We start from the raw sequence: 280113 nt of genomic DNA on the forward strand, positions 1-280113 counted from the left end.
GATCAGCTCGGTGCTTTGTGACCATAGAGGGGTGGGATAGGGAGGATGGAAGGGAGGGAGAGAGACATAAGAGGGAAGAGATACGGGGATAAATGTATATGTATAGCTGATTCACTTTGTTATAAAGCAGAAACTAACACACCATTGTAAAGCAATTATACTCCAATAAAGATGTTAAAAAAAAAGAAAGATAATTTTTGTAAAGAAAAGAACTCTTTGTAACATGAATAAAAGCTAATCAGTTCTATGCATCGATAAATAAACAAGTAAATAAAAAGCAAAGATGTAAAAAAAAAGCACTGAGGACCAAACATTACTTCAGTGATAATCCTGCCAAAAATGCACAAACTGAATCTAATCATGAGGAAATGTCAGACAAACCCAAATGGAGGGCCATTTTACAAAATAACTAGCCTGTACTCTTCAAAAATGTCAAGGTCAGGAAAAAAAAAGAAAGCCTGAGGAATTGATCCAGATTAAAAGAGACATAAGAGTCATGACAACTAAATGCAATGTGTGACCTTAGATTTGATCCTGAACTAGGAAAAAATATATGTGACCTTAGATTTAATCCTGAACTAGGAAAAAATATAATGTTTTTAGGATAATTTACACAATTTAATATAGACTGTAAGTTAGACAATAATATTGTATCAATGTTAAATGTCCTAATTTGTATATACACACAGGCACACACACGCGCACACACACACACACACACACACACACACACACTCTGTGGTTACATAAGAGAATGGCCTTGTTCTTAATAAATAACACACTGAAGTATTTAGGGTTAAAAAGTGTATGATGTCTCTAAGTCTCAGATGGTTTAGGAAAAAACACATATAAGTCTATATGTAAAGAGGGAATAATAAAGTAAATGGAAAAAATGTAAATAATTTTAAAATTTGGATAAAGGACTTAGGGGAGTTCCTTCTGCTACTCTTGAAATTTTTCTGTAAGTTTGAAATTACATTGCTTTAGATCATTTGTTCCACCCCCTCACTTTGAAGAGGTGAAAATTGAGATTTGGGAAGATGAAGACTGCTCAAGGTCACACAAAAAGTTAGTGACAGGGTTAGGGCCAAAACTCAGATCTCCAGATGTCAGTCCTCTTTTTACAACACCAACTGAATTGTTTGGTATTTCTGTTTGGATGGCAAAGGTTGAGCCACCCCTTTTTTACTTCTCTTTTTAGTTTCTTGGTTCCTTAGAGCTAGTTCCTTCTACTAGAGAACCAGACTAACATAACTAAGTGCTTCTTTCAGTTCCTTCATGATTAGGCAAGGATCAGTCTGAAATTTTTGAGCTGTACAGTTGGGATATCTCTTTCCTCTTGTAGGTTTAACATCTTTCTTATCACCAGTCTTTTTCTGTACATGGTCAGCTTCTTTTATATGGTATTATTTGTACCCTGTCCCCCATAGAGTGATGATGTATTATTGTTTAAACTTCTTTCCATAGGCCACTCCATTTCAAGGTCTCTTCAATATTATCTATTCTAAATAAAATTGTATGTTTTCATTTCTGTTGTTCTATGACTCAGTTTCCTTAATTGGTGGAAAATTAAGACATAATATGCCAAAAAAAAGGGAATATAGCATTTCAGAATTATAGTCTTAAAATATGGAGATTAATCTAACCACAATTATAGATGGTGGGGGCCATTTACTAGTTTTACTAGTTACTGAGTAAATCAGCTTTATCAAAAAATTAAGAAATCAAATCTGTCATTTTCCATGTAAATCAGTGTAAATCAGCTAATTGTCATCAGTGGGAGGATGCCTTGTCTCCAAGTGAGATAATGGAAAATATTAAATAACAATTAAATGTCAGCAATTTCATATGGCTCAACCTGATAGCAGTAAGCGTATTATTAGGTAGTGATGTGTTTTCTCTTCTCTTACGGAATTGGTAGAAAAATGGAGATAGTTCATGTGGTATCTGCTCTTGAATCTTCAACTTCTCACTTTCTTTTCCTACCCTGGCTGTTCCTCTGTCCTGTCACTCTCTGTAAGATTCTTTCTAGGCTTCAAATTACTCCAAATTTCCATCTTGGCTTATATTAGCTTCTGCTACCTGGGATCCATCCAGCAATTCATAGAAAGTTAGAGATGGAATACCAGAAGCAGTTTGTTCAGTCTCCTTATACTTCAGATGAGGAAACAGAGGCTAATATCATAAAGCTGATATCTCAGAGATGTGGCATGAATGCAATATCCTGACTCCCAGGATAGTGGTCTTTCTATCTCAGTATCCATGTTCTACCATGTTCTACCTTATATTTTCTACAGCCCAATTTATGGACTTGGGTCTATCTGTCAATCTCACTCTCTCTTTCTTCCCCTTATCTTTTTCTTAGCTCTCATGTCAGTCAGTCACCTGGATCTTCTTTATTTCCTCATTTTTGCCTTTTTACCATTCAAGAGCAACTTTAGCTTGTACACCTCTCTCTTTCTCCTTTCATCTTTGCCATTGATGAATGGTGAAAAAATAATTGTATTTCCTGATTTTTACTTCCTGGGGTGATAACCATGGGGGAGTAGCTGGGATAGTTTTATTTTAAGATAATGAAAGATACCCTTGTATATTTGTGTGTCTATTTTTTTTTTTAAATAAATTTATTTATTTATTTATGGCTGCGTTGGGTCCTGCTGTGCGCAGGCTTTCTCTAGTTGCGGCGAACGGGGGCTACTCTGATTTGCAGTGTGCGGGCTTCTCCTTGTGGTGGCTTCTCTTTGTTGCGGAGCACGGGCTCTAGGCGTGCGGGCTTCAGTAGTTGTGGCACGAGGGCTCTAGAGCACAGGCTCTGTAGTTGTGGCACACGGACTTAGTTGCTCCGCGGCATGTGGGATCTTCCTGGACCAGAGCTCAAACCCATGTCCCCTGCATTGGCAGGCGGATTCTTAACCACTTCACCACCAGGGAAGCCCGTGTATTACTTTATACTTACAGAATATTTTGAAAATAATTTAAGAAAAAATAGTGATTGATAATATCTGTCTTTACAATAAAAACTACCATAGCCCAATGGAAACAATGGAAAGGAATCGGAATTAGAATTTTTTTTTAATGAATGAGTGATGTTTTGTTAAACCTCACAAAGTAGAGTTTGAATTACCTTTTGACTCTGCTGAAAATACACCCTCTCTTTATTCCTAAAATACTTAATTGTTTATTTGAAAAGACCTTTGGGAATCATGTTCAGGGGAGCAGAGTAAAATATCAAGAAAAAATTATTTAGTATGAGGGAAGCAGAAGATTTTAGGGTAATGGACAAGTCTTTGGGTCCTAGGAATACTGTAACAATTTTTAAAGGGCAGAGCAGAGGCAATTGCTTTTTTATAACATGTATTTTTAAGACAGTTTAGCTAGAGACTCAGCCAATAAGTAGAAAAACTTCAGAGTGAATGTTTGGTGTGTGAATCTGGTACATTGAGGAGTATCTCAGGTTTTCTCTACCTTTATTTTATTATTATTATTTTTTTTATTTTTAAAATATTTATTTATTTATTTAGGCTGTTCCGGGTCTTAGTTGCAGCACATGGGATCTCCGCTGTGGCATGCGGCATCTTTTAGTTGCGGCATGTGGGCTTCTTAGTTGCGGCATGCATGCGGGATCTAGTTCCTGGACCAGGGATTGAACCCAGGCCCCCTGAACTGGGAGCACGGAGTCTTACCCACTGGACCACCAGGAGCAGTTCCTTCTCTACCTTTAAAGACTTAGCTATTGATAAGAAGTACACTGCAAACACCTTATTTAGTCAGCATTTGCATCTTGCAGCCCAGAAATTTGGTTTTGGGTGCCTTACCTACTTTGGGACAAATTGGCCTTCTATTGGTAGGTGAGCCTTATATGAGATAATACTTCAGCCTGGAGTTTGGATAAACACTGACTGATGGATGTAAGAAGTCAGTGGAAGCTTTACTCTTAAAAAGAAAGGTCAGTGTTTATATTTTCTTTCCTCTGCCATGTAGCTTTTCTAGAAATAGTCTTTGGGTTTCTTTTATTAGTTAATCGCTGTATTCCCACCCCCAACCCACCCCCGTGCTCACCTCCCTACCATCTTTTTATGTGTAAACTAAGCCTTTGTTGAAAGCAATTTATGGCAAAATTGTACAATTTTTAAAAAATTTATTTAATTTATTTTATTTTTGGCTGCGTTGGGTCTTCATTGCTGCATGCGGGCTTTCTCTAGTTGCGGCGAGCGGGGGCTACTCTTCGCTGCAGTGCACGGGCTTCTTATTGCAGTAGCTTCTCTTGTTGCAGAGCATGGGCTTTAGGAAAGCAGTCTTCAGTAGTTGTGAATTGTGGGCTCTAGAGCACAGGCTCTGTAGTTGTGGGGCACGGGCTTAGTTGCTCCGCAGCATGTGGGATCTTCCCAGACCAGGGCACAAATCTGTGTCCCCTGCATTGGCAGGCAGATTCTTAGCCACTGTGCCACCAGGGAAGCCCAAAATTGTACAATTTTCTTTGGAAAATAAAGGATGGATATATATTAATGGTCTCTTTTCCTTTCAAGCTTTAATTGGCCTGCTATTCATAGATGTGATTTGGAAAAATGTAGACGAGAAAGACCTCTTCATCTGGAATTAATGGAGTTACCATCAATAATTGTGAGAGGCATATACCCTGAGAAAACCATAACTCAAAAAGAGTCATGTACCACAATGTTCATTACAGCTCTATTTACAATAGTCAGGACATGGAAGCAACCTAAGTGTCCATCGACAGATGAATGGATAAAGAAGTGTGGCACATATATACAATGGAATATTACTCAGCCATAAAAAGAAACGAAATTGAGCTATTTGTAGTGAGGTGAATGAACCTAGAGTCTGTCATACAGAGTGAAGTATGTCAGAAAGAGAAAAACAAATACCGTATGCTAACACATATATATGGAATCTAAAAAAAAAAAAAAGGTTCTGAAGAACCTAGGGACAGGACAGGAATAAAGACGCAGACGTAGAGAATGGACTTGAGGACATGGGGAGGGGGAAGGGTAAGCTGGATGAAGTGAGAGAGTGGCATGGACATATATACATTACCAAATGTAAAATAGATAGCTAGTGGGAAGCAGTCGCATAGCACAGGGAGATCAGCTCAGTGCTTTGTGACCACCTAGAGGGGTGGGATAGGGAGGGTGGGAGGGAGACGTAAGAGGGAGGAGATATGGGGATATATGTATATGTATAGCTGATTCACTTTGTTATAAAGCAGAAACTAACACACCATTGTAAAGCAATTATACTGCAGTAAAGATGTTAAAAAAAACTGTGAGTTTTAGAAACTTAATGATTCTGTCTTAATAAAGTAACAACCCTAATTCTCTAATTTTATCCCTACGAACTTGCAGAGTTTTCTCCAACTATCAATTGTTCCTGTTGGATAGCAGAGCTGAAAAGATGTAGTATTTATTTCAGGGTACATTCACAATTATTTAGTGAAGCTGAATGTGACAAACGCATTACCAGGTCCCTTATCAAATGTAAAAGAATCAGTTGCTTGTTACTCATGCCTGTGTTCTGAAAGTACTTCCTATAAATACAGTGGCCAATACATTAAAAAAATTTTCACTTTAGCTTTTTTTTTTTTTAGTAATAGTTATTATCTTTTATTTGTTGAATTTGCTGCAGGACTCCAGAAAAAAAGAGTGTTACTGATAAATTTTAAAGTGACTCAACGTTGGCTAACCTTTCAGATTTCTTCTTGACTAAAGAGCTTTGCTGATGAACTTGACTTAGTCAAGAAGCTACCTAAATCCATTCTACTTGGTCAGGACTTATCAATCTCTTAAAATTTGTTTCAAATGCCCTCATCTTCATAAAAACTTCCTAATAAGGTGGCCAAGATGCTCTTGTTCTTCACTTCTAGCCATCCATTAACACATTAAACATACCAGTGTTTCCCAAGCCGGCCAATTCCTTGAAATATTACTAGGTGTTCCGGGTGAAATAAATTTAGTAAACACTGTATATTATATCCTTCTCTTGGAGATATTTATGATTCATGTTATGAATAATTATGAATTAATATTAAAGTCTCTGAGAACATCTGCAGTAAAAGAAATCTGCTTAACTTTGTTTAGCCCATTGTACTCAGTAAATACTTTGTTAATTGCAAGTTGTAATTCAAATGTTACATTCCACATGAAGCCTTTCACGACTCCCACAGGCAGTAGCCAATGTGTCCACCACTGAATTCACACAACTTGAATTTACACTATATAAGTGCTATAAAAATTTAGTTCCTGTTCATATTATGATGTAATCTTTTGATTGTTAGCAACAGAAAACTCATCTCAAACTTAATTAAGGGAATTTACTAGTTATCAACTGAAAACTCAAAGTTTGGTCCTCAGTGTTGAGGCTCAATGATACTACTAAAGACCTGGTTTCTTTCCATTTCATCTTCTAAAATATTTGTTTTTCTAAAGTTTCCTCCTTCATGATCTCAGTATGGCTGTAGCAGTTTCTAGGAGGGCTGCATGTGCTTCCCTCATCTCTAGTGGGAAGAGAACATCTCTCAAGGAAGCTATTTCAGAATAACAAGGAAGCATTTTTTCCAGAAGCCCCAGCAAAGGTCTTTTCATATCCCATTGTCCTGAAGTAAGATCACTTGTCCAGGGGCTTCCCTGGTGGCACAGTGTTTAAGAATCCACCTGCCAATGCAGGGGACACGGGTTCGAGCCCTGGTACGGGAAGATTCCACACACTGGGAAGCAACTAAGCCCATGTGCCACAACTACTGAAGCCTGCATGCCTAGAGCCCGTGCTCCGCAGCAAGAGAAGCCACTGCAATGAGAAGGCTGCACGCACCGCAAGGAAGAGTAGCCCCTGCTCGGTGCAACTAGAGAAAGCCTGCACACAGAAACAAAGACCCAAAGCAGCCAAAAATAATAAATAAAATAAATAAATAAATTTATAAAAAAAAAGATCACTTGTCCATCACTGAACTAATCAATGTCCATGGAGATAGGATGTGCTCTGCTTAAGCCAAATAGGGTCTATCCTGGTTTTGGGTGTGAAGTCAGCTTCCTTGGAAGCTTCCTTTTGTGATTATACGTAAGAGAATATGGGTACTGTTTCTAAGGGGAAGGAGGAATAGATGCTGGGCAGCCAAAACCAATAAAAATCCACTACATGATGCTTACCACATTCCATTACTTCTGTATTAATTAATACATAATTAGTACATTAATTAATCATTCTGTATTAACTTTGTTCACACAAAAACTTGTACACGAATGTTCATAGTAGCAATATTCATAATAGCCAAAAAGTGGAAACAACCTAAGTATCTGTCAGGTAATGAATGGATAAACAAAATGTGTATATCCATACAGTGGAATACTATTCAGAAATAGAAAAAGAATGAAGTACAGGTACTTGCTACAACAGGGATAAAACCTGAAAACATTATGCTAGGTGTAAGAAGCCAGTCACAAAAGGCTACATATTGCATGATTCCATTTATATGAAATGTCCAGAATAAGCAAAACCATAGAGACAGAAAGTAGCTTTGTGGTCATCTTCTGCTTTGTATTTTCAACAACCACCCACCACCAACCCCAGTGCCTCACACATAGCAGGTGCTCAAAAAATATTTGAATGAATGAGTGGAAAATTAAATTGAAATAATTGATAATATTTTTCTCTTTAAGCTCCAGAAAGACAGTTGCTTAGTTCTCTCCTTAAATTAGTAATGCACTCAATTAGCATGAGTGCAGATCAACATCTTTGCAACTAAAAAGTATATTATATTCAAAGATTATTTTCACTTTTGTTGGTTTATTTTGTGATCTGTCACTTGTACAGGTACCGTTTGGTCATATACCATTACAGAATTAAGCTGGTTAGTCCATGTTCTCCTCGTTTCCACAGTATTTATTTTCCTGATTTACTTGTAAAAATTGCTCTCATTAAATTTCACCTTTGAGAGCAAAGAGTTTAACTGGGTCTCTGAATTTGTTTTGTCTGATTACTGCTTATAATATTTACATTATTTTAAAAAACAATTACCTTGGGTTTGTTTCCTCCTCAGAGGGCTTTAATCATATTAGCACCATTCAAGTTAAGGGTCTCCGTACTTAGCACCATGAAGGCAGGATGTGGAGGAACCCATATGTGCAGGTGGAATTATTTCTTCATATCATGAATCTGAAGACAGGGAAGATGAGAAACAAATTCATTTTCTAAGTTCTTTCTCGTTTTACTTAAACTGGCCACTCTACCTTTTCCTTGTCACCCCAGTTTATAAGTACGATATGGAGCCTGCTTAGCTCTGTCATTCAGAAGCATTAGATAGTTTCCATAGCCCTTCCATCTTGAGGGTTGGGTGGAGGGTATAAGGCAGCAGATTTTGCTGGTTTTGATTTGAGATTTCCAAGAAGCTTTCTGAAATAACTGTCCTTCTACCTGTGGATGCTGCTTTTAAGAACTGACAGCCCCATGGCCAGTAAATCTCTTTTTTTTTCTTACTTAGCTAGAGAAGTACTCTTTTATTATTTTTTCCAAACTTCTATTTTTTTTTTTTTTTACAAATTTCAATTCTACATAAAAATGGAAAGAATAGTACAACAGGGGACCTCCCTGGTGGTGCAGTGGTTCAGAATCTGCCTGCCAATGCAGGAGCGTGGGTTCGAGCCCTGGTCCGGGAAGATGCCACATGCCACAGAGCAACTAAGCCCATGAGCCACAACAACTGAGCCCGTGTGCCACAGCTACTGAAAGCTGTGCGCCTAGAGCCTGTGCTCCACAACATCAGAAGCCATCCCAATGAGAAGCCTGTGCACCACAACAAAGAGTAGCCCCCATTCGCCACAACTAGAGAAAGACCATGTGCAGCAACGAAGACCCAATGGAGCCAAAAAAAAAAAAAAAGAATAGTACAACATCCATTTATCAATTGATAACATTAATATTTTGTCTTATTTACTACATATGTGTGTGTATATATATCTTAAAAATATATACATACATACTTTAAAAAATTATTTTATGATCCTTTCAAAAGTAAGTTACAAGTTGTAGACATCATGGCATTTCTTAAATATGCTAAATATTTTAGCATACATTGCTTAAGAAAAAATACATTCTCTACTGTTTTAGTTTCCTGTGGCTGCCGTAACAAATTACGACAAACTTGGTGACTTAAAACAACAGAAATGTATTATTTCTCAGTTCTGGAGGCCAGAATTCTAAAATCAGAGTGTTTGCAGAGCCACATTCCCTCTGGAGACTCTACAGGAGAATCCTCTTTGCCTCATCCAGCTTCTGGTGGCTGTTGGTATTCCTTGACTTGTGGCCACATCACTCCAGTCTCTACTTCTGTGGTGACGTTACCTCTTTTTCTTCTCTGTCTCCTCTGTGCATCTCTTATAGGAATCCTTCTCATTGGATTTAGTTACCACACAGATAACCCAGGATGATCTCCTCATCTCAAGACCCTCAAGACTCTACATCTACAAAGACCCTTTTTCCAAATAACATTCAAAGGTTCTGGGGATTAGGACATGGGTATATCTCTCTGGGGGCTACCATTCTTTCCAATACATCTACACAACCACAATACAATTGTCATCCTCAAGAAATTTAACACAGATACACAGATTACCTAATATATGATCCATAGTTAAATTTTCCCAATTGTCCTCATAATTTATGGCTTTTTAAAAAAAATATTTTATTTTTTTATTTCTGGCTGCATTGGGTCTTCGTTGCTGCGCGTGGGCTTTCTCTAGTTGTGGCGAGTGGGGGCTACTCTGTTGCGGTGCGTGGGCTTCTCATTGCCGTGGCTTCTCTTGTTGTGGAGCACGGGCTCTAGGCGTGCAGGCTTCAGTAGTTGTGGCACGCGGGCTCAGTAGTTGTGGCTCGTGAGCTCTAGAGCACAGGCTCAATAGTTGTGGCACATGGGCTTAGTTGCTCCAAGGTATGTGGGATCTTCCCAGACCAGGGCTTGAACCCATGTCCCCTGCACTGGCGGGCGGATTCTTAACCGATGCGCCACCAGGGAAGCCTCCAAAGCAACTTCTTAATGGTATTGTTTTCTTGCATCCTTCCTGCTTTGTATAATCGGTTATACGTCAACCTCTGTTTTTGTTCCTTCTCAAAGAGCTACTATTAGTTTTCTGTCTGTTTTCTTCCTAGTCTGTTCTTTTTGGGGAGTATGGTTGAACAGATGCTTTCTGTTTTCCTTGTCCTGGTGAAGGTGATTGCTAATGGGTGGGCTGTTTGGTCACCCTGCTCTCCTTATCTTTCTCGAAAATATCTTCAGGGGCTTCCCTGGTGGTCAAGTGGTTATGACTCCACGCTTCCACTGCAGGGGGTGTGGGTTTGATCCCTGGAAGGGGAAGTTCTCCATGCCACAATATGTGGTGAAAAAAAAAAAAGAAATCTTCAAAAGGTGGCTTCTTAGTACTCACAAATATATTGCCATTTCTCCCTTGGAGTACAATTGTTAGAACTGGTTGATACAGGTCCCTGAGGAATGCTCTAAATTTGTTAGTAATTGCTTTGATTCCTTATTCTCTGATTTTCATAGAAGTTACAGAATTGTGTAGATATAAAGTTGTGTGTTTCTTTTGCTGCGTTTGACCAGTAGTGTGATGGTGAATGGTCCTTGTATGGAAGAAGGAATGAAATGTTAGAAGGGAGAAGGGATGAAAATGTGGAAGGAAAAAAAATAGGATTTTGTGGGAATGGAGAGGGAGGTGGGTAAAGTGTGAATTATTAGTCATAAAGCCAGCTAATGAGTTTGAAGCCTTGTCATTCAGGCATGAAAATAAGGAAAAAGATTAAGAATCTAGAGAACCAAATCTAGTAGGGTAAAAGTAGTTAAGAAATTGCCTCTAAAATGATATCTTTTCTTTTCTTTTTTTTTTTTTTTTTTTTTTGGCTGCTTTGGGTCTTAGTTGCAGCACGCGGAATCTTCGTTGTGGGATGTGGGCTTCTCTCTAGTTGTGGTGTGAGGGCTCTCCAGTTGTGGCGCACAGGCCCAGTTGCCCCCTGGCATGTGGGATACCAGTTCCCCGACCAGGGATCGAACCCATGTTCCCTGCATTGGAAGGTGGACTCTTAACCACTGGAACACCAGGGAAGTCCCTAAAATGATATCATTATCTACTCTTTCTCAAAACATACCTGTATTCTTAGAAGAAAGGAGAAAAAGGGCTTGGTAAGTGTTAAGGTCCTGTGAATGACAAACCACTGAAGTAAGTTATTTTTTGGAGTTGGAATTTTATAGAATCATGGAACATAAGATCTGAGGGAACTTAAAAAGAGTTGTTCTTTACTCACAGTCATTCATTTATTAAACAAATATTTGTTGAATGTGCCTGATACAATGTCAGGTCACATAGGTGAAAAAATAATTCCTATCCTGAAGGATAGAAAAATTGTTATGAAAAAGTTTTGCACATTACAAAGAGCATACAGAGGAAGGGATGTCTGTCTTTGCCTTTTTGTTTATTTGTTTGTTTGCTTGTTTTTGAGATGAGGTATCAATACTTGAAAAGAAATGGTAGTTTGTCTAGTGAACAGGAGGGGATGAAATGCTGGCTGAGGAGACAGCATATGAAAAGGTACAGGAATATGACATTGGAGAGTATATTTAGAGAACAGCAAGTAATTAGGTATATTAGAGATGCCAATCATTTCTCCTATGCTCACATCCTCTTCTTAGGAATCTGCCCTTCTCAAGGCTAATATATATTGAATACTCTATATATTGAATGACCCTATACCCTTGGCCACATCACCAGGAATCAGCCCTTGACTGGAACTAATGAAATTTTCTCTTGCAAGAATAAGGTAAACTGAATAGACTTTCACTGTTAGTAATGGTAGACTATATAATTCAAGTCAACCCTCCTACTGAAGGCAGCTAAACAACCTGGATGAAACCTAAAAAGCATCTTCTAGAAACATCTCATAAAATAACAAGACAGTGAGGAATTACTCGGCCAAAATTCTCAATAGGTAAGGAATTTGGAGTGATGAGCCTGACACTCATGCTCCTTTTGTCTGGAGACATTTACTGATTCAGAAGTGACTGGGAAGTTAAAGTGTACTTTTGGCAGTCTTGAGAGTTTATGGGAACAAAATTTGGAGTCTAGGAGCCATAAAAGGTGGTAACCCTAATATACCACCCTGTGCTTTGGCTCAGGACTTTAAAACACTGCACTGTAGGTATAAGGGAGCACTGGAAGTTAACTAACCCTCATACAGACTGCAGGCTGACTTCATATCTTCTTAAGTGGCCCAGAAAAATCTAAAAGCCTGAACTTGTATTAAACTGTCCCTAGTTGCTAGTGGCAAGAGCAAATAAAAATCCTCTTTGGGGGAAAATATCATCATCGTTGGCATCAAACTATTTATATAATTTTTTTGCCATGTGGCATGTGGGATCGTAGGATAAAACCTGTGCCCCTGCCCCTGCCCCCTGCAGTGGAAGCACAGAGTCCTAACCACTGGACTGCCAGGGAATTCCTGTTTTTTTTTTTTTTCAAATACAGTGTCCAGCACAAAGATAACCAGGCACATAAGGAGACAAGATACCATGAGGAAGGAGAGAAATAACAGATAATAGAAACAGACCCACAGGGACTCTGATGATACAATAACTGGACACAGACTATAAAATAACGGTTTACTATGTTCCAGGAGATAAAAGCTAAACTTGAAAAATTTGGCAGAGAACTGGATACTATAAAAAGTGACATTAAAAAACAAATAGCAGCTTTGTAAATGAACAAAATAGAAACTCTAGACTGAGACATGGTGAGCACTGAAATTTGTAGGATCAGAGATTCAAGTCTGGTGAGTTTGTTGGTCCATCTGTAAGTCCAGGAAGAAATACAGAGAGAAAGAGAGATGAGAAAGCATGTGATCCCAGGGAAGAAAGATGAATGGAGAGAAAGCTACCTGGCTATTTTCCAATTCAGCCTTTTCCCACTACAACTGATGCCACAATAAATATCTTTGTACACGTATGCTTATGTACTGGTATTTTTATTTCTATAGAAAAGATCCCATATACTGCATTAAAAGGATATGTTACATTTTAGGGACTTTCCTGGCAGTCCAATGGTTAAGACTCTGCACTCCCAATGCAGGGAGCACAGGTTCGATCCCTGATCAGAGAACTAAGATCCCGCACGCCACACGGTGCAGCCAAAAAAAAAAAAAGGGTATACTTCATTTTAAAAGATACTGCCACATTACTTTCCCAAATGGTCATAGCACTTATCATTTCTCCCAGCAATGTATGAGAGTTCTCATCCCCCCATATTCTTTCCAGTACTGAATGTTATCAATGTTTTGATATATTGCCAATCTGAGGAGTTAGAAATGGTATATTAAAAGTGTATTTTTCATAAAGAAAAACATGACCAATGGAATAGAATAGAGTCCAGAAATAAACCTCTGCATAGATGTTTAAATGATTTTCAATAAGGATGTCAAGACCTTTCAATGGGGAAAGGACAGTCTTTTCAACAAATAGTATTGGGATATCCTCATATACTGGATATCCTCATGTAAAAGAACTTACCTTATACCATATACAAAAATTAACTCAAAATGGATACAAGACCTAAATGTAAGAACTAAAACTATAAAATTCTTACAAGAAAAAATAGAGGAAAAGCTTCATGTCATTGGATTTGGCAATGATATCTTGGATATGATACCAAACGCACAGGCAACAAAAGAAAAATAAATTGAATTTCATCAAAAGTTAAAACTTGGGGCTTCCCTGGTGGCGCAGTGGTTCAGAGTCCGCCTGCCGATGCAGGGGACACGGGTTCGTGCCCCGGTCCAGGAAGATCCCACATGCCGCGGAGCGGCTGGGCCCATGAGCCATGGACGCTGAGCCTGCGCGTCTGGAGCCTGTGCTCCGCAACGGGAGAGGCCACAACAGTGAGAGGCCCGCGTACCGCAAAAAAAAAAAAAAAAAAAAAAAGTTAAAACTTTTGTGCATCAAAGGACACTATCAACAGAGTAAAAAGGTAACTTATGGAATGAGAGAAACTATTTGCAAATCATATATCTGATAAGGGATTAATAAAAAGAATATGTTAAAAAAAAACAAACCCTACAACTCAACAATGACAAAAAACAAACAGCCCAATTAAAAAATGGGCAAGGACTTGATTAGATATTTCCCCAAAGAAGATATACAGATGGCTGATAAGAATATGGATGATGCTTAGCATCACTAATCAATAGGGAGATGTAAATTAAAACCACAATGGAATATCACTTCATTTCCACTAGGATGGCTACAATCAAAAAGACAGATAAAAACAAGTGTTGGTGAGAATGTGGAGAAATTAGAACCATTGTATATTGCTGGTGAGAATGTAAGATGTTACAGTGTTTTAGAAAACAGTTTTGTGGTTCCTCAAAATAATTAAAAATTGAATTACCATATGATCCAGCAATCCCACTTCTGGATATATTATACCTAAAATAATTGAAAGCAAGGACTTGAACAGCTATTTGTATACCAATGTTTGTAGCAGCATTATTCACAATAGCCAAAGGTGGAAAGTAACCCAAGTGTCCACTGACAAATGAATGGATAAACCAAATGTAGTATATGCATACAATAGAATGTTATTCAGCCTTAAAAAGGAATAAAGTATTGACACATGCTACAACACAATGAACCTTGAAATGCTGTGCTAAGTGAATAAGCGAGATGCAAAAGAACAAATATTTTATGATTCCACTTATATGAGGTATCTAGAATAGTCAAATTCATAGAGACAGAAGGTAGAAGAGTGGCTACTAGGGGTTTGGGGCAGGGGGAATTAGGAGTTACTGCTTAAAGGGTTTGGGAGTTTCAGTTTGGGATGTTGAAAAAGTTCTGGAGATGGATAGTGGGGATGGTTGCACAACAATGTGATTGTACTTGTACTTAATGCCACTGAATTGTACACTTAAAAATGGTTAAAATGATCAGTTTTATGTTATGTATATTTTACCACAATTAAAATAAATCTATTTGGGAGAACTCCCTGGTGGTCCAGTGATTAGGACTCGGCACTTTCACTGCCCTGGCCCAGGTCCAATCCCTGGCTGGGGAACTAAGATCCCGCAAGCTGCTCAGCATGGCCAAAATAATAATAATAATAATTTAAAAAAATAAAACAAATAAAATAAATCTATTTTGTATTTCCCTGACTATGAGTAAAGTTGAGCATCTTCTGTTTTTTTTTTGTATGTTTGTTTGTTTTGTTTTTTGCCATTTGTATTTCATCTTTAATAAATTGCCTGTTCTTATGCTTTGCCCAGTATTTTTCCTGCTGGGTTGTTTATCATTTTGTTATTAGTTTATATGAGTTCTCTTTACACTAATAGTATTAGCCTTTTGTCTACAGTGGTTTTTCTTCCATTTGATTTAGTTTATGGTGTCTTTTGGTGTATAAAGATCGCACAAAATGGTACCAAGGGCCCACTCCCATTATAAGGTGAATTTAGTGCTGTGGAGGTGGGGAAAGCAGTTCACAGAAAATATGATGCTGGACAGAAAACCTAATGGATGCCTACTATATGAAATTTTATAAAGATGTGGCCTTTCCAGCAAAGAACTGCAAGGAAATGACAGGAGGCACTAGATGTCGGTGTTGTTAGTTACCTGAGTCATGGTTTACTTGTCACCATTCACTCATTAGTTCCTCCAGTCATCTATTTATTCATTCAACAAACGTTTATTAAGCAGCTATAATGTACCAAGCACTGCATTATAACAGAATACAAAATAACTAAGATGTGGGTCCTACTTTTGAGAGGCTTATGCTGTATTTGAGGAGGTAGAAATGTTAAATTACCAATAGTAGCAAAAAGATGAGTAACACACTAGGAAGATGATGGTGCCTCAGGCTAGGAAGCTGTAGACATAAGAAGTGAGTGAATTTGGGTTATGTTTTAAAGGTAAAACTGAAAGAACTTATTGATGATTGGATATAGGTATCAGGGAAAGAGGAATCAAAGATGATTCTAGGTTTTGGATCTGAGTAACTGTGAATATCCACAAGAGACTTTTACTGAGCTGGAGGAGACTGAGTAGACAGAGGTTTGAGGGAGTAAAGTCCTATTTTTTTGGCCACACCATGCAACTTGCAATATCGGATCGAACCCAGCCCCAGCAATGAATGCGCCAAGTCCTAACAACTGGATCAGCAGGGAATTCCCATATGTTAAGTTTGAGATGTCTACTAGACATTCCAGTGAATTTTCAAGTGTATATTTAATATATGAGCCTGGGAGCTCAGGGAGACAGGCGAGACTGGATTATAAATTAGGTGGTCAATAGTAGTATTTAAAGCTATTGAACTGGATGGGATCACTTAGGGCAGACTGTGGATGGAGTAGAAAATAGCCAAAGAGAACAGATGGACACCAAGGGGGGAAAGTGGTGGGGATGGGGGGGTGGGGGGATGAATTGGGAGTTTGGGATTGACATGAATACATTAATATATATAAAATGGATAACTAATAAGAAACTGCTGTATAAAAAAGTAAATTAAATAAAATTCAAAAATTCAAAAAAAGAAAGAAAAGAGCCAAAGAGAGAACCAATCTTTAGAAATTAGATAGAGGAAGAGGAGGATCCCACCAAGATGACTGAGGGGTGGCCAAGGAAGCAAGAAGAAAACTAGGAGAAAGAAGTGTCCTAGAAGCCAAGAAAAGAAATTACTTCAGCAACTAAAGATTACACGTGCCCCAACTAAAAAAGATCCTGCACGCCTCAACTAAAGATCCCGCATGTACCACAATGTTCATTGCAGCACTATTTACAATAGCCAGGACATGGAAGCAACCTAGGTGTCCATCGACAGATGAATGGATAAAGAAGATGTGGCACATATATACAATGGAATATTACTCAGCCATAAAAAGAAACGAAATTGAGTTATTTGTAGTGAGGTGGATGGACCTAGAGACTGTCATACAGAGTGGAGTAAGTCAGAAAGAGAAAAGCAAATACTGTATGCTAACACATATATATGGAATCTAAAAAAAAAAAAAAAAAAGGTTCTGACGAACCTAGGGGCAGGATGGGAATAAAGACACAGACATAGAGAATGGACTTGAGGACACAGGGAGGGGGAAGGGTAAGCTGGGACAAAGTGAGAGTAGCACTGACATATATACACTACCAAAAGTAAAATAGATAGCTAGTGGGAAGCAGCTGCATAGCATAGGGAGATCAACTCGGTGCTTTGTGACCACCTAGAGGGGTGGGATAGGGAGGGTGAGAGGGAGATGCAAGAGGGAGGGGATATGGGGATATACGTATGCATATAGCTGATCCACTTTGTTACACAGCAGAAACTAACACAACATTGTAAAGCAATTATACTCCAATAAAGATGTTAAAAAAAAAAAACCCTATACAGAGCAAAACCAAAAAAAATAAAATAAAATAAAGATCCCACATACCACAATCCCAAAAGACCCCACACGTGGCAATGAAGATTCCGCATGCTGCAACTAAGACCCGGCATAGCCAAATTAAAAATAAATAAATAAATTTAAAAATAAATAAAAATAAATAGATAAATAGAAATTACTTCAAGCAGGGAGTAGTCAACAGTGTTGAATACTGTTGAGAGGCTAAGATGAAGGTCTTAGCCTCCATCAGAGATGGAGGTTATAATGCCCTGAAGAAGGCAATTTCAGTAGAATGGTTGGGACAAAACCTAGGTTTGAATGGATTGAAGAGAGAATAAAGATGAGAAAGTAGAGACAGCAAATATAGACAAACACTTTGAGTGGTTCTGTAAAGAATTAGGATGATAGTTGGGAGGGGAGGTAGGTCAGGGAAAACTTTTTTTTTTTTTGCGGTACATGGGCCTCTCCCTGTTGTGGCCTCTCCCGTTGCGGAGCACAGGCTCCGGACGCGCAGGCTCAGCGGCCATGGCTCACGGGCCCAGCCGCTCCGCGGCATGTGGGATCTGCCCAGACCGGGGCACGAACCCGTGTCCCCTGCATCGGCAGGCGGACTCTCAACCACTGCGCCACCAGGGAAGCCCAGGGAAAACTTTTTAAAAGTTTTTTTTTAAATAGAAGCAAATTCTGAATAGGTTACATTACATGGTACAAAATTGTAAAGGTATATAGTGAAAAGTCTCACTCCCACACCTTTCCCCCAGTCACAGTGTTTTCCTCCCTCATTCCAGTCTCTTAAGAATCCTTCTGGAAATACTCTGTGTATGTACAAACAAATATATATATATTCTTCCACTTTCCCTCCTTTTAAACAAATACACAAATGGTAGCTCATTGTACACACTGTTTCTGCCCCCTACTTTTCTACTATCAACATATTTTGGAGATTGTTCCATATAGGTATACAAAAAGGTCTTCCAGTTTATTGATGGTTGCATTGTGTTGTTATACCATAATTTATTTATTCAACCCCCTAGTGATTCCTGTTGATGAATATTAGGCTGTTTTCAATCTTTTGCTATTACAAACAAAGCTGCAATGAATAATTTTATACATAAGTCTTTTCACATGTGTGGTAACATATCTGTAGGGTAAAATTATTAATTGTTAAGTCAAAGGGTAAGTACATTTATGAGCTTGATAGATATGGTTCCAGAATGCGTCAATATAATTTGTACCAATATCTTCTCTCCCACCAGCAATGATGAGAAGACCTGTTTCCCCATATCATGTTATTAATTTTTTTTTTTATGTTTGCCAATCTAGTAAGTGAAAAATGGTTTCTTGGGTTTTTTTTGGCTGCATTGGGTCTTCAGTGCTGCGCGTGGGCTTTCTCTAGTTGTGGCGAGTGGGGGCTACTCTTCGTTGAGGTGAACAGGCTTCTCATTGCGGTGGCTTCTCTTGTTGCGGAGCATGGGCTCTAGGCACGCGGGTTTCAGTAGTTGTGGCTCATGGGCTCTAGAGCACAGGCTCAGTAGTTGTGGTGCACAGGCTTAGTTGCTCTGTGGCATGTGGGATCTTCCTGGACCAGGGCTCGAACCCGTGTCCTGGTTCTTAACCACTGCACCACCAGGGAAGTCCCCCTCTTGGTGTAATTTTTTTTAATATAAACTTATTTATTTATGGCTGCGTTGGGTCTTTGTTGCTGCGCTCGGGCTTTCTCTAGTTGCAGCGAGTGGGGGCTACTCTTTGTAGCAGTGCACGGGCTTCTCATTGTGGTGGCGTCTCTTGTTGCAGAGCAGAGGCTCTAAGCGCCCGGGATCAGTAGTTGTGGCGTTCGGGCTTAGTTGCTCTGCCGCATGTGGGGTCTTCCTGGACCAGGGCTCGAACCCGTGTCCCCTGCATTGGCAGGTGGATTCTTAACTACTACACCACCAGGGAAGTCCCCCTCTTGGTGTATTTTAAATTTTCATTTATTTCTTTTACTTCCAGTGAGGTTGAATATATTCTCAAAAGTTTAAAAGCTATTTGTATTTCTTTTTCTTCGAATTGTCTCTTCTTACCTTTTGTTCCTCCTTCTAATGTGTTACTGGTCTTTTTCTTATTGATTGGTAGGAGCTTTTAATATATCAGGCACATTAGGCTTCACTTTGTGATATGAATTGCAAATATGTCTTTTCACTTTATGTTGATTTTTCTCTGCAGAAATTTAAAAAGTTTTACATAGTTGAATTTTTCTGAGTTTTGTGTCATGCTTTGAAAACTGTCCCCACTCCAAAAGTTTTTCTTTGTTGTTTTTTAAAAAATTTCCCAGGAGAGTTTTTAAAGTATTGGGGTAGGAGATACTAGAGCGTGTTTGCATGTTTTCAATAGAAAGGGAGGAATTGTTGATGCAGGAGCTATGAAGGAAATTTTAGGAGCAAAGTCTATGACTAGGCTAGAGGGAATGGGATACAAAGCCTAAATGGGATAATTGGCCTTTAATAAGAACAGGGACACTCCTCCCTCTGTCATGGGAGAGAAAACAGAGAATATGCGTGCTGATGCAGATAGGTTGGTGGATTTGGTGGTGAGAGGGTGAGAAAGTCTTACCTGGTTGCCTATATTTTCCCAGTGGCATAAAGGCAAGCTTATTAGCTGAGTGCAGGGCAGAAAGGGGTGTTAAGGTTTGAGGACAGATGAAGATATAGAAGGTTTAGAGGCCTTGTTGGATTAGATGTTCTAGCATATGTTCATTTTCCCCACCTTGGAACAAAAGATAATTTATTTAAAATTCATATTGATATAGTGATTCAATCTGATGGAATGACTTTGTTTCCCTTTGAAAACTCCTTTATCCTGAGAAAATGCTTCATATAATTATATTAGTAAAATTAACTTGGTATCAATGTGCTTTGCTTGGGTTCCTAGTGGGGTAAGATTCTCTTCAAGAGGTGTTTGGGCTTACTCTTTGGACAACAACTGAAAACTCTCCACAAATAATTCATTTTCTATACTTAGCACACAGCTGCTAAAAGCTTAACACCTTGGGCTTGAGTTATTTGCCTTCTCTTTGTTCACCTGGCACATGCCTACAGAGATAATTTGATTGGGTTGATTTGCTATTACTCAGTATTGAGTGCTGCTTTTGTTTGTTTGTTTTTAATATTTCTTTATTTATTTGGCTGCATTGGGTCTTAGTTGCGGCATGCGGGATCTTTCGTTGCGGCCTCTGGGCTTCTCTCTGGTTGTGGCAAGTGGGCTCTGTAGTTGTGGCTTGGGGGCTTAATTGCCCTGAGGCATGTGGGATCTTAGTTCCCCTACCAGGGATTGAGCCCACACTCCCGGCTTTGGCAGGTGGATTCTTAACCACTGGACCACCAGGGAAGTCCCAAGTGCTGCTTTTGAACTAAGCTACTAAGCTTCTAAGCTACTGCTACTTCCTCAGTGGCAGCTGACTAGCCTGTATGTAGTTGCCTTTGGCTTGTGTCTTAGCCACTGGTTAATCACCTGTGATAGCAGGGTTTATTTCATTCAAAACAGGTTGTTTGAGTCATACAACTGCTCAGGAAAGAATAGTTTGGATCACTTTGCCTAGAAGGGGTCCATGTACCTGGCAAGCCCATGGCTGCATGGACTCCTTCAGCCCTTACAATAAATTGTTCAGATCCTTTGTCTCAGTAATTAATTCTGCTTCTGGGAATCTAACCTAGGGAAATAACCCTTAGGTTATATGCAGTATAGCAGAGTGGTTAAGAACACACAGTCTTTGGAGTCAGATACACTTAGAATTGGATCCCAAATGGTGATGCTAAGTATCTACTAGAGTTTTTTTGTTTTGTTTTGCGGTACGCGGGCCTCTCACTGTTGTGGCCTCTCCCGTTGCAGAGCACAGGCTCCGGACGCTCAGGCTCAGCGTCCATGGCTCATGGGCCCAGCCGCGCCACGGCATGTGGGATCTTCCCAGACCGGGGCACGAACCCGTGTCCCCTGCATCGGCAGGCGGACTCTCAACCACTGTGCCACCAGAGAAGCCCTCTACTAGAGTTTTATTTCTCTGTTCCTGAAGTCGTCACTATGCCATTAAAAAAAAAAAAACCCACCACATCTTCATGGGGATGTAATTCACATACTGCAAAATTTACTCATTTAAAGTGTACAATTGAATGATTTTAACATATTCACAGAGTTGTGCAACAACAATCAATTTTGGAATATTTTCATAATTTCAAAAAGAACCCCCCATCCATTAATCACTACTATCCTATAAAACCCTACACAAACACTAATCTTTTTGTCTTTATGGACTTGCCTATTCTGGACTTTTCATATAAAGGAATTATACTACACGATCTTTTTTAACTGCATCCTTGCATTTAGCACAATGTTTCGAAGTTCATCCAAGTTGTAGCATGTATCAGTACTTGAGTCCTTTTGATTGCTCAATAATAATTCCATTGTTTGAATATACCACTTTCATTGATCTCATCAGTTGATGAACATTTGGATTGTTTCCACTTTTTGGCTATTATGAATAATGCTGCTGTGAACATTCATGTACATCTTTTTGCATACAAGTTTTTGTGTGGACATATATTTTTATTTCTCTTGGATATATATCTGGAAGTGGAATTGCTAGGTCATAGAGTAATCCTATGTTTAACTTTTTGAGGAACTGCCAAACTGTTTTCCAAAATGCTGGACCATTTTATATTCCTACCTGTAATACATGAGAGTTCCAATTTCTCTGCAACCTCACCAACATTATCTGTCTTTTTTATTATAGGCATCCTAGTGGGTATGAAGTGGTATCTCATTGTGGTTTTGATTTGCAGTTCTCTAATGGCTAATGATACTGAGCTCCTTTTCATGTCCTTATTGACCATTTACATATCTTCCTGGGAGAAATGTTTATTCAAGTCCTTTGCCCATTTGAATGGGTCATTTGGGTCATTTGGTTTTATATTGTTGAGTTACAAAATTAAAAAAATATATATTCTGGATACAAGTCTCTTATCAGATTTGTAAAAATTTTTCTCCCATATGGTAGGTTGTCTTTTCATTTTCTTGATGGTATCATTTGTAGCAAAAGATTTTTAATTGTGATATAGTCCAATTTATCTATTTTTTTCTTTTGTTGCTTGTCTACTCAATGTTTTGAATTCCTCTCCTCTCAGTCTCTCTCTCTCTCTTTTTTTTTTGGCCACGCCATGCAGCATGTGGGATCTTAGTTCCCTGACCAGGGATCAAACATGTGCCCCCTGCATTGGGAGCGTTGAGTTGACCCCTGGGCCAAACAGGGAAGTCCCTCTCTCAGTCTCTCTTGAACCTACTCCAGCCGGGCTTTTACCCTTACCACTCCACCAAAATTGCTCTTGGTATGGTCACCTGTGACCTCCATGTTGTTAATCCAACCGTCAAGACTCAGCCTTCATTCTTATTTGACAGAGCTCTTACATCCTCCTTCTTGAAATTCTATGCTTTATCCACTAGGCTTCCAGGGCACTACACCCTCTTAATTTTCTCCTAACTCACTCACTGGTTGCTCCTTTCAGTCTAGGATTCAGCCCTTGGCTTTGTTTCCCTTCTCTACTTTTACTCTAGTGGTGATTTCATCCAGCCTGAGGGCTTCAAATATCATCTATATGCTGACAACTCCCTAGGTTGTATCTCTGGCCCAAACTCTCTGCCTAAAACATTCTTCCCCCAGATATATGTATTACTAATGATCTGCTATGGACTGAATTGTTTTGTTCCCCCCCCCCCCATTTATATGTTGAAGCTCTAACCCCCAATATAACTATTTGGAGATAGGGCCTTATTGAAGGTAATTAAGGTTGAATGAGGTCATGAATGTAGGACCTGATCTAACAGGATTAATGTCCATGTGAGAAGAGATACCTGAGAGCTCTCTTCCTCCCTCTCCCCACCTCCTTCTCTCCCTCCTCTGTCTCCATGTGCACGCAGAACAAGAAGGCTACCTCTGGAAGCCAGGAAGAGCTCTCCTCAGAACTGGACCATGCTGACTACCTGATCTCTGAGTTCCAGCCTCCAGAACTTTGAGAAAATGAATGTCTATTGTTTAAGCCACCCAGCCTATGGTATTTTGTTATGGCAGCCTGAATTGACTAACACACTCCACTTTCAGGTTTTTGCTCAGATGTTCCCTTCTCACTGAGGTATTTCCTCTCTATCCTATTTAAAGTTGCAACCCTGCCTAACCCTGGCATTCTCTTTCCCCCTTTCCTGCTTTATTTTTCTCCAGTAAATCATCTGGCATATTATACCTATATTTTAATTATTTTTTATTGTCTAGCTCCCATCACTAAAATGTAAGTTTGTAAGGGTAGAGACTTTTGTCCACTTTGTTCACCTCTGTTTCCCTAATACCTAAAATAGTGCCAGACAAATTATAGGCTTCTTAAAAATATATGAATGAATGATTGCCATTGTAGTTTGAGACTATATAATGAAATTAGATATATTAAATTGGGATATTATCAAATTGGCTACTTCTGTGAAAGTTAGAATTTAGGCCTTCATGTTTCCTACCTCTTAGGAACTGTTAATTAACAGCTTTGTCAGTTTTATCAGCTAACAAAATTCCTTCCCTCATGACCAGTGCAATGAAAGACTCTTGGTGAGCAAGCCATAATTGGAGCTGAGATGGTTTTTATATCAACACCGTGTAAACATAGCCCAGTGCTAGAACATTGTGCTTTTATGTTTCATTAAATACCATGTGTACATTGGTGGCTCCTTTGACTTTGCTGAGAGATCCTCTTCAAAGTTGTGTGATCCATTGCTGGCATTACTATGGTCTTCTCTTTTTGCTAAATACAGTATGATCTAAACGAAAATGTTTAAATATGGGAGTACCAGCTTAAATGTTATCTTTGCTTTTTTTTTTTTTAACTGTGTTTCATGCTGGTCATTATACTTTGGCAATATAAGATACATTTATTTGTTTGTTTGTTTTTTTAAGTGTAAAGGTTTTTTTTTATTATTATGTGTAACACAAAGTTATTTAAGTCAATACATTTTTAAGGAATTTCACACGTTCTGAATCTTTCCACTGCCAATCACCTTAGTTCCTCCAAACTCATAATCTTCAAGATAAAATAGCCCTTTCAAAAAGAAGTTATCATGTGAGTCAGCCCACAGTTCTTTTAGTTAGGCTTCTTTGATCTCCAATGAAATATGGACACACTTCAAAATTCCCCACCTGTAATCTTTGGGATCCAATTTCCTCAAGCGATTTACTTTAGGACCATGTTTAGGGTCAGGAGATGGATCTGCCTGGTTCTGAATTTGACACCCTCTAAAAATGTATTAGGTTCAAACTGTATTCACTCCTAAGCCATCACACCCTAGAACAGTACAGATCATTGGGATATGCCAATACCTTTTAAAATTATCCAGACATTGTGTTCAAGATAAAAGCCTAAAAAAAGAAGCCATCTTTGTTTCATGTCAACATTAAAATTAGAGTACTAAATCAACACAGCTGATAATTTAAAAGCTTAAGATATGAGGGAAATTATTAGCTCTATAGTCCTGGAAGCAATCTTTATGTTTATCGATACACCCCCGTCATTTGACTCTCTTAGGTATCATGTTCCTTCTTTTTTTTTTTTTTTGTGGTATGCGGGCCTCTCACTGTTGTGGCCTCTTCCGTTGCAGAGGACAGGCTCCAGACGCTCAGGCTCAGCGGCTATGGCTCACGGGCCCAGCCGCTCTGCGGCACGTGGGATCTTCCCGGACCGGGGCACGAACCCGCGTCCCCTGCATCGGCAGGCGGACTCTCAACCACTGCGCCACCAGGGAAGCCCTCATAAGAGTCCTCATGTTCCTTCTTATCTGTATCAAAACTCATACTGATGGCTTCCCTGGTGGCGCAGTGGTTGAGAGTCCGCCTGCCGATGCAGGGGACATGGGTTCGTGCCCCGGTCGGGGAAGATCCCACGTGCTGTGGAGCATCTAGGCCCGTGAGCCATGGCCGCTGAGCCTGCGCGTCCGGAGCCTGTGCTCCGCAACGGGAGAGGCCACAACAGTGAGAGGCCCGCATACCGCAAAAAAAAAAAAAAAACTCATGCTGAACAATGAGTTCTGGGTTGCAAAAGAGGATTATAGATTTGTTTTTGTTATTGCTTTATGGCAATTCTTTGTATATGGGATGAGAAGGTCATCAATAGTAAGAAAGACCACTAGTGAAAAAACATGACCTCATTATTTTGATGAGAACTCTACATGGATACATTAGTATGAATAAGTTATATTAGTAGTCATTGCAATAGGAACTGTAAGTAATAGAAGAAAATTAACTGTTTCAACTCTCAGTCATCCCTAAATCAACTGATACTCTTGCTAGTTTTAATTAGTGAGTACACTTTTTATATAATTTGTATAAGCAACTGTGGTTGCAGTCAGGACAGATCATGTTTGATATGTTCTAGTATAACATTATACTTTATCTTTCTTTCTTTCTTTCTTTCTTTCTTTATATTTATTTGGCTGTGCTGGGTCTTAGTTGTGGTGTGCGGGATCTTTGTTGCGGCATGTGGAATCTTTAGTTGGGGCTTGCGAACTCTTAGTTGTGGCATGCGGGATCTAGTTCCCTGACCAGAGATCGAACCCAGGCCCCCGTGTGTTGGGAGCACGGAGTGTTAGCTACTGGACCCCCAGGGAAGTCCCTAACATGATACGTTAGATGTACTTTTTTTTTTTAACTTTTCTTAATGGCTTTCTTTTTTAAAAAAATAATTAATTAATTTTATTTATTTATTTGGCTGTGTTGGGTCTTCATTGCTGTGCATGGGCTTTCTCTAGTGGAGGCGAGCAGGGGCTGCTCTTCATTGTGGTGCTCTTCTCATTGCCGTGGCTTCTCTTGTTGCGGAGCACGGGCTCTAGGCGCACGGGCTTCAGTAGTTGTGGCATGTGGGCTCAGTAGTTGTGGCGCACGGGCTTAGTTTCTCTGTGGCATGTGGGATCTTCTCGGACCAGGGCTCGAACCCGTGTCCCCTGCAATGGCAGGCGGATTCTTAGCCACTGCGCCACCAGGGAAGCCCTAGATGTACTTTTTCCACTGAGAATGACTTTAACAGTTCTACTGTAAATTTCCACAGTAACATAAAATAAAAATTAGTTTAAAAAGTGTCTGCTGACTTGTCGACACCATAATAATGGTATTTGCACCCACAGCTGTTTATGAGTATTATTGTAAATACTATACAGTTTCAAGGCATTTTGCTCTGGGCTTTACTATTCCATGTATCATGAATCATCCAACTCCTTGGTTATCGCTTGGACTTTCTAGTATTTTGAATGGCAATCTCTCTCATGGGAGCCCTTCTAATTGCAGAATCTGTGCCTAGTATCCTTGGATTTGCTGGTTCAGCATGAACACGAATTGATTAGTCTATGGATCCACATGTCTTATGGAATGTGTATTTCCTGTGTTCGCCATCTGCCAAATTGGAGCAGCGTTTGGACCAGAAGATGTTATTATCCTTCCTCTGATTTACTGTCTCTCTGAATAGAACCTCTTACTTAAATTTGGTTTGGTCAAGGGGCATTATTAGAAGGCTTTTTTTTTTTTTAATAAGGCTTTTGAAAAAATTCAGTATAATTGATGATTCCACAACAAAGCAAAGAATCCCCAAAACTGCAATATTGAGTGAGATGGCATACCTTCAAATCTTGAATAGTATCATGGGAAGTCCATCTTTAGTCATTCCACAGTTTGATCACCTCTTTTTTTTTTAATTTTTAAAAAATTTAGTTATTTTATTATTTATTTATTTTTGGCAGTGTTGGTTTTTCGTTGCTGCGCGTGGGCTTTCTCTAGTTGCGGTGAGCGGGGGCTACTCTTCGTTGTGATGCACAGGCTTCTCATTGCGATGGCTTCTCTCATTGCGAAGCACGGGCTCTAGGTGCACGGGCTTCAGTAGTTGTAGCGCATGGGCTCAATAGTTGTGGTGCACGGGCTTAGTTGCTCCGCGGCATGTGGGATCTTCCCGGGCCAGGGCTTGAACCCGTGTCCCCTGCAATGGCAGGCAGATTCTTAACCACTGTGCCACCAGGGAAGTCCCCAATTACTTCTCTTAATTTATCACTCAATAGCATTTATTGAACACCCTCGTGGCGGGCACTTGCAAATGCTGGAAATACAAAGGCAATAAGCTAAGATCCTTGCCCTCATGGAGCTCACAGACTGCCAACTATTACTATGTGTGATAATGCTACAGTAGAGGCACATAAATGTTTTAATATTATGGGAAAAATGATTTTGGGAAAGACCACTATAATATATTTTAGGGATACAAAATATTGGGAACAAATCATTCTTGGGTTTAGGATTCCTTATTTTGTTTGTTATTAGATATTTACTAAAACATATTTTAATGCCTTCTGTATGCTGGGAGTTGTGCTTGATGAAAAATTACATGTGGTCTCTGCCCCAATGAAGGAGACAGACAGACATTTTAAAATGTAGAATTCGATATTTTCAAAGCTAAGAAGAGAAGTTCAAGGTGTCCTGCAAAACTACAAGGAATTTAGATAGAAGGAAAGCCACTAACGGGACTTCCCTGGTGGTCCAGTGGCTAAGACTTCATCCTTGCAATGCAGGGGGCCCAGGTTTGGTACGTGGTTAGGGAACTAGATCCCACATGCCAAAACTAAAGATCCCGCATGCCGCAACTAAGACCTGGCACAGCCAAATAAATAAATAAATATTTTTTTTAAAAAGAAGGAAAGCCACCAAGCATATTGTATGTTATCTATTGCTATATAACAAATAATTTCCAAAATTAGAAGCTTCAGACAACAATAAACATTTATTATTCCATATAGGTTCTACGGGTCAGGAGTTCAGGAATGTCTAAGTGTCGTGGTTCTGAGACTTTCATGAGTTTTGTAGTCAAAGTGTCGGTTGGGACTGCAGTCATCTGAGACTTAACTGAGGCAGAAAGAGCCAATTCCAAGATGGCTTATTCACCTGGCTGTTGGCAGGAGGCCTCAGTTCTTTGCCTCATTGACTACTTTATAGGGTTGCTTGTCTTCAAGGCATAGCCACTAGTTTCCTCTAGAGAGAGTGATCTGAGAGAGTAGTGCAGAAGCCACAAGTCTTTTATGAATTGCCTCAGAAATCGTATACCTGGGACTTCCCTGGTGGTCCAGTGGTTAAGACTCTGCACTCCCAATGCAGGGGGCCAGGGTTTGATACCTGGTTAGGGAACTAGATCCCACATGCTGCAACTAAGAGTTTGCAAGCCGCAGCTAAAGATTCCTCATGCGCAACGAAGATCCCACGCGTGGCAACGAAGATCCCCCACGCCACAACTAAGACCCGGTGCAGCCAAATAAGTTAATTAATTAATTAATTAATATTAAAAAAAAAAGAAATCGTAAATCTTTATTTCCACACTACCCTACTGGTTCCAGAGGTCATCCCTATCAGCATGAGAGGGAGCACAAATACCAGGAGGTAAGGACCATTGAAGGCCATCTTGGAGGCTGACTACCACATGTATGAATCTTCAAATGCAAGCTTGCTGAAATCAGACTTTTCAGAAGACCCCAATGTAGTAAAAAAACCCACCCAAGGATGGAGTTGGCCAGAGAATCATGGAATGGCATAGCCAACTGGGTAGAAGCAGTTTGGGCAGAAACTCTAATACAGTAGATATAGATATATATTGATAGATAACTAATTATAGCATAAAACTAACCTAAAGCAGAAACAGAAAATGGAAGAAAGACCGTGAATTAATTGAGGCACACTAGAATTGGTGTTGGTCACAATTAAAAGGAAAAAAGGAAGAAAAATTAAAGAAGTAAAGACTTTAAAAGTTGCTGTAAATATTAAATAAGAACTCAGAAAAGCACATTTCTCATTGTCATTCATTCATTATGGACTATGCCACTGACTGACTAACAAAGCTTGTAAATGGCTCCTACGATTCAAATCATCTCTTAGTATCATCACAGAAGATCTTGTCCCCTTTAAGCAAGGTCGACCCCTCTACCTATCTTTCAATAACAGTTGTTTTAGGAAATTGCCTAAGATTTCCTCTTATTGAACTACGCTTGTGCTTGTTCTCACCAAAGTCTCAACGCTGTACTATATCAGTTCAACATTTGCCTTTGCACTCTGGATGGGGTGTTCATATCCCTAACTGCCTAATATTTGGCCATTTGGTTTTTATCAGGTGGCTTTTAAAAATTTATTTATTTATTTAGGCTGGGGCACCAGGTCATAGTTGCAGCACCAGGGATCTTAGTTGCGGCTCTCCGACTCTTAGTTGCATGGCATGCATGCAGGATCTAGTTCCCCGACTAGGGTTCAAACCCGGCCCCCCTGCATTGGGAGCCCAGTGGACCACCAGGGAAGTCCCCCATCAGGTGGCTTTAGATCTGCTCTATGGAACCCAACCCTGGCCTTTAAACAAGTTGGCCTTTGGTCCCAGCTGGGCTAGTCTAAGTCTCCTGACCCCTCCCTCAGAGGGAGATTCTAGCAACTGGGAAGGACCACTTCCACTTTATCTTCTAATGATAACTGAAGATTACAAACACAGCTGGTTGGTTACATTTATTACCAGTAGGTCCACGGTCAAGTTGGCCTCAATTACCCTGCTGAATACATGCTGAATACTCTATTATTACCTCTTAGCAACAGTATAAGGAAGACAACCTGACTTAATAGAAAGGATGCAGAGTCTGAGAGTAGCTTTCTAGGTCTGGGAACCAGAGAGAGGGAGGTGAGTGGAGGTGGAGAGATGGGCACCCCTAGTCTCAAACCCTCCTTATTTACCCAGGAGCACCCAGATTCCCTATCTCTCCTTTCCCTCAATATACAGGACTTGAAGGGTCCCTTACCCACTCCAGTCTGACCTCCGCCATTCCAGAGCAAGCTGGACCAGACGTGCATGTGACTGAGTTTTGACCATGCAGTTGAGGTGAAATCCTAAGAGAGGGCAAAGCAACAATATGAAAGGAACCGAAGTCTCTGATTGACCAGGTGCAGCAGAGCTACCTGATGCTCAGCATCTTCCAGACTGTTATTTGAGAAACAAACTTCTGTTTTCTCATTTTAAAAAAGAAAAAAAGAGTACAGATTCCTTTTTTTTTTTTGAATTTTATTTTATTTTTATACAGGAGGCTCTTATTAGTCAGAATACAGACTCTTGATTAAGGGTTGGATTCGAATATCAGCTCTTAAACTTAACACTCCTGTGACCCAGTTAAGTTCCTTTAATATCTATTAGCTTCAGTTTTCCATAGGTGTAAAGTAAAAGGTTGTTATATATTTCACAGCACTGTTCAAGGTATAGGAAAGAAAATATGTACACCTGGCGTATAGTGGACACTCTATTTTTATTTATTTATTTATTTTTTACTTTAAAACTTAGTTTTTAAATTTATTTTTGGCTGCATTGGGTCTTTGTTGCTTCACACGGGCTTTCTCTAGTTGCATTGAGCAGGGACTACTCTTCATTGTGGTGCGTGGGCTTCTCATTGCGGTGGCTTCTCATCATGGAGCATGGGCTCTAGGCATGCAGGCTTCAGTAGTTGTGGCACACGGGCTTAGTTGCTCCCCGGCATGTGGGATCTTCCTGGACCAGGGCTCGAACTCATGTCCCCTGCATTGGCAGGCTGATTCTTAACCACTGCTCCACCAGGCAAGTCCCTAGTATATTTTAATATTTCCCAAAATGCATTACTTTGCACTCTGTTTCTTAATGCTAACAATGACCAAGAAAATAAGAAGAGCTTAAAGTATATTTGCTATATGTTTCAAGAAGGCAGGGATCAATGTTATTTAAAATAATTTTTTTTTGGGGGGGACCATGCTATGCGGCATGTGGAATCCTATTTCTCTGACCAGGGATCAAACCCATGTTCCCTGCACTGGAAGCGTGGAGTCTTAACCATCGGACCACTAGGGAAGTCCCTAAAATAATATTTCATTAAAGGCAGATTTTTAAACATCTTATACTTAAGGGGATTAGTTTAAATTAATTAGAAAACTAATTCAGAATTTTTATGTTCTTCAAAGGTGTTAGATAAATGAAGATTTTCTAAATTATAATAGCAAAGTCAGAATAAATACACACCTGTTTATGTTGACAAGTCTTCTCAATGTGTCTTTAGATCTGGTTGGTTGCTTTGACCCCCAAGCAAGAGAGAATAAATAATGTATTCCTCTACAAGCTGACTAACCGTAAAAGTGTAACGAGTTCCCATTGGTATGCCCAGACCTGTGGAAGAGAAAAAGAGTAGAAAATAAGAAAGGTATGTAATACCTTGTTCTGACTTCCCAAGGATTAAAGGATGATCATATGAACAAACCCACAATGTAAATTATTTATACTGTTGAATAATATGAAACTATATAAATTAACAAAGATTATATATAAGAACAATTTCTAAGCAATTCCTAATACATATAAGCTATTGTTTAAGAATTCAATAATAGGGCTTCCCTGGTGGCGCAGTGGTTGAGAGTCCGCCTGCCAATGCAGGGGACACGGGTTCGTTCCCCGGTCCGGGAAGATCCCACATGCCGTGGAGCATCTAGGCCCGTGAGCCATGGCCGCTGAGCCTGCGCGTCCGGAGCCTGTGCTCCGCAACGGAAGAGGCCACAACAGTGAGAGGCCCACGTACCGCAAAAAAAAAGAAAAGAAAAAAAAAAAAAGAATTAAGCAATATCTTGAAGTCCATTAAAGATAATTAAGTAATATCTTCCAGTAATATCTTGAAGTCCATTAATGCTATTGTTCTCACCTTTTGAGATACCTCTGTGGCTCTTAGGGGGTTATCTGTTATTTAAGGGTCTAAGTAAGTTGAAAGCAGAAGGTTCTGCAGGACTACCAGCCAGGAACACATGAATCTATCTGCTTTTCTTCCTTACTGTCCAAGACAGCAGGGTCTTTCTTGTCTGATTCACTCAGGAAGAGCAGGACTCTTCAAGACACACTGAGAGAATCAGCCAAGCATGTGACAGGTTGGTTAGGGCTGCAGTCTACCATTATATATCTTCCCTCCCATCCCCTCCAGGGCAAAACCCCATGAGAGCTGAACCTCGTCTGTCTTACGTACAGCGTACAGCACAGGGCTGCCGTGTAGTAGTATTCAACCATTTCCTAAATGAACATGATAGAGTGGCAATGAGAACTTGAGGTAACTGGAGCCTGAATTTGGAAAGCATTTCCCAGGCATAAGGGCATGACCTGGGGATATATAAGCTACTCAAGGAGTACAGCGCAGTGTACAGCAATCTGTAATGGAACTATATGCCCCCAAATGAACTCAGACAAGGTCCCAAATCCAGGCACAGGCATCTAGGGAAAATGTTTTTGTTACCATGCTAGTTTTTCTTTGGGACTGATCATTTATGTTTCATAACAGAAATTTGGCTTTGGGCAGCTTCATTTATTAAAGAAGAACATCATGATTTTGGAGAACAGAAAACCGTTTTCCTTGTTTTGCTGTTCAGTAGGGCAGAATGTTTAGACCGACTCTCTTTTTTACAAAAGTAACTTAGCATACCCAAATGTCTAAGTACACAACTGTTATGCTGTTGGAAGTGGCAAGAGAAAACAATCCAGGTAGAAATGAACAGGAAAAGATGTTTAGGTTCCCTGTTCTGTGAAGAGTAACGTAGGGAAATGAAAGTGAACTGAGGAGAGGAAGAGAAATGGGAGCTGAAGAAACAGCCAAGAATCAGGAAGAGAGATTGCAAAACATGCCCCCTTTAGCCCCAAGTGCATTTGCATTTGCCTGTTTCTCTGCCTTTTGGTTGTTTGGAGGTGCCAGGCATGCGTTGCCACATGGCACACCCTCGACCTCTCCTGGTCACACTCTGTCATGAGTCACAACCTTGAGTGCTGTGGGAACAGCAAAGAGCTGGGCTCTCGGGGAGGAAGACAGTGCCTGACCCAGTGTCCACTACTTCAAGAAATGGGCATAAGGTGGCAGCACTTGTAGTGCCTGCAGGTGTTGTGGAGAGAGACTTGGCCAAGGGCCAGCTGTACTTGAGCTGCTAAGTCCCAGGGAAAAGATGGAAAAGGGGAACTCTGCTAAAAACTTCCTTATTAGGGTAGTTAGTGATGGAAGGAAAAAGGCTTCTCCTGGGGGAGCAGTGGCACCAGGTGCTCCACTGGGAGGAATAGGTGATGAGGTCACATTGCCTGGCACCCATACGTCTGTTAAAAGAATAACTGCCACTTATGAGGAAGGATTAAGATGGACTGATGAACAACATGGATGAATCTTGAAAACATGGTAAGTGAAAGAAGCCAATCACAAAAGATGTATACTGTACAATTCTGCTTACGTGAAATGTCCAGCACAGACAAATCTATAGAGACAGAACGTAGGTGAGTGATTGCGTAGGGCCTGAGACTGGGGACAAAGAGGGGGTGACTGCTAAAAGGTATGGGGTTTCTCTTTAGGTTGATGAAATGTTCTAAAATTGATTGTGGTGATGGTTGCACAACTCTGAATAAGCTAAAAACCATTGAATTTTGCACTTTAATGGAGGAATTGTAATGAAACCTCAATAAAGTTGTTACTTTTTAAAAAATGAATATTTAGTTAAAACCAGAGAGGAAAGGTTATAACGTGAGTGCATTCTTAACCCTCCTCTCCCTCCCTGGTCCTTTGAATACCTATGGTTCCAATAGGGATGAGAGGCATGCCTTTTCCTGGAATCACCCATCTCTAAGCCAGTGCCTCTTAAACTTTAATTTGCATGCAGATCACCTGTGGATCTTGTCAAAATGCAGAATCTGTTTCAGAAGGTCTGAAGTGGAGCCTAAGACTGTGCATTTCTAAGAAGCTCCTAGGTGATCTTGAAGCTGCTGGTCCTAGAATTACACTTTGAACAGAGAGATTCTAAGGGACTCATTGAAATTATATTTGCTCTTTGATTGGGATTAGTATTATGTCAGCTCTGTACTGAAGTTAAAATGCCAAGTAAATATTTTTATTTTGACTTGCTAGTGGCATAACATATATATGATGCTTCTAACAACAGTTAATACAGGTATCTTGAAAAAGTACATTACTAACATTATGGGATTTATTATCCATTTTTATTGAAAAGTTCAGGATTTGGAATTGTAAGAGAACTGGGTTTGAATCCTGGCTCTACCATTAACCAGTGTCATGGCCTTGGACTATCTGAGTTTCAGTTTCTTTGTGTATAGAATGGAGATACTAATACCTATCTCAGCGGATTTTTGTGAGTGCTGGAGACTATGGCACACACATTATACTCACTCTTGAGATAACTGCTATTATTGTCATCATATTTGTGTGAGGTGGGAGAGCTACCACACTTTCCTTCTTACATCTGCATCACTCCATATTTTCTTTAAAACCTCCTAAACCTTGAAATTTTGGTTGTGTGGGAGATGCTTCTCTAAGATTATTTTTCTTTATCTGCCTAAAGAAGGCGTTGTTTGGAGCTCTAGTAAAATCCATACGGAATATAATTTTTAATACGTAGATGTGTGCTTTCTTTTTGTGGGAGGGTTTGTTCTATTATTAAGAGATTCAAAGAAAAAGTTCAGGATGTTTAATAAGGAATTTTGGTCTCCCTGATTCTCTAGTGTTAAGCTGGAATAATTCAACATCAATGACTTATTTTTGTTTAAAAAAATTTTCAAACTGAGTTACTCAATTTCACTTTAGGGCCTCTGCTATTTTCCTTTTCCTTTACAGGTACAGCAGGCAAGTTCTTCTAATGCCTGGCCCTCAGGGAAGCCTACAGAGAGAGGCAATTCGGAAAACCCTGTTTTGGAACAGAGCTGCTCCTCAGTAGCTCCCCATGGAAGAGGGATTCCTGCCACAAATGACAAGACATCACAGGCACACAGCTTGGACTAGAGTGAGGACTGCTGCTTCTTCCTTCTTGTGGTGCTCTGACCTGGGAGGTCCACGGACTACACTATTAGGCAAGCACCCAGGTGCTTATTCCTCCATGTTATACTTGGGCTACAGTCTGAATGTCGTAGACTTGCAAGGGGCTGCCCAACGTATTTGCTTCCTTTTGTTTTTATATTCTTTCGACTTTTAGGCTGACTTTATCTCCTTGATTTTCCTAGTTTCTGGAAGAATATGTAGCAAATACTAATTGTCACTGGCAAGTTCCTGGCATACAGCATTAGTGAAATTCATTTCTTCCTTCTTGTTAAATCATTCTTGTGTTTTTTTAAATTTTTTTAAAACACTTTTGTAAATTTAACCCCTTGCCAACACCTTTCTATCACTGTGTACTCAGCATTAGCTATATGAAGGCCTAAGCAGTATGGAGACTTAAGAACTTGTTTTCTTCTCTATTTGTTTTTTTACATTATAGAAGACTCTAATGCTGTCAGCTGGTAAATGTTTAGAATTTAAGGTAAACATCACTCTAACTTTTGTAAACACTGTAGTAGAAAACTGGTTTTGAAGATGCAAAAACAAATCAAAAATTTTGTTTTATGGAGAATTGTGTTGAAGACATATTTTGAAATTTGAAGAAGGAAACAAGAGGATCTATGTCTTCAGTGCAGCTTTGAATATTTAGGATTTCTTCTGTTAACTGTTCTGTTTTGTGTCACTACTGCATGAGGGCCTCAGAAAGGCTGGACTGGAAACACCAGCCCCCTGAAAGGGACAGTCACGTGTTCATGGAGTGAGGAAGTGCTAGCTGCTGGCTGGGGACTTCCCAGGTCACTAATTTTGAAAAACCCCCTAAACACTGATCTTAAAGATCAAATTCTTCTCTTCAACAGCAAGGATCAAAATGTTGGAAGGCTGTATCCTGTTTCCTCATCTAGCACCAGGATTCTGGTGAAGAGTTGCAATGAAGTGGACTCTAAGTCGGCTTGTTCTTTCCTTTCTTATCCGACCAATTAAGGACATTATTTCATTTGGTGCATCTTAGCCATTCATTTTGGTGGACAGTTGTTTCTCTTGTTATAAAGACCAAAGACCATTCTAAACCCAGAGTCAGCCAAATAGGTAAAACAAATATCTCATAATTCCACATAGCTGCCTTAGGAGGACTGGGTTCTAGTCTATGCAGGAATCCCTGGCATGAGCACTGTTATGTACAGAAGCCTGAGCTTAGAGAGCAGCCAGTGTGGCATAGATTGTGCCCTGTGGACATTTTTGTGCCATTTAGTCCAAGTACAATTACCCATCGTGAGAGCCTATGTGACACAAACAGAAAGAGAGTAGGAGAAGGTGAACAGGAGGAGAGAACTTATCTTAATTCTATTCTCCCCAAGGGGGGAAAATGACTAAAATATAACCTGAGTGTAAGAGCATTAGTAATATTAATAATAATACCTTTGATAATTAGGCCAGTGATCTCAAAGTACTTTTTTAAAAAAATTAATTTATTTATTTATTTTTGGCTGCATTGGGTCTTCGTTGCTGCGTGCGGGCTCTCTCTGGTTGCGGCGAGTGGGGGCCACTCTTTGTTGTGGTGCACGGGCTTCTCACTGTGGGCTTCTCACTGCGGTGGCTTCTCTTATTGTGGAGCACAGGCTCCAGGCTTGCGGGCTTCAGTAGCTGCAGCACACAGGCTCAGTAGTTGTGGCTCGTGGGCTCCAGAGCGCAGGCTCAGTAGTTGTGGCGCACGGGCTCAGTTGTTCCGCAGCACGTGGGATCTTCCTGGACCAGGACTTGAACCCGTGCCCCCTGCACTGGCAGGCGGATTCCCAACCACGGCACCAGCACCAGGGAAGCCCTCAAGTATTTTTAACATCCATTATTTTCTTTGTACTCACCAAAATCTCTTTAAGGTCCCATAGAATGGGAATTGCCATGTCTTAAGTTTTCCCCTGTTCCTCTTTCCTCTTTATTCATCAACTTTCTTGGAAAATGAGGGATCTTGCCCTGAGAGTTAGGAACTTATCAATTTTGAAGGAAAAAGGCCTATCTTTCCTGTTAGTTAGACATCATCCTACACTGTACTTTATAGGAGGTACAAAAGTAGTGTATATTACAATGTTGTACATCACAGCAGGGTAATTGTCAGAGAACCTTCCATTTACAGTAAACTGAATGAGAGGATTGACATCCAAAATCAAAAAGTGGAAACTTCTAGACTGGTTTCAAAGCATCACAGTGAAAGGACAGTCATTTGACTCATGGAGAACCTCTGCTCTGATGCTTCAGAGCATACATAGTCCATATGATTAGATTTTGTAGGTCTGAAATCTTGATCATTACAGTCTATAAATGGATATAGCCTTTTGGAAGTCTGACTTAGAATGAAAGCCTGGACCTTTGTCTCAGATGTTGAGATACTATCCAATTGTAGGCTCTTTGCCTTGAATATTAGGTAGGTTATCCTCCTTTAACTCTTGTCTTCCGTTTCTTCGTCCTCCACCCCCAGTCACTCCCAAGAAGAACATCTCTAACAGAGTTTTCAGTGTCTTTGTAGTACTTCATTCCTGTAAATTCCTTCTTCTCCATGTTTTTGTTCTGTTTCATGTAGTTTGGAAAATGACAGTGTAGAATATGTTTGGTATAACCCTAGTCCTGGCCAGCATTTTTCATCCCTTAAAAAAAAAATATATATATATAAATATATATAAAAAATGTATATATATATACACACGAGTGTGTGTGTTCTGTGGTTGAAAGTATAGAACTACAAACTTTATTTATTTATTTATTTAGGCCACACCGTGCAGCATGAAGGATCTTAGTTCCCTGACCAGGGACCAAGCCTTTGCTCCCTGCAGTGGAAGCACAGAGTCCTAACCACTGGACCACCAGGGAATTCCCTAGAAGTAAAAACTTTAAATAAAATAGAGGGCTTCCCTCGTGGTGCAGTGGTTAAGAATGGCCTGACAATTCAGGGGACATGGGTTCGATCCCTGGTCCGGGAAGATCCCACATGCTGTGGAGCAACTAAGCCCGTGCACCACAACTACTGAGTCTGCATTCTAGAGCCCGTGAGCCATAACTACTGAAGCCCACACACCTAGAGCCCGTGCTCCACAACAAGAGAAGCCACTGCAATGTGAAGCCCGCACACTGCAACGAAGAGTAGTCCCCACTCGCAGCAACCAGAGAAAGCCCGCGCATGGCAACGAAGACCCAATGCAGCCAAAAATAGATAAATAAATTAAAAATACAAAAAAGAAAATGTTTCTTGTATTGTTCCTGTTAAGCATTTCTCATATTTTGGCATCACACACCAAAACATGATGTCAGAGGTGTGTGTGTGTGGGGGGACCAGATAGAGGTGAGGGAAAGACAGTTAGATAGTACAATGTGTGCAGTGGTGAAGAATTTACTAAATTTAATTAATCTTTAATTAGCAGAACACTGAGGATATGAATCACTCACTGGCAGTCAAGAGGTGATGTCAGTGAATGGTTATGGCTCAGCATGACTGCTTCTGTTTGCTCCTGTATTTACCCCTAGCACTATTCTACTGCAGGGCTCTCCTATGAATTTTATTGTGGGACTTTAGAAATGTCTACTGCCAAGGATAGCATTAATAAGTATTCCAGTTGATAGTTAGAGCAAGGAACAAGTTTCTTAATGAAGTTTATAAATATGGCTTTGGATTGATCTTATTGGCAATAGTCATACTATTAATTTCTAATTGAAAGAATAACATGCTCACAGGAGTACCGAGCCTAAGTAGAAGACTCATTTTGGTGGAATTTGGGTTAGAACAGCACATGCAGCTCAAGGATTGCTGAAGAAGGGCAGGTGCATAAAGTTGCTTCATCATGAAAGGTGAATATTCAACGTGGAGACTGTGCACCCTTGGTTAAGTTTATAAAACAGTTTCTGCCTAAACTCTCTGTAATAGTTACCAATTGTGCTAATAATGGATTACTAAAAATCCTCAGTAGCCAATCAGGTTGCGACCTCCTTACCTCTAAGCATCTTCCTAGAGAATATCTTATGAAGGCTATGTAGTATCTCAATTCTCCTATGATTGCATCCTGGAAACACTGGCTGCTAGTTCATAAAAAACCAGAGAGTACGTGCGGAGTCAACTAGAATCCTTCTTTTCTAGATACTTTGGACTTCCAACTTTAGCTGGGCTAAAGTGGAACAACATCAGCCATGAACTCCAGGTTTTTCTGGACAGAGTGCCATATTTTTAAGTAAACGTGACTGACTATGGGAAAAAAAATACTTAAATGGGCTCTTGGACTTTGTTCTGAGGTCAAAAGGGACCGCATTAAAAAATGTGTATTCTATATCCTGATCTTGGTGTTTGGGGCAAAAATAGTACCTAATGTTGTGTGATATTGTGTATTCTTTTGTTTGAACATAGTTTGTAGATGGACTCTATTAATGAAAACACACTGTGGTGGAGAGGAATGTGTGTGTGTGTGTGTGTGTTTCAGTGCTGTTTTTAAATGGCCTGTTGGGTAGGCTTGATGAAATGTGTTAGGTTATTTCGCCTTTGTCTCCTGTTCTCTCCCTCCGCAGTAAGACTGGAAGAACAACACACTTATACCCAGGCCTCCAGTAGTCTCTTTGGAAGGGTAGGCCAATTAGAACCAACCTGCTGGTCCCCACCCCCAGCCACTCTGGTAGCTTCTGAATCCAGTTTCAGTGTTGTTAAATTTCAGGGCAGAAAGTGATAATTTGGAAAAGTGCCAAAACCCACTGTAATTTTTCCTGGCAGCTTTCCCTTGGTGTCATTGGTAAGTTCTGCATTTCACTGGAGTATTGCACCACTACTACTACAGTACCCCGCAGCAGACTTTTTCATTTGGTCCACTTTTATCTTTGGAAGAAGCCGTTTTTCAGTAGGGATAGACGGATTTACACTCTATTAAAGCTAGTCAGAATGCTTTCCCTTAAGGGTCATTCACTTCCTGCCTTAATGCTTAATAAGTTCCTTTGGATTTTCCTTGATGCTTACATAAAAAGCCTGGGATGATCATGCTGGAGTATTCTCTTGAGGTGGCTGTGTTGCACACTTGCTGTTTTAGGCTCCTATCCTGTTTCACAGGACTGCATGCCTACCTCCCTCCATTTTGTCAGTGCTCACTGGGTTTTTCCTTCTCTTTCCACCTCTCTTCTACAGACTTGTGTTGGAGCAAAAGACTCCATTCCAGATCCATTCCAGAGTTACTATGAGAAACTTCCCCACTCTCTGACTTTTTTTCCTATCTTAGTAAAATGGCAGTGTAAGAAAGTTCTATGCAATCAGGGCTGAAAGAAATACTCACCTAGAATATTTGATTTTCCTTCTGATTTTCTTCTCTACTCTCAACTTTCAAAAATTTCCCCTACAATCATTTTACATGTGTGAAATTTTCTAGATTGGTTTTAAAGAATAAAGCAGAACAAAAGCAGCCTATATTGGTTTAATATGGGAAGTCAAAGAAAACAGACTCTTACTGTTCCTGTGAGCAATACCTTCAGTATTAAGATTGCTGACCTTATCTTTCCTTGGTAGTGTTGTTAGTGTTTAGCTCTCCAAATCTAAAAACAGCTTTGTGTAATAAGTACCAAACACAAAATTGTCGTGTCTCTTCTGATGGACTGTAAAGTGGCTTTCAAGCTTCTTTGTAAGTAGGTTTTTCATATCTGCACTATTTTTGTGTCAGTTGGTGAACACAAACCTTCAGTGAGGCTCAGCAGAAATGCCCAAATTCCTGATCTGCCCAGTGGTTTTATAAAACTCCAGTCTGGGTTGGTTTGTTTGTCTTTAAAATATTATTAATAGTTTTACTCTATCTTTTACAAAAGAATCATCAACAAGCTCACCAATGAGATAAGTGGTTAAGGAAAATGTATATATTAGAGTGTGAGAGAGTTTGTGCCTTTTCCCTCATGTTAGATTGACTCTGGGTGCTTGCTTTGTTTGAAAGCCACCACAAACCAAACTAGCCTGGACCTTTATTTATTTAATTTTATTTTAGATTTCTGTTTTGGGGTAGGTGATGGTGAGGGTAATTCTTATATTGGTACAAAAAAAGCAAGTTGACTTATACCTAAGGGTTTTTTTGCAGAGCTACTCTTCTGGTGAAGAAAAAAAAAAAAAAGCCTCATTCAGAAATTAACATTGCTCAAAATGTGTTCCTTATTATTCTGAAATGTAAATTCCTTCAAATTGTTTATTTTAAAACTCTGAGATGAATGGAAGAAGGATCTAGACAAGGAGTTGTTGAGCGCCCACCATGCTTGATACCTCTGGGGTTGCTCCTTTGGAATTCTAGGTGCTGGGCAAGCGCAATTTTACCAGGGCTGTTGAGCGCCATTCGGACTCCATTCCATTTTTCTCCGTGGCGATCCAGTTCGTATCTTACAGCTCCCGCCTGGAAGCCGGTAATGTAATGAATTGCCTTGACTCTTGCTTCAATCCACTTTCCTCGCTTAATATGCAGTCCAAAGTTTTGCAGCTCGCTGTCAGATGGTACTGCTAGACTTTCACACTGCTCCCAAAGCCTCCGCTGGGGCTGTTTCAGAACACGGAGTTACAAACTTTAAGAAACAGACAGCTCCAGACGGAAATCCACGCCAGGCTTTGAGCTCTGCTTCTGGCTTCCGTCAACTGACATAGTTGCCCTTTTGCTCAAACTCGCAGCTCCAGTTCGCACTCGGGAGAGCTCCGCTGGGTATCTGCTTGCTTCGGCGCGGCGGGGACGCGTGTGAGGCTACAAGCCGGCGCTCCACCTATCTCGCCGCGCCTTAGTTCAGAACCGAGGCAAACCTTCACTTGGGTCCCTGGGCTTAAACGTCTTCCTTCAAAAAGAGTGGGGAAAGGAAGGAGCCGGGCCCGATCTTTTGTTTGTTTGTTGAATTTTGTATTTCGGACACTTGGGAAGCAAATTGCCGGAGAGGAAGGGCTGTCCTCCCTGCAAACGTTTCCCTCTCTTAGCAAACCCTCCAGGCCTCGGTTCCACATTTTGCAGTTGACTGCGTGGATTTTAATAGGCTGTTCCCTTACTCTCGGGCCCAATCCATGCACACTGTGTAGCCAGATAAAATGAGAGCCCATTTTCTGCCATTTTCAGTCGGTTTGTCCTGGCAGCCCTGCCCCCTTCCTTGGCTGCGGCAGCTGCGGGAGTTTATGCTGCGCGCAGAAAACTCGGCCTGATCCTCCGGGCTGGAGATCCAGTCCACGTTTGCCAAGTGCCGTGCGGTCGGGGACGGAGATAAGAACTCTCTTGTGACGGAGCGAGCGAGACTTTAGTCCGGTTTCCATGTCAACGATTCAGTCCATATTTGCCATCAGGCTGTTGGTGGCAAAGGAGCTTTCGTGCGGGTAGCGCTGTCCTAGTCCTAGTTCTCCAATCGGCGCCGGGATTCCTGAGCTGCCTAGGTGTGGGGTTAAAAGGCAGGGGCCGTGGGGAAGAAAACTCCAACGGGAGGACCCACAGCCCCAAACCCGGGTCTCGGAGCTCGGGCCAGCCACGTGCCCAGTTCCTCCCCTCCCCCCCTTTCCCGCAGCCATTACCCCTAGGGAAAGCTGATGGGCCAGTTTCTAAGAAAGTTCCCGTCAACTCGGGATAGTGATGTGGGGCTCTAAGGGTAGGGGTGGAAGAGGACCCTAAAGGATTTGAGATTAAAAAAAAAAAAAAAAGTGGGAAAGGAGAAATCCGACATTACTACCTCCTCCAATCCAGGTGGAGAGATTTTTTTGCGCACTTTATTGCTAGACAAAAATGGTGGCTGTTTTCAAAACAGCCTGCCCACGTGTCGGACAGGGATTTTGGCACTTTCCAAATTTCACAGCCATTGAAGAAAGGGGATGAGGGCTTCCTCTGGAGACAAATTCATTCTGGCTTTCAGATTTTCACTGGGCTCCAGGTTTCTCATTATACTCCACCTCCGAGGGAAATGGCAGGGTAATTGCATGTAAAAAATTCCTCATTTGTGTGCAGGACTCAGGACTGTTTGCCAGCTCAGAGGCAGTTGATTAAATAGCCAAGCTCCATTTAAGAGGCAGCCTATAATCTGGTTTCTAGGACCTAATGCACCAGGCGAGTTGTTGCCCCTGAGGACTGTGAGTGAAAGGAGGGCACTGGTCCATTCCAGTCAGTCAGATCCTGGTAGGCCGGTTTGGTTCTTGGCTTGGGGGGAAAGAAAACACCAGTAGGAAGTTTTTGCTTTTTTAGTGTAAGATGCTCTTAGGTTTCCTTGGGGGTAAGAATGAGTTCAGGTTTTCGGAATTATTCACAGTGACCAGTGGCATGGCCAAAACTCCAGGGGCCTGCAGATTCTGCAAGTTCTAAGGTAATGGCTCTGTGGCCATGAAGTCTCCATTTACAGAATCTAAGTGGGAAAAAGGCCCTGGTGTCTAGTGACTAGCTGGCTTGGCCTCTCCCAAGGCAGCCTTGGGCTTGGTGAGGAGCTGGAATCCCCTCTGGCTTTTGTAGCCTGTCATGTCAGAGCATTCCAAGTCAGCCAGAGGAGGAAAAGGCTGCTTCTGGGATTTGGTGGGGCCTGTGGATCTAGAATTTTCTATGTATGCCTCCAGCTCAATCAGCATCTCTTAGAATGTAATGGTAAACTTTGATGATTCTTTACAGTGTAGGACAGAAAACAAATTTGGGTTGTATCTGTTTTCTAAGTGACCTGTTAGACTGCACCTTTTCTCTCTTTAAGGAGAAAATAGTTTCCTCCATTTGGTCATCCCTCTTCTGCAGTGGTTTCTTTGAACACTTAGGTTCCTCCAGTCCCTGAAGCCTCTTCTGTGATCTGTTTACAGTCTTACAGGTACTGTCTTTGGAGACTGGGGCTCTTGGTCATTGTGGGCAAAGGTGGGGCTTGTGTTCTCCCGCTAGAAGGCTGTCATATGCCCTCAAAGTAGCTTCAGTGGTGACTATTTTAAGTCAGTGTTGAGATGGCCAGCTTTGATCTCAAACCCATTCTGATGTTCTGATCACATTGTTGAATATGGCACAACTTGACCACTGTTTTTTTTTTTAATTAATTAATTAATTAAAATTTTTTTGTCTGCATTGGGTCTTCGTTGCTGTGCGCGGGCTTTCTCTAGTTGCCGTGAGTGTGGGCTACTCTTTGTTGCGGTGCGCGGGCTTCTCATTGCTGTGGCTTCTCCTGTTGTGGAGCACGGGTTCTAGGCACGCGGGCTTCAGTAGTTGTGGCTCACGGGCGTAGTTGTTCCGTGGCATGTGGGATCTTCCCGGGCCAGGGCTCAAACCTGTGTCCCCTGCATTGGCAGGCCGATTCTTAACCACTGTGCCACCAGGGAAGCCCTTGACCACTGTTTTTTGTTTGTTTTTAATGCTAAGTAGTTAGGGGCAGCTGTGGGGACTCTGCTGCTTTTTAAAGCCACCCTCCTCTGCTCTGACTTTAAGTGACAGGGCAGTCCCCTACACTCTGTCTTGATTCTGTAAAATGGAGATAATAGACCTCATGCCCCCAGGGTCTTGTGAGGACTGGCTAATGAGGGCAGAGGAGTGGGAAAACGGAAAGTCTAAAACAATGATCTGTCATTCCATGCAGCTTGCAAAGGGGATAAACTGTAAGGCTCAGCTGGTTCTTTGGAGCGGGTTTGTAAAAGGTTTTGAAGAAGAAAAGTGCTGTAGAGGTGCTAAGTAGCAGCCAAGAGACCAGGCCCGCTGCCAGGGGGTCAGGCCTGGGCCGAGGCGGCCGCGGTCTCGGGCTCAGGCCAATTTTGCAGCCCCGAGTAAACTTCACGGTTGCCCGCTTCCCTACGCGCGGCCTGGAGGGGACCGACCTGGATAGGAACGCCAGGAGGGAGGCGGCGCAGGCTCCGGAGAGGCGCGAGCTCCGGGCCGGGTTTTCCCCGAAGCCTTCGGCGGCGGCGCTGCCGAGCGAAAGCGGCAGAGGGCCTGCCGCCGCCGCGGCTGGTTCTCTCCCCTCCTCCTTTGTGAAGGGACGGGAGCGAGTCCGTTCCACGGCCTGCGCCCGCTCCGCGTTCCGCTCCGGGTTTGCCAGGCGGCCGCGACGGCGCTGGGTAAAATGGCAGTGCTGAGCCTCGTGTCGGAGTGAGGGGGACTCGGAGGAGAGTGGGGCGCTCTAGCCGCTCAGTCCGGCCGCCCGCCCGCTCGCCCGCCCGCTGCCGCGCAGCAACCTCAGCCCGCGCCGCGGCCGGGGTGGGGAGGCAGGGCGCCCGGCCCGGCCTACGCTCCGACTCTACCTCCCGGCGCCTGGGCTGCTGCCGCGCGCCCTCCAGCCCGCCCGTCCCGGGTCCCCCTCCCCCCGCTCCCTCCCTCCCTCCCTCCCTCCCTCCTCTCCGCCCCCTCCCCCTCGCCTGCCTCCCTCCCTCCCTCCCTCCTCCTTTCTCCGGCAGCAGAAAGCGGAGAGTCACAGCGGGGCCAGGCCCTGGGGAGCGGAGCCTCCACCGCCCCCCTCATTCCCAGGCAAGGGCTTGGGGGGAATGAGCCGGGAGAGCCGGGTCCCGAGCCTACAGAGCCGGGAGCAGCTGAGCCGCCGGCGCCTCGGCCGCCGCCGCCTCCTCCTCCTCCGCCGCCGCCAGCCCGGAGCCTGAGCCGGCGGGGCGGGGGGGAGAGGAGCGAGCGAGCGCAGCGCAGCAGCGGAGCCCCGCGAGGCCCGCCCGGGCGAGTGGGGAGGGCAGCCCGGGGGATTCGGCCCCGGGGCGGGGTGGGAGGGGGAAAGAAGACGAAGACAGGGCCGGGTCTCTCCGCGGACGAGACAGCGGGGATCATGGCCGCGCAGGTCGCCCCCGCCGCCGCCAGCAGCCTGGGCAACCCGCCGCCGCCGCCCTCGGAGCTGAAGAAAGCGGAGCAGCAGCAGCGGGAGGAGGCGGGGGGCGAGGCGGCGGCGGTAGCGGCCGAGCGCGGGGAAATGAAGGCAGCCGCCGGGCAGGAAAGCGAGGGCCCCGCCGTGGGGCCGCCGCAGCCACTGGGAAAGGAGCTGCAGGACGGGGCTGAGAGCAATGGGGGTGGCGGCGGCGGCGGAGCCGGCGGCGGAGCCGGCGGCGGTGGCGGGCCCGGCGCGGAGCCGGACCTGAAGAACTCGAACGGGAACGCGGGCCCTAGGCCCGCCCTGAACAATAACCTCACGGAGCCGCCCGGCGGCGGTGGCGGCGGCAGCAGCGACGGGGTGGGGGCGCCTCCTCACTCAGCCGCGGCCGCCTTGCCGCCCCCAGCCTACGGCTTCGGGCAACCCTACGGCCGGAGCCCGTCTGCCGTCGCCGCCGCGGCGGCCGCCGTCTTCCACCAACAACATGGCGGACAACAAAGCCCTGGCCTGGCAGCGCTGCAGAGCGGCGGCGGCGGCGGGGGCCTGGAGCCCTACGCGGGGCCCCAGCAGAACTCGCACGACCACGGCTTCCCCAACCACCAGTACAACTCCTACTACCCCAACCGCAGCGCCTACCCCCCGCCCCCCCAGGCCTACGCGCTGAGCTCCCCGAGAGGTGGCACTCCGGGGTCCGGCGCGGCGGCGGCCGCCGGCTCCAAGCCGCCTCCCTCCTCCAGCGCCTCCGCCTCCTCGTCGTCTTCGTCCTTCGCTCAGCAGCGCTTCGGGGCCATGGGGGGAGGCGGCCCCACAGCGGCCGGAGGGGGAACCCCCCAGCCCACCGCCACCCCTACCCTCAACCAACTGCTCACGTCGCCCAGCTCGGCCCGGGGCTACCAGGGCTACCCCGGGGGCGACTACGGCGGCGGGCCCCAGGACGGGGGCGCCAGCAAGGGCCCGGCGGACATGGCCTCGCAGTGCTGGGGGGCTGCTGCTGCTGCTGCTGCGGCGGCGGCGGCCGCCTCGGGAGGAGCCCAACAAAGGAGTCACCACGCGCCCATGAGCCCCGGGAGCAGCGGCGGCGGGGGTCAGCCGCTCGCCCGGACCCCGCAGGTACACGGCTGAGTGGGGAGGGGGCTGGGGCGAGCGGGGTCCTGGGAGTGGGGGGCGGCGGCGGGGAGCAGGCCACAGCCGTGGGCTACCCCCAGTCCGGGGCCCCCACTGCTGGGGAGCTGCCATTGTCTCGCTCTTCCCTCTTAAAATGGCTGCCTGTCTGCCTTCCTCTCTTTCCCTCCTTCAGCCTTTGTGTGGGGCTTTCCCTGAGGTGTCTGCTCCCCTTCTTCCTCTACCCTGGTCCCTTCCAGCTCTGGGAGTCTTCCAGGGGGTGCGGAGCAGAGTGTGCGGGAAAGGGCCCGGCCCGGGGTGACGGGGTGCTGGGGGGTCAGGTTAGGGGTATAGGCAGTGCTAGGAGGTCTGGAGTTGAGTGGACAGTTCTTTGCTCACCTGCAGCTCCTCTCTGCTCCACCCCCCACCGCCCACCTTCTTCTAGGCCGGTCCCCATCTGTGTTTTCAAGGAGGGGCCCCTCGGGCTCGGGGGGACCTCGAGGGAGGGCAGGGGCCTACTTGGGAGCAGCTAGAGGCCGGCTGCGGTCCACCCAGGGCAGCCCGGGCAGTCTCCTGTCTTAGTCTCCGTCGGCCCAGTGGCCTGGGCTTCTCCCTGGAAGTGCTGGTAAACAGCTGAGTGATTGGAGTAGTAAGTGCAGATTGCTTTGGTTTGGGATTTGAATTATGGAGGTAAAATCCTTCTGTCAAAGCCAGGAGACAGTTGGTCTTAGGTTGACATCCTATCTGTGATCTGATTGGCTCCCCATCTCCTGCTCTTGGCCATTTATAATTGCCTCTGATGTAATGGTACAACAATCCTGATGAGCTCATAAACTTTTACACTCTGCTTTTCTGCCAGTGATAACCCAAACCATCGCTGCCACTATCTGCCTTTTATTCCAGAGCTGAAATTGGCTGTGACCTTGAGGAGGGAGGTTTAAGCAGCAATACTGTATCAGCAGGAGCAGGGTCCCAGACAGGCTGCCCTTGTTACATTGTGCCCGAAACAAAAGAGGAGGCAGTGGCATTTTGCTTGTACCTTGGATTTATTTTGCTTGTTATGTTTTATGCAGACTGAAATAGATTCTGTGTTGTCAGAACAGTAGCTGAGTTTTTCTCTACAATGGGTTTGCTGTTTGTTTTGGTTTTGTGACTTTCCTGATGGTATAAATGACTTCTTTGATGGCTCTGAAGATGCGTTTGTCTTGAGTAATTTTGACCCTGTTCGCTTTGCAGAATTGAAATTATTTTACTGACCGTTTTATTGAGTGGCAAATGTGGGATCTTTATCAGAGGGGGTAGGAAAAAACTTTCTGAGAACTGGAAGCTTTCTGAAAGAGAATTTCATATTTAGGTGTTCTGTTTTAAGGAAGGCTGGCTTCATTCTTTGTTTACATGTTAACACTTTCTTTTGTTAATTGAACTTCGGGGAGAGCAGCTCAATTTAAAGGGAAGGACAAGTTTTTTGATCTTGAGAGGGGCTGTTTCTTAAAGGCTTGGCTTGGTGAAATTTATCATTTGTTCCTGGAAATATCAAAAAGCCTAGTTTTCTATTTTGTCATCATTCATTTTACAGCTTTGAAATAGAGGTCAACCAGTTTTTTTCTTTGCATTTTAAGTTCCATTTATTTCTATCTTCCAAGATAACAAAGATATGACCTACAATGATACTTAAGACTTGCTTAGAAATTACAACTTTTAGGTGTGTTTTTATGCATTCTGTTTTATTTTGCTCCTCCTCTTCATCATGTTCTGTCGTCAGTGCTTTGGTCAGGAATATTGGGTATTCTTTGGAGTCATCTGTCTTTTCAAAGCAGGAAAAAGTCTTCCTTCATGTCTGCCCCTCTCCCAGCAGTACCCAGTTGTACCTTTGTCCTATGAGATTTTGTTCACATTTTGTTCACTTCGGCGGCCTAATTAGATGTATTCCCTCCCCATCTTAGAACTGCTTTTCTACTCTTACGTTGAGCTGGGAATTTTGAAAATATTTATGTCAGGTAGCAGGTTTAGAGGTCTGTGCCTTGACTCCATGTCTTCCATGATGTTCTACATCTGGGCAAGAAATAGGGGAATTTTAAATTAGATTCCTAGTGTCTGGAGGACAAATTTTGTCTTAGAACATCTTCTTCTCTCTGGGTCATTCTATAGTTTACCTCCTTCCCCTCATTTTTTCCCTTTTGGGGGTGAGGGGGAAAGGAGGCTAAGAAATTTACTTTTCTTAAACCATTAGATGAAATAATTTGGGGTAAGTCAAGGCTCATTTAAAAACAAAAATTAATTTGAATTCTTTCAGCTCGGGGATATTCAAGCAAATTTTTTTTTTGGTAAAACCAATTTTTGCTGTATAGTAGTTTCTGTTTTTCAGTCATTAAACAAATATTTGAGCACTTTCTATGTACTAGGCACTATGTTCTGTGCTGGATAAATGGTAGGAAAGTAGATACAGTCCCTGTTTGGAAGCTTGTCTGTGCTGCCTTTGTGCGAATTTTCTTATTCCCTTTTAACATTAACAGGCCTAGCACTTCACACAACATAGATTCCTGTCGGATTTCAGTTCAGTTGCCTGTTCTCCTGAGACCCAGAGCATGGGCTGGTGAGCATTCACTTGTAGAAGAGACAGTGCAACTTCCAGTTTTGTGGGTTGCTTCAGGCGTGTCATCTAGATGAAGGTTGTAGGTGGGTGGATTTCGTTCTGAATTCCTTTTTGCTACTTAAGGATAAACTACTTGTCAGGCCATGATGCCCTATTCTTAAGCATTCTTAAATAATAAGATCTTGGTTTTTCCTCTTCTTTCCCTAACTCAGTCTTGAATTAAGAGTTTTTTGCAAGTGATTCACTTTGTTACAAAGCAGAAACTAACACAACATTGTAAAGCAATTATACTCTAATAAAGATGTTTAAAAAAAAGTATTTTGCAGGGACTTGATTAACACAGCTAAGGTGGTAATGTTCATTTGACTCTGAATCTTTATGGAATAAAGATTAGGTATGTGTGTGTATTGTGGCTCTGTCTTTTTTCACAGGAGCTGGTTGGATCCCATCAAACAAACTTTTCCTTTATGCCTTTCCATAAGTAGTATTGTATCTCAAGGTGTTGAATCCTGCTACTGATGAAATACTTTTCAGTCACCTATGTTCTTGAACCTCGTGTAAAGCATTTTTTTTTTTAGCTGTAGTACCTTGAGCTGGTAGACTACACTCATCAAAGTAAAAAATCCGATAGAATATGTAGTCCAGGATCAAGGTGGATTTGATTGTAGAAGCTTGGCTGTTAGTTCCTGCTGTGGAAATATCAAATGATATTTCCGACTCCTGGGAAACAAATACAGGAATCCTGGGCTTATGGGTATGCCTACTGGCAGAAATTCTGGGCTGGCTGAAACACAGGACTCTTGGAGCTCTCTCAAGTAGGAGGGATCAGGAAAACCACACTGAGACGGCACTAGTTGTGAGGGCTTCATGTTTCTCTGCTTTCCATGAGAGAACTGGGCTGATGAAGGTTGGGATGATGGTGAGAGAAGAGAGAAAGCAGTCAGGACCAAGGCTGGCTTCTTTGTATTGGGCCCTGTGGGGACGTTTTAAGGTTCCTTCCCTTGTGTGTGACAGAGTAACTATGACAAGTGGCACCTGCTGTAACAAGATGATTTGGATTGCATTAAATATTCATATGTTAGATTGACTCCTGTAGGGTGTGAAGTCTACAGTCACCCTTTTGCAAAGTTAGCGAACCTTATTGTATATATTTATGTATGTATTTATGGCTGCGTTGATCTGCGTGCGGGCTTTCTCTAGTTGCGGCAAGCAGGGGCTACACTTCCTTGCGGTGCGTGGGCTTCTCATTTCGGTGGCTTCTCTTGCTGTGGAGCACACGCTCTAGGTGCTCGGGCTTCAGTAGTTGCAGCACGCGGGCTCTAGAGCGCAGGCTCGGTAGTTCTGGCTCACAGGCTTAGTTGCCCCATGGCATGTGGGATCTTCCTGGACCAGGGATTGAAGCCATGTCTCCTGCATCGGCAGGCGGATTCTTAACCACTGCGCCCCAGGGAAGTCCCAGTGAACCTTTTTTAAGATGCGGAAATAAGCTAACAAAGTAATGGTCAGGGTCTTTTCCCATTCCCATCCCCCAAAAGTTTGTATTGATTGGCTTCAAATCCCCAAATTCTAGAAGCAACTGAAGCATGCAAATATGGCTAAAATATGGTATTCAAAATAAATTGGCACTGAATAGTTCTTTCCTGCCAGTGAGATGGGATGATAACCTTGGTCTCTGAAATGGAGTCCTGATTCCCTTGGCTTTCATTTCTGGGTTTTTCCCTGTTTAGATTGGTCATTGTCATTACTGATGTGCACCGAGTTGTGTGTGAGCAGTAAAGAGCACAGGACTCAGAAGGAAGAGGAGCTTTGGTTCCACGTGCAGCTCTGGATTAAGCTGTGTGACTTTGGGCAGGACATTTGCCTTCTCTGTTTCATTTTCTCTTCTCTGGTAAAGTGAAGCTGGTGAACTGCATAACCTTCTCTGATGCTATACATCTGTCTGTGCTTCCATATCTGGCTTGTTAGGAGGGCAGCTTTTTCCTGTACCTTTTTTGATAGGGATCCTGAGACCATCTTTCTTTCCCTGGGCTCAAGGAACTCAAGGCTGTTTTCTCTTGAGGATTTACAGGAACAAGCTCTAAATAGTTGGGTGCCACTGTGGTCTGTGGCCCTTCACAGAAAAAGCCCTACCAGATTGTTTTGCTTTGGGACTGTTAATCTGTTTGTCATTAGTTATTCCACCTGGCTGGTGGTATTAATACACTAAACAGTAATTGAAAAATTAGACTTCATTAGAGCAAGACTTGAAAAATAGTTCCTTCAGAATCTCCATGAGGGGATTTTGGGTAGATTAGGGATGGGGTGAGGAGTGGATATTCATAAATTCAACATTAACACTGTTTCTTTGGTGGGGGGTGGATAGGAAGGTGGGGAGAGGTAGTATTAAGCTCTTCAGACTCTTCTGGTGTTTGGGCAGGTCTAGGTCTGGTTTGGGCAGTTGGTTGTAATCTGAGTGCCTGAACTTGCCCTGTAAGTTTTGCTGAGAGAGGAGCAAAAGTTCCTGAGACTGGAACAGGAACAGGAAAAGCAGAGCGTCTCAGGGTCAACTTCATAGGTGTATTGCCATTTCTCAGACCCCTGTTGTTTTTTTAAAATTATGTTGTGTGGTTTGCAGTTGGTCCTGGAAATACTGTTCTTTCGGCTGTTCTCCAGTATACCAGAATTTCCAATTTTTCTCCTCCTGGTTTAGTAGTTAAAAAGTGTAATTTAGGCATCTTAGAGGTATGCTAGAAGGAAGCTTCCCTTTATGAAAGAGGGAAAAAGGTAGAGGGAAAGGTGTTTGATAATTCTTTGCTTGACACAGCAGCAGCTTCTCTCTGAAGGAACCAAGTGTTTCAGAGCTTTGTGTAAATACTTGCTGAGCTGTCAATATGTACCCAGGAGGTTTCTATAGTAAGATGTAAACGGCTCTATAGAATGTTTGACAGGCAAATTAATAAACAGTTTTCAAGCAAAGATAATGCTAGTTTCTTCTCACGTGGTGGAATAAAATAGCATTGGAGAAAAAGACTTGGGGGTAGGGAAGAGAGGGTAATGCTGGGGGGTAGAGGTGGGGGTGGAGAGCATGGAGATGAGAAGAGATTATCTAAAAGAGGTTTGAAGTGAAAAGATGATGCCCTGGAAGAGAAACCTCCCTGGTTCTGGCTCATGCTGAGTTCAGGGCACGTGGAGCCCTGTTTAAAATCGGTTGCAGTTTCAGAGTGAAAATAAACAGAAGTTTGGAGAGAAGGTCCTAAGTTTCAGTTAGTGAAGTAAGTGTGCTCCTAAAGCTTGGTTTATGAGACTGTGAGTTTTAAATTTAAAGCATTGTTCTTTCAGAACGTTTCTGTAGTTTGGTGAGATGTTTTTAGGGTTGGGTTTGCATTTTTGGAATACCAAAAAGGAAAAAAAAAAAAGATACTACAACTTCAGTGCTGTCCTCAGCCTCTGTTCTGCTTTGGCTCTCAGGATTATAAGCCCACTCCTCCAAGGGCCAGGTTTAATTTTTTTTTTAATTAATTAATTTATTTATTTTTGGCTGCATTGGGTCTCCGTTGCTGCATGCGGGCTTTCTCTAGTTGTGGTGAGAGGGGGCTGCTCTTCATTGTGGTGCGCGGGCTTCTCATTGTGGTGGCTTCTCTTGTTAGGGAGCACGGGCTCTAGGCGCACGGGCTTCAGTAGTTGTGGCACGTGGGCTCAGTAGTTGTGGCTCACGGGCTTAGTTGCTTCGGGCTTAGTGGGATCTTCCTGGACCAGGGCTCGAACCCATGTCCCCTCGTGCATTGGCAGGCGATTTTTAACCACTGTGCCACCAGGGAAGCCCGGGCTGGGTTTAATTTATATAGCTTTTACTGGACTCCTGTGCATCACTTATTTTTATATTAAAATTAATGCCCCAGGTTCCTGGGTCAGTACAGTGTTTGCCGACTCGCTAAGTCCTGCCTGAAGGGTTATGTGGGTAGATTCAATCTTTGTTTTTAAAATTGCCATTTTAGGATTAAAAACGTTTCTGGTTCTTCTGGTGAAACATTCTTTTTATGGAGGAGGAGGTATTTTAGAAGTGTTTTATCTGTCTGCCTATCGTACTCTCCCTTGGTAGCCTTGTGAGATGACCAGATTTACTTTCTCAAAGTCTCTTTTTAAACGTAATCCACTGACTCTGACACCAGTGTTCTTCACAAGAAGTGTTTTTTAGACCAGAGTCCTAGAAGTGCCTTTTTGACTCAGCATAGTAGTAGGGAGTATGAATGTAATTATGGCCCTGACCATAATTTTTAGTTAGGTTCAGCTAACTTACCAAAGGCTATCAGCTTGTTTTAAAACAAGATACAAAAACTTGGGTTGACACTGACATTGATTGCCCAGGCCTTTCCCCAGTATGGTGGTAGGGAGGGTATTAGAACTTCAGGCTTGTTGCTGAGAGCATGATTTCTAGCTTGGGGATCTGGAGATTCAAATGGGGGTGGGATGTAGCTCTTTGTGAAGATACCTACTAGATACTAGGGAGGCACTTAAAAGATAGAGGCAATATCTGCTTCAGAGGAATTTAGTTTTCTTGGGAAGCATGCTTATGTGTACACATTTGGAAAACTTGCAAAGCAGGGTTTTACAAATGGATACAGACCAAACTAAGTGTATGGGCTGAAGGAATCTGAGAATAAGGAGCAATCACATTTGGGCAGAGTAAACCTGGGACAGCTTTCCAGAGGCAGTGATTTGTGAAGTTACATGTCCAAGAAGGGGAAAGTTAAAATATTAATTTGCTTTTTCATAATGCTACTCTGAGTTTCATGGGCTTTATAGAATTCAAATTACACATTCATCCCCAGACCTGTAGTTGTCTCATTCTGGTGACTTTGAGAATTTGGACTGTAACCAGTTCCATGAAAGAGAGTGGTTTCAGGGTCTTAGTGGTTCCTGTGGTTATGTGGGGCCTTTAGTACAAGCTGCCAAGTTCTTGGCTAGTTCAGAGGCTCTTTTGTAGTAATTTTGGGTTTGGAAGTTTGTGTCACCTTCAGAGTTGTGTGCCCTGGACAGCTCTACAGTGACAGTCGTTCGACTTTGGTGACAGAGCCTGAGTTTTTTCTTTTTCGGCAAAGTTAATGACCTTTCTTAAAACAGGAGCCATGAAGTACCTGTCTGGACTCAGGCTGCTGCTGTTCCTGAAGGTTTGGGAGCTGTGCTCAAGCTGAGTTGCTTGGATCAGACCTTATATTGAGGGTTGTTGGGTGGGTAAGCCTGCACATATGCAGTTTGCCCATCTGTTCACAGAAATGGCCTTTAATATTGTTTTTGATTAGGTTGGCTGTGGCCAAGAAGCTCATAAATGCTGCAAACACATGCTTATTCCTTATGGGAGCCTCTGAAATGCAGTGATTTTGGTTTCTCTTTACCTGCTAGTCCATGTGTGATTGGATCACATGTGATTTCTGGCACTTTTCAAATGGTGAGTGGATGCTTAACAGCTGAAGATGCATGGAGTGTCCAGTACCAGGCTACTACAGTGCTTCCACCTGGAAGAGGAGGGTGGGTTACACTGTTCCAGTATAAAGATATGGAGTCTTGAATACAGATAGTTTGGAAATACCCCTTCCGCCATCTTTACCTTGCCATTCTGGCATTTTGCGAAAGTGAGCTTCCAGTAACTCAGAATTGGGCACAGTGGTTCACCAGCAAGTGTGTAGGGGCTTGAGATGAACTCCTTAGTCAGTCCAGGTTTTAAGGATCCAAGTTGGGGTGAATGTTGACTTAACTGCCTTGAGTATTCTTCCCTGAACTTGCTCTTCCCCCTATTTAAATGGATGGCATTAGTATTTATTGAATTTAAAGGGACATCTGAGTGAACTTTTATTTTTGTTAGTCATTTGTGCATACTAGAAGATGGTCTTGGGACAGGTTGAGTCTGTATTTCCCAGTGGCTTCTGCATTTTCTAAGGGTGGACTGCAGTGGGAAGAAGTCTAATGCCAAGAATGCATTCCAACATGCTGCAGAGTAGGAAATTTGATCCCTAAAATGTTGACTTAGTGTTGGTTATGGTACATATTAGAAATCACTCAGTAATCCAGGACAGATTTTTGTCGTCCTCCAGGAAGTTAATGTTGGTATGAAATACTAAGGGGCTTTGGGCACTGGGCTATGTGCTCTGCAGGCCCAGAGTGCTGCTTGAATACGAAGAGGAAATGTGCCATGTGCTTTTTTTTTTTCTCTTTTGCATTTGGGCTTCCTTATGGCTTCATTGCTTCTGGGTTCCTAAGTCTGCAATGTTAGGTATTAGACTTCCTCCTCCCTTGGCACTGGCACGTTCATGATTTTTTTGTGGCTCATCACCAGCAGCCAAGATTTTTGTATGCTTTTCCCTCTTAAACTTGTTAGCTTTCAGCTTGCTTGTTTATAGACGTCTCTGTTAAAAGGAACTCCCCCCTCAAGATCTAGCACCAGCATGACGGCAGCAGGGGAGTTTAGGGATTGGTGTGATATTTGAAAACCCATTTGCTGTGTGCTTAGTGTTTTTATTTTGCCTCCTGTTTTCCTTGAGGTCACAACTTGCATGAGTGCATCTGGGTCCAGCTGTTTATTCTCAACTGACTGGTGCCTGGTGTACTTTGACTTTAAGAAGAGTGTGAGTTCAGCCACGTGGTAGAGGATTAAAGGCTACATCGTGCTGGGTGCTTCCTTTTAGAGGAAACAGATATGTCTTTGGGCTCTTCTTGCCCAGTGATTTCCCCTCTCTCTCGGGTAGACCTTATTACAGCTTTCTGTTGTTGTTAAAGAACAAATCACCTGAGCAGAATGCTGGGAATTGGTTGCTCTTTGTTACTACATCTTTTCTGGTGAATACAGATGGCTTTCTCTCTTGCCTTTTGGACAAGATTCTGTTCTGGTTGGAAGGTGATGGAGTTTCACGGCATTAGTTTAGGAGTGTGAAACTCTTGATTCAGATTTGGATAACCTGCCTTTCGTTTCCAGACTTCTAACTTTTTACCTGTTTAGGAATCTGGGCTGCCAAAGATATTAATAAGGATTTGGGGATCAATTCTATAGGTAGTTTGTCCACAACTTTGTCCTGGGCCAGGGGTAGGCCAAGGACCTCACTGAGTTCCCTGTTTTCAAGTGATGGTGTGTTGGGGGTGAATATTAATGATAATTACCATGTAGTTGAGTACTTGCTATGTGCCAAGCACTATGCTTGGGTCTGTCCATGAATTTCTTTATTTAATCTTCACAATCATGAGAGGTGGGTTCTAGAGTTATTCCTCCCACTTTACAGATGAGGAAGTAGAGTAAGAATGAGAAATTCGCCCTAGGACAAAAAACTAGTAAAAGGTAGAGTTCAGATTTGAATCAAGGTTTGTCTGATTCTCCAGAGCTGTGTAACATTATAAAATACTAAGTTTGCTTCTCCAGAATAAATTATTCAAGCACTAGACCTCGTTGGGACATGATTTTTTGCAATAATCTAGAACTCTTTTTTTTTTTTAAACTATTTATTTATTTAGGCTGTGCCAGGTCTTCATTGCGGCATGCGAGATCTTTAGTTGCAGCGTGCATGTGGGATCTAGTTCCCCAACCAGGGATGGAACCCGGGCCCCCTGCACTGGGAGCTCAGATTCTTAGCCACTGGACCACGAAGGAAGTCCCTAGAACTCTTAAATGGGGTGAAAGACTGAAAAGCCTTTAGTTACAGTTTGACATTATGCCTAGATTTCTGTCCCATCCATCTCTTCCATTTAGAATTTTATTTAGGTTTTTGATGAATGTCTGTATGATCCCGATGGTAAGAATTGGCAGGATTTGGTCCTTAGGCCCTTTTCTCTTTGAGAGTGGGGATAGAGGTAGGATTCAGGCTCAAAGATAGAGCCCTTCACTTTGACCTAAATGAGAGTAACTTGCATTATGAAAATATTTGCAGAGTGATTTTACTTTCTAGAACTTGGAGCACTCACTGGAGAGATGAGGATTATTGTCTTAATTTTCCACTTCAGGGAAGTGAACACGTAAAGGTTAAGTGCCTCACACAGTTTCATGTCAGAGTCAGCTCTAAAAGCGAGGTTTAAAGTTCCCTTAGGCTGTGTGACTTCAGGCAAGTCACTTCTCTGAATCTGTATCCTCAACTTTATGATAAGGAAAAATATCTACTTGCAGCTGTAGTAAACGTTAAATAACATATATGTAAGTATTACTTGTTATCCAATCAAATTTGAACACAGCTCCTAGTTGGTAGAGGCCCCTGCTTGAGAGGGGGATAGAATTGAGTGGTTAAAGACAGACAGCATTAGTCTGTGCTGAATTAAAAGCTATCCCATAGTTTTTACCTGGGCCCATAGCATTTTTACCTGGGCCCTGTTTAGAAATGCAAATACTCATCCAGACCTACTGAATCCAAAACTCTGGCAGTATGTTTTGACAAGACTTCCAGGCCACTATAATGCACACTCAAGTTTGACAACTACTGGATTTATGCTCAACTAGGCTACAGAATATATCTGAAATACCTGAGGGGCTTCTTCCAAATTATACCAAAGGCTTATTTTCAGATGTATCTGCCCTTCCCATGATGTTGAAAGTGTGTTATTGGTTGGAGAAAAGGTTAAAAGTGCTAGGGGTTGGGGGAGAAGAAAGAAAATACTTTTGAGATGGATCTTCTATACAGTAATGACAAACTCTGTTTGTTTATAGGACCTGGGGACTCCCTGCCCTCCATTTCTCTTTTAGCTCTTTGGTGGCGTAGCATGAGGATGGTTCTGGTTTGATGAAGGTGGAAAAGCTCATTTTAGGATGGTGGCCCATGGTGGCCTCCAAGTATGACCAGTTGAGAAAACTGCCCAAAAAGTCGTTCTTGAAAATGCTCCTCAGAGGCTAGTATTTGAAACCTTAATTAAATGCCATGATATCCTTTCTGTTCGTTGATGGCCAGCTGATCTGAGAATCTGGTGGTCTCTGAGTAGACCATTCTTAATGACTTCCCTCTATCTCTCATCCCCCACCCCTCAGTGCCCCAGTGGTCACCTTGAGTTTTGCTGTGATTCCTTTCCTTGTGTCCCTTGTTGTGAAGTCCTAGTAAATAAACCCTCTAAGAAGACTTCTGACAAGTTACCCCATCTCTGAAGTGGATGAGGTCTCTTTGAGGAATGGACATTTGAGCCAAAACCTGTCCCTAGTTGTATGACTTAATAAGGATTGTGCTTGGCACAGAAATGGAAGTTACAGAAATGGTCAGATAATAAACATTAATAATGCAAAGACCAAGTGGAGAACCAGTGTTGTAGTTCATGGGGGCTTTCTGAAAACCTGATGTGGTTTCTGAATCCTTCCCATTAAAAACATGTTTCCTGTACCAGACCTCTTTTCCCTCCTGCCTGAGAAGGGAAGCTGTGATCATTGCGACCTGGCTGCGATGAAGGCAGAGGCTTCCAGGAGGCAGTATGCTGACAGTTTGATCTGTGATTTGATATTTGTATGTACAGACAATACTCTGGTAGTCATATGTTCCGTGTGTGTGTTTTTGTGTTCTAGGCTCACTTTATCATCCCTCTGCCATTCAGCTTTATTTTCTCTCTGTTCTTGTTTTTTTCCCTTTTTCATTCTTTCCTTTGGTTTCTCACTCTGTTAGTAGAATGCAAAGCACATGGCGACTTCAGTAACTTTAACACACCAGAGCTGATAAAATGTCTTAAGAGAACCGGAGAGGCAATTTATACCACTTTCAGATCAACATCATTTCAGTGAAGATTCCTGGTATCTGCTTACCTCTGTTGGAATGGCCTGGCTAACTAGAGGCAGGACGTGTCTTTGTCTAATAAACTAAGGAACAAGTTTCCTAGATGATCTCTCCCTCTTCTCTTTTCTCACCTTATTGCCTTTGGTCTGGAGACTTTCTTAGCCCTCCTTAATCTGTTTTGGGGGTTCTGTTGGTCTAAGATTTGTAACATTCTTGTTTTTCTTTCTAGTCTGTGATTTGAATTTTCTGCTTTCCCAGTGCAGCTTTGAATTGGCTTCTTTAAAACCCCTACATAAAACCTCAAGTGACCAATATGTGGTCTCATTATGGTATTTTGGGTTAAAATAAAATGAGATTGAGATTGCCTTATTCAAGGCACACAGAATTTCCCTTTGGTAAATGTGTCTGGGTGAGTGAACACAGCAATCTCAAAAGAGTGTATGAGCCAAAACAGACTGGGGGGTGGGTACGGATAAATATTAGCTAGATTTCCGTAGCTTAGCGTGCCAAGTATTCATCCCAATTTGATTATACTGGCCAGAGATAGCAGGAAAGACAGCTGGTAACTTTGGTCTAGTCTCATGCATTTCTGGTATAAATGATGAAGCCAGGCTCTTCTGTACGTATTTGTGTGGACAGTGGTGTAGAGGAGGTTGGTACCAATGTACTTTTGGAGCTCTGAAAAGGATAGGAGAATCTGTAGTACTCTATGGCTTTTCATTCAGGGAACTGCTGACCTTAAAAAAACCTGAGGATTTGGAAGCATCTATAATCTTAATAAGGTTGGCTGTGCCCTTGGCCATTCTTTAACTTATTTTATTGTGCCTGTTATAGTGGACATAGGGGGACCAAGGGAAAGGCTGGCATTTTTGGGAAGTGGTCCAGGGCAGCCCTAGGAATTAATGAAAGTGCCATGGCTGCTGCTTCTCAGTGTCTTTATCAAAATATAGTACTTGATTGGATTGATTACAATCAAAGCATGATGGCAAACAGATTCCCCTACTGCATGTAAATCAAGTTCCTTCAGCTAAGTGATGTCACAGATACCTTTTTCAGTATAGAAGGAAAAACTGGCAGAATGTAAAACTGTGCACTTAGAGAAATTTAGAACCTTTTTATATGACCCATGCCGGACCAAGTTTGTAGTTATAGATAAAGTAAAAGGAATGGGGGAAAAGAGAGCTTTTTAAAGGAGAAGGCAAGGAGGCCTTAAAGTTTTTTGGCTAGAAGCAGTTTTTGCCTTTGCCTTTTTTGTCTATTTTTGAGCAGTTATCTGTAAAGCAATTTAACATATGGAAGAGGGAGTAGTATTTTAGAAACTAGGTCAAAAGAACTAGGTGTGATTTAGAAGTGTTGTCTTTACTGAAAAGTTGATATATACTCTCCTGGGTAAGGCTCTGTTTGAAAGGCTATGTGACCCTTGCCTCTCCATGTATCCCTTAAGTGTACCATATCAATTTCTGATAAATGACAAATAGGTAGGGAAGAAAATGTCTAAACCTACTTAGTGCTTCATTCTTAATCTACTCAGTTGGGCTGTGGTCCATCCACAATAAGGTCCTTTCCCTAGTAGAAGCACCAAAGGATGGTTTGTGGGAGGAAATACTTTTTTCTGATGTCAACCCATAACACCTCGTGTGGGTAGTCAGGTCTGTATATTGTTAAGTTTTTAATTATTAAGCATATACTGGAAGGCAGTATACCAACCTATTTTCCTTGTATAGCATCAGGTTTTCTTGGACTTTGATCATTTGCTCCATTTCTCAATTTTCGGGATAAGAACTTTTTTTTAGCTCACGTAATTGTCCAGCCCTGTTACTGAAATATTGTCTAATTTAAAGCATACAATAGTTGGGACTTGCCAGTGTAAGAAGTCTTGTGGCAAAACTTTTTTTGAAAAACCTGTGAGTACCTACCTACCATTTGGCAGTTGCTTACAGTAATGTAACAGCTACTTAATGAGCTTCTACAATGTATCAGGCAACAGGATTCATAATGCCATGGAGTACTTTCTAGTAGGGAAAGATATAAATAAATAATTACAAATAACTATATAATTGTAATTAATGCACTGGGGAAGTACCGCCTTCAGTAAATTATTTCCCAACTATTTCATAAAGTAAATTTTTATTTATGATTACCTTGGCTAGTGGGTGACTTTGTACTGTTGGGCTCTTGGGATAGGTACCAGTCACTTCTGATTCCCTTTCCCATCACTGCTCCAGGGTCAAGTGTTACAGGAAATTCTCCATCTCATATTGGACTTGTAATGGGCTAGAGTCCATTGTTTCTCAGTGAGGCTCTTCTTTGTGTGGAGATGCATTGCAGAACATTTGACATCCTGCTCCCCAGGTAATAAATGCCAGTAATACCACAGAATCGCTGTGATAACCAAAAAGGCACTTTCGTACATTTGTTTGCAAACACTTCTCAGGGGCTAGTATTGCCCTGGTTGAAAACCGTTGGGCTTTACTGTCAGGATTCTTGGAAGGAGCTATTGAACAAATTCCTTTGGGAGAATAGACTGAAAGTAGGTAGAGCTTGAGAACTGGACTGGTCAACCCTTTTGGTGTCTAACTTGTGTGTGTGTGTGTGTGTGTGTGTGTGTGTGTGTGTTTAAGTCTTATTTTTAAAAAATATTTATTTATTTTTGGCTGTGTTGGGTCTTCATTGCTGTACATGGGGGCTACTCTTCGTTGCAGTGCACGGTCTTCTCATTGCGGTGGCTTCTCTTTGTTGCAGAGCACAGGCTCTAGGCACATGGGCTCAGTAGTTGTGGCACACAGGCTTAGTTGCTCCGCGGCATGTGGGATCTTCCTGGATCAGGGCTTGAACCCACGTCCCCTGCATTGGCAGGCAGATTCTTTTTTTTTTTTTCTTCTGCGGTACGCGGGCCTCTCACTGTTGTGGCCTCTCCCGTTGCGGAGCACAGGCTCCGGACGTGCAGGCTCAGCGTCCATGGCTCACGGGCCCAGCCGCTCCGTGGCATGTGGGATCTTCCCAGGCACGAACCCGTGTCCCCTGCATCGGCAGGCGGACTCTCAACCACTGCGCCACCAGGGAAGCCCGGCAGGCGGATTCTTAACCACTGCGCCACCAGGGAAGTCCTGTAGTATTCTTGTTTTTTAAGTGGGTATTTTGAAACTGCGTTCAGCTCCATTCTGCTTTTTCTCCTATTGAGTATGGAGAGAGGGAAGTAATTTATTTGATTGTTAGTTAACTTCTAGTTGACCATTTTGGGTTTCTGGTCTTGAGTGTGTGGGACCAGACCTGGGTCTGGTTTCTAAGCGTTATTGCTTAGAAATTTGGGACTTGTGTAGGATGATAATAGCTAACATTTTGGGTGCTGGAGGATATAGCAATCAAACAGACACCTTGTATTCTAGCCTTGTAGCTTATATATTCTAGTGTAGGATATAGACTTTAAACAAGATAAATAAGTAAAGTTTAGCATATAGTATGCTTAGTGATATGTGCTCAGGAGCAAAGTTAATCAGGGATCAACTATAAGAAGTGTGCAGGATTGAAATCTTAAATGGGTACACCAGGGGAGGCCAAAATGAAGTGATATTTGATGTGAGAGAGCTATACTAACACCTGAGAGAAGAAAGAGTATTCCAGGTGGAGAGATCAGTGAATACAATGACTCTGAGGCTGGAGCATGTCCAGCTGGTTTGAAAAACAATGTTTCGTTTTAATGTATTAATTTATTTCATTCAGCCCTGAGGGTGCTACTACTGCCCTCTCTATTCTGTTGATGTAGAAACTGAGGGACAGAGAAGTTGAAGGCATTGTGGAGGCAGAGCTCTTAGGACTTACTGTGTTGAACCAAAGCATTTCCTCTCAGCAGGAAAGAGGTTAGGAATTGCCAAGACCTCTAGAATTCCACTTTCTCTTTCACAGTCCCCTTTCTTTTCCTCTTTTAAAGTAGGAAAGTTTGTTTTACACACGGATGTCTACCTTCCCGGAGTTTATGTTCTAGTCTAGGATACAGACAGTGAACAAGGTAAATAAGTAAAGCATATAGTATTGTTAGTAATAGGTGGTCAGGTGAACAAGACGGTCGGGGATTAAGTATAAGAATTTGGGAAATCTTGGCTTTGAGAATGCTGCTTATTTGGGAATCTGAGGTCCATTCCTGGGTTGTCTCTATTGGCCAGGCACTGCCCTCTTCAGACCATAGGTTGGCTAAGGAAGCTGAACGTGCATCTGAGTTCTAGAGTCATTCTGTGCTGGAGATGGGAGGAGATTTGGAGGGAGGCCATGCAGCCCAAATGCTCCCAGACTGGACATGAGAATTGCCTGAGGAGATTCCTGGCCCCATCCCAGAGCTGCTGATTCAGAATCTAGAGGGCGGGATTCAAGTGTGTAGCTGAGGAGGTTAGGTACAGCCTGATTAGTGCCTGCCCCACTCTCCCCAGTTGGTCAGAGAACTGGGATTGAAACTCAGGTATTCTCTCAGTCTAGTGTACTCTTTTCACCGTGTTGTAATGCTGCCTTACTCTTGAGATTAAAAAGTTGTAAACAAGGGGATGTTTAATTTTATCAAATGGCATTTCATTCTTGTTTAATCATTGTCTTGGGGCCTTACTGTTTTATATATTATATACCTGGGTTTTAAGTAGTACCTGAAGAATTCTTTCTCAAGAAGGTATGTGTCTTTCTTAGAGGCTTTTGTAATTCATTGGAAATTGGGAGAAATTGGTTAGCTAAGTTTGGTCTTCCGAAAAAGTGATCATTTTTGGAAGAGCACTTTCTCTTTGAAAGGTGGCTAATGAAAATGCTCTGGATGAGAAGAACTTTATCATTTGTTGGGGAATTTATTACTTTAATGCTCTACTTGCTTTATTTGAAGAGCTCTTTCAGGACCCAACGAAGAAATAAAGAAATGCCAGCCACCTGGTTGTGGTTTTTCTGTCACGCCTCTTCTGGGTGGACAGCTGCGAGGTGGTTATTACGGTTGACTCTCATAATTTGTTTGAGTTTTGTGGAAGATTCAGTGACTTTTCCCCCTTTGGTCTCTTTTTTGTACCCTTAGTGAGTTGTTTTCTGATTTTCTGGTCTGGAAGGATGGAGCACAGTAGCCTAAGTATCTCTGAGCTCGGGAGAGAGCCAGGCATCTTGTCTTGTTCTCTATCACTTTAGAGACAGTGTGGGTTGGAAGGTCCTGAGTCTGTTGTCAGGTTGCAGCCCCTCCTAGGAGTTCGGTCAGCTTGGTGCTTTAGGTCATGTCTTTGAAATGGGCTCTTACTTAAGGCTGCAAAGGGGAATGTGCCCTGATCTTCAAGAATCATTTCTGTAAACAGAATGGGGTAGATAGAACTTTTAATTGACTTTGGGTTTTTTATTTATATTTAACTTGGACACTTACGGAACTTTGAAAGAATTTTTTAAAAAACTGTCTCTTTCGGGTGGTAGTTGTAAACTAGTTGTTGGTAATTCTTCTCTCACCATAGGCATATGACCAGTTTGTTGAGAACTGGAATGAACTAGAACTAAAATGAAAGAATTGTTTTCAGTCTCTTGTGAAGTAGAAAAATGGGGTGTGATTCTCAGGTTATGAATGATAAGAAACATAGGCTGAGTGAGTTGATCTCCTGGGTCAGGTGTTGGTATATCTGATGAGAGATTTTTATTTTCTTATCATCAGTATAGCTTAAGGAAATCGTTAGTGATTTCTCTGGTGAGGCCAAATAGGAAGTGAAGAATCTCTTATTATCCTGGGTCACATAAACAGTGGGCACATGACTGTTTAAATGCAAAACAAAATGAAGGGAAGGAATCTCCTTTTTTGGTGGCGGGGGGTACGCGGGCCTCTCACCGTTGCGGCCTCTCCCATTGCGGAGCACAGGCTCCGGACGCGCAGGCTCAGCGGCCATGGCTTACGGGCCCAGCCGCTCCGCGGCATGTGGGATCTTCCCGGACCTGGGCGTGAACCCGTGTCCCCTGCATGGGCAGGCGGACTCTCAACCACTGCGCCACCAGGGAAGCCCAGGAATCTCCTTATTTTAGGAGGCAGGGTCTGGGGATAGAACTAAACACAGGTTTCTGGGCGGTTTTTCCTTGATTGGGGTCGTGCCCCTGGACCAGTCTTCAAAGCCATGCAGTGTACTGGAGGAGTGAGAAGAAACAGGACGAGGATACAGATGTTTGTGTGGCTGGGGAGGGGGGCACTATGAGAATGATTTATGCTGGTCAGCTCACATGTATCGGGGTGCAAAGGGTGGTTCTCTCTATGGAATCTACTCTGTCCTTCCTCAGATCTGAGTGTGGGGCCACGTGGAGCTTGTGGAAAGCTGAGAGCACGTTGGTTGGGAGAGGCCTTAACTTTTGTATTTATCCCTCCCTGGAATGCTCCTCAGTAGGGGAGCGTCCCATAGGGGAACTGGATCAACAGCTGCCGCCTGTCCCTGTAATCACAGGAAGCCAAGGCTGGGTGCCTTTGTATGGGAGCTCCACAGCCAGACAATAGTTTGTGCTGGCGGGGCCATGTGGCGAGTCACGTGACCTGGGGCTGTTTTCTGCCGGGGTCCTTACCCATCTGTTCTTTCGGCTCTTTCTGGGTTATCAGGCGCCAGTCCAAGTCCTCCCAGGCAGCCAGCTTCATGGCCAGAGATTACAAGCACTAACCTTCCTGGCAGGGGTGGTGTGGCTTCGCGTTTATGCAGATTAGCCATGTGTTTCTCACTTCAAGGCGTTCCACAGGAAAAGCCTTTTCCTGTGTTTGGCTCTCAGTGGGCGGTTCCCAGCTTACTGTACTGGGACTCAGCAAGCAGCAGGCGTGCACGAGAGGGATCACAGTACACTGGCCCCCTCCCATTCCACCTCCAGTGCTACGTCACCACAACACAACCGCTCGAGCTCTCATACTGTTGGTGTCATTCATTCGGTGCCAAGATTGCTTTAAAAAATTCCCTTGGCCCCAGTTCAAACAGGAGTACAGCTGGGATGTGTTAGATTTTAGGCAGTCTGCCCTCAATTTGAGATGAGTTATAAATAGCAGTGCCGACTTCCTTAACTACCGCTCTCTGAGGTAAAATGCAGGTTAATTACTGTGGGAATCAATTAGGTGGTTCTTTTGGTTAAAGAGCCAGGGATGCTTTTTTTTATTGTTATTATTAAAAGTCATACAACAAATCTGGCCAGGAATAAATTGAAAGCGCAATGAGTAAGAAATTATATTCTAGGTTTCTACTGGCCTCAACTAGTTGGCATTTAGGGTGACAGGACAAGTGGTAGTCAATACTTCTGCTTTCTGATGGACACATTTTTGGCAGCCCGGTCCATCTCTCTCCAGTCATGTTCTTGCTGGTCCTTGGGTACCAAATCTGGCTCCTTTGGTTTGCCACACGGTCACTTCCTTTCTGCATCTTTGGATTGGGACTGAAGCCTGGAACTTTCCTCAGTTGGACTTTTATTTCAAGAAAATTAAGAAGTTTCTCTTTCCTGGTGCCACTGCATGTGGTGTGGTGCATTTCGGTGAACAGTATCTCTCACTTTGAAGTTGGAGTCCCTGGCCCCGCCTTCTCTGCTCTCTTCTCAATCAGTTGTGATCAGAAGTTGGAGAATTTGAAGTCCAGTGTGTTATATCTCAGCAACCCCTTAGGTCGTTATGGCTTTCCTTGGTGCAATAAGAAGTTGTAAGGGATTCCATTAGCCCTCTGATCTGGAGGGGCTTTTAATTCCATTTGCTTAGAGCAGGGAAACTCTGTGCAAGTGGTGTTAGTCTGTAAGCTGTTTTTTCTGAATATATTCAAAGGGACCAGCCTGCTAGGCATCCTTGCCTTTGATGCCTAGGGAAACTGCAACTTTTGATGCATTTCATTTGGCAGGCAGTTTGTAACACGTCCAGTGATCTGGAAAGAGATAAGTGGTGAATAGAGATGGGGGTTTTCTTATGGCTCTTTTCCTCTTTTTTATTTTTATTTTTTATGAATGCAGGAGAGTATATAGCAGGGGGCCTGACTTCCCTGATCAAGGGGGCAGCATTTTCCTCTCAATTATGTGTCTTTGTGGCAGAGCCTTTGCTTTTGAAGTGTAATCACAGTAATCTACTCCTGTGGTTTCCCATTGAAGGGATTTCCTCTCTGTCTTTCCCAGAGTGGAATCTCTGGCTCTTTGGTGTTTCCCATCCTCTGCCTTTTCCTTGGTGCCTGCAGACTGCTGATACTGGTTTTTCTATCTTGTATGTAGTAGGGATTTTTCTGGTCTGAAATTGCTACTTTCCCAAAAAACTGATTAGTGAAGATTTAAGGCCCCTTCTCTGTTATGAAAGATTGGAAGATGACATTTCATCTATAACTGCAAATTACAAATCTTTCACAATGTCAGAAGTGTGAGTTCAGTCCCTGCCTACCTCCCCTTCTGATATGAGCAGATGTTTAACTTTGACATGAGACCAGAGTAATCTGGTTGAACTGAATATATTTTACTTGCTAAGCTGTGTATTCTGTTTATTATAACCCTTTAGTGAAGGGAAGGGGTCAGAAATCTGATGTCCAGGAAAGGGAAATGTCTTAATTTCATTTTTTAGAATAAGAATTTTTTTAACTTGCATTTATTTTTAGTCTGCAAGGAATTTCTAAAGTTAACTTGAACCCTTTAGTAGCTGTCCTCAATTGGGAGTGCAGGCACCCTGATGTGAGAGATGGGGTGGGGGTGGCGGGTAGGGGGCAATAACTTGCCTTTAGCCTTTTGTTTTTAAGCAGTGTGTTTGTGGATGCCTGTGTGGTTTGAAGACCTCTCTGGTTATAGGAGAGAGGCACTTGAGGATGGCACTTAAGAGTCTCCTCAGAGGTGTGCTCATTCTTCCGCGACTGTTTGTTCTACCCTCCCCTTTGCTTTTTCAGTTCAGTCCCCATTTTTTTCTGCCCTCAAAGTCATAACCTGGTTTAGGGTTTAGGGGTGTCCCTGGCCCTTTGGCTAGGTGGTTTAATCTAGGCTTTCTTCCCATAGTATCCCCTACCCACTTCTTAAAGTAGGGCAGCCGGGCACAGTGAAGTTCCTGAGCCCTAGTTCTGCACTTGGGGTCTTTGGGGGGACTTTGAAGATAAAATACTTGATCTCCGATTTCCGAGAACTTAGTCTCGAGAGATGCAGTCAGTTAGCTGGACAACTAAGTGCTAAACCTATGATTCTGACTGCTTTTACAATAGGACATTTAGAAGTGTGAAAGAACAGAATGTGCTAAAGAAGTGGGAAGTGGCTTCATGTTGAAGGGTTGGGTTTCTGCTGGTGGAAGCCATTGTGGACAGGAGGGCAGGGCAGGGTACTATTGCGTAGAGCTGGACATATGGGAAGTCTGGCATGAGGCTGAAAAATGCATAGAACCGGAGCACTGTGGCACACTTTAGAGCCAGGCAGAAGCACTATTTATCGTTATTGATAATAGCTACTATTCATTGGGCGTTTAAGTACCAGGCACTGTGTGAAGTGTGTTATGTGCATTTTATGTTTTGTTTTTGTTTTTGTTTTTTGGCTGTGTTGGGTCTTTGATGGTGCTCGTGGGCTTTCTCTAGTTGCGGTGAGCGGGGGGCTACTCTTCGTCGCGGTGCGCGGGCTTCTCTTGTTGCGGAGCACGGGCTCTAGGCGCACGGGCTTCAGTAGTTGTGGCACATGGGCTCTAGAGCACAGGCTCAGTAGTTGTGACGCACGGGCTTAGTTGCTCCGCAGCATGTGGGATCTTCCTGGACCAGGGCTTGAACCCGTGTCCCCTGCATTGGCAGGTGGATTCTTAACCACTGCGTCCCCTGAGAAGCCCCAGTTATGTGCATTGTAGTTAAAGAATTGATGTGCTCAAGGTCAGACAGTGACAAGAGTTAGGATTTGAACCCAAGTCTGTCGATTTATTACTTTCTTTGCTCTTTCTGTTTGATACTGTACATGATGTAGTAGGTAGGAAGTTTGGGGCTGTTGTTGAGCAGGGAGAGGTGAAAATGATTTGTGAGTGTTGCTCTAGAACTGTGTAATCCAATATAACCACCAGCTACATGTGGTTATTTGAATTTAATTAAAAGTAAATAAAAAGAATTCAGTTCCTCAGTCACACTAGGCATATTTCAAGTACTTAATAGTCACACAACACAGAAAATTTTATTGGGCAGTGTTTCTCTAGATCACTGGTTCTCAGCTAGTAATATACATTAGAACTAGGGAATTTCCTGGCAGTCCAGTGGTTGGGACTCGGCGCTTTCACTGCCGTGGCCTGGGTTCAATCCCTGGTTGGGGAACTAAGAACTAAGATCCCGCAAGCTATGCATTGCCCCCCCCCAACCAATCATCCAAGGATCTTAAGGGATTTAGGGGGAGGGAGCCCAAGCCTTTCTAGACCCACTAAATTGGAATCTCTAGGGAGAGGCCCAGGCATTTGTGAAGCTTCTCACATCTGATCTGTAGTTAATAGCTGCTGCTCTAGAAGCTCCATAGTAACCATGGTAATGACTGCCCCTTGTGTGTTGAGGAGATCTAGACTGACAGAGATACCCAGAGTGGGCTGGTCTCTGTTCATCAAATGTAGTCTCTTCACCTGGGGGCCACATGGACAGCAGCTGCAGTCTAGGATAAGATGAGGATCTCCTTGTTATTTGCGGCATGACGTGGCTGTGTAAGCCCCTGAGCTCTTTGTAGGAGAGAATGGTGATGTTTTGGCTCCATTGCCAGGTGTATCTGGGGAAGACCACATGCTACTTATTACTCACTAGTTTGGTTGTTGAATTTGAACTTCCTAAACAGGCCCAAAAGAATCCACGTGGCTCCTAAGTTATGATCGGGAACGTTATTGGAGCTTCTGATACAGAGGCAGGTCTGGGCAAAAATTGTTTTGTTATGATTGTTGGAAATAGCACTTTAATAATATTGACATGTAGTAGTGATTTGGGACACGGTTTTACTATGATTCTCGTAGTTTAGAAACTTGGGAGGTTTCATTGTTAACCTTTTAAGGTGAGATTTCAGCTGCAGCCTAAAAGAGAACTTTGTTTCTTTGTTTCTGCTTTTTTTCGGTTAGTATTTAGAAGAATAGTCTCTGTGGCTTTTTATCTTATCCATTTTCCTCATGGCAGCTCGACTTCCTCATTATTATAAAACACTTAGGTAGTGTGCTGCAAAAAAAAAAAAAAAAAAGTGTATGTGTGTGTGTGTGTGTGTATATATATATATATGTACAGAGAACCAATTGTTTGAGTGTTCCCCTCCCCTTATTTTTGAGGAGTTTGTGTTGTTGTTTTTTTTAAGGTTAGAATAATTTATTAATTATAGAATAATAGAACCAGAAGGGACCCCAGGTGTAATCTAGGCCAGTGGTTCTTAAAGTATGGTGGTCCCTGGACCAGCAGCATCAATATCACCTGGGAACTGCTATAAACGCATATCTTAGGCCCACCCCTCAGCCTACAGAATCATACTCTGGGGATGGGTCCCAGCAGTGTGCGTTTTAACAAGCCCTCCGGGTGATTCTGATGCATTCTGAAGTTTGAGAACCACTGAATTCCTTAATACCTACTCCCCATCCCCAATTTAAGATTCAGTTTTCAAGTTTTACATCAGGTGCAGGCCTACTCGGCAACTTGGGTGTATCTATTTAAGTGCTTAGAGGTACTCCCTCCTTCCCTTCTCACCACCAATAGATATAGGTAGGCATCTCTGGGAGGGGAAAGTGTGCTGGGCCTCTGTTCTGCGTAGCTCCAATAAGATAAAATTATGTCAGAAAGTGAATGAGTTGACTGATCCTGTTGCACCACAAAGAGCTGCAAGTTATGTTTGTAGCCAAATACCTATGAGCTTTGAGGTTCCATTATTGGTACCTCTGCATCTTGTTTTTTAGAGAGACATAATCTCTACCTGCTTTACACCCTCAAGCTCTTGAATATTAAAGGAGATGAACTTTTCAGTTGAGTTGTACAAGGCTCTAAATAAATTCAGGGTCACAATTCCCTCAACAATTGTAACTTAGCTATGATACCCAGTTGGAAGAAAGCATAAATTTAAGTCCTCGTGCCATAGCACAAATGGGCTCTGGATGTGCAAGGAAATAAGTTTCCACTATTTAAAGAATAAAAACATCTAGATGCTTGTGTATTTGAATTCCCTACCACAGTATTAAAGCATCAGTTTTGGTGTTATTGAACAGGATCACGGCAGAGTATAGCAGCACCATCCCCTCCCAGCTGAAGGGCCTTTGTTCTCATTTTTCTGTACCATAGAGTACGTGTATTCATTGCTCCACACCTGGCCCGTTACTTGGATCTCAAGTAGTACCACACTTATAAAGTAGTATATAGCTTAGAAGATGCTTTCACAAACTGGTGGTGTTTCCATTTTACATATGACAAAATCAAGGTTCTGAGGAAGGTTAAATGACTTGCTCAAGAGTTACCGGGTCTATACCATTACTTTATTTCATAGTAACTGTTTTCCTCTGTGGTATACAGACCTGTTTGCCAAGTTTTGTGTTCATATTGGCTAGAGGACATCAAAGCTGCAGGTTAATGAAATGCTCTTTATTTTGTAGCCATCCAGTCCAATGGATCAGATGGGCAAGATGAGACCTCAGCCATATGGCGGGACTAACCCATACTCGCAACAACAGGGACCTCCGTCAGGACCGCAGCAAGGACATGGGTACCCAGGGCAGCCATATGGGTCCCAGACCCCGCAGCGGTACCCGATGACCATGCAGGGCCGAGCGCAGAGTACCATGGGCGGCCTCTCTTATGCACAGCAGGTAGATGTTGACTCCGATTACCTTAATCCTTGTTGCTGTCCAAGATCTGGTCTTCAGCTATAGAATCAGAATGTGTCTTTGGCTTCCAAACCTCTTGAAAGGAACATAGGCCAACTGACTCAGTTAGTTTCACTGTGCTACGTACAAGGCCAAGGTTGTGGTCACCATCGCATGTATGCTTGAAGGAAAACTGCTCCCTGGCCACCTGCTATACCTATCTGTCTTCTTTGACCTGGCTGGCCTGCTTGTACCCACTGAATGGCGATCTCTGAAGGAAGTGGGAAGAAAGAAAACGGCAGTGGCTGAGCACCAATCCACTGCTACCAAGAAAAACCACCCATACCATGTGCCCTGGGGAGAGAAGAGGCCCTTCATGTTCTCAAGGCCTTCAACATACAGCTGTCTGGTTTAAAGTGAATGTTTAGAAGGGACTGGGAGTAGCAGGAAAAGGGAAGATTGAACAGTAAAGATGCTAACAGTGCTGTTGCACATGTTAAGATTTTACTCATCTCCTTTTATCTGACCATCCGCACCATCATCTTTTTATTGCCATTTTTTGTTTTGACAGCATTTTCTACCATTTATATGTGAGTGATACTCATACTGAAAATGATGAGGGATAGAATATACGACGAAACTTTACTTCTAAGACTTGAAAGCAAAGTATGCCCTTATATAAAATCACTTTTTTTTTTCAATGAGAAGATGGAGGAGAGTTGGGAAGGATATTATTGGTCTTTTTTTTCCCCTCCTTTTTGCCAGATGTGTCCCTGGTGCCTAGAGTAGTGCCTGGTACAAGTAAGCAAGTAGGCTGTCAGATACTTTTTGAATGAAGACTAAATGAAAAAGAGAACCAGCGTAGTTTAGTGATTGGCATACCATCTGGATTACTAAACCCTAGGTTTTCAGTCGGCTGAGCCAGGCTGCTCTTGACTCTTGGTTGTGGCTAGGATACAGATTCCTAGTACTTATAAAAACAGTCTAGGCCATGATAAAAAGAGTAGACTCATTGGTGAAAACAGCTGTTCTTGAACTCTTGTAAGTTGACCAGATTTTTATTAAATAGTGTAAATTTTCTGCAAATGAATGTAGTCCACTTAAGAACAAACCAACTAGGAACCCAGCCTGGCTGTCCTTCCTGGCTCAGTTTAACAGGGTTGGTAGGAAAACCCTGGGCCTTCTAAATGTGAGGCTTGGCTTGCCGGCTTTGTATACCCATCTTCAGGGCATGGCTTCTGACATAATCACCTTTCTTCATCCAGAAGGGTCAGTGCTAAAAGTATCCTTTCCTTTTACAGATTCCACCTTATGGACAGCCAGGCCCCAGCGGGTATGGTCAGCAGGGCCAGGCTCCATATTACAACCAGCAAAGCCCTCACCCCCAGCAGCAGCAGCAGCCCTACTCCCAGCAGCCGCCATCCCAGACCGCTCACGCCCAGCCTTCATATCAGCAGCAGCCTCAGTCTCAGCCACCGCAGCTCCAGTCCTCTCAGCCTCCGTATTCCCAGCAGCCATCCCAGCCTCCCCATCAGCAGTCCCCAACCCCGTACCCCACCCAGCAGTCCACCACCCAGCAGCACCCCCAGAGCCAGCCCCCCTACTCACAGCCGCAGGCACAGTCTCCTTACCAGCAGCCGCCACCTCAGCAGCCAGCATCCTCGACGCTTTCCCAGCAGGCTGCGTACCCTCAGCCCCAGTCTCAGCAGTCACAGCAAACTGCCTATTCTCAGCAGCGCTTCCCTCCACCACAGGTAAGAGGCCCCTTCCTCATGCCCTTCCCTACGTGTGACCGCAGACTTTGGGGGCTGGTGTCATGAGAACTTTGCCATACAAAATTGGTTCTCTAATTGAAACTAATAAAGATATAACTGCATAAAAACCTGTAGCTCTCCATACTCATGAAATAGGGCAATGGAAAGTTGCATAGGCAGAAAAGAAATAAAGATAATGGGACTGATTTTTTTTTCTTTTTTTTTTTTTAACTCAGAATTCAGAACTTGAGCATCCAAGTTAGTTTGGTCTTTTTTAAAACAGTCGCTTTGGGAGGCTGTACTGTACATTCATCCAACTGCCATTCCATTCTGCTATTGCTCAAAATATTTTGGAGCCCTTCATTTGAAGTTGCTGTCAGAGCTGACATCACATTCTTTAGAATAGTCTCAGTGTTAGTAAATCTCTTATTTTTTTGAGAGTGGATTTGATTTTGGGAAATAGCTAAAATTCATCTGTAGCCATGTCTATGAACAAGGTAGGTGATAAAGTCTAAAAATAACAATTTGGGCTTTATTCTTTAAGGAGCAAAAAGAGGAGAATGACTGAGTGATGACAGGTCCATTAAAGATTTTGTGCATTGGTGGCATTGTTGGAATAAATATCTTTAAAGGAAGCAGTACTCATTTTAATGTAGAGGTCCTAGCATGAGTTTTTTGTTGGTGTTTTTGAATCAGGTGGTCTCACTCCTTGATAGATATAACTTGTAGTTAGCTAGACTTTAGCATTTATCCCCAAGTAACAGCTTTCTGTGGGTGGTGATAAATGGTCAAGAGTGCCATCAGAGAGTCTTAGGTCCACTGTTGACATTCTTTTTTTTTTTTTCTTTTTTCTTCTGTATGTGGGCCTCTCACTGTTGTGGCCTCTCCCGTTGCGGAGCACAGGCTCCGGACGCGCAGGCTCAGTGGCCATGGCTCACGGGCCCAGCTGCCCCACGGTATGTGGGATCCTCCCAGACCGGGGTACGAACCCGTGTCCTCTGCATGGGCAGGCGGACTCTGAACCACTGCGCCACCAGGGAAGCCCCACTGTTGACATTCTTAAGAGCCACAACTTGTTTTTTTCTGCCTTTGGATAATATTGTGTGTGATGGGCAGTCTCTCACACCTAGCTTCCCCTGTTGAAGAGAGTCTCATAGGCCTTTCATCATGAAGCAAGCTTGCCTGGTTTATCAATACCAAGCTCTCACAGCTTTTGTTTTTCTTGTTTTAGGAGTTATCTCAAGATTCATTTGGGTCTCAGGCATCCTCAGCCCCCTCAATGACCTCCAGTAAGGGAGGGCAAGAAGATATGAACCTGAGTCTTCAGTCAAGACCTTCAAGCTTGCCTGTGAGTATTTCTGCCATCCTCTAAAAGATGATGGGGGCAGAGAGAAAAACAAAGAAAACCAGTTTCTGATTGGATGTTTTGGTGGTATTGAGCTGAATGAATGATGGGCTATTCCTTGAATTCAGACTCAAAATTCTGAATAGGAATTTATGGACTGACCTTATAGAATGTCTGTTTTGGTTGCCTGCCCAGGGAGGAATATGTGTGTGATCTCTGTTTAGAGATCTAAACACTGTTTTAAAGTTTTTTTGTTTGTTCATCTTACTTTTGAGGGCTTAATTTTTAGGTGTTTGTCTGAGCGGTAAGCTAGGAGGTAGGATCTGGGGTGCATTCAGCATGGATTGCCACATTGAGCATGGCGGAGTAAAAGCAGATTTTCTAGTTGTTGTTTTGTGTGAATAGGTGCTTTTGTCTAGTAGAGTTTTTGGTGCCCAGATGCTTGATTAGTGTTTATAGAATGGACTGACAGTATCCTGAGAAAGACAGTGTGGTCTGCTGATTAAGAGCTTGGGCTCTACACTCAGAGTTCCTGGGTCTGCATTTTGACTCTGCCGCTAACTCTGGATCCTTGAGCAAGTCACTTAACCTCTCCATGCCTTAGTTTTTGCATCTGTAAAATGAAACTCTTAAGTACCCACTTCATGGAGAGGTTAATATTAAATAAGTTAATATAAAGAGAGTACTGGTGCTTGTAGGCGCTCCATAAATGTCAGCTGTTATCATCATCATCTTAGAGGGACTATACTTGATACTCAAAGGCAGTTAACACCAACTATTAAATAGTAGGCTGGTTCTGGGAACATTTACCTTTGGTCTTAGCTCTGCCACTACACGTAGGCAAGTCACTTAGGCTGGGCACAGGAGTAAAATGGGGTGTTCTGAAATCTAGTAAGACTGCAGGTAGCAAACCCTTCATTACAAATCTGGCTTCAGTTTAGGAAATGGAAATTCAGCCACAGGTGCAAATAAGATTCTTTTGAAATTTTGATTCTACTTGGATTTGAAGCTTGTCTCTTCATTTATTCTGACTTTGGAGAAAATGGTTTTGGGATCTTTAAGGAATAGGTGGGAGGCAGGAGCTCACTTCATCATGAAGCCTCCATGGCTTCCCCTGAAGATCTCTGAGCCATAACCTTAGCAGGGCAAGGTCTGTGGAGTCCCTCAGCACCTGTAATTCAGGCTTCCCAGGTCAGGATGAATAGCTATTGTCAGATGGGACTTCTGAGACTGTTGGCTTTCTCAGCTGAGAAACTGGGGGAGGAAATGTCTGAATAAGGCAATCACTCTTTGTTCCCTTCTCATTAATGTCTGTTGCAATCCTTTTCTGCATCCTGAACTTCACTGGAATGTGCTTTTTAACCTGATTCAGTCAGAACTGTGTAACCACTCCCTCATCATCTATGGTCTGTGGCTAAATCTGGGTGAGGTACTATTGTGGCAAGAATCCAAATTGGTGGATTTCTACCAGTGCTGTAAGTTGCTCCTCATCAAAAAGTTTCTGCTTGTTTCTAGTGACCTTTTGATTGGACTGTATTTGATAGTTTTTAGTCCTGAGAAACCTAGCATACAAACATGTAGTGTGTCGTTTAAGGGTTGAGAGCCTTATACTGTTGAATCCAAGAGCTTGATTTGACCTTCTGAAGTGAAGACACTGGTAGCCTCTTGGGCCCAGGAGAGGGTTGTTCCTGGGTTAGCCTATCACAAGGAGCATTCCCAAGTTCAGGCTTCTACTGTAGATTCATACAAATGGGTCATTTGCTTTGTAGTAGAAGCTCCATGTGAGAGGTGAGCAGGATGGGTTATTGGCATCTTGTTTGTTGAATTGCTTTTTATCCCTCTGCTACTTGGACAAAGAAACAAAAGGTGGTTTACTCTTCGAAATTTTGGTTTGATGCCAGATTTGCCTAGCCAGGCTGGGGAAATAGTCACATCTGAAGAAGGGAGAAGGCTGGATTCCCTGCAAGGGGCCCACTCCTTTCTTAAGCAGGAGTGTTAAGGGAACCTGAAGTTCGCCCGTGAATCCCTCCACTCAGCACGTGTTTGTTTGGCTCCAGAGCAGATGCTGTGCTGACTGGAGGGCAGCCCCATCAGTGTTCCACATCCCTCTTTTCAATCATTCGCCTTTCCGGCTTAGCCCTAAAGGCATTACAATTGTGACCCTTGACTTAAAGGCTCAGTATGGTTTCTGATCCTGATTATTATAAAAATTAGATTTTGAGGAGTTTTTGCTCAGCTATTAATGCCAAACCATTTAGCTACTATTATCCTGATTATGTTATCCCTCTATTAAAACCTCTCAATTATTTTTCATTAATCTTAGAATAAAATCCAAAATCCTTATTATTACGAAGGCTATTCTCCACCCCCCTCCCCACCCTCCCTTTCTGATTTAGTAGGTCTGGAGTGAGGTCTCATAATTTGCATTTCTAACAAATTCTTGATGCTGCTAGACCAAGGATTGCACTTTGAGAACCTCTGCTTCATCCTTTTTTGCTCTCTGCCCTCTCTCGGTTTCTGTAAGGCCCCATGCCTTTTCTGCTTCCAGCCCCTTGCACACAGTCTTCCCTTTGCCTAATACACTTTTCCTCCTAACTTTTCCCATTCATATTTCAGACTACATCTTCAAGATCATTTCCTCAGAAAACTCCTTCCTAATCAAGCTTCAAAACTCAGCTTAAATAACTTCTATGATGCCTTCACTGACTAAAGACAGTTTTTTAAATCAATCAATTAATTAATTAATTAGGTTGTGCTGGGTCTTAGTTGCGGCAGGCAGCCTCCTTCGTTGTGGCATGTGAACTCTTAGTTGCAGCATGCATGTGAGATCTAGTTCCCTGACCAGGGATCGAATCTGGACCCCCTGCATTGGGACCACAGAGTCTTAACCACTGTGCCACCAGTGAAGTCCCTAAAGGTAGTTTTTATTATTTTTTTTAAAAGCTTGCAATATTTAAGGTATACAAAAAGGTATAAAAAATAATTAGTTGCCTGAGTACCCATCTTTAGAAACCAAACCTTGCTGACACAGGTAAAAGCACCTTATATAGCCCAATGGGATCACTTCCCTAGCCTTGTGCCCAGAGAAGCACTATCCTGTATCTGAGGGTTTTTTGCTCCATCTTGCTAGAGTATTTTGCTGATACTTCTATGTTGTTGGGTCTTTTCCACTAGACAGAAAGCTCCTGGAGGGTAGGCATTGTATTATTGACCTCTGTGCCTATAACACGTATTGCATTATACCCAAAACCAGTGGTTCTCTACCTTGGCTGCATGTTAGAATTACCTGGGAAGCAAATGATTTTTAAAACCAATGGCCAGGGTTCACAGAGTTCTGATTTGTTTGATATGGGGTGAGGCTTGGGCTTTGGTATGCTTAGAAGCTGTCCTGGGTGATTCTGATTTACAGCCCCTGTAGAGATCCACTAGTCCAAACTATGTCAGGTTCCTTTACTGTAATAGACCATCTTAGTGCCCATGCTTCTTGTCAGTGCTTATCTCAAGGGTAATTTCAATTACTTATTCCAAGCTTAGTGAGGGTAGACTTGCTTTGTCTTGCTCAATGCCATCATAGTGCCTGGCATATAGTAGGTTCCAACTCATTGAACAAATAAACCTGAGCAGATTCACTGATCATCCAAAAAGTGTATGGCTGACAGGGGACAGCGTGACCATATTACCAGATTGTTGTTTTCACTGCTAGTGCAAGGCGGTTATCACAGACTGTTATGGGAATGCCCAGATTTCATTTTAGAGGATAGATTAATTTATTTGTGCTTCCTGACAGTGGCCTTAGGAAGAAGTGGGGTTGGGGTTTGTCATTATCTTATAGCTACCACTTCACCTTATGTTAAGAAGGTTCTTGGGACTTCCCTGCTGGCGGTCCAGTGGTCAAGACTCTGTGCTTCCATTGCAGGGGGCACGGTTCAATCCCTGGTCGGGGGAATAAGATCCTGCATGCCACACGGTGCAGCCAAAAAAAAGAAAGAAAGAAAGAAAGAAGGTTCTTGTAAGGGGTGGGTGAGCAAATCTCTAGGTGTTTCATTAAGTCTTCAGTTTTCTTTATTTTGGGTCAAAATCTGTAAGGGAGTCATCTGTAAATTGGTTTCTGACTTTTGATTATAGTCATTTTTGAGAATGACTTGGAGTTGCATCTTGAAAAGCTTCTATTTAAGTGATTCATTCAAGTGTATGTGGTTTCCTTGGAGTAATGACTGCTTCCCAAATTTTTCTTACTGCAGCGCATTTGTAAATTTACATGTTAGTCTTGAAAGTGTACCTGGGATAGAGTTTCCATTCAGTGGTGCAAAATGGATATAGGATTAAAAGCCTTGATCTGGTAGAGGTTAGCTATATCACTGCTTCTCAAACTTCAGCATGCATTAGGAATCTTCTGGAGATCAATTAGAACAAGATTACTGACCTCTACCCAGAGAGATTCTGATTCAGTAGTTGTGGGGTAGGACCCAAGAATTTGCATTTCTAAGAAGCTCTCAGGTGGTGCTGTAGATCTAAAGACCATACTTGAATAACAATGAGCTTTGGTAGTCCTTTGAAAAGGGAAGAAAAAAATGACTAGACTAGGAAGCCACAGCGGCAACTTGAATAATAGTGGTGACTTACACTGTCGTTTGACTCTTGATGATCTGGAGGGAAGACTGTGGGTTGAAAATGAAGGAGGGGAGACCTTGGGAGAGACAGACTGCCTGCAGCTGTGCCCCCTGCAGTTTATTCCGAGGTTAGGGCAGCCCTTGCGTTGCGAGCACAGCCTGGGAGCTCTCAGCTCTGTGGCACTGATTGCTAGATCCCTTGTATAAGTTGTTCACCAAATCCTAGTCTACCTCAGAAATGGCTTTTAAATCCCTTGTCCTTCCTCATTGCCTTTCTTTCAGGCCCCCATTATCTCTCACCAGGTGTTTTGCTACAGAGTCCTGACCTGTTTCTTTTCCTTCCAAGTCTGTCCTCAACATAATCACCAGAGTGATCATCTTAAAAAATCAAACTTGGCAAGTTACACTATTATTCTAAAACCTCTGGGTGCTTGCTGCCTGTAGGTTTAAGCCTAAGTGTGACATACAAGTTCCTTTGTGATCTGGAGGATTGAGGATATTTTAAAAAGGAAAAGAAAAGTAGGTAAGTTCCCTGTCTTACCTGTAAAACCTGGCACCCTGTTTGCTGTGGTGGTCATATAGGAGGCAGAATACGCATTAGACAAGGGTTGAACTTTGATGACTTCTGAGGTAACCTAAACTCTTAAGTTGGTGATTCTGAATATGACATGGTTGCAACCCTCAAGGATCCTCCTCTGTTTAATTAGTAAAATAGATGGAAGAATGTGTGCCTGAATGTTACAGTGAATGCTATCAGGGCTTGGTGAACTCAGTGATCCATTTATGTCTAAATAGTAGAGGGAAGACATCATGGCAGAAGTTTAGTTAGAATGCAGTAGGTATGGATGTATTGGGGTGGTTGGAAAGGAAAGTACAGCCTGAGCAGAGGCTAGGTGGGGGGTGGGATGCAGTGTGGATGACACTTAGGAGGGCTGGTCAGGATCAGGCTTGCCGGGGTGGGGAGTAACAAACAGGATGGAAAGCTAGATCACAGGGGCTGGAGCTCTGGTGGGATAAGTGAGCCATTTGGATCTGATCTCATAGGCCTGCAGATATGTAATTAGGGCAATAACATGATGAAATTAATGTTTTACAAAAATGATCCATTGGTGTGTAGTATAGTTTGAAAAGGGGATAGTCTGCAAGCAAGGGGATAAGTTAAACCGTTGAAATAGTTCTGGTGTTCAGTGGAATTCTACCCCTCTGTCTCATTTACGTAACCATCTAGTCTTAGTTGTGAGATGCACAGGAAAGAATCTATAGAACTGAGAATAAGTGCATTCTACTGGCTGGAAAATTTAACAATGTTGTATACTGGGTTGGGGCGGGGGTGGGGGGATCTCATTGACGGAAATAGAAAGGTTAATAGGAAAACTCATTTTTGAGGAGAAGTTAAGTTCCATATAGTGAGATATTGAAAAACAAATGCTTAGTTACTAGTTGGAGATAGGAGACTGAAACTTGGGTAAGAGCTGAGTCTGGATAGAACTTGAGAGTGTCTGCATAGTGGTTAATAGTTAAACCATGGAATGAAGTTAAACCATGGAATAGTTAAACCTCCCAGACCATGCAGCATGGAGAGAGGAGCCAGATGGAGCCCTGGACAATGCCTGCGGTCACTGAGTAGAAGCACCCAACACGTAGCTGGAGAGATTGGAGGGGGACCAGGATTGTGTCATATTTCCATATTTCTGGAAGCCAAGGAAGGGACAAAGATGGTGTGCATCTAAAGTATTTTCAGGGAATATAAAGTTAGATTTGTCATGAAGCAGGTTATTGGGATCCTTCGGAGGTAGGGAGAAGACCTAATTTCTGAGGGCTGGAGGGAAGGAAATGAGCAAGGGAAAGGTGTAAGGGTAATGAGCCCCCTTGAAAGGCACGGAAGGGGAGGAGGCAGCTGAATCGGCCTGAATTCCTTAGCTTCATCTCAAGACCCACATGTGTACAAAGCAGAGAGATACAGAACGGTGAAGTTGCTGGCAGAACATAAGGAAGGTATAAACAGGCACATCTTTCAGGAGTTGTGAGAGAAGGGAATCAGGGACACTGGGTTAGCTTAAAAGGGACACTATATATCCTTGACTGAAAATGTCTCGGAGACTGCCATTCAAGATCTCAACCATATTTGTTTGCTCTGGTTAGATAGGAGTGGAAGTTGTTGATGCCAGGAGAGAGGTGAACAGGAGTAGGATTTTTCCCCCCACCCCGATACGCGGGCCTCTCACTGTTGTGGCCTCTCCCGTTGCAGAGCACAGGCTCCGGACGCGCAGGCTCAGTGGCCATGGCTCACGGGCCTAGCCGCATGTGGGATCTTCCCGGACCGGAGCACAAACCCGTGTCCCCTGCATCGGCAGGCAGACTCTCAATGACTGCACCACCAGGGAAGCCCAGCAGTAGGATTTTTAATGTCTGTTAAATTATCTAAAGACATTGTATCGCTTGGGTTTCCAAGCCCTTCTTTAGATTTCTACTTAATAACAAAGTAGCTATTAGCACTCATGCTTTACTACTCAAATCTTGAGAGCTTGGGTTATAGTGATCTGGAAAGAGGAAATGGGAGGGAACTCTTGTAGAATCTGAATCTTAGAGGGCAGGAGTGAAGCCAGGAAAGGATCTACAGCCAAAACGAATCTTCCTGGAAAGGCAGGAATTGAAATATATTAAGTTGAGTAATCACTTCTATTTTACATAAGAAGAAACTAAGGCTCGGAATTGGGATTTGAATCCAGTTTTCTCTGATATTTTAGATGAAATATTTCCTTTAGCATCTCACCCAGCAGAGGAAATTCATGGACAATCTGATTCTCTCTTAATGTTTAGCCAAAAGCCTGAACCCTTTGTCATTTAACATTTACTAGATTTGTCCTAAAAGAAGAGTATAAATGTATTTCCATTTCCCTTTTTTGCCCAGACCTGCCTGTGATGGAGGCATAGATGAGTTGGGAACTGAAGGCACAGGGAGGAGTGGGAGAGGGAAGATGGCCAAATCTATAGGTCAGGCCTGCTGGAGGAACTGACCAACTAGGGAATCACCGCAAACAGTGAAAAGTTGACAAAAGTGGTTCTTTGATTTCCTTGTGTTGTATGGGAGCCTGTTCTGTGCCTTTAAAAATTTTTTTTTAATCTATTTTTTTAAATATTTATCTATTTATTTTTTTGCCTGCGTTGGGTCTTCGTTGCTATGCACGGGCTTTCTCTAGCTGCGGCCAGCGGGGGCTACTCTTCGTTGTGGTGTGTGGGCTTCTCATTGCGGTGGCTTCTCTTGTTGCGGAGCACGGGCTCTAGGAACGTGGGCTTCAAGTAGTTGAGGCACACAGGCTCAGTAGTTGTGGTTCACGGGCTCTAGAGCGCAGGCTCAGTAGTTGTGGTTCGTGGGCTTAGTTGCTCCACGGCATGTGGGATCTTCCCGGAATAGGGATAGAACCCGTGTCCCCTGCATTGGCAGGTAGATTCTTAACCACTGCGCCACCAGGGAAGTCCTTGTACCTTTTTTTTTAAAGCAGTGTCCTGATTAATGCTAAAACTTTAATCAGTTAGGTCCTTGGTACTGGGGAAAATGTGGTCCATTATCTAGCAGCACAGTTATCACCTGGGAGCTTGCAAGAAATGCAGATTCTTGGGCCCCACACTAACTTTATTGAATCCAACACTGTTAACAAGATCTCCAGGTGATTCATGTGTCTTATGGTTCTGAAGCAAGGAGGAGTTAGACCCTGAAAGCTGAGAGTAATATTTTCAAATAAAATATCATGCCAGAGACTTTGGAATACAATAAATTTTACCGTGTCTAGTAAACCAGTTGTTTTGTGGGTGCTCTGGGGGCCCTGACTCCCTGTGCCTACAGTCCAGACGCCATTATGGGGCCATCTACAGCTCCCAGCATACCTCTGCAACCTCATCTCTGGCCACTCGCGTGTGCCTTAAGCTCCTCACAAGCTGTGGTCCTTCCTGCCATTGTCCTTTTGCTTAAGGTGTGTGTGTGATCTCTGCTTCCCACCACCCGCCCCCCCCACACACCTTTTTTTTTTTTTTTAATGCCCAGCAAACTTCTACTTTGGCTTCAGAACCTAGCTGTGAAATACCTTCTCTGGGACTTCTTCCCATTTTCTTCATGTTGACGTAGCATTATGCTGGTACTTCTGCTTGAGTACTCAGGCCTGTGTCTAATACCTGTGTTAGGCAAATACTTAGTAAACCTTTGTTGACTAGCCCCTAGGTTCTTGCTACCTACCTGATCTTGGGGACCAGCTTTTTGTTGTCTAGGTTTATTGGTGAGGGGCGGGGTGGGGGCGGTGACAGAAATTCTCTAAAGGCTTAAAAAACTGGAATGTTTGAAGGATTTTAATTTCACACTGTTAGTGTTTCCTTTCATCACATTTCGTGGTAAAAGGAGGCAGGACCAACGGTTTTTGCCTAGGTTTTTGATGGCTTATTTTTAAAGGGATAACAGAAATGTCACTAGCAATTTTGGTACCCAGAGAAGCTGGGCCATTCTGAGGTTGGTGACCTGTTTTCTTTATATCTGACTGTGTATCTATGCTTGCTCCCCTTGAATTGTAATCCAGGTGCTCTTAGAAAGTCTCAGAAAGTAAATCCCCACCCCCTCTCACATATCTGCCCAGACTGCTCAGAGCAGCATGTACCCTGTGCGAGTAGCTATCCCTTCTCTAGAACACCGGTTCTCTGGCAGGACTAGCCAATCTGCTTCTCCATCTTAGTCACGCTGCTTTGGCCCTGATACTGCCTGGCGCCTGCTGGAGCCTGTGCTGCTTGCAGCAGATTACTGTATGCTTGTTCCTGGGCCCGTTTCCTGTTTCTATTCTAGTTGCTGGTGGCTCAGCTCTGCTTCCTGCCTGTGTGTCTCACACAGATTCCTCTTGCTGGAACCTTTTGTTTTCTTCGGAACAACTTCATTCGGAAAACTAACTGAGCCTTACGTCTAGTGTAGTGGCTCCTGGGCTCAGCGTTACTGAGGACTGGTGGGAAGTGCCCCATCCCCACCAAGCATATCACTTGGATTTGACCGTGTTTTTCAGTTTGTCCCCAATCCTGCTACAGGAAGCTGGTGGTTTGTTACTTCAACCAGAAATTGGTATAAGAAGATAAACTGGGATCTTGTAGGCCAGATGTATCTTCAGTCATTAGCAGTGCAGGGCTGTCAGCACTGTTGTGCCCTGGTTCTTTACCACCTGGAGTATGTAAAACATATTTCCTGCTGCTGAGGAAGACAGTTGGTACCCTTTCTAGCCCAAGCCCAGAGAATACTTCTTTGGGCTTGGGCAGGTAATGCTATCCTCCGCAGAGTAAAAGCTTACAGAGAATATAGGGATGGAAAGGAAAGCATGTGCTGACTCAACCTTCCAACTTATGTGAGCAGTTCAACACCCCTCAGAGCTTAGAGTGGGAGGGAGAAAGTACAGGAAGGTTGTAAAAGGGGAAGAAGTGAAGGAGGTTGTCTTGGGCAAATGTATTTTAAAGTTCTAGGCCTCCCCATCTTGCCCATTTTTCCCCAGAAGACTCTGACTCAGGGAATATGCTTTGTGAATAATTCTCTTCTTTCTCCTTCACAACTACTCTCTTGGGATCGTCTGACAGTACTGTGTCAGATAGAGTGGTTTCTACACTGAACCTAGGCCATGCTAAACCCTAGGTATGTTTAATAGAGAAGTATTTAATATAGGAAATTGGACTTAAAAATTGTTAGGAGGATTGAGGGAGCATGCTCTAGGCTCGTCCTCCAGGAATCGGGATCTAGACCTAGATTTGACCCACCAAGGGAACTCCTGCTTTTGAGTCACTATCAGATTGAGTGCTCTAAATCTGCTATCTAGGGATCAGTAAGCTGGAATCAAGAAGCAGCAGCTGCTGCTACCAGAACCAACACCCAGTTAACTGGAAGATGAAACCAAAATGCTCCTGTAGAAACAAGTGAAGGAGACAGAAGTATGATCACTGCCATACTTTGATCTAATCTTGAGTCTGATTCTAATGAGCAGAACCTGAATTATAGCCAAAACCTATCTGCAGGGATTCTGGGAAATGTAGTTTTTAGCTTTTTAACCTCTGCAATTAGGAAAAGAGTAGAATGAAGTTAGCATGAGCTACTCCACAGAATATTCACCACACTTAACACAAACACCACCATCCCTTCTCACCCCACTCTTTACATATATGAGGAATCCAAGACCCAAAAAGGTTAAAGGACTGGCCCAAGGTCATTCAGTAAATGAGAACGTGGGCTTCCCTAATAGTGAAAGCCCATTGCTTTTACAATTAGGACAAACTCCTATAAAGGGTGAGTAAAAAGCTCCTTTAAGGAAAGGAAGAGTGCCATATTCAGAAAACAGACTTTGGGGACTTCCCTCGTGGCACAGTGGTTAAGAATCTGCCTGCCAATGCAGGGGCACGGGTGCGAGCCCTGGTCTGGGAAGATCCCACATGCCGCGGAGCAACTAAGCCCGTGCGCCACAACTACTGACCCTGTGCTCTAGAGCCCGTGAGCCACAACTACTGAGCCCGCGTGCCACAGCTACCGCAGCCCACGTACCTAGAGCCTGTGCTCTGCAACAAAGAGAAGCCACCGCAATGAGAAGCCTGCACACCGCAACAAAGAGTAGCCCCCGCTCGCCGCAACTAGAGAAAGCCCGCACACAGCAATGAAGACCCAACGCAGCCAAAAAATAAATAAATAAATAATTAAAGAAAAAAAGAGAAAACAGACTTTGTCTTCCATATTCTCTTCTCTTTAGGGAAAGGGAAGGAGGAGGTATGGAGAGATGTGGGGTTGAGACTTCTAGGCAAAGGTAGTGATACTGTAGCTTCTGGATTTGGGTCTCCTCCATAGGAAGATGTAGGAAGCATTTACTCTGGAAGGAAGAAACCTCAAAAACTAGAATTTCGGGCTTCCCTGGTGGCGCAGTGGTTGAGAATCCGCCTGCCGATGCAGGGGACGTGGGTTCGTGCCCCGGTCCGGGAAGATCCCACATGCCACGGTGTGGCTGGGCCCGTGAGCCATCGTCGCTGGGCCTGCGCGTCCGGAGCCTGTGCTCCGCAACGGGAGAGGCCACAACGGTGAGAGGCCCGCGTACTGCAAAAAAAATAAATAAATAAAATAAAACTAGAATTTCTTGAAATTCCTGAGTCAACATATGGATGAACTCAGTTGCCTAGGTGACAGTAGCTTTCCTCCATCTATCTCCCCTTCTCCTTCTCTCTTGTTGGTGCTTTTATAACCTGCAGAGCTGTCTGGGAGACTACCTTGGTGAAGTACCCTGGTTCTGCCATTGTCCTTCTCCAAGAAGACCAAACAAAATCCAAAAGCTAGCCCCTAGATCTGGGATTGCGAAACTGTTTCTTGTCTGTCCGGGGAAGGTGGGTGAGGGGTAGCTTGGGCTTTTTGAACGAAGTCCTCCTAGAAATGCTATATTTACAGAAACCACTAGGGCCCCCCTGCACCAGAGTGAGAATCTTGGTCCAGAGAGGAGGGCCCATAGGTGTGAACTATGTTAACATACCTGATAAATCAAGCATGGAATCAGCTCTGTTGTCTTTTTCTCATATTTCTAAGATATTTGGTGTTCTACCTGAAAGTTGTGATGAAACTGGTATGTGATCTAGTGCTGTCCCTTTGGGGGCCAGTGCTTGATCTCTTGCTCCATCTACTTCTGTGGCCAGAACCTAGTTCTCCTCCCCACCTGGTGTCAGCATGGAATTGGCTGGTATTGTGACATAATCTCATTGCTGTGAGGCGGAGCTCATCTCCAAGCTGTTAGCTTGCTTCCCATTGGCCTTTCCCAAGGGAGCCAAGAAGCCATGCCTTGTTGAAGGTGGGAACTAGAGGTTGAAGGTTCAGACTGAGAGCAAATCTGTCCCTTAAGGCCGGCTTTGTTGTGGGAGAAATACTGACTGTTGTTTACTGAGGTGAGTGAAGGTAATTTCCTGATATTTGAGGGAGGGTAGGAGAGAAACCAAGTTCCAGATAAATTCACTGATGACAGAGGAACTGTCATCAAGAATATTCGTTTTTTTCCCTCCTTGTCTTTTGCTTTTAGGACTTGACTATGTCTTTCCCTATGTACAGAGTTGTGTTTTGTTGTTGTTTTTTGGTTTTGAAGGCCTTCAGGGCTGTCTTTCCTGGTGTAGGATTCTATCCATTCCCCACTCTCAGATTTGTTTGTTCCACCCCCTCCCCCCAGATCTTTGGATTTTATCTAGACCCGTAGGTCATGGTAGGGAAGACCACTGGCAAATATAAATTGAGGGCTTTAAATATCAAACCAAGGAGGCCATCCAGCCCCCTAGACCTTGGTCTACGCTGTGTTCAGCACAGTGCCAACTTTACCTTCCCTACTTGAGCACATTACGTCCTCGCTTTCTGGTTGCTGTATTTCTGAGGAGCAGCCAAATGAGGTGAGGCCTAAGGCAGTACCCCTCCCCGTTATACTTCTCAGATCTAGAATTCTGCCGTCTTTTCTGTGTTCCTTTCCCCTGCCCTTTTTCCTATTCTCCTTACTCAAGTTCTAGGATCCAAGCTGATGATCATGATGGAACATGGTCTGTGTGGTTGGCCTTCCTGACAGGGAGTGCAAGCTTGGAGAAAGTAGGGGGTTCTCAACTTCTTTGTCTTCTCTAGCTTTACAGTGCTCATTTCCTGCTGGGATTAGAATAGCCCTATTCCATAAATATGCACTGATCTTGACTGCTCTAACTCAGGCCCAGCTCTGACCTAGTTTCATTTTTTTTCAGATTTGAGTCTTAGCAGCTAGTGACCCTTACAACACGCCGTACACTTTTGGCCAAGAGGTGGTTTCTGACTAGATGAGACGTTCTCTAATGAGAAATGCCTAAGTGAGAAACCTTGGCAGGGGAGGGGTATGTGTCAGAAGGCTGGTCAGGTAGGTAACATGGGTATTATACAGACGTGGTGGGGTCTGTGACAAACTAGAAAGCAAGGTTTCAATCGATCAGCGCCTCTGGGAGTTCTCGGATCTATTCTTTTCACAAGTTGGGAACCTGGATTTTTTTATGTAAAACATCTGAATTATTAGAAAGGTCTCATGGGGATGCTTGGGCAATGGATTAAAAGGTTCTCCGGGGCCTGTGGGTCTGCCCCTGCAGCTCCTTGTGGATTGCCCATGTAGCTTTGGTTCCCTTGAGCTGGTGCTTACAATTTTTCTGGGTTTAGGGGCCAGCTGTGGGAAACACCATCTATCTGTTGCCAACTCTTATTGTGTTTTTGGTGTTTGTTTTATTGGCTTGGGGAGGGGGACGTGCAGGGGAGATGTTGAGCAGAAGCACTCAATGTGATTAAACCTCTAGCCGAGCAGATCTGTGGGAGCAGAATATATCGACCCCTGGAAAATCAATGGCTGCTGCAGTGGCCGAGCTGCTGTTTGAAGGGGCGCCCACTGCAGGAATGCCGGCAGCCCAACACTCTTTCTTCTCCCCGCTTTTTACCTCAGCGGCGCTCTCAGCCTCCACCCAAAGGGTCAGACCTACCTCAAGAGATTTTGCTGAGGTGGATTAGAACAGCAGGTTCTTGTTTTTTGTAATTAGATTGAAATTTCTCCAGTTACACAGAGCCCCGCCTCCCGACAGCCTCCTTGCTGGACGTTCCTTCCCCGCACTGCAGTTCTATCAAGAGCTCTTATCAAGTGGCTGAGGCCCTTTCAGGATTGCACTTCTCAGTTTTAGGCAGGAGAGTCAGTTCCCTTGATGACAACACCCAAGAGTCCCTCCTTCATTGTGGAGGTCTAGAGTGGAGGTGTGCAGGGTTAGGGTGGGGGAATGACTATTAAAGGAAAGAGACTAACAGAGATTGGGTCTAAAGAGGATGCCTTTGAGTAACATTTATCAAGCATTTATAGTCTTTTGTGTGCCTGGCATTTTTCTGGTCACTAATAACATAGGAGAATATAGCTCCTAAGGCTATGAGGAAAAAGGCAGATTCAGCACAGTACCATCAGTCCTGAACATTGGGTCTAGAGGATCTTGAAGGGACTCTGGGCTCTGCCAGCGGAGCGAGGGTGAGGGGTCAGGGTAGTTATACTGTGATTGTGGCGGCTTTGCCCCCACAAAGCTGTTCTCATCTTTGAAGATCCCAAGGCAGAAAACAATTTTAGTCTATAGTTGCTACACCTATAGTGCAACTTCAAGCAACTGTTCTTCCCAACCAGTTCTCTTTGATGGCTGGGAAATGGGCTACCCTGTTGCCTTAGAGGAGAGCTCTGTTGCCCCATTGTTGGAGCATGGCTGCGGGCAGGGGGTTGAAGCTTGCTTGGCTCATGCCCCCAGAAAGGAGTAGTTTGGGAGTTGGGGCTCCTAAACAAGACCCAATTGTCCTGCAGTTTGCAACGGTGGCTGCAGGGCTGGGTGAGGAAGAAAGTGTGAAATTATCCGAGATGAGGCCGCCTAGAGGCTAGGAGTGTTTTGACTTCTCTCTGTGGGCCACACCCTTATGCTTGGTAATAGGATTAGGGCACAGGAGTACCAGCAGAGAGAGATCAGACACCTACTTTCCTGGGACTTAACTTCCTGCTTATCTCCCTAGATTCTAAGTCACTCTCTCCTCCGTCCTCACCCCTGTACATTAAGTATCCTTCTAAGGACCCAGAGGAGAGGAAAAGTACTATACCCTTTAGTATAGAAAAAGTAGGTTTAAATTAAGTGAGTTATAGGTGACAGGGCTGACTTGAAATAACCATGAAAGAAAGTTTAGAAAGGAAGAGTGATTTATAAGGAAGAGTGGCTAGGAAAGAGAGGAACACATAGCATTGAAGACTGGTCGAGTTGGATTATCTAGTTTTATTCTTTCCTTCTGCAGAAGAACTAGGTGATGCCTAGTGAGGTTAGCCTCTTAGAGTCATGTAGCTAATCACCCGGTGTGTCTGGAGACAGACTGTTGCCTCCCCTTGTCTGGAGCATGGAGCCTAGCCTTTGATAGTGGCAAACTTCCACCTCATGGTGGAAAGAGTGCAGGCTTTGGAGTCAAAAATGTGGGTTTAGACCCAGTTCTTCTGTTTAATAGCTTTCTCTCCTTGGGTAAGTCATTTAACTTCTGAGCCTCTTGCTGCTTTGTTAAAATGGGGATGATACCTACCTCAGAAGATTGTGAGAATGAAACGTGAGACAGCCACGTACCTTAGGGTTGAATACATGATAGTCACATATTCGTGTCAGTTCTGAGTCCCTTAAAGAGGGAGACACGAAGGGACTTGCTTTATTCCTCTTTCCAACATCCTTTGAATTTGGAGATTTGGTCTCCCAGAGCTTTCTTTATGAAATTTGTTGAGTATATGTAGGGGATTTCGTCTTGGAAGTGGGCCCCTGAAAAGCATTCTGGAGACAAGAAGAGTCTGACCTTTCTCTACTGTGCATTTCCCACCAGGCAGCCAGAAGGTACCAAGAAGAAATGATTCATTATTGCCAAAATAAAAGCTTGTAGAAAAAAAGAAGTGGGAGTTTGGTGAGGGGTTTTTGGGAACTTGGGGTGGGGGGTTAAGAAATAAGAGTTCTCTGAGCCTTTCCCAGAGCAGTTTCTTCTGTTCCACACAGTGAGTACAGTCCAGGCAGGAGATGGTGCTTGGTCCTAAGCTGCAAGGATAGTTGCCAGCCTCTGTGTCTTTTCTTTCCCCTTCCTTACCACCTGCTTAAATCCTGACTTGGAAGTAAGAGGCAGCCTCTTCTGTGTGTTGATTCGTTCTTGGCATTTCCGCCAGCACCGCTACCGCTAGCCTGCTCTCAAGGGAGGGATGGCATTTAGTCTCTTGGACTAAGACCACTTATTAGAACAGCAGAGCAGCAGTCCTGTAACTCTGGAGTCCCTTCTACCCTGGGTGGGTCAGATCGCCCATCTTTCCATTTAGCAAAGACTGAGGAGAAAAAAGAGAGAATTATTGTACTGAATATTTTTTGTGAGTGTTTGATAGAGGTAGCTCTTCCTCTCCTGACCCTTGACAAATATGTTGCTTAAAGAAGGCTTTATGAAAAATCAGCTCTCCCCAAAATGTATTTGCCTTAAGTAGTTCTGAAGTAACTAAGTTTGTCTTTTTCCTTGAAGTTTGTTAAAACTGTTGCCTCCTTTCCTACCATCTGCCTTTCATCAAAGGTTAAGTTTCCCAACCTCTTCTGTGTTCTTCAGGATTTCCTCCCATTCTCCAGCCTGGGAGCAGCCTCCCACAGGGACCGTGGGTCTGTTAGGCTAGGCAAGTATGTGTGTAGAATTTACCTGGGGCGGATGGTTTCCCTGCCAGTAGTCAGCACAACTTGGCAGAAGCTCTTCACAACTGAAAGAATATGAGGACTCCATCTGGGGGTTAACAAAAGCTCTGTTTCTCGAGGATTCAGCCAAATTTATGAGAAAACCCTGAATCTGAGCATTGCCATGAGCTTGTTCTTTAGACTTCCTTATTGATGTTGCTTAATCTGTTCAGCAAAATGAGCTGATGTCATCCTTGTGACTCTCTGTCGGAAGATTGTTTAAGCCCCCCACCCCCACCCCGTAACCCTGATCTGGTATCTTCCTGCTTGAAAATGTACTTAATCAGGCAGCCAGTTCATGTTAGAATTTGTAGCTCTTCCTGTGAGAGCACTGCAAACACCGCCCCGCCCCCCCACCCCCACCCCGCAGTGAGGTATGGACTGTGTGATTTCGGGCATGGTTTTGTTGTGGTGTGAAGAGGTGTTAGCTGCTGAGTTCTGTTTGTCAGCAGAGCCTGACAGACCCATGCTGGCACTCGCTGGGGCTGGGCAACCAATCACAGCTGGAACAGTTATCGTCATGGAATCCCTATGGGCTTCCTCTATCAGGTCACATCCCAAAATAACATTGGGCAGTATTTCAAGTGAAGAAACGAAGGCTTTCGGGGCTGTAGCCAGCCTGGAGTGTGAGATTCTGTGTGAAATAGTTGGACCTGCTCCAGTGCTTTTGATCTGCATGGTAGATGAGCAATAAAATGCATGAAACACGTTGGAAACACGTGAGGAAATTCTCCCTGGCCCTGCTGCTTCCTTGGAACTGGCAGGGCACTGAGTGGGCTGATCCTCACCTCCTATCTCTCAGCAGGATTATGCTTGGAGGAATGCAAGCCCGGGAAAAGAGATCTTTCCACTTACAGAGCATTGCTACAGTTCTTTCAGCAGTCCTCCTAGAAGACACCTGTTAGGGTGGGCTCTTTTGGGAGAACTGAGAACCTGAGTCCTGAAATGCTGAAGGTCACCCCACCAGGGAGAGAGAATAGGGGCTTGGATTGATTGAACTTTGTCTGTGTGATATGTGTGCTGTAGAAAGCCGAACTTGTTAGGCACATTGAAGTCTGACTCAACAACCAGACATCCGGCTTTTTGTGGAACAAAAGACCTGAAAAACTGGCTTTCTGTAGGGTAGAAAGCAGAGGTGTGTCCTGTGCAATAAAAGGACGTGGAGATCAGAGCAATATCTGTTCCTGTAGATGGAGGAGGGAGACTTCTTCTGGAGTCTTCTGCCTTTACCACTCCCTCTCATTTCCCAATAAAAACATTTACTGTGATTAGCCGCTCAGATTGATGTGTATGTCTTACATCTTATACTGCTGTGTGTGGTTGTATCTCTCATTCAGGGTATTGCTGCTGGTATTGCATTTTCCATATGGCCCTGACTGTATGGTGCCGGTAGAGTTTCTTGCAGATGCCCCAGACTCAGATTTGTCACAGACTCAGATTTGTCCAGTCCTTTCTTCGTATAAGTGAGAAAACTGAAGCCCAGCTTGTTGCTAGCTTGCCCAAGGTCACAACTGATAAGTACCAAGAGCTGGGCTTTGGTCTCCTAACTCAAGGTTATGATGCTTTTTCCTCAGTCTATATAGTATCACAGCATAGTGGAAAGAGAAAGAACATAGGCTTTGGGGTTCAGCAGATCTGGGTTCAAAGTCTAATTTCTGCCACATGGCTTGGGCATGTAACCCCCGTCTCTGAGCATCCGCTTGCTCCTTTTCAACATGTTAGTGGTGGTAGTACCTACTTCCAAGAATTGTAGAAAATTAAGTAACTCCATAAAATGCCTGACACATTGTAGATGCTCAAATGATAGTTATTGTTAGTATTAATATAAATGATCTGTTCCTTCCTGTGCTAACATTCTGGTTCTTAATATTTTTTTAAATCAACTCCCCCCATGCTGACCAGTTGCCATATGATGAAAATGACAGTTTGAGAGACTGGCTTCAAACCAACCAAATGAGAGAGATAAGAAGATTAATGCTGATTCTTCCCCTATGGTTACTCTGTGCCCAGGCATCCCAGCCCACGTGGACTGCTGTTGACAGTGGTTTACTTAGTACTTTTTCTCTACGAAGCTCAGGGCACTTTACCAAAACTGACAGCTCTCCTCAGAATGCCTCTGTGAATGAAGGAAGCCACCACATTGCCACCACCGGTGCCTCCAGGGTCCTGAGAGCCCAACCCCAGGGGCTGCCAGTGGTTTTTTTGAGGCTCCTGGGATCCCTCAGGTGGGCTAGGACATTTGCTTGTGTATCTGTGGAGAGCCTGGTTTTTAACAGACGTGTAGCTGAAAGAGCATCTGTAGGCCCCGCTCTGACCCCATAGCAGTGGTTGGTGGGTTGGTGGGGTTTTTTCCTTTTTATTTTTTTATTGATATATATTTGATATACAATATTATATTAGTTTCAGGTGTACAGTATAACAATTCAGTATTTGTATATGTTGCGAAATGAGTAACACAATGAGTCTAGTTAACATCGTCACCTGTATAGTTACAGAATATTTTTTTCTTGTGATGAGAACTTTTTAAAGATTTCAGTTATACAGTTTTACTAACTTTAGTCACCATACTGTACATTACACCCCCATGGCTTATTTATTTTATAACAGGAAGTTTGTACCTTTTAACCCCCTTCTCTGATTTCTCCCCCGCCACCTCTGGCCACCACCAGTCTTCTCTGTGAGCTTGGTTTTTGTTCTGTTTTGTTTTAGATTCCACATGTAAGTGAGATCACACAGTACTTATCTTTCTCTGTTTGACTTATTTCACTTAGCATAGTGCACTCACGGTTCATCCATGCTGTCACAAATGATAAGATTTCATTCTTTTTTATGACTGAATAATACTATTCCTGTGTGTGTGTGTGTGTACACCACATTTTGTTTATCCATTCATCTGTCGGTGGACATTTAGGTTGCTTTCATGCCTTGGCTATCATAAATAATGCTGCAGTGAACATGGGGGTGCAGGTATCTTTTCGAGTTAGTGTTTTGGTTTTCTTTGGATAAATACCCAGATGTGGAATTGCTGGATCATGTGGTAGTTCCTTTTTTTTTTTTTTTTTTTTTTGAGGGACCTCCATACTGTTTTCCATAGTGGCTGCACCAGTTTATATTCCCACCAGCAGTGCGTAAGGGTTCCCTTTTTTCCACATCCTTGCCAATACTTGTCTCTTTTCGTCTTTTTGTTAATAGCCATCCTAACAGACGTGAGGCTTATTGTGGTTTTGAATTGCATTGTCCTGATGGTTAGTGATGTTGAACAACCTCTTTTTTTCCTCCTCAGTTCCTCAGAAGGTCTCCAAGGATATACACCAGATGGAATAGGGGTTCCTCTATTGAAGGCAGCAGAAAGAGAGCAAAGGGGACTTTAAGTTTACCTATACTATCTCAACTGTTTTTACCATGAGAATGTTCATGTTTTACTTGTTTAATCAAAGACAGAAATGTTTAAAACACTTAATTTTTCAAGGCCATTTGAAGAGTTCTTGTCTTATGGATAGACCTTCAGTTCCTGTTCTGTTCCGAAATATGCTGATTTATTTTTCCTCTAAGCAAGTAGCTCTTATTACTAGAAGCTGGTGGTTTGGTGAGGAATGGAGACAATAGGAGGGAATGCTGAGGAAAGCTACTGGTCCCTAAAACAGAGCACTGGGCTGTGGTTTCTGTTATAAACCAGGGCTTTTAACAAGTGGCTTTCAAGGCCTTTTCTGACCTACACAGTTGGCTCCTCTTGTCATCTTGCTGCCTCTTTGAGTTTACTCTCCTTGGTTCAGAAGCTAGGTGTTCCTGGTACAGCTTAGCCCTCAACGTGGGGAAGGAATCCTCCTCTCTTGGGATGAACCTAGGGCTCCTCATAGCTCCAGGTACTTTAGTCCTTTGAGAGGAAAGAGGCCCTTTGGTGTTACCTAGAGGAGGGCTTCTTGAGTTCTCTTCCATGCTGGGACTAATTCTAGTTGCAGTTTGAAAGCATGCTGTGGTGTACTGGGTCTGCTTCTTGTAGGAAAGCTAGCATTTTCTGACTTCTCAGCTAACACTGAGAGCTGAAGACAGACACAAATGCACACCTACCTACCTGCCTTGCCTTCAAGGCAAGCTTTGTTCCCACAGAACTCAGCAGAAATACTCCCAGCCTAGTGAAGTAACCAACTGGTTTGCAAAGGTCCAACCAACCTGGATACTTAGGGGAAAGCCTAAGATGTGCTCTTTGACCTCCAATGTTACTGTCCAACTCCAGGGTCAGAATCACCTCGAACTGATCTCTCCAAGGTGAGCTTGTTGTGGGAATAGGAATAGACTCAAATCAGGCCATTTTGGATTTCCTTCCTCTTCAGCTGTGTCTCTTTAAGAGCACTCTTTTCTTAACTATTTGAGTATTAGGGTTTTCACAGACCTGAGCCCGTACCCAAAGCTTTCATTCTTTCTTCAAGGTAAAGTTAGTTCCCAGCCTGAAGTTAATGTGTGATGTTGAGCCCATGGTATTGCTAGAGAGTGAACTTGGGGCTGGGGGTGGGTTGGGGGTGCATTTCCTGGGGTGAATATTTTTCTTTTTCTTTTTTCGCCGTGCCACGTGGCATGGGGGATCTTAGTTCCCTACCAGGGATCGAACCCACGCCCCCTGCAGTGGAAGTGCTGCGGAATCTTAACCACTGGACTGTCAGGGAAGTCCCTTTTTCTTTTCTTAAATATTTTTCGTATTGAGCTCCTGATTGCTAATCTTGGGGTTTACTGACCTAGAGTGAACTCTTTACCGATTAATTCAAGATAAGCACAACCTCCAAATAAATACCAAATTCTTATTGAAAAACTTAAAACTAGGGGAAAAAACTGGGTTTGTTCAGTTGGCAAACGTTTGTTCATCCCTGTTGTTGGCCAGGTGTTAGGAATGTAGTCCCAGACCCTCTTGGCAGTTAAAGAATTGTCTGCGCAATATATCCCTTTCTTACCTCCTACCCCTTATGTTTTAAAGTATGGTAACTTGGAGTGAGTTCTTGGTAAATGTAGGTTATAATAATTTGATGGAGAGGGGATCTGTGAACGTTGCCCAAACTTGTTAACATTTTCTTATAGCTCCTGATGCTGTCCTGGCAGTGTTTTGTTAAGTTTCCCCGTTGGAAAAGAACTAAAGGCTCACTGAAAGAGCTGCTCTCTTATGACTGTAGAAGTTGGGGCTGGGAAAGAAGATGAAAATACTAGATGTGCTTCTGGTAGATAGACCAGGGGTCAGCAAACTATAGCTTGTGGGCTAGTTATTTTTAAAAATTAATTAATTAATGGCTGCGTTGGGTCTTTGTTGCTGCGCGTGGGCTTTCTCTAGTTGTGGCGAGCGGGGGCTACTCTCGTTGCGGTGCGCGGGCTTCTCACTGCGGTGGCTTCTCTTGTTGCGGAGCACGGGCTCTAGGCGCGCGGGCTTCAGTAGTTGTGACTCACGGGCTCAGCAGTTGTGGCTCGCAGGCTCTAGAGCGCAGGCTCAGTAGTTGTGGCGCACGGGCTCAGTTGCTCCGCGGCATGTGGGATCTTCCCAGACCAGGGCTCGAACCCGTGTCCCCTGCATTGGTGGGCGGATTCTTAACCACTGCGCCACCAGGGAAGTCCCTAGTTACTTGTTTTTATAAATAACATTTTGTTAGAACACAGTCACATCCATTTGTTTATGTGTGTTTGTGACTGCTTCTGCACTCTGGTGGCAGAGTTGAATAGTTGTGACAAAGACTATGTGGCCTTTAGAGTCTAAAGTATTTTCTCTCTGGCCCTTAATAGAGAGTTTGCTGTATGTAAGCTATAGTATCACGACTGCATAAATGTGTGCAGTATATTTACTTTGGGTTGTTTAAGAAGAATGTTGATCATATAGTAGGATTGTTGAAAAAAGAATCTTTCTGCCTAATACTGCTAATGCATGTCCTTGTGTGTATGTTCCAGGATCTGTCTGGTTCAATAGACGATCTCCCCATGGGGACAGAAGGAGCTCTGAGCCCTGGAGTGAGCACATCAGGGATTTCAAGCAGCCAAGGGGAGCAGAGTAATCCAGCTCAGTCTCCTTTTTCTCCCCACACCTCCCCTCACCTGCCTGGCATCCGAGGCCCCTCCCCGTCCCCAGTTGGCTCTCCTGCCAGTGTTGCTCAGTCTCGCTCAGGACCACTCTCGCCTGCTGCAGTGCCAGGTACTCTCGAGTGCTGACCTTTGGGGAAAGGGAAAGAGGACTGGCCCCCAGCAATATTAGGGAGCCCCAGCCTTCCACTGGCAGAGAGTTTCCCTTCAGCATTTGAAGAAGGGAGATGGGAGCCCCTTTGCTGGATCCTTTTGTGAATGGGATACTGGGAGGTTCTTGGCCTTCTCAGAAGTCATTTCCAGTTCTAACTTGACCTTCTGGCTAGAATTTCCAGGCTTAGCCATAGTTGGCTTACTTCTTTCTCTGTCTGGAGCAGGCAACCAGATGCCACCTCGGCCACCCAGTGGCCAGTCGGACAGCATCATGCATCCTTCTATGAACCAATCAAGCATTGCCCAAGATCGAGGTGAGAGGCTGGGCTTCAAGGGAGGGGGGAGCAGGGCAGAGGCAGACCTTTGATTGATTATCTGTGCAACAGCTTTTGGAGAGCTATCTGACCATGAAGCTTAGGACAATCTCAGCAGCAGGTTGTGAAGTTAGGATGGGCTTGGCCACCTTGGTGTCTCCAGAATTATGTTCCCCCACAGTCATTCTTTGTTGGTCATGTGTTTTGATGGATTTCCCCCCTACATTGTGCCTGATTTGGTCAGCAAATACTAAAAACTCAGCAGTGAATCTTTACCCTTTAAATCCTACCTCTTTTTGTGGGGAGAGGGGGGGTCATTGCTGTTTGTTTTTTCAAACCTCCGTTTAGTAGAAACGGTTGGCATATGCCCTGGTTACTGGCCGTGTCACTTTTGAGTGTGCCTAAAAGAGCACATAATTACACAGCAAATAAGAGCCCCCGTGCAAGTATTTGCTAAAGAAAACGTAGGTAGTGAAGTCCTAGGGGAAGGGAGAGCATTTGTTCCCATTGTATTGAGGTACTAACTGTATGGACACTACCCACAAATAGGTTACATGCAGAGGAACCCCCAGATGCCCCAGTACAGTTCCCCCCAGCCCGGGTCGGCCTTATCTCCACGTCAGCCTTCTGGAGGACAGATGCATACAGGCATGGGCTCCTACCAGCAGAACTCCATGGGGAGCTATGGTCCCCAGGGAAGTCAGTACGGCCCACAGGGTGAGTATACTACCGTAGGAGTACATGGAGGTGAGACGAGATAAGAGTTCCTTGTTTGATATGCTGCTCTCTGGGTTATTAGAGTAGAACTGTCCTTTGCCTTAAGTCCACCAAGGCCAGGCCCTAAAGTAGGGCAGAACTGCCATCATGGGAAAGTCCTTGAATATCTCTGAGCCTCTGTTTCATCTCTAAAATGGGGATAAGGTATTTAGCCCAAGACTGAGCACAGACACTTAGTAAATGGTAATTATTGGTTATTAAACTTTTTTGAGTAAATTAGTCCTACTAGAGTAGATCTTTGCTCAAAATCAGCCCTAGATGGATCTAAAGCTGAATTTCTTAAACAGAGCATGGAAGATGAGTATGTAGAAAGGAAAGAATTCTGGGAGTTTAAGGGCCTGGATGGCAGCATAGCCAGCCTTGCCTGCCAGACAGCCTTGCTCTGTGCTGTGCTGTCCTTAAGATGAGGGGACGACTGAGGCCTGCCTTTAAATACTCCTGGCCCCACCCCCCACCCCCCCACTTTTTTTGTTTTTAAATGGATCATGAAGTTTTGTTGTTGTTGTTTAAAGAGACCATGAAATTGGTCTCTTTCCAGACCAAATATTGAACGATTCCCATTGCTTGTTATCTTTGGAGTTTTAGAGTTGACTGTTATTAGTGAGTTGCTAGTGAGTCACTAACCAAGTCTCTGCATCTTCTCTCCTTCCCCTCCCAGGAGGCTACCCCAGGCAGCCAAACTATAATGCCTTGCCCAATGCTAACTACCCCAGTGCAGGCATGGCTGGAAGCATGAACCCTATGGGTGCTGGAGGTCAGATGCATGGGCAGCCTGGCATCCCACCTTATGGCACACTCCCTCCAGGGAGAATGAGTCATGCCTCCATGGGCAACCGGCCTTATGGCCCTAACATGGCCAATATGCCACCTCAGGTTGGGTCAGGGATGTGTCCCCCACCAGGGGGCATGAACCGGAAAACTCAAGAAACTGCTGTCGCCATGCACGTTGCTGCCAACTCTATCCAGAACAGGTAAGGCCTGGGAAGTGAAGAGGGAGGGTGTCAGTGCTAGGAAACTCGTTGTAGAGTCATTTAGGCTGTTGAGATACTTCTGGACCTAAATCATGTTATCTTGGTAAATATGCATTTTATTGAGAGCTCTTTAGAAAACCAGGTTTCTTTACAGTGAAAAATACAGCAGAAATGCTGATTTGTAAGCATCTTAGATTGGAATCAAATTTCACATGACCAGATATCATATGTAAAGAACTTTGTAAAGTATACATTATTTTGATTAGTAAAATAAGTCTTCAGAGTTTATTTCTTCTGCCAGTCTAGCTTCTTGGTTTCCAAAAGGATATTTTTTTTAATGCAATTTTATTTATTTGTTTATTTATTTTTGGCTGCATTGGGTCTTTGTTGCTGCCCGTGGGCTTTCTCTAATTGTGACAAATGGGGGCTACTCTTCGTTGCAGTGCCCGGGCTTCTCACTGTAGTGACTTCTCTTGTTGCAGAGCATGGGCTCTAGGCACGCGGGCTTCAGTAGTTGTGGCACGTGGGCTCAGTAGTTGTGGCTTGCGGGCTCTAGAGTGCAGGCTCAGTAGTTGTGGTACACGGGCTTAGTTGCTCTGCAGCACGTGGGATCTTCCCAGACCAGGGCTCGAACCCGTGCCCCCTGCACTGGCAGGCGGATTCTTAACCACTGCGCCACCAGGGAAGCCCTCCAAAAGGATTTTTAATGATTCACATGATTTGGATCTACGATGTAAGAAATGGAGGGTGGTGAGGTTATGGTTTGCCATTTCTCCTACTCTACTGTGTGGTCCTGTGTATTTGACTCTGGTGCAAAAGTGCAGAAGGCTCATGTGATTTGGTTTAATGACTTCAAGATTCATCTCTTCCTTGGCCACTGACTTCAGTGACTGTGATTCTACTGTTTTTGAAGACTGTCTGTGTACCCCATTGTTGGTGCCTACAGTTCTTAAAGTGACTCTTACTGGGATGTTGATGAACCACGGTAGAATAGGGTGATTGACTGTAAAGAGGTGGATTTTGTAGTACTTCAGAATGAGGGAAGCACAAAGTTTGCAGTAGACCCATCAAGAAAGAATGCAAAGGGGAGTTCCCTGGTGGCGTAGTGTTTAGGATTCTGGGCTTTCACCACCATGGCCGTGGTTCAGTCCCTGGTCAGGGAACTGAGATCCTGCAAGCCATGCAATGCAGCCAAAAAATAAATAAATAAGCGTTTTTGGGGGTATAATTTTAAAAATAAAATAAAATAAAAAGAATGCAAAGCCCCTCCAGGTGCCATGCTAGAGTAATAAAATTGAGCATTTAATCTAGGCCTTTTGCCATAGTGAGGGCCCTTAAATGGAAACACAGCTTGACTTTGGAGATGCCTTAAAAGGAGGCAGTATTTAAGAGACACCGTAAGACTCCATTCTTCAAGGAGTGTACCCTTTAAAGTTGAGCTATGATTTCCTTTTGGGAGCTTGCACCCTCTTAGAACCGTTTGTGGGTAGTAGAAGATAAGAATATCTCTGTGCATGGTTGTGGTTTGCAGGAGCCATAAACTTTTTCCTTGTAAGCCTAACTAGATGATCTTGGCTCACACAGCCCTATTTAGCTCAAGTCCCAATCTGAAAGCTTAGTGTCTCTAACTCTTGTCTCTCTCTCACACTTTGCATCTTCTTCCTCAGGCCACCAGGCTACCCCAATATGAATCAAGGGGGCATAATGGGAACTGGACCTCCCTATGGGCAAGGGATTAATAGTATGGCTGGCATGATCAACCCTCAGGGACCCCCATATCCCATGGGTGGAACCATGGCTAACAATTCAGCAGGTAAGTCCTAGTCATTGTTCAGCCCAGGGATTTCTTCCAAAGTGATCTTCATGTCGCAAACCTGTTGGACTTTTTTCTCTTTTATAGGGATGGCAGCCAGCCCAGAGATGATGGGTCTTGGGGATGTCAAGTTAACTCCAGCCACCAAAATGAACAACAAGGCAGATGGGACACCCAAGACGGAATCTAAATCCAAGGTAATGATTTATATCTTGACCCCTCAACTTTCTGTCCCATCCTTTCAGTGATAGGAAGAAAAAGAAGAGAGGGTGATTAGATTCCAGCCTTTTATGACACCAACTAGATAATCTTGGAAAAGGGTGCTGTCGCCTCTTCTTACCATGAAGGGTCCCAGGATAATAGTTCATCACTGGATTGGGTTTGAGTTAGCCTAAGGGGTCCTAACGTAAGTAACATGTTCTCACAGCTGTCTGATATGGAGGAAACGCCAGACCTGCAGAGTAGAATTCTCTGCACTGCTCTCTCTGAAACTGTGACCCCTGTCCTTATGCATTGATAGATGGTGTATGCCATGGGGGACTAGTTCTTCTCTTCCTGGACCTTACTCAGAACAGCAGGAATGGTTGGTGCCCTACGTTCTATAAAGTGGGAGACTAGGCAGGTGGGGTTTTGGGTCCTTGGCCTCTCTTAGCTTGGTCCTGAGTGTGCTCTTGGTTGGGCTGTGTGGCATTCTGGGGACCTGCTCAGTATTCAAGTCATTTAAAATATTTCGGCCCTTTGTCATACCTCATTTTCCCTATCTTATAAAGTAGGGGAAATAAAAATCATAGCTGCCACCTCTTGTGGACATTCACCTCTGGCTTCTAGACCCTTTTAGTCATCCTCATGTCTTGGATAGGATATCCAAAGCCATTCAGGCAGGACCCTTCCTTTCTTGAGAGGAGGAAGAGTTGGTTTTCATTTTAGTCAGTTGTCTCAAGGTCATGTTTTGTGTTTCTTGAGTTCTCTGAAACAGTCTGTAAAAGTGTGTCCGGGCTCCTGGGCAGTAGTATGGGAGTAGTGACATTGATGTCAGGTGGACAGGGTTTGACTCTCAGTCCTGCTGCTTAAAAGCTGTGAGATCTTAGGCATGGCCTCCTTGTGCCTGCTACCTTATCTTTTAAGAGAAGGATAATTTATGATACTTAATGTGCAAAGGCCTCTAGCACAGCACTCAATACATAACACATAGGCAGTGTTAGCTTTCTTTCTTTACAGGAACGTCTAGCTCCCTTTTGTTTTTTGTGAAGGCAGTGCAGATGTTAGTGACCACCCCAGAATGAGAAGCTTTACCACTGCCCTAATCAAAGGGATTTCTAAGACCCCTAGCATAGGCTTTGAATCTGACCAGTTCCTAAGAATCTTGACCTGCCCCTTTCAGAAATCCAGTTCTTCTACTACAACCAATGAGAAGATCACCAAGTTGTATGAGCTGGGTGGTGAGCCTGAGAGGAAGATGTGGGTAGACCGTTATCTGGCCTTCACGGAGGAGAAGGCCATGGGCATGACAAATCTGCCTGCTGTGGGTAGGAAACCTCTGGACCTGTACCGCCTCTATGTGTCTGTGAAGGAAATTGGTGGATTGACTCAGGTGAGTGCCTGGCACTTGGCTTCCCCTGTGGTTTCAACAAGCCTCTCTCTAGGTACTCAGTGGCATCACTGGTGCCATGCATCCCACAGGCACATCACCCTCTCCTGCTGCTCTCTGAGTCACATACTGACAGACCAGGGAGCTCGGGCCTTCCAGAAGATAAGGCAAAGGGAGGAGGCTGAGACCTCCGTGGGTAGTGTAAAGTATTAGCATTAACTTACCATGTGTCCGGAGTCCCCCTGGGTTGCAAAAATCGGGCAAGTCTGTGGGCATTCTGATTCCATGGCATTGGAGTAGTAGACAAGGGCAAGGTTCAGAGATGGGTCTGGTTTTGAATTCTTTCTTAGCCACTTACGATATATGTGACCTTAATCAAGGTGTATAACTACTCTGAGCCCTCGTTTTGCTCATTTGTAATGTAGGGACAGTGTGTATCCTGTTAAGACTGTCGAAAGCTGGGGATAAACAAAGCTTTCAGCAAGATTTCTGCCACATAAATTGGTCTACAAGGTGGTACAAAGGAAGCCAGAGTAGTTGTTGATCCTTTCATTCTAGGAAGCTTCCCAATGGAGATGAGATTTCAGGAGCTATTAAATAGAAATAGTTTATGAAGGAAGAAGTAGGTGGGAAATTGTGTTTAGTCACTCTGTATGGGAGACTTAAGTGATTGGGTTAATCTCCACTGGAAACCTCTGAACTGAGCACCACCCTGAGCCTTGCGCCTGCCCTAATAAGTTATATCTTTGTTTTACACTCAGCCCAGGAGTCAAAACAGGTGAGGCAACGCTGGCAGACAGCCCACTGTGCCTTGCAAACTTTCCTCCTATGTATATTCTGTAGTCATCATACCAGGAGCCTGCTATTGGATCTGAGTGTGTGGCTGAGCTCAGGGGGAGGCGTCGTGGGGAGGGGTGTATTCCAAACCTTCTAAATCAGAAGAGAAAACAGCTGTCACCAGCAGAAAAGAAAATGATTGGAATGAAGCCAACCAACAGTCAGTTATGAATTCCTTCTCCCTCAGGCTTTGTTCCCCTCCCCCACAAAAGGAAAACAAAATAAAACAAGACACGTGCACACCACCACATAATGAGCGTGGGAAGCCGAGCCACAGCAGGCTTCTGAGGTGACCCTGGGTTCATTCCTGCCATTCTCCCTGGTATTGAGCTCTTGTAGTCAGGGCTCTTGTACCTGTAGGGAAAGGAGGCATTGGGTTAGGTTTGGCAAACTGTTGATTGGGATTCACTGGACCTAAGATGAGGTATAGAGGGAATCCCAAAGCCTGGGTCTGTCTTCTCGTTTGCAAAAGGTTGCCAACCTTTTAGATGCAGTGATGTGATTGAACTCTAAAGACAGAGTTCAGAGGAGAAAGAGTGATGTTACAAGTTAGTTTGTGAAGGCTCCAAGAAGGAAAAAGATGAGTCCTGAGCTTTTCTGAAGGATTAGTAGGGTTTAGGGTAGAGGGCGGTGGGGCGGGGGGGCATTCCAGTTGACTGGCCCAGATGGCATGCTGATGGGAAAGAGTCTGGAGTATACCCTACCAGTGCCACCTCCAGCCTTCAAGCATCTGCTCAGATATTCCCTGCTCTAGGAAGTGTTCATCGAGGTTGTTCCTTTCTTTGCTTCCTTATCACTCTTCTCTGGTGTCACAGGTACCAGACCAGCAGGTATCAAAACATATTGAACTCCTTGTGGATTGGGACTGGAAAGCCAGTGTTTCTAGCCTTGAGAGACAGGCTTATCACATGGTGGATGAATAAACATAAGAATACAAGAAGGGGACTTCCCTGGCGGTCCAGTGGTTAAGACTCTGCGCTTCCACTGCAGGGGTCATGGGATCCATCCCTGGTTGGGGAACTAAGATCCCGCGTGCCACGCAGCGCAGCCAAAAAAAAGGAATACGTGAAGAAGGAGACCTGCCTGGCTAAAGCAGACAGACCAAGTGTAGGGACTGGGGGACTGGTCTTGATCAGTGTGTGCTGAAGCTGAGGAGAGGAGGCAGAACTGTAGGCCGGCTGCTGGGAAGGGGCAAAGAAGTCATAGGGTCTGAAGCATCTCCCGGACAATCAAGACAGTAACTGCTGAGGGAAAGGGGCTTGTAGTTATATGTCATTGAGATGCAGGGAGCAGTGACGCAGAATATCAAATTTGGAAGGAGCCCCACACTGAGAAAAAAAAATCAGATATGAAAACCCCCAGTTTGACAAAGTAAAAGTCAAGCAGGGTGGTCGTTGATATTGCCACACGTCTTCATTTTATAAAATGTTAGTTTTTATCAGTGCATTTAAAATATGATTTGGATCTGATGGTGATTTGCACATCATTTCTCAGCAGTACAGTTGTGTAAAGCAAAGCCCATACCTTCTGAATTCCATTCTCTCTAATAGTGGTGTAAAGTTTGCCCTATTTTGAATAAGCACTGTCTGACAGTTGCAGTGATGTGTGGATAAAACCTGCTGAGGGTAGACGGAAGCCATGGATTTAATGTTTATTGTGGACTCTCCACCAAGCAAGGTTAACTTCTGTGGTTAACTGAGAACTGTGATATCACAAGATGAGTACCTGGTAGCCTGATGGGGTTTGGGGTATGTGGGCAGGAAGACCAGATGGAAGATATACCCCCAACTCTTCTGGTTGGTTGTACAGGTCAACAAGAACAAAAAATGGCGGGAGCTTGCGACCAACCTCAATGTCGGCACCTCAAGCAGTGCTGCCAGCTCCTTGAAAAAGCAGTACATCCAATGTCTCTATGCCTTTGAGTGCAAGATCGAACGGGGAGAAGACCCTCCCCCAGACATCTTTGCAGCTGCTGATTCCAAGAAGTCCCAGCCCAAGATCCAGCCTCCCTCTCCTGGTAAGGATTGGGTGAGCAGCCTCACCAAGGCTCACCCTTCAAGGGTAGCATTCAATGGACTTGACACGGGGAGTGGGAAGGGTAAGCTGGGACGAAGTGAGAGAGTGGCACGGACATATATACACTACCAAATGTAAAATAGATAGCTGGTGGGAAGCAGCCGCATAGCACAGGGAGATCAGCTCGGTGCTTTGTGTCTACCTAGAGGGGTGGGAGGGAAGAGATATGGGGATATATGTATATGTATAGCTGATTCACTTTGTTATACAGCAGCAACTAACACAACATGGTAAAGCAATTATACTCCAATAAAGATGTTTAAAAAAAAATGAAAAAAATAAAAGGGTAACATTCAAGGGTCCAGGTTCCTTATTCACCAGTGCCTGCCACCAAGGATGTGTGCTTTGCCCTGTCCTACCACAGAGCTTAACAGGTTGGCAGACTAAAGAACGGGCAGTGGCGACTCCCTTGGGAGATAGTTTGCAGCAGCCCTTAAGTTTTAATTTTCATTGTGCACCTGGCATCTTGCCAAATGTTTGTAAACTAGTGAGTGGGAGGGACACCAGAGGAGTCGGGAAATCTGACAAATAGCAGTGAGGCAGGGCCATCTGGGAGCTTTGGCTCACTGATGTCAGCGCCTTAGAATGCAGCTCAGACTAGAGCCCTGAATTCCCCAGGGAGCTGAGATGGTAATGAATGGGAAGGAGGGGGTGGGGAGGGAACATGAATGGAGCTCTCTGCTGGGAGTGCCTCTGCCCACCCTCCTTTCTGAGAGGAGGACCGGGCCTGGACAAGCATGGGGAGGGAAGAAGGCCAGGGCTCCTAGAAGGTGGGTGTAAACACATGCGCCCTGGTGTTGACCTCTGAGGGTATAGTGAGTGCCTGAGATGACTCATCAGCTGGGGAGGCCTAATCAGTGGGATATCTGCTGCTGGGAATGGTAGCTAATGGAAACATTAATTATGGGAAGTTCTGTGCTCATCAGCTTAAGGGAACATTTGAAACTGCACAGTGACACTGGTTAGATGCTTGAGAATAGGAGTTCCTAGGCTCCTGCAGTGTTCTCCAGGTTTGGGGCAAGATGGAGCCTCCCCACCCAGCATTCCAGGGCCTCTTACTGGGAGCTTGTGTACCAGCATTACAAGGTGTAATAGGTTAGGTAGGGTCCTTGGGGGAAGTAAAGAAAAGTAGTCAGGGAAGCGGACAGACTCAAGGAATCACCAGCCTGTTGATGGCATTGCCACACCACTCCTGGTCTCCAAATGTGAACAGCAGCAAAAAGCGATAGCGCTCTCAGATTTCCTTCTTTATTACTGGCCTTGCAGATCCTCTCTTGAGAAGGGTTATTCAGGTCTTAAAGAATCCTAGTTCTAGCCTTATAACGATCTGCTTCAAAGAGATCCTAGGGCATTTGTGTGTTGCTGTGAGAGTTAAACACTTTCCTGCTCACCCTGCATCTCTGTCTACAGCGGGATCAGGGTCAATGCAGGGGCCACAGACACCTCAGTCAACCAGCAGTTCCATGGCAGAAGGGGGAGACCTGAAGCCACCAACTCCAGCATCCACACCACACAGCCAGATCCCCCCCTTGCCAGGCATGAGGTAAGGCCTGGAGCAGGGACAGGTGGTTTGGGGGATCCTGGACAGAAGTGCATGAGCTCCTATGCAGCCCAGGGCGGTCCCTGCTCTGCCTGTCCAACCAGTGACTCCCATGTGCCTTGCATTATCGGAGGAATTTCTTTATTTGGGGTCTAATTGGCTTTCCTCACTCTGGAGCAGGAGCAATTCGGTCGGGATCCAGGATGCCTTTCCTGATGGAAGTGACCCCACATTCCAAAAGCGGAATTCCATGACTCCAAACCCTGGGTACCAGCCCAGTATGAATACCTCTGACATGATGGGGCGCATGTCCTACGAGCCAAATAAGGATCCTTATGGCAGCATGAGGAAAGGTGACCAACTGCTGTTGGCCTTACGTCCTTGAAGACAGGGGAATTGCAGGGGCGGGGGATAGTCTTGAGAGTGATTGAAGGTTTCTTGTCCAGCCATCCTCCCTTCTTGTCTCCCTCTCCCTGGCCTCACCTTGTCATCCCTTTATAAGTATGTCTTCTTTGCTGGTTGGGGCCATTTTAGATATCTGTTAAAGACCTGTTAGTTGGAACAAACCTGAGCTCTGAAGAGGGCCTGGGTCTTTGGGGCAGGCAAGGTGTAGGCTGCTAGGCCTCCTGACCAACCAGTTTGCTCACCGTCTGCCCTTTTGCTCTTAGCTCCGGGGAGTGATCCCTTCATGTCCTCAGGTCAGGGCCCTAACGGCGGGATGGGGGACCCCTACAGTCGAGCTGCCGGCCCTGGGCTGGGAAATGTGGCAATGGGACCGCGACAGCACTATCCCTATGGAGGTCCTTATGACAGAGTGAGGTAAGCACGCCCCACCTCCCACCCGCTGTCCCGCACCAGCACCCCACAGCTGTCACGGACTCAACCTGCTTCTCCAATATTGTTTAGGACGGAGCCCGGAATAGGACCCGAGGGAAACATGGGCACTGCAGCCCCACAGCCGAATCTCATGCCTTCCAACCCAGACTCGGGGATGTATTCTCCTAGCCGTTACCCCGCGCAGCCGCAGCCGCAGCCGCAGCCGCAGCCGCAACGGTAAGTAAAGCCTGGTCTCAGTGCCACGGTGGCTCAGGCTTCCCCACTTCCCACCCTGATCCTCTGTTTCTCTCCTTCCTGCAGACATGATTCCTATGGCAATCAGTTCTCCGCTCAAGGCACCCCTTCCAGCAGCCCCTTCCCCAGCCAGCAGACCACGATGTATCAGCAGCAGCAGCAGGTGAGGAGGGTAGCGGGTGAGCTGACACACAGGTTCCCCCGAGAGCCAGTTAGAAGGCTAAGTCGTGCAGTCTGTGAAGCCCACTTTAGATTCTTTGGTGTTCCTCTCCCACCCCGATGGCCGGTTCTGTCTGAAGAGCCAGGCCCTCAGTCTCTTCCCTGTTTGGGGTCTAGTCCCGTCTCTAGTTCTCCAAAAGGGTTAGAAACAGGCCTTATTTTGATTTTTGAACTTTTCCACATTTTTCTACTTAGAGTAAGGGAGAGCCAGAGGGAATAGAGAATGATTCTTGCTTTCAGAAACAACTTCAAAAGATAACTCATAAAGGTGATTCCTTTGTTCCCTTGGAGTCTGTGTCCTCCCTTCCAGAGGGGCAGAAGTAAGCCCAGCAGGTGTCTGGTGTAGCATCTGGGCAGCTGTGGGGCTTGTGTCCCTGAGTGCAGAGTATTAACCTTTCCTCTGCTTGTCCCCGTCTTAGAATTACAAGCGGCCGATGGATGGCACATACGGCCCTCCTGCCAAGCGGCACGAAGGGGAGATGTACAGTGTGCCCTACAGCACGGGGCAGGGGCAGCCCCAGCAGCAGCAGCTGCCCCCAGCCCAACCCCAGCCTGCCAGCCAGCAACAAGCTGCTCAGCCTTCCCCTCAGCAAGATGTGTACAACCAGTATGGCAATGCCTATCCTGCCTCTGCTGCTACTGAGCGCCGACCAGCAGGCGGCCCCCAGAACCAGTTTCCATTCCAGTTTGGCCGAGACCGTGTCTCAGCACCCCCTGGCTCCAGTGCCCAGCAGAACATGCCACCGCAGATGATGGGCGGCCCCATACAGGCATCGGCTGAGGTTGCTCAGCAAGGCACCATGTGGCAGGGGCGTAATGACATGACCTACAGTTACGCCAACAGGCAGAGCACGGGCTCTGCCCCGCAAGGCGCTGCCTATCATGGCGTGAACCGAACAGACGAAATGCTGCACACGGATCAGAGAGCCAACCATGAAGGCCCATGGCCTTCCCATGGCACACGCCAGCCCCCATATGGTCCTTCTGCCCCCGTGCCCCCCATGACAAGGCCCCCTCCATCCAACTACCAGCCCCCACCAAGCATGCAGAATCACATTCCTCAGGTATCCAGCCCTGCTCCCCTGCCCCGGCCGATGGAGAACCGCACCTCTCCTAGCAAGTCTCCGTTCCTGCACTCCGGGATGAAGATGCAGAAGGCAGGTCCCCCAGTACCTGCCTCACACATAGCACCTGCCCCTGTGCAGCCCCCTATGATCCGGCGGGACATCACCTTCCCACCTGGCTCTGTGGAAGCCACACAGCCTGTGCTGAAGCAGAGGAGGCGGCTCACGATGAAAGACATCGGTAAGGAGACCTCCTTGATTGGGTTGCTTAATCTGCCTCTTTACATCTTGCTCATTGTTCTCTCTCCATCCTGATGTTCTGGATGAATTAAAATCTGGTCCAGTGTTGACTAAAGTAGAACCAAAGAACTTTGGGTAAGGAAGAAATCAGCTGATGTCAGGCTTTACTAAAGGAATTGCCACACAGTGATGTCCTAAGAGAGCCTAGAAGCCGTGAGGGGCAGATGTGTGTCCTCTCCTAGATTGGAACTGCCTCTCACCATGTGTTCTCTTCAGAGTAGCCTGACGGATGAGCCAGCTCTGGGGTGGGGGGCGCCTCCTGCCAACCTGGGCTTGGTGGATGGACGACGTGGAGGTTTATTTCAGGAACACCGGAGGCATGGCGGGTAATGATGTCCCTCAAGTCTGGGCTGCTGGCAGAGAGCACGTGGGCATTAGACACCATTAACATCCTGCTGTATGATGACAACAGCATCATGACTTTCAACCTCAGTCAGGTGAGTACAGGTGCCTGGGAAAGATTGGGAGGGCCTGGGATCTTCTTGAAGTAGATGATGCTAAGTGACCAGGGAATTAAGCCATCCCTGGCCAACATGGTCTCCTTTCTCTCACTTGCTGTCTGATACCTTCTATGCCAGTACTTTGCCACCAGCCACGGGCCTAGAATACTGAGAACAATAATTGTGTAATTTAGTCAATCAGGATTGACTTCAAAGGGGGAAACTTGTTGGTATTGGTAAGAAATGCAGATTCTGTTGATGTCAGTGAGGACACCATATTTTTTAGACTACCCAGAAGAACCTGTGGTCTCTGTCAGTGAGTAGAGCAGTTTCTTTATTTTCCCTTTCTTTCTTCATCCACTCCAAATAGAAGAGGTCTTTCTTGATCCCATTTTTCCTAAGGTGTAGAATGGGAAGTGTAAAGAAGTGCACGCTGCTGGGCGGGGGCTGGGGGGGCAGTTAAAGCAGAGGTGGTTTTCCAGACCTTTTCTCCATAGACACGCACCTGGAGTTTTCTCAGCTGGGAAGAGTTTCTGCCTCACTATCCTACTCTTTCTTTTGATCATCCTCAGCACCCACGAGCCCATCTGTTAAGGAGTTGACTAGGGGGGCACTGTTATTAATACTTCCCATTTACTGTGCCCTCACTTTGTGCTAGGTACTTCATATTTTCTTTTGTGTCATCCTCACTGCAGCCTTCTGAGGCAGATGTGGCCTCTTAGAGATGAGTAAATAGGCTCAGAGTCTTATCTTTGCCCAGGTTCACACAGCTGTTAGCAGTCTTTCTGAATCCAAAGCCTGCTTCCCATGAGAAGGAAAAGGAACAAATATTGATTGAGCAATTTCCATAAGCCAGGCACTTGACATATTCCATTTAGACGTTAGAACAACCCTGTAAAGTTTAGGAATGTGCATCATTTTCAGTGGAAAGATAGGAAAGCTACAGCTCAGAGAGTTTAAATCATACAGATAGTTCCTGGAAAAGCCAGAATGCAAACCTGGATCTTTTTTTAAGTCTAAAGCCCTATTTTTTTCCTTTCTGCTATACTTTTTAGCCAGAGATTAATCTGACTGGAGATTAATGTTTTCTGCTAGGAGTAGTAAATGGCCTGTACAGGATCTAAGCTGACATTTGCGTCTGTCTAGCACCAGCTTGGAACAGTGTTTAGAGAATATAAGCGTCATCCCACTCATTATGTTACATGATGCACAGAGGTCCAGCCTCCTGGAAAAGTTGGGGAGCTTGGGGAAGAGAGCGAATGAACATCTGTCCACCCTGCATTGCGTTGGAAGGTGTTATCCCACCATGCCTAGCCTTGGGCTCCACTTGGCAGTGGAATGTAGAGAGTGTCCTAAGAGGGACAATGGCAGTGACCAACGGGTAGGAAACTGGGCCTGGTGAAGAGAAGCAGAAATTGGTTGAGAAAGGTGAGGGTGAGAGGTGGGTGGCACTGGTAGGCGAGGTGCAGAGTGGCTGGTCAGTGATCCATCTGCTGAGGCAGGCTTGTGTGAAGATTGTTTGGGCAGAAGGGAGAATTTTGTGCTAAGCAGAGGAGAGTTCAAATGACTTGCTTTGTGGAGAGCCTTTGGGAAAGGAGAACTCTGACTCTCCCAGTGATAAAGACGCCTGACCTAGAAGGGAAGAGGGGAGATTAGATAGAAGACCTTGGCAGGCCTCTCAAGTCAAGGATTCTCTTCTTAGCCCACTTTTCTCCCTTAATTTATTTCCTTTTCTTTCTCTTCTAGCTCCCAGGGTTGCTAGAGCTCCTTGTGGAATATTTCCGACGTTGCCTGATTGAGATCTTTGGCATTTTAAAGGAGTATGAGGTGGGTGACCCAGGACAGAGAACACTACTGGACCCTGGGAGATTCAGCAAAGCGTCTAGTCCAGCTCCTGTGGAGGGGGAGGAGGAGGAAGATCTTCTAGGTCCTAAACTAGAGGAGGAAGAAGAGGAGGAAGTAATTGAAAATGATGAGGAGATGGCCTTTGCGGGCAAGGACAAAGCCGCCTCAGAGAATAGTGAGGAGAAACTGATTAGTAAGTTTGACAGGCTTCCAGTAAAGATCGTGCAAAAGAATGACCCGTTTGTGGTGGACTGCTCAGATAAGCTTGGGCGCGTGCAGGAGTTTGACAGTGGCTTGCTGCACTGGCGGATTGGTGGGGGGGACACCACTGAGCATATCCAGACCCACTTTGAGAGCAAAACAGAGCTGCTGCCTTCCCGGCCTCATGTACCCTGCCCACCAGTCACTCGGAAGTATGTCACAGCAGTAGAGGGTACACCAGGGACAACAGAGCAGGAGGGCCCCCCGACTGATGGCCCTCCAGAAAAACGGATCACAGCCACTATGGATGACATGTTGTCCACCCGGTCTAGCACATTGACCGAGGAGGGAGCTAAGAGTGTAGAGGCCACCAAGGAAAGCAGCAAGTTTCCATTTGGCATCAGCCCAGCACAGAGCCATCGGAACATCAAGATCCTAGAGGATGAACCCCACAGTAAAGATGAGACCCCACTGTGTACCCTTCTGGACTGGCAGGATTCCCTTGCCAAACGCTGCGTCTGTGTCTCCAATACCATCCGAAGTCTGTCATTTGTGCCAGGCAACGACTTTGAGATGTCCAAGCACCCGGGGCTGCTGCTGATCCTGGGCAAGCTGATCCTTCTGCACCACAAGCACCCGGAACGGAAGCAGGCGCCACTGACTTACGAGAAGGAGGAGGAGCAGGACCAAGGGGTGAGCTGCAACAAAGTGGAGTGGTGGTGGGACTGCTTGGAGATGCTTCGGGAAAACACCTTGGTCACACTCGCCAACATTTCGGGGCAGTTGGACCTCTCCCCATACCCCGAGAGCATTTGCCTGCCTGTCCTGGATGGACTCCTACACTGGGCAGTCTGCCCTTCAGCTGAAGCCCAGGACCCCTTCTCCACCCTGGGCCCCAACGCCGTCCTCTCCCCGCAGAGACTGGTCTTGGAAACCCTCAGCAAACTCAGCATCCAGGACAACAATGTGGACCTGATCCTGGCCACACCCCCCTTCAGCCGCCTGGAGAAGTTGTACAGCACCATGGTGCGCTTCCTCAGTGACCGAAAGAACCCGGTGTGCCGGGAGATGGCTGTAGTACTGCTAGCCAACCTGGCACAGGGGGACAGCCTGGCAGCCCGTGCCATTGCAGTGCAGAAAGGCAGCATCGGCAACCTCCTGGGCTTCCTGGAGGATAGCCTTGCTGCCACACAGTTCCAGCAGAGCCAGGCCAGCCTGCTCCACATGCAGAACCCGCCCTTTGAGCCAACTAGTGTGGACATGATGCGACGGGCTGCCCGTGCGCTGCTGGCCCTGGCCAAGGTGGACGAGAACCACTCGGAGTTCACGCTGTATGAGTCACGGCTGTTGGACATCTCGGTATCACCGTTGATGAACTCATTGGTTTCACAAGTCATTTGCGATGTACTGTTTTTGATTGGCCAGTCATGACAGCCGTGGGACACCTCCCTCCCTGTGTGCGTGTGCGTGTGTGGAGAACTTAGAAACTGACTGTTGCCCTTTATTTATGCAAAACCACCTCAGAATCCAGTTTACCCTGTGCTGTCCAGCTTCTCCCTTGGAAAAAAAGTCTCTCCTATTTCTCTTTCCTCTTCCTTCTCGCCCCTTCTTCCTCCCGATCTTTCTATTCCCTGTCCTCACTTTACTCCCCTCAGGACCCTGCCCTATTTGAAAAGACAAAGCTCTGCCTACATAGAAGACTTTTTTTATTTTAACCAAAGTTACTGTCGTTTACAGTGAGTTTGGGGAAAAAAAAATAAAAATAAAAATGGCTTCCCCAGTCCTTGCATCAAGGGGATGCCACATTTCATAATGTTTTTAATGGTTAAAAAAAACAAAAAAAAAAAACAAAAAAAAAAAAAGGAAAAAAAAAAACAAAAAAAACCCTGAAGGACAAAAATGGTGACTGCTGAACTGTGTATGGTTTATTGTTGTACATTCACAATCTTGCAGGAACCGAGAAGTTCGCAGTTGTGGACAAACCCTGTTCACTGGAGAGGCCTGTGCAGTAGAGTGTAGACCCTTTCATGTACTGTACTGTACACCTGATACTGTAAACATACTGTAATAATAATGTCTCACATGGAAACAAGAGAAAACGCTGGGTCAGCAGCAAGCTGTAGTTTTTAAAAATGTTTTTAGTTAAACGTTGAGGAGAAAAAAAAAAAAAGGCTTTTCCCCCAAAGTATCATGTGTGAACCTACAACACCCTGACCTCTTTCTCTCCTCCTTGATTGTATGAATAACCCTGAGATCACCTCTTAGAACTGGTTTTAACCTTTAGCTGCAGCGGCTGCGCTGCCACGTGTGTATATATATGACGTTGTACATTGCACATACCCTTGGATCCCCACAGTTTGGTCCCCCTCCCAGCTACCCCTTTATAGTATGACGAGTTAACAAGTTGGTGACCTGCACAAAGCGAGACACAGCTATTTAATCTCTTGCCAGACATCGCACCTCTTGGTGCGATGCTGTACAGGTCTCTGTAAAAAGTCCTTGCTGTCTCAGCAGCCAATCAACTTATAGTTTATTTTTTTCTGGGTTTTTGTTTTGTTTTGTTTTCTTTCTAATCGAGGTGTGAAAAAGTTCTAGGTTCAGTTGAAGTTCCTGATGAAGAAACACAATTGAGATTTTTTCAGTGATAAAATCTGCATATTTGTATTTCAAACAATGTAGCTAAAACTTGATGTAAATTCCTCCTTTTTTCCTTTTTTGGCTTAATGAATATCATTTATTCAGTATGAAATCTTTATACTATATGTTCCACGTGTTAAGAATAAATGTACATTAAATCTTGGTAAGACGTTTGTGAAGCTTTTTATTTTTAAACTGTTTAAAATCTTGACCCTTTTGGGAGTGTTGGGGAGCTAGTCCTGTTCTTGCGAGTCCCCCGTGGTATACTCTCTCCCTAAATGGTGGCATCCTGGACCCTGTCATTTCTGCACCATATTCACTTGACCTTCCACAGTCTAAGTCTGACTTTAAGAAAGCTCTAGAGATGATTTTACCTGCAGAAGAAGTTCTAGGCATAAAAAGCTTGTTAGCCTCTTGAAGTAAAGTGGGTTTAAGTAGCCAAAGAAATTGATGATACTCTAGGAAAAAACTTTTGGAAATAGTTGGCAAAGGGAGGATCTCCGTTTTTCTTAGAGATATTTAAAAAGACCATTATCTGGAGTCAGCCTCCAACTTAACCATTTATTTCGCCAGACCAGCTCTCTTCCCTGATTCCAGATCAGAGCATTCAGCTGCCTTTTAAAAAAAATCTTTAATCTATCTATCTGTTTATTTATGGCTGCGTTGGGTCTGTTGCTGCGCCTGGGCTTTCCCTAGTTGCGGCGAGCAGGGGCCACTATTCATTGTGGTGCGCGGGCTTCTCATTGCGGTGACTTCTCTTGTTGCAAAGCATGGGCTGTAGGCGCACGGGCTTCAGTAGTTATGGCTCATGGGCTCTAGAGCACAGGCCCAGTAGTTGTGGCGTGTGGGCCGAGTTGCTCCATGGCATGTGGGATCTTCCCGGACTAGGGCTCGAATTCGTGTCCCCTGCATTGGCAGGCAGATTCCTAACCACTGTGCCACCAGGGTAGCCCTCAGATGCCTTCTTGACATCTTTGCTTGAAAGTTTAATTTGAATATGCCTAAGATGCCCTGTCTTCCCCTAGAAACCTGCTTCTCCCATAGTTTTCTCAGGAAATGGCAACTCCATCGCTTGGCCAAAAACATCCTTGACTCCTTTCATTTCCACATCCAGTCTGTTAGCTCTCTTCAAAAAATAATCCTCAGTCCAGCTACTACCACTGTAGTTCAAGACACCATCATATCTTTCTTGAACTCAAAATATCCTCCAAACTGGCCTCCCTGCTTCTGCTTTTCCTGGTGGTTGAACCTATTTTCAACATAGCAACCAGAATGCTCCCTTTAAAACCTAAGATCAGAATCCTTCAGTGCTTCAGCCTTACTCTGAGTAAAAGTCCAGATCTTTGTAATGACCTACATGTCCCTCAGTTATCTATCTTATTGTTACCTCTTTGGTCTTCTCTCTTCCCCATTGCTTGTTCCACCATACAGAGCTGTTTCCACCTTGAGACCTTTGCACTTATTGTTCCCTCTGTCCAGAATACTCTTTCACCAGACAACGGCATGGCTCAAGTCCTCATCTCCTTCAGGTCTTTGCTCAAATATCAGCTCAGTGAATCTTTCCCTGGCCACCTTATTTAAAATAGCAATCTGGGACTTCCCTGGCGGTCCAGTGGTTGAGACTCTGTGCTTCCACTGCAGGGGGCACAGGTCCGATCCCTGGTTGGGGAAGCTCTGCATGCTGCGTGGTGCGGCCAAAAATAAATAAATAAAATAGCAATCTGTTCCCCTGCCTCATTTCCCTTCTCTGCTTGATTTTTCTTTATAGCACTTTTTACCATCTGGCTTACTGTATATTGTACTTACCTACTGTCTTCCACTGTAATTAATGTAAGTTCTCTGAGGGCAGGGGGTTTATTTGGTTCATTGCTATATCCCTGTCCTACAGAACAGCCTGGCACATAGTAGCCACTTACTAAGTAGCTGCTGAATGAAATGGTAGATGTTGGCCAGATGCAGTTACATTTATAAGGCTAATGTTGCAATATGTAGCTTCTCTATTCATCTCCTTCCTTAGGGAGACAATGGAGAAACCAGAAGCAGTAACAGAGAAAATGCTATTATTGTGGACACTTAGAAGCAAAACAAAACAAAAGGTTTCTATTGAGTACCTACTTGTGTACCAGACATAGTACATCAAATAATTCCACAACAGTCCCATGCCTGTGAGGTCAGTATTCTGGCTCCCATTTTACAGCTGAGGAAAGCAGCTTGTTTGAGCTCTCACACAAAGGTCCCCCTGACTCCAAGGCCCGTGTTCTTCCTAATACACCACACTCCACCTCCTTCCTGGGTTGGAGGACAACCAGGAGTAACTGGACCCAGCTGTGGAGCACAGCAGGCAAGATTCGTTTTTTGTTGTGTTTAGCATGAGGTAAAATTGTCCCAGGAATTTCAGTCAAGTGTTCATCAAACTAAGTGTGGTTGTTAATATTTGGGTCAGGGATAGGAATGAATAATTCATGCTTCTCCATTGAGAGAGGGGGAAATAGAGACAATTGGCTAACCTTTGTCAACTAAGATGCTTTCCTAGGACCCTTCTGGAAAAAACTAAATGGCAAGCTTTTCATATCTATATTTTGGTGAGTAATACTGCTATTGGCTATTTTTGCTCTGGGCTTCTGAAACTCCAATTTCTAGTCAAGAAACTGCATTTCTGGGCTGTGTGTGGAGCATTGCCTAGGAGTTTGGTTTCCTGGGTTCTTTTCATCTGCTCTCCTGCAATGCAGGAGGAGCCTAGCCTGGTGTCCAGTTTCTGACTGGAGTTACCGCAGGCCGCAGGCCGAAAGAGCTGCTAGCCACTGAGCTGTGAGTAATTTGCTTTTGAGAAGTAAATAGAACCTCGCCAGTAGAGAACCCAGGGGTGTGGCCAGTAAGCAGTTCTTTTCCCAGGCTCCTCCCTCCCCAGCCCCGCAAGTGACCGTAACCTTCTTTCAAGGCTGGAGAGCAGCCAAGTCCAGCCTAAACAATACTCTCAACTTCATTGGCTCTTTTGCCTTGCGGCCACTACCACCCCCAAGTGGCTAAGGCCCTTCCCACTGGGCCTCTCGGTGGGGTCAAGGTTTTCTAACTACTGAAAGGCAAACACCGAAGAAAGGGTGAAAAACACCTAGTATCCGTGGCCTTTAAATGATCAGCATTTGGCTCCTGAAATTGGGAGGAAGGGTGGGGTCCTTGTCCCAGGGTGGATGGGCATCCTCAAGTGATATGTATGGCCAGAGCCAAAAAGGATGCTTCTGGTAAATGTCCAAGACCTGATTGGTGCCACCCCTAGTTTCAGCATGGATTTAAGTGTCATCCAGCATCCTTGGAAACTGCCAACGAATGCCCACGAAAAGAATCCGCACGAAAAGAAGTAGCATAAAGTTTGGGTAAGGTACAGCTGCCTGTCATCACAGGCATTAGCCCTGCCTGCTAACAGCTGGCAGTGACAGAATCAGAGGCCAGTGTGCTCACTTTTGTCCCATAATGGCCTGGCCTCAAAGCCAAGATCAGGATCAGCTACTCCGTCATTCCCCTAAGATTAGGACCACGGAAAGTTTGGTGTCTGGAAACTGAGTTACTGAGAGATAGCCAAGGCCATCTCCAGATGTGGCAGCAGAGCAAGGCAGCTACAGAGAAAAATGAGTCGTCAGGTTGCTCCAGGGAAGTGAGTGCTCCATGAGAACTCCCAAACTTCCTTCACATCTTCAGTGGGAAAATCATTTGCTCCCCTTTTTGTTCAGGGAGTTGTAACAGCCCATCTTTTTAAAAAATAAAATATTTATTTATTTATTTTTGGCTGCATCAGGTCTTAGTTGTGGCATGCCGGATGTTTCATTGCGGCGCACGGGCTTCTCTCTAGTTGTGGCGTGCGTGCTCCAGAGCATGTGGGCTCTGTAGTTGCGGCACTCAGGCTCTCTAGTTGCGGTGCGCGGGCTTAGTTACCCCACGGCATGTGGGATCTTAGTTCCCCAATCATGGATTCAACCCGTGTCCCCTGCATTGGAAGGCGGATTCTTAACCACTGGACCACCAGGGAAGCCCCTAACAGCTCATGTTTATCAAGCTTTGTGCCAAGCACTATAAAATCCATAAGGTAGATGATATTATCATCTCCATGAGGACAAGGACTGTGTCTGTCTTGCTTAGTGTTACAGCCTCATCCCCGTCACATAGTAGACACTCCTATTTCATTGAAGAAATCAAAAAGATAAAACTGTAATTTAATGAAGGAAAGAGTAGGTAGGAGCTGTTAAGACTTTTCTCGGCATAGCCCGTAAAGACTCTTAGTTGTGTGGAAAAAAAAGGAAGAGAGGGAAAGAGGTAAACCTGAGAAAGATTCAAATACTGTGGGGTGGTAAAAAACAAAACACAACAAAACAGCCAGGGAGGCTGAAGACCTGAATTCAAATCCCACCTCTGCCCCTAGCTGTGTAATTTCAGGCCAGTCACTTCTTTCCGAGCCTTAGTTCCCTCATCCATAAAAATGCAGGTATCAGGTTAAACAAACGGATTTATTCACTAGTTCCTTACTGAGTACACACAATGTGCAAAGCATTGTTCTAAGTGCTGGTAACACTTTGGTGAACAAGGCCCCTGCTCTCATAGAGCTTACATTCCCTAAGAGGAAAACAGACAATGAAATGAGTAAAATTCATGGACAGGACAACCAGGTGATAATAAGTGCTGTGATGAAAGCAGAACAGGGTGGTGGGATAGTACAGAGTGGCAGTTGTGGCTGGGTAGACAGAGAAAGCTTCTCCAAGGAAGTGACATTTCAGCTGAGACCTGAGTATAGTGCGTTGGCCAAAGAGTCGTCGGCAGTGAAGCATTTCAAACAGGGGAAACAGCAAGAGCAGAGCCAGGCAAGTTCAGAAACAGAAATGCTGTCTCTTACATTCTAGGAGTCTAGAAACAGCAATGCACTGCTTACATTGTTTAATTTAGTCCGGGATTTGTATTATGAAACCGTTTCTTGGTGGTGTGGCATATTTGCTTCTTTATGGAAGTGGCTGGGCGGTGTAGAATCTTTTGGGAGCCCTGGGATACGTCCCTGTCTCTCCAGCTCTCCCACAGTGCTGGCCGCTCAGCTGGCTCCCTGTGTAGATGCAGGCTCCATTTTAGCTGCAGACTCTAAAAGCAGAGTGGAGAGAGCTGCCTCCTCCACTACTTACTCACAGCCTTGAAGGCCCAGAACCCCTCCCACCCCACCTAGTCCTCTTCCATTCTGACAAGCCAGAGCTTTGAGAGCACAAGATTCAGCTTCCTTGTTTTCCAGTTGGAGCAGCAGCCAGAAAATGAAACAGGAAACAGAGCGGAAGAGAAGGGGGGCGGGTAGTAGAGAAGGAAAGGAAGGAGAGATTGCAAGAAAGTAGAGCTGAAGAGATGGACAAAGTTCTACCTCTAAACGGTGACAGTTGAGCTTTTAAAAAACATTCTGATGTGTCAAAAGAGACCCCTGTCGTTTTTACGAACAGATTTTTGAGGGAATTTGGTGTGAACAGAGGGAACCTAAAGAATGCATGTCTTTTTCCCTTGTGAATTCACAAAGGAAGGATAGTTCATTTCTCAGTTTTGTCTCTGCAAACACAGTACTGCTTGGAGCCTCACAGACTTCCTAGAGATTCAAGCCACAACCTTAGGCCCCAGGCACGAGTGTGCCCCACGGCTCTGCCGATTCACTCACATCCCTCCGGAGCTGAGAACAAGGGTGTGTCACCGAAAACCCTGGGGTTCTAAACTCCATTTTTCCCCTTCTCCTTCAACACACCACAACTAAAACGTGATTTATCCACCTTACACACAACAAATACCTGAGGGCAGTTCAGGTCCCAGGGCCTGAAAGGAGCTATAAAGAATCAAAAGGCACACACCCTGGCCCCCAGAGAACTGCTGTGGGCTCGCTGTCTTCGCCTGGAGCGAGAGCAACCACCTCTTTTGTTCCCACCCACAGTAGTAGCTGTTGCGGAAGATAAAGCCCTCCCTCCGCCAGGGCTGTGGCCAGAGGCTAACCCAGACCCTAGCTTCGTTTGGAGGGCAGATAACTGAAACCACAGGCGGCTTTGGAATCCTGAGAAACGAGAAATCCACCAACGGAGAAGGATTTATTATCTATTTCCTTTAAGGAGGGTGCAAAGTTGTTCTAACAGTTTCCGTTACAGGGTTCCCAACCGGCCGCTCCTCCCGAACAGACAGTTCTGTTGAGTTAGCTTCTTTCTTTCTTCTGCTTTTTTGGGCCCACTTTCTACGAGAGAAACTGCTTGAGTAAGGAAGGAGAAAGGAGTCCTGGGGGGCGTTCTCTGAAGTTTGCTTCACCGCCCTCGTCAGTCACGGGAGGTGGGGCTGCGGGGTGCAACGGGAGCGAAGGTCCCGAGCAGCCGGAGGAGGGGAAAGTCGGGGGGAACCCCCACTTTCTTCACGCCCAGGACGCAGGGGTCCGCTCCTGGCCACAGAAACCCCAAGCAGGCTTTTCTTTCCCTTCAGAGAACAGCTATTGTGTTCCAGGCCCTGTATTGAGCTGTTGTTGCCTGACAGCAGGGAAAGTGCGGCTCTGCCTTCCGTTTAGAGGCCGCGGGGCAGCCCCCAACTCCGAGGGCCTTGGCCCACACGGGAACTCAGTGGATGTTTGTGGGGTGCAACTGGGGCAAGAGCACCGACTCGGAGACAGCAGCCACGGCGGACTAACTGAAGGCGGGGGGAAGGGGCTGAGGAACCCCTGGTGTCACCAAAGCGGGAAAGTGCCAAGGCGGAGGGGCGCGGAGGCTCCGGGTTACGCCATCCATACCCGGCTCGCCCGGACTCAACATGGCCGCCGCGGCCGGGGGCGGGGCAGCTCCGAGTCCCGGCAGGAGCGGGGCGGGGCCGCCATCAGCGGAGCCAGTACGCAGGCGCGGCCGCTCGGGGCCCCGGATGGAGGAGCTATGGTTCGGGCCCCGCCTGGGAGGTAGAGACCGGCGGGCGCTGGGGATGCGGCGCCAGCTTGGGAGCCTAGGAGTTCTGGGGGGAGGGAAGTTGTCAAACGGAGGCCGAGGGAAATGAGGCGGAGGCCGCCGAGAAGCGAGGAGCCCCGCCCCTCCGCCATAGCGGCCTCCCAGGGCCGCCTCTTCCGTTACAGCCTCCCGCCCTCCCCTGCCTTCCGGCCCTAGGCCGGGCCGGGCCTCGCCGGCCCCCTCGGGAGTAACCTCTGAGCCGTGGCCCCCTTGGGGAGAGGAGATGCCCAATCCCCGCTTGGGACTGTGTCCGAAAGGAAAGGGCTAGAACGGGCTTCGGACCCGGCTGGGCTGGCAGAAGGCGGCCCCTGCCTCGCGGCGGCCAGCAAGGCCTCTGGTCCTGAGGACCCTGGGTCCGAACACCACCACCCATCCCCCGCCGCCCCCGAGGATGTTAGTCTTACAGCCCAGGATATGAGTCCTGGGCTCCGATTCAACAGGTTTTCCTATCTGCTCAGATAGGGCCCTCCCTGCCCTAAGCATAGCCAGCAAGAGCATGCGCTGTTACTGGACAAGTCCTGGGCTGGGAGTTGGGAGACCCTGGTTGTAATTCTGGCTCTGAAAGAGCGCATCCCCTTTGGCAGGGGTGACGGCTGGTGGAAAGATTGATGTTTCAGACAAAAAAAACCCCGACATTCTCCTTAAATATAGCCTTGGGAGTGCCACTTGACCCCAGTGAGCCTCAGTTTCCACATCCATAAAATGGCGATGGTAATTACACAGGGTCTAATGAGATCTCTGATGTAAAAACTCTGGAGAGTTTTAGTACTCACCTCTCTGGGGCATATTTATCTCACGGGAAAATAGAGTAAAACTAGTTGCTCTGTAAGTGTCCTGCCAGTTCAGAGGGTCTGTGATTTCGTAAACGGGTTGTTGGGAAGTGAAGCCCGCAATTAGCTGAGAGGGAGAGCTCACTGGCTTTATTTTTGTTTTCACATGGTTTACCTGTGAACTAAGTGTAGGCTACAAGTCATCTGTGATCGCTGGGTCTAGAGCTTGACTCTGGAGAAAGGAAAGGAAGAATGGAAGCCTGGTGAAGAGGCAGAGGTGGGTTCCGTGCTTTTCTTTTTCCAACTCTTCTGCGTGTGGGTGGGAAATGAAGGAAGGGAAAAAGTGAATTCACCCTAGGATGGAGAACCAGCGGCCGTGTAAGGTTGGCTGTGCTTGTTTCTACGATTCCACTCGACTCGGCGAGTCAGATGTTGGCAGTGTTGGGGGGATTTCAAAAGCTTGCCTTTGAACTGAATTTTGATGAGCAAACCGGTGTGGCGTTTGTGGCCCCTCCCTTCCTCCAGGCCTCCTGGTGATGGAGTAAGCAACAGGCGCCCCCTTGTGCTGAGAGGAAAGAGAACTGTTGCTTATGGCCAGTTTTCTGGAGAAACTGTATTTTCCTGTGGCTTCTGTGACTTGGTCGTTTTGCTCTCAACATGAGATATGGTGGGAGGAGTACTTGGAGCAGGGATTTTATATCCAGAGCCAATGAACTGGTGAAGCCATATCCAGTGCTTACTACTTACACTCAATTAGAACACAGGCTTAAAATGCCTGTTTGTAGTGCTAGGCCCTGGGGATATAGTTGGGAGCAAGATAGACAAAGCCCCTGCCCTCATAAACAACCTAAATAAGCAATAGCAATAAAGACGACAAGGCAGAGTGTAATGAGAGCATATCACATAGTCTAGTGAGAGTCAGAGAATTCCAGAAACAAGTGATAACCTAAAGGTTTGATAGGTGTTAGCCAGATTGGAGAAGAAAGAAAAGTCTTCCAGGCCTCCCTGTTAATTTCTCAGTTCTAGTATTTTTTCCTTTAGGGTTAGTTCTTCACCCCAAGTTGATGAGCTGCCGCTGATGCTCTTGCCCTTCCTTCTGATTTCCGACTGGTTCCGTAGGAGCCATTGCTACTTCTTTTAGCACAAGGAATTGTTAAAAAAAAAAAAGCCTTAAAGTGCATTCCTTCCCTCAGAATGGCTTTGCAGTTGTTTATACATTGCTGCCATTCCAACAAAGAGATGGGAAATAACAGTTTTCCCCATCCCTAGTAGTCGACTCTGTCGTCCCCCTAAGTTTGTTTTAGCAATGTAGGCTGGCTGAAGTCCTGCTGAGTGGTGGTTTTCTTTTCCTTCTCCACTTAATTTAACAGACCAGCTGAACACACATCAGAGAGCTTAACTAGAGTGTGTAGTCATTATGGTCTTCCAGTTCAGTTCTATGCCCCACTTTTGGGACTCTGGTTTGGGACCTAGTTTATTATTCTGGGCAACAGAGAAAGGGCACACACTAAATAACAGCGACCACAGTATAGATTTGGTACTGCTTCTTCACACTTCAGTCCATTTCACCATCGTGACAATTTCATGAGACAGGCAAAATAGTCCGATCTCATTTTTTAAAAATTTATTTATTTATTTATTATAAATTTATTTATCTTTGGCTGCACTGGTCTTTGTTGCTGCGCGCGGGCTTTAGTTGCTGTGCGCGGGCTTTAGTTGCTGTGAGCAGGGGCTACTCTTCTTTGCGGTGTGCTGGCTTCTCATTGCGGTGGCTTCTCATGTTGCAGAGCACGGGCTCTAGGCTCATGGGCTTCAGTAGTTGTGGCACGCAGGCTTCAGTAGTTGTGGCACGTGGGCTCAGTAGCTGTGGCTCACGGGCTCTAGAGCGCAGGCTCAGTAGTTAGGGCGCGTGGGCTTAGTTGCTCTGCGGCATGTGGGATCTTCCTGGACCAGGGCTCGAACCCGTGTCCTTGGCAGGCGGATTCTTAACCACTGTGGCACCAGGAAAGTCCCCCGATCTCATTTTATACACAGAGAACTGAGGCTTAGAAGAACAAAATGAGAACTTATGAATGACAAAGTCAGGACTTGAACCCAGGTCTTTAGTTCCTGGATAGGGGCACTCAACAGGCTTTTAAAGGTTTTCTGTGAGCTTAGCTTTCCAGCTTCATGCCTACCGGTGTGGAACTTCCCCTACAAGAATACAGTGCTTCAGAGTACACCAAGAGGTTCCATCTGCCTTTAAGATGCTTTTCCCTCATCTGGAAAGTAAGGTGGTTAAGTTTGCCATAGTAGTCCTGAAGCAGGGGTGATGTTTTCATGAAGAATGCTTTCAAGGATTTACTTTCTTCCCATGTGTGACATTTCCTCCTTGGGTTTTGGAGTTTAGAAGCCTGAGGGAGTTCAGCCCTGGCAGCAGCCCCCCTGAATTCCTGGTGGTGAGAGGATGTGGCCCCTGGACACATCCCGGAAAGAGGTCCTGGGGTTTGCAGTCAGCTGCCGTGTCCTGACTCTGGTGCTGCAGGTCAGTCTCTGATCTTTTGTCCTGAACATGCCATTGCCACATGACTGGGCTAGACGTTAAGAATAGGCCTCATCTTTCCCTTTCCCAGATGCGCCCCCCACCCCCGACCATGTGGTTAGAACTGTAGAGACCTAGACCACATAGCTGAAAAGTGCGCAGGACTCTTAGATATGACCTATTAATCTCTTTTTTATTTATTTATTTATTTATTTATTTATTTATTTATTTAGATCTATTAATTTCTTATTTTACACATGAAGTAGCTGAGGCCCAGAAAGGATAAATGGCTTCCTTAAAGTCACAAGGCAAGTTAGAGAAGGACCAGAATCAGACCCCAGGTTTCCTTACTCTTGGGCTAGTGGTCTTTCCAGCAGACCATGATGTTCTGTAACCAGAGCAGGTGTGTTCTGGTTTAGGGTGTGACAGCTCAAAGCGTTGCCCTGGGTCCCCTGACCAGGAGACTGAGCGTTGCATCAGTCAGTTGAGTGGGAGAGAGGTGGCACTGTCCTGAGACCCTCTGTGTATATTTGTTTAGTCAGCAGTGTCTCCTACTCTTCCCCCAGCTGTGTCCCCTTGCTGTCTCACCCACACACAACCCCCAGAATGCATTTTGCAATTCCCTTTCCCCTCCAAGGCTGCTCTTGATACATATTTTAATCAAATTTCATACATATGAACTATGTATGGTGCCTAGCACAGTGCCCAGTGCTTAGTAGGTCTTCAGTATCTGTTATTGTTGAATGTATGTCAACACCCTAAGGATGTTCTATTAGCATATTATATGTGCCTTTCATCACAAGCACATTCTCTCTGAGGCTCATCGGTGGTTCCTTTGTGGAAAACTCCTTTTTTCTCTCCTCCCCCACTATATGAGGCATAACAGCCTCTGCTGGGTCCCAGGTTTAGTTAGACGTGTCTTCAACTTGGAGACGAGGGCTGTTACCTGTGACTGTCACTCCTGTCCCACTTGTTTTCACTGTTTGAAGTGGCCTGATAAAGAAACTGACCGAAAAAGGAAAGAGCCTTACAAATGAGGTTATACTCCTGTTGCTAGGCTGGAAAACTGACTTGATCATGGCTTTGAACCAGCATCAGCTGAATGATTGACAGAACTAAGGGAGCAATACTGCGACTCGGCATCTGGGATAGGGTACCAGGACAGCTGGGTTCTAATTCAGATGGTGATTTGGAAACAAGTATGTTTCCTCTATACTGTTTGCTCAACCACCAAATTTTATTAAGTTCCTGCCCTGGTCAAAGAACTATGCTAGGTGGGAGTATAAAAAGTCACGATCTCTTTTCCCTTAAGTAGCTGACCAAATCTAACGGGGCAAAAAGACATTTAATAATAATGCTATTTCATTATCCTCCCCTCCCCCCCTTCCAGCTTTAAAGCTCATGCCATCAGGTTATACCCCAGTTACCCTTTGTTGTTGCTGTCATCTCTGTTAGCGACAACTCATTCCTCCTCATTCCTTGAAGGTTTTAGCTCCTGATTCACTGTTGCTCTTTCCAGCACTACTGTATATTTCTTGGTGATTTCAATATTAATAAAGCTGATACATCTAACCACTATCTCCTATCTTTCCAGTTCACTCCCTCCACTACCCCAGTTCTAACGATTCTTCCACTCCCTCAGGACTTATCCATTGATTCTACCACGGTTTCACTGTCCTTCACCTACCTCATGGCTTCAGCTCCACTTCTTACCCAGCTTAGATTCCATGGTCCATCATGCATACACGTACAACTCACTCGCTCCCTTCTCCCTATGTCTTAATCACAAGACAAAAGCCCAGCCTTGGTTAAATTCAATTCTGTGCCTACTCCACGCATGCATCTGCCCAGAGAAAAGCATACAACTGTGTTAACTAGTCTCTTTGTATTCAATATCATTAACCCAAGTGAGTCCTTAGTGCTACCTGGCAATCTTAGTGTATTTCCCTGGTCCAGTCGCTCACCCATTCTCTCAAATTTTTCTGCACATCAGAATCAGCTGGGAGAGCTAAAAACAATCTAAACACCCAGGCTGTACCCCATATTGGTTAAGTCATCAATGTAGTGGCAGGAGGGAAACCCAGGCATCAGTATTTTTGAAACTCCTTGGGCGATTCCAGTGCACAGCCTATTTTGAGAACTAGGGTCATAGCTGACTTATTTTACACATTTTCCTCTTTTCTCAAGTCTCTAGCACCTTTTCCCCAGCTTGTTCTCCTGAGTGAAAAATCAGAAAAGTAGAAGCAATAAGAAGTAACCTTCTGAATACTTCCACCACAGCCATCAGCATACGTACATCTGCATGTCTGTGCCTTCACTACTGAAGGGTGGATGAACTGTCTGTCTCCTCTCTAAGGCCAGTTCCACCTCCATAGCAGATTCCATCCCCTTTTGCCTGCTCCAGCAATTCTTCCCTTTCTCGCCCGCATACTCAGTGGTTTCCTTTCCACTGGATATTCCCATTGGCAAACAAATACTTACCTCCCACGTTTGGAAAAAAAACAACAAGATTTCTCTTGACCCTACAATGTCATTCACCTACTACCCCATTTCTCTGCTTCCCTTTACAGGAAAACTCCTCCAAACAGTTGTCTGTATCTGCTGTCTCACTTCTCCCCTTTATCTGCTGAACCCAGTCTAAGCAGTCTTCTCTCTCCTCCACTCCACTGCCGTAGCTCTTGTCAAAGTCACCAGTGACATTCCCACTGCTAAAGCCAGTGGTCAGTTTTCAGTCCCCATCTTACTTGACCTATCAGCAACATTTAAGAGCCGATCACGCCTTTGCTTTACTTGGTTCTATGACACCATGCTCTCCTGGTTTCCTCCCTACCTCACTGACCTTCCTTCTTTACCTTTATTGCTAGATCCTCACTCTCTTTCGAGCCTCTAAATGTTGACATGTCTGAGGCCCAGTCCTCAGATCTCTTCTTTTCTCTACCTGCACTTCTTCCCTGGGTGATCTCATTCAGTCTCACACCTTTTAATATCATCCATACACTTATGACTCCCAAATTTGTATCTCTAGCCCTGATTGCTCTCCTGACCCTCAGACTCATGTATCTCACTGTCTCGTTGACCTCTGCACTGGAATGTCCATCTCACAGTTAACTTGTGATTCTTCCCCAACATGTCTGTTCCTCCTCATTTTATTAAATGGTAATTCTTCCACTGGCTCAACCAAAATCCTAGTTCTCCTTCATCTCACAGGCTCTCTTCAATGCCATCATCCCAGACCATCACGCAGAAGCCTTCTCTCCTCCTCGCCTCGCCCCCTCCGGCTCTGTGGACCGACTTGTGGAAAGTCTCCTGGGCGGCCTATCTCACTGGGATGCTGAACACTTCCTGTTCATTGCTGAGCATGGCTACCTGTATGAGCACAACTTCGCCTTCTTCCCTGGTTTCCCCCTGGTCCTGTTGGTGGGGACTGAATTGCTGAGACCCCTGTGGGGGTTACTGAGCCTACGGAGTTGCCTGCTAATCTCAGTGGCATTGCTCAATTCCTTGTTCTCCGTGCTGGCCGCACTTGCGCTTCATGACCTGGGCTGTCTGGTTTTGCGCTGTCCCCGCCAGGCTTTTTATGGAGCGCTGCTCTTCTGCCTCAGCCCCGCCAATGTCTTCCTGGCGGCTGGCTACTCAGAAGCTTTGTTTGCCCTCCTGACATTCAGTGCCCTGGGGCAGCTGGAAAGGGGCCGAAGCTGGACTAGTGGACTCCTCTTTGCCCTTGCCACTGGTGTGCGTTCCAACGGGCTGGTCAACGTTGGCTTCCTCGTGCATTCTCAGTGCCGAGGCTTTTTCTCTTCTCTCATGGTGCGGAATCCTCTGAGACAGCTTTTGAAGCTGATGGGCTCTGTGTTCCTGTCAGTGCTCACACTTAGCCTTCCCTTTGCCCTCTTTCAATATTACGCCTATACCCAGTTCTGTCTGCCAGGCTCAGCCTACCCCATTCCTAAGCCCTTGCTGCAGTTAGCTGTGGACAAGGGCTACCGAATCGTAGAGGGAAATGAGCCACCTTGGTGCTCCTGGGAACTTCCCCTAATATACAGCTACATCCAGGATATCTATTGGAATGTTGGCTTTTTGAGATACTATGAACTCAAGCAGGTGCCCAATTTTCTACTGGCTGCACCAGTGACTATACTGGTTGCCTGGGCAACTTGGACATATGTGACCACCCATCCTTGGCTCTGCCTTACACTTGGGATGCAAAGGAGCAAGAACAAAGAGACCCCAGAGAAGCCTGATCCTGGATTCCTCAGTCCTCGGGTGTTTGTGTACCTCGTCCATGCTGCAGCGCTGCTGCTGTTTGGCAGTCTGTGCATGCATGTTCAGGTGAGGTGGACTCCTGGCTGGGAAAAGGTGGGAACACAGGCCAAACCCCTTAGTCAGGGACAGGGAGGACATTTAACTTCTCCCATTTGAGTGACCTGTACCTAATTTATTCATTCAACAACTATTTGGGGGTGTTTTTAGTGTGAGTCCCTGGGTCAGATCACTGAGGTTAGAACATAAATAAGTTAAGATTGCTGCCCTAGTAGGTCTTGTGGTCAAAATGGAGAGACAGACATTTAACAACTCATAGTATAGTGGGATGGAACTGGAGATATTTTTGAGGTAAAGTATTGTGGAAGCACAGAGGAAAAAGTAGCTAACTGGCTGAAGGAGGTGAGGAGGGCATCATATTTAGGCTGGGTCCTGAAGAGTAAGAAGAAATTCCATTTAAGAAGCAGAGGAAGAACATTTTGGACAAATGGAAGGGCATGTGTGAAGACAACGAGAGTTGTGAAAGGACCTGATCTGACTGAGTTATAGGAATAGCACAGAGGGTATCTCTGGGACCTTCCCCTAACATACAACTGTACCCAGAATATCTGCTTGAATGTCAACTTCCTGAGGTACTCTGAGCTCTGGCAGGCGCTCTGTTTTCAGAGAAGCTATCTTGTGCACTGTTCGGTTGGTGGGGAGGATAGAGAGGGATGGGAAGGGTTTGATCATACATTCGATTTTTTTTGGTTCCTGGTTGTGGCTCCAGGTCCACCATAAACCCTGAGGATGTCTTTTTGTCTCCATGCTGGCCACTCCTCAGCAGTTTCTGCCTCTTGGAGGCGCACATTGGCTGTTTGTAAAGTTCTCTGAGCTATGTGACTAAGAGGCACAGGGGAAATAGAAAGGAGCACTCTGTGTTTGTAGCTGGATGAGCTACTAGAGTGAATGCCAGCGAAGCTTAGAGTTTCAAGGATAGATGAGGGAGGCCATTTGGAGACCTGGCTCTGAGCTTCCCTAGAGGGACAGTGTTGAACCACAGGATCCCCTGCCCCCTTTCTCTCTGCTTTGCCATCCCCGTGGGATGAGGGAACCGCTTCAGGGGGCAGGGGATCAGAGTCCTGGCCCTGGGCTAAAAGTGGACCCCACAGACTTTTTTTTTTTTTTTTTTGGCCATGCCACGTGGCATGTGGGATCTTAGTTCCCCAACCAGGGATCGAATCCACGCCCCCTGCGTTGGAAGCGCGGAATCTTAACCACTGGACTGCCAGGGAAGTCCCCTGACCAACCCCCCCATAGAATTTTTAGTATCAGTTGGCCCATTATTGTGGTAATTAGTGTGTAGCCATGTTTATTTGTAACATTGCAGTCACCTGGCTGGTGTCACTCACAGCTTTATAAGGCAGATCCTAAGCTCTGCTGAATGAATACCTTTTCCAGTGTAATACATTTCTAGTCTTAGAGCTATAGCTCACCCAGCAGCAGGGAAGTCCCAGGCTCATCCAATGTGAGGCAGTGACATTCCAGTAAATGTGTGGGTTTCCCCCCTCTTGTGATTTCCAGGTTCTCACCAGGCTGTTATGCTCCTCCACTCCTATTGTGTACTGGTTCTCAGCTCACTTGCTTCAGGATCAAGAACCGCTGCTGAGGTCCCTAGAGACTGTGCCTTGGAAGCCTCTTTCAGGGGACTCCCCACCAGGACAAAAGGTCCCCAGAAACTCTATCATGGGACTCTTGTACAACTGGAAAACTTGTTCTCTGGTCACACGATGCATTCTAGGCTACTTCCTGACTTACTGGCTCCTGGGACTACTCCTGCATTGCAACTTTCTACCTTGGACATGACCTGGAGACTTTTAGGGGACAGGCTTGAAGCAGACTTAACCAGGGTCTGAAAGTACAAATACATGCTGGGGCTGCCTGTGCTGCCCTGGAACCCTTACTCTCCCCGTTAGAACCTCTCTCTCCTTGAAGGTTGGTTAGGAATGGGAGAAGTATGAGCCTCTAGAGAGCACCTCTGGTCCTGGCTGTGGCAGATTTTAGGGTGGTAACTATTTTCTCTGTAAATGAAGAAATCTCATTCCAGGTCTGAAGCATACCTGGATCTGTCTTGTCAATCAGCCATAGCAGAGATAGTCTTAAACTTACCACCTACCCACACGTAAATTTAAATGTAAATTATTTAAATGTGAATTTCGTCAAAGGCTCTAGCTGACAAGCTGGTCATAGTCCACACAGTGATGGTGGAGGCCTGGACAGTGTAGCCTAAGTAAAATGGGACCATCTTTTCTAAATGGGACATTGTTTCTGATGATTTTTTTCATGATTTGTTCACTTATTTATATGAAAAACCTTACAAAGATACGCAAATTAAACAACTTTTGATTATATCTGCAATTAATTACCTTTTTATTTTTTTAATTATTTTATTTTATTTTATTGGCTGCATGGCTTGCGGGAGCTTAGTTCCCTGACCAGGGATTAAACCCAGTCCACAGCAGTGAAAGCACCGAGCTGGACCACCAGTGAATTCCCATAAATTACCTTTTTAAAAAAATAATACAAATTAAGGGCTGAGACCCTGCCACATACTCTGCATCCACACTTCATTTGGATATTAAAGGTCAGTTGATGCAAAAAAAATTAATACAAGTTACCTGGGGGGAAAAAGTCATGGTAAGAAGAACATTGCATGAGGAGGCAGGAGCCGTGGATTCTGGTCCTCTCAGTAAAGCCCCACTTACCAACTGTGTGACCTTGGGAGAGTTTTCAGAGCCTTAGTTACCTCTTCTGAAACTAGGGGAAAATTACATTATCCTCCTGGAAAAAATATCCAGTTCTCCTCTTTTCAGCACTCTGAGGAGTAATTTCAGTGATGTTTCCTTTGAAGGAGGGAGAGCAGTGACACTTGGCAAATAAGGCTCCCTGTCCTGTGTAAGTAAGCCTGCCCAGGGGCAACTAAATGTTCAATGTGTGAGCAGCGACTGGTTTTCCTGCCCTGCCCGAGTGCCTGTGCTTTCCTGACTGGTAGGTAAGGGTCAGATGAGCCAACACAGCAGCAGGAATTGATAAATTGTAGGTAAGTCCAGGGTTGAATGAAATGGTATCTTCCTGGCCCCCATTTGGTAATGGGCTTGATTCTATAATTGTAGTAAAATCTTGACCCCTGCAGAGGCTCTGCATCATCACCACTCTTTCCCTGTTTGAGCCAAAAATTCCAACAAGCAGAAACTTCGAAATAGATGGATTGACACGCTCCCTCTGACCATGACTGAAAGCTAAACTTGCCAGCTGAAGGGAAGCTCCTGGCTGAGCCCCAGCACCCTCTGTTGGAGCTCCTAGTCAGCCTGGCCAATAAGCATTTCCCATCCATCGCCCCAGCTTTAGCACAGCTGAGAGAATTTGGTCCAGAGTCAAATGCTTCTGAAAATGTACACACAGATCGGGACAGCCCTCTGCCTTCTGCCAAGACACCCGAGTGCCCTTCTTGGCAAAAGATGATCACCCCTGCCCTAGTGTCCCTCCAGCTGGCAGAAACTGTTCCCTCCCTCCTCACCCACAGCTGCAAATCTGGGGACTTCCACCCTGTGTGCAGGAAGAGTTGAGGGCCTGATTCAGCTCTTTATTGCAGAGGTAGGAGTACTAGATTGTTTGCTCGCATGGATTGACCTTTTTGCCTCTTTTGGGGGGATAATCAGAAATGATTGTTTCCCTACTGGAAGAGGTGACTCAAACTCCGCAGGGTAGGGAGTGATTTCACTGCTTTGGCAGTCTCAGCTTAACGTTCACACTAGACCTCGTCACCCCCAGAAACAAGTGATTTCAAGGACCAGAAACCCTATAAATGCAAACCTCTCATTTCTCAACTAATACCAAGGAACTAAATCACTCTGGTATTTTGCAAAGACCATTCTGGTTACAGCCGATCATAGAGGAGTTAAGTGAGGACCCCAGCTAGCTGGACGTACCTGGTGTGACCTGGAGATGGACACAGTTTTCTCTCTGACCTTGGAGGGATCTAGTTCTCTAAGGATCTAAGGAATGGGCTGATTTTATGGCCAGCAGCTGTCCTTTTACTATCCTATTAACAGTCTTTAATAGCCTGCGAGAGGGATACGAAGGGCCCAAGGCAGGAAGCTTCCTGTTTACCCTGAGGTCTAACAATGCTGCAGCTGGGTTGGGCGTCTACAATTTCAGAGAAAAGTCATTTCCTTCTGAGACCCAGCTAAAACAGAAACCAGACGCTTTATGTACCTAGAAGTAGATGCTTTTTTTGTTCTTTAATGAAGGTGGGAGGAGAGCGAGCGTTTGACATGGCTTTACCAGTCCCCCTGAAAAAAAAGGTCACTTTTCTTGAGCAGACCCTCTCACCCTCATCCAAAAAATGTATTGTGTGCAGGCTCATGAGATTTGCAACTGATTGATTCTTTCAGCAATGTTTATTATTGCCTGTTTTAGGGGAGTAAAGAAGACTCGCCCTGCCTCCTGTCCTCAAATAGCTGCCTGATAAGAGTTTCTAGCAGAAACACAGGAACATTAATCAAGGAAAAACCTAATAAATTCTGGGGAATGAAGAGATACTTACACTTCTTGCTCAATATTCTCTACTTGAACTTTTTATGGTGAGGATGAGTTAAAATTTTACTTGTATGCTTGGGAAAAGGTAAGTGTGGTACAGAGTAAGTTCTCTGTAAATTCACACAAGATGGAGATCCCTCCCAGCTTGGAATACTTGAAAAGACTTTGTAGGGAATGGCCTTTGAGTTGGACTTTGAAGGACAGTAGGATTTGAAGTTAAGGGCAGAGAATGAATATAGGAAGCAGGAAACAGAACAGGACAGGGAGAGCTCAGTTTGAGTGGAACTGAGGTATTGTCATTATTGTGGTCTAAGCATTGAAGTCAGCCCCAAGCCCAGCTCCACTGTGTACTAGCTGTGTGAAGGTGAGCCAGACGCTGAATCTCTAGGCCTCTGTTTACTCATCTGTAAAACATGGATAATACTACCTACCTTATAGATATGAATAATAATATTATCTATCTCAGTTATGTGAGTTAAATGAAAAATGTTTAGAACAGTACTAACAAAAGAATAGCTGCATTTTGGACATGTTGAGTTTACAATGCCATCAGCACATTCATATGCCAGGAAATGTGGACCAGGAGACAAGGTGAGGGGTCAGGGAGCCATCCACACAGACATGATAATTATAGCAGCCATGATATTGGATGAGATTGTCAAAAAGAAAAAAATGTAGAGAGAGAAGGAGGGCCTGTAAAACCTTGGGCAAGTGACTCAACTTCTCTAAACCTGTTTTCTCATCTCTAAAATGGGGGTGACATCACTTACCACACAGAGTAGTTATGAAGATTAAATGAGATAAAGCACTAGCATAGCACGTAGCACATAGTAAGAACTTAATGAATGGTAGCTATTTTTTATCATCATCATCGTCATCATTGTTATCGTCGTTGTCATTAAAAAACCAGAAACAAACATTATCTGCTGTAGACAACATTGTAAATCAACTATACTTCAATTAAAAAAAATTTTGTTTAATTGCCTTTCTTTCTAAGGCTGAATAATATTCCATTGTATGTATATACCACATTTTGTTTATCCATTCATCTGTTGAGAGATATACTTGGATAGCTCCACCTTTTGGCTATTGCGAATAATGCTGCTATGAACATTGGTGTACAAATACCTGTTCAAGTCCCTGTTTTCAATTCTTTGGGGTATATACCCAGAAGTATATATTGTTGGATCATATGTTAATTCTATGTTGTTGTTGTTTTTTAGGAACTGCTATATTGTTTTCCACAGCATTTGCATCATTTTGTATTCCCAGTAGCAATGCACAAGGATCCAAATTTCTCTACATCCTCACCAGCACTTATTTTCCTTTTTCTTTCCTTCTCTTTTTTTTAAATACTAGCCATCCTAGTGGGTGTGAAGTTGTATCTCACTGTGGTTTTGATTTGCATTTCCCTAATGATTAGTGATGTTGAGCATCTTTTTTTTTTTTTTTATTGCACGGGCCTCTCACTGTTGTGGCCTCTCCCGTTGTGGAGCACAGGCTCCAGACGCGCAGGCTCAGCAGCTGTGGCTCACGGGCCCAGCCGCTCCGCGGCATGTGGGATCCCCCCAGACCAGGGCTCGAATCCGTTTCCCCCGCATTGGCAGGCAGATTCTCAACCATTGCGCCACCAGGGAAGCCCTGTTGAGCATCTTTTTATGTGCTTATTGGCCATTTGTATACCTTTGGAGAAATGTCTATTCAGATCCTTTGCCCTTTATTTATTTATTTATTTTGGCTGCACCACGTGGCATGCAGGATCTTAGTTCCCTGGCCGGGGATGAACCTGCGCTCCCTGCAGTGGAAGCACAGAATCTTAACCACTGGACTGCCAGGGAAGTCCCCCTTTGCCCTTTTTGTTTTTTTTGGCTGCTTTGGGTCTTCATTGCTGCACGCAGGCTTCCTCTAATTGTGGTAAGCAGGGGCTACTCTTCACTGCGGTGCGCGGGCTTCTCATTGCGGTGGCTTCTCCTGTTGCGGAGCGTGGGCTCTAGGCACTTGGGCTTCAGTAATTGTGGCATGCGGGCTCAGTAGTTGTGGCTCACGGGCTCAGTAGTTGGGGCTCGAGGGCTCTAGGGCGCAGGCTCAGTAGTTGTGGTGCACAGGCTTAGTTGCTCTGTGGCATGTGTGATCTTCCCAGACCAGGGCTCGAACCCGTGTCCCCTGCATTGGCAGGTGGATTCTTAACCACTGTGCCACCAGGGAAGTCCCTGCCCATTTTTATTTTATTTATTTATTTATTTATTTTTTTGCAGTACGCGGGCCTCTCACTGTTGTGGCCTCTCCTGTTGTGGGGCACAGGCTCCAGATGCCCAGGCTCAGCGGCCATGGCTCACGGGCCCAGCCACTCCGCGGCATGTGGGATCTTCCCGGACTGGGGCACGAACCCGTGTCCCCTGCATTGGCAGGCAGACTCTCAACCACTGCACCACCAGGGAAGCCCCCTGCCCATTTTTAAATTGGGTTGTTTGTTTGTTGTTGAATTGTTGGAGTTCTTTATGTATTTTGGATATTAATCAGATATATGATTTACAGGTATTTTCTCCCATTTCATGTGTTGCCTTTTCACTCTGTTGATAGTGCCCTTCAATGCACAAAAGTTTTTAATTTTGAAGTCCAATTTATCTATTTTTCTCTTGTTGCCTATACTTTCGGTGTCATATGCAAGAAATCATCACCAAATCCAATCATGAAGATTTTGCCTTATGTTTTCTTCCAAGAGTTTTATAGTTTTAGCTCTTATGTTCATCTCTTTTATCCATTTGGGGTAAATTTTCTATGTGGTGTAAGGTAAAGGTCTAACATTCTTTATTATTATTTATTTTTTTATTTTTAAAAATTTATTTATTTTATTTATCTATTTTTGGCTGCACTGGGTCTTTGTTGCTGTGCACGGGCTTCTCATTGCGGTGGCTTCTCTTGTTGCGGAGCATGGCTCTAGGTGCCCGGGCTTCAGTAGTTGTGGCATACGGGCTCAGCAGTTGTGGCTTGCGGGCCCTAGAACACAGGCTCAGTAGTTGTGGCGCACAGGCTTAGTTGCTCTGCAGCATGTGGGATCTTCCCGGACCAGGGCTCGAACCCATGTCCCCCGCATTGGCAGGTGGATTCTTAACCACTGTGCCACCAGGGAAGCCCAGGTCTAACATTCTTACACATGTGAATATCCAGTTTTCCCAGCACCATTTATTGAAAAGACTGTCCTTTCCCATTGAAAGGTCTTGGAGGTCTTGTCAGAATCTTTTGACTGTATATGCAAGGGTTTATTTCTAGGCTCTCTATTCTATTCCATTGATCTATATGTCTTTCTTTATGCCAGTACCACACTGTTTTGATTACTGTAGATTTGTAGTAAGTTTTGAAAACAGGAGGTATGAGACCTCCAATTTGATTCTTCTTGTACAAAACTGTTTTGGCTATTCAGGGTCCCTTGAGATTTCATATTAAATTTAGGTAGTCAAAGCTTTTTTCTTTTTTATCTTGGGCTCATAATTTCTTTGGCCATACAATTACCTCAAAATATTTTTGGGGCTTCCCTGGTGGCGCAGTGGTTGAGAGTCCGCCTGCCGATGCAGGGGACACGGGTTCGTGCCCCGGTCCGGGAAGATCCCACATGCCGCGGAGCGGCTGGGCCCATGAGCCATGGCCGCTGAGCCTGCGCGTTCGGAGCCTGTGCTCCGCAACAGGAGAGGCCACAACAGTGAGAGGCCCGCGTACCGCAAACAAACAAACAAACAAAAAACAACAAAAAAATATTTTTAGAGGGACTTGCCTGGTGGCGCAGTGGTTCAGACTCCGCACTCCCAATGCAGAGGGCTCGGGTTCGATCCCTGGTCAGGGCACTAGATCCCACAGGCGTGCCACAACTAAGAGTTCGCATGCCACAACTAAGGAGCCCACGTGCTGCAACTAAGGAGCCCACATGCCACAACTAGGGAGCTGTCAAGCTGCAACTAAGGAACCCTTGAGCCACAACTAAGGAGCTCCCCTGCTGCAACTAAGACCCGGCACAACCAAATAAATAAATAAATAATAAAAATATTAAAAAAAAAGAGACAACATTGTAAATGAACTTTACTCCAATAAAAAATAAACATTAGGGACTTCCCTGGTGGTGCAGTGGTTAAGAATCCGCCTGCCAGTGCAGGGGATACGGATTCAAGCCCTGAACCAGGAAGATCCCACGTGCCACGGAGCAACTAAGCCCATGCGCCACAACTACTGAGCCTGTGCTCTAGAGCCCGTGAGCCACAACTACTGAGCCTGAGTGCCACATCTACTGAAGCCCACGCACCTAGAGTCCGAGCTCCGCAACAAGAGAAGCCACCACAATGAGAAGCCCACACACTGCAACAAAGAGTAGCCCCCGCTCGCCGCAACTAGAGAAAGCCCATGTGCAGCAACAGAGACCCAACGCAGCCAAAAATAAATAAATAAATTTATAAAAAATAAACATTACATTTAAAAAAAAAAGAAGTAATGAGACACAAGCTTTAAAAAAATATATATTCTTTGGTATATAAGTCAGAATTCTCCAGAGAAACATAACCAATAGGATGTATGTGTGTGTGTATTTGTATCTATATGTATGTATGTATCTATATACATACAAAGGGAGAGAGATTTTTAATGAATTGGCTCATATGATTGTGGAGGCTGGCAAGTCCACAATCTGTTGGGTAGGCCAGCAGCTGGAGACCCAATGGAAGAGCTGATGTTATAATTTGAGTCTGAAGGAGGTCTACTTGCAGAATTACCTCTTTCTCAGGGAAAGTCAGTCTTTTTTCTATTAAGACCTTCAACTGATTGCATGAGACCCACTCAATTTATGGAGGATAATCTGCTTTTACTCAAGTCTACTGTTTTAAATGTTACTCTCATCTGAAGAAAAACCTTCACAGAAACATCTAGATTATTTGACCAAATATCTGTGTACTATGGCCTAGCCAAGTTGACACACAAAATTAACACAACAGATTTCTGCTCTATTTGCTTCTAGTCAGATCCATGTGACACTAATCACACTCAAGTTCTTTCCTAGATAGAATTCTCAAGCTGATATATTTATATCCTCATCACCCCCTTGCCTCACTCTCAGCGTAATGGTGGCTATATTGAAGTCATATGAAGTAAGTGGAAAGGCCACACTCTTCACCTGATATTTGCCTTAGAGGTGATCACATCTTTCACCTCATGTTGTTCAAGACCTTTTTCGATCTTATACAATTTGTAGTCAGAAGCAGTCATCTTTTCTGACCCTGAAAGGCCCATCATTTTTGGACTTTCTCCATTTCCCTTTCACCTCTGCTTGAAAATCAGCTAATTTTCACCTAATTTCACCTCTTTCTTCTAATACTTTATAGAGACATTTGTGCTAGTTATTAAGTTACTGTCTCAGCTCCAAATCCACCCTTCTACTTTCTACTATGGGATAGTGGAGCTGGGACTCTGCAAATCACTTTTCTGCTGTCAGCTGACTCTACTTTTGGCTCTGCCAATAGGGGCCACTAGAGGGAGATAGTGAGGTCACAGGAGGAAGAAAGGACTCCTTTCTTCTGCTTCCTGTTCGTGTGAGGTCACCCTAGCAATGCTCCTTCACCCCAGCAGCTGCAGTGCCTTCCTATAACAACAGCTGAATCCACTTTGCAGTTTTTTCCAAAAACTACAAACCCAGCTTCATGGTGTCCCAGTCAGAGACACCAGCACCATCTGGATAGCACCTCTTTCTCAGAAGTGTTGGTCCCTCCTCTAAGTTCAGAGACACCAGACGCCAGCGCTAGACTTAGAGGTCTGAGTTTCAGCTCTGTAGGGCCCCTCTTCTTTTTTTTTTTTGGCCGCGCCACACAGCATGCGGGATCTTAGTTCCCCAACCAGGAATCAAACCTGCAATCCCTGCAGTGGAAGCAGAGTCTTAACCACTGGACTGCCAGGGAAGTCCCGGGCCCATCTTCTAAGTTTCTAAGTTTTAGTAATTCCAAACTCTTTCCTTTGTTCTCCTAGCCCTAGGAGTTATAGATGCTTCCTGCTGTTGCTGCCTCCATGGTATCTCAGTTTTCTTTTCATCCTTTCAGTTGTCTAGTTAACAACTTTATACCTAGTTAACCATTCTAACCATTCTTTATGTTAAATTTTCTCCAATGACTGGTGTGGTTTCTGTCTCATTGGCGGGACACTGACTGAGACAGAAATTGGTGCTAGGAGGGGTCCTAGGAAACAGACCTCAAAAGATGGGATTAGGGAACTTGTCCGGTTGTGTCACTGGGTTTGAATGTGCTAAAGCTGCTTGTCAATGAGAAACGTGATGCTGCTAATCCACAGCATGCCGTGGCGACATGATTAATTAAATTATCACCTGTGGTTATTTGTGATGAAGTACCAACTAAAGCAAGTGCCTTGGGGGCCCAAGTGGTTGTTGCACTTGACTGTTATGGCAGTGATGACGACTACAGGGACTTTGTATGGGAAGAATTCTTCTGAGTGCATCAGAGTCCTTGCAGAAAGAAAATGACAAGCTTGGGTCTTTAGATTTTTTTGATGTGGACAATTTTTTTAAAGTCTTTATTGAATTTGTTACAATATTCTTCTGTTTTATGTTTCGGGTTTTTTTGGCTGCGAGGCATGTGGGATCTTAGCTCCCTGACCAGGGATCAAACCCACACCCCTTGCATTGGAAGGCGAAGTCTTAACCACTGGGCTGCCACGCAAGTCCCAAGCTTGGGTCTTTAAACTCTCGGCTCAAGACATGGTCAGAGAGTCACAGAGCTTCTATGATAGTCATAAAAGAATCTCTTACTTCTTGTAGCCACCAGCCTTATTTGCTAAAAATAAAACAAAAATATGGTGCATGTTGTAGAATTTCATCAGTTGAATTCAGTCTGACTAAGCCTTTCCTGTGATTGAGAAGAAGTGGGACCCTAAAACTTGGAATGGAGACATGTGGTTTGACTCTCTTCTAGGTTCTCAGAGTCTCCTCCATTCCGCCAGCAGATGGAAAGGAGAGTGGAGATCAGCACTTGAGAGTTTTATGGGACAGTCTGTCACTTCCACTCACATTCCATTAGCCAGGATTCAGTACCTCTCTGTAAGAGAGGCTGGGAACTGTGGATTTTGGTGAGAATGGGTAGTGTATGCCACACTAAATGGGTCACTGGTGACATTTAAGATAGAATTCTTAGGGGAGTGACGTAGACAGAGGCCAAGTTGTAAAAAGTTAAGAAATGATTAAGTGACAGGGAAGTGGTAGCTACTTTTTAATATGAGTGGCTAATGCGAGAGAAAAAGATAAACCTGAAGCTAGAGTGAGGAGGTAGCCAAACACGGAAAGCAGTTTCTGTTGTTGGTTTTTCAGTTTAGTTTTGCATTTTAATTGATAGAGGAGAATTGAGATGCATTTGTAGTCTCAGAGAACAGGAAGAGAGATAGGACATGAGTGGAGGGTTGGCCATGGACAGAATCTTTAAGATGAGAGGAAAGGATTGATACAAATAGAGAGAAATTATGAGGTCGAGAGGAGGGTAGCTAACAGTCAAGCAGGACAGTTTTGGTTTCTATAAAGTGACAAGGAGCAAGAATTAGGGTTGCAAGAAGATCCAGTTGAGATGGGACAGGAATCTGTATTTGAACCAGTATGTCCAGTTTTGTGGATTTGTTGCACAGCCAAAGAGCAAGAGGGGAGGAAGTCCACAATATGGTTCATTCCAAGGTGGGGCTCATCAAATCCAGAATCTTTGGCACCAAGGGCATGGTTCTGTGGCCTTTGTCATGTGTAAAATTTACAGAACCTTGAGGTCATTGTTGCTGTCTTTCTACCCCTCTGCATCGTGTATTCTGACTTCTTACTCTCTCCTATCCTAGTCTCCAGCTCTCTCTTTTCCTATACTTTTCCTTAGGTTTTCCAGTAACCCCAGTGCGGTGGACAGACCCTAAGGTGAGCCTCAGTGATTCCTGCCTGCTGGTATTCACACTTTTGTGTGATCCTCTTGAATTCAAGTGGGACCTGTGACTTGCTTCTAACCTATAAAATATGGTGAAGGTGTTGGGCTGCCACTCCCATTACATATATGTTACGTTATGTAAAACCCTGTGTTAGCAGACTGGGGCTAGAGATTCTCCTTGTGGGCTTGATGAAGTAAGAGGCCATGTTGTAGAAGCCCACGTGGCAAGGAACTGTGGTAACCTCAAGGAACTGCAGATGGCCTCTGAAACCTCAGGGAGGCCTCTGGGTGACAGCCAGGCCCTCAGTCAGACAGTCACAAGGAAATAAGTTCTGCCCACAAAGCCTGAGTGGGTTTGCAGGTATTTTCTTCCCCAGTTGAGTCCCCACATGAGCATGCAGCCTTCTGAGACTAAGCAAAGGGCTCAGCTAAGCAGTCCCAGTGCTCCTGACCTGGAACCTGTGAGATATAACGTGTGTTGCTTTAAGTCACTTAATTTGTGGTGATTTGTTACACAGCAATAGAAAAATAATACACCCAGAATTCCTGAAAAACACTGGGGCTGGGGCTTCCCTGGTGGCTCAGTGGTTAAGAATCCGCCTGCCAATGCAGGAGACAGGTTCGATCCCTGGTCTGGGAAGATCCCACATGCTGTGGAGCAACTAAGCCCGTGTGCCACAACTACTGAGCCAGAGCGCCTACAGCCCAGGCTCCGCAACAAGAGAAGCCACCGCAATGAGAAGCCCGCGCACCGCAACAAAGAGTAGCCCCCGCTCGCTGCAACCAGAAAAAGCCCACGCGCAGCAAAGAAGACCCAACACAGCCAAAAATAAATCAATAAAATAAATTAAAAAACAAACAAACAAGAACACTGGGGCCCTGTGGCATCAACCTTGCATTAGGTGATAGGAAACCTGGGTCTGGCTCCAGGTCACAGAGCTGGGTGAGGGAGGACAGAGGATGTGCCACACATACCCCTTGGACACTTTGAACTTCAACACAGTAATTAACAGGCCCCTGGCTTTCAAAGCAGATTGTGTCCCCATCCCCACCCCTTCTGGCCCCCCAAAATGCCTGTCCAGTAGGTCATCAGAGATGGGTGAAGCCTGGCCCTGGAAATACAGATTGCCAGAAGTAGATCACGAAATCCACCTCTCAAATCTCGGCGCTCGGCACGGCGCCCGGAATACAGCGGACGCCCAACAAATGGTTTGATTGCAAAAGAACAGAAAGAGTCCTGGAGCGCGCCTCTGCTGCCCCGTCATTGTGCAGCAGGATCGGGGCGGCAAGGGATTGGTTGGGCCCCTGCAGCGGGTCGGGACCCGGCCGCGGGGCCCGAGCGCCATCCCAGGCCCAGGCGGAGGGGGCGCTGCGGCAGGAGGCCGCGCGGGGCGGGGCGGGGCGGCGATGGGGCCGCCCCCTGCGAGCGAGCGCCGCGCGCTGCCGCCGCCGCCGCCGCTGCCGCCGCCGCCACCACCGCAAGCAGTTCCTCCGCTCCGCCCCGGTCCTGGTGCGGCCCGGCCCGCGGGGTGCAGAGCCGAGGTCCGCGGCCGACCGCATGAAGGACTGCGAATACCAGCAGATCAGCCCCGGGGCCGCCCCACCGCCCGCCTCCCCCGGGGCGCGCCGCCCCGGCCCCGCCGCGCCCCCCGGCCCGGGCCCCGGGCCCCCGCCGCCCGCCGCCGCGCCGCGCTGGAGCAGCAGCGGCAGCGGCAGCGGGAGCATCGGCCGCCGCCCGCGGCGCAAGTGGGAGGTGTTCCCGGGCCGCAACCGCTTCTACTGCGGCGGCCGCCTTATGCTCTCCGGCCACGGCGGCGTCTTCGCCCTCACGCTGCTGCTCATCCTCACCACCACCGTCCTCTTCTTCGTCTTCGAGTGAGTTCGCCGGCGTCCCCGCCCCCTGAGGCGCCCCATCCCCTCCGATCCCCTTTGCCGCCTGCCGCTCACCCCACCTTCCCCAGCCCTTGATGGACACTCCAGCCCCTCTGGTCCCCTGCTGGGCACCCCGTCCTCTCCCACCTCCTGGGCCCTTCACCTTTCCCAGCACTTGCCAGGCACCCTCCCTTCCCAACTTCTCCTTGGCCTCCTGGTGCCTCTCAGGATCTGCCCTCAGGCCTCTCCAGTCTCCCTGCTTATCTTCCACCTGCCCTTTCTGGTCCCCGCCCAGACTCGCCATCCTTCCGTGACAATTTGGATCACCATCTAAGCTGGTCCCCTCCATCCCTGCCAGCCACCGCATCCCCTCTGGCCCCTCCCTAGCACCCCCATCCTTCCCTGGCACCCTGCCTTTGCCAACCTCTGCCGGGATCACTGCCCTCCCATGTCCCTCCAAGACCCCTATCCTCTCTGCCCTCTCAGAATCTGCCCCAGGCCTCCCCAGCTCCTTAGATAGATCCCCTCTCCTCACCTATCCCCCGGACCATCTCTTGTTCCCAGCTTCTTTCTGACCCCTTGAGGCATCTTTTCTTTATATCCTTTCCAGACAACTTCTGAATTTCTTCCTTGTCCTTTGGCTATATACCACCTCAGATTTCCCGGCCATCTTCCCTGTTCCCTCCAGGGTCCCTTTAGGGTCCCCTAGTCATCTCTCTACTCTCAGAGCCTCCCCCCTTGCTTTCCCTTCAGTCGTTCTCACCCTAGGCCCTCAAATATCTTTGGGCCTCTCAGACCTCCCCTTTTCTCTCCAGCACCTTCCTTAGTTTCTCCAGAGCTTCCTGTCCTTCCCTCCTCCTCCTCTGGTCCTCCCAGACATCTCCCAGGCCCCTGCCCCCATCTCCTGACCTCCTTCCTGGCTTTCTTTCCCTTCCCAACACTCCAGAGTACCTTCTGGCCTGCTCCACGGCAGGAACAGTTGCAGTGCCTTGTTATTTTTCAAGAGTCGAGAGGATTTTCGTGTGACAGGTCATATTTGCCCCCATGGCTTTTTGACCTCTTCATATCCCCAGTGACTCAGGATTGGCCCACACAGTGTTCTCCATTTCATGGATGGAGGAAGGGATGCCTGTCACTTTACCAGGGTCACATATTTGTATCAGAAGTTTCCCACTCTACCATTGATCTCTAGCTTGAGCCACCTGCTTCCTGATTCCTTTCACACACACACACACGTACACACAAACGCACACCTACCCATACTGCATGAGCCCCACCTTTCCCTCCTGGTTCTACCCATCCTTTGTGGTCTTACTCAATTTTACAGGTGGTTAAGAACTCCATCTCTGCAGCCAGCAGAGCTGGTTCAAATCTCAGCTCCACCATGCACCAAGTGTGTGACTTCGGGGCAGCCACCTCACTACTCAGAACCCCAGTTTCTTCATCTATAAAATGCGGTGTATAATAGTACCCCCTCCCCAGGTTGTCATGAGGGTGGCAGGAATTCATGCACATAAGCTTTTAGCTGGTAATAAGCATTTAAAGCTGGCTGCTGCTGTTACTTGTCGTCACCAAAAAATCCTTCCCAAGGGCCTTGATAAGTCTTCCACCAAGACACTGGCCCCCAGGTACCCTTTCCAGCTGCCAGATCATGTATCTGCAACCTTGGGTTTCCCCTTGAAGCAAGGTGAGGACTTCCTACCAATTAGCTTCTCCCTTTCACCCTTTCCTTTCTGACTCAGGGTGGATAAAAAGTTCCAGAATAATTAACAACAGAAACTCTGGGGAGCCCCCAGCCTCCAGCATGGCCCTTGGGCTGAGTTTCAGATCCACCCCGCTGGGCCGGCCCACGTGGGTGTTTTGGAAGTTCCTTTTCCAGCATCCCTCAGGCTCCACCAGATCCTCCCAGCCAGGGATGCAGCTGAGGCAGGAGGAAGTGGTGCTTGTCAGGACTGGCCCCTGTGACCCTGCAGTGTGGGATTTGGTCAATTCAGAAACAGGACTTCCTCTGGGCTGAGGGGGTATCTTCATTGGTGACAGATTTGTCCCCAGAGAGGGAGGAAGCGAGGACTTCTGGGTTCCAGGAGAGCTTGTGAATCATCTCGTCTTTGTTGCTGCTCCTCCTCACTTGGGCTGGTGGTGTTGGCAGGAGGGTTTGGGTTTGGGCTGAGAGCTCGCCTGGGCCTGGACTGGGGTGGAACCTCAGTAGGGACCTGGCGTATGGGAACGCTGTTGGCGAGGGCCTGGAGGGCGAGAGGTGCTCACACTCTCCCAAGGCTCTGGGGAAAGGTAAACGTGGCTCTAGGGCCTTTCTTGCTGTGAAGGATTTTCTCTACTGTTCGATTTGGTGCGTTATTGCACAGGCCTCCTAGCTTCTGCTCTGCTTCCCATCCCCACACAGCAGCCAGAGTGCCCCCTTTAATTCCAAGTCAGATCTGAATATTCCCTGAATATTCCCTGCCTCTCTGGATAAGAGCCAGAGCCCTCGTGGTGGCTTCCTCTCTGTCCCCATCTCCTCCCACTGTCCCCTGTGCATTCCCTCCCAGGTACATTGGCCTCCTTGCATACTCCAACCTCAGGGCCTTTGCATGGTTTGGAATATCCTTCCTTTAGATAGCTTCCTGGCCCACTCCCCCACTTTCTCCTGTCCTTCCCTGACCATCCCTGTAATATAGGAAACTGGCCCCCTCCCTCCTGTCCCCTCTGCCCTGACTTATTCTCCAAAACACTTGCCACTATCTGACATACTACACTTATGCTTCTTGTTAGCTTCTTGCCTGTCTCTCCATGAGAACAGGTATTTATTCTCACTGTTGTATTCACAGTGCCTAGAACAGGGCCTGGTATGTAGTAGGCACTCAATACAGTAAATACATTGCAATACAATATAGCAAATACATTTATTTGTTGAATGAAATGGACAGAGCATTTGCTGGGGGCTTGGAGACCCCAATCCTGCCATTGCCTGGCTGGGTGACCTTGGATCTGGCTGTGGGCTTTGGACTCCTGTCTGTAAAACCAGGGGCCAGGACTTGGTGTTTCTGAGGGCTCTGCAAGCCTTCTCCATCTCCCAAGAAGTCTGGTTGTACATGAACTGATTGAATTGTCATTTGGGTGACACAGAGGGCGCAGCACTGTTTGAGGCTCAGACCTGGGGACCACTGAGATGTTTGGAGCAGAATGTGGCCCACTTGGAGCCCTTGGTTTTGGCAGTCTCTGCTCCTTAAGGGAAGGGCCTCTCTGGAGGCCAGAGCCTCCAACAATGGAGGCTCCAGAAACAGCGTGTAGATGCCCACGGGTTTGCTCCTGCGACTGTGCCAGCTCCTGGGACGTTGGCTGATTCAGGCCTCCCAGCGGTCAGTCATCCCCAAATAGCAGTTCCTCACCCCATCAGGTGCCACTCTGGCTCTGGGAGGGAAGGCCACACAGGATGGTGGTTAATAGTATGGGCGGGCCTCAGCGTCAGACCCGTGCACAGGCTGTTGGAGCCCACTAGGGCCAGGGGGCCTGATAGAACTGACTCCGGATGCCAGCCCTTGGGTGACAGTGGCAGTGGCTGGACCATGCTCTTCCCCCTACACCCTTTACCTGGCTGACCCTACTCATTCAGGTTCTAGCTTATGAAGTCTCGCCTTCATCCAGTCTTTCCTAACTGTTCTGCTACTTTCCCCTTCCCCATTATCACATGCCAAGCCCTGTGTGGCAATTCTCTGTTTACATGTCTGTTTTCCTCACTAGGCCATAAGCCTCACTGAGGGAGCAGGGGGACTCTTGTCTTATTCACTGCCCTTATCCCTGCTGCTTGTTGAAGTCATTGCCTTTAACACAGAGAAGACCTCAGTAAATACTTGTGGAGAGACCGAATAAATGAGTGAACACTGTCTTGGATGATTCATCTCAAGTGACAGTCCAGTTCATTGGTAGTGGCTCCCTGAAGCTCTGTGTTTAGAAGGATTCTGAGGCTGCAGCCAAGTGCAGGGGTTGAGTGCTGGGATCTGTTGATCACATCTGCCAGGGCCTCAGGGAGAAAGTACAAGGATCAATTAGTGATGTCTGCTCTAGGCACAGACAGGTGCGGGGCTGCACTCATCCAGGGACCATACATCTGCCTCTATTCAGGACTGTGGTGGTGTTTGATGGGATGACAGTGCCTGCCTGGTGCTGTAGCCCTGAGCCCCAGGCAGCTCTTGGAGTGTTTGCTCATCTCTCTCTCCCTCTCTTTTTCTAGCTGTCCCTTTTTGGCCCGCCAGCTGACCCTCGCCATCCCCATCATTGCTGCCATCCTGTTTTTCTTCGTCATGAGCTGCCTGCTACAGACAAGTTTCACCGACCCCGGAATCCTGCCCCGGGCCACCGTCTGTGAGGCAGCGGCCCTGGAGAAACAGATCGGTGAGGCTCCTACTCCAGCCGTGGCTGTGTCTCCCAGCTCCGCATTTCTTGATTTGAGAGGAGGCCTGCTTTTCTCTTCCCACACTGTGCTAGGCACTGGGGGTACCGTAGTGAGCAGGGCAAGCTGGAGCCGATGCTAGAATGGAGGAAGCAGAGGATAAGCACGTGAGCAAATAAGCAAGAAATGCTACCACGTGAGGGCTGGTGTTGAGAGCCATGCGGTACTGAGTGCTCACTGGAGCCCAGGCACTGTGTTCACCTCTTTATATGCATGATCATATTTAATCCCCCAGTAATCCTGTGAGACAGGTACTGTTGTTATTCTCCTTTTACTGATTAATTAAATTGAGTCTCAAAGAGGTTAAGTAAATGGTCGAAGGTCACACAGTCAGTGGAAGAGCGCGGATGAGACCCCGGGCACTCTGACCAGGGTCCCTGCTCTTAAACGTTCATGCATACTTATTCATTCACTCATCAAACATTTATTGAGCCCCTACTATGTGCCAGGCACTTTTCTAGATACAGCAGTGAACAAATCTGATGATAATCCCTGTCTTCTTGGAGCTGACATTCCAGTGGGAGGTGAAAGACAGTTAACAATTAAATATCTAGTCTGTGACACAGCGAAGAGGGAAGCTGGGGGAGGGAGGGTGAGAGCTGGAGGAGGGTGTACAATTTTAAATAGAGGGAAAAAATAGGGGGGTGGGGAAGGCCTTGTGAAGGAGGTGACATCTGAGCAAAGACACAAAGACCTGCAGAGATGAGGAGCTGAGCTGCGTGGGTGTCTGGGGGAGAGCACGGTGGTGTGGGGAGTGGGCTGGTCCAGATGAGTCGGTCAGGGGAAGCCCTTTGGAGGAAGTGGCACTTGAGATGAGCCAGTAATGTGCGTTCTGGACGTAGTAAAAGCAAAAGTTGGGAGTGGCGACCAGACTGGTGTGTTTGAGAAGCGGCAGAAAGGGCAGCGTGGCCAGGAGGGGCCTGTGTTCCCAGCACCCAGGTGGCCCTTGGTGCCTCCCTGAGTGGGTGTCCTGGGTGGCTGGGCGCCACGGCCACGGCCTTAATCTCAGCTTGCTCCACCTCAGCTCCTTCCTGCTGAGAAGTGACGTGGGGATTCGCACACCTCAGGGGTTTCCGGTCCGTGGTTGGCTCCTTCCCCTAACAGGGTGGCTTTCAGACAGACTTAAATAAATACCCAGCTGCCTCTGAAGAGCCCTGGCAGCCTGTGAGTGGCAGAGCCCTGCTGCATCCGTCCTGGAAGTCATTCCACCGATGGTCTGGAGCAGCTCAGGAGCGGGGGCGGGAGGGGAGAGGATGTTCTCCCACGCTTGTCTGTTCTTTGTCTCTTTCCTCTGCCCTGGCCTGTCTTCAGCCACGCCCTCGGTTGTCATCTTCCTCTGCCTGCATCCAGCTTCCTTCCCCCTCGTACCCCTGGGCCACTCGCCACCCAGCCTCCTGGTCTCTGCTGCTTCAGTTGCCTGCGGTCTGACCCAGCAGCCGGCCGCTGGCAGCAGGGGAGGCTCGGGGCAGCCCTGTTTCTCCTCTCTCCAGGTCGGGGCTAATCATGAGGCAGGATTATTGTCCAGCTCAGCCCAGGCTCAGAGGTCTGGCTGCCTGGAATCCTCTGGCCTCCTGTGAGCTGTTTGGGTCATACTGACAACAGTAATCCCCTGTGTTTGGGGCGAGCTTGACTGTGCTGAGTGCTCCCCAGCCATTATCCCCACAAATCCTCGCAACAGCCCGGCTGTGCTGATGCAGAAACTGAGGCAGGGGATCCCACGGCCGGGAGCGGGGGTGCAGAGACAGAGCCTTGACCCCCAAGCTGTATGCTTTCTCTTCTGAGATGGCGGCAGGGAGACGTCCCAGTCTTCCGCAGCCACACTCTCTTTATCCTGAGGTCTCAATTTAATTGACTGGGAAGCCCCTGTGAGCCCAGGTGGGCTACACCTTCGTGACACCTTCCCAGAGCACCTTGTCCTTCCACCATGGCCCTGGGCTGCAGGGTGGTCATTACAGAATTGTCAGGCAAACCCAGCGGCCTTTCCCGGGCGGTAAGTGTCTTGTTCACCTTGTCCGCCACGTGGAGGGCTCAGCGACGTCGGCTGAACGCACCATCCTCTGCAGAGGCGCTCCTTGCTGTCCCCTGGTGACTGGTGGAGAGACAGTTGGAATTTCTCCTAACCCGGCATTATAGGTTTGGTCGTTTATGTGTTAATTCTGTATGCCGACTCCTGACTGCAGGGAGAGGAGGCAGGGAGGTTGGGGGGGGAGGGGATATGAATCTGATGTGAACCCTCCCTCTGGTGGTTTCCAGCTTAGCCCAGTCCAAGGTGGAAGGCCTGACTGGCCGCCACAGGTTAGAGGAGGCTTTGGAAGAGGATCGAAGAAACCAGGGTGTCTTCTGCCTGGAGGTTATGTGGAGGCTTCCTGGAGAGGTGCCCTGAGCCAAACCAGAAAGTTTGGGTGGAGTTCAAGCACAGGAAGGTGTGTGAAGGGAGCTCCCCATGCAAATGGAACAGGAAGAGGGAGAGAACAGAGTGGGAGGGAGGGGGGCAGGCGTGGGAGCTGAGCCGGCCATGTTGGCTGGACACAGGAGTGCTTCAGAGAATTGGGAGGATGCGTAGAGTCAGTCTTGAGGGCCCCTGAGTGTCAGGGTCAGAAACATCCCTTTGAGAACAGTTCCCAAGCCTGGAAAATGGCATCTTTGGGGTCTTTGAATCTAAACTTGAACTGGAGGCTTCTAATCAGGGTGAAACATATTTTCTTAAAAAGGACTAAAGTCACCGAGCCTTTTCAAGAAGGTTGGGGGCCGGCTCTGAGGTGGGTGGTGCTGTCCATATAAATGTGTGCTGGTTACCGGGGCCCGGGCCCGTGCAGACAGTGTGACCTTCTCATTTTGGCCGCATAGGCCAGCAGCTCCAGCCCCATGGGATCTGGTTCTAGGGCTCCCTCCCTGCGAGGACCGTCCCAGCTGGGGTGGCCAGCGCTTCACAGTTTGCCCAGAACTGTCCCTGTTTTAGCACTGAAAGCCTCATATCTTGGGGAACCCCAGAGTTGCAGGCAGAAGGGCTGGTTGGCCACCCTGGCCTGAGCTCTTGACTTGTCAGCTGGTGAGCCGTGCAGCTAGACTCCCCTGCAGGCTCTGGGTAGTTGGAAAAGAGGTAGGAGGAGGCGGCAACATTGCCCCCAAGAAGCTCCTGGTCTGATGGGAGGTCATAGGAACACCTGAATCTGAGTGACAGACACTCACCTAGCCACGGTTACAGCTCACACGACAGACACAGAGGCCGCCTCTCCCTCCGTCACCACACAGCAGGTCACAGACTGCATCCTGTCTGCCTCCAGAATGTCTCCCCTCTGGTCCTCCTGAAGCCCACTGCCCCAGGCAGACACACCTCATTTTCCACCTGGATTGGCTCAGGACTCTGCTGACCAGGCCCTGTCCTCTCTCCCTTGGGTCATAGTTGTCTCTCCAAGGTCCAGATTTGACCTGGCCCTCCCTGGCTCAGAATTTGGGTGACACCCTACTACCCTCAGGAGCATTTCCTGAAGATTGGCCATTGGAGTACAACCTCAGTGATTTTTGCCCTTTCTGCATCTCCCCTTGTACCCTCCTTTCTTTAGTATTTTCCTTTAAATGGCTTGCTTTTAAACGATTTTTTACAAGGAAAATTTATATCACCCTTGTTAGCAGAAGCCACTTGCTCTAAATAGAAGATAATCATAAGAACAAAAGCATGACAATGTTACAGAATTCTTGGTGGTTACAGTCGCCTGTGGAAAGCAGTCACCTTGAGGCCTGTGAGGATCACAGGTATTCGGTGTTAAAAGTTGACACTTTCCCCTGGATGGAGTCAAGGCTTGAAAGAGAATTGAAAAGGGAGTGACTTTCTCATCGTGTGATTCAGTGCTGCTTAGTGTCATGGCCAGGAAACAAACCATCTCCCACCTTCCTGAAAGCTCGTCCTCGGAGGCGCAGTCGCCTGTAGGATGAAGGCAGGCTCTGGCCCACCCTTCCCTCGTCATCTCACTCCACTCCCTGGTGCCCCAGCCACACTGCATGCGGATGCCTTGACCCACGGGGCCCCCTCTGCTACTGTGCCCCACCCAGGCCCCCGTGAGCCCAAGGTCTCAGTCTCTCCCACCCAGCTGCATCGCTGCTTCATCTTGTTGCTTTCCTGAATGCTGCCTCTTGCCCGCTCCCGACATATTCCACTCTGTCTTCTCAAGGTGGGTTGAGTACAGACACCAGTAACACCATTCATTGACCAGCTGTGCATCACACCTTCACATCTCTCATTGGCATCATCATCATACAGGGTTGACACTGTTATTACCCAGTGAGGAAACTGAGGCTCAGAGAGGTGGAGCAGCTTCCTCAAAATCACAAGCTAACAAGTGGCCAGGCCAGGTTTCTCAATGCGATCACGCTGGCCCCAGAGTCACCACACTTGACGCACAGTGCCTCCTGGGCTGACTCTGTAATTATCCACCTCTCCTCACTATGCCCCCAGGCCGAGCTCTTCCTGTACCTCCAGGCCTGCCAGGAAGCCTGTGTGTGGCAGGGGCTCCATAAACCCCCAGAATGAACAGAAATGGTCTGGTGGGGGTCACAGTGACCCAGTATTCACAGCCTGGCCACTGAGGCTGACCTCAAGCCTGGAAGCTGGGCCACTGCAGCCCTGCAGCTGATTCCTCCACAGGTGGGAACAACAGAAGGGCAGCGCTGGGGCCCAGCAGGGCAGGTGGAGGTCCCCGGCCTCCCCTCACTAACGCCTCCTCATTAGCTCATGGCCAGCCTCAGGGGCCTCCCCACCAGCCCGGGGTTTCAGTCACAGCCCCAGCCGTTCAGGGCCTGGCTGCTCCTCTTCAGGGCTGGAGTTGGGGTGAAGATACCCAAAGCAGGCCCCCTGGTCAAGGAGAAGGCGTGGGAGATTCATTTCCTTTTCCCAGCCATTCAGCGAGAAGGAGCTTCCCCCTTGTTACCACGTCCCTGGGGGCTCTAGTTTCCCACCTGGAGGTGCTTTTTACTTCTTGGGGAAGAGCCTGAACCAGAAAGAGCTCTGGAGGGCAGGGAGAGCATCTCTTATTACCACTCCCTCATTCATTTCTTCAACGAATATTTTCTGAACTGAGTAACAAAGCAACCGCATTTGACTCATTTCTGTGTACTTACCCCCTACTTCCCTCACCCGCCACCCCGGGCCTTGTACCATATCCTGACATCATAGATGCTAGTGTCTGAAAGAATGGACAAATGAATGCCTTGGAGGACAAGCAAGGGTTCTAATTTCAACCCCACCTTGTACTGTTGGAGTGAAGTCTGTAAAACGCGGGCACATGTCCTGTCATTGCCCAGCCCAGGGCGTTTTTTGTCCGAGTGAGATGGTGAATGTCAGTGCACTTTGAAAATGGTTTTTCTCTACTGAACCTTAAGAGGCTTGAGACTTGTGGTCAGGAATGGCAAGTGGTCTTGCTCTGGGCACTAACAAGCTACCACTAGTAATGGCTGCTGGGAGGAGTGGGTTGAGGAGGATTCTGAGGCCGAGACCAGGGCAGTTATTGCTCAGCACTGTCTGGCCTGAGAAAAAGCAGTGGGACACCTGCTTGTCTTCCCCTACCCCATGTGGGGCTCAGCCCTGAAGCAGCATCCCTGCAAAGCCGCCTTTGACCCATCTCATCTAGGGCCCTGCAATTGGTGACGTTACTCAGTGTCTGGGTGGCACCCTTGCACTGGGCCCTTTTTCTTCTTCTTTACCTCCAGCTCCTGGCAGCCCGAGGAAGCTGGGTGTGCAGAGCCTCACTTCCTCTTTCTCAGGGTTCTAGAGAGAAGGAGGCCTGGCTGCCAGGGGCCAGAACATACTGGCAGGAGTTCTCTCCCTGCCTTGGGGGAGAGGCATGGGCACCCCTCTGCCCTGGGAGGGCCTCTGGGAATCCAGTGAGGGTTCCAATAACTTTTCTCTTAGTCCCGCAGAGAGGGTCTGTGGCTGTCCTTCGCTCACAGATGGGTTGTGTTCTCAAGTCTCTTCTACAGATCAGTTGTTGGAATATAGTGTTTCGTAGAAACAATAATAATAATGGCTAATATTTATTAAGCTCTTGCCAGGTACTAGGCACTTTGCTAAACCCACTTGATGCATTTCTTGCCTGACCCTCCTAACAGCACTAGGAGGTAGATTTGATTATGTCCCATTTTATTTGCTTAGCAGATGAGGGCACAGAGAAGTTATCCGACTTGACACACATCACACAGCTAGTAAGTGACTGGGCCAAGATTCACACCCAAGTGTCTTTCTGGCTCCAAAGCCTGTATCCAAGCCTGGGAGACCACAGTGGGCAGGGGCCAGGCACTGGGACCTAGGGCCCGAGGGGCAGGGTTAGGGGTTGGGTTTGGAGTAGCATCAACAGCTTTGGGAAGAGCTGGGGAGTTCTGCACACTGGGGTGTCACAGCCTGAGCCGTTTGTCAGGACTGCGGCTCCTGTGAACCCAGCACTGTGCCTTGCAGCCTCTCACTCAGCACTCACTACAGCTCTGTGAGAGTGAGATGGTCTTATCTCCATTTTATGGATGAGGAAACTGAGGCTCAGAGAGGTGAAGAGACTTCCTGAATTAGCAAGTGGGTAGCAAAACCAGGATTCGAACCCAGTGTTTCAGACTCCAGAGCCTGTGCCTTGCTGCCCCTCATGGAAACAGCTACTAGTAAGTACTCACCAAGTGTCAGTTCCCTTACGTGTACTACTTCTTTTCTTTTCTTTTTTTCTTGTTCAATTAAGTTCCACTTTTTTTTAAATTCATTTATTTATTTTTGGCTGCGTTGGGTCTTCCTTGCTGCGCGTGAGCTTTCTCTAGTTGCGGCAAGCAGGGGCTACTCTTCGTTGCGGTGCGCGGGCTTCTCACTGTGGTGGCTTCTGTTGTTGCGGAGCATGGGCTGTAGGCACACGGACTTAAGTAGTTGTGGCTTGTGGGCTCAGTAGTTGTAGCTCACAGGGTCTAGAGCGCAGCCTCAGTAGTTGTGGCGCACGGGCTTAGTTGCTCCACGACGTGTGGGATCTTCCTGGACCAGGGCTCGAACCCATGTCCCCTTCATTGGCAGGCGGATTCTTAACCACTGTGCCACCAGGGAAGTCCCATGTACTATTTCTGATCCTTACCACCCTTCAAGGTAGTCACTATTATTTGTCTGCTTTTACAGATGCAGCAATAGGTTCACAGAGGTTAAGCAGCTTCCCCAAGGGACCAGCTTATAAGTAGAAGAGTCAGGATTTTTTTTGTCCTTAATAAATTTATTTATTTATTTATTTATGGCTGCATTGGGTCTTCCTTGCTGTGCACGGGCTTTCTCTAGTTGCGGCGACCGTGGGCTAGTATTCGTTGCGGTGCGTGGGCTGCTCATTGCGGTGGCTTCTCTTGTTGTGGAGTACGGGCTCTAGGCGTGTGGGCCCAGTAGTTGTGGCACATGGGCTCTAGAGCGCAGGCTCAGTAGTTGGAGCGCACGGGCTTAGTTGCTCTGCGGCATGTGGGGAATCTTCCCGGATCAGGGATCGAACTCGTGTCCCCTGCATTGGCAGGCGGATTCTTAACCACTGCGCCACCAGGGAAGTCTCAAGAGTCAGGATTCACACTCCAGGCCTGCCTGTATCTCTCCTCTTTGCCTGCTGCCTCGTAGTTGATAGGCCCAGGACTGCCTGTTTGTCCCACTGTCCTTGCCCTCAAGCAGTGTAGGGTCCAGTTGAGAGATAGTGTACACACACAGCCGTCCTGTCCCAGTTCAGCACGGAGCAGAGAGTGTGGTCTGTGCTGTGTGTGAGGTCCAACAGCCCCGAGGCTCCTGTGATCAGGGAGGTTGCTGACAAGGCCCGGTGAGTCCTGATGTGCAGACAGAAGGGAGGCTGGGCTCAGGAACAGGGGCAGGAAGCTGGGGCAGAGTAGTGGGAGAAAAGCTGGGAATGGAGGTTGAGCCCGACTGTGGAGGGTCCTAACATCAGGACAAGAAGTTTGCCTTTATCTTGTTTTTTAGGGGAGGGCAGTGAAGGGTTTCTGAGCTGGGAAGTGACTCACGCGGGGTTATTTAGAGGAATGTGACAGTGTGTACAAGGCGGGTGGAAAGGCAGAGGGTCTGGGAGCAGGTAGTCTTCTGGGGAAGCTGGTGAGACAGGCCTGGCCTGGGTTAGGGTGTTGGGAGTGGAGAGAGTGACAGGTGATGAAGGAAGAACCTGACCAGACCTAGCGACTGGCCAGGCATGGATGCGGGAGAAGGAAGGGTCTGCGAGGAGACTTCAAACTGGGTTCCCCTGCCTCTGCCACTTACTGGCTGTGTGACCTCGGACAAATCCCCTGACCTCTCTGGCCCTCTTTTCTCATTTGTAAACTGAAGGAGTTAGAACAGAGGCAGTCAGTGAAGGGATGTTTATCAGGTATCTGCTATGTGCCAGGGGCTGTGTTACATGCTCTTTGAGGTTCCTTTCAGCCCTTGGATTGTGCCATCAGCAGAAATAAGGAACTAGACGGGAAAATAACACTCATTATGACACTTCAAAATTTACAAAAAGACCTCAAGCCCAAGCTTTGGGAACTTGGGTTCACATCCTGATTCTGCCACTGTGTGGCCTTGAACAAGTCACTAGCCTCACTGAAAAGGCTCCTTAACTGTAACCTGGAGATGATGATGATAACTTTACATCCTGGGGTGGTATCAGGATTTAAGAGGAGAATATATGTCACGTGCTCAGCATACAGTAGCACTCAGTGACCTGTTCACTTTCCCGTCTTTCTCTCAGTAGTTCTATGAGCTGGCAGTAACAGTGCACACTTCTTAAGCATTTACTTTGTGCCACTTCACATATATTAACTCATTTAATCCTCGCAACACCTTTATGAGGTGAGTACTCTTCTTATCCCCATTTCAGTGATCGAGGAAACAGGCACAGAGAGGTTAAATGATTTGCCTTGTCACACATCTAGCAAATGGCATCATCAAGAGAAACCCAGCTAGTAAAAGGTGGAGCTAGGATTCGTGTCCCATTCTACCTGTTACTCACATCTTACAGATGAGAAAACTGAGGCTCAGAAAAGTTCATTTGACTGCAACCTCACACACAGTCAGTGGCGAAACCGGGTTTCAGAGTATGTCCATTGGCCTCAAGCCCCCTGCCTTGACCGTGCTGCCATTGCTAAGGAAGAGATGCTTAGATGCTTAGTTCCATTTTTAAACATGCTACCGTCGAAGTGGTGGTGAAACAGCCTAGCAAAAGTCTCTGGTAGCTAGAACATGAGACACGAATCTGCTTCACTGATGCATGCCAAGTGCCTAGAATAGTGCCTGGCACACGCTAGGCACTCAGTAAGTAATCGTCGGGGGCAGGTGGCCAAACTGGAGATGTTATCTGGGACTCAATCCAGTGGAAATGATGTCTGGGAACACAGCCGAGGGCTGGGGATCCCAGGCAGCCCCGTGTGACTCTCAGAATTCTGTCTGGGGAGAAGCCACTGTTCTGGGAAACGCTGGTCTTCTGTGGCCTGGGGTACCAAGAGGCTCTGTGGGTAGAATTGTGGGTTTTGGATATGGCAGATCTAAGTTCAGCTTCCTGCTCCGCCAGCCTACCCACCTTGTGACTTCGGACAAGTTACTTTCTTTTTCCTTTTTCTCAGATCTTTACTGAAGTATAACAGGCTCGCTAAAAGTGTACAACTCGTAAGTGTTCTGTTTGTTGAGGGTTCACAGTTGGAACACACACGTAATTAGCACCCAGATCAAGAAACAGTGGTGTCCCAGGAGCCCCCCTTGTTCCCCTTTCCGGTCTCTGTCAGCCCCCGCCCCCAAGGATAACCACGAACCTGACTTTTAACACCACAGATTACTTTTATCTATTTGTGAACATTTTGTACTCTTACGTCTATGGGTATTTTTCACTTTACACAGTGTTTGTGAGATTCATTCATATTGCCGTGTGTAATTAAGGATCATTCATTCTCGTTGCTGTATAGAATGCCATTGTATGAATATACTGCAATTTTTTTTTTTTAATCCATTCTACTATTGATGGGTGTTTGGGTAGTTCCAGATTTTGGCTATTTTGAGAATTGTTGCTAGAACAGTCTTGTACTTGTCTTTGGTGCACGTCAGTTCATGCGCATTTCTGCTGGGAAAATACCTACGAGTGGGATTGCTGGAATGCATATGCTAAGCTTTGGTAGTTAGTGCAAAACAGTTGTCCAGAGTGGTCATATGAGATTTCTAGTTGCTTTACATTTTTGCCAACACTTGAGAGATGTGTGTGTGTTGGGGGCGGGGTTTCTTTTTTTCAATTTTAGCCCATCTGGTGCATATGTACTGGTAATATATTGTGGTTTTAATTTGCATTTCCCCGATGACTTAACAAGTATGAGCACTTTTTCATGTGTCTATTAGCCATTTGACCACCTTCTTTTATGAAATGCCTGTTTGAATCTTTTGTCCACGTTTGAATTCAGTGGTCTGACTTTTTCTTACTGACTCATAGGAATTCTTTACATATTCTGGATACACATCCTTTGTCCTTTGTCAGATAAACATGTTGCAAATATAACTCTGAGGGTCATCTTTTCATTCTCTTGATGATCTCTTTAGATGAACAGAAGTTCTTAATTTTGATAAAATGCTGTTTATCATATTGCTCTTTTATGAGTAGCCCCTTTGTGTCTTGTTTAAGAAATCTTTGTCTACTCCAGAGTCATGAGGTTGCTCTATTTTTCTTTTTCTTTTTTTTAAATCCAGAACGTTCGTATTGCGAGCTGCAGCCCATCTGGAATTGAATTTGTATTTAGTGGGAGGCAGGGGTGCAGATATGTTTCCCCCCCCAGTTGTGTATCCAGTGGACCCCGCACTGTTTACTGGGAGGAGACCATCTTCCTTCCTTTTTTTTTTTAAAAGTAAATTTATTTATTTATTTATTTATGGCTGCGTTGGGTCTTTGTTGCTGTGCGCGGGCTTTTCTCTAGTTGTGGCGAGTGGGGGCTACTCTTCGTTGCGGTGCGCGGCCTTCTCATTGCGGTGTCTTCTCTTGTTGCGGAGGGCGGGCTCTAGGCGCGCGGGCTTCAGTAGTTGTGGCACGCGGGCTTCAGTAGTTGTGGCTTGCGGGCTCTAGAACGCAGGCTCAGTAGTTGTGGCGCACGGGTTTAGTTGCTCCGCGGCATGTGGGATCTTCCTGGACCAGGGCTCAAACCCGTGTCCCCTGCATTGACAGGCAGATTCTCAACCACTGCACCACCAGGGAAGCCCCCATCTTCCTTCTTGGCACTGCAATGTTACCTTTGTCGTGAACCACACGATCATGTACATGTTCATATCTGGAGTCTCTGTTCTGTTCCATTGGTCAGCGTTTCTACCCTTGTACCCAAACCAGGATGTCTTAAGTGCTAAGGCTTTATCATAAGTGTTGATGTCCTGTGGTATAAGACCTTTAGCTTTGTTCTTCAAGAGTGCCTTGGCTATTCTTGGCCCTTTGATTGCCATGTGAATTTTAGAATGAGTTTGTCAATTTCCACACCAAAAAAATCCTGACTGGGATTGTGTTGAATCTACAGATTAATTTAGGGAGAATAAATCCTTTTTTAGTATTGAGTCTGCCAATCCATGAATATCATATATCTCTGTATTTCTTTTTTCTCTTCAAATTTTTATTATGAAAAATTTCTAACATTCAGAAAAGTGGGAAGAATTAATACAACAAATTCCTATACATTCACTGTCTAGATTAGTTATTTGTGTCATACACACACACACACACACACACACACACATAAGTCTTATTAAACCATTTCATAATAAATTATATACATCATAGACACCTAACCCATAAATACTTCAATATGTATCTTCAAGATTTAAGGATAGCCTCCTCACAATGACAATTCCATTATCACATCTAGGAAAATTAATAGTTCCCAAATTTCTAATCTATAGTCATCTGTCCTCCATCACCCTCCAAATCTCTTTTGTTGCTGTGTTTTGTTTTTGGAAACAGGATCCAGTCTAGGATCAAGCATCGTATTGGTTTATATCTCTTAAATCTCTTTTAATTTAGAACCATCTCCCTTCTCCTTTTGTAAGTGACATTGACTTAAAAAAATGTTTTTTAATTGAAGTGTAGGTGATGTACAGTATTGACATTGACTTTTGTTTGAGCGCAGGCCAGTGGTCTTGTAGATGTCCCACATTCCGGATCTGATTGTTTCTTCATAGCTTTACTCTCACTGTGTCCTCTGTCCCTCTGTCTCCTGAACCTCCTGGAAACCAGAACTTAGATCTAGGCTTGTTTAGATGCAGATAAACCTCACGAAGGCTTCCCTGGTCTCCCTTTCTGATAGCCCTCCTTAGAGTGGCACATGAGCAGGTGTGTGAAGCTTTAGCGCGGTGCTCGGCACATAGCAAGTTTCGGTAGGTGGTAGCAGCTCTTGAGATTTGTCTCCCACTTAGGCAGGGATTTTGCCCTAATGTTTGTTCCCCAGAAACAGCTTCCCTAAAGCTTCTCTTGTCCCGGCCAGGCAGCACTGGTTTCCCCCCGTGCTGCGGCTCCCGGCTCTGGGCTTGGCCATCCCCCATCTGTCTCTCGTCCCCGTCTCAGACAATACAGGCAGTTCCACGTACCGGCCACCCCCTCGGACCCGGGAGGTGATGATCAATGGGCAGGTGGTGAAGCTGAAGTACTGCTTCACCTGCAAGATGTTTCGGCCGCCCCGGACCTCACACTGCAGTGTCTGCGACAACTGTGTGGGTAAGTGGGAGCCCTGAGAGGGATGGAGCCTTGCAGACAGGGGAGTCGCTCGTGGGGGGCAGGGGTTGTCTGAAGTATCCAGGGCTGGGCAGGAAGTCTGGTTCACCCAGATTTTCTGTGACTGAGGAGGGGCTGTGGAGCGGGGGCTCTGAATGTGACCAGTGGTACCTTGGCTTCAGCGCAGGATTAGTGGATTCCTTCCTCCAGCTCTGAAGTGTGGGGCAGACATAGAGATGCCCTGAAGCCTTCTTCCAGGCCTTGGCCTGGTCCTCAGTAGGTCCAGGTTCCAAGGAGCCAGAGACTAGAGCAATGACATTCTAGATATGTGGCCCAGGGCCAGCTATACCAAAAGACTTTGACCTGATTCCCAGAATTTGGAGGGACAAGAATCTGGGAACAGAGGAGTTTAAGCTGGTGAAGTGGAGAGGACGTAGCCAGGCTTGGAAGCTAAGCTCCTGACCCACAACTGCAGTGGTTGCTGGGGAGCCAGAGGCTGTTTTGTCCCCTTTCCCTGCTCTCCAGAGGCCTGGCAGCTCTGATGAGGACCCAGGGTGCGCCCCTGGGAGGGTGTTGTAAGGGAAAGGCTATGCGGAGGACCCAGGCGAGCTGAGCCATGGTGACTGTGCCCGGTCCCCAGGGCGGAGAGCTCATCACGCTAGCTCAGTACTCCCTGAGCAAGAGAATAGTGGGGAACACCCGGGACAGCTGGCAGTGAAGTGGGTGACTCAGTGGGCGTCATTCATCCCTGAGAATCTGTCCCACCCCTGCCACCGTGAAGGGCCCTGGCCTGGGTGTGAGGCCTACGACAGGCTTGTGACCCACATTCCCACAGGGGACTTTCCTCACTGGTCTGGGTGTGACCCCACCCCCAGGGACATAGTACTGGTGTGAGCTCAGCCCTCTGACTAGGCCTCCGATGCCGGTTCTCCACATGTTACGTAGCGGCCCAGCCCCTCATTGGTCCTCTGTTCTAGAGCAAGGGACAGGGGTCATTGGTTGTTGGCATGGGGCTGGGATCGTAGGCCAGGCGACAAGTACTTTTTGTGGCTCTTCTTTGTACCAGACACTGCCAGACCCTGGGATTCAGCTCTGGCCCTCTCATGGAGCTCACAATCGAATAGGGGTTACGGGCCAGCCCACCAATTGTAAATAAATATGTAAACACACGTGGGCAAAGTGCTGCAAAGGATAAGTGCCGTGGCAACAAGGCAGATAACAGGGGCCTCACCTTGTCTGGGGTTGGGGGAGACTTTCTCAAGGAAGTGGCCTTGCAGCCGAGACAAGAAGGAAGAATTACGGGAACTGGCAGGTGAAGGACCAGAGGCCGGGAGTGTCTAGGAACTGAGAGTCACGTGTGGAGAGAGCGAGGGGGTGGAGATGCGAGAGGCCTCTAAACACCCCTGCTGCTTGTGGGCCAGGGCGGCCCTAACCCATCTCCCTGGCCCTTCCAGAACGGTTTGACCATCACTGCCCCTGGGTGGGCAACTGTGTGGGGAAACGGAACTACCGCTTCTTCTATGCGTTCATTCTTTCCCTCTCATTCCTGACGGCCTTCATCTTCGCCTGCGTGGTCACCCACCTGACGCTGCGTGAGTTGGGGATGATGGTGGGAGTGCGGGCAGGGGCAAGCGGGCGGCCCGGGCCAGCAAGCTCGGCCACGTCAAGGGACTGTGGTCACCCTCCCTTGAGCCGTGCCCTCTCCTGTCTCTTCCTCCCCAGGCTCTCAGGGAAGCAACTTCCTCTCCACTCTGAAGGAGACACCAGCGAGATATCCTTTGTCGGCAAGGGGGAGCCCTGGTGGGACCCGAGGCCCCTTCACTGGGGCGGGTCCCTGCACCTCATCCCGTAAACAGAGGGGAATGGAATAGAGCCGATGTTCGCACTCTAGAATCCAGTCTACCAGCTGCTTCTGTTCAGCCCCAGGCTGGAGTCGATTCTGAATGGGCTGTTGCGGAGCTGGGATGGCCGAGAGCTCTCAGGGCCACAGTCCCTGTCCTCCCTAAGACACCAAGCTCCCTGGACCATGCCGTGTCCGCAGTTCTGGCGTTTGGAATCCTCAGTTCCCTCTACCACCCATCACCCTGGGCTCGTCCTGCCCTTGGGGTGCTCCCAAACCCTGCTTGGGGCCCAGGAGGTGACCTGAGATCACGGAAAGCTTACAAAGTTATATCCTCTCTGGGGAAGTAGCTCCACGGAAGGATGGGTGAGAGAGGCTGGCGAGGCCAGCGTCCAGCCCCAGGGAGGCTCCCGGCCCCCGTGTCCGTGTGCCTCCTTGACTGCGCGGCTTACCGTGCTGGAGTTGGTGGTCTGCTTCTTCTCCATCTGGTCCATCCTGGGCCTCTCAGGGTTTCACACTTACCTCGTCGCCTCCAACCTGACAACTAATGAAGACGTGAGTAAGGCTGGAGCAACACCTCACCCCTGGGCCCGATCCCAGAATGGAGGCAGGGCTGAGGGAGCCTGGAGCAGCCGCAGTGCAGCCCTGACTCTCAGACTGCCAGGGAAATGTGGGTGGAGACGTGAGGGGACCTGACATCTCCTTCCAGTGCTCAGGGCTGGGCCCCGGGAGACCCTGTGCAGGCTTCCGAGGCCCCCTTGGTGCTGGCTCCCAGGGTCCCGAGGTTGCTTTCTCCCTAGCCCCGCTAGAGCAGCTCTCACACCATAACCGTCATTACATTTGGCCAGCTCATTACCATTTCCAGAGTTCTTTCAGTTTCCGTCACCTCTTTGGGTCCTTTGGCCAACTCTGAAGCAGAAGGAACAAGGATGCTTTTTCTTCATTTGATGGCTGAGTGACTTGCCCCGGGTCACCCAGCTGGAAAGGGACAGAGCCAGGGTTGCACTCAGAAGCTCGCTGTGCCCACTGCACTGCCCTTGTAGACAGCAGCGATGTGCCCGTTCTCAGGATGTCCTGGGGCTCTCTGAGGCATCCTTGTTGAGGGGGCCGGCCAGGACAGAGATGTGAAGCTCCATCAACCTCCTGACCTGCTGCCTTGTAGATCTCTACCAACAAGCATTGTTTGAGCACCCACTGTGTGCCCAGCCCTGGCCCAGACCTGACCGCCCACCCCCCTGCTCCACCATCCTTCCAAACAACAAAAGAGCAAGTGAGAGCATCTGTTCCAGGGCCACCATCTGATACTGCTCAGAGGCCCACTGACCAACAGAAAATACATTTCTTGACCCCAGCCTGTCTTTCGGGGAAACAAAACTTAACATGCACAATAGGGTATCACATGCTCGGTGATTGGTACAGAGCAGAAATGATGTCAGGCAGCTTCTCCCAAGGTGATTTCCTGGGGGCTGTTTCTGCAGGATAATACTAGGGGTTAAGCAAAAAGGGGTGTCATGGCCAAATAAGTTTGGAAAACTCTAGGTTAAACTCAAGCCAGTATCCTTTACTGCTAATCTCCTTAATGCCTTTGATAGCCGGCCTCACAGAGCTAGAGATGGGCAAGATTTCATCTAATGCTCCGACAGTGTTACCAGAGAGTTCCCTATTTTTCAGATGAGGACTGAGACTCAGAGAAGTGGTGATCTGTCCAGGGTCATGCAGCAAGTCTGTGGCAGAGCCAGAGTTCACGGCCAGGTCAACCTGAGCCCTGTGCCCTTGCACTGTCCTCCCTCTTGGGTGGCTGGACAGAGAAGGAAGGATGCACCCAAAAAGTCTCCTTTGGAGGCTTCTCTTTGGCTCTGCTCTGTCTTCTGTCTTGGTTAGCGCCTCCTCTTCTGGGTGCCCCCCAACATCCAGCAGTCCCCCACATCCTCACTGAATGGCCTGGGTTAAAGGCATGTTCCCTGCTATAGACTAGCCAGAATTGGTTTCAGAATTTGCTGATTTTCCCCAGCCTCTAGAACAAATGAAATGAAGGGAGGTACCTGACCCAGAGCTCTTTCCTGCTTGCAGATCAAAGGCTCGTGGTCCAACAAGAGGGGCGGTGAGGCCTCTGTCAATCCCTACAGCCATAAAAGTGTTCTCACTAACTGCTGTGCTGTGCTCTGCGGCCCCCTACCTCCCAGGTAAGCCGGGGGCGGGGGGGGGTGGGTACAGGGGAAAGGTCATAGGGCCTGGCCTGGCCTGGCCAGGCCAGTGGGGGGTGGCCCTGTGAGTCTATTCCTCTGAAAGAGGTTCTGGAATCAGCAGACCTCTCCCCACACCACAGATGCCCTGTGTCCACCATCCCCTGCTGGATGCACTCAGGACACTTGTCACATAAAGGAATTCTGTAGAGAGTTTTAACTTGTAATCCCGTGCGCTCATTGTGGAAAAAAATTAAGTACAAAATATTAACAGGAGTATTGTATATCGCATGTAATCCTACTCCCCAGGGATAACCACAATTAATGTTTTGTCCATGCTTGAGCGACGCTGCCTTTCTGGTGCTGATGGCTGGACTGGGTGGGGCCTCCGTCTTCCTGCTGGCAGCGGAGAGCCCTTGTGGCTCAGCCCTGCTGGGAAGCGCCCCCTCTGTCCTGACACCAGGGGGCGCTAGATGTCCGGATCTGGAGTTAAGTTGGGCACTGTGGGGGCGGGGGAGGGGGGGCTGGTAAGACTTCCCAACACCATCCCCACCTCCTCCTGCTCAGTATCCAATATGCCTCTCTCCGATCCTGCCCCCGGGGAAAGGTCAGTAGGAATTGCACCATCTCCCGATGCCCTTTCATCCTTGCTCTTCCCCTTACCTGCAGCCTGGGAGCCCGACAGAACGCTGGACAGTTTGAATTAATAGTGGATAAAATCTGTGGCCAAAAGCCAAGTGTCCAGAGTACAGAGAGGGCCCTTCCAGAAGGGAAGGGTCTTGAGCCGCCAACTGGAGAGCAGCTCCCCTTTCCTCAGCCTTTCTAGGGCTGGGTCTTTTCCTTGGCTGGGAGATGGACCCTGCCATCCAGCCCCCGGCCTGGAGCTCTGGTGTCAGGCAGGGCCTCACGTGTGCCCCCACCTTGTATTTTGAAAGCCTGATCGACCGGAGGGGATTTGTGCAGTCTGACACCGTGTCGCCCTCGCCCATCAGAAGCGACGAGCCAGCCTGCAGAGCCAAGCCTGATGCCAGCATGGTAGGAGGCCACCCCTGAACCGGGCTCAGTACTTGCCACCTGCTGGCCTGTATGCCCCTCCGCACTCACCTGCCGCCCTCCACACCTGCCAGGACCCTCCCCATTTCACCCGAAGGGAAGCAGAGCCGCCAAAGACGTTTTCAGTCTTCTCGTATTTATTTCCCACCCTGCGTGGCTTTCCCCACACCGTGCCATGGCTGTACCCTCTGCTCCCTAAACCACGTTCCCACGGTCTTGGGCGCTAAATTCCCCCAGCTGATCTGTGGCAGGAGTGACAGGAGAGAGAGGCCGGGGCTCCTGAGGCCGCCCAGGGGACCACGCCAAGCCTCTGCCGTGCCTCTGAGCCGTGCCCCGTGTGAGTGAGGGTGCGGACTGAGTGTGATGCCTCCGAGGTGGGAGAGCTGCTGGGCCCTGCTGGGCCGGGGTCCAAGGGGTGAAGCAGGACCGAGGAGCAGTCGGCTCTGGACAGCAGGCTGTCGGAGGGGATGCTTCTGTGGTCTGCTTTGGTCTGTGGTCTCCTTCATTCTTTTTGTGATAGCCATTGTTTTTTCTTCCATTTTCGTTTTTGTATGGAGTTGGCCAGTAGACTAGAGCTGGGGCTCCGGGTAGAGAGGGCAGAGCTGGGGGTGGCAGGGGCAGCCTGTGTCAGAGGAAGCCAAACCGGCCAGCCAGGCACCCGGGACCTCAGCTCCTGCATGATTCCTGGGCAGCACACTAGGAAGCGGGGGCCTCGCCCTCTCTCTGCCCACGGACGGTTCTCCAGGGGCCCAGCCTGGCCCCCCACCTTTCTCCCAAGTCAGGTCTGGGGATGGGCAGGTTATACTCTTGCTGGCGATACTTGAAATGGGTTTATTAATGCTGGGTATTTTGCACAATTCTATAAACCTCTTTTCTACATAGTCTTTTTTAAATGGAAGAAGAAAAATGAAGTCAGCCACATTGCTATCTGTGTAGTGCCAGGTTAAGGGTTATCAGAAGGCAACTTGGTTTTAATAAGTTTATTACAAGAGACCTTCTGGCCGTGAGTGAGTGAGTGTGTGTGTGTGTATGTGTGTGTGCGCTCGCGTGCCCGTGTATGAATGTGGCTGGCTCCCACTCCCCCACACCCCCTGGGCTGCCTCACTCCCCACTATCCCCCTTGGGTGTCAGCCGGTGGTGGCAGCAGCAGGAGCAGCCTGAACCATGGGGACAAGGAGTGTGTGCATTGGTCACAGGAGACCCCTGGGCTCCTGCGGCAGTTCAGCCTCATCTTCCTATCTTTCCCTCCTCCAAGGACTTCAGACAAACAGTGGCTGGGACTCAGCCGCCCAGCCCCCAGGTCAGGCTTCCAGCTGGGACCTGCCCAGACAGGCTGGGGCCTGGTCAGGTGGATGGGGTAATGGCTGTGGGGAGTGGCTGCCATCCTGCACGCCACACTCCCTCCTCCAAGGTCTGAGTATGGGACCCAGTGCCAGGGGCTAGAGTATGGGGAGTCGGCCAACTGGAGGCCTCCCTCCAGAGAAAAGGAAGGAACAGGGTGGGCCGAGAGACGAGTGAAGGTTGGCCTAAATCTGGGTCAGAAACTTAGAGGACGTCCCTCCTCTCCTGGGAGTTTTAGTTTCTTGTCAAAATAGATAGGAAATTGTCCCTCTGTCTCCTTCCTTGGCCCTTTAAGTGGGCTGAAGCCCTTGGAAAGTGACATAGGAAGTCCTCGCATCTTGTCCTTCCTTGCTGCAGAGGCTACTGGGTCACAGGCAGCTGAGAAGTGTCAGCCGCAAGGGGTTCCCTCTGGGAGAAGCAGCTTCGCCCCAACCTCAGGACCCTGGGCCATGCTGCCGTGGCAGTGGGGATGGGGAGGAAGCTGGCTGGAGGAGGGGACTCCTACCTGCCTTTTATTTAAGCCAGTATTCTTTGTTCCTGCTTGTAATAAAATTTTTGTTTTTAAGATTTGCTTTGGTTTGGTTTTTGTTTGCTCTTTCTTTGCTGAGGCCCCAGCCGGCAGCTCTCTATTCTTCCAGCCAAACTTGGTCTTTCCTGGGGAGACAGAAAGAAGGCAGGCAGCCCAGTAACCTGGCTAACGTTCTCCTCGCCTGGCTGGAGTCTGTCTGCTGGAGGCTGAGCAGAGGGGGCTGCAGCTAGGCCCCCGCAGGCGTGTAAGAAAAGGCCATCCTGTCCCTTCTTTGTCGCCTCTACCTTCCCCTGCCTTGGGGGCTTGGAGACCCCTGAGTTCTTCCTCCTTGCTATCTTTCCGTGCTGACCCCCAGTGACTGCTCAGCTAAGAAAATGTTTAGAAGGCAGTGGATTCCGGTTTGAGAGCCAGAGCCTCCCTGGCCCCCGCCCCCGGCCCGGGCAGCAGGGCCCGGCCAGACAGCTCGTAACGCTGGCCCACCTCTGGTATCTCCCCCAGGACACCTGTCAGGATTTTGCCATCTCCTGCACAGCCTGAGGGGAGCTAACAGGCCTCTTTGCAGAGGGTTAGCTGGTAAGACTGTATCTCCCCCGTCAGCCAGCACCGCCCGCTCCCCTCACACACCGTGTCGTCCTCACCGCATGCCTCGCCATCCCCACGGAGCCCGTTCATCTGTCTGGTGTGTGGTGTGGTGTGTGTGCTGGCCGTGGTGGGGCCCCCAGGACTCCCCCCACTAAGCAGAAGGGCCGGGGTGTTGGGGCAGGTCTAAAAGCCCAGCCCCACTCTGGACTGAGGAAGTGGCTTCGCATAGAGCAGCTCCCCAGCTGGAGCAGGAGGTGAAGAGAGAGGTCGGGGAGAGGATGCGCACCTGCTCGGAGGTGCTGCGGCCCGTTCGGGTGGTGTCCTGGTGTGCAGGGGCCCTTGATCCCTAACACTGTGTCCTGGCTTTCTGTCCCTGCTGAGCTCTCTCTCACCTGCCCGTTTTCTCTCCTGCTTTGTTGCCTGCTGCCCGAGCCTTGGCCCTTCTGTGGGGAAGAGGCAGGTGCTGGGGCACCCCTGTGGGCCTCCTCTCTCCTCCCGTTCTCGCTAACCTTCTCTCTTCTCCCTCTTTGCTCTGCTGCCCTGGATCTCCAGTTTGTGCGGGGGCTTAAGGACCTCCTGAGGACCGCTGCTCTCTGCCTCTCCAGGAGCGGCCTGGGGGGAGCCAGGCACCCGGCACCTCCACCTGCCTAACCCGGGCCACCGTCTGTGCCTACAGGGTCTGCCCCCAAGCCTGCCCCACACGTGTTCTCACTAGGGCCCCCCAGAGGAGGCAGGGGCTGGCCTCTCTGCCCCCGCCCCCCTCCACGCGGCCAGTGTAGAAAGCCATAAAGCTGCTGTCGGCTCGATGACGTAATACTATGCTGAAACTCGCCCTCCCCTCCTCCGCTCCCCTTCCCCTTCCCTGGATCTGTAAGGAGTCAGGACTCTAGGAATCTTGCCTTAGAGCCTGCCCAGCCCCAGAATCAGGCCCAGCTCTAGTCGAGCCGAGCAGGTTTCTTCAGGAGCCGTCTGGGGTGCTGACTGATGCTGCTGAACGAGTTCGGTGACTGTCCTAAGCACAGCTGGTCTGACACTGTTCCCACGGCGCCACCCCCACCCCCGGAGCAGGTAGGACGCCAGGAGAATGCTTGTACCCTTTGCTCCAGGCACTGAGGGACTGAGCTGGCTCTGACAGCCCCATGCTCTCCAGAGGAACTAAAGGAAACCAGGCCGGGCCTAGGAAGTCTGCTGAGCCCATGGGCGTGCGGTGGGTGCTGCTTGTCTGCTGTCCTGTACCTTTTTTAACCAAAATAAAGATTTCCCTCTTCTTGCCATACCGTTGGCTGTCTGGTACCACCTCTGCTTTGGGGTCCAGGGCTGGGGCCTGTGATGAATCTGCAGAACATCTGGCTTACCCTCATCGCGAGCCTTGTCAGCTGGTCAGTGCTGTTCTGGAGATTTAAAAAAGAGGCACAACGGAGCCAGAAGTGACACAGGCAGAGCGGCTAGTGTCATCGTCACCCTGCCCCTCTGGAACTCCTGGTCTCAGTTCCAGAGACCTTCAAACCTTAGCTGACCTCTGAACTCGGAAAGGTCCCAGCCTAGGCTGGGACAGAGGGTTTAACTCCAGTCAGGGACTGTCACACCCCTGAACTGAGCCAAGCCCAGGGTAACAATGGAAACTTCCCTTTCCCCAGTTGCCGCCCCACATCGAGATATACACAGTGTGCTGAGAGCTAAAAAACAATTACGGTGGCCATTTAGCAAGGGCTTGCCCACTCTCTTCCCTAAACCTATGAAGAAGGCAATGACAGCCTTTTTACAGGTGAGGGAACAGAGGCTCAAGAAAGGCACAGAAATTTCCCAGGGTCTCTCGGCTGATAAATCCAGGATTTGAACCTGATCTCTCCTCTGACCCTTCTGCACCACCCAAGGAATGAGTTTGGCTGCTGTGGGAGGAGGGGATCTCAGAGGGAGAAACCCTAAAATGAGAGAATGTCATTCAGAGCCAACAGGGGGCTTAGTGATGATCTGTGTTGGCCTCCTTGTACTGATGGGGAAACTGAGGCCAAAAGGCAGGGAGGGACCTGCTCAAAGCCTTATAATAGAGCTGGGATGCAGTTCCACACCCGGACCTTATTCCATTCTCTTTCCAATAATTCCACACTGTGTCCTCGACTGGAATGGCCTAGGAGACGTAGGGTTCTCTAAACAGCAGCACCTTGAGGAAGAAAAGACTCAGAGAGCTGAGTCACCTAAAAGTAATCTCTCTCCCAGAGGCAACCAACTAGTAGAGTGAGCTCTTAGCTGAATAACTGAACCCTTGTTCACAGCTAACCAAGGGAGAAGGTGCCATAGTTTCTTCCAGTCACCTGTTTAATTTGATCATTCCAAGACTGAAAAAATTTCCTAGGAAGTTCTTTGTGAAATCTAACCAGAGCCTGTCTGCTACAATCAGAGCCCTAGCCTTTTTCTCAATGGAGGTAGATAGCAACTGGTTGCTATCTTCTCTATGCCACAACCCTTCAAAGCCTGTTATTACTGGCTAAGACGGATTGGTTGTCTGTGAGACCAGAGGCTTTGATCCTGCTGGTAGGATGGATGCTATATGGGAGGGTGGGGAAGTAGCAGGCAGGATGAGGAAAGCCCCTTCGGGCTGCAGCCCCCGCTCCTGTCCTGCTGACTCAGGTGGCTGACAGTGGAACTCCGTGCCCTGCCAGGGCCTGCTGCCTCCTGCCTGCCTGGGCTCCTGGACTTGGGAAAGGGAGGCCTGGAGGCAAAGGGAGGTGCCTGAGACAGGAACTGAGTCAGGACCGACAGGCTAGAGCGGGCAGGAGGTGTTAGGTAGCCTGGCTCCCAAATTTTACCCCTGAGCTGCTTTAGCAGGGGAGGGGAAGAAGTGAAGAGGCGTAGTTTCCCCAGCTCATCGCTGTGCTGAGGGCATAGAGTTTGTGGTGTGAACCATCAGGTCTCCTGGCTTGAGTGGTAGGAAGAGAATGCTTCCTCCCTTGAGACAGAAGCATCTCCAAAATTCCTAGGCCTATCAGGCCCTGCCCTCCAGGTTTCTAGTGTTCTGGGATCTCCTGCTTTCCCCCAGGACTTGGGAAAGCCTGAACTGGATGACTAGTACGAAGGAAGGTCCTTGAGGGCCCAGGGCCTGCGCAGGCCAGAGGAACGTCTGGGCTGGAGAGCGAGGAGGCAGTGCTGAGCGAGTGCATCTGACCATTCATTCGTCTTCTCTGCAGCTGGAGAGGGTCTGGCCTTCGGCTGAGGCCTGGTTTGAGGCCCTTCCTTATTTCATAGAAACCAGCTCCATACTAGTGCTTTGAGTGTATATGTTTATAATAATAAACATTATTATCATGTGGATTTTTTTTCACATGATATTAATAGTTACCATCCACTCTACTAAGTGCTTTCTTCACAACAAGCCCCGTTTTATACTTAGGAGAACCAAGGCTCACAGAGGTTAAGTCACTTAGACAAAGCCACAGCAGCTTGTGAGAACTGAACCCAGGCAGTCTGATTCCAAAGATACTAGGCTATTCTGTCTGTCATAGAAAAATAATACACATTCACCATTGGTAACCTGAAGATACTAGGAAAATCCAAAAAAACCCCACTTAGACTCCTACTACCTAAAGATATACTCTGTAAATTGGTACTTTAGTGTATTTTGTTTCCAGCGTTTTCCGTGTCAGTGATCTGATTTAAGTAAAGCCTTCGGGATGGCAAGCCTAAAATCCCTTCTGCTTCCTTGGCAGACCTCATCTTTGGGCCTCAGAGTTCTGGCCTCAGAGTCCCTCCAGGAGGGGAGGGTGGGTATTCAGACACCAAGGGGAACTGGGGACGGACAGGCCTGTGAAATAGTCCTGGTTCAAGGATTAAACTGGCTGGATCCCAGAGAGAGGAGCCCCACCCCTGAGTCCCATCTGAGCTTTGGCTAGGGGTGGAGCAGTTAAGCAGGAACACACCCTCATAGGTGCAATGCCAACACCTTTAGGTGAAATTCTTGGCTGACACAAAGATAGCACCTCAGTGAACAGGGACAGAAGATTGGCAACAGAGCAGTCTCCATCTCTGAGGCCTCTGCCAGGGGCCAGGGGTGGGGCCATGGTCAACGGGAAGGGTCAGGGAAACTTCTGAGAGGCAGGCTGGGGAAGGCAGCACTCAGCTAGGACTGCTGCCCCGTAAAACAAAATGGCCTGTGTGACAGCCACCTCCTCTTTTTTCGGTCCTGTCTCTCTCCCCGGTTACTAGCATCCTGCCCTGGGGAAGCAAACTGGGCAGAGTACCCAGGTGGCCTGCTTCCCAGCCTCTGACAGAAGGCGGGCTGAGTCAGGCAGGAAAGTGGGATAGTCAGTGAGCTGGGTCCCCACCCTCTGTGAGCCCCACTGATGCATGATGGCAGGTGGCTTGGAGGGGCGAGGTGACCTGGTGTGGAGAGCCAGAGGGTAAGTCCTCAGACAAGTGGCAACAGGCCACCAACTTGAAAGGGAAAATTGTGCTGTGATGGGGAAGGTACCTAAAAAACCTACTGGGTGACTGATTACAAAGGCTGGGCTGGAGCGTCAGAAGCCGCTCGTTAAACACCTCATTAAGTGACACCCTGAACGCTGCTGCTTGTGCATTTTAGGAGCTCAGAGGGGACAGGACCCTGAGGGGGAGTGAGGAGTAGGGGATGGAACCATTTCAGGTAGACTCTGGAAGAAGCCTGCATCTTACTTCTAAATACAGCCTGGAGCTCACAAGTCAGAAGGCTTGATGGGAGAGAAGCCAAAGCTGTGTGACCCTGAGCAAATCTCATCCCTCTCTGAGCCTTAGTATTCCCATCTCTGCAGTGGGAGTAGTAGTCACAGTCCTGCCCATTTCACAGAGACACAGCAGAGACTATAGATCACGGGTACGAAGGTGCTTGGGAAACTACAGCCCTACCTAAACAATGAGTTATGTCACCTGAATCAATGGGGGAAATGTACCTGGCAGGATCAGGAACCCCATCCTCCTGCACCTGGCTTCATGGGCTCTGCCTAGGCCCACAGCGGTCAGGTAGCTGAAGCCATCCTCAGCCCCTGGAAAGACACGGTGAAGGAGGATCTGATTGGAGAAACTGGGGCAGCTACCTCATGTGGGAATGTAATGGAAGCCCTGAACAAGAGGGGGCAGCCTGGAGGCTGGAGAGGTGTCAGTGCAGGTGCGGCCAACGCCCAGATTTCTCCTGCTGACTGTCCCAATGACTCACCCCACATCCCAGCCCTTTCACCTTTAAGGAAGAGCCGGAAAGGGTGTGGGGGGAAGAGGAGAGGAGGCAGGTCCGGGGCCCCAGTCCCGCCCTCTGCCCCTCCCCACCCTGCTCTGGGCCTGGCCTTCCAGCCAAAAGGCAGGCCGAGAGCAGGAGAGGCACAGAAACCGGCATTGGTTCCGAGGCAGCCAGTTAGCCTGCCGCCTGTCTGTCTGTCCCCAGAGCCATGGAGAGAGCCAGTCTGATCCAGAAGTCCAAGTTGGCCGAGCAGGCTGAACGCTATGAGGACATGGCGGCCTTCATGAAGAGCGCCGTGGAAAAGGGTGAGGAACTATCCTGCGAAGAGCGCAACCTGCTTTCAGTGGCCTACAAGAATGTGGTGGGTGCCCAGCGGGCTGCGTGGAGGGTCCTGTCCAGTATCGAGCAGAAGGGCAACGAGGAGGGCTCAGAAGAGATGGGCCCGGAGGTGCGAGAGTACCGGGAGAAGGTGGAGACGGAGCTCCGGGGCGTATGCAAAACGGTGTTGGGCTTGCTCGACAGCCATCTCATCAAGGAGGCCGGTGATGCCGAAAGTCGGGTCTTCTACCTGAAAATGAAGGGCGACTACTACCGGTACCTGGCTGAGGTGGCCACCGGTGATGACAAGAAGCGCATCATTGACTCAGCCCGGTCGGCCTACCAGGAGGCCATGGACATCAGCAAGAAGGAGATGCCGCCCACCAACCCCATCCGCTTGGGCCTGGCCCTGAACTTTTCCGTCTTCCACTATGAGATTGCCAACAGCCCCGAGGAGGCCATCTCGCTGGCCAAGACCACCTTCGACGAGGCCATGGCTGACCTGCACACCCTCAGCGAGGACTCCTACAAAGACAGCACCCTCATCATGCAGCTGCTGCGGGACAACCTGACGCTGTGGACGGCCGACAACGCCGGGGAAGAGGGGTGCGAGGCTCCCGAGGAGCCCCACAGCTGAGCCGTGCCGCTGCCCTCCCTGCCCTGCCCTGCCCGCTCGTCCCCCACTCCTGGCAGAGAGGACTTGTACGGGGTGGGAGGCCCAACCCTTTTCCCCAAATGCTCTGCCCCAGCTCAGAAAGGCTCCACAGAGAGGAACCAGCAGAGCTGAGGCCACCTGGAGCCAGAGGATTCCATGCTTCCTGCAGCTGTCAGGTGCTCCTGGTCATCCCACCCAGCCCTGCTCTCTGCACCTCCGCCGCCCCCGCGACCCCACCCCTGAACCTGGCCACTTCCTCCCCACCCCGCCCCCCTCCTGCCCCTGCTGCCTCTGGATCTTAGGAATTGAGGAGTGTCCCACCCTTGCGGCTGAAAACTCAATTATGTGGCAGAGGCTGAAGATGTGAGAGAGAGAGAGAGAGAGAGAGAGAGAGAGAGAGAGAGAGAGAGAGAGAGCGCCCGCGTGTGTGCATGCAGCGAGCAAGACCAAGGAAGAGAGGGAAAGCATGTCTGCTGGGTGTGACCATGTTCCTTCTCAATAAAGTTCCCCTGTGACACTCCTCCTGTCTTTTCCAGTTATTGTGGAGGGACGGGACAGGGTTTGGTGTATGAGTTAGAGACCCTGACCTCCCATGGGGCTGGCTCAGTGACCCGCAGACAAGACTGTGGAACCAGTGACTCCAGGAGAGAGGCTGGGGGTCCAGCTCTCTCCATCAGGGTCTGGTCCCCCCAAACTGGTCGTCCCGGGTCAGGTGAGTGCAAAGACGGCTTGGAAGCTTCTCTGCCGGGGCCGCGGGGCGGGAAGCTTAAGAGCTCAGGTCTGAGGGGGACAGGAAACCAGTGCAGTCTCAAGTGTGAGGTCCGAGGACAGCGCCGGAGGGGTAAGCTGCAGTGAGCGGCTCTGGGCACCTGAAATCTGAAAGCGGGAAAGAGTCATTAGATCTGAGCGGAGGGGAGTACGGCCTGGGGCAGGGGTATGACGCCGCCTTTAAAAGCCCAGGTCTGAGAAGACCGCCCTCCAGCTTTCGGAGATGGGGACAAAAATGAAACGGGCTGACGACGAGGAGACTCAAGTTGAGTGGGAAGGGCCGCGAGGAGCGCGTCCGGCCTTGGCCGGCGGAGCCCTACACCTCCACGCCTCCCTAGCCCGGCTCCCAGCTGCAACACGCCTACGCATGCGGCCTCCCCGCTCGGCCAGACCTTCACAGCCCGAGGCTGGAGGCGGGCCCGAGGCCGGAGGCGGGCCCGAGGCCGATGTCATCCAATCACGGGAGGGAGATACTCAGGGTACCGCCCCCGGGGCCCGACTGACCAATAGGAGAATGAGCGGAGGACTGCGCGCTTTGCGTCTTCCCTCCGCCCATCCGGCCCCGCAGGCGCCGCGACGGGCTGCGCCACTGAGGGGCCCCGGGCCCCCGGCCCCCGCCGGGTGCCAGGTGCGGCGCTCTCTCGGTTTCACTCGGACGAGTTGCCACCCGCCCTACCCGAGAGCTCGGCATCCTGAGAGCGGGACAGGGCGGGGTCGTGCGGCAAAAGTAGTCCCTGCCCTCTGAGTCATTTGCTCTACCGGCGGTACCTGGGCCTGGCCGGGCGGGCAGGATCGGCTAGGAAAAGGCCAAGGTGTCCCCATCACACTCCGGAGCCCAGGCAGCACTGAACTGGTAACCAGGAGGCTTGGAAGTGTCCCTGACTGGCTTGGAAAAGCCATTATACCTCCCTGGGCCTCAGTTTCCCCTTCTGTATCATAAGGGGCTTGGACTAAATAAAGGCTTTCTAACGAAAAAATGTGAAGTTAAAACTGCCTGGGTTTGACTCCCAGCCTGCCTTGGCCAGGGCTCTTCACCATGCTTACCTTCTGTCCTCATTTGTGAAGTGGGGATTAAAAAATAGTACCTTCCTCTTAAAGTTGCTGTGAAGTTTGAGCGAATACATGCATGTAAAGTAGCCCATAGTACAATATTCAATACATGTTACCCATTATTAATCCTTCCAGCATCAATAGTCTAGGATTTATCCAGCATTTCTGTGCCAAAAGCAGAATAATCAGGCCCAGTACTGAGGCACAGCTTTACTGCCAAATATGACCTACATGATCACTGGGCCTCCTGAGAATACTGGCCTGACATCAAGTGGTCACTCCTCCACCTGACAGTATTGGGGGAACTCAGTCCAGCCTCATCAGGTTCCCCAGAGTCCAAGTTTGGTCACACCCATGGGACTCAAAGGGCTCTTATCAGAGCTACTAATTCTACAGGGGAAGCTGGCAGACCACTCTGATGCTTTCTGGGTCCCTCGTTTTCACCTCTCTTTTCCCAGAACGGTGTTGGGTTTCAAGGTTCCAAACCAGTCAGAGACTCTGGGAGAGGGCAAGTGACTTACCCTCAGCTCTGGAAGTGACCTGGTTTCTCTTACCGGACAGGTCTGGTGACTTCCTCTTAATGGGTAGGTCCTGAGAAAGGAAATTCTTTCTTTTCTCTCAGCATTTGACTTTTGCCTACTTCCTCTACACGGCTCATGGTTGCCCTCTATGGGGAAAGAAATGAGCTACCCTAAGGTAGCGTGTTGGTGTTGACAGATTTTAAAAGCAGATGCTATGGATTGGAATATCACCAGATCAGACAGCTAGCTGTGAGCTGGCTTAGGCACCAGCTTCTGAACTGGGTCCCAGACTTTTCTATCTAAAGCTTTCTTAATGTTACCCAGGGTAGGGTCTCAGTGAGCATTTCTTGTCATCTTTTCCTGGCCTAAATTTGACATTTAAAAATTTTCAGTCATATGCAACATTGTAAATCAACTATACTTCAATAAAATTAAAAAAAATTTTTTTTTCAGTCCAACTGCTAATGTATATGGAATTTCTCTTGGGGTGATGAAATGTTCTGGATTTAAATAGTGGTGATAGTCACACAACTTTGTGAATATATGAAAAAACACTGAACTGTAAACTCTATAATGAATTTTATGATATGTGAATTATATCTCAATTTAAAAAAATCAGTCCCAGAGGGCAAAGTTGGTAAGATTGCCAAGTTCTGCTGGAAATTTTGTGGTGGCCACTCTTTCCAGTTGTCCTCTCCACTTGAGCACTTTCTCTTTTTTTTTTCCGGTACGCGGGCCTCTCACCGTTGCGGCCCCTCCCGCACAGGCTCAGCAGCCATGGCTCACGGGCCCAGCCCCTCCGCGGCATGCGGGATCCTCCCAGACTGGGGCATGAACCTGTGTCCCCTGCATCGGCAGGCGGACTCTCAACCACTGCGCCACCAGGGAAGCCCCGAGCACTTTCTTTTAACCTTTTCCAAATTTCAAAGCCATCTTCAGGTCAAAACATGACTAGCCACCATCCCTTTCCCTTTAACACATACAGAGCTTTAGGTACGCTATCTAGTCCTCCAACTTCTTTCACTTATGTAAATACATTTATTCAGTCGTGATTTCATACCTACTTGATTCTACCTCTAGGTTTGCAACTATGTCCTGGGTTTATTTTTTATCTCCCCAGAGAGCTCCCTAAAAATGGTAACTTTGTCCCATTATTCCTCCTCCTTCCCACAGTGTCTCCAGCAAGCTTTTGTGTGCAGGAAGGAGCTCAAAACTTAGTTTTAAAACTGTCTTTCCAAATGCCTGGAAACCAGGTTAGTGCCAGGTCCTCTATTGTGGAAATGGAAATATAGCTAGTTCTGGGATAAAGCAAAGCTGTCTAGATAGAAATTGGGCTCACAAAGAGTCAAGTAACCACAGTCCTGTCCTTTCTGCACTGCCAGGTTATCCCCCAGGTAACAGAGGCCCAGGGCTTACAGAGATTTTCCTCTCCCAAGAATTTGAGTTGTATGGGGAAAATTTGCAACCTAAAATTCTCTAAAGAAGGTATCTACTCTTCTCTCTTATACGCAGTTACTTCAGAGAGCAAAGTCCAAATTGGTTCTGTAGATCCACAGAAGTAGGTGATGGAAAGCAAGGCATTGGGGTTAAGGTACCTTCTCAGAACTAACCGGGAACCCTAGGCCAAGGCATTGGGGTCAGGCAGGCCAGTGTCTCCTTCCAGAAAGACAGAAAGGCACGATATTTCTACACACCCACACACACACACACACACACAAATGTCCAAGTGTCCAGTGCCTTTTTGGGAAAACTTGATTCCAGATGCTTGCACCAAGATTGCTCTTCTGACCAAAAGTGCCCCACTCCTGCTTCTTCCTAAAGAACAGAATACAGTAATAAGAGCACATGGCATGACTGCTATGTGCCAGGCAGTTTCACACCTTATTCCTCACGGCAATACATATTATCATCTTTGTTTTGCTTATGAAGAGACTAAGGCTCAGAGCCACTTGGACACCTGGGCTTCTGGGGCTATGGGAAGTTGGCTCCCTGGCTGGACATGGAGGACACAGTGGGTTGGAAATGAGGCATATGGCTCTCCCCTACCCTCAGCAAGCCTGATGCCACTGAGGTCTGTGTAATCTGAGACTCTTCCTTCCAAAGGGGACAGGAAGAGGAGGTGAGCAGCCCAGAGGAGGCTGGGTAAAGGCTCAACAACCAGGGGCAAGAGAGAGAGGAAAAGGGGGAGGAGGGAGCTACTCAGCCTGATAGAGAATTTCCCTCCAGCATTTTGAGGTAGTTGGGCCTCCCAGCTTCTTTCAAAAATGGGGTGGGCCTTAGTAGTGCTGGGAAGTCACTTCCCTGTCTCCCTCAGGAGCCTTGAGAAAGGACAGAGAATCTCTCAGATCCTAACGGGACCCTCATCTTCCCACAGACCCTAATGGGATCAGGCTTCCTATTCTCAGCCAGCTGTGGGTGAGCGTTTTGCTACTTCAGAAACAGCTGAGGGCAGACTGGCTGTGCTTCAGCTCTGTGGGCTTTAGGGTGTCACCCTCACTCCTAAGCCTCTTTGTCTGGGCTGGAAGCCTTTCCAATTAGCTGTGGTCACTGATAGTTTCCAAACACTATCTTCCAGTTGTTGGAAGTCCCCAATTCAGAGCCAAGATATGCATAGTATAGCCCAGTGTCAGTGGTTAGCAGAGAAGACCAAGAAGGTCTCTTGGAAAGCATTCAGGGATGGTTTCCTCCCTCTGGAAGTTCACGAGTGCCAAGTGAGGTCGGGGGTGAGAAGAGCACTTCCAGACAGTGCCTGTGAGACGTAAAGTGGCACTTTTCTGGGAGGCACTTTGGCAATATGAATCCAGAACCTAGAAAACATCAGCTATTTGATTTCTAGGACTTTATCATAAGTTAAAAGTCAGAGAGTCAGAGTGGCATGGACATATATACACTACCAGACGTAAAATAGCTAGCTAGTGGGAAGCAGCCCCATAGCACAGGGAGATCAGCTCGGGGCTTTGTGACTGCCTGGAGGGGTGGGATAGGGAGGGTGGGAGGGAGGGAGACGCAAGAGGGAAGAGATATGGGAACATATGTATAACTGATTCACTTTGTTATAAAGCAGAAACTAACACACCATTGTAAAGCAATTATACTCCAATAAAGATGTTAAAAAAAAAGAGAGTCAGACAAAGATGTTAATCACAGCACCATTTACAATAGCAGAAAAAATTGCTAACAACTTAAAGGCTAACCATGGGAGTCTGGATAAACAATGTTATAGCCATACTCCAGAATATTATCATGTAGACATTAAAAAGGTCCTTATAGTTTTAGTTACATGAAATAATGTTAACTGAAAAAAGCAGGTTACAAAGCATTAACAATATATCCCACGTATATAAATGCTATAGCTATCCCTCTGAATGCATAGAAAAATAAGACTGAAAGAAAAAACACAAAATATACATTGGAATAGAAAATTTATTATAAATATTTTAAAATTATTTATCTGTGGTGGGATTACAGGTGACTGATTTTCATTTTCCAAGCTTTTCACTTTTCTATCAGGAAAAAAAGAAATCTTAAGGACAGTCGTCATATGCTGACAAATCGAGGATGGTCTTTCTCTTACCCTACACACTTCATGCTGAACAGACCTCACCTGGAACCCAGACACCTCTGCTTTTCTGCACTGTGCTATCCCCTCCCAATCATGACAGGGGGGATAGAAAATCACATTGCTATCAGTGGGAAGTGGACAGAGCTCCATTTACTAGAGGAGAAAACACCCTTGTTGTCACACCAAGGCCTGAAAATAAAGTTTGGAATTTGTCCATCCTTCTTCACTTGATGACTGCAGAGAATAAATGCTTAGGGTGCTTGCATATGAGGCCATAACGTTCTAAATGATGCTTCCTTCCAGCTGGTGTGCTTTGGTGATAGCTGGGGCCTCCAGGATGGGGTAAGCATCAAAACCCATGACCACAGCTATTGGTATTAGTTTCAAAAACACAGCACCCACCCTCATGCCCTAACTGATGAGGGATCTGTCTGGCAGCCTGGGTGTCATTATTCCTGGGCTCCAGGCCCCATAGGTGACTCACAGCCAGCCCCAGGCAGTGCCTCCTGGCCTCAGTTTCCCTGGCTTGCACTGTTGACACTCCCCACCCACTGTGTACAGTGTCAACAGGGATGAGGTGCTCTGAACTCCTTAGATGAGAGTCGGGGGAAGGAGCACCCAGTTATCATCCCCTGTCCCGCCAGGCGTGGGAGTGGGGGTCGGCTGCTTTCACACTGTTCCAGCCCGAGGGGCCTCCTCACAGCCCCTTACTCTTCTGCCTTCTGCTCTGGTGACCAAACGTGAGAAGCAAAGCCCAGTCACCCCCATCTCAATGCGACTTCAGAACAGTTTTCCTAAATTGAATTCTCCAACTGTCCGAACCACCAGTCATCTATCTTCCCCCTGATTTATGATTCAGTAATACCCTACAGGTGTCTAAATTCTTTCTCCTGATTGGTTACAAACCCTGTGGGAGGAGGGCCCTGACTTTTCACCATTAAGTATTCAGCAAAGTGAACTATGAGAGACACAGGCTGACTGAAGTTCAAACTCCTCATCTTTCTGTTTCCTCACAGTAAAGTGGGGCTTAGTACTATTCCCCATCTTGTCTATATCCCTAGGAGCTGCTGTGAAAGCCACATGAGGACTGTGTGTGTGGAAGCTCTTTGTAAAATGCGAAGCTCTTCCCATGTATTAACAGCACTGAGTGTCTGCAAATAAGACTACTGGCACGACAGCCATCTGTCCCCTTCTGCCTCCAGGTTACAGCCGAAAAAAAAAATCAAAATTAAAAAATAAGCCTGGGATGCTACCTACTGGTTGAAAATGTGAATTGCATCCAACCAGTTGTAAGAAGAGCAAAGGAAGCAAACACCAGTATTTCCAGCTTCAAGCCATCTTGATTTTTCCCACAGCCCTCATAATATCAGATTATATACTGATATTTTCCTTTAAGCAACTCATTTTGTATAAATAATTTCATGTTAAAGTGAACTTTTAATCACTACTATAAATGGAAAACTAGTTAACACTTAACCTCAACAATAAAACCGTGACATAAATACAACGAAAATAAAACATTACAAGATCTGCTAGGAAGTGTTGTCTGTGAGACCTCAAGTTTGAGGTTCACTGTTAAAACTGAAGATTAACCAAAGAGCATAACTGAGGACTGAGAGTCAACCCTCTAGTGTGATCCCGTGCTTTGGGGGAAACACTGCCCTGTAGTATGAAGAATAGGACTCTTCTGAGGAAGGGGCACATTCCCATATTCCCAACTCACTTGGCCTGGATGATTGAAGAAAGTTTGGAAGCCACAAAAAGTAGAAGATAAACTCTTGTATTGTAGCACATTCCGTCACAGCCCGAGTGGGACCAGTATTGAATCCCTGGTGGCAGCGCCCAGAGTTCATGAGGCTGTGATTAGTGCTCTGCTTGGCTACATGTGTGGCTTTTGGCCAGAAGTCCTCCGCGAGGCTGAGTATCCCCTTGCCAGTCTCCCAGCTCCGGCTGGAGGGGCTGCCCTTGGATCCGCAGGCCACTGGGCTGTCCGCTGCTCACTGGGAGCCGCCACTCTCCCCAGTGCTGGGTCGTGTGTCTTGTTCTCCAGAGCTCAGCTTGTTGCTATAGCTGCATGGCCTCCTGCTCCACTGACTGCTCTGAGGGCGCCACGTACTTCTCCTGCAGGCCCAGGGTGCTGAGGGAGGGCTCGTCAAGGCTGATAGCACAGGCAAGGATGGAGAACTGGTCTGGGTAGGATCTGACCTCTGTGATGCATGCCCTCTAGCTGCGTCTGGAGGTTCCTCCCATCCCGCTCCCTTCCTCATAATTAGAGCTTCAGGCAACAGGGAACAATTGGGTCTGAGAAGTCCCTCAAAGTAACCAGACCCAAATGCTCCTCTATCTGCCTCTTGCCCACACTGCAGAGAAGCAGAGAACCAGAGAGCACTAACCCTCCAGCTCTGTGTTGTGGCACGTGCTCTGGAGCCAGGCCGTGGGGTTAAACCCTGATTTTGCCACTTCCTTTTTCTTATCTGTAATACAGAGTCGTGAGGAACTCTGTCAAATGAGACAACGAATATAAAGCGCCCAGCATGGCAACCGGCACACAGTAGGTGCTCAGCAAATGACTTCTCTGTGACTTCTCTGCTTCAGCTAAAGGAGGGAACTCTCTGCTTGGGCTATAGGGTGCCTTCTAGCTCTCTCTGGAATAGCTGGAAAGTGGGGCAGGAAGGACATCAATCAAAGTCACACAGGAAAAGACCACGACACTGCCCATGGAGCTGTGTGAGGCTGGCCGACCTAAGGCCTGGGTCTGGGGTCTGACTATGGCTAGGCTGGCCACCATGGCTCTTATACTAGAGGACTCCAGCGTCAGAACTTGAGATTCTACAACCAGGGAGAGTGAGGTTCCAATACATCCCATGGCCCCCTCAAACACAGCACAGCTGCCAGTTCCCATCCCTGCCACCCACATGACAAACCTGCCCTCTCCTCTTCCTTTTCTTGCCTCAGTGACCACAACCACCCCCTACCACTAACTAAACCAGAAACCTGGGAGTCTAACTTCTGCTCCACCTCCTTCTATCCCATAACCACCTGCTCACCAGCTCTGGCTGTCTGTCTCCTTCACATTTTTTCAGTCCACACCCTTTTTGCTATTCTCACTACTAATGCTGCATCCCATCTCACCTGGAGGCTGTAAAGACTCTCCTGTTCCCAATCACATCCCTTAAATGCATTTTCCGCACTTGGAGGTGCTTTTCAAGAACGTACATCTGATTGCGTCATGCTCCGCTCAACAACAGTATGCTGGTTCCCACTGGTCACCCGCGGCCGAAGTCCACACTCCTCCATCGCCTACCTCCCCTTCCCACTGCATCTCCCTTTCCCCTTCACACTCAAGACACCAGGCAGACCGAACCCCCTGCATCTCTCCTAAGTGGCCAGTGCTCGCTCATGCCTGGGCCTCTGTATTTGCTGCTCCTTCTGATCAACAGCCTCCCTTGTCCTCAGGTACAAACAACCCTGAAGCCTTCCAAGGGACCAGTTACCAGGGAGCCCACTGGTCAACATAAAATCAGTCATCTGCAAGGGCAGACATGGCCATTCCTGAGCCCCTGGCCTCCCGCTCTTGGCTGTGGCGGAGGCTAGCGAACAAGGATACGAGGAGAAGTGGAAGTCAGCTCCCACCGCGGCAGACATCACGGCCTGCAGGCTCCGCTGCTCCTGGACCCCAAAGCAGTAGCCATTGGCTTTATCCACAGCCTGCAGGACCCGCTGGATACTCTCCTTGTCCTGGGCAGGGAGGAGAGAAACAGCTCTGAGTGAAATAGAGGTATGTGGAATTGAGGTTGTACCAAACCGATTGCAGTCTCCAAACACCCACCTTGATCTTGCCTCATGAAGCCTCTGTCCATGCAGCTCCCTTGGCCTGGAGTACTTTTACTTGTCCCCAGAGGCCCGGCTACACCTCAACTTTCCTGACTACCAACCCACCCAAATTAGAACAGATAAGCACCTCTACGCACACCCGCAGTCCCCTGGGTTTGTCTCCACTGTGGCTATGACCCTTTCCATCTTACTAACTATTAGCAAGTTATTGACTCATCTGCCTCTCCTACTTGACTGTGCACCCCTTGAGGTCGGGAACTTGTTTGTCCAGGCATCCCCAGTGCCTGGCACAAAACCTATCTAACAGTAGGCACCCAATAAATATGCATGTAACTTATTTGTTCGTCCACATAAAAGTGGTAAGAATGGTCCCTATATCACATCATGGGAAAGAGAGATGAAAATAATGCATGTACAGTCCTCAGCACAATGCCTAGCATAGAAAGCCTTCAATAAGTGGTAATTGTATGATTAATATTATAGGTTTCACCTCCTCGTTTTAGAGGAGAAAAGTGTGGCATTAAACAGAGAAGAGACAAGTTCCGTTAAGTTTACCCCCAGCAGAAAGGAATCTAACACGCACCTTTGTCTCCCAGGTTACCTTTGTAGGGTGCAAGGTGAGAGGCACAAGGGCTGGGTACTACTTTGCAAAGTCAACAGGCAGCTGCCCATCTTGAAGGAGGCTGAAAGACTTGTCCCTGGCCTTGGCCAAGTCCCTTGCTGATGACTTTCTGAACTCATCCTTTTTCGCACCGAGGAGGGAACATGTGTAGAGAGAACCCAGCAAAACAGAACAGGGGAGCTTCCCTGGTGGCACAGTGGTTAAGAATCTGCCTGCCAATGCAGGGGACACGGGTTCAATCCCTGGTCCGGGAAGATCCCACATGCCGCAGAGCAACTAAGCCTGTGCGCCACAACTACTGAGCCTGCGCTCTAGAGCCCGTGAGCCACAACTACTGAAGGCCGTGAGCCACAACTACTGAATCCCACACACCTAGAGCTCGTGCTCCGCAACGAAGAGTAGCTCCCGCTTGCCGCAACTAAAGAATGCCCGTGCACAGCAGCGAAGAGCCAACACAGCCAAAAATAAATAAATTAAAAAACAAAAAAACAGAACAGATAGGGCCAAATTTGGTCTACCCTCTTTACTGGAATCCTGCCCACCACTGGTCTCGAAACCAAGGAGACTGAACGATAGTTGGACCTAGGACAAAGACCATTGTTTGAGGCCTCAAAGCCTCCTGGACCCGTAGCCTGCTGTGCTCCCAGGCACTGCAGAGCCAAGAGCCAAGGGACGAGGCCTCTCAGTGCCCAGTACAGGCACCCCTCGGAGATACTGCGGGTTGGGCTCCAGAGCACCAAGGTAAAGCAAATTTCATGAGAACGTGAGTCACACGGATTTTTTGGTTTCCCAGTGCATATAAAAGTCATGTTTACACTATACTGTAGTCTATTAAGCATACAGTCAATAGCATTATGCCCCAAAAAACAATGTACATACCTTAATTTAAAAGTACTTTATTGCTGGGACTTCCCTGGTGGCGCAGTGGTTAAGAATCTGCCTGCCAATGCAAGGGACATGGGTTCGAGCTCTGGTCCAGGAAGATCCCACATGCCGTGGAGCAACTAAGCCCGTGTGCCACAACTACTGAGCCTGTGCTCTAGAGCCTGCAAGCCACAACTACTGAGCTCGTGAGCCACAACTACTGAACCCGGGAGCCTAGAGCCCATGCTCCGCAACAAGAGAAGCCACTGCAATGAGAATCCCCTGCACCGCAACGAAGAGTAGCTCCCGCTTGCCACAACCAGAGAAAGCCCGCGCGCAGCAATGGAGACCCAACGCAGCCAAAAAAAAAAGTACTTTATTGCTAAAAAATGCTGACCATCATCTGAGCCTTCAGTGAGTCATAATCTTTTTGCTCGTTGAGGGTCTTGCCTCCGTGGTGATAGCTGCTGACTGATCAGGGTGGTGTTGCTGTGGCAATTTCTTAAAATAAGACAACAATGAAGTTTGCTGCATCAACTGACTCTTCCTTTCACGAATCATTTCTCTGTAACATGCAGTGCTGTTTGACAGCATTTTACCCACAGTAGAACTTCTTTCAAAATTGGAGTCAATCCTCTCAAATCCTGCTGCTACTATATCAACTAAGTTTACGTAATATTCTAAATCCTTTGTTGCCATTTCAACATCCTTCACAGCATCTTCACCAGGAGTAGATTCCATCTCAAGAAACCACTTTCTTTGCTCATTCATAAGAAGCAACTCCTTATCCATAAAGTTGTATTATGAGACTGCAGCAATTCAGTGTCGTCTTTAGGCTCCACTTCTAATTCTAGTTCTCTTGCTATTTCCACCACATCTGCAGTTACTTCCTCCACTGAAGTCTTGAAGTCCTCAAAGTCATCCACGAGGGTTGGACGCAACTTCTTCCAAACTCCTGTTAATACTGATATTTTGACCCCTTCCCATGAATCACGAATGTTCTTAATGGCATCTAGAATGGTGACTCCTTTCCAGAAGGTTTTCAATTTATTTCGCCCAGATGCATGAGAGGAATCACTATCTATGGCAGCTACAGCCTTAAGAAATGTATTTCTTAAATACTAAGACTTGAAAGTCAAAATGACTCCTTGATCCATGGGCTGCAGAATGGGTGTTGTGTTAGCAGGCATGCAAACAACATCTCTATCACAGCTCTTAGATGCCCAGGTGCATTGTCAATGAGCAGTAATATTTTGAAAAGAAATCTTTTTTTCTGAGCAGCAGGTCTCAATAGTGGGCTTAAAATATTTAGTAAACTATGTTGTAAACAGATGTACTGTCATCCAGGCTTTGTTGTTCCATTTATAGAGCACAGGCAGAGTAGATTTAACAGAATTCTTAAGGGCCCTAGGATTTTCGGAATCATAAATGAGCACTGGCTTCAACTTAAAGTCACCAGATGCATTAGCCCCTAAAAAGAGAGTCAGCCTATCCTTTGAAGCCTTGAAGCCAGGCACTGACTTCTCTCTAGCTATGAAAGTCCTAGATGGCATCTTTTTCCAGTACAAGGCTGTTCTGTCTACATTGAGAATCTGTTGTTTAGTATAGCCACCTTTTTTTTTTTGGCCACACCGGCCGCTTGTGGGATCTTAGTTCCCCAACCAGGGATTGCACCCCAGGCCCTCAGCAGTGAGCGCAGAGTCCTAACCACTGGACCGCTAGGGAATTCCCAGTGTAGCCGCCTTCATTAGTTATCTTAGCTAGATCTTCTGGATAATTTGCTGCAGCTTCTACATCAGCACTTGCTGCTTCACCTTGCACTTTTATGTTATGGGGATGGCTTCTTTTCTTAAACCTCATGAACCAACCTCTGCTAGCTTCAAACTTTTCTTCTGCAGCTTCCTCATGTCTTTCAGCCTTCATAGAACTGAAGAGAGTTACAGCCTTGCTCTGAATTAGGCTTTGGCTTAAGGAAATGCTGTGGCTGGTTTGATCTATCCAGACCACTAAAACTTTCTCCATATCAGCAATAAGGCTGTTTTGCTTTCTTATCATTCCTGTGTTCACTGGAGTAGCACTTTTCATTTCCTTCAAGAGCTTTTCCTTTGCATTCACACCTTGGCTAACTGTTTGGCACAAGAGGCCTGCCTAGCTTTTGGCCTATCTTGGCTTTTCAACATGGCTTCCTCACTAAGCTTAATCATTTCTAGCTTTTAAAGTGAGAGTCATGGGACTTCCCTGGTGGTCCAGTGGTTAAGACTCTGTGCTTCCACTGCATGGGGCATGGGTTCAACCCCTGGTTGGGGAACTAAAATCCTGCATGCTGCATGGCCAAAAAAAAAAAAAGTGAGAGAGGTGAAGCTCTCCCATTCACACGAACACTTAGAGGCCGCTGTAGGGTTATTAATTGGCCTAATTTCCACATTGTTGTGTTTTAGGGAGTTTTAGGGAATAAGGAGGCTGGTGGAGAGGGAGAGATGGGGGAACAGCCAGTCAGTGGAGCAGTCAACACACAACATTTGTGGATTAAGTTCACCATCTTTTTTTTTTTTTTTTCCAGCCACGCCATGTGGCTTTCGGGATCTTAGTTCCCTAACCAGGAATCAAACCTGTGCCCTCAAAAAAAAAAAAAAAAAAAAAACCTGTGCCCTCAGCAGTGAAAGCACAGAGTCCTACCCACTGGACCATCAGGGAATTCCCAAGTTCACCGTCTTATATGGGTGCAGTCGATGGTGCCCCAAACAATTATAATAGTAACATCAAAGATCACTGATCATAGATCAGCATAACAAATGTAATAATAATGAAGAAGTTTGAAATATTGTGAGAATTATCAAAATGTAACATAGAGACATAAAGTGAGCAAATGCTGTTGGAACATGTACTTGGTTCAATGCAGGGTTGCCACAAGCCTATAACTGGTTTAAAAAAAAAAAAAAAAAAAGCAGTATCTGTGAAGCACGATAAAGCAAAGTGCAATAAAATGAGGTGTGTTTGTACCTGGATGTTGAGAGGGATGAAGGAGACCAGGCTGTAGTCTTCGATGAGCTGCACCAGTTTCTCATTGAGCTGACGGTAGTGGCGGAAGAAAGGATCAGAAGCCAGGTGGTCAAGCAGGTAGGAGAGGTCCAGGACCTCTGTGTAGTAGTCCAGGTTGAAGGCTAAGAAGAGAAACTGGTTAGCACAGGGAACGATAGTCAATATCCTATGATAAACCATAATGGAAAAGAATATAAACAAAGAATGTATATATATGTATAACTGAGTCACTTTGCTGTACAGCAGAACTTAATACAACATTGTATATCAACTATACTTTAATTAAAAAGAAAAGAAAAAGAAGAGAAACTGGTGTTCAGGAGCAACTGGCGTCAGGCTAAAGACCTGAGGACAGGGACCGTATTTTTTTCCTTCTTCCTTTGCCTTCATTCACTCACTCACTCATTCATTCATTCATTCAACAAACATTTGCTGAGGCAGTGAAATGAACTTACTAAGAAGAAAATACTTGATTTCACTTGTTGGCTCTGCCACTTACTAGCTCTATGGGCAGTTACCCACCTCATGGGGCTACTGTGAGGATTAAGTGCTATAAACCCCAGTGTCTGGTTCAGAGAAGTGCTTGATCAGTGGTAGTAAGGTAGAACATGTACCAATAATAGTGCTTGGTCCCTGCCTCAAAAAGCTCATAGCCAGGCAGAGCTCCTAGGACCTGGCACACTATCTAGCGCCTCTATCTAGCAGGATGGCCTCTTGGGAAAATCACTTTCCCTTTCCAGGTCAGTTCCTTCTTAGTGTAAAATGAGAAGATTAGACTAGATGACTCAGAGGTCCCTGACTCAGTTCTATGAATACAAACTTCGCCCTAAGAGAAGGAAAGTGGGCCTCTCTGCACTGTCCACTTCTGCCTGGAAGACTCAAGCAGCTGGGCTACTCAGCAGGTCTGTCCCAAAGTGAGCCGAGGGAATCAGGCTATTGGGATCGACTGACTCACTCCCTGAGCTCTGCTTCCTGTGTTCTTATCAGCTCTGATTAGAAACTGACACCCCTGTGCCTGCAAGGAAGAAAGTGCTGGGCCTGCCGACAAACTTCTTGGATTGTCTGACAGGTACATTTCTCACTGAGAATGCAGAAACTGCAGCCAGGTACACTTGGTTTAAATTTTATCTCAGTTAACAGGCTAGCTGAGTGACTGACCTTGGGCTATTCATGTAATGTCTCTGGGCCCCAACTGCCTGATCTGGTTTGTACCTCAGTCTCTTGTGAGGATAACTGGCAGGAGTCAGAGCTAGAAGTGTAGAGGACCAGCATGTGGCCATCTGGGCTGCAAGCTGTGAAGGGGGAGACAGGCTTGGGAAGACACAAATCTGGACACAGATAAAATGGGGCTTTTTATCCCCATCCTTCCATGTCCCAACCGGCAGCCAGTCACCCTCCCTGGACAAGGCCCTGACACTTCACTCTCCCTACAACCTCCCTTCCTGCTCACTGCTGGTCATTTCAGCTATTCTTCTCTAGGTTCCTTTGTGGCTGAAGATGCTATTTAGGGAACTAATGACCCAGTCAGCAGGGCACTAATTTTTCAGGAAAAAAAATGTTGGCCATAGACCCCTAGGCAACGCCCCTGCCTCATGCCAGCCTACTTCTCTCTCAGTCTTTCCCACCTTGACGAACGGCACCTTTATCTGTCCACTGGTTCAGTCAGCAACCTGAGAGTCATCCTTAATTCCTCTGTCTCTATATCCAATCCACCAGCAAATCCTATTTCTTGAGTAAGTTTTGAATCTATCTACTTCTCTCCATTCCCACTACCACTGCCTGGGCTGCTGCAAACACCTCCTACAGGATCTCTGTTTTCATTCTTGCCCCTTTCAATTCACAAAGTAGCCAGAAGGGCCTTTTTAGTTCATGGTGTTCCCTTGCTTCATATTCATCAATGGCTTTCCTCTGTGTTTCAACAGTACAGGTTCTAGCCCCTGCCCACCCTTCCCCTGGGCACTATCTCAGCTACCCTGGGCTCCCTTCACTCCCCATCCCCTTTTCCTTGAACACAAAAAGCTCTTTCCCAGGACTTCCCTGGTGGCGCAGTGGTTAAGAATCCGCCTGCCAGTGCAGGGGACATGGGTTCGATCCCTGGTCCGGGAAGATCCCACATGCTGCAGAGCAACTAAGCCCGTGCGCCACAACTACTGAGCCCGCGTGCTGCAACTACTGAAACCCGCATGCCTAGAGCTTGTGCTCTGCAACAACAGAAGCCACCGCAATGAGAAGCCCGCGCACCGCAAGAAAGAGTAGCCTCTGCTCGCCGCAACTAGAGAAAGCCCGTGCACGGCAAAGAAGACCCAACGCAGCCAAAAGAATAAGTTAATTAAAAAAAAAAAATTGGGGCTTCCCTGGTGGCGCAGTGGTTGAGAGTCCGCCTGCCGATGCAGGGGACACGGGTTCGTGCCCCGGTCCGGGAAGATCCCACATGCCGCGGAGCGGCTAGGCCCATGAGCCATGGCCGCTGAGCCTGCGCGTCTGGAGCCTGCGCTCCGCAACGGGAGAGGCCACAGCAGTGAGAGGCCCGCGTACCGCAAAAAAAAAAAAAAAAAAAAAAAAAAAAAAAAAATTGTGGTTCATGTGAAATGGCAAAAAAAAAAAAAAAAAAAAAAACAACCCACCAACAAACAAACAAAACTCTTTCCTTAAGGATTAGGGAAATAGAGACCCCTATTGGTCCCTCTGCCTAGGAACAGTTCTGCCTTGGCTGGCTCCTTATCACTATTCTGGTCTCAGATGGTACTGTTCACTCCCCTCACTCCCAACCACTCACTATCCCATCACTTTCTTCTAATTCCTTCATAATACATATCACCATCTGTAGCTCTCTTGTCTCCAAAACCCAGAACAGTATCTGGCACAGAGTGGCACAAAATAAATGGGCAGGGGTCAGACCTGACTGTGGCTACTATCACCAGGCCATGCATGGTCCCTGGAAGCAGCTTCCTTCAGCTGAGATCTCTGCTTCACTCCAGCCCAGCCGCTGCCCTACTTTTTGCCTGTCAGAACAGGATCTCTTACCCAGCTTCCCATAGTGTTCAATGAGGTCCATCTTGGAGAGGAGGTTGACATGGGGCAGCTCCACATGCAGCATGGTGGCCAGGGAGGTACATAGTACCGAAATGAATTTGGCAGGGTCTGTGCAATAGTGAGAATCCACCAGGTGGACAGCAGTCAGCTGGGAGGGAAGGAAGAGACAGGGTGAGAGTGGCCTGAGGAGCCAGGGAACATTAGGGCCTATGTCTCCCCCATCAGATTGGGGACTTCTGAGGGCAAAGGGAAAGTCTTCCCATTAGTTTTTTCCTGCTTCTGTTTCATTCTAATAGCCACAGTCATTTCCTTATTCCAGATGTGGGGCATCTTTTCCTACAAGATGCCTTGCACTGAGCCTCCCAGTGGGCAACTGGTTCAATTCCCACTGCACCTGACTCTATTCTTTCATTTTCTTTTGCCCACAAGTCACAACAACAATTACCATGCCACTTTCCACATAACCCCTTCCATACTCCCAATAATCCCAAATTGGGTACTGACACATCCATTTTACAGATGAGAAAACTGAGGTTCAGAGAGATAAACTGACTTGCCCAGGACCACACAGCGAGTCAGTGGCAGTGGCAGAGCCAGAATTCGAACTCACATCTGTTTTACTCTAAAGCGTCTTGGCCCCTACCTCGCTGTGGGACATGGGGGCGTGGCATCTGTTCTCCTCCCTGTCTCAGTTCCTCCACCTGCAAAATGGGCCTGCCCGTCCCCAGACGCACCCTGAGGTCCCACTGCGCCATCTGGGAGAAGATGCTGCGCAGGGCTCCGTGGTGCGTGCAGAGCTCCACTTGGCCAGGGCAGTCGAAGAGGAAGTAGTGGCCGCGGAGGGGGTCGAGCTTGGCACGCAACCAGTCCAGGTTGGCCTCCAGGTACTCCATGCAGTACAGCAGACCGCCGTTGGGCCCCAGCTGCAGCGCATCCATCACGTCGCCCAGCCCCACCAGCTCGCCCACGTCCACGGCGCACTCGTACGGCAGCCCCTCATTGGCCGGGTCCAGGTTCACCACCGCCACACGCCGGCCCAGCGCGCGCAAGAACTCACTCATGCCCAGGCAGTACGTGGTCTTCCCCGAGCCCGGAGGGCCGATAACCGCCTGCCCAAAGGCCGTGGTCGGAGCGGCCCCCGCCATGGGCAGCCGGCACAAGGCCCCGTGCAGAGCAGGTAAGCTCGGCAGGGAAGCAGGGCGGGAGCCAAGCCGGAGACGAGAGCCGAGGGCAACGGGATCCCCGACGTGCACTTCGTTGGGGGCCGGCGGTGATGCCCGGAGGTCGCCTAAGGAGGAAGAGCAGGGACCCGCGCGATGTGAGGCGACCAAATGGCCAGGTACTAACAGGACCAGTACCCGACTTCCGGACAACGTCGGAAACAGCAGGGCCGGGAGAGGAAGTCCCGCCCACACGGCGACGACACAGCTTGGCGCCGAAGGGCGTAGTGACGTCGGTGCGTGGGGCGGACGTGGGGGCCTGGGGGAGGGGGAGGTTACTTTTCTGGGGATTTCCCCACCTTCCTCCCGGCCGAATTAGAAGAGAAAGAGAAATTCGGTAGTAAACTTTTTTATTCTCTCGTCGGGTCGCAGACCCGGGACACCTGCAGCGGACTCTCCGCTGCCCGGTCCCAGCCAGTTAAGGGTAGAGGCGATGGAGGGCCCGCCCCAAGACCGTCTCTTCCAACCACAGATCCTCTCCTCTTCCATGTCCCTTTTCCCCTCTTTCTGGGCTTCATGCTGAACCCACTCCCACCCTCCCCTTGCCTCCAGGAAGGTTGTGACGATAACCTCAGTCAATCCAGTTTTCAAGGTGCTGGGGGAGGTAACAGGAGCAAGCCCAAACAGGGACTAGGGTTAGGAGACCACCGAGGACAAGTCATTAAGCCCTATCATCAAAGGGGAGGATAGGGGGCTTTTTGTAAAAATGCCCCTGAGGTAGACAGGCAGAAGGCAGGTTCTAAACAAGCCGCGCAGGCTGCTGCTCCCAGAGTTCTTTCTGCTTCCGTGGGAGATAAGGCCAGGCAGAGGGCCACCACTGTGCAATTATGAGTGATCCTGATTAAGGAAGCTCTTGAACTTGCCACTCGGGCTCTGAGGGGCTGTCCGAGGCACAGCTGGAACCCCTCACAAAAGCCATATCTGTGCGAAACTTCATGCTGGTGGGTGGCTGGCGGCGGAGCAGTGACTCCCCCTGGTCCTGGGGTAGGGGCTCATCGTAGATGGTGGAGATGAGCCCTAAGCCAGTTCCACGGGGCCTCTTCGGTTGCCCAAATGGCTGGAGCTTCTCTCCATGGTACCTGGATCAAAAAGAGCTCTCAGTGAGAGGGCTGCTATCTCACCGCAGTAAAGGGGTTGAGAAAGGACAGGGTAATAGCTACTACGTATCTGGTTTGTCCCAAAGACTGAGCATTTAAATCTGGATCTTTGCTCTCCAGCCCCCTTATCCATCCATTGACAGTGTCAGCAACCCGAGGCCTCACATACTGCTTTCATTTTAAATAGTACATGAAATTTAGAACAACTGTCACCACTCTGTGACTTACAGTCACTTTCTAATAGCAATCATCAAGTCCAAACTCCTCAGACTTGGGGGAATGACTCCCCCAGGAGATTAATGATCCTGTCAAGCCTGAGGACTCGGTCTTGAAAAAATTAGCGCCAGGCATACTTTTTCCTTCTAATTTTGTTTTGAAGTTCATTCCCTAGGGATCTCTAGCACCCAATCCAAAACCAGAGGGAAGAGGGTACAGCTGAAAGGCTCACTTAGGCTCCGAGGGAAGTCCCTCACCCATACTCACCCCAATCCACGCTTGCACCTGGGGTGCTGGCCATCACTATCCAGGGCCTCGGGCACCCCTGAGCACCCGCTGCCCAGGCCCTGGCCCTCGGCCCAGCCCTGCCGCTCCATCACCTTCCGCCCAATGCCCTGCAGAGGGAAGGGAGAAGACTTGAGATGGGGCTCCTGTGGGGGTGGGGAAGGGAATGAGGGTAAAGAAGGAAAAGAGAGGGGTCAGTGGGCTGGCACAGTGCTCACCTTGGTGTGGCGCTCGAAGGTGCCCACCTGGTGTCCGATCACGGAGCCGGCCTCCTGGCCATCACGGAGTCTCCGTTCCAGACGAATCTGGACAGAGTCTCGGGCATCCTTGTCTCCACCATCTGAGGAAGTAGAGCCCAATTTGTGGAAGGGTCTCTCTCAGCAGAAGGGGGGAAAATCAGGTTTCTAGGCCCTCCTCACAAGATTTAAATATTCATTTTTATGGTGTGTTATTACTGTATTATTATTTCTCCCATTAGACTGGGAGCTCGCCAAGAATAAGAACCAAGCTGTCCCATCTTACAGATGAGGAAACTGAAGTACAGAAAAGTCAAAGCCAAAAAATGAGAGAAGGAATTAGGACCCAGGTCTCCCCTTCCCACCCCCCAACCACCCTAGGTCATTTCCGACTCCAGAATCTAAATTCTTAACCAGAGCCCGAACTCCTGACCCTCCCACTCTACTAGGGTCTGCCCATCACAACCAGAGCTCCCTGAGGGCTGTCGCCACATGTCCTTCCTCCACAAAGAAAGGAAAAAGGCTCTGCCCACAACCAGCACTTACATGCGCTCAACTAGCGATGTTTTAAGAGAGGAACCCTCTCAGCGGGCTACCCCAAGGGAACTGGTGCCCTGTCTCAGCCTCTGCTAAGCAAGTCTGGTAAAGTGTCACTGCAAGGCCAGGGCACCATTCCACCTCCCAGTACTGCAACCTCTGGCCCAGTACCTGCATCGTAGTATACACTCATATCCACATCCCAGTCATCGGCTGTCTGTTCATCAAAGTCTGCCAAGAGAAAAGCATCAAGCAGAGTAAGCCAAAGACTCTCAGTTCTGTCAAGAGTTAAATCAGACTTTCTAGAACTTGGGGCTTTTGATTTTATCTTCAAATCTCTCCTCTGAAGGGGGGTCATGCAGAATTTGTAGGAGGGCATTTTCTCTCCACTCCACTGATCCCTCACCCCTAGAAAGGATGGCTGGTCTCTCATACACGACCAACGTAAGCCTCTTCCCTAGCCCTTTAGTTGGGCTCACTGCCAGGGAACCCACCGTGTGGAGCAGAGAGACCTGAGCGAATGCAGCAGGGATCACCCCTGCCCTTGCCCGGGTGCCAGTGTTACCTCCTTCCTCTTCCTGCCAGAATTGGGCGTCAGTGTAGAACACCAGGCCTGAGCCGCCCTTCTCCCACTTGAGCTCGATCTCCTCCTCAAAGAGCCGCTCAGTGGTCCGCTCCTGCCCGGTCACGTCCTCATGCAGCGCTTCGTGCCGCTCCCACTCCTCACCCCGGTCGTCGTCCTGGGAGAAGGTGGGGAGAGGTGACCTGCCTGTCCAGCTTCCTGACCTCAGGCCCACGAGGAGGGCAGCTCAGTGCACAGGAGGTCCCATAGATGGGACCTCAGCTCCTTTCCTCCAAGTTTCTCTGAGAAGCAGCACTTTCTGGCCCCTAAGCCGTGACCAAAACCTCTCTCCACACCCCGTTTCTCAACATACTTGGCCCCTTCCGCCACAAGCCTGACTCACTCTTATCCCTGGCTTTTGGCCATGTTGTTCTCCCTGCCTGAATATCTGCCCTCCTCTCCCACCACCACCTCCTCTTCCCTTGGTTAAATCCTCCTCATTCCTCAAGTTCTACAGCTCATATGAGGTCCTCCACACTGAGGCCCACAGCACTCTCACTGGTCTCTGAATTTCTCACTGCTAATCAATACACCCTGTTTATGCCTTTCTACATTATGTCCCAAAGAAAGAAGGGACAGGAACTAAACCTACCTACTGTGTCAGGCCCTTCACATACCTTAGCTCCTTTAATCACCCCAACAACCCTGTGAGGTTAGTACCATTATTCCCATTCTACAGGTGAGGAAACCTCGATTTAGAGGAGTAAAGTGATTTGCCTAAGAGGGGGGCAGAGCCAGCGTTCAGACCCATACCACACCACATCCCCTTTCCAGGTGCTGGTTCTCTCTCTTCAGGGAGCTTGAAGGCTCTTTGAGGGAAGGAAGTGAGTCTTAGAATGTCTTTGGAATCCTGTGCTAGCCCCTGTGTTTACAACTGCTTGACTGGACTTGTGCAATGATAGAATGACTCCTGGCTTGAAATCTTGGGGACTCCTGCCCCAGTTAAACTCCAGGAGGTCTCAGGAATCACTGCTACAGAGCAGGTGCTGGAGAAAAGGCAGGACAGTACCACACACTAAGGATGTGGTCCAGATGTGTTAGCAACTCTGAGCTGGGAACTTTGCAGACACAGGTCAATTACTTCTTACCCAGAGTATGCATTTCAAAAAAAAAAAAGTTTCCCAACAAATCACACCTCTCCCGATTGTATGGATGAACAACCAAGTTTGGAGAAAGAGGTAGAAGAAATGACTATTTCATTGATAAAGTTAGAGGGGAGGCTAGTGTTCAATCCACAGACTCAAGGTCAGAAAACAGAGGCGACTTCTCAACCACATAATGAAAGCACAGAAGTTAGACAAGCAGCGAAGGGGACTGGGTTCACATCCCAGCTGTGCCTCTGCTTCCTTAGGTGATCTTATCTCTTGGTCAATAGATTTCATCAATGAAAGGGACCCTCCTTACATTTCTTCTGAAGGAATGAAAAGAAGACCCCTTTGAGAATCTTCTGATAAAAGCTCTGGCCCCTCTCCCAAAGAAACGTATACCTGCACGTGCAAATGCAGTTTTACGTTCAATGTCAGGGAGTTCAAAGTCTTTGGAAGCTTCCAGAGGACCCCAGGTTTAGAACTCTGGTAATACACAATTGAAGGGGGGTACTGTTAATGCCTTGGCCTCTCTAAGCTGCCAGCAAGGACAAGGTGGCTCTCTGTACTCACGTCATCTGAGTGTGACTCTTCTTCCTCTTCCTCTTCTTCCTCTGGCTCTCCACAGGGGTTGGCTGGTACGTCTGCCAAGCAGGTTCCCTGGGGTATCTCCTCACCCTCGGCTGTGTACACAAGTTCTGCCTGCTCCACAGTCTCTGAGTCCTCATACTTGAAGGGCACATTGCCGTAGCGCCGGGAGGAACCTGTCTTGGGGAACTGGAGATGCAGCTGGGTGATGATCCGAGGGGGTAGACGGCAGGCCCGGATCAACTCCAAAAAGACCCGCAGGGGAGTCCCCACATTCCCACTGGGCATCAGCACCGGTGGGTTCAGCTCTGGCAGTTGCTTCAGGTCGGCCAGCGTGAAGGCTTCACTCTCAGCCTTGCGACTCTGCAGTTCCTTCCGGGTCTTGAAGGGAAAGGAGTCCAAACCTTGGGAAGCAGGGAGAAGAATAGCTCTTGAAACCTAGAAGTCTCCAACACTTGAGCCAGAAACTATTCAAGGTTTAAATCCTTTAGCCTAATGCTGTTTCTCCCTTTCAAACTTTTCCAGAGTCCCTTCCTCTGTTCCCTGACCAGAACCACCTAGTAATCTCATGCCATTTCTCATCACCTAGGCTAAGCTCACAAGTTTCTTCCAGATCTGGCTCCTGATGACCTTTTTTTTTTTTTTTTTTTTTTGCGGTACACGGGCCTCTCACTGTTGTGGCCTCTCCCGTTGAGGAGCACAGGCTCCGAACGCGCAGGCTCAGCGGCCATGGCTCACAGGCCCAGCCGCTCCGCGGCATGTGGGATCTTCCCGGACCGGGGCACGAACTGGCGTCCCCTGCATCGGCAGGCGGACTCTCAACCACTGCGCCACCAGGGAAGCCCCCTAATGACCTTTTGATTCTCAACTGCCACCAACCCTCACCCCCTGCACACCGTCATACCATGTGTTCCAATCACATCAAACAATTTAACATGCCCTGAGAGTTTCATGGGCTTTCACATCTCTGTGTCTTTGCAAATGCCATTTACTCTGAACACCATTCTTTCCCACCAACTCCTGTTTATCTTTCAAGATACAGATGCAAAGCCACATTTCCTAATCCTTCTAGGAAATGGGTTTCTCCCTCCTCTGTCATCTCACAACAGTTGGTGTTAAAGAGCACAGGCTCTGGAGCAAAATGCCCAGTTAGTATTGTGACTCTGTCACCTTGTAATATAACATAACTACTGTATTCTTCAGTTTCCTCACTTATAAAATGGGTAACAATAGCTCCTACCTTATAGGATTGTTGTGAGGAGTCAATAAGAAAACGAAAAGACTTCGAACGGTGCCCAGGAAGTGCTCCGTAAACGTTAACAATTAGAATGGCATCTCTGTGACACTTACCTTTTTACAAATCTGTCTTCCTCTCTGGATTCTAAGCACAGACTGTGTCCAACTGTTCTCTGCATACCAGCTAGAGTCACACTACGTCTAGCAATACAGGCTAGATTTGTTGAATGAATAAATTAGAGGGCCCTGCACTGTGCTTCCTGTTTCCCTATCAAAGTGATTTCCCATGAAAATGGGAGCTGTCCAGAGAAAAGAGTTTGTCTCTTCATTTGCATCTTGCTAACAGAGGACTGGGTGGGGAGCAACAAAGACAATACCTGATTGCCTTTTTCCCCTTCTATGTCAGTGCAAAATCAAAAGGGTCTCGGAATAGACTTAATAAATTGGAAAGATCATCTGAATAGGCCTCTTTGTTTTTTTTCCCCCCCGAGTTTTTCTAACGTGCGAGTTGAGCCTGAAACTTTGTCCAGAAATGATATAAACTCCTAAAGAGCCCTAACGAGAGACCTGACTTATCCTCAACAATCCTCAGGAACGGTGCCTCTGTTCCAGTGCCTCTAGTAGTCCCAGTCTATTATCTCTCCTACTCGTACCTGAGGCCTCAGTAGGTAGCCGAAGTCTGCGGATGAAACAACGACCAGATAACCAAGTCCCCTGAGAATCCAGCCACCGGCGGCCCGAGTACATACGGAGAAACCTCTGGGCTTGAGTTGGCCCCCGTACCGAGACGACGCAGCAGCAGGTGCGGGTCTGGGCGGGAGCAGAGTCCTGAGTGGAGAGAGTGCGGGCATCGTTGAGTGAAGTCTGGGCGAGACCCTGGCGGATAGGAGTTAGGGTAGAGTCGGGAGCAGCCTGGGGAGGGGCCCGCTCAGGCCGATGCCGGTAGTGGAAACAAAGGAAGCCACAGCCGCACTGTTCCCGGAACTGGCTAAAGTAGCTCCGTAGCTGGGCTGAGCGCAACTCCGACGGGATACCGCTCACTATTAAGTAAACTGCCGCCTCTTCCGCCGCGCTGGACGCCGCCATCTTGGGTGTCACATGATCGGCTGGAACCAACACTCGCGAGGATATTGCGAGGAGCGCTGAGGTGCTGCAATAAATACTGCGTAACCGGTGATTAGTTCGCCGGGGTTGAGGACGTGGAACCAAGAGCTGGGAAAGCACGGAAGGAAGTCGCTAGGTCCCTCTCCCACAGACAGAAGCCGGTGGTGATGGGTAAAACTGACCTGAGAATTGGGGTTACGGCTCTCTTTCATAAGACGCTAGTGAGGATCAAATCAGAAGCCTGAGGGAGAGGCAGTGTTTAAGAATTTTAGCTGTTGGATATCTCCCAAACCTAATCGCTATTCTTTATCAGTTTAGAGCCTTTTCAGTCGTAAATCCATTTATGCTATCAAAACATATTGGTGAACTCTCACAAATCAGTAAGAAAAAGATAATCCAATTGAAAAGTGGGCCGAAGACCCTTCATAGAAGAGAAACATATGCAATTAACAATGAAAGATGCTCAGTCTCAATCATCAAGGAAATGTAATGAGACCCACTTCATAGCCACCAGGTTGGCAAAAAATGTTAAATTCTCAAATCCTCTTTTAAATCCTGACGATGTAGAGCAACTGGAGCTCCCATACGCTGTTGGAAGTGTAAACTGGTACCACCACTTTGGAAAACAATTTGGCATTACCCTGTAAAAGTGAAACTACACATACCTTTTGACCCAGCCATTCCACTTCTAGTTACATATTTTAAAGAAATTCTTGCGTATGTTTATCAGGAGATGTACCAACGCTCAAGCCCTGTGGTCCTGAAAAAGTTAAGAAACCCCTCCTACCCTTTTGTGTTCAGGAACCCAAATTACTGCAAAGAGACACCCTTCCTTATATTACTCAGATAAAACTCATGGGCGCCCCCTTGTTTACCTATGGCAAGGCTAGACACAGACTCCAAATTTCAATTCTTTGCCTCATAAACGCTTAGATGAACTGCTTTTCCCCACAGAACAACGAAAACAAAATGCTTGTTTACTAAACTTTGGTTAAGCTTCTCTCCTTCCTCCAGGTCCATGAACTTTGCGCTGTGTCCTCCTCCCCCAGCTTGAGCTGTACACAACCCCTCCTTAACAGCCCCTCCTGAGAATAGGCTGGGTTCAGGGTAAAACATTCTCTGATCTACTGTGCCATAAGCCATTCCTGGTCATCCCACTTCCTCTCACCCAGTTCTTTCTAGCCTTATTTACTCCTCCCTGTGAAAGAAAACCTCTTTGCCTAACCCTTGAGACACGTGTAGGTCTTATGGTTAGAGCGTCTCTCTTTGCAATAGCTTCCTCCTCCCTATTTCAGTAGTTCCTTTCCTTCCTTGCAATAATCACTTCAAATAAAGGCCCTCCTTCTTAAGTCCAGATTTGTTTGTTATTTGACAGTATGTATGAATATTCATAGCTGCAGTGTTTGTAAGAGCAAAAACTGGCATTTAGTACCAATAATTTCAGGTATATGATACTGAGTGAAAATAAGTCAGAAAACAGAATATTCCACTTGTATAACGTTCAAAAAATACAAATCAACATTTTTTAAGGATACACATATAAGTATGCTTTAAGATCATAAAGGGAGTTCCCTGGTGGCCTAGTGGTTAGGATTCCGGGCTTTCAGTGCCGGGCCTGTTCAATCTTGAGATCCCGCAAGCCACGTGGCACTGCCAAAAAAAAAAAAAAGTCAAGGCTTAGAAATTTGATCCTTAGCTAGCAGTGTGACTTGGGGCAAATTACTTAACTTCTCTGAACCTAAATTTCCTCATCTGTTGGATAGGAATAATAGTCCCTACCCTTAGAGGACTGTGGTGAGAATTTAATGTCATCACGCATATAAAAGTCCTCAGTAAATGCCTAGCGTACAGTAAGCCCTCCTTAGACTTTACCTGTTATTTTCTTGAGAATGGGGAGCCACAAATATGAGAGGGCTTTTCCTACTTATTTTATTTTATTTATTTATTTATAAATATTTATTTATTTGGCTGCTCCAGGTCTTAGTTGCAGCACGCGGGACCTTCAGTTGCAGCATGTGAACTCTTAGTTGTGGCATGTGGGAATCTTAATTCCCCAGCCAGGGATCGAACCTGCAGTGGAAGCGTGGAGTCTTAGCCACTGGACCACTGGGGAAGTCCCTCCCTACTTATTTTAATTTTTCATCTTTGTATGCCTTTCACATAGTAGGTGCTTAGGGAAAGCTGGTTGGTTGTTGGAGGCCTTGCTGCCTTTGGGAGGGATCAAGAAATGATTAACCCCCAATTCAGGGTAGTCATTACCTTTGGGTGATAGATTTTGAAAGATGTCAAAAGTTGATGGTAATAATGATCTGTGAAACAATGATGAGGATTCTTGTACTGCTACTCTTTTTTTTTTTTTTCTTAAACCTGGGCCCGAGGCAGTGAAAGCACTGGGTCCTAACCACTGAATGCCAGGGAATTCCCAGTACTGTTACTCTTTATATATTACATATATTTTATAAATATTTTATTTTACTCAATATTTTTAAAGTTTTTTAAAAAATTAATTTATTTTTGGCTGTGTTGGGTCTTAGTTGCAGCACGCGGGATCTTTCGTTGTGGTGCGCGGGCTTCTCTCTAGTTGTGGCACGAGGGCTCCAGAGCGCATGGGCTCAGTAGTTACGGCACGTGGCCTTAGTTGCCTCGTGGCATGTGGGATCTTGGTTCCCTGACCAGGGATCAAACCCACGTCCCCTTCATTGGAAGGCAGATTCTTAACCACTGAACCACCAGGGAAGTCCCATATTTTACTCAATATTTTTAAAATCTTAAAAGGGAAAATAATATTTCAAAAAGCAGTAAAGCAAGTAATTACTTTGTGGTGATCACAAATATCCACCTATTCAAGAAATAAAAAATAAAAACAGTTCTAATGAGCATCTGGGTAATTGTGAAAAGGGACAACGTTATGTCTGGATTTTAAAACCTGCCGATGGATGTTTAGATTGGTACACTATTTTATTTTATTTTATTATTTATTTATTTATTTATTTATTTTTGGGGGTACACGGGCCTCTCACTGTTGTGGCCTCTCCCGTTGCGGAGCACAGGCTCCGGACGCGCAGGCTCAGCGGCCATGGCTCACAAGCACAGCTGCTCCGCGGCATGTGGGATCTTCCCGGACCGGGGCACGAACCCGTGTCCCCAGCATCGGCAGGCGGACTCTCAACCACTGCGCCACCAGGGAAGCCTGATACACTATTTTAGAAAACTAGCAAGATCTACTCAAGTTGAGCACACGTTCTATGACTCGGTAATTCCGATTCTTGTCATATAACACCAGTTCTGCAAACATCCGTGCACCAAAAAATGTGTGCAAGAATAATGCTGGCATTATTATTTGATGAACCAAATGTTCCTCAGCAGTATAATGGATAAATAAATTGTAGTGTAATGGGATACTTTACAACAATGAAAGTGAATGGGTTACTGCTACACAGAGCATAGATTATATCTGGATCTCAGATACAATATCAAGTAAAAGAAGACAAACACAAAAGAGTACATGCTATACAATTCCATTTATATAAAGTTTGAGACAAGCAATCTCATTTATCATGTTGGAAATCAGGGGTTAGTAATACCCTTTGGGCAGGAGGGAGTGGTAATGATGGGGAGGGTTTCTGGAGTGTTGCTAATGCTCTATTTCTTGAGCTGGGTGGTGGTTACAGGGTTGTATTCATGTTGTGATAATTAACCAAGCTATACAGGTCTGATTTGCCTACTTTTATGTTTATTATACAGAAAAGGTTTAGTTAAAGCTATCTTTTTAAAAATCTGAAAATTGAAAAATAAGTGTTACGTAGCAAATGATGTGAACTGAAATAAAAATGGTGTGCTCTGGAAAAGCTGTTAGATGACCCAAGAAGTACGCACTTATGACTACACACAATTGCCATTTGTGGGATGAAATTTCCAAGACTCACAGGATGCTCAGTGTGTAGTAGATTATCAGTAAATCATCACTGATGGAATGAATATTCCTGGCACTAACATGGGGATGTGCTGCTGAGTGTGGCTGGGGACTCTCTCCAGGGAAAGTGGGCCACTTCCTTGGAGGAACAAACAGGCCAGATTTCTCATCAAAAACTTAAACCCAAAAGTAACCAAGACTACATTAAAAATTTTTTTGTGTGTGTTGTGTATTTTATTTATCATTATTATTTTTGGCTGTGTTGGGTCTTGGTTGCTGCACGGGGGCTTTCTCTAGTTGTGGTGAGTGGGGGCTACTCTGCGTTGTGGTGCACCAGCTTTTGATTGTGGTGGCTTCTCTTGTTGCAGAGCATGGGCTCTAGGCACGCGGGCTTCAGTAGTTGCAGCACGGAGGCTCTGTAGTCGCGGCACACGGGCTTAGTTGCTCCGCGGCATGTGGGATCTTCCCAGATCAGGGGTCGAACCCCTGTCCCCTGCATTGGCAGGTGGATTCTTTTTTTTTTTTTTTTTTTTGCGGTACGCGGGCCTCTCACTGTAGTGGCCTCTCCCGTTGTGGAGCACAGGCTCCGGACGTGCAGGCTCAGTGGGCATGGCTCACGGGCCTAGCTGCTCCGCGGCATGTGGGATCTTCCCGGACCGGGGCATTAACCCGTGTCCCCTGCATTGGCAGGCAGACTCTCAACCACTGTGCCACCAGGGAAGCCCAGCAGGTGGATTCTTAACTGCTGCGCCACCAGGGAAGTCCCAAGACTACATTTTCAGTCTCATTCTACCTTACAGTGAGGTGGGGAGAAGGAGTCTAGATGCTGTTATTTATTCTCCACTTGATCATCTCTGACCGTTAAAGACTCAAGATAGCGTAGCATTTAAGAGCATAGGCCCTAAATCCAGACCAGCTGAGTCCAAATCCTGACTCTACTACTATTAACTGTGTAACATTGAGCAAGTTACCTAATTTGGTGCCTCGGTTTCTCCATCTGTGAAATGGAGATAATGATAGTACTTCCAGCATAGAGTTGTAAGAATTAAATAACATAATCCATATAACGTGTTTAGAGCATAGCTCTCCATAATTGTTAGCTGGTTATTGTTTAGTAGCTACCCAGAATGACCTGCCAGAAATGGATGGTCCCCTTTGTTAACACTGATTCCCCGAGACCTTAACCTTGTTGCCTCCACCAGTTTCACTGGGATTGCCTCTCTCTGCTGCCTTGTTCTGTGACATGGCCCCTGTTCAACTCTCCAGGACCCTCTCTTGCTCTTAGGTCTCCTGGGACCCAGTTGCCCCAGACCACTGGCAGTTAGCAAAACACCCTTGAACTCTGACACCTCTGTGCCTTTGCACCTATCGTTCCCTCTTGCCTGGAAACTCCCTATTCAATCTTTTTAGCTCACAGCAGCTACCACTTGGCTGAAGCATTTTTCCCATCTCCAGGCAGATTTAATTACTACCTCTTCTGAGCCCCTGCTACCTGTTGGATGTCCCTCTATCACAGTTCAGATCACTCCGTGTTACAGTTACTTGTGTGTCTCTCTCTGCCATAGACAGGATGTTCAATGAAGGCAGGGACTGTATCTTATTTATTCTGTGCTCCTCAGCATCTAGCACAGGATCTGGTACAAGTGGACATCAAGAAAGATGTTGAAAATGGCATGAATGGATGGATGGATAGTGGGTGTTGGCTTTTTGCTGGCATCATAAATTCTAGGTTACGTGACTGTACCAAGGGCAGGGTGTGTCAGCACAGGGCACAGCACCCGTCAACAGCAGTCAATGATTTGGCTAATGAAGGTAGAAATAATGATGATAATAAAATGGTACCTGAGGCTGACCCAGAGCCACAGCCACTCTCCTGCTTCCTAGTGTGTCAGCCCTGGCTGGGCCTGAGGACAAGGATCAGGCTGAGAGACAGTCAGTAAACAGTGGCTGAGCTGGCTCCAGACAACCTGATCTTGGCCATGACTCACTCCAGGCTGTGCTGGCCAGACCCCGGCCTCCACAGTCACACAGGCCTGAGTTCAAATCCCAGCACAGATGGTGATCAGTCCAAACCTTGAATAATTTACATACCCTGTCTAAGCCTGTTTCTTCCTCTACCCTCTCTGGTTGATGTGACACAGTTCCCACTGTTAAGATACTGATAGTGAAGACAGCCTCCCGCCTTTGGAAACCCTGCAGTCTCATGGAGAAAGCATTATTGCCCTTATTAAATTGTATTATAGGAGGGGTTTCCCTGGTGGTGCAGTGGTTGAGAATCTGCCTGCCAATGCAGGGGACACGGGTTCGAGCCCTGGTCTGGGAAGGTCCCACATGCCGCGGAGCAACTAGGCCCGTGAGCCACAACTACTGAGCCTGCGCATCTGGAGCCTGTGCTCCGCAACAAGAGAGGCCGCGACAGTGAGAAGCCTGCACACCGCGGTGAAGAGTGGCCCCTGCTCGCCGAAACTAGAGAAAGCCCTCACACAGAAACAAAGACCCAACACAGCCAAATAAATAACTAAAATAAATTTATTTAAAAAAATTGTATTATAGGGACTTCCCTGGTGGTCCAGTGGTTAAGACTCCACACTCCCAATGCAGGGGGCCTGGTTTCGATCCCTGGTCAGGAAACTAGATCCCACATGCCGCAATGAAGGGCCCGCATGCAGCAACAAAGATCCCTCGTGCCGCAACTAAGACCAGTGCAGCCAAATAAATAAATAAAAATATTTTTAAAAACTGTATTATAATTTTCTCTTTAGTTTTGCTAACTTTGTCTTTATGTTCCTCTAGAAGGCTTGGGTAGGGCACAGGGTGTGACTCAAAAGATACAGACAAGAAATAGAAGTGTAGCTCTCCAATCATGTGGAGGGGTAGGGAAGAAATTTGCAAAGGAACAAGGTAGGCTAATAGGGAAGCTATTTGGATGATGGAAACATTAGGTAAATTGAGGGAAAAGGCTGGGGTGGAGAGTGGAGAGGAATGCTTTATAATGCCTGCTCAGGTTTAGGGAGGGCAGGTGAGAGACAGGAAGACTCAGTCTGAGGTTCAGAGAGGAGCAACAGTAAACTAACGGGGGCAGTTGGTGAAGGGACATAAAAGATAGAATGACCCCAAATCCCTGAATCTGCAGGATTTGGCTCCTGTGGGGAGATGAGTCATCTGCTCTTGAAAGCGTTGCGTTGACTCATGCGTCTGCAAGGTGAGATGGGCCCAAGGGGTGGGAGGGGCAGGGCAGGGACAGGTGTCAGGGACTGAGGTCTGGGTCTGGGCTTCTGGTGAAAGGGTAGAGGGGTGCAGGGCTTGTCCCTGGGCTCTAGAGGACATCTCTACTTGGGGATATGATTAGGTCCTGGCTGGGGGGTGTCGCTGAGCAGGACATGGCCTTTCTGAGAGGAGGGTGGATATTGGGGTCGCCATGGGAAAAGGGAGTGATTGAGGCCCTAAATGCTGGACAGAGCAGTTTGGCCTGTAGTTGCAGCCTCTGGGTAGAACCTGAAGTGTACGGACTCAGGTCTCCCTACGCTGGGGGCCACTTTTTCTTTTACTGTGACATACAGAAGGTGGAGAGCATGCTCTGGTGTGTCCCACCCATGGGTGGAGGGGTATAGGTGTGAACGTCTGGCTTGGGGGCACATCTCCTCTCTGTGAATGTGTTTGCCGTATGTTGCTGGGTGAGTGTATCTGGGCTGTGCATTCCTGTGCTGTGTGTGGGCCGATGGAGGGTCTGTTTTGTGGGTCTATGTAAGCGTGTCTGAGTTGTTCAACTTAGTGTGTCTGTGAGAGAGAGTTGTAGGTCTGAGTTGTGTGAGTGTCTTCGTTGTGGGGTCTGAGCTGTGCCATTCTGTCTCATTCTGGGTGTCTGAGTGGTGAGTGGGTGATTGGGTAAGGGACAGGGGTGCCCTTGCTGCTGGCACTGGGTGCCCATAATGGGTACATGGCCGGTTCCGTTGTGGTGCCTTTCTTTGTGGCCTTAGGGAAAGGTCTGAGTGATGATGACTCCTAGACTGCTGTCCCTGAGTGAATGACCTCTCATTTGAGTAATAATTAACTTGGACCCCCGTGAGAAGAATCCGAACTGTGGTGGTGAGGGGGGTGGGGCCTGGTTGGGACAGGCCTCATTGCTGGAGAAAGGAGGAGACCTGAAAGGGGGTCCTATAGGCATGTGTGTTGTTATCATTCCCTCCTGCCCACCCTGCAGGTCAGTGACCTTGACCTGAGTGATATTCAAAATATTTAACAAACAGTGAGGCACAGACATTGACTAATCAGAATAGACACAAGCCATGCACTGAATGGAGCAGCCCCGGAAGCCATGGCTATGCCAAGCGTTGCCCTCTAGCTGCTGGACATGGGGATGGATTCCAGGAGAAGGGCCGGCACAGAGGAGCAGTGGAAGGAAATGCAGGGGAACTCCAGGCAGTGGCTATGAGCCAATGGTCATGGAAGTGTGTTTCAGACTTTAACAGCTGGTGTGGCAACTAAGCCTCGGTCTGCTCTGGTTTCCAAGCAGCCGCCAGGCCAACCCTAATTGCCCTTGCCTCCTCCCATTGGGAGAACTGTGGACTAGACTCCTCTGTCCGCTGAAGGAATGGGGGGAAGTGAATGACCCCAAACTGCAGAAATTCCTGTAACCTGTCTGTTTCAGTTTGGAAATGGGCTGCTTCATTTTCCTTATTGGCTGTAATTGGCATTTCTCACTGAGGTGAGAGGGAGGACGGGGCAGGAGCTGTGGGAGGGGTCAGCAGGGGATTTGAAGACAGGGAGAGACACTCCCTACCCCCTAAGATAAAGGCAAGGACATGAGAGGGTCCTGAACTGACACTGCCCCCTGAATTCAGACCCACGTGAAATAAATCTCACCCCCAGAAATGAAATCATCATCCCACTCTGAAAAATTAAAATTCCAGTTTCCTGAGGTCTGGTTTCTGTGCCACTTATAGTTCCTTCATCTTGGTCTCCCTCTGACAGGGGCAGGGTGGCTCTGGAGGTGAACGGGTCCCTTCCACATGTACAAACTACAGTGTCAGGCTCCAAGTGTATCACACCTTTTATTACAAAACCCAATAACTTAAGTCAGTTCTGTACAAAGTCAATAGGACTCCTGGCCCAATGAGCAGTCGAAACTTCCAGCCCCATCCCAGGAGGGGATAGGAGTCTTGGCCCAGAGGCTCTGGGACCACCAAGGGCTGGCCAGACAGCTGGAGCACTGTGTCCAAACCAAGGAAGGCCAAGAAGGGGTGGGGCTGAGTGAGGGCCCCATAGCCCACCTGGCTGGGCTGGGACCAGCTGCTCATGGGAAGCCTCTGGGAGCACTGGGTCACCCAGGGAACAACCAGGCTGAATCAGTGCTGCCAGCCTCCACCCAGTCTCTGCTTGAGCTGGAGCAGGTCACCTCAGCAAAAGCATGTCTTCGAGGAGGCCAGCGATGTCAACGTCTCCAATGACAGGGTGAAAGAACAGGTCTCCAAGCAGGCTGGGTGGAACGGACTTGAGGGTGGAGGCCGTGAGGAGGACACGAGCCAGGCGGCTTTGGCCTGCTGGGCACCAGGGCTCCAGGACCTCCCACAGGGCCTGGTGTGCCTCCTGCTGCAGGTGCCCGATGTGGGAGGAGGCGTGGAGGCCTGGCACGTCTGCGGGCAGAGAAGGCACAGATGGCTGGTGAGTAGCCTACTCTGACACCACGGGGCAAGACTGGCCCAGGGCCAGAGGCCACCGGCTTGGCCTTTGAGGCCCCATTACTACCTCCTTCATTTGTTTATTTATCACTTCATTTATCCATCCTTTATGGAGAGGCAGTATAGAGCAATGGTTAAGACCCAGGCTGCCTGGGTTTGAATCCCACACTGTCACTTATTAACTGTGTGACCTTGGACAAAATTACTCAATCTCTGTGCCTCAGTTTCCTTCTTGGTGAAATCGGGATAAATAATAGTACCTATCTCCTAGGCTTGTTATGAGGTTTAAATGAGCTAGTATATGTAAAAGCCTTAGAACTTGACCTAACATATGGTAAGTGTAATATGAGTATTCACTATGATTATAATGAATTATAATAATGCATTCTATGAGGGCCTTTGGTGAGGAATTCTCATCTAGATGCTCTCCAGATTACAAAGAACACTTCCTCTATCCGTTGCTCTCCCGGCTGAAGTTTATGGGGACTCCTCCCTCTCCTCCCCCACACCCCTTCCTCTTTTTTTTTTTTTTTTTTTTTTTGTGGTACGCGGGCCTTTCACTGCTGTGGCCTCTCCCGTTGCGGAGCACAGGCTCTGGACGCGCAGGCTCAGCGGCCATGGCTCACGGGCCCAGCCACTCCACGGCATGTGGGATCTTCCCGGACCGGGGCACGAACCCATGTCCCCTGCATCGGCAGGTGGACTCTCAACCACTGCGCCACCGGGGAAGGCCCCCCTTCATCTTTATTCCTCTTCTCTATGTGGTCTTTCTGAACCCACAGAGTTTCACCTTCAGAACTTCCCCATGCAGTCCACTCGTGAAGGCGTGACTGAGGCACAGCTGTGTCTGCCCACCCTCCCCTTCCCAACTCCCACCTTCCCTGAGGGTCAGGGCAATTTCTTAGGCAGAGTGGCAAGGACTAGATACTGATATGAATAGACCTGAGTCCCCATTCTTGCTCTGCCCCTACCTGGCTGTGTGGCTTTCACCAAGTCAATTAGCCTCTCTGAGCCTCTTTTGTGAGATGACTATTTGGTGATAATCAGGACCCAAAGTGATCACAGATGTCAAGCCCTTAGAAGGCGCTGTCCCTGGCTGGGCCCTGCCCCCCTCCAGCCTTGGCCCATCCAGGAATGTCTGGGAGCTCACCAGGGTTGAAGAGGATGGTCCCTTTCAGGTAGGCATATTCCTTGGGGCCCAGCTCCAGACTCCAGAAGGACTCCAGGCAGCACTGAAGCCACTGCACCGCAGCCAGTGAGGGCTGGGGACGATCCGGCACCTGGCCATTGCCTGCACCGCTGGTGGGCTCCTCCAGCAGGATCTTCTTGAGTATGCTGGGAACTGGGAGCTCAGCCACCTCGAAGGTCACAGTGTCTTGGGCCAACCCAAGCAGGAAGAGGGGGCCCCAGCAGCACCGCAGCAGCTTTCGCCGATCCTGGGGGGGCAGCTGGCAGAAGGAGGGCAGGTTCCTGAGGAAGGCCAACGTCTTGGCCAGAACATCCAAGGCCTCCCGGCAGGTGCGATGGGGAGTACACAGCCGGACGGGCCGGTGCTGCCTGCACAGGCAGCGGCCACGGGCTGGGGGCACAGAGGGCCAGTCCCTGACGCTGGGGCTCAGAAGTGCATACAGAATGGTTGGGCGGCCTGCAGCACCCTGGCATGGGCAGGTCCCTGGCTCGCTGGAGCTCATGGTTGAGGATCTGTTCCTCCTTCCTCCAGGCTGTCCCGCCCTCTGCTTTGTGCTGTGGGTGCTATTTTTATCCCCAAATGGGGGAGGGAGGGGGGAACCGCCCAACAACCTTGACTCCAGAAGTCATGTTCATTGAAAAAAAAAAAAGAAACTCACACTGACCCTGGCAGGACCGGTGGGGAAGTGGCGGGGGAGGGAGGCTTGGAAGCTCCACGTGGCCCTGATATCACTTCAGTCAATGAAGCAGCGGGTGCAGGGCACAGGGTCACTTGCCTGCTGGCCCTGCTGCCCCTGCTGCCCCTTATCAGATGATTCAAGTGGATAAACAGGGTCATTAACCCAGGCTGTACCAGGGCACCAAGGCCTCAGGTGCACAATCAGCAGGTGGCCATGGCAGGTGTCCCTATTGGTGCCTGCAGGACTCTCGCTCAGCTAGGAAGCCAGCCCCAGAGCCGGACAAGCCTTGAACACAAGGCCCAGCCTGGAAGCACCTTATCACTCACTTGTTTGCCTAACCTTGGGGCCCTACTCCTGTTGGTGAGGAACAGGCTGCAGGGAAGGGAGCCAGGATCCTGGGGGGCTGGGAGGACTTTGCCCACTGTGCAGTCTAGGAGGCTGCCTTCCTCTGACTCCAGTTCTGGGGGGCCCTGCACGAATAAGGTCCTTAAGAGCTCTTTCTACCCACCCTGGATTCCTGGAGCTCCTGAGGGGCCATATCTGCTGAGAAACGCTTGCAGAATTACAATGAAATACTGCTGTTTACTGAGCACCTACTATGTGCCAGGCACTTCCCACTCTAATATTCAGAGCTTCCTTATGAGGCACAATTCTTACTTTTTGAAACTCAAAGAGGTAAAGTGACTTGCCCAAGTTCACACCACTAAGAAGAGACAGAGCCCACATCAGTCTGACTCCAAAGTCCTTGCTTTTTCCCTTGGACCCACTGCCCCAATTGTGCAGCCAGAGCTGGTGACTACCTGGGCCCCCGCCTTGCTGCTGCTTCCTGGTCTGCGGATGTTGCCCACTTATGATCTGGGCAGAAATGTTGCTCTGCCACCAGCCATATGGCTCCACTGTCCCAGGCATCTGTCTCAGATGCTGGGGCATGGGTTGTGAGAGCTGGTGGGAAGGTCCTTGGCTGCGTTATGTCTGTAGACCTCGGCAAGCCCAGCCTGGCAAGCCTTCTGCTAACACGCTATTGGGCAGCCATCGCCACCCCTGGCCTCTACTCCTGGCTCTATCACTTTTCAGTTATGTGACTGTGGGCTGAACCCCAAATCTCTGTGGCCCTCAGAAGCTTCATCTGGGACAATGCCTGCTTGCAGGGGTGCTTTGAGGACAAAGTGAGATCCTACGTGTTGAATTCCAAGCAGTTTCTGGCATACAGTAGGAGGACTTTGCTCTTCCTTCCCTCTGACTAAGGAACTAAGGCAAACAGGCCCCAGCAGACAGGCACGCATCTTTCATGCAATTACAATTGCATAATAATCTTCATTCTTACGTTTATAAAGTTCCTTTAATGCCCTTTTATCTTACTGGGTCTTCACAACATCCTGTGGAAGGAGAGTCTACGGTCAGACTGGCTGGGTCCAAATTCTTCTTCATCACTTAACTGAGAGACCTTGGGCAAGTCACCTTATATTTCTGTGCCTCAGTTTTCTCATCTTTAAAAGGGTAGTAAGAAAGCCCACTCATGAATATTGGTTTTACGGGGCATGAAGCTGATACAATTTTGTAGGGCCTTCATTAAGGATAGAAAATCAGGTGTGAAAGTGAACATTTAATAAATGATAAAACAAATCAGTACAAAGTACAAACATCACAAACCCAGGAGAATAACAAAGTACTTTTACTGATCAATTGCCTGACAATATTTGCCTACATATTTTAGCTGCACACTCTTTGCTCGCCTCTTCACATGTTAATGATATGTATTTTGAAACTGGCGCAAACACTGAAAGGTTGCAGGTACAGTACAGGGAACTTTCTTTTTTACCTTGAACGCTTTGGAAGTAAACTGCCAACCTGAGCCCCCATCGCCCCCAAATACTTCAGTGTGTAATTCCTACAAACAAGGACATTTTCCTACATAACCACAACATAGTCATCAACATCAGGAAATTAACATTGAAGAAAGCCAGGAAGTTAACATCTAATCTCATTGAACATCAGGAAATTAATATCTAATCTCTAGTTTTCGCCTTTAAGTTTCACATAATGCTCCAGTGAAATCATTAGAGTAAAAGGGCTCAGTCCAGAATCGCACATTGCATTTCTCTGCCATGTCACTCTAGCCCCTACTGGTCAGGAAAACTATCCTTAGCCTGTCCTTGCCTTTCACGACCTTGACACTTTTGAAGAGTTGTTATTTTGTCTCATGGCTTTCAATTGGGGTTTGTCTGTGGCTTTCTTGTGATTAGACTCGGGTTATGTATCTTTAGTAGGACTGTCCCTGGAAGTGATGTTGTGTTCTTGATACACCCTGATATATCAGGGAGGACACATTTCCATTTGTCCCAGGGTTCACTTTGTCACTTGATTAGGGGGATTTCTGTCAGACTCTTCTGTATACCAGTTACTCTTTCCCCCTTTTTAATGAATCAGTATTTCTTTCTTTTTTTAATATTTATTTATTTATTTATTTGGCTGCACTGGGTCTTAGTTGTGGTACGCGGGATCTTTGTTGCCGCTCATGCGGGATCTTCCTTGCGACATGCAGGATCTTTAGTTGCAGCATGTGGGATCTAGTTCCCTGACCAGGGATCGAACCTGGGCCCCCTGCATTGGGAGCAAGGAGTCTTAGCCACTGGACCACCAGGGAAGTCCCTGAATCAATATTTCTTGAGGAGGTACTTTGAAACTATGTAAACATTCCTCCTAATACATTGAATGTACTTGCGTGTGTTTGTATTTAACTATGAATTCAGGGTCTCCTATTTTATTCAGTGGCTTGTAGTTGTTACTATCGTTATTTATTTTGATGCTCAGATTGTCACAGACTTGGCCAATGGGAACCACTTCAAGCTGGAGTCTATGTCCTTTTGATATGCCCCCATTACTCTTTGAACATCCTTTGTTTCCTGGTATATGAAGATATCACTTTTCCAGCCCCTGGAATCAACTAGTACTACACGTAGCTCTGATTTAATCTTTTAGTGGAGAATAGTATTTAAAAACCATGATCTGGGGGCTTCCCTGGTGGCGCAGTGGTTGAGAGTCCGCCTGCCGATGCAGGGGACACGGGTTCGTGCCCTGGTCCGGGATGATCCCACATGCCGCAGAGCGGCTGGGCCTGTGAGCCATGGCCGCTTAGCCTGCACGTCCGGAGCCTGTGCTCTGCAACGGGAGAGGCCACAACAGTGAGAGGCCCGCGTACTGCAAAAACAAACAAACAAACCATGATCTGGGTACCAGAATCATATTTAGAAACGAAGATCTATTAATCGCTATTAGGGTGCCACTGCTTCCCAGCCCTCCCAGAGTTAGGGAATGTACACACACACACACACACACACACATTTATACCTATGTTTATTTATATGTACTGAAAAACATGAGTTCATACTATTACCTGTAATTTTAATACACTATAATGGGATTCATTCTAGTTTTCGCCCTTTCTATATTATACCTCTCTTCTCTGACATTGAGAAATCTGGTTTTCATTATTTTTTATAAATTTATTTATTTTTGCTGTGTTGGGTCTTCATTTCTGTGCGAGGGCTTTCTCTAGTTGCAGCGAGCAGGGGCCACTCTTCGTTGCGGTGCGCGGGCCTCTCACTGTCGCGGCCTCTCTTGTTGCCGAGCACAGGCTCCAGACACGCAGGCTCAGTAGCTGTGGCTCACGGGCCCAGTTGCTCCGCGGCATGTGGGATCTTCCCAGACCAGGGCTCGAACCCGTATCCCTGCATCGGCAGGCAGATTCTCAACCACTGCGCCACCAGGGAAGCCCTGGTTTTCATTATTTTTAACTTATTTACTCATTGGATCAAGCCTCCATTTGTAACCAATCTGCCATCTCCGCCACAACCCTCTCTGCTGTAAGATGCCTTCCTCTCCCAACTTGGGCTCTGATACCTCGGGTCAGGTTGCCACTCCCACTCATGGACTTCTTCACCCTGCTGGGCCTGTCCCTCTACGCCAGGTCGCTGCTCTTTGAGGACACCCTCCTGCCCCTGCTGAGGCCACTGTGGTGCCATCTTTCACTGGTGTGTGCTTTTACCTTGTTCCTTTCTACCCAATAGTTTTAGGATGGACGCTTTCAGGAAGAGAAAAGAAGAGAAGGAGGTAGAGCTGTCAATGATTTTTAAAAATAAATTTCTACAGTGGGAATAGAGAGGTGATTCTGTCTTTCCTCTTGCAAGGTTAATTTTTTTTAAGTTTTATTCTTGATAGCAAGGAGATGTAAAACATGCCCTTTCACACATAGATGTATTGGGTTGGCCAAAAAGTTCATCTGGGTTTTTCCGTAACATCTTATAGAAAAACCCAAATGAACTTTTTGGCCAACCCAGTATTTGCTACCTTTAGTACTGCTTGTAGGTTTGTAATCAGAATTTTTATAAATTCTACATTGTGTAATGCCTATTGGAAAAGAAAAACATGCATGGAACATTTATAATTGCATATACTGCCTATTCTTTATAGGAGGGAACTTTCTTTTTGAGTTGGTGTCAATATGAAATGACAACTTAGTGATGAATGATTGGAAGAATTTTGCACAGATTTGCTTCTTCTTTTTTTTTTTTTTTTTTTTTGCGGTATGCGGGCCTCTCACTGCTGTGGCCTCTCCCATTGCGGAGAACAGGCTCCGGACGCGCAGACTCAGCAGCCATGGCTCATGGGCCCAGTCGTTCCGTGGCACGTGGGATCCTCCCGGACCGGGGCACGAATCTGTGTCCCCTGCATCGGCAGGCGGACTCTCAACCACTGTGCCACCAGGGAAGCCCCCAAATTTTGCACAGATTTGCTTCTTGCTCCATACAAATCTTTGTTTCTCCTCCACCACCCGCATACTTCCAGGTGTCTTGGGAATAATTCATGTTGGGAAGAAGGATAGAGTGGGAAAAAACAGTGATCTTCACTAGTTGTACTTTAAATTTTTTATTTTTTGGAAATTAAAAAGAAAAAAATATACATGTATTTGACCCTAAGAAGACATTGCTGCCTTGGAAGAGCCCATGCAAATGCAAGGTTCTGGAATTTGAGCTTCATTAGTTTCACAGCAAACCTGCTTCTAATAATGCATTTCTTAGGTGTTGTGAGAACACAGAGTGCCTGGCACAGCAAGTGCTCTGGAAAAGAGGACAGTTGTTATTGTTATTGTTGTTGCTTTCACCCTTGTTTTCTAGAGGAAGAGGTTGAGGAAGAAGTTGAGGAAGAGGAGACCCAGAGGAGGGAGGAGAACCCTCACTGGGGGTCATGGAAAAGCTGGTCTGGAAGTTGGGCCCCTGGGTTTCAAGTCTTGCATGTTTTTGCACTATGAGGAACTGTGTTTTCTGAGCCCTGTGTGTGGCCTGAAGGCCAGGGTCAGCCCTGGAGGCCCTGAGGGTGAGCAAAGGCCTCAGCTGGGATCTCCACAGCCTGGAGCCTGACTGGGGCCATTCACTCAGAGGGGTAGGAGGCCTCTTGGGGGAAGATGGTCCATCAGCTGCCCTCTATCTGAAGGGAGAGACACAGGTCAACCCTCAGGAGTCCCCAGTCTCAAGAGGAAGACACAGCTCTAGGAACCCCAGACCTAATTGGGGTGACACAGGCCAGGCCCCAGAGACCCTAGTCTGATAAAGGAGATAAGCCTGGCTCTTGGGGGCCTTCAGTGTGATGGGGAGACACAGGCCAGCCCTGAGGAGGCCCCATTCTGAGGAGGGAGAGACAGCCCTGCTCCCAGTAGCTCTAACAGGGGAGCCAGGGTGCCCGTGTCGGTGGGGGGCGGGAACCCTACAGTGGAGCCATGGGGCTGAGTAGCTTGAATTTGGAAGGCTTTCTGGAGGAAAAGGTCATGACAACACTCTCTCATCTGTACAGCACTCTATGGTTTACAAAGTGCTTTCCCAATAATTATCTCATTTAATCGTCATGTGACAATGGGACGAAGGTGTTACTATTCAAACAGGGACAACAACCATCATCATTCTAAACAGTGACACTTAACTGAGCACCTACTGCTCAGTGTCAGGCATTGGGCTGGGCATCATCTGTAAATTAAAGGGCGCCCCGCAAGGCAATGTGGATGAAAGTGCTTTGCAATCCTATGACCACAGTGCACATGTATGCTCTTGTTCTGTACAGAGGCCTGACTACTTGAGGATGCAGCTGGGAGACCCTGGGCAGCAGAGGGCCTGGGTTAAGGACTGGAACTGGGAGGCAGAGTCAGGACTAGATGCCTTTCCATACTCTGAACATGTCATGCAATTTTGTGCCTGCAAGCTGTTCGCTGTGCCTGGGATGTCTTTCTGTTACCCTGTCTGTTTGCTAAGTTCCTGGTCACCCTTTATGGTCTAGCACAGGCTTCACAGTTTTTCCCTCCCCACCTCTTTGGCAGAACAATTTGCTTGCTCCCTGAGTTCCCAGGTCATCAGGTTCACCCCCCCCCAATAGAGCACTTAGCACATGGTGGTGTAATCATGCACTTACCTGCTGTTGATGGGGTTCAAATGTAGATGGGGTCAGACTAGGGGAGGCTGACTTATGACCAAGAGGCCTTCCTGGGCAACGTTTATTATTTCAGTGAATTTACCAGGGCTCAAGATCAGGCCTAGGTCACTCAGCAGGGAGTCACATCAAACAAGCACCTGGATCTGATTTATAAAATCAGAATGCCAATTCAGGGAGGCAGAACTCTGAGATAAGAAGTGGGTAAGTGTGTGGGCTCTGGAGTCAGGCTGCGTGGGTTTGAATCCTGCCTCTATCCTTTCAGCTGTGTGGCCTTGGGCACATGACTTCATTTCTCTGGCCCTGTTTTCTCCTCCCCCAAATGCGGATAACAACATAGGAGCATTATGTTAAGTCAAATAATGTTTATAAAGTGTTTGGTATGGTACTGGGCACTTAAATTTTACCAATTTGTAAAATAAATTTTACCAATATTTATTGAAAAGTTATATAACGAGAGTCAACAGTATCAGGCACAGACCATTTATTCATTCCCCAAATATTTATTGAGGTTCTACATTTGAGGCTCTGAGCTGAATGCTTGGATGAATCAGACCGTTCCTATCTTTCTTGAAGTTTATATTCCAGGGAAAGGGGATGGATATAGAACCAAGATTTCTTTCTTTCTTTTAAAAAATATTTATTTATTTATTTGTTTGTTTGTTTGGCTGCGCCGGGTCTTAGTTGCAGCATGTGAACTCTTAGTTGTGGCATGCATGTAGGATCTAGTTCCCTAACCAGGGATCGAACCTGGGCCCCCTGCATTGGGAGCATGGAGTCTTAGCCGTTGGACCACCAGGGAAGTCCCTAGAACCAAAATTTCTTAACTGTATATTTCAATTGTAGTAAGTAATTACACAGGATAAGCACAAGGTACTTTGAAAGCAAAAATCATGGAGATGGAGACTTAATCTGTATATCAAGGTCAGTAAAGACCTCACGGAGGAAGTGGCATTTGGGTTGAGACTTGATGGGTGAAAAGGAGTTGCTGGTAAAGGCCTAGGAACTAGGACAGGGCATTTGAGGAAGTGAAAGCAGCCAGTGAGGAGGGAGCCTGGTGTGTGAAGGGGAGTGTGGGACAAGATGAGACTGGAGAAGTGGGCAGGGCCCTGATGTTGTTGCTCCTCGGAGGCCATGGTTGGGAGCTTGGAATTTATCCTGAATGCAATGGCAATAGGGCTAATTTTAAGCAAGGGAATAACAAGACCTGGCTTATCCTTAAGAGCAATTGCTCTGGCTGCTGGGTGGAGGATAGACTATAAAGTGACAAGAAAGGAGGTAAGGAGACCAGAGAGGAAGCTGTCGGAGTAGATGCCAAGCAAGAGATGATGCTGGTTTAGACTGGAGTAGTAACAGCATCTTGCTTCACACAGCAAGGTGAGGAGACAGAATCAAGATATATTTTGGAGGGAGAGCTAACAGGACTTACTAATGGATTAGATGAGGTCAGATGTTGGCTCGTCCAAATGCGTAGTTGAGTGGAGGTTTGGGCTTTTGCAAATTGGTCCTTGAAGGGGCCATTTAGCTCAGTGGGGAAGACTTTGGGAGGAATTTGTGTGTGTGTGGGAGCATCAGTGTTAGCCATGTTGGTTTTTAAAAATAAAAATAATTCTTGAATATAATAGAATATCTATTAAGAGTTCAAATTTCAGATTGTCTCATAAAGTTATACATTTTTTATTGTGTTAAAATATACGTAACATTACACTTACCACTTTAACCATTTTTAGGTCTATAGTTCAGTGGCATTAAGTACATTTACATTGTTGTGCAACCGTCACCACCATCCATCACCAGCCATGTGAGTTTTGAGATATCTGTTAATCGACCCAAGTGGGGCTCTCCAGGAGCTCAGGAGAGATCTGGGCCAGAGGCATCATGCGATCACCTACAATGCCGAGGGCAACTAAGCCTGCGTGCCACAACTACTGAGCACACATGCCACAACTAGAGAGAAGCCTGCGCACCACAAAGAAGAGCCTGCGCGCCACAATGAAAGATCCTGCATGCCTCAACAAAGATCCCGTGTACTAAGGGATCTTAGCACTAAGACCCAATGCAGCCAAATTATATAAAAAAAAAAGAGAGATCACCTACAGAGAAAGTATAGATAGAGGAAAAGAGGAGGGGATAAAGGACAGAGCCCCCAACAGTTATAAATCTGAGTAAGTCAGGACACTGTGAAAGAGTGTTAGTGAGGTGGGAAGAAAACCAGGTAAGTGTGGTGACATGGCGGCTCTATGAGTGTGCTAGGGCTGCCATAACAAACTATTACAGACTGAGTGATAAACAACAGAAATTTATTTTCTTACAGTTCTCAGGGCTGGAAGTCCAAGATCAAGGTGTTGGCAGGTTTGCTTTCTCCTGAGGCTTTTCTCTTTGGCTTGCTGATAGCTGCCTCATATGGCCTTTCCTCTGCTTGCTTATGAGTCCCTGGGGTCCCTTCCTCTTCTAGTAAGGACACTAGTTATATTGGATTAGGGGCCCTACCTTTACGAACTCCCTTAACCTTCATTACCTCTTTAAATAGCCCTATCTCCAAAAGCAGTCACACTGGGAGTTAGGGTTTCAACATAGGAATTTGGGGGGAATACAGTTCTGTCCATCACAGAAGCCTAAGGAAAAAGAAAATTATTTCCAGAAGGAAGAAGGGGTCAACTGTGTCAAATGCAGCTAAGTCAAGTAAAGTAATAGTGGTCCACTGGCTTTGGCAATAAGTGGGTCATTGTAACCTTGGTCAGAGTATTAAAAAAAGACTAATTAGGGGCTTCCCTGGTGGCGCAGTGGTTGAGAGTCCGCCTGCCGATGCAGGGGACACAGGTTCGTGCCCCGGTCCGGGAAGATCCCACATGCCGCGGAGCGGCTGGGCCCGTGAGCCATGGCCGCTGAGCCTGCGCGTCGGAGCCTGTGCTCCACAACGGGAGAGGCCACAACAGTGAGAGGCCCGCGTACCGCAAAAAAAAAAAAAAAAAAAAAAAAAAAAAAAAAGACTAATTAGAGTAAATAAAGAAGAGATGGAAGGTGAGGAAGTGGAGAAACAAGCAATCTTTTCAAATTTTGCTGCGAAAGAGAACTGAAAATTGGGGTGGCAGGAGGAGAAAGTGGGGTCATAGAATAGTAAAAAAAGAAGTGACGGGCTTCCCTGGTGGCGCAGCGGTTAAGAATCCGCCTGCCAATGCAGGGGACACGGGTTTGAGCCCTGGTCCAGGAAGATTCCACATGCCGCGGAGCAACTAAGCCCGTGCACCACAACTACTGAGCCTGCGCTCTAGAGCCTGCGAGCCACAACTAATGAAGCCCGTGTGCCACAACTACTGAAGCCCGCGCACCTAGAGCCCATGCTCTGCAACAAGAGAAGCCACTGCAATGAGAAGCACACACACCTCAACGAAGGGTAGCCCCCACTCGCCACAACTAGAGAAAGCCCACGCGCAGCAACGAAGACCCAATGCAGCCAAAAGAAAATACATAAATAAATTTATTTTAAAAAAAGTGACATTGAATTGCGTTTATAAGTTGAAAGGGATGATCCAGAAGAAAGAAGATTGTGATGCAGGAGATTTAGAAAAGGATAATAAGAAGAGTAGAATCCCTGAAAAGACTAAGATGATGAAATTCAATACAAAAGTAAAGTGGTTGGCCTTAGATGGCTGGTACCCGTCCCGCACATTAATTGAAGTGAAGGTTGAATAAAGCACTAATCACATAATTTGCAGGGACCAGTTTAAAATGACAATGTGGAGTCTCTTGTTCAAAAATTATTAAGAATTTAAGAGGACTTCCCTGGCAGTCCAGCGGTTAAAACTCCACGCTTCCACTGCAGGGAGCAGGGGTTGGATCCCTGGACAGGGAACTAGATCCCGCATGCCTCGGGGCCAAAAAATAAAATAAAATAAAATAAAATTTCAGGACTTCAGCAGAAGAGCATTAACCCAAGCACAGAGCCCTTGTAAGCTCGGGGACCGTTCAAATTTGTATGGAGTATGTGATGACGACGGAGTTGGGCTGTCATTTGGGCAAGTCCCTTCTTTCTGGGCCTCAATTGACTCATTGAAGGGTTAGAAGAGATGACTAAGAACACTTTCCGCTTCACTGTTCTACAAGCTGGGAGGTCGTTCCCATAGGAACAAAGTTCGTGCCTTTTTAGCTTCCAATCCCGCCGGAGTTGGACCTAGGGCTTTCTGGAAGGCTCCATAAAAAGCGTCTGGTGACCATAGCAACTCACACCAAACTCAGGGGCCCTCGTCTCCGCCCACAGCTTCACTGATGAGCTCTTTGATTGGCTTAGCAAGTCGACCAATGGCCGGCGAAGCGGGCTGTTTGCCGCGCGGTGAATGGCTGCAGGCCGGAAGAGAGGCCGGAAGAGAGAGCTAGCAGGGGGGCCTGGGCGGCGGGGCGTGTGCGTGTTTCCGGCTCCGCTGCGGAAGGCGGAGGACTACAGCGGTTGGACCGGACGCGACCCTAAAGACCGGAGAGCGCGGGACGCGTGTGCGGAGCTCAGATTTCGGAGCGTGGCTAGTGGCCGGCACGATGGGCGGAGAGCAGGAGGAGGATCGGTTCGACGGCATGTTGCTGGCCATGGCGCAGCAGCACGAGGGCGGCGTGCAGGAGGTAACGGCCCGTGCGGCGTTGGCTCGGCCTGGCCCACCGGGGGTGCCCCAGCCACGCTCTCTCCGTCCTTCTCTGCTTCAAGGGCCGAGATACACCCCTGGGCCTCGCGAGCTTTGGGATCCCCCCCACATTCTTACTGCACTCCAGCTTCCGGCCTGGCCTCCTTGCCTCAAGTCTTGCACTCGTATCAGTCATGGGACCCCGGGGCCCCTCAGTAGTTCCTGTCTTAGCAGCTCCGGCGTCCCTGCACCCGTCCCTGGAAAAGACCCAGAGTCTTGGGATCTCTCCCCGCTCCCCCCCGCTTATTCTCCCACATACTCCTGGCCCCGTTTCTTTTCTGCTGGCCGCTCCCGAAGAGCATCCTTTAGGATGAACTATTCTAGACATTGAGATTTGCATGTACCAAGACTTGGAACGAGCGGAAGAATGTGGGCGGTGTGTGTGTGGGGGGTGGGGTGGTTATATTAGCACGTGGTCTTTTTAGGGCATGAATGGGGGACTAAGAGACCTGTGTTCACAAGCGTTCTACACCACCTACCAACTTGAGACCGTTCCACATCTCCAGGCCTCAGTTTCTTTCTTTGAGACAGAGCTACGAATCCTTATTTCCTGAATTTGTAGGAGAGTAGTGTGTTGAAGTGAAGGACAGTGAGGAATTCTCAGTAATCAGGCTTGAACATTCAACAAGTATCTGTTGAGTGATCGATGTGTGCAGGAACATAATTCATGCGTAGTGACCAGACCCAATAACACGTAGTGTATGAAGGATAAAGACCAACTAATCGGGATTCTAGAGTTGGTTTTTTTGAACCATGGAAAGTTCAAAAGGTAGAAAAGCATATCAAGATCAGTCTTTCTATAAAGAAACTGAAGGAACTTGCCCAAGATCATCCAAAAGGGTCCTAACCTAGAGGGGACCAGAATCCTTAGGCCGGTGTGTGCTTTCCACAGACCATTTCTGATTCTGTGTCTCTCTGGGGACAAGTTTTCATGGAGCTTTCCGTTCCCATTCTCTCATTTAGGTGCCTGTGGTGACCAAGGACTCCTAAGCCCTTTGAGGTGGGAAGAGTGCTATTAATTTGGAGATGTGAAAGGCTCCCATACCCCACCCCCCTAAATTGTTGACACAGTTGGATTTGGGAGTGAGTTCGTTTCTGAGTGAATTGAAAAAGTGTCTAGAAGCCGGAATTGAAACCATTGAGATAAATTCTAGCATCAGATTTAGAACCACTCACTTGGGCAAATAAAAAGGCTTAGTTATATGTGCTAATCTTAGGTCACTACTAGGTCTTTTCATTCAGCGAAAGTTTTATTGAGCATGTACTCTGAGTCAGATCTGGTGCTAGGCATTGGGGATGTAGACAAAGTCATGGTTCACAGTGCCTGCTTGTGAGGAGTTCACTCTCCCGCAGAGGGTCTCTTGCTCTGGGCGAGACACTGCTAAGGACCTCACCTCCATTACCTCCTTTGGTCCTCACAGAGGATCCTCACCTATATCCCTAGAAATAGGTCCTGCTGCTGTTTCTGTTTTATGGAGTTAAGAAACTTTCCCAAGGCCACAGAGCTAATGTATGTCAGTCTGATACCCAGACCAACGCTCTTAAATGACTTGGCTACACTGATACCCCAGCCAGAGTTAGTTGGTCTTAACCTTCTTTGAAGTGGCTTCATTTGTTCCCCTCCTTCTAGCTCTGCCCTAGTAACTCAGCCAGTGCCACTCTGGATGGGCTTTTTATTTTGTGGAGAGGAAAGCTGGATCCCAGGCGTTTCAAGCCCTGGATGCAGAGCAGTGTCCAATATCCTCAGGCTGCTTCTAGCACCACAAAAAATGTGGAACACATATACACATGCACACAAGAAATGAGAAATCTGCCTTTCAGGTGATCTAGGTAAGGTTAGGCTAGGCTTCCTGGCAGAAGTGACTAAGTCAGGGCCGGTTCTCTCATTTGGGAGGCTCAGGGTGAAACAGTCCAGTGCCAAGTTCCCTTCTAGACTAAGGAAGTTAGCTTCTGTGTAGGCGAGGGGCTCCCAATATGGCATCTCTACAGCTTTGGTCTTTGTCTTCTTTCAGCTCGTGAACACTTTCTTCAGCTTCCTTCGACGCAAAACAGACTTTTTCGTTGGAGGAGAAGAGGGGATGGCAGAGAAGGTGAGTGTTGGGGACCACTGTCCCTTGGGCAGCTCTGTTTCTCCAGAAGAAGAGCTTACTTGACCTTCCTTTGGCATAATAATAACCTATAGCAGAAGTAAAATGCCAAGGGCAAAGAGTCGGGGAAGGGAAGCAAGCTGTCATTTATTGAAGCCCCTCTCCTTGCCAAGTGCTTTATCTACCCTATCCCCATGGTCCTCTAGAAGTTTGAGAGGGGCAGATGTTACTATCCCCATTTACAAGTGAGGAAATTGGTCTGAGTTATGGGAGACCCAGGATTGGAGCTAGAGTCTGTTGTAAAACTGCCTTCTGCCCCTGACACCATGCTTTTTGCTTCCTTTTCCATTGAGGTTTTATCTAATTACCTAGCTGGGAGATGAGAGTAGGCAAATGTTAGAAATTGAGCTTAGAAGACAGAGATATAGGAAAACTCAAAGCCGGCTATCCCAGCCTTCCCAGATGCTGTAAGCAAAAGTTCAAGGATTTGAGAATTGCAGGGTTTAAAAATTTTCTTTTTTTAAATTGAAATAGTTGATTTACAATCTTGTGTTAGTTTCAGGTGAACAGAAAAGTGAGTCAGAAATAGATAGATAGATACACACACACACACACACACACATACAGATATATATATATATATATATATATATATATATACTTTTTAAGATTCTTTTCCATTATAGGTTATTACAAGATACTGAATATAGTTCCCTGTGCTATACAGTAGGTCCTTGTTTTTTATCTGTTTTATATACAGCAGTGTGTATCTGTTAATTCGAAACTCCTGGATTATCCCTCTTCGCCTTTCCCCTTTGGTAACCATAAGTTTATTTTCTGTGTCCATGAGTCTATTTCTGTTTTGTAAATAAATTCATTTGTATCATTTTTTAAGATTCCACATATAAATGATATCATATATTTATCCTTCTCTGACTAACTTCACTTAGCGTGATAATCTTTAGGTCCATCCATGGTGTTGCAAATGGCATTATTTCATTCTTTTTTATGGCTGAGTAATATTCCTGTGTGTGTGTGTGTGTGTGTGTGTGTGTACACCACATCTTCTTTATCCATTCATCTGTTGATGGACATTTAGGTTGCTTCCATGTCTGGCTATTGTAAACAGTTCTGCAATGAACATTGAGGTGCATGTATCCTTGAAGACCATGTTTTTCTCTGGATATATGCCCAGGAGTGGGATTGTAGGATCATATGGTAGCTCTATTTTTAGTTTTTTAAGGAACCTCCATACTGTTCTCCATAGTGGCTGTATCAATTTACATTCCCACCAACAGTGTAGGAGGGTTCCCTTTTCTCCACACCCTCTCCAGCATTTATTATTTGTAGACTTTTTGATGATGACCATCCTGACTGCTGTGAGGTGATTCCTGAGAATTGTGTTTTGTGGTATGGGTTCTGATACCTTGAACATCTTCTAATTCCTTAGGTTGTGATTATGTTTTTGAAGATTGGTAAATCATGTCACCTCACTGAACCGTGATTTTTATAACCTTGATATTTGTTTTCACTTAAATTTAAGAGACACAATAACAAGAAGGAGATATTTTGCAAACTGCTTTCTGTGGCTTCAGGGTTCTAACAAGCTGAAATGCTTGATAATGTGTCTTGATGGTCTGAGGCTACTCTGTTATAGACACTTTGGCCTGGAGTAGGAGTCCTGGGTTCTTGGTCTAGCTGTGTGGCCCGGTTGATTTCCCACCAATTCTCTGGTCCTTTTAATCTTCACATCTGTAAAATGGAAGAAGGTGGACTCACTGACCTGTAGGACCCTTTGTGGCTCAAATACTCTTTCTGTATTAGCACTAGCACCTCCCATTTTTCTGTGGGCCACGACCTTGTAATATCCGCATTCATTCATTTGTAAACTAATGTTTATTGAGCACTTAACACTTTGCCTGTGTTAGCTACTGTGACAAACCCTTCGAGATTATAGAGGTGAATACAGACAATGGTCTTTGTTTTCATGGATCTCACAGTGTAGCCCCCTTACAACCCCCCCCCCCCCAAAAAAAAAAACAATGAAGAAGTGACGGGTGTTAGGGCGGAAGTCCAGGGAGCATAAAATGGGGACTAACCTAGGTTGGGGGCTCAAGGAAGACTTGATGAGGAAGAGGTGCCTGAGGTGTGAAGGATGAGTAAGATAGCAGGCAGAAGGGAGAGAGATGAATAATATTGAGAAGTGGTGTCTCAGAGGTGTCACGGGGATGATGGTGTCACTGCTGTGTATTGGATATCTGCTGGTCCCTCTTAGACCTTGTTATGCTCCTCGGCTCTTTGTTCCCTTAGAGTCAGCTCTTTCCCAGGAGGTTGGTCCGACTCTTAGGCAGGCAGAAACCAGCCTAGCTTTCCTGCCTGGTCTCCATTTGTAACACCAGTAACTTCTTTGTATTGGGGACCTACTGTGCACTGGGCCACCAGATGCATCATCTCCAAGTGCGTTGGTTAAGAACATGTTCTCTGGAGCTATAGGCAGATGTGAGTGAATCCTGGTCTCCCCCTCTTCCGGCTTGACAGCTTTGTGGTGTTGGGTGAATCACTTTCTGAGCCTCATTTTTCTTCCCTGGAAGAGGGGATAATCTTTCCCTCACAGGGCTGTTTTAAGGATAAAAAGAGGTCATGTAGTGTGGCTGGCACATGAGGATACAAGTTCACAGACCCTTTTTTGGACCTCTTGGGGCCAGATGTGTTTTGGGATTTAGAATTCATTGGATTTTAGGAGGCAATACAGTGTGTATACTGTACATTACGTACAGTACCCCAGTCCAGGGGTCAGGAGCAGCATCATGTAATGAAACATTAATATTTCTACAGAGAAATGTGTATCAATATTTATACCAAGTGGGAGATATGACTCCCACTGTAAATGACTGTAAATACCTTCATGCTACAAACTTAGAGAAATACAAAAATACTTTTAGTTTTGTTTTTTTTTTTTTTTTTTGTGGTACGTGGGCCTCTCACTGCTGTGGCCTCTCCCGTTGCGGAGCACAGGCTCCGGACGCGCAGGCTCAGCGGCTATGGCTCACTGGCCCAGCTGCTCCGCGGCATGTGGGATCCCCCCGGACCGGGGCATGAACCCGCGTCCCCTGCATCGGCAGGCGGACTCTCAACCACTGTGCCACCAGGGAAGCCCTACTTTTAGTTTTTATAGCTTCGGGGCTCGGCATTATGGATTCGGATAAAGCCATAATGATCTAATCAGTATTTTATTGACATAGGAAGAGATGAATGGACTAGTGAAGCAAAATAGAGAATCCAGAAAAAGTCTAGCACGTATGAGGATTTAAGATGTGTCCAATAAGGTAGGTAATTCAGTTCAGTAGGCAAAGGATGATTTAATAATTCATGCTGCTACAACTGGCTACTGGTAAAAAACCAAAACGTGTACTATACTGTACCATCTGTTTTACTCATATCTAAAAATAAATTGCAGATCAAGAAGAGCTTAGTAAGGGGGCTTCCCTGGTGGCGCAGTGGTTGAGAGTCCGCCTGCCGATGCAGGAGATACGGGTTCGTGCCCCCGTCTGGGAAGATGCCACATGCCACAGAGCGGCTGGGCCTGTGAGCCATGGCCTCTGAGGCTGCGCACCCGGAGCCTGTGCTCCGCAACGGAGAGGCCACAACAGTGAGAGGCCTGCGTACCGCAAAAAAAAAAAAAAAAGAAGAGCTTAGTAAGGAAAGCTGGGAAACTATGTATAACCTTGTGTGGAGGAGACCTTGCAAGGATAGAAACCTGGAAGCTACAGAATAAAAGGTAGCTGTTTGCTTCTTCAAACATAGAACACATGTGTGGCAAAAGAGACGTAATGACATATGAAGTCAGTTGAAAAACAATAGATCTGGAAAAGATGCATTGCAGAGGACAGATAAAATTTAATAGCCAATTTAATATGCAGGTACTCTTGTAAATTGACAAGAAAAGGATAAACAGAAAAATGGGCAATTCCATGAAGAACATGTGAAAAGATGCCTAAATTCAGTAGTAATCAAGGAAATGTAGGAGAAAGAAACAGTGAGATGCCCTTTTTTTTCTGGTCAAACTGACAAATATTTTTAAAAAATTGCTTACAGGGATGTGGAAAAAAGGGTACTCTTCAGACATTGCTGGTAAAAGTGAATTATCATAGCTGTTTAAAACCTTTTTATTATAAAAAATGTTCAACATCACTAATCATTAGAGAAAGTCAAATCAAAATCACAATGAGATGTCGTCACCTCACACCCATTAGGATGGCTTCTATCAAAAACCCCAGAAAACACCAAGTGTTGGCAAGGATGTGGAGAAATTGGAACTCTGGTGCACTGTTGGTGGGAATGTAAAATGGTGCAGCTGCTGTGGAAAACTGTATAGCGGTTCCTCAAAAAATTAAAAATAGAACTATCATATGATCCAGCAATCCCACTTCTGGGTGTATACCCCCCAAAATTGAGAGCAGGGTCTTGAAGAGAGATTTGTACACCCATAGCAACACTGTTCATGATAGCCAAGAAGTGGAAGCAACCCAAGCGTTCATTGATGGATGAATAAACAAAATGTCATATATACGCATAATATAATATTATTCAGCCTTTTAAAGGAAGACAGATAAGAGCACATATTGAATGATTCCATTTATATGAAGTTCTAGAACAGGAGTGTGTCTTCTCCCTCAGATGTGTCCCCCGGCCCTATGGTCAGGTTCAGGACCTCATGCCTTTGGATTTAGCTTAAATTTCCCTCTGGGGTCTCCCGGCCAGGCTGGTGGGAACCACCCTTTGCTCCCCTATCACCCAGCCTAGGTCAGGGAGCGCTGTGTTCAGGTATGCCCACTGAGCAGTCTGGGGCTATCTTTTAGAACTGGCCCAACCCTCCTCACCGCTTCCCCACTCTGCTGGTCTGTGGTTCCCAAAGATGTGTCCAGTGACAGAAGCTTGGCTCTGACAGCCTGCCAGTTGGTACTTCTGCGTAGGCTACGCGCTCCCAGGGGTCTCTACCTGGGGCTGGGCCTGGGTAAAGCTGGTGGGAGGAGACTGGGAGGAGGGGTCAGAGGCTGCTGTGATTGGCCTTGACTGTGCCTGGTGGTTCAGCTCTGCCCTCATCTAACCTCCAGGAGCTAGGAAAGGACATGATGAATGGACGTAACATGATTCACTGGAGCTGGAAGAGGGGATGGCCCCGCTCCTGCCTCCCCTTAGCCACTCATTGGCAAATGGCTTGAGTTCAAGGTCCTGATTAGGGACTTGGGACCAAGGCCCTGTGGTGGAACAGCCTCTGCTGGCGTAATTGTGCCATGACTGATCCCTTCTGTTGATAGCAGGATGGCGTTCAGGTGGCTCATTTCTTTCTTACACACACCTCATTTTGTTAACCCATTTGGTTTGGGGTTTCTTTTGGTACCCTTTAACCTTGAAGAGCGTGGAGCTACTGCAGTGTGGCGTGAGGTTGGAGGTTTGAGGATAAGAGGAGGAACTGGCCTCAAATGAATGAGAGGCCACAGGGCATTTGGCAGAACCCTAGATCTGGGAGCCCATGCTGACTCCGGTGACCCTGAGCCCCACGTGATTCCCCTCAGCTCTTGCAGATCCCTTTCTCCCTCCAGCCATGGCTCAGAGATTCTTGAAAGATGGTTTGTTGACCGCTGATCATGTGGTGGGTGCCCTGTGAGGCCTCCTCCAGGTGTGTGGGTTGACACAGAGTTGGGTTTCCTAAGTTGGGTAAATTCCTGAGCCTGCCAAAGGTGAAGAGGTGAAATTCAAGAGACACTTGAGCTGGTCCTGGAGGATGAGTAGGAGTTTGCCAGGCAACCTGGGAGTAGGGGCAAGGACCCTATAGGCAAAGAAGAGCTGTGTAAGACTGTTTGTAGAAATAATAAGATAGAAGCACAGAGAGACGACCTCAGGGTCACACAGGTAGGAGTAGACCAGGATCTCAGATGTAGGTGTGACTCTCACGTATGCACGAGAATTGGCCAGGAGGGCTTGTTAAAAATACAGATTGCTGGGCCATAGCCCCAGAATTTCTGATGCAGTAGGTCTAGAGTGGGGCCTGAGATTTAGCATTTCTAACAAATTCTGGGTGACGCTGTTGCTGTGGGTCAGGGGAGCACACTCTGAGAGCTGCTGGTGTAAAACATGAGGTAGAACCATTTCTCCCATTGTATTTTCATAGCAGAGAAGGTGCTTCTCCCCACCCTCCACCAGCTGACACTGAGTTAGCCTCAGCCAGATGACACATGTCATGAGAGCTGATGAAACTGGGGCTTAGAAAGTGTCAAAGTTGTTTACTTGTTCAAGGCCACAGATCCAGACAGGTGGCACCAGTATTGGGGTTGCTCTCGGGCGACAGGAAGACCAGCTAGCAGGATGTGCGTTGGAAGCATCCTGGGAAGGTCTCATGGGAGAGGCAGGATTTGAAATGGATAGCTTGAAGGCTGAGGAGAGGAGGAGACTACCTTTTCCCTCAAGAAAGGTCTCCATGGCCCGAGAGCGGGGGGGAAAAGCTTCTCAGAGGGGCTGAGGCTGGAGTTCTGCTTCCAAAAGCTTCACACCCATAATGAAGGACTTTTCAGAGCACTTATCATTTGGTCTGCACAACATCCCTGTGAGGTAGGGACTCATCCTTGCTGATAAGGAATCTGAAGCTCTTGACAGGTTAAGTAATTTGCCAAAAATACAATAGCTAGTGCATGACAAAGCCTGGATTAGAGTGCAGGTTGTCCAACTTCAGTGTTGGGTCTTAGTCCCTGGACTGCCTTGTTTTTTTTTAAAGTGGTCGCTGTTTATTGAAGCAGATTCTTTGCAGGTATTCTTATTACAACTCAGTGATACAGGTATGTATTAAATCCCATTTTGTAGATGTGGAAACTGAGGTTCTGAGTGCAGTGCCTTGCCCAGGCACTCAGCAAATAGAGATAGGACTAGCCTCACGTCTTGGGACATGTCCTGTCCCCTGATGCCTCATTGCCTTCTCTTCCTTCCTCAGCTTATCACACAGACCTTCAACCACCACAACCAGCTGGCACAGAAGGCCAGGCGGGAGAAGAGAGCTCGGCAGGAGACTGAGCGGCGGGAGAAAGCGGAGCGGGCAGCCAGACTGGCCAAGGAGGCCAAGTCAGAGACCTCTGGGCCCCAGATCAAGGAACTGACTGATGAGGAGGCCGAGAGGCTGCAGCTGGAAATTGACCAAGTAGGAGACGGCTTCTCTCCCCTGCCCCCCTGATCCCCATTGGCACTAGAAGTGGGTACCCTCTTGCCAAATGTTTTGCCCTTTGCCACAGAAAAAGGATGCAGAGAATCATGAAGCCCAGCTCAAGAATGGCAGTCTCGGCTCACCAGGGAAGCAGGTGAGATGGACTGGGGCTGTTCAGGACTAGCAGGGGGCTTGGGAACTTCTGGGGACTCTTCAGCCTTTCCCTTTCTCTGTAAAGCCTTCCCCTTCCCCACCCCACCCCTCCTTAGCTTTGGGAATCCTCCCCATACTTCAAGATTCCACACTGGACCAAAGTGGGTTAAAAAAAAAACAAAACCCGCTGGCTTTAAGCCTTGGCAGGAAAGCCCAAGAGCCAGGGAGGGCAGTTCCTGTACAGGCACCATTTGGGTGGGCTTGGGTCCGTGGGCCCAGCCTGGCCCTTCATGGTGGATTACTCTGACACACCTGGGGCATGTTCCCCTCGGGGCTCCTCCCATTGACTTGAGTCCAGCTTCCCAAATAATCCTTGGGGCACTCATTTGGCTTTGCAGAGGTTCTGGTCTGAGACTAGGGTCTCAACCCTAGAGACACAGAAAAAGGAAGTTGATCATTTTTTGTCAGCCTGGTTTTATTTTTAGAACAGCCCTCCTGATGGCCACCTCATGACCTGTTCTGTGCTGGGCTTTCTTCCTAAGTCCTTTGGCTTGAACTGCCAGCTAGGTGGGTCCCATGGGTCCATCTCTGACTGTCACCGTCCCCCAGCTGTCACATGGTCTAGCAGTCTGAGCTCAGGCAGAGATCAGAACAGGTTTTACCTCTGGCTCCTAGTGGGCCGTGGACTGGGCAGGGACCAGGTCTGTACTGTTCTGTGGCTGTATGCCCAGTGCCAGCCCTGGCCCTGGCCCAGTGGGGTTCAGTCTGGGTCTGTCAAGTAAGTTGCCGAGTACCCCAACTGTGAGCAGGAGGCTGAGGAGGCTGAGGAGGAGGAGGACGAGAAGGACAAAGGGAAGCTGAAGCCCAATTTCGGCAATGGGGCGGACCTGCCCAATTACCGCTGGACCCAGACCCTGTCGGAGCTGGACGTGAGTGCAGGGGCTGGGGCTGGGGCTGGGGCTGGGGCTGAGGTGAGGGAGCCAGCCTGGGGCCTCTCCTGACTGCTCCTGCCCCGTGCAGCTGGCAGTGCCCTTCCACGTGAACTTCCGGCTGAAGGGGAAGGACGTGGTGGTGGACATCCAGCGGAGGCGCCTCCGGGTGGGGCTCAAGGGGCAGCCGGCGATCGTGGACGGGGAGCTTTACAACGAGGTGAAGGTGGAGGAGAGCTCGTGGCTCATCGAGGATGGCAAGGTGGTGACGGTGCATCTGGAGAAGGTGCGAGAAGCCCCACCTCCTGGCCTGTGTTGTGACTTAGGGAGAGGGGGCTGCTCCTGAACTCGGAGACTGTGCTGGGGGCCTGATGGACATACCTTTTTTAATCCCCACAACGAGACTTTTAAAGTAGGTCTGTCTAGTTTTAGAGTCAGGAAAAGGGTAGCTCAGAGATTTGCCCAGGCTTTTGCCTCTAGGAGGAGGTGGAGTTGGGATTGGAACGGTCCTTAGTACCAAAGCCTTTTCCTTTCCATTAGGTTTGTACATGCATTCAATTCAACAAATCCTTGAACACCTACTACGTGCCAGAGACTGTTCTAAGCGCTAGAGAGAGAACAGTGAACAACACGTAGAAAACTGCCCGGAGGAAGCCTACGTTCCCTCCCTTACACCCTCAGAGAGCTGGGATTACAGACACCAGTAAATGAATGTGGTCTCTGTAAAGTGCCAGGGGTCCAAGGAAAGCATCCCATGGCACATACCACCTGACCCAGCCTACCTGACTGGCCTTGGCTGCCTTTGTGCCCTTGCACTTGCATTTCCTCCCACCTGGAATGTCCTCCTCTGCTTTTTAATGTGGTTTACTGCATATCCTTAAAGGCCTAGCCCATCCATGTATTGCTCTGACCTCTCCCTCCACTCTGGATGAATATCCCCCTCTGTACTTTTTTTTTGGTATAAATTTTATTTATTTATTTATTGGCTGCTCTGGGTCTTCGTTGCTGCACATGGGCCTTCTCTAGTTGCGGCCAGTGGGGGCTACTCTTTCATTGCGGTGGCTTCTCTTGTTGCGGAGCACAGGCTCCAGGCGCCTGGGCTTCAGTAGTTGTGGTGCACCGGCTCAGTAGTTGCAGTGCATGGGCTTAGTTGCTCCGCGGCATGTGGATCTTCCCGGACCAGGGATCGAACCCGTGTCTCCTGCATTGGCAGGCGGATTCTTAACCACTGTGCCACCAGGGAAGTCCTCCCTCTGTACTTTATTCTTTCCGTTATCATGCTGATTTGTGACTGTCTCCGTGTCTGTCTCCCCCAGCCACTGGGGAGGGCAGAGGTCTTGTTCATTGGCACCCTAGGTCCCAGTACAGGCCTTCGCAGGTCCCCAGTGCAGGATGTGGATGAGAGAGAGTTTGGTTCTGGAAGGGTTGGGTGGTGGTTCCCAGGGCACAGAGCAAGCCACCACCCATCCCCCGATGGTCCTCCTCTTCCTCTCAGATCAACAAGATGGAGTGGTGGAGCCGTTTGGTGTCCAGTGACCCCGAGATCAATACCAAGAAGATCAACCCTGAGAACTCCAAGGTGAGCCCTGGCTGGTTGGAGGAGCTTCGGTTGGGAGGTGAGGGGCCTAGGTGGCCCCAGAGCTTCACCCGTCCCTGTCACTGCCTGCCCCCCAGCTGTCAGACCTGGACAGTGAGACCCGCAGCATGGTGGAGAAGATGATGTACGACCAGAGACAGAAGTCCATGGGGCTGCCCACCTCAGATGAGCAGAAGAAACAGGAGATTCTGAAGAAGTGAGCAACTGAGAGATGGGGGTTTGGGGAAGGTGTCTGGGGCTTGGACCTGGGTGACAGCAACGAGTGTGTACTGAGCGGAACACAGGAGCTGGCCCTGCCCCTTCCAGGATGAGCCAGCCAAGTTTATGGCTTTATAGCCTTGGCTTCCCTCCCCTAATCAATTGCTCAGGTCATCTTGAGGGCAAGGCCACCTCAGGGTAGGAAGGCATAACAGGCGGTCATTGTCACTGACAGAAAAACAGTGCCAGTGTTGGCACCTCAGCTTCCAGCCTCAGGTCCTCAAATGGGCCTTAGAGAGAGTCCTTGGGGCCCCACTCCTGCCTGGCCTGGCTCCAAGTTGCTCAGAGTTCTAAAGAGATTAGACCTCATGTGGGGAGCTAAGAGAAAGGGACTGATTTGGGGGAGACGGATGGCCTGTTTCACCTTCTTCCTACTTTCCCTCCCCAGGTTCATGGATCAGCATCCAGAGATGGATTTCTCCAAGGCCAAATTCAACTAGCCCCTGTGTTTGCCTCCCTGAACTCCTGGGGCTGAGCTCCCAGCTACCCACCTCCCTTTGCCACCCTTCCCTGGGACTTGTGGGCCTCAGGGCTGGGGCAGGCATGGGGCTGGCCCACACACAGGTCTAAGAGCATCATGGGAGAAGGGCTGGGGCCTTGGGGATGTCTTGTCGTCCCATTTAGTCTGCTGTTACACATTAAAACTATTTACCCAATTCCACCTGTGTCCTCTCTTCCCTCTGGCCTTTCCCTGGGGGACAGGGCTCTTATGGCTGCTGCTGGGATCTGGGGGCTTTTCTTCTAGCCCAGGTTCTGCCATGTGATCTAGGGCAAGTCCTTGCCCCTCCCTGGGGCTCAGTTTCTCATTACTTAAATGGGGGATTCAAACAAGTCTTTTAGTCTGTGTATGATTCTGAGCAAAAGTGGCTAAAGGGACCAGAACATATGTCAGATTCTCAGAAGGGCCCATGACTCAGCAAAGTTTAAGACCAGCCCGGCTTGATTCCATTTTCATCTCTTAAGACAATTTCCCACAGCACTGGGTCTGTCCTCTAGCCCTGGAGCAAGTATTTCTAAAACTACACTCTTTATTTCCCAGGGGCAGAGAGCAGCAAAGGCTGGGGAACCGCCCAGGCCTCAGATTGGCTCTGTGTGTGGTGGGGATCTGGCCGGGAAGGCAGGGTGAAGCCCAGTGGAGCCTATTGCGTGTCTCTGACCTGGACCTCTGCAGATTTTAGGGCTTCACAGAGTGAGCCACTGAGGGAGTGCCAGGGCTGGAGAGGTGTTCCCTTCTGCCTAAATCCAGCCACCAGAGCTGACCCTTTGGTGGGAGAGTACAGGTCACAGTGCAGGGTGCCACAGAGGTCATGGTTACAGCAAGAATGTCTAGGTTGGCTTGGCCAGGGTGCTATGCTCTGTGGGCCGTGGGTGACCCCTGAATTTCTGGAACACAGCATGTCCTTTTGGCATTTCAGAATAGCTTGTTAAAGACTTAAAGAAGGTATGCAGTGTTTGGTTTTGTCTGTTTACCAAACTTATAGACCCTCTTTTCCGGGAATGCCAGTAGTAGTTCCCAAGGCTAAGCTTGGAAAATGGTGCTCTCGGGCCAAGGCTAAGATGGAAGGACTGTGGCATCACTCTCCTACTCTCTGTCCAGCAATATCCCTGGGCTTCAGTGTCCTGTGGTCTTTTTTTTTTTTTTTTTTTTTTTTTGCCGTACGCGGGCCTCTCACTGTTGTGGCCTCTCCCGTTGGGGAGCACAGGCTCCAGACGCGCAGGCTCAGCGGCCATGGCTCACGGGCCCAGCTGCTCCGCGGCACGTGGGACCTTCCCGGACCGGGGCACGAACCCGTGTCCCCTGCATCGGCAGGTGGACTCCCAACCACTGTGCCACCAGGGAAGCCCCTGTGGTCATTTTTTCTTTATTTATTGGCTGCATTGGGTCTTCATTGCTGCGCGTGGGCTTTCTCAAGTTGCGGCGAGTGGGGCTACTCTTCGTTGCGGTGTGCAGGCTTCTCATTGCGGTGGCTTCTCATTGCGGAGCACAGGCTCTAGGCGTGCAGGCTTCAGTAGTTGTGGTGTGCGGGCTTAGTTGCTCTGCGGCATGTGGGATCTTCCCAGACCAGGGCTCAAACCCGTGTCCCCTGCATTGGCAGGCGGACTCTTAACCACTGAGCCACCAGGGAAGTCCCATGGTCATTTTCTTTACCTTCTTTTTTTTTTTGGCCATGCCATGTGGCATGGCATATGAGATTTTAGTTCCCCGAATAGGGATAGAACTCATGCCCCCTGCAGTAGAAGTGCAGAATCCTAACCACTGGACCACCAGGGAATTCCCGGCCTGTGGTCATTTTCAATTGCAGAGGCCTTGACCTGGAAGAGACAGCAGAGCCTAAGGAAAGGGGCCAGTTTTATCACTGGTACTGGGCCCTGTGATCATGGCCACAAGGGACCATCCTGTGTGTCCAATAGGAAACTGAACAGACAAGTACAGTTTTTCCAGTCACTTTCCAAAGGGTGCCCATGAGGGCAATAGAAAGTCTGGGTGGGGGGTGCTGCAGGTGAAGTGGGGCAGTGAGGGATCCTGGACACCTAGCTTAGCATCAGTCAAGACTGGGCTGCTGGGCCTGCTCTGGTCTCACTGAGAGAACAAACACACCCCTGTGTGCGAGGAGAAGCCAAGGAAGATCCTTCTGAACCCAGCTGGGCTCTGATGTCCAAACGGGGAGCCTGCTTCTACCCCAAGCAGGTCAGCTTGCCAGCTTGGGGGCACAACTGCCAAGAGGCCAGCTTCCAGATACAGAGCCACAGTTACTAGCTGCATGACCCACTAAATTCCTTGACACCTCTGAGCGCCAGCACCTGTGAAAGAAGAATGATTTTTCCCCCCCCCCACACACTCCTGGGTTGCTGGGAGTGCTGAGCAGACCCCAGTGACCCTGAGTGCTGTCCGCACCAGGGGGAGGTGGAGGGAGCAGCAGGTCTGAGGTGGGGTGGGCTGACAACGTGCTCAGGGATTTGGGGAAACTGCAGGGATGGCCAGAAGCAGGCCAGCCTACAGGCAGTGAATTGGGGCAACAGAGGGAGTCCAGGCAGGCCTGCCTAGAAGGACCTCTCTGCCTAGAAGGACCTCTCAACGATGACAGAAACCACTCGGTAAACCCTTCTCAGGCACACACACTGTGACTGGCTCTATCTCCTAGAACTCACCGTGAGCCTGAGAGATGGGCATCACTGCTCTCAGTTTAGCCTTCTGACCTCAACCCCACGACACTAAGCCAGGCTGGATACTCTATGATGTCTCCTGCTCCGGGCAGCAGTCAGGCAAATGGGACAGAAAGGACAGTATCACAGCCAAGATGAGCAGAAAGATGTCTATTAAGTTTTGTACTATAGTCACGTTAGCATGTAGAACATCAGCCGAGAACCTAACTGCTCAACAGAACCTAACATGGATTGGGCACTGCCCACAGAATTCCGGAGGCCCTGCCTGCCCCCAAACCCAATCCATTTAAGACAAGCTTCTTTTAGCTGTTACCTTCCCTCCCCGCTGTCCTGGGGAGGGGGAGGTTTGCATGATTGGTTATGGGGTGTATGGTACAGGGGGAGCATGTTATGGGGGCAGAGTCAGGATTCAGTTCCAGAAGTTAACCCCTCAGTCTTTGCTTTCCATGACCTAGGCTTCCTGAAGACTGTGGGCAGGAAAGAACAGGCCCAGGCAGGGGTCAGGCCAGCGGAGGACGCGGGGGATGTGGGCACCATGGCCCAGTGAAATGCATGCGGTCCAGGAACCAGTCAGCCAAGGCAGGAGGAGCCAGAGTGGGCACTGCTTCTGGGCTCATGGCCTCCCTCCCACAAAGAGGGTTCTGGTCCCTCTCTTCATGCAGTAGATGTGCTTCTCTCAGAAGGGGGTTGCGGTCCCTGGGCCCAGTGCGGGTTAGCAGTAGACCTGGAGCAGGGGTGCCCCTGAAGAGTCTGTGTCGGTGCCCTGGAAGGATGAGTCGTGGCTGGCTTGGTATCCTGAGGGGAAAGGGAGCAGGAAACAGAGGCTCAGAGATGGGGAGGGGCTCATGCAAGTCCCTCAGGCAGGGAGAAACCTGCTGAGAAGGAGCAGAGGGGGACCTGAGCCTGGGTCAGTCTGATCCTGGCTGGGTGATCCACTCAGTTTCTTGACCTCTCTGAACCCCCGTCTCGCTCTCTAAAGGGTAACGACCCTGCTCCCAGGGGCTTGCAAAAGCCAAGAGGACAGCAGTAGAAACCACACATGGTGCCTTCTCCGCACCAGTGGATGGCCTCCTCACCCGCCCTCCACTGTCCTCTCCAGTGACCTGGGTTTAGATGCAGGTTCGGGGCACCTGCCCGCCCCCGCTCTGGTTCAGGGGCATCCCCCTGAATCGCTCCCAGCTGAACCTTTAAGCCAGTTTGCAGGACTGGGATGGGGTCTAAGGCTGCTCAGGCTTCTCGTCCCTTTCTGATCCCATCCTCACCCACCCCAGGAGGAAGCTGGGAGAGGGGCAGGTGGGGGGCTGCTAGGGCAGTCCCCTCTCCTCTCCACACTTTCACGTCAGGACCAAACCTGGGGCTCCATAAGGCCTCAGCTTCCTGGCGATGGCATCTGCGGTCGTCTCCTGGGAGATCTGCACTGTGAGTTCTAGGGAGGGAACACGAAGGGGCAGTGGTCATTATCACATCCTTTCAACCCTATACCCCACTTCTGCCCCCAGCCCATTGAGAGAGGGGCCATTCACCCCTGGGCTGGGCTAGGGAAACGATGTTTAAAACAAACAGTGTGTGTGTGTGTGTGAGTGTGAGTGTGTGTGTGTGTGTGTGTGTGTGTGTGTGTGTCGGTCTGTCTGTGCAGGGATGAGTGGGTGGGTAGGGGTTTTGGTTAGGCCAGGTCAGAGGTCCAAATTCGCATGGGTTCCTGGGTCCTGTTAACTAGGCTAGCTGGTTGGGCCTGAAAGCTACTCTGGCAGGTGGTAGCAGGGGACAGAAAGAACCTGTTAGGGGATGTAGGAGAGTGGAGAAAAAGGAGGAGGAAGAGCTGGGACCGGCTGAGGGTGGACCCACAGTGGCCAAAGACCCCAGTGCAACCCTCCCTGTCCAGAGCCTCCTCTACTCTGCCCCTCAGCCCTGTGGGGCCCCACCTACCATCCTGGCTGAGCCCTGAGCCCACCATGGTCTCATGGCCACTGTCAGGGGCAGGGGCAGCAGAGGCAGCCACTCTGGTTGAGCGCCCCTCTGTGGTCTGCGGGCGGGCACGGCTCTTTCGGGTACTGATGCGAATGATGCCGCGTACCAGGCGGCCCTCAGCGTCCTGCTCATCCAGGTGGTAGTCCTGGGTGATGCTGCTGATAAGGTCCGATATCTTACTGGTCTTCTCCAGGAACACAGTGTCTGAGGTGCACTTGGCCAGCTCGTCGATCTGGTGTACACTGAACAGCTCTGTGAGCTTCTTGAAGATGAGCACATCGATCTCTCGGCTGGACATGGAGCCACTGCCTATCTCGGGCAGGTCCAGGTCCGACTCGTGGAAGGAGTAGTACTCCTCAGAGCCTCGGGGGCTGCTGGCAAGGGTGCTGGGCAGGCTGTGCCGCATGGGTGGGGGGTCGGCCAGTGGCTCCTTGCAGCAGGAGTCCGCGTCCAGGGCTGGGGAGGTGGTGCTGCGGTAGGGATACACAGGAATGCCTTTGAGCTTGACGTCAGGGTAGCTGAAGCTGCTACCCATGGCCGACTTGAGCCGCTGGCCATCCCGCCGGCTGGGAGGGGCACGGTCAGGGCTGGGGGGCACTCCGTTGTGCTCCTTGACCCAGTTGGCTTCAGCAGCCCTTTCAGGGGAGTCCCCAGCGGACAAGCAGGGGCTGCAGCCCCGCACACAGGCTCCACAGCGCTGGAGGCAATCCCGGCAGCGGCGGAAGCAGAAGGCGGCCCGGCACCAGTCCCACACCCAGGGTCGCCAGAGCAGGCAGCAGGCTGGGGGCTCAGCAGCCTGCTCAGCAGAGCCAGAGATGAAGGTAAGGCTCTCGGGTCCATGGTGGCCGGGATCCTTGGGGTCTGGCCTACGGGTGCGGCGGCTTGGTGGGGCCCGGGATGGCTCATCGTATGTCTCCAGGCATAGCTCCGTTGGCCGCTCCCAGGGTCCCAAGCGTGGGGGCCCAGATGATGGGCGGGGGTGTCCAGGGCGGGGCATGGCTCACCGCATGGTTTGCCGTAGCCAGGCACCTGTGGGGGAGAGGCCAGGAAGGAGTCAGGATCAGAGGTCAGCGGCGAGCTCCTGCACTATGACCTGAGGAGTTTCAGACTTCTGGTTTCTGAGAGCTCTGTGATGTGGATGGGCCCAAGTATGCCCAAGAACCCTGTCTAGTGTCCCCTTGCTCCCCAGAGAGGAAGTTCTCTCTGTGGTCTAACTATGTATCAGAATCTCCTGGGACTTCACACCCATTGGGATGGTTACTATTAAAAACAGAAATGACAAGCATTGGAGAAGATATGGAGAAGTTGGAACCCTTGTGCATTGCTGGTGGGAATATAGAGTGGTATGGCTGCTGTGGAAAACAGTGTGGAGTTTCCTCGAAAAGTTAGACATAAAATTACCATCTGATCCAGGAATATCACTTCTGCGTATATACTCAAAATGATTGAAAACAGGCACTCAAACAGATATTGGTACACCAATGTTCACAGCAGCATTATTCACAATAGGCAGAGATGGAAACAACGCAAATGTTCATTGATGGATGAATGAATGAACAAAATGTGCTCTATACACACAATGGAATATTATTCAGCCCTAAAAATGAATGAAATTCTGATACACGCTATAACACTGATAAGCCTTGAGACATTACGCTACATGAAATAAGCCTGACACAAAAGGACAAATATTGTATGGTCCCACTTACATGAAATATCTAGAACAGTCAAATTCACAGAGACAGAAAGTAGAATGGTAGCTGCTGGAGATGGGGGAGAATGGAAAGTTAGTATATAACGGGTAGAGTTTCAGTTTGGGAAGATGAAAAAGTTCTAGAGATGGATGGTGGTGATGGTTATACAACAGTGTGAATGTGTTTAATGTCACAGGACTATAACGTTAAAATTACTTTAAAACATTAAAATGGTAAAATTTATGCATATTTTACCATATAAAAAGAAAAATCTCCTGGGATCTCACTTTCTGGGCAACGGTCTCCCTGAGTTTCTTCCCACTGTTGGTAAGCCCAGCAGTACAGAGCCTCTGAGTCTGCTCAACAAATGCCTTTCCATTGACTTGCTACAGAACCTGATCATTACCACCTTCCCTTTCTTCCCCTCCTCTTTCAAATCAGACATGGGAATCAACAGGTCCCCGGTCAATGTTTCAGTATGGCTCAGATTTGCGCTCCTATCAACATTTAACATCAAGCACTGTTTTGCTTCCTTTGACTAGACAAGAAAGCCAAGACTCAAAATACATCTTCTTTCCCTTCTTTTCCCTTGGTTGCTAGCAAGCTCAGAGCTAAGATTTCACTGAACCTGGCCCTGTGTTAGGTACAGAAGAACCAAAAATGGATGAACTATAGGTACTGTTCCTGTGATTCACACATGGTTTTGTAGGGAAAACAGATGTTTAAAAGCTCATGAGCTGGAATGCATAGGATATATGGGGCATCATGGGAGTAAACAACTCTGCCTGCGGGAACATTATGTAGTGATGTACTTGGGAGGGTCCTTGATCACATGTAGGGGTGTGCTGGGGAGTTACTATTGTTAGCCTGGATTTTCTGAGACATTAATCTCTTAACTTTTTATTTATCCCTGATTTAATGGCACTAGTGTCCTAGAACTGGTGATGTGAAAGGAACCTGGGACTGGGCATCAGGATATCTGTATCCTAGTCCCAGTTCTGGCTCTAATAGGCAATGTGCTTTGGGCAAATCAATGCTACCTCCCTAAACTGGCCCACCACCATCTCTCACCCACATACTGTCAAGGCCCCCATTCTGGCCACCTCTGTTCCCTTCTACTTATGGCAGCCAGTGACAATTTAAAACAACAACAACAAAACACAAATTTGGAGAAACTTGGCAGACACTACATTAATCAAATGATCAAAGTTAACATTATTAATAATGGGACAAACTGACATGATGTGTCTCCTGATACTATGCACTAAAAAGGACACAGCATCGCTTATGGAGTAGTCCTGCCAAAAATGTATAACCTGAATGTAATCATGAAGAAACATCAGACAAGCCCAAGTTAAGGGACATGACACTAAATGGACTGTGTGATCCTGAATTGAATCACAGGATTCACAAGGAATCCTGTGATCACAAGGAGAAATTGGATAATTGGTAAAATTTAAAAATAGACTGTATATTATTTAATAGCATTACGTCAATGTTAAATTTCCAATGTTAAATTCAATGTTAAATAAGACAATGTTCTTATTCTTAGGCAACATATACTGAAGCATTTAGGGGTAAAGAAGCATGATGTCTGCAACCTAACCTCAAAGGGTTCCCCCCAAAACAGAAGGTATATGTGTGTAGACAGAGAAAGGGAGGGAATGTTAGCCATGGTGAATGCGGATGAGGAGGATACAGGAATTCGTTAACTGTTCCTGCAACTCTTCAACCCATTCCCCCAGCCCCACTCAGCGGTCCTTCTCCAAGGACACTCCAGAACCTCAAGTCAGGTGGGAGCCCCTCTCCCCACAGCATTCTGCTGGGCTCTTGGTCAGCTGAGTTGGCTTTGAGCCCATTGTTTGAAGATAAGCCTATATGACCCCGAGGGGCAGGGACTGTATCTGATTCCTTTCTGCATCAGTGTCTGGAACAGGGTTGGTACAGTAAGTACTTCAGGAGACTGATACATTCTGTGTGACCTCTGGGTAGAACCAGGACCATTAGGTAGAAAGAGAAAGGACTTAGGCTCCAGGCTGACCAGAGTGGGGGGAGCAGCAGTCTGGCGAGAGTAAGGTGAAGTCCCCCTCCAAAGGTGTGCAAACTGAAATTGTAATAGGTGACTTGAAAGTCCCTCACAATCCAGAGAGGCAAGCGGTTAAAAACCTTTGCCTGGGTTTGAGCAATGTTAGGGTGGGTATGGATTTATTCATTCACTCATTTAATGAATATTTACTGAGAGCCTGCTGTATGCCAGACACTTCTAAATTCTGTGGATAAAGTGGTAAAACAGACAAAATTCCCTAACCTCAGGAGTTTGCCTTCTAGTGAAAGAGTTAATTATTGAAAGCTTACATTATTCTCAGTGCTTTAAATGTATTCAACTAATTAATTCTCACAATAATACCCTTGTAGGTATTATTGTCGTTGTTATACAGAGGCACAGAGAGGTTAACTAAGTTGTCCAAAGCCACACAGCTGTTTGAATGCAAGTGGCCTGGCCCAGACTCTTATCCACTACCCCATCCCATCTATTATTTGGGAGGAAGGGGGCAAAGTGTTCAGCTGCCAGCTCCATGGGTAAGCCTGTGCCCAAGGAGGGCCTGCATAGGGAGAGCCCTGAGTCTTCCAGGCTCAGCCCTTGGATCAGGAGGGTGGGCACATCTACACTGTTCGAACCACACTGAGCTCTGGGGTACCTGGGGTTTGTAAGAACAACAAGAGGTTATTGTTCATGGTCTTGGTTACTCTCTCCTCCTCTACCTCCAAGGTTTTAGCAGTCGCTACCATTCATTAAATTCATCCAACAAATATTTTCTGAGCACCTACCATGTGCTCAGCACTGTACTAAATGCTGAGGAAGCAGTAGCAAATGGGCCAGAAATAGGCTCCAGCTCAAGAGGACTTTTACTTTATTTAACACTCACAATTGCTCGGTAAGTATTATATCTCCACTTTACAGGTCAGGAATCTGAAGCTCAGAGAGGTGAAGTGACTTGCCCAGAGACACCTAGCTGGAAAGGAATGGAGCTGGATTTGTACTGTGGTCCGCCAGACTCTGGAGCCCCTGTACTTTGCTCTGTGCCACACATCTCGGGGGGGGTGGGGGATGGAGGAAAGGGGGACAAGACCTGGGGTAAGGACAGTGCTTGGCTTCAGTTTCCCCCTCCTTTCTAGGCCCTAAACCCTCCTAAAGTCAATCGCAGCCCATTTTGTCCTGGCTATATCTCCCCCTCACTGCTGCTGCCCCCACCTCCAAAATCCTAGGAACACCTGTCTCTTGGTTTAGCAGGGGCTCCTGCTGTGGCCTGGGGTAAGACTCCTGGCCTCAGTTTTCTCGTCTTTAACAAGGGGAGTGAGGAGTATCTTCAGGGGCCACCTTGAGGTTTAAATGAGATCTTACTGCGCAGGGGCCTTAGAGCTGTGCCTGGCACCTGGGAGGGGCTGGGTGACTGGGCGTCCCAAGGCACTGCAGGGATCCTCCTCAGGGTCAGAAGCTCCCAGGCCCCAGGCACCCCCCCTCAAACTTCTAATTGATGCTCTCCCACTCCCCCTTAGTCCCTGAGAACACACACACTCCGAGGTCTGTCTCCGTCCCATCCCCTTCTTCCGAAGGTGCTCAGGTCAGGACCGGTCGCACCAGCCTGTGTCCCACCCACTCGAGTCTTGCACACCCGGCCGAGGGGGCACCCCAGCCCTGTTCACGAAACAGCCGTCGGCTCTCGTGCCCGGCATCCGTGCACCCTTGATCTCCTGCCCCAAAGGCTCAGCCCGGGACTCCCGCATCCGCGGGCACCTAGTCCCGGGGGCAAGGGAGAAGCAGACCCCGGCACTGCCGCTCGGACTAGCATAGCCCCTACAGCAGCAATGCCCTCGGGGCAAGCACCAGCTTCGCCAGCTGCAGGGGCCCTCTTCCCGCGGGCGGACCCAGCCTCTCGACACTGTTCCTCAGGGTGTGCACGGCCCCCTCTCCCCTCCCGCCCCCGCCTCCCCGGCAAGCACAGCTCCCACCCCAAGCCAGCGCAGCCCTAAGGGCGAACACGGCACCCTCACCCCAGTTTGCCCGCCCATCCCAGGCGCCCGCTCAGGCCGCTCCCTGGCCGGGCCCGGCCCGCGCACCCCGGAAGTGGGAGGGTGGCACCGATGGAACCGGCTCCGGGACCCTCGCTCGCCCGGGCGTAGCCTCGGGGGTCTGTCCACACCGATGCCGCCTTGGTTCGCGCCCCCTCGGGCCCGCGCGGGGCTTACCTGTCCTGCCAGGTGAGCCGCCTCCAGCTCGGCGCCTCCCCCCGCCCCCCTCGCCGCTCACCTGGGGCGCAGGTGAGCGTCTCGCGGGAGCGCTGCACGGGTCGCCGCTGGGGACACACTTCCTGCCTCCGCGAAGCGCCTCCGCCGCGCACCTGGGCCGAGGCCCCGCCCTGGGAGCTGGGCGGGCACTGCGGCTGGGCTCTGGCCCTCGGTCCGCGGACTGCGAGAGCAGTGCTCGGCCTAGTCCGGGTAAGTGAGGTGTGGCGGGCAAGGTGGACAGACGCCGGGGCTCAGTTTGCTTTTCTATTAAATGGACAGATGGGCCCAGCAATCTGAGCTGCTGCGGAGGACTTGCCGGGCCTTAAAGGCTAAGCTCAAAGGGCATGTCTCCTGAAACTCCTTCCCTGACCCCTACGCCTGTCTGGTTTTCTCTGTACTCTTTATCATAATACTCAGCACACTGTTTTCTTGTCTTCCGTCTCCTCCTTTAGCCTCTGACTAGGGTATGCTCTTGTTCCCAAATGCCCCGGGTGCCCAGAGCAGGACCTGGCACATCCTAGGCGCTCAGCAGATATTCTCTACTGATTGAATCGTTGGGACCTGATTTCTCCGTTTGTCCTGAGGCAGAACTGGGGGCCTGGTTCCTCTGCTCTGATCAGTTCACCTTCTCTTTTCCAGGAAATCTGCAGAGGAAGACAGAGACCTCTGCTCTGGGGCGGGTGGAAGAGGAGACTGGGCTGTGCAGTCCTGAAACATCCCAGATCAGCAGATGTGGCCACAATGGGCCATGATCACCGCATCCCATGGGGTCTCTGCAAGAGGCAACATCATTGGGTGGCAAGAGTCAGGGGTCAGATTATTCTGGGTTCCTGCTCCCCTTAATACCAACTTAATAACAACAATAGCACCAATAAACAAGTGACTTTTAGGGAACATCTCCAGGATCCATGCTAACCTCCTTACTTGCATAGTATTATTTTGTCCTTACACCTGAGGATAACACCTTGGGTGTTATCATTCCCATTTTACAGGTGAGGAAACTGAGACTTAGGACAGGGAAATTATTTGCTCAGGCAGTTGGCCCAAATGGTGTGACTTTGGGCAAGACACTTCCTTCTCTAAGCCTCATCTGTGGAGATAATAGTACCTCTCTCCAACTGGGAGAATTAAAAAAGATAATGGATGCAAAATGAGATAAAGGATACGGGAAGAGATCACTGGGGTAAGGATTGGTAAGTGGGAGGAATTCAGTACTGCCTAGCCCCTTTCCCTCCAGGTGTACCAAAGATACACAACCTCCTAAGCCTAGATGGAGATACTGCCAATTAGGACAGTATCTTTGTCTGCCCTGTTTGAGTTGCCTAGTCCTCTCCTTGCCCAGCCAGGGTGGGACACTCCTTGGAAGCTAATTCCCATGGCAACTGGGAGGTTTCCTTCCCTATCTCACCTCTCAGGACACCATTGTCTCATTCCACAGGTGCCCTGCCATATGCACAGAGTAGATGCTCAATTTCCACCAGAGACCCTCCTTGGCAGTCCCTCCCACCACATCTTGTTCACATTCTCACCTGGGGCAAGTGGCCATTTTGCCTTCATTTGGAGCTCAGAAAGTGAGTCACATAGTGTACAATTGAACATCTGTGTGCCCCAAGACCCAGTAAGTGCATTCCTGTGTTACAGACACAAGAACTTCACACATATGCCAAGAGACATGTACAAGAATGGTAGTAGAAACATTGTTCACAGTAGCCCCAAACTGAAAACATCCAAATGCCATTGACAGGAGGTAAAGAAACGTGGAATAATTACATAGCAGTAGAAAATGAGTGAAAAATAGCAGTATGGCTGGATCACGGTGATATAATACTGAGTGAAAAAAATGCAAGTCCCAGAAGAGTGCATGTGGAATGGCATCCTTTTCATAAAGTTCAAATACAACTAGAAGTACTATATTTAGGCATAATATTGGGTTGAACCATATGAAGTTGCTGGGTTTGTTTTTTGTTTTTGTTTTTTTTTGTTTTTTTAGCGGTATGCGGGCCTCTCACTGTTGTGGCCTCTCCCGTTGCGGAGCACAGGCTCCGGACGCGCAGGCTCAGCGGCCATGGCTCACGGGCCTAGCCGCTCCACGGCATGTGGGATCTTCCCGGACCAGGGCACGAACCCGTGTCCCCTGCATCGGCAGGCAGACTCTCAACCACTGCGCCACCAGAGAAGCCTGAAGTTGCTGTTTTTGACCTGTTTTGACCGAAAAAAAGGGGGAGAGGGCAAATTCAGAAGGTTAAACGTAATTTATGTGTGGAAAAAAAACTTTAAAAAAAAGGCAAGAGGGCTTCCCTGGTGGCGCAGTGGTTGAGAGTCCGCCTGCCGATGCAGGGGACGCGGGTTCGTGCCCCGGTCCGGGAGGATCCCACATGCCGCGGGGCGGCTGGGCCCGTGAGCCATGGCCCCTGGGCCTGAGCGTCCGGAGCCTGTGCTCTGCAACGGGAGAGGCCGCAGCAGTGAGAGGCCCGCGTACCGGAAAAAAAAAAAAAAAAGGCAAGAGAATGAGGAACACAGAATTCAGAATAATGATTGCCTGGGGGTGGGGTAGTAGAGGGGTCAGGAATGGTGGGGAACCGTAAGTAGATTTAATTTTTAGTGATGTTCTGATTCTTGTGTTGGATTCAAGGACTTTCATTTTATCATGAATGGATGAATGCATGAAAAAGATAGCAACTTATGCTGTAACTAAATAGTTAAGGGCACGGTTACTTGCCAGGTTTTCAAGGTAGCAAAAATCCAAGCATCTGGAATCTTATTTAGTTTTCCCCCATTCATTTATTCATTCTTTTTTTTAAAGATTACAGAATAATTTACATACAGTTAAATTTACCTTTTTTAGGGTACAGTTCTGTGCGTTTTGAAAAATACATACAGTTGCATAACCACCACCTCAAATCAAAATATAGATCAATTTCATCACCCCCCCAAATTTCCCTAAACCCTTCTGCAATCAGTTCCTCCCCACTGTCTCAGCCTTGACAACCACTGATCTTTCTTCTGTCTTCACAGTTTTGCTTTTTCCAGACCATGTTTAGTAAAAGTACATTACAAAATTCTGATTCTGTAGTACCTAAAATGCTGTAGATTAATAAGTAGGAACATGATGATTGAAGCAGCTCAGAACTACTTTCTTTGTCTAGAAAGGAAAAAAAAGAAAAAAGGGGAAGGAGGGGAAATATGATCTCTGAACCTCTGCCTGCACTTGCTGATGTGTGAGGGAACCTTCCTCTGGAGCCCCTGCCTCTCACCAGCTGTGGGGCCTTGGAGAAGCCACTTCCCTTCTCCTCATCTGTAAAACGGGGATGATAATATTTCCTCCTCCAGAGTGTTTTGTGGAGTACTTTGCAAAAGGCACAAGTTAGCTGGTATTTTAATCACAGCCACACTGAAACCTCTCTCCTCATCTGCCTTTCTCCCTCCCACACTCAAATACACTGGGCCTTGTTCCCAAGGGCCCATACCCCTGCCACAGTGTATACTGAAAAACTCTGTCAAAAACTGATGACAGTGTAGGTATATACCCAAAAGAACTGAAAACAGGGACTCAAACAGATACTTATACGCCAGTGTTCATTGCAGCACTATTCACCATAGCCAAACGGTGGAAAACTCAAGTATCTATCAACAGATGAGTGGATAAACAAAATATGGTATATACGCACAATGGAGTATTATTTAGCCATGAAACGAATGAAGTTCTGATACACGCTACAACATAGATGAACCTTGAAGACGTCATGCTAAGTAAAATAAGCCAGACACAGAAGGACAAATATTGTGATTCCACTTATATTAAATATTCAGAATAAACAAATTCATAGAGACAGGGATTAGAGGTTTCCAGGGGCTGGAGGGAGGGAGGAATTGGGAGTTATTGCTTAATGGGTACAGAGTTTCTATTGGGGATGATGAAAAATTTTGGAAGTAGAAAATGGTGATGGTTGCACAACAGTGTGAATGTAATTAATGCCACTGAATTGTAACTTAAAAATGGGCAAAATGGCAATTTTTCTGTATATATATATATATATATTTTTTGATTGTTGTTTCTGTTTGTTTGTTTACCACAATTAAAAAAAACCCCAATGGGCTTCCCTGGTGGTGCAGTGGTTAAGAATCTGCCTGCCACTGCAGGGGACACAGGTTTGAGCCCTGGTCTGGGAAGATCCCACATGCCGTGGAACAACTTAGCCCGTGTGCCACAACTACTGAGCCTGTGCTCTAGAGCCTGCGAGCCACAACTACTGAGCCCACGTGCCAAAGCTACTGAAGCCCGCGCACAGCAGCAAAGACCCAATGCAGCCAAAAATAAATCAATTAAAAAAAAGAAAAGAGAAGATTAAAAAAAAAAAGCCCCCAACGGAATTCCCTGGAGGTCCACTGGTTAGGACTTGGCGTTTTCACTGCTGAGGGCCTGGGTTCAATCCCTGGTCGGGGAACTAAGATCCTGGCTTGGCCAAAAAAAAAAAAAAAAGCCCCCAAACTGATGACATTCTTTGAAAATAAAACAAGGTACCTTATGGGTCCAACGTTTAGCATAACAAAGGAGAGAAGTCTATTGAAGTGAAGTTTCCAGATAATAGTCCACCTCTCCTGTGCACTTCTCTTTACAGTTTACCAAGCAAACACCTTTAAATTTGATCCTTACAACAGCCCTAGAGGTAGCCATGGTCATATTCATTTTACAGATGGGGAAACTGAGGCACATCAGGGTCCCAAGGCCATACTGTGAGTTAGTAGTGGAGCTGGGTGAGAACCCAGTCCTTCGGGCTCCCAGTAAGAAACACTGTGTCCTCCTCCTGGCCCTTAAAGCTGTGTCTGGGCTTCTTTCTAAGCAGAAAGTCCTGCCTTTCTAACCACCTGAGTTCAGTTTTTCCTCTTGGCCACGATTGGGGGCCATTGTCCTGATCCTCTGCTTCCACCGCTGTTGCTCTGTTCTGATCGATGTTTACTTTTCTGGTCTCCTTCCTCGGCCACCATTCAGGGTCCTGGACTGGTGAAAGAATGAAGGGGAGAGGGAGGTGTCAAGGATGGCTGGGGTTCTGGCTTGTGCTAGTGGATGGATGGAGATGACTGGGGAAGGCAGGTTTGGGGTATAAAAGTATAAACATGGAGTTAGACCTGTTGAATTTAAGGATTTGTGAGATGGCCAGGAAATATCATGATTGTATGTATGGATGACATTCACAGTGATACTTAGAAGCTATAAGACCTGCAGCTTTGGGAGTGAGGAGAAGCAGTGGATCACGGGAGTGTGGGCAGTGGAGTGTGGATCCATGGGTATGTGCTCCTTGCCTCTGGTGTGCTTCTCCCATAGGGGGCACTAGGGGGCAGCACTCAATGGCAGAAATTGCCAGAACTTCGGAGTCACAGGATCTAAGTTGGAGTCCTAGATATACCCCTGTTCAGCAGCAGTGTGAACTTATCTCTTTGAACCTCAGCGTTTCTCATCCTAAAATGGGATTAGTGTGAGGTAGGACAGAACGGTGGTTCAGAGTTTGAACTCTGGAGACAGGGAGCCTGAATTTATGTCCCAGTTCTGCCACTTGCTAGCTGTGTGACTTTGACCACATTATTGAACTTCTCTGTGCCTCAGACACCTTGTCCACAATGTTAAAGTAGTAATAGTTTCATGTGGTGATTACTACAGAGGCCAGCACATGGTAATTAGATGACAGCTATTTTATTTTAACCCCTTCTTCCTGCCCCCTCTCTGCCTCCCCAGCTATTCTGGGGCCAGGATTCTCAGAGGCCAGACCACTGCCTCTGAGAATAAGCAGGAGAACAAATTACTATGACTGACCATAAGCATCTACTATGTGTTAGGTATATTATGAGCCTTATTCCCATTTAATCCTCACAATAACTCAGTGAATATAGATCCCCAATCCTTATTTTTTTTACTTTTTATTTTTTTGCTGTACGCGTGCCTCTCACTGTTGTGGCCTCTCCTGTTGCGGAGCACAGGCTCTGGACGCGCAGGCTCAGCGGCCATGGCTCACGAGCCCAGTTGCTCTGCGGCATGTGGGATCTTCCTGGACCAGGGCACGAGCCTGTGTCCCCTGCATCGGCAGGCGGACTCTCAACCACTGCGCCACCAGGGAAGCCCCAAATCCTTATTTTATAGCTAAGAAAACAGAGGTTCAGAGATTTAAGCCTCTTGCCCAAGTTCACACAACTAGTTAAGGGGCAGAGCCCAGAACTGAGCCCAAGTTCTTTCTGTTCAGAGCCTGAGCTCTTTGCAGTGGCTCCTCTGGATACCACTGAAACTGGGCTCTGGAGAATGCCCCAGGCCCCAGCAGAATGGGGGAATTCTCCCCTCAAGAATTCCCTTCTGTAATCAGCTCTAATTCTACTTACCATACCTCTCTTTCCCAGATATAATATCCTGGAATTCTGAATGGAATGAATGGAATGGAACCACCTGAAAGGGAACCCCGTGGGAATAGAATGGTGGAGGATGAACAGAATTGGAACATGGAAGTTGAGGCTGTCTTGGCTCTTCTGATTGGTCAGTCTGTCTATATTTGTCAAACAGTGGGCCAATGACCATTCAGAGTTGCCTCTCCCCTTTCCTTCATTGGCTAAAGGATGGTGTTCCTGGAGGCTGGAGAGAACCAGGGGAGTCCTGGAGTTATGCTGGGGAATGTTGGACAAGTAAGCTGGGCTCTGGGCTGGGCTGAGCTGATAATGTGGTTAGAGGTATAGTTGGAGCCCTGGAGTTCTAAGGAGCTGGGCTATAAGCGCTTCTGGAACTCAAGGCTGGGCTGTTGAGAGGGAGACCCCAGGTCCACCTGACACTGGGGGAATTACTGGGGCTCCCTGGCTTTAGTTTGCATGGCACCCAGTTGCTAGGCCTGGAGGGAGCTGCAGGCTGAGAAGCCATCCTGTACCAGCTTGAGCCGGTGGCTGCTTCTTTGGTTCTGAATTTGGTTCTAAGCTCTAGTAGAGGTATTTCCTGCAGCTTCCTCATGCTGGAAGAAACTTCATCCAACTCCTTCAGTTTACTGATGAGGAAATAAGGCTCCTGAAGAGAATGGCTTTAGCTGAGGTCACATAGTGAATAAACAGTGGGCCCTGGAGGAGATGGTGTCAAGACAGGCTCGGTTCAAATCCTGCCTTTACCACCTAGTGCTTTGTGAGCTGGGGCAGCAACTCAGCCTCTCTGGGTTTAGTTTCCACATCAGTAAAATCTATTCATTCAGCCCTTCTCTTTTTTTTTTTTTTTTTTTTTTTTTGCGGTACGCAGGCCTCTCCCTGCTGTGGCCTCTCCCGTTGCGGAGCACAGGCTCCGGACGCGCAGGCTTAGCGGCCATGGCTCACGGGCCCAGCCGCTCCGCGGCATGTGGGATCTTCCCGGACCGGGGCAAGAACCCACGTCCTCTGCATCGGCAGGCGGACTCTCAACTACTGTGCCACCAGGGAAGCCCCAGCCCTTTTCTTGCCTAGTCTCTACCTCACCCCCAGTACTGCTCCCTCACTCTCTTACACACATACACACACAACACAACCCACACACAACACACACACACAGCGGCTTGGACACACATAGCCGATGCTGAGTCTCCTGGTCCCTCACAGGGAAGAATAGGCAGCTCTGGCCACTGAACACCACCCCCAATTTCTGGCTCTCTCCCCCCGCCCCCAGCCAGTCTCACATCCCCTGTTAAGCCTTCCCAGAGAGCCCCCAGCTAGAAGGCTGTCTCCCTGAGTTACCGCAGAAGGCTGTCTGAGCCCTCCTCTGATGCTTTCCCTCTCCCCAGACAGGAGATCCTGGAGAGTAAAGTCTGGTCTGATTCATCTCTGAGTCCCCAGCACCCAGCTCAGGACAGGGTCCAAGGGCTATGGCTGGGAGTGTTTGTGGGAGGAGTAAGTGAAGGAAGCCCCTCCAACCCCTCCCCTTTCTCGGGAGCCCATGACCTTCACCCTTCCAAACCACTGATGTGGCAGAAAGAGCCCTGGAGTGGGGGCTTACATAGACCTAGGATGAAAACTCAGCCCAGACTCTTCCTAACTGTGGGTACTTGGGAAATGACCTCACTTCTCCGAGCCTCAGTTCCCTCTTCTATAAGTAGCCTTTCTGGGATGCGGACGTGTAAGCTGAGAACTGGAAGACTTAGACAGAAAGACCTAGAGGAAGAGTCTCCTGGGCAGAGTAAAGAGCTGGCGCAAGATGGAGATGAGCTTGGCATGTTCGAGAAACAGAAAGGAAGCTAGCATTGCTGGAGCGCATTGAGCAAGGGGAGAGTGACTGGTGCTGGGGGTGGAGATGTGGCGGGCACTGGACTGCACGGGCCTCAAAGGCCACTGAAGAGTCTGTCTTTTAATCTAAGTGATATAGGAAGTAACTGGAGGGTCTCAAGTGTGTGTGTGGGGTGACTTGATCTGACTAATACCCCAGAAGCTTCACTCTGGTCCCTGTATGATGATTGCCGGAGAGTAAGAGTGGAGGCAGGGAGTCCAGTGAGGAGGCTTTGGGAATAATCCAGGAGAGAGTGACAGTGGCCTGGACCAGGGTGTGCCTGGGAATGAGGTGAGAAGTGGTCGGATACATGATATATTCTGGATGTGGATCCCACAGGACCGGATGTGCCAGACATGGGCAGAGAGGGCTCAGGATGACCCTTGGTTCAGTTATCTATTGCTGAGAAATAAGCCACCCCAAAACTTAGTGGCTTAAAATGATATATTATTTCTAAAAATTCTGTGGTTCAGCGGGGGTCAGCTGGCTAATTCTGCTGGTTTTGCCTGGTGTCGCTTATGGGGCTGCATTCAGCTGGGAGCAGCGGGGGCTCGATTACCACGAGGGCATCGTCTCTCTCAGGACCTCTCTTCACCTGGTCTCTCACCATTCAGAAGTCTGATGCACAGCCCCACGAGTACGTGCCTCAGGATGGCCCATACTATGGATCCTCTGGCAAAGAAGATCTATAAGGGAGTTTTAGTAGCTGAACTGTGAGCATTTTTTGGAACATATTTTTTGTTTGAGAAGAAGAACACAAGCCAAGATTTCAGGCAAACAATGAACAAGAAATTCCCCTTCATCTTGGAAGTTCATTACAAATCCATTGAACATTCTGGAATGTTACAGAATCAAAAGCAAGGTCAAGAAAAGTGGCTTAACAGCAAAAATTAGAAATTTGACCATCGATCAAGGTTTGCTCTATTTCATAGTATCAGGCAAGATTAAAATTCCAAAATTGACATGGATGGATTTTAGAATATTTAAGGTTAAATGTAAATTCTAATTAAGCCAGAGGTTTTGTTCTTTGGACTAACTGTGAAGAAATTGATGGAAGGTTTGTTTATTATAAATGGAGTTTTGTTTACTACTCAAAATAAAGTGGTTCTCCTTAAAAAAAAAACTCCCCTATGATTCTGAATACATAAACCTTTCAAAATAGATAAAATAGTAAAACTTCTATATTAAATATTTATTACATTTTTTCTTTTCCATTATAGTTTATTACAAGATATTGAATATAGTACCCTGTGCTATACAGTGGGACCTTGTTGTTTATTTAATTTATCCCCCTCTCCTTTCCCCTTTGGTAACCATGGGTTTGTTTTCTATGTCTGTGAGTCTGTTTCTGGTTTGTAAATAAGTTCATTAATATTTATTACATTTAAGTCACATTTAAAATCATATTATCTCAAAACATATTAACTAGAAATATTGCTTTTATCCATTTTCACTTTACCTGAAACAGTATTCAAACTCTACATAAATGTCTCTGGTATTTACTACTAGAGCCACTTTGGAATAAAATTCGTCATAAAATTCAAAAACAAGCAAACAAAGAAGAAGTCTAGCTGACCTTCACAGCGAGGCACCTGGCTTCCAAGAGGACTAGACCCACTGTGCAAGTGCTTATTGACTCTTTGCTTGCTTCACACTTCTTGGCATCCCATTGGCCAAAGCAAGTCATATAGCCAAGCCCAGAGTTAGCATGGGAGGGGACACACAAGGGCATGGATATATGGAGGCCTGCTTCATTGGAGGCCACCAAAGTAACAGTTTAGCACAACCCCCTGGGTTTGTGGTTTAAGGAAATGGGTGAAATTCAAGGGTAGAGGGGAAAGAACAGGGTTTGTCGGAAGTGGTAGGGTGGTGGTGCAGTGTCCCGCCCCAGATCTCCCAAGTGAGCCACTGAGGAGGACAGTAGGCTTGGGAGAGCCAGCAGCAGTGGACAGTCAAAGTCCCCGGCAAGTATGGTGAGGCAGGGGAGGGGGTGGTAATCAAGGTAGAGAACGTGAAAAGCCTCTAGGCCATTCCCTCACTCAACAGGCATCACTGAGCCCCTACTTTGTGCCTTGTCCTGGTCTGACTGCTGCAGACACAGAGAGGAGTAAGACTTGGCATGCGACCTTGGAAGACAGATCATACCCACAGGTGCCAACACAGTGTGAGAGGTGGCAGCTTAGTGCTGCAGTGGAAGGTTGTCCAGGGCATTTTGGGGTCTCAGGGGAGGGATTCCAGGAGTGGTTCCCAATGCAGGAGTACTAGAAAAATAGACAAGACAGTGGAGCTGGAGTAGATAGAGGCCAGACTAGGCCCCAGCCTGGGCCCTATAGCTGCCTTCTAGCCGTGGCAGTGAAGAGGTGAAAGCAGGCCCACAAATAGGCTCTGGGAAGACCACCTGCAGATATTATTCTTCCCATTTTATGGATGAGCAAACTGAAACTCAGGGCGGGTAAGTCATTCAACCGAGATCCAGCTCTTCACATCCTGGGCTTCTTTGCACACTGTTCAATTCTTGCTGAAATCATAGGGATGGTTGGGAAGGGGAGGATTCTCTCTTGAGCTGGCAGGGATGTGCCCAGAGGCTGGCATGGGAGCTGCTGTGGAGTGCCCCTCCCTGGGTCCTGGCTTTGAACCACCTCCCCTAAGTAAGGTAGAGCCCTGTGAGGAGACATTAAGGGAGGTGGTGACACAGACTGGGGATGGGCAGACCCAGACTCGGAGCCCTCAGTCTGAGCAGGCTTGCCCTCAGGCCCCTCCTGTGGAGTCCCACCCTCAGGGGCCCCCTGTCTGAGGGATGAAGGATGGAGGGCAACTGTGTGGAGGTCAGAGGCCAGGGCCAGGGGAGAGCATGGGTTCCCTCTGGCTAGGGCTGGGATGGGTTCCCTATAAAGTGAAGAAAGGTGGGGAGTTGCCAGGTTTAGCCCTAGGGGCTCAGGTGAGGGGATAGGAGGGAGGCTGGGAGCTTAGAGTCTTGCTTCAACCTGAATGACCTTGAGTTTGTCCCACTCTTCTAGGCTGGTGCTGCGGGTCCCAGCGCTCTGCCAAGTAGAGCCACTAGCACAGGAGCTCAATAATTCACGAGCCAGCTGGGCTCTGGCCTCCCCGCAGAAGGGAAAGGCAGCCCTACATCCAAGCCGACCCCCATCCAAGCCCCACATCCAAGCTGTTCCTTCCTCCCAGCTTGTCTGGGGGCGGCAGTGGTGGGAGTGGCTGCTGAGGCCAGGCCTCAGATACAGGAGGAGGGGGCGCGTGGAGGAGATGGAGGCGGTGGGAGGGGAGGTCCTGGCATCTGACGTGCTCACAGCCAAAGCTTCTTTTCCTTGGAGCCACAGTGCTCTGCAGCAGGTGGGGCCGGGGAGGGAGGCTGGGGGGAGGGGAAGGCAGAATCAGAGAAAGACCTGGAAAGGAAGATAGAGACACACCTAGAGAGAGTCAGAAAGAGACAGAAGCGAGAAAAAAGGCTGAAGCAGGTGTAGTGGGTATGAATATGGGTGCCCACAATCAGGTAGGGAAGATACAGGCTATTTTTAAAAACCCACTCAGAGCCCTCATTCCATCTGGCTGGCGGGAAATCCAGTTTCCATTATTGTTGGACTCTCTTAACCCATGACAGCCCATAGGGTTGGGCCAAGGCCCAGAGGTGTTACAGAACCAGACATGAACAACGTCCTTCAGTCTGGTCACCAGGCCTCCCTGGTCACCTGACCAGCATGACCCTATCAGGTCAGGGACTGTGCCATTCAGTGCCAGCCATGCTTGGCACATGGAATCTTTGGTGATCTAAGGGACATTCAATGTGGGGTCCAGTCTTCTGAATGCCACTTGTCCCCTTGAATCCAGGGCCTAGATCTATCCATTTCCTAGGATCGGGAAGCCTGAACTGCCACTCCCTCCCCTTATCTAAGGCATTAGATATCTAAGGCATCCCACTGTGGTCCCTGGAAGCTCTGGGCAGTTTTCTGTCCCAGAGCCATACCCTTGCATCCCCCTGGACCCTGGGTCTGGGAATCTGTCCCTTAGCAGAGTCCTTGTTCCTTAGCATCCTACAGCTGAGCAGCTGAGGCCAATGCAGTGGTCCTTCTGGAGCCTGGAGGATGATCCCCAGAACCTCCACCAGCCACCCCTGTGGTGGTGGGGATGGCAGACAGGCAGAGCAGGACCCTCGTTGTGAGTGAGCAGGAGGGACTTGATCCAGAGCCAGATGGTCATTAAAGTATTCAGAGCAAATTTACCTGTGCCTGTGGTCGGCCAGGACTTACCCTGGTCTTTAAGACCCACCCCCCCACCCACCCACCCACCCACCCATGACCTGGTCCTTACCTATATTATTGTAAAAATTTTACTATGAAATATACATATAGAAGAATATATGTGTGTATATCCATGTATATATACATACATATAAAAATATAAAATATACGTATTGTTTAAACAGTAAAAATGAAGACACACACCACTAGTTTAATGGGACATTTCAGTACTTTTGAAGCTCTCTGTATGATCCTCCTCTGTGGCCTCCCCTTTCCTCATCCTTCCAGAGAAAAACATCCTGAAAATAGTGTTAATCATTCCCTTAATGGTGCTAATCATTTGGGCTGATTTATCCACTGGACACAATAAGCATCGTACCTAGGAGTCTCAATACTTTTAGGGGTCCACAAAAAAGTTTTAATTTCTTTTATAATGAGAGCTGATTTATGCTGTACGCTTTAAACTTGTACATAACTGTATGTTAATTATATCTCAATAAAACTAAAAAAAAAAATCAAAAATGATTGAATAAATGGGGAGAAGAAACATTTTCTTTATGGAATTCCAAATATATGTAGATACCCTCCCCTCCAGGAGGGGGCACTTTATCAGCTTAATGGTGCTTTATACCTAGTTTGCTGAGAATTATTTTTTTTCTTTCTTTTTTTTAGTTTGCTAAGAATTTTTAACATAAAAAATTGTTGAATTATCAGGTGCATTTTCTGTATAGATTGAAATATTCACTTGGTTTTCCTTCTCTAACATTAATATGATTAATTACACTAGTAGATTTTTCTAATGTTGAATCAAACTTCCTAGAATAAACTCATCTTGGTCATGATGTATTTATTATCATTTTTTTTTTGTTATTATTATTTTTTTTGGTTGCACCACGTGGCTTGCAGGATACTAGTTCCCTGACCAGGGATTAAACCCGGACCTCAGCAGTGAAAGTGCTGAGTCCTAACCACTGGACTGCCAGGGAATTCCCGTGTTTATTATATTGTAAATACATTGCTAGATTTAGCTTGTTAATCTTTTGTTTAGGGCATTGACATCTATGTTCTTAAGTAATATTGTTCTGTAATTTTTCTTTCTCATACTCTACTTGATCATTTTTGATATAAATTTTTATTTCTCCACAGATTTGTCTATTTTACCTTTGTTCTAAATTTGTTGTCATAAAATTGTTTCTAATATTCTCCAGTTATCTTTTAAATCTCTGCTATAGCTGTAGTTCTGTAGTCCCACTCTTCAAATTTCACATTGTTTATTTGTGCCACCTTCCTTCTTTTTCTTTTTCTCTTGGTCAATCTTGCCAGGAGTTTCTCAGTATTGTTCCTGTGTCAGTTAGGAATTAGATTCAGCTGGAAGTATCAGACCCCCACCACAGCACAGCAGCTCACTGTTCTACCATCCCTAGAGTGAGGCCCTGGTCTTAAGGTCCTTGATGGCATCCACCACATCTGTGTTTCTGACAGCAAGATGGAGAAAAGGAGAAAGAAAAAGGTAGAGGTTGTGGGTCATTCTTCTCACTGGCTGCTTAACATCTGAGTGCCCCAGGCTCAGTTCTTTGTCCTTGCCTCTCCTCTGCCTTCTCTCCTCCCATGGTCATCTCATCCAGTTAAATACTACCTATCTGCTGATGACTCCAAATTCACACCTGCAACCCAGTCCTCTCTCCTGAGCCCCAGACATATAAAGTCAACTGCCCACTCGAAATTTCTGCTCAAATAACTAATTGACATTTCAAACTCAACATGGTCGTACTTTAACTCCCTAGAAAAGAAAAATCCAACAAAATGCTGGAGCTGGGAACCCAAATGGTCCCTTTCTTCTGAATGCTTCCTGATTGCAACTTGCAGTTTGATTGCAACTTAGCTTCTCCTCCCCAAATAGAATAATCTTCAGCTCCTAGCACTCCATTGTTTAATGGAACTAAAGCAGTATTTAAAAGAAAGGAAATTGAATAGTATGGAATAGACTAGACCAAGGAATATCAGCATGCCTCACATGTAATTAGGGTGAATATTGCTTGTGAAATTTTTGTCTGTGTCCTGGGTTCTGTTGTAAAAATGTCTTTTTTTCTTCCAGTTCTATGGAGATATAATTGACATACAGTGTATAAATTTAAGGTGTACAGCAGAATGTTTTTTATTTTTGGCTGTGTTCGGTCTTAGTTGCTGCGCGTGGGCTTTCTCTAGTTGCATTGAGCGGGAGATACTTTTCGTTGCGGTGCGCGGGTTTCTCATTGCGGTGGCTTCTCTTTTTGCAGAGCACGGGCTCTAGGAGCGCGGGCTTCAGTAGTTGTGGCACGCGTGCTCAGTAGTTGTGGCTTGCGGGCTCTAGAGCACGGGCTCAGTAGTTGTGGCGCATGGGCTTAGTTGCTCTGTGGCATGTGGGATCCTCCCGGACCAGGGCTTGAACCCGTTTTCCCTGTATTGGCAGGCAGATTCTTAACCACTGTGCCACCAGGGAAGTCCTGATTTGTCTTATATATGTCATGAAATGATTATGTTGTGAACTGTTTTATTGGGGGTTAAATTTAAAAATTTTGACTGGTCTAGGTCTCAGGGTTCAACAGGTGCTTTCAGGGCAAACACCAGCTACAAGACTCATTTACTCTTGAGGAATTGCCCTTTCTTGTCATTTCTGAGCTCTGTTAATTCCCTTACTTTGTAGTCAGCTCACTGATGCTTTACAAGAAAAATTTAAAAAATTTATCCATCATTTTTAAGTGCCATATATGAGGAAGCATTTCTCTGCTCCCCTCTTCTGCCATTTTGCTGGAAATGGAGCTCTCTTCCTGAGGGCCTATCCCATCTCATTCCATTACCACAGCTCATTATATTCCAGCTTCACTTGCCTCCTTTGTGTTCCCCAAATGCGCCAAACTATCCTGCAAAGAATCTTTGCACTTCCTGTTCGTTCCACCTGGATTGCTTCTCCCTAGCACTTCTAAAGCCCTCCTTTGCTTTCTTCATCAATCAGGATTTGTTCAATTATAAGTTCAAATAGCTCAAAATAGCTTAAGAAAAACAGGAGAATCTATTGTCTCACTGAAGTGAAAAGTCCAAGGGTACCTTCAGGTACAGCTGGAATCAGGTGCTCAAGTGATTTCCACGCTCATCAGGTCTCTGTTTCTGGGCTCTCCTGCCAGGCACCAGGCACACACTTCCTTTGTGGTGGCAAGATGACTGCCTGCAGCTCCAGGTCTATAGTCTACTTGGTCAACAATTCCTGGGCAAAGAAAGTTTCTCTTTCTCAATAGTTCTAGTAAACTTCCTAGTACTGAGTTTCACTGGCCAGGCCAGGATCATAACCCCATTCCTGGAGATAGGCTGGGGTCAGCCCCACAAGAAACATGCACTGAGTATATAGGAGAAGTGGTTCCCCCCAAAATATAAATGCACTGTTATCAAAAGTAGGACAAATAATGGTGGGAAGGCAAAGCCCACAGCTGCCCACTCCAACATCCTAGACTCCTCTATCTAAAGTATATTGCTGGGGTTATGCCCTATCATATCACCCTGTTTTCTTCCTTCAAAATATACATGTAACGCAATCTGAAATGATCTTATTTGTTTTGATTCTTTATGGCCTTCTCTCTTCCTCTGGATTGAGAGTGCTCAGAGGGCAGGGACCTTACTTGTCTTGATCACTGCTATATTTCTAGCACTTAGAAGTGTCTGGTACATAGTAAGTGCTTAATGAAGGCTTGTGGTAGGAATGAGCTTGCTGGACAGCCCATCCTCTCTTGCTGTCTTAAGAATCTCCCATGCAGGGACTTCCCTGGCGGTCCAGTGGTTAAGACTCCGTGCTTCCACTGCAGGGGGCATGGGTTCGATCCCTGGTTGGGGATCTAAGATCCTGCAAGCCGGGCAGTGCAGCCAAAAAAAAAAAGAATCTCCCACGTGAGTTTATTTGTGCAAGGCAGCCACATTTCCCCTTCTACTAGATCAATCCCATCACACACAAAGGTGCTCCTAGCGGCTCCCATCTTACAGAACCCCTGTTCAACCCCCTTTCTTGCCAGCTACCACTCTATTTGTCTGCTTGTCAAAACAAAGCTTACACAGAAGAATGGTCTGTGTTTGCCATAATTGCTTCCTTAATCTCAATTTATTGCTCAACCCACTTTTCTGTTTCCCCCCTTTATTGACAACCATCCCTGCTCAGGCTCCTTTGTTGGTTCGTTCCCATGATCCTGGCTTCTAAATGTGGTGCCTCAGACTTCTGTCCACTTCTCCATCAATACTTTCTCCCAAGGCCACTCATCTTATCCCACGGCTTCAAGTACCATCTATGGATGACTCCCCAAATTCAAGTCTCCAGCTCTGACTCTCCACTGCTGACTTCCAGAAGCTTCTATACACCTGCCTACTTATCATGGATATCCAACTTGGGTGTTGTGAAATAATAGAAAAAATATGTATATTGGTGTCTGCCCCCAGTTCCTGACACAGAGCTCCTAAACCCCTTGGAGTTTCCTGGGTCATGGGAGCAAATTCTGTTCTAACAAGGTGACTGTTGGCAGGTGCCTGAATAGCTTCAGGAAGGGGGCTGGTCACCAGAGAGACGGAGCCATGATTAGAAGCTTGGAACTTTCAGCCCCACCCCCACCCCAACCTCTGGGAAGGGCAGAGGGGCTGGAGATTCAGTTAATCATCCATCATGCTCATGTGATGAAGCCTCCATAAAAATCCCCAAAGTACAGGGTGTGGAGAGCTTCTGGGCTGGTGAACATGCCCACATGCTGGGAAGGTGGTGCACCCCAACTCCATGGGACAGAAGCTCCTGTGCTCAGAGATCCCTTCCAGATCTCACCCTCCATATTTCTTCATTTGGCTGTTCATCTGTATCCTTTATAATAAACTGGTAAATGTGTTTCCCTGAATTTTCCAGCTGTTCTGGCAAATTATTGAATCCAAGGAGGGGGTCGTGGGAACCTCTGATTTGTAGGTAAGTCAGACAGAAGTTGTGGATAACTTGGGGGGAATCTACTACTTATGATTGGTGTCTGAAGTGAAGGGCAGGCTTGTGGGAATAGGTCCTTAACCTGTGGGGTCTGCGTTAACTCAAGTTAGTGTCAGAATCGAATCACACTGAATTGCAGGACACCCAGCTAGGGTTGAAGAATTGGTTGGTGCGGTAAAACACACACACACACACACACACACACACATTTAATGACCAGAAGTGTCAGAAGTGAAGGATTCTATGAATAGAGGATTGAGAGTAGAGAAGAAAAACAGAAAAGATTTTCCAAAATAGGCATCCAGAACAAAATTCTTTCCAAAGGTTTACCTATCCTCCACGTGTGTAGAGCTTTGCTAACTAGTAAAATATATTTTTTTCCCTTTCTGTGTTACTTTTTTTTTTAACTGAGTTTTGCTTTTCTGCATCAGACTGATACAGAGAGCACGATTTTACAAGTCAGACTTTCATTTTCCAGTGCACGGTAACTCAAACCATAACATCTGAATGCTGCTGTGCTAATGTCAATTATTTTAAATAATCTTTCCATGTTTTTTTGGGGGGGGGGCCGCGCTGTGCGTGTGGCATGCGGGATCTTAGTTCCCTGACTAGGGATTGAACCCGTGCCCTCTGCAATGGAAGTGTGGAGTCTTAACCACTGGACTGCCAGGGAAGTCCTCTTTCCACCTTTGCAACTGAATGTATACCCCTTGCAAGGTATACTCTTTCTTAGTTAGACTAAAAAATGGGAAGATACAATGGGCTATTACTATAGACTTCTTTTGTTCTTCTTTTAAATTTTTTAAAATTTAATTTTATTTGTTTATTATTTTCACTGCGTTGGGTCTTCATTGCTGTACACGGGCTTCCTCTAGTTGCGGTGAGCGGGGGCTACTCTTCATTGCGGTGCATGGGCTTCTCATTGCAGTGGCTTCTCTTGTTGCGGAGCACGGGCTCTAGGCGCGCGGGCTTCAGTAGTTGTGGTGTGTGGGCTTCAGTAGTTGTGGCTCGCAGGCTCTAGAAAGCAGGCTCAGTAGTGGTGGCATACAGGCTTAGTTGCTCTGCAGCATGTGGGATCTTCCTGGACCAGGGCTTGAAACTGTGTTCCCTGCATTGGCAGGCAGATTCTTAACCACTGTGCCACCAGGGAAGTCCCAACTTCTTTTGTTCTTATTTTTGTACTGAAGCAATTATCATGCAGGGGGAAAAGAAAAAAAACCCTCTTGACCTTGATTTCTCTACAAAACCTGTTCCTCCCCTGGTCTTTCCCATCTCAGTCAAGAGTACCCCACCTAATGGTACCTCACCCACCCCCTGACTAATCATCCACAAGTCCTCTCAGTTCATCTCCAAATAAAATCCAAATCGTCTCTCCTCCCACCTCTTGCCATTACTCCTGGCCTGGCCTCCATCCTCTCTCAGCTGGATTACTGCAGTAATCTCCTAACTGGTCTCCCTCATCCTCCTCTTGCTGCCTTTCAGTTCATTCTCTACATGGCTAACAGCATGACCTTTTAGAATCAAATCAGATCATGTTGATCCCCACTTAAACCTTTCAAAGGCTTCCTCTGCACTTAGAGTAAAACCCCAAATCCTCACCCTGGCCTCCAGACCCAGCTCCTCTGATCTCAGCTCTCCCCATTTTCTGGCTTACCAGGCACTGAACACACTGATCTTTCTGTCTCAGGACCTTTGCCCATACTATTTTTTCTGCTGGGAAATCTCTCTCCTCAATTCCACATAACTGACTCCTGCTCATCTTTCAGGTTTCAGCTTAAATGTCACCTCTTAAGGAGAAAGTCTCTTTGACTCCCCTTTCTATCATGTAGCCAGATTTTTAAAAAACATTTATTTATTTTACTGTGCCAGGTCGTAGTTGCGGCACGCGGGATCTTTGTTGTGGCACGCGGGATCTTTGTTTTGGCATGCGGGATCTTTCGTTGCGGCATGCGAACTCTTAGTTGCAGCATGTGAGATCTAGTTCCCTGACCAGGGATTGAACTCGGGCCCCCCCGCATTGAGAGTGTGGAGTCTTAGCCAGTGAACCACTGGGGAGGTCTGTCATGTCACCAGATTAGACCTTGTTCATGATTTCTAGGGAAGTACTACGGCCTAGTGGTTGAAAACAGGCTCTGGAGGCAGACTGCCTGGGTGTTGAATCCTAGCTTGGCCACTCCTTGACCATGTGGCCTTGGCCGCATTTACTTAACCACTCTGTCCTTCAGATTCCTTATCTGTAAAATGCGGTGTGTTAATAATATGCCTCAAAGGATAGGTACTCTGTACATGGCACAGAGTAAGTGTTAGGTAAATATTGGCAGGTATTTTATTGTTCCTTCATGGCACATTTCTTGGGATTTAATTAGTTTGGTTTCTGAAATGTAAGCTTTGTGGGAATAGGGTTTGTGCTTTTCTTATTTACTGCTAGCACCTTGCACAGTGGCTGGTACATGGTATGTGCCTAATTACATTGCTGAATGAATGCACAAAGGCAGACTCGAACTCACCCCTTTTGAAGCTTACAATCTAGAGAGCATGGAATCTAACCTTGTCCTTCTTACCCTTCAACACCTGGCCATTTTAGAGCTGTGAAAACAGACCCATAAAGGTGGGGTGATTTGAGTAAAGCTTCAAGGGGGAAGGGGTATTGCTCTTTCCAACTTTCCAGAGGGAAGTAAAACTCCTACTTGTCAGAAATGTGCTGAAGCACCAAAAGCACGTGGAACCAACAGAGCCCTACATCCGTTGTAAACACAAGTCACAGCCTTTTATTCTAGGAATAAGAACCAGGGTAAATTTTTCATCACAAGAGACATTTTAAAAGAAAAGAAAGAAAAAGAAAACCTGTGAGCTCTCTGGTTGGAGTAGCAGGATGGGTTGCAGTGCTGTTGACTGAGATGGCTGACACTGCAGTTGTGCCTTCCTGGGAAAGATATCCAGTGCCCTGTCTGAGCTGCTGTCCTCCCCCCACCCAGACATGTTGTTCATGCCACATTTAGGGATCCAGTGGCCTCATTTGACAAATGTGGGAACTGAGGCTTAGCAAGGAAAAGGGACTTGCTCTAGTCCACATGATGAATTAAACTCAACTTTTCTGACTTCTAGCCCAAGATTCCTTTAAGCTCTAATTAATATAAAAGCTCTTAATATGAGAATGGAGAGAAAGGAGAGGTGAGGGGGAGGAGAAGTTTGGAAGAAGGAAGAGGTGTTGGATCAGGTGCCCACTGGCGGGCAGGGGCACTGACAGGTATGTGGGGCAACCAGAGACCTTGCGGGGAGGGCAGGGGAGTCTGCTGAGGAAAGAGGAGATGGAGGCTGGGGCCTAGCTGGGTTATTTTCAGAGCTGCTATCTTTGTCTGCATCTGCTAAATTATTAAACTGATATGACATCCTAGAGGGTGCCAGCCCAGGTTGCCAGGAAGAGGCTGAAAGGGAGGGGTTGGATCTCTGAGCAGAGGCCTTGAATCTTCTAGGCTGGGATAGAAGTCGACTTTTCAAGCCTTGACCTCCTGCCCCACTCCACTCTCAGCTGATGGAGGGGATCCTGCTTTGGGCCACAGCTGCACTTGCCATCCCCTCCGTAAGGTTCTGTCTCTGCCGGCTGCTGTCCTGGAAGGAGAGTGTGTATAATGGACAGGACTCTGAAACCAGGTCCCCCCTGGGCTGCCTCTTCTCTTTCAAGACCTCTGACTCAGACCACAGAGAGACATGACTCGCTGTGAGACCTTGGACAAATCCTTGATCTTTGTATGTCTTTGTGCCATAAGTATTAGTGGTTCCACTCCTCAGGTCCTGAAGTTCACAGAGAAAAAGTGCCTTTCTCAGGGTTGTGCAGCTAGGAAAGAACTGAGCTTCAATTCAAATTCAAGTCTCTCCAATTCCACATGCCTTTCCTCTCTATTCTTTTTTTTATATTTTAGTATTTTCTCTATTTCCTATCTTTCCTACAAAAGGAATGCATAACTTTGATGAAGATCAGAAAAAAAGAATAATCATTAGAGTTTAAAAGTGTATTTTCTAGGGCTTCCCTGGTGGCACAGTGGTTAAGAATCCGCCTGCCAATGCCGGGGACACGGGTTCGAGCCCTGGTCCGGGAAGATCCCATGTGCCATGGAGCAACTAAGCCCGTGTGCCACAACTACTGAGCCTGTGCTCTAGAGCCTGCGAGCCACAATTACGGAGCCCATGTGCCACAACTTCTGAAGCCCGCACACCTAGAGCTCGTGCTCCGCAACAAGAGAAGCCACTGCAGTGAGAAGCCTGCGCACTGCAACGAAGAGTAGCCCCCGCTCGCTGCAACTAGAGAAAGCCCGTGTGCAGCAATGAAGACCCAATGCAACCAAAAATAAATAATAAATAAAATTTTAAAATAATAATAAATAAAAGTGTATTTTCTAATTCCTAATGTTGTGTCTCCCAGGCTGGTTGTGCCCTAAGAGGTGGTTGGCTGTGTCCCCTGCCCATTCTTGGGAGCATGGAGCTCAGGGCAATTAAGGAAGCTGGGAAGGAAGCTGGGAGATGCCAAAGCTCTCTCACCTCTGATCCTGTATTCATGCTGTTCCTACCCTGAATCCTTCTCCCTTCCTGTCCCTCCACCATCTGTGCATCCATCTCACACTTTGATTCATCCTTCAGGTCTCAGTTTAAATATCATCTTCTGCAGGGAACTCTCTCTGATCCCCTCCCCACCCAGCTCAGTGTCTGTTCTGCGTTCGCACAGCCACTGTGTTTCTCCTATGCCAGGAGATACCTCACTGAACTGCAGTCACCTGTGTCCTCCCTAGGCTGTGTGCTCTCTGAGGGCAGGGCCCCATGTAATCACTGCTGTACCTTCAGCAGCCAGCTCAACAGAGAAGGTAATGATCAAATTTGTTGAGTGAGTGAAATAAAGAATGAATGGATAAATGAATGAATGAAGAAGGGGACTTCTCTATTCTCAGCTAGCTCTGTCTACCCTTGTATTATTTTTCAATTCAAACAAATATCGTTTGAGTGGCCTTATGGGGCCAGGCACTCTACCTAACTTCAGGGAATCTCATGCTAAGCAAAACCAGTCTAAGGAGAGACTGTTAAGTAACTAAACTATAAACAAATACATATTTATATATGACTAGTGGGAAATGCCATAGAGGATAGGAACAGGGGACATATCAGAGAACAGCAGGGAGGTGAGCTATGACTTTGGGGTGGGTCACATCTGTGTTTGAATCTTTGTTTGGCCACTTATCTGCTGTGTGACCTTGAGCGAGTCTCTTCACTTCTCTGGGCTTTGGTTTCTCATCAGGAACAAAGGCTGCTGATGCCCCTCCTTTAGGGGTACTGTGGAGAGAGAATGTTCATCTATTCAACAAATATAGGTTGAGTATCTCCTTCTATTCAGAGAAACAACTTGCCCAAGGTAACCCAGATGGGCAGTGTGTGTGGGATTTGAACTCAGATCTGACTGGTTCTCTGGATCTGGCTGATGGTGGGAGATGGGCGTAAGTCCTAGTCTTGTTCCCCTTGGTTCATCCCCAGAAGTTGGGAGCAGTGATCTGCCTGATGCAGGCAAAACACCTGTAGATCTCCCCACGGTGATGGGGGAGGGATCTTCTGCACAGAGAAAGACACAAAGTTTGATGACACAAAGGAGACCATTCAAAGGGATGAACCATTCAGCAGGACATTCCGTCATCCCCATTGAGCCCCTCTGACTCCCTGAACCCCATCCTCCTCACTGAATTTCCCTTCTTTCCCCTCTGTGAGCCTCTAGCACCAATGTACCCACTAAACCCCTCTCCCCTCACTGAGCCCATCACTTTCACTGAGCCCCTCCCTCACTGAGCCCCTCCCCTCGCCCTGCCCTGAGCCTCCGCTACTCCCGTCACTGAACACCCTCCCCCTCACTCCCTCCTTCAAAGTCCTCCTCCCTTACCCTTCACTGAGCTTGACGCCCCCTCATGGACCTCACCGTCCTCTCCGAGCCCCTTCTAAGCTGCCTCTCAGGAGCCGAGCTGTCTCGCCCACGAGTCCCAATCACTCAATCTAAGGCTCTTAAAAGCACTTAGAGAACATGATGCGGAGGTGGGGCGGGGTGGTGTGGGGGTGGGGTGTGCTCCAAAGTCCTCCTTCTCCTCCACATCAAGCCAGTGCAGCGCCCCCATCAGCCTCCTCTTCAGCCTGGGGCGGTAATCACACTGGCCACACTTTCGGCAGGTCCCCTGAGCCCACCGTCTGCTGCAGTTCTTCCCAACTGGTCTCGGCTGGTTTCTGGCCCTCCAGACCCTGCCACCGCCCAACACAGAGCCCTTTCATTTCTGATGGCACTTTCAAGTGGATGGCAGTGCCATGGCGTCTGGGTCAATGTTTGGAGGGGGTATGGCAAGATCACTTCCGCTGTGGGAAAAATGGCTAGAGCTCAGTTCTATCGTTTTGCCAGTATGACTAAAGTTCCAGTTAAGCAGGGTCCCCTCAATGACAGTGAGGAGACCCAGGTATCTGAGTTCCCAGAGGGCATGAATGGATGAGCTTGTCCCTTTCGGCGGTCCAGATTGAGCCACGGACCTTGGGCAAGGCTCCACTACACCTTCTGGGTCTGTTTCCCGCTCTGTGTGATAGGTGTGGGGGCACCTACTGGGAGGAGCAGACAGGAGCAGGGGCTTGGAAAGAATTTTGCCCACTGAGGGGTGGGGCTCCCCTGGGGGGCCACCAAGATTTGCGAAAGCCGCGCCAAGCTCAGCAGCAGTGCTGAGGTTTGTTCTGCAAGTGAAGGGCTTGAGGAACCAACGCTGCCAGATCCCCACCAGGAGGCCAGTCGCCCCCCTGTGTTAACCTCTCCATGACCGCAGGGAGATTGGAGAAGGTGGTCCTGGTGAAGTTTGCGGCCCAGGAGACCAGGGAGAGCCGATTCAGCCAAGGGGCAGCGTTTGGTACTGTGCAAGGAGACAAGCCTCCTGAGTTGTGTCTCAGGCTTTCACTGTCACATAGTGTGGCTTCAGGCAAAAGCCTACCACAGGTGGGGACAGGAGTCCATGATTTCTAAGCACTAGCTACTAGAGCTTATGACTCAGGGGCCAGGCCAGAGAAGATGCGGTCCCCTTTCCACCCAAAATTTGGAGGAGGTGGATAGGGACTGGATGCCCTAGCAGAGCAACCTGGGTCGAAGGACCAGGGACCTGAAGGGTTTGGGCAGTGTCCTGACGGGGCGGGGCAGGGGAGGAGGGTTCAGGGCATGCTAGTCTTTGATTGGCTGTGCTGCCCTTCGCTCCGCCCCATGGTCTATAAGACGCACCCGCGGCTGCCTTGGCGCTAGGGTGGGGGCTGTGGCCGCGTCTCTTTCTGCTTTGAGGCATCCATCCTTCCCAGCGTGGGGACAGCCAGCCAGACCCGCGGACCTACTGCTGCGGACCGCCGGGGGGCGGGGGATGCCGGGCTGCCGCATCAGCGCCTGCGGCCCGGGGGCCCAGGAAGGGTCAGCAGAACCGGGGTCCCCGTCGCTGCCGCCCGGGGAGCGCCTATTGTCCCCTCAGCCCCCGTCCCCAACTCCGACCTTGACCCCGACCCCGGCTCAGGCCTCACCGCAGCCCGAAGTGGCCCAGGGGTCGGCGGGCTCGGCCGAGGGGCAGGAGCTGCAGCGCTGGCGCCAGGGCGCTAGCGGGGGCGCGGGGCGCACCGGGCCGGCAGGGGGCGCGGGCGGCGGCCCGGGCGCGGCGGCGGCGGCGGCGGCGGCGGCGGCGGCGGCGGCGGCAGGGGGCCGCGCGCTTGAGCTGGCCGAAGCGCGGCGGCGACTGCTGGAGGTGGAGGGCCGCCGGCGCCTGGTGTCGGAGCTGGAGAGCCGCGTGCTGCAGCTGCACTGCGTCTTCCTGGCAGCCGAGCTGCGCCTGGCACACCGCGCCGAAAGCCTGGGCCGCCTGGGCGGCGGCGTGGCGCAGGCCGAGCTCTATCTGGCGGCGCACGGGTCACGCCTCAAGAAGGGCTCGCGCCGCGGCCGCCGCGGCCGCCCGCCCGCGCTGCTTGCCTCTGCGCTCGGTCTGGGCGGCTGCGTGCCCTGGGGCGCCGGGCGCCTGCGGCGGGGCCACTGCCCCGAGCCCGATTCACCCTTCCGCCGGAGCCCGCCCCGCGGCCCCGCCTCCCCCCAGCGCTGACCTCCGCGCCGGGACCTCTGGCCACCCCGACAGGCCATCGCCGAGGTGCCGACCGACGGATTGTGGACGCCGGCTGGATGGACGGCGTCACCGACGCGGATGGACAGATTGCCCGACCCCAGGAGGAGACAGTCGGGGGGCCAAGGGCCCAGTAAAGAAGGCTAAACTGAGGTGCGGTCTTAGCGGCTGGTGCATCCGTGGGGCGGGTCGGGTCGGGGCGGTGCAGGGCTCCAGACCTCCTTCCCTAGGGCTTCTGGAGTCCGCTGGGTCCTTAATAAAGCTGTCCACTTTCTGTTGCCGCCACTCCCAGACCTCCGGCGGAATGAGGTAGTAGCACCAAGTCCCTATTATAGAGTTGGACAAATGGAGGCTGCTCAGATCCCAGAAGGGGTTTGCCAGCAAACTTTTACCCGTTGGAGCCTCCTTCATTGACGCAGCACCCCACCCTCGCCTTCCACCAGCGCTGCATTTCCTGGGTCCCTTGGGGCTGTAAGAAGAGTCTTGCCCTTGAGGCTGCTGCTTTCTGGCACTACCCTTCGGGAGGCCAGAATAATGAGGCCCCAGGATGGGGTGGGGGCTGGCACAGCGATGTACCTCTGAGTTCTCCTCTCCTAAGCCCCTGTTTCCCATTCGGGGAGATGGAATCCCAGAGAGGCTACGGATTTGCTCCCATCATACTTATACTTAGGACCTTCCACTTCTAGGAGACAGGTCTTTTCTCAGGCCCTCATGCAGCTTCGCTAAGAGTACAGTCTGACTCAGATGACCAGGGTGGGGTGTTTGGTGACTGCCTGAAGCTTTGCCGGCTCTCCTAGGGGCTCCCTCCCAACCTGTCACTAAGATGGCTCTGCCAGGGATGGAGCCAGGTGACATCCTTTAACAGGCCCCAGGGGGGCAGGTATGTCATTGGCTTCTAGATTCTAGAAAGTGGGGCCTTAAAGGGCCAGAACTGAAATGAGATCTGCTTCTCTTCCTTTCCACATGCCCTTCAGGCCCCCCATTCCCCTGCCCCACTCAGCTGTGAATGGCCTGGCTGCTGCTTTGCTGCTCACTGGCTGAGTTGACTGCAGCCTCACTTATCAGTCTGTGATGTGGGTATCTTCACCTCTTGGAAGGGTTGTAGTGAGGTTAACACAGGGCAGAGGTCTGTCTTTTCCCATAAATCACGGAAGAATGTTTCATTCTCTTATATCACACCTAGAAACAGGCACTGCTTTTGCTGACGGAGCCTAGGAGCTGATTTAAAGTCCTCATTTTACGGAGTGGCAAGGTCAGCTAGCGACAGAACTGTGTGTGTCCTTCTCGCAGTATCTCTCTGCTGTCCAGGGGCAGGGGCTAGATAGGACTGGTGTCAGCTTGTCTGCCGTGTGACCTAGAACAACTCTGCCCTGTCTTTGGGCCAGTTTCCTCAGTCCCTCTCTGAATGTAGCTGTCTCTCCTCATGTCAGGGCTTAGGAATGGGGAGAAGGGTGTAGAACGAGATAATTAAGAGTCACAGGAATCTGGTGTAATCCCAGAGTCCTCAGGGTCAGGTGCACTGCTCTGAAAGGCAGAGACCCAGGGGCCCTCACCTGTCCTTCCCCCAGCTAGCTCTTCCTCTTCCCAGACCAAACTTTTTGCCTGGTTTCTCAGCTAACAGCCAGGACTTCCTGAACCCATTCTTAGCTGGGGAAGGGAAGACCAGGAGGAGCTCTCAGAGACTCTGAGAGCTTGTGGACTGGGAGAGCAGTGAGGGGCCCTGGCATCCTCTGGCCTCCCCAGAGAGAGAGGACCTTCCAAAGCTACTTGGGTCATTTGGGATCTAGAGGCCCAGAAAGGACAAGGACTCCCTGGAGGTGACACAGTGAGGAGCTCAGGCTTCAGCGCTGGGCTGCAGCCAGGACTGTTTGTTTTCTGGGTTGCATGGGAGAGGGACACTTGGTCCAGAGAAGCTTTTAGCTAATGGTGTAAAGTGCTCTGTGTCACCACAATTTTGCCTTTCTCTGGGATTTATTGGTAATCAGCTTTGTCCTGATTGTGGGGGGGGGGGGCGGGTAGGGAATTAGAGATGGCTCTTGCTGGAGAAAGTGGTATATGTAGGAAATGGAGATTGGTCCTAGTGTCACAGGCAGCTCTGTCCCCTCCCTCCACTTCCAGATGTCCCACGCTTCTCACTAAGGGCCTCGGCCAGGGCACACGGTGTTCAGTGACTTGAACCCCAGCTCTTGGTTCAGTGCTCTGTCCACTACTCCTCAGCCAGTTAATAAAAGTCACCTTCCCACCACTGTCTGGCCCACCCAGGGCCCCTCTAAAGGCTTCATATTCTCCTCAATCAACAAACATTGATCTCTGCTCAGTCCAGGGGCTCAAGAAGCAGCACTGAATCAGAGGGTCTCTGTTTTCAAGGACTTGTGTCCCTCAGCCCTGTTCTAGGCAGCCTGCCCTGGTGATGTTGGAGGGCTGTTTTTAGGCCTTCACAAGTAACTGTAGCCCCTGGTTATATACTGCATCCCCACCCTGCATGACTTCCTGAACACTTTCTAGATGGCCCAGCATTCTAGCCCTGGGGACTGGACTGAGTACAGGGGATCCTGAGGGATCTGTGCCCTGAGGACATTGATTGCCACCAGTGAATCTGGAATGTCAGCTGAGGGAAGTGAGGGGCTGGAAGGCCAGGTCAGGGTTTTAGTCAGGCCCTGCCCCTCCCCTGGATGAGCCCTTTCGCTCTCTTGGCTGGTCCCTGACAAGTGAGGCGCCTCTGGGCGGCGCCACCAGAGGGCAGTGTGGGCTGCTTCTCCGGGCGTGCGGGCAAGGCCTGGAGCAGGCTGGGAACCCACAGTGTCCCCGCCTCCAGCCAGCCCCTTCTCTTGTTGCCCAGGCTTCTCAGGCTTTGAGCTTTAAAGGTCTGGCAGAATGTGTGGGTACTGTTGGTCACTTAGAGAAGGGGCGGGCCTCTGACCTCAGAGGGACGGTCCATCAGGAAAGACCTTCCTGGAGAGAGAGGTTGCCCCTGTTGGCCGACACCGTCTGAGTAAAAGCCCAGAGTAGTTTCACTCCTCCCAGATTTGTTACACTGATAATTGATCAGAACACCCCATCCTGCCGCCGCCCCCGCCGCCACCTGGGAATCAAGGTGGCTTCCTAGAGATGAGGCTGAAGCGACAATTCACAGCTAAAGTGCTCCAGGCCTGCAGTGGGCAGTCTCTAGGAGGCTCCCTTCCCCTAACAGCCAGGTCCCTGGAGAAAAACCCAGGGTCCCAGTCTCCTCCGAGCTGAAGGAGAAGCAGAGCCTTTACCTCCTCCCCTGCTTTACAGCTAGCACGGGAGGAGGTATTTGGGAAAGCTGGGAGATCCTCAGCCTATGTCTTCCCACATTAGACCTTGACCGCACGCTGGCTAAGAGTGATGGGGGAAGGGACTCCTTGGTTGTGGCATAATATATTAACCACCCCCTCTATGCCAGGCACTGTGCTAAGCACTTTACACCCATTATCTCTTTCAGTCCTCCCAGCTACTCTGCAAAGTAGGAGTTAGCTCCATTTCCACAGATGAGGAAACTGAGGGTCGGGGTGGGGCAGGTGACTTGCCCAAGGACATAGAACCTCTAAGTGGGGGACACCTTAAACATTAGGCTATGTGGCTTTTCATTTATCAGGCTAATGAGGGCTCCATTTATCAGGCTAATGAGGGTTTCTGAACTTTCACCCTTTGAGTCTGGGTACAGTGAACACTGGTCCTTGGTTCTGGGGAGGGATGTGATCAGACATTGGAGGGGTGGCAGAAGGTGGCATCTTCTGCCACCCCTCCAAGGTCTGGGCACACCCCCAGAGGCTGGCTCGCCTGCTTGGTTGTCTGGACTTTGGGGGGTAAGTCAGGCTGAGTCAGAACACCTGGCTTCAGGCAAGGGCAGGCCAAGGATGCTCAGGGCCTGGGCTTGCCTTGGAGGCTGCCTCCTCTCCCTGCATACGTGGGCTGGCGTGTTTGGTGCCAAGGAGAGCAAAGAGCCTGGGATGGCAGAGGAAGAGGGTGACAGGCTCCATGGTGGGGCAGAAAGTGTCCCATCTTAGAACTAGACAGACCTGGGATTTAGTCCTGACCTGGAGCTTCTCAGCTAGCTGGGAGACCTTGGGCAAAAGACTTCCCTTCTCTGAGCCAGTTGTGTGTGTGTGTGTGTGTGTGTGTGTGTGTGTGTGTGTGTGTTTTATGGGGAGTTAGGGAGGAGATAATTTCTGAGTATTAAATGAGAGGTCACACTAAGTGCCTAGCACATAGAGGAGGTCTGTAAATATTCGGTGGAGCCAACCTACCTAGCCCAGTAGAAGCTGCCAGGACAGAGCGCCCAGGCAGTGTGGGCCTTTGCTTCTCCAGAGCATCGCCATATCAGGCATCCCTGGAACAGTCCCCCTTCTCCCCCCCGTGACAGTCCCTGAGGAACTCCGTAAGGGAAGAGGTGGAGGAGGGGGCAGGCTTTTTATCCCAGGAACATTCCATTCCAGCTGCTCAGACCAGTGGGGATCCCAGCCAAGGACAGAGGCCCAAGGGAGCTCACCCCAGGAGCCACCACCCCTTCCAGGGCGGGAGTGAGTGGAGCCTGATTCCAAAATATTGCCCCTGCACCTTCTCTCCACAATGGCCCCTCTAAAGGAGGTAGATGTCGAAGGGTGTGGGTGGGGCTGGGTGGCTATGGGAGAGAGACAGTTAAAGCTCTTGAAATTATTCTTCCAGCTCCTCCCAGCTCCTCCGAGCCTCGACTCTGGATCTGACTCCTGGATTCTGCTCCTTCCCTGGGCACCTCCTTCAGGAAGACTCCTCTCATTGACCCTACACAAGCATGGCACCCTCCTCACTTCACAGGAGCCTTTCACTTCACAGTGGCAAGGGGCTGGATTCTGGGGAAGTTGCTGATACTATGAATTTCTCTCTATATGCTGCATTTGACTTTGGCTCACACTGTACAACTGAAGATGTTACGAGAAGTCCTTGAGACGCAGTCAGGTTGTTTAAGAGTGCAGCAAAGCTTTCCAATGTGAAAGTGAAAAGGATCTCTTTTAAAAATGTCATCATTCTTAAACAAGTCACAGTGCAGCTGGGGCCCCCATTTTGGTAGATGCTGTTGCTTCTCAGTCTGACAGCACCAGGAGGCCTGTTTGAGGGGAAACATTGCTCTGAGCAATCCCTCAGTTCCCCTCATTCACCGTCCTTGCCCTCTCCAGGTGGGCACGTGCCTGCGGCCCCTCAGAAAGGTAATGGGCTGCTGGCTCCCGGGGGACACACCTCTTTCTCAGGAAGAGGTGTTGGCAACATAATTCTAAGTTTTAAATGAAAAAAGGGAGCACATTTATTCAAATATTCTGATGGTAGAGGGAAGGGGGCCACACTGACTCACACCTAACCCAGAAAACTTGTAGAGTTCCGCAAAATGAACGCATATAGAGTCAGTTCCCTGATGCATACATTCAGGAAGAATAAATCTCAGTGATGTGAGACAAGCACGCGTGGCTTTGAGGTTTACTCTCTGAGTGGCGTTGCCGCCTTTCCTTTTTGTTTGTCTGTCACGGCTCTTTTAAGTTGGCAGTTCCTTGAGCAGCTTCTGTTTAGTTTCATTTGGCACTCTGGGCCTGCTTACTGATTTGTAGACTGACTTCTCCCTTGACCTGGCTCAAAGTTGACCCTCTTTATGGAGTCTTCCCCAAATAAGGATGTGTTGAGGAAACTAGGGGGATGGGATGCACGTGTGAGACTGTGTGACACGAAGGGATGCGAGTGCGTTTGTGATAACATGGCAGCATGGTGATCCCTGGAGGATTGTGTGTGACCGTGCTGGTGAATGGATGGACCTGTCACTCAGCCTCCCAGCAGGAGACACAGCACCCTCAAACTGGGCAGAGACTTAAAAAGGGACTATTTCCAAAGATGGGGGCTGGGCTTAAGAAACTAACAAGGTATATGCAGCTCTCCAGGGCTAGCAACAGGGAGAAGCCATTACAACTCCTGGGCCCGAAGCGGTATGTGGAGAGGGCCCCTGACAGGAGCAGTGGTCTTCGGTTGAGAGATGTAGGCAACCACGGTGACCTGATGGGAAGGGAGCAGGGGGAATAAACACCTTATTCTCCTCCTCCCTCCAGTATCTCCTGCTGGGGACTCTCATTGGCTGAACCCAACAGAGAGGTAGGGAACAAGGGGGCCATTGATGCACAGTCCATAGAGGCCAGCCTCCCAAGGGCACAGAGCCTGAAGAAGGGCGGAGAGTGGGACTGGAAGGGCCGACATATCATGCAACTGCCTGAGGGCATTATCTTCCATTCTCTAAAGTTCACTGCAAGGCTTTTTCCCCCTCTGGAGCGCCCCCCACCCACCACGGGTCACAGGGGGAGAGTGGACTGTTGCTTGGAGAGCACTGTGGGGTTAGGGATGGGGGATGGGTCTTTATTCCCTCAGCCTTCCCCTCTCTGGCTCTGATTCCCAGTTCTTGATTCCTTCCTGTCCTGGCATCTTAGATGGCTGCAGGAACTGTCCATGAGAGAACAATGCCAACCACTGAGTCAGTGTTTTTTTCACACCCTGAAACACTACATCTCTCCCAAACACCCCCGGGCACACCTGCTGCCACACGGGCCTCTGACATAGTCACCACAAGCCATGGCTGGTGTCACAGTTGCATTAAGAAAATGTACAAACTTGGCAAACAGTAATGCAAACTCTTTTTCTTTGTCACATGTATGTACAGGAGACATACTGTCACTCTCATCCATGTGAAATCAGAGTGTAGGGGAAGGATGGTGCAGGGGTTAACAGCAATGGCTCTGGGGGCAGACAAACCTCTTTGACCTCTCTGGCATCAGTTTCCTTGTCTGTAAAATGGAAATTCTTTTTTTTTTTTTTTTTTTTTTTGTGGTACGCGGGCCTCTCACTGTTGTGGCCTCTCCCGTTGCGGAGCACAGGCTCCGGATGCACAGGCTCAGCAGCCATGGCTCACGGGCCCAGCCGCTCCGCGGTATATGGGATCCTCCCAGACCGGGGCACGAACCCGTATCCCCTGCATCGGCAGGCGGACTCTCAACCACTGCGCCACCAGGGAGGCCCGGAAATTCTTGCTCTTCTCTCGTGGAGATGTTGGGAGGGTGCACTGAGAGGGTGTGGTCGGGGAGCACTTAGCAAAGTGATAGTTGTTAGTGGGAAACTCCTGTCTCCCACGTCTCGTGGGGAACATGCGCCTGCACAACACCTGACAGCAGAACACCGTCAGGTGCGTGTGCCCTTCCCCAGACACACCTGCCAGGAGCATGTGTACATTGACA

The 280113-nt window shown here is 47.6% G+C and overlaps 10 protein-coding genes across 17 annotated transcripts; 6 read left to right on the forward strand and 4 right to left on the reverse strand.

Moving 5' to 3' along the window:
* Positions 1 to 46032: 46032 nt before the first annotated feature.
* On the forward strand, positions 46033 to 116209 carry ARID1A (AT-rich interaction domain 1A; the record flags this gene model as incomplete). Of its 3 annotated transcripts, none has more annotated exons than XM_079698125.1 (20): positions 46033 to 47181; positions 71972 to 72184; positions 73483 to 73935; positions 75167 to 75283; positions 98068 to 98308; positions 98574 to 98663; positions 99213 to 99380; positions 100099 to 100411; positions 102079 to 102224; positions 102312 to 102421; positions 103606 to 103815; positions 106459 to 106666; positions 108136 to 108268; positions 108443 to 108618; positions 108934 to 109084; positions 109172 to 109318; positions 109403 to 109499; positions 109975 to 110860; positions 111226 to 111356; positions 113106 to 116209. In XM_079698125.1, the coding sequence occupies 20 exons, from the start codon at positions 46033 to 46035 to the stop codon at positions 114834 to 114836; spliced, it is 6870 nt and encodes a 2289-aa protein (XP_079554251.1). In that variant the 3' UTR covers positions 114837 to 116209. The 3 variants fall into 3 exon arrangements, with proteins under 3 accessions (XP_079554251.1, XP_079554253.1, XP_079554252.1); XM_079698127.1 differs by having other exon boundaries at positions 110620 to 110860; XM_079698126.1 differs by having other exon boundaries at positions 108446 to 108618.
* Positions 116210 to 126229: 10020 nt separating this feature from the next.
* On the forward strand, positions 126230 to 132409 carry PIGV (phosphatidylinositol glycan anchor biosynthesis class V; the record flags this gene model as incomplete). 5 transcript variants are annotated; one of them, XM_079696834.1, is made up of 4 exons in its annotated part: positions 126230 to 126307; positions 129512 to 129605; positions 130233 to 130633; positions 132128 to 132409. In XM_079696834.1, the coding sequence occupies 4 exons, from the start codon at positions 126230 to 126232 to the stop codon at positions 132407 to 132409; spliced, it is 855 nt and encodes a 284-aa protein (XP_079552960.1). The 5 variants fall into 5 exon arrangements, with proteins under 5 accessions (XP_079552960.1, XP_079552958.1, XP_079552959.1 ...); XM_079696832.1 differs by having other exon boundaries at positions 129494 to 130633; XM_079696833.1 differs by having other exon boundaries at positions 129512 to 130633.
* A 12222-nt stretch (positions 132410 to 144631) lies between these two features.
* On the forward strand, positions 144632 to 167157 carry ZDHHC18 (zDHHC palmitoyltransferase 18; the record flags this gene model as incomplete). Its single annotated transcript, XM_079696838.1, has 8 exons — positions 144632 to 144948; positions 149174 to 149334; positions 161935 to 162084; positions 163536 to 163673; positions 163804 to 163852; positions 164374 to 164476; positions 165992 to 166104; positions 167040 to 167157. The coding sequence occupies 8 exons, from the start codon at positions 144632 to 144634 to the stop codon at positions 167155 to 167157; spliced, it is 1149 nt and encodes a 382-aa protein (XP_079552964.1).
* A 7785-nt stretch (positions 167158 to 174942) lies between these two features.
* On the forward strand, positions 174943 to 176302 carry SFN (stratifin). Its single transcript, XM_079698138.1, has one exon. The coding sequence runs from the start codon at positions 175018 to 175020 to the stop codon at positions 175762 to 175764; it is 747 nt and encodes a 248-aa protein (XP_079554264.1). The 5' UTR covers positions 174943 to 175017; the 3' UTR covers positions 175765 to 176302.
* Positions 176303 to 183447: 7145 nt separating this feature from the next.
* GPN2 (GPN-loop GTPase 2) lies at positions 183448 to 194220 on the reverse strand (the record flags this gene model as incomplete). 2 transcript variants are annotated; one of them, XM_079698448.1, is made up of 5 exons in its annotated part: positions 183448 to 183820; positions 185291 to 185421; positions 190004 to 190164; positions 193067 to 193223; positions 193879 to 194220. In XM_079698448.1, 5 exons carry the CDS (start codon positions 194218 to 194220, stop codon positions 183748 to 183750), a joined length of 864 nt encoding a protein of 287 aa, XP_079554574.1. In that variant the 3' UTR covers positions 183448 to 183747. The 2 variants fall into 2 exon arrangements, with proteins under 2 accessions (XP_079554574.1, XP_079554573.1); XM_079698447.1 differs by having other exon boundaries at positions 193810 to 194220.
* A 436-nt stretch (positions 194221 to 194656) lies between these two features.
* Positions 194657 to 201283, reverse strand: GPATCH3 (G-patch domain containing 3; the record flags this gene model as incomplete). The annotated part of the gene is made up of 7 exons (XM_079726890.1): positions 194657 to 195374; positions 195876 to 196003; positions 196112 to 196233; positions 196838 to 196897; positions 197232 to 197406; positions 198947 to 199365; positions 200851 to 201283. The coding sequence occupies 7 exons, from the start codon at positions 201281 to 201283 to the stop codon at positions 195137 to 195139; spliced, it is 1575 nt and encodes a 524-aa protein (XP_079583016.1). The 3' UTR covers positions 194657 to 195136.
* Positions 201284 to 210605: 9322 nt separating this feature from the next.
* NR0B2 (nuclear receptor subfamily 0 group B member 2) lies at positions 210606 to 212583 on the reverse strand (the record flags this gene model as incomplete). The annotated part of the gene is made up of 2 exons (XM_079696943.1): positions 210606 to 210847; positions 212043 to 212583. The coding sequence occupies 2 exons, from the start codon at positions 212581 to 212583 to the stop codon at positions 210606 to 210608; spliced, it is 783 nt and encodes a 260-aa protein (XP_079553069.1).
* An 11153-nt stretch (positions 212584 to 223736) lies between these two features.
* Positions 223737 to 236776, forward strand: NUDC (nuclear distribution C, dynein complex regulator). The gene is made up of 9 exons (XM_079697630.1): positions 223737 to 223845; positions 225917 to 225994; positions 232977 to 233180; positions 233272 to 233337; positions 234146 to 234265; positions 234357 to 234551; positions 235761 to 235844; positions 235940 to 236058; positions 236509 to 236776. Exons 1-9 carry the CDS (start codon positions 223765 to 223767, stop codon positions 236558 to 236560), a joined length of 999 nt encoding a protein of 332 aa, XP_079553756.1. The 5' UTR covers positions 223737 to 223764; the 3' UTR covers positions 236561 to 236776.
* A 2654-nt stretch (positions 236777 to 239430) lies between these two features.
* KDF1 (keratinocyte differentiation factor 1) lies at positions 239431 to 242250 on the reverse strand (the record flags this gene model as incomplete). The annotated part of the gene is made up of 3 exons (XM_079696926.1): positions 239431 to 240080; positions 240637 to 240711; positions 241212 to 242250. The coding sequence occupies 3 exons, from the start codon at positions 242248 to 242250 to the stop codon at positions 239998 to 240000; spliced, it is 1197 nt and encodes a 398-aa protein (XP_079553052.1). The 3' UTR covers positions 239431 to 239997.
* Positions 242251 to 272116: 29866 nt separating this feature from the next.
* Positions 272117 to 273041, forward strand: TRNP1 (TMF1 regulated nuclear protein 1; the record flags this gene model as incomplete). The annotated part of the gene is made up of 1 exon (XM_079696486.1): positions 272117 to 273041. The coding sequence occupies one exon, from the start codon at positions 272117 to 272119 to the stop codon at positions 272834 to 272836; it is 720 nt and encodes a 239-aa protein (XP_079552612.1). The 3' UTR covers positions 272837 to 273041.
* Positions 273042 to 280113: the final 7072 nt, after the last annotated feature.

The sequence above is a fragment of the Hyperoodon ampullatus genome (assembly GCF_949752795.1).
Source record: "Hyperoodon ampullatus genome assembly, chromosome: 2".
In the NCBI taxonomy this organism is placed as follows: Eukaryota; Metazoa; Chordata; class Mammalia; order Artiodactyla; family Ziphiidae; genus Hyperoodon; species Hyperoodon ampullatus.

Coding starts and splice junctions, on each gene's coding strand:
- SFN (XM_079698138.1), top strand. CDS start 175,018: ATGGAGAGAGCCAGTCTGATCCAGAAGTCCAAGTTGGCCGAGCAGGCT.
- NUDC (XM_079697630.1), top strand. CDS start 223,765: ATGGGCGGAGAGCAGGAGGAGGATCGGTTCGACGGCATGTTGCTGGCC. Junction 223,846..225,916: donor ACGAGGGCGGCGTGCAGGAG/GTAACGGCCCGT, acceptor GTCTTCTTTCAG/CTCGTGAACACTTTCTTCAG. Junction 233,338..234,145: donor TCGGCTCACCAGGGAAGCAG/GTGAGATGGACT, acceptor AACTGTGAGCAG/GAGGCTGAGGAGGCTGAGGA.